Source organism: Vipera berus (genome assembly GCF_964194415.1).
Source record: "Vipera berus genome assembly, chromosome: 7".
In the NCBI taxonomy this organism is placed as follows: Eukaryota; Metazoa; Chordata; class Lepidosauria; order Squamata; family Viperidae; genus Vipera; species Vipera berus.
Window position 1 is genome coordinate 20,979,281 of NC_138209.1, and position 244,899 is coordinate 21,224,179.

At 40.2% G+C, this 244,899-nt stretch overlaps 7 protein-coding genes and 1 long non-coding RNA gene across 15 annotated transcripts; 5 read left to right on the top strand and 3 right to left on the bottom strand.

Moving 5' to 3' along the window:
• The first annotated feature begins 96 nt into the window (after window positions 1-96).
• On the top strand, window positions 97-23,260 carry LOC308670575 (sodium/hydrogen exchanger 9B2-like). 3 transcript variants are annotated; one of them, XM_081332137.1, is made up of 13 exons: window positions 97-257; window positions 4,091-4,250; window positions 4,692-4,798; window positions 6,578-6,746; window positions 8,137-8,307; window positions 10,026-10,168; window positions 13,016-13,143; window positions 14,638-14,813; window positions 16,328-16,434; window positions 17,447-17,596; window positions 18,458-18,566; window positions 18,697-18,833; window positions 22,183-23,260. In XM_081332137.1, the coding sequence occupies exons 3-13, from the start codon at window positions 4,706-4,708 to the stop codon at window positions 22,417-22,419; spliced, it is 1,620 nt and encodes a 539-aa protein (XP_081188263.1). In that variant the 5' UTR covers window positions 97-257; window positions 4,091-4,250; window positions 4,692-4,705; the 3' UTR covers window positions 22,420-23,260. The 3 variants fall into 3 exon arrangements, with proteins under 3 accessions (XP_081188263.1, XP_081188265.1, XP_081188264.1); XM_081332139.1 differs by having other exon boundaries at window positions 4,696-4,798; XM_081332138.1 differs by having other exon boundaries at window positions 129-257; window positions 4,199-4,250.
• Window positions 23,261-28,734: 5,474 nt separating this feature from the next.
• Window positions 28,735-48,999, top strand: LOC308671242 (sodium/hydrogen exchanger 9B2-like; the record flags this gene model as incomplete). Its single annotated transcript, XM_081333342.1, has 11 exons — window positions 28,735-28,809; window positions 30,709-30,829; window positions 32,811-32,981; window positions 33,724-33,866; window positions 35,374-35,501; window positions 36,015-36,190; window positions 37,499-37,605; window positions 43,042-43,191; window positions 45,460-45,568; window positions 46,430-46,566; window positions 48,772-48,999. 11 exons carry the CDS (start codon window positions 28,735-28,737, stop codon window positions 48,997-48,999), a joined length of 1,545 nt encoding a protein of 514 aa, XP_081189468.1.
• A 105-nt stretch (window positions 49,000-49,104) lies between these two features.
• On the bottom strand, window positions 49,105-69,698 carry LOC308670685 (CDGSH iron-sulfur domain-containing protein 2-like). Of its 2 annotated transcripts, XR_014027055.1 has the most exons (5): window positions 69,532-69,698; window positions 57,723-57,937; window positions 54,844-56,470; window positions 53,848-53,939; window positions 49,105-49,401 (listed from the first exon to the last, which is right to left on the bottom strand). XR_014027055.1 is itself a non-coding variant. In XM_081332304.1 (3 exons), the coding sequence occupies exons 1-3, from the start codon at window positions 69,632-69,634 to the stop codon at window positions 56,381-56,383; spliced, it is 408 nt and encodes a 135-aa protein (XP_081188430.1). In that variant the 5' UTR covers window positions 69,635-69,698; the 3' UTR covers window positions 53,795-56,380. The 2 variants fall into 2 exon arrangements, 1 of the variants encoding a protein (XP_081188430.1); XM_081332304.1 differs by lacking the exon at window positions 49,105-49,401 and having other exon boundaries at window positions 53,795-56,470.
• Window positions 69,699-70,142: 444 nt separating this feature from the next.
• On the top strand, window positions 70,143-72,154 carry LOC308670686. The gene is made up of 2 exons (XR_014027056.1): window positions 70,143-70,261; window positions 70,918-72,154. It is a non-coding gene; the product is annotated as an uncharacterized lncRNA (long non-coding RNA).
• Window positions 72,155-73,274: 1,120 nt separating this feature from the next.
• Window positions 73,275-84,729, bottom strand: LOC308670684 (CDGSH iron-sulfur domain-containing protein 2). The gene is made up of 3 exons (XM_081332303.1): window positions 84,563-84,729; window positions 77,917-78,131; window positions 73,275-76,650 (listed from the first exon to the last, which is right to left on the bottom strand). Exons 1-3 carry the CDS (start codon window positions 84,663-84,665, stop codon window positions 76,561-76,563), a joined length of 408 nt encoding a protein of 135 aa, XP_081188429.1. The 5' UTR covers window positions 84,666-84,729; the 3' UTR covers window positions 73,275-76,560.
• A 14,119-nt stretch (window positions 84,730-98,848) lies between these two features.
• UBE2D3 (ubiquitin conjugating enzyme E2 D3) lies at window positions 98,849-135,006 on the top strand. Of its 4 annotated transcripts, none has more exons than XM_081332586.1 (9): window positions 98,849-98,969; window positions 99,574-99,927; window positions 126,903-126,966; window positions 127,105-127,136; window positions 128,106-128,183; window positions 129,066-129,171; window positions 130,178-130,271; window positions 130,658-130,707; window positions 134,143-135,006. In XM_081332586.1, the coding sequence occupies exons 2-8, from the start codon at window positions 99,904-99,906 to the stop codon at window positions 130,704-130,706; spliced, it is 447 nt and encodes a 148-aa protein (XP_081188712.1). In that variant the 5' UTR covers window positions 98,849-98,969; window positions 99,574-99,903; the 3' UTR covers window position 130,707; window positions 134,143-135,006. The 4 variants fall into 4 exon arrangements, with proteins under 4 accessions (XP_081188712.1, XP_081188713.1, XP_081188711.1 ...); XM_081332587.1 differs by lacking the exon at window positions 98,849-98,969 and adding an exon at window positions 99,286-99,426; XM_081332585.1 differs by lacking the exon at window positions 98,849-98,969 and having other exon boundaries at window positions 99,477-99,927.
• Window positions 135,007-145,461: 10,455 nt separating this feature from the next.
• On the top strand, window positions 145,462-211,580 carry MANBA (mannosidase beta). 2 transcript variants are annotated; one of them, XM_081332059.1, is made up of 17 exons: window positions 145,462-145,803; window positions 154,284-154,378; window positions 154,939-155,044; window positions 158,268-158,438; window positions 171,220-171,343; window positions 176,441-176,616; window positions 180,801-180,911; window positions 182,535-182,686; window positions 183,532-183,649; window positions 186,028-186,114; window positions 190,319-190,486; window positions 196,741-196,959; window positions 198,523-198,687; window positions 201,704-201,848; window positions 206,220-206,362; window positions 207,942-207,979; window positions 208,101-208,220. In XM_081332059.1, exons 1-16 carry the CDS (start codon window positions 145,588-145,590, stop codon window positions 207,960-207,962), a joined length of 2,217 nt encoding a protein of 738 aa, XP_081188185.1. In that variant the 5' UTR covers window positions 145,462-145,587; the 3' UTR covers window positions 207,963-207,979; window positions 208,101-208,220. The 2 variants fall into 2 exon arrangements, with proteins under 2 accessions (XP_081188185.1, XP_081188184.1); XM_081332058.1 differs by lacking the exon at window positions 207,942-207,979 and adding an exon at window positions 211,096-211,580 and having other exon boundaries at window positions 145,463-145,803; window positions 208,101-208,358.
• A 5,479-nt stretch (window positions 211,581-217,059) lies between these two features.
• On the bottom strand, window positions 217,060-242,735 carry LOC308670521 (nuclear factor NF-kappa-B p105 subunit-like). The gene is made up of 13 exons (XM_081332063.1): window positions 242,623-242,735; window positions 240,079-240,168; window positions 238,624-238,785; window positions 236,619-236,760; window positions 232,310-232,424; window positions 231,539-231,740; window positions 229,548-229,717; window positions 228,558-228,660; window positions 225,900-226,018; window positions 221,758-221,824; window positions 221,248-221,420; window positions 219,098-219,272; window positions 217,060-217,728 (listed from the first exon to the last, which is right to left on the bottom strand). Exons 1-13 carry the CDS (start codon window positions 242,723-242,725, stop codon window positions 217,541-217,543), a joined length of 1,809 nt encoding a protein of 602 aa, XP_081188189.1. The 5' UTR covers window positions 242,726-242,735; the 3' UTR covers window positions 217,060-217,540.
• Between the last annotated feature and the right edge of the window lie 2,164 nt (window positions 242,736-244,899).

A 244,899-nucleotide genomic window follows, 5' to 3' on the forward strand; every position in this document is an offset into this window, starting at 1 on the left:
CACACAGAAGGGAGGGGAGCGTTATTAATATCGGCGGCGCGACCTCGGAACCGCGGAACCAGGCGAAGGGTTAGAAGGCAGCGGCGTCAAGGAGTTACGCTGCAACCTGCGGCTGCGTTTTTCGCCCGCCTGCCTTGAATGGGTTGTCTTTCGGGACGGTTCATCTACTCTTGACAAAGGCGGGCAGCCAGGGGATCCGCCTCCGCTGCAATCTCTGGAAGGAGATCGGTCGCTCTCCGGCAACTGTTGGGACCGAGGTACGTTTTAATCTCAGAACTTTTCTTCTTCTATCCCAGCGTTTTCCAACCTTAGGAACTTGAAGATGCGTGGACTTCAACTCCCAGAATTCCCCAGCCAGCTATGCTGGCTGGGGAATTCTGGGAGTTGAAGTCCACGCATCTTCAAGTTCCTAAGGTTGGAAAACGCTGTTCTATCCGGACCGGGCAGATCCATTCACAGTGGTGCATCACTGAACGACCTATTGAGGTCCCGCCGTTTCCATCCTTGCTCGTGAATCGATCTAGTACCGAGAATGGAGAGCAAGGTGTTGAGGACGTGACTCGTCCGTGCCCCCTCCTCGCGAGTGGCAAGACATATTTGTCAGTTCCCGCCGTCCAAGACTTCAGATGTACCTTCTTAAGAGTGCCTAGGTTACCGGTAGCACTCGATTTACGACCACAATCGAGACCAAAATTTCTGGTTGTAAGCCAGACAATTGTTAAGGGAGTGATGCCCCATTTTACAACCTTTCTTGCCACAGCTGTTAAGTGAATCACTGCAGTTAACTTAGGACAGGGGTAGGCAACCTTGGCTTTTATGACTCGTGGACTTCAACTCCCAGAATTCCTGAGCCAGCCATACTGGCTCAGGAATTCTGGGAGCTGAAGTCTACGAGTCATAAAAGAGCCAAGGTTGCCTACCCCTGACTTAGAACGGTCGCTAAGTGAATCTGGCTTCCACACTGACTTTGCTGGTCAGAAGGTCACAAAAGATGATCACATGACCTGGGGCCCTGCAACCTTCATAGGTATGAACCAGTTGCCAAGTGTTTGAATTTTGATCACATGACCATGGAGATGTTGCAATGGTTGTACTGGTAAGTGTGAAAAATGATCATAAGCCACTTTTTTTCAGTGCCATTGTAACTTCAAACTGTCACTATAAATGGCTGTAAGTCGAGGCTTACCTGTATAGTACTTTGCTATCTCTTATATATTTATTGTCTTAACTGCCCCACTTGTCCAAAAAAAAAATCACCCTCTCTTTGTCTGCTTTGTTGGGCATCATTTATTCATTGAAAGCTTGTCAGTTACAGTCTGGTTAATATTTTTAATTATAAACGTTTTCTTCTGTGTGTGTTTCTTGAGGCTAATGAAGTATTCTCACTTTAGAAAAGGAGCTTTGAGGTAGGTTAGGAATAGCACTGATACAAATCCTTGTAGTCTGAGTGGCAATGATAATCTTCTAATAAGTACTTTCTAGCCCATTCCTCAAGGCCTTCATTAGATGCACATAATGACAAATGAAATGAATGTGGGTGACCCTTAGATCCCTAGAAGTGTCTTGTGTTCAAGAGCATTTAATGTTATGCCAATGCAGATAGTGACCGTGTTAAGGTTCCTTTCTAAATGTGATTTAATGAAGCTCTTAAGCACTAAAGTCCATTTCTTGTATAGATGTCTACAGAGGGAGGAGAGGAGAGAAGGTGGTCACAAGGACAGGCAAATAGCAAAAAAAATTGCAGGGACTGGTCAACACAAATCACATCCACACCTGTGGTTGTAGCTTGCACTGGGGCATAATACACATTTTGGCATCATTATGGCTAGGAATGAATGGTTGGTTTTTCACATTGTGCTGGTCTATGATGTAATTGGGTTTGGTTTAGAATGTATTACATGAAGCATCCATTGTAGTTTATAAACCATGTTTTTGGCTTATCCTTAAGTATGTGATTTATTCAAGAACAGTTGAGGCAGATCATGACTTTTTTGTAAAACCAATAACTGAGTTCAACACCGTTTATTCTTAAGTGTAGTACAGATAGATTGAAGTTCTAGCACCCAGCTACAGTTACAAGACTGACATTCCCAAAGATAACTGATTGACTGCTGACCAGCAGGTTAATGATTAGGTTTTTCTTAAAGAGAAGTACAGTGGTGGCCAAATATTTACGGACCAATATATTTCTATGCAAACTTGTCAATACCTTTAGTAACAGAGGCAGATTCCAAAATGTTAACACACATACAGTTACAGTTAAACATAGTTACCCATACAATTACTATAACTCACAATATTGGCAAGATACTGTATATCTGCTCCTGATTTTCCTATAGCTAGAATACGTCTGTCTACCAAGGTGACTGATTTCATTATTATTTTGGCATCAACAGAGTATCCCCAGGTGGAAAAAGTTAGGAAGGCAGTTGCACCTGTAAAATTAAAAGATGTATATACATATATACATGTGTGTGTATGTCTATACTGTGTGCGTGCACATCATTAATATATAATTTGTTATTAGCTAAAAGCAATGTCCAACCATAATGATAAAGGATACTGACTTCTCCCAAGTAATATTTGTAAAATGGAGATAAAAATGCTCAGATAGATTTTTACTGATTTGCTACTGTTGCAATTTTATGTTGACATATTTTCTTTTATTAAAAGCATAGTTTAAAGCAACATATTTGAAATCTTAAAAATATCTGTACTGCATTTTGTCCAATCTACCTTTTTTGTAATTTGATATTTGCTTTTTAGCTGCTTTATAACATACTGTATAAATGACTTTTTCCATTATGGAATCTTCTACCATACAGTATCTGTAACTCCACAATATATATAATATCAAATTTATCATTAGTGGGGGAGATGTGAAAAAAATTCTGTGTCCAAAATTTCCCAAGGCCTGCTGGCTTCAGCTGGTTAGATTAGCATGCAGATACTCAATTTCTTCATTCTTGGAGTTTCTTTTTTTTAATCCCTATGATATAAAATTTTAAACAACTGCACCATGTTGAGGCACAGGATTCAAGTTCTTAATTTGTGGAAATATGTTCCTGTTCTGTGAGTTGAAGATACTTTGTTCTAAACCTTATGTGATAACAGAAATATTACCAGAAGTAGATTTTAGCTGGCAGATCTTTCTGTGATTGTTATTTAATACCACAAGCCAACTCTCCAATCCACTACATTGTTACAACTCCATTCTGCTATTGGATATCACCTCTGCATCATCCTCTGCATGGCAGTCAGCTCTGGAGTTTAGGTTTGAACTACAAGTTGCTTGTCATGCCTGTTACATTAAAAGCAAAAACTGAACTGTCTGTTTCTGTAGAAGTCTTCACTGAAGCTTCCTTGGTGTAAATGAACAAGCTGGTGTATATTTGCAAAAGTTTTATTTGCCTTTCATTGCCTGTCTTTTCACATATTTTTAGAAACCCGTGTACTATATTTTACATTAGCTGTAATTAGCATAAGTGTGTATCAAGCAGGCATGCTCTTCAGGAAATTAGCTTCAGCCATTTCTCCCTGACATGCACACCAAATAGGAAACGTTCTCTTGATTTTGCATGCTACACAAAGCAGAATAGCCACTAATGCTCACTCCATTGTGTACTTCTACACCCATTTCAGCACTTGACCTGGTAAAGCAAATTTCATTATCAGTCCAACTAACAAAACCACCTTGTTCTTTGTGATGAGATGAAAAGATTTTTTTCCCCAGTGTACAAATAAAAGAAACAATTCTAGGCTTAGATAGATCACTGCTTCTACCAAACATTAGTAAATGTGGCAATAATTTTAGTAACTAAACTCGCATTTGGAGAAATTCTTTTGTACTTTTTTGTAAAAAATCAGAACTAATAAAGAAACTGCTAATGAAGGTAATTCAGTTTCAAGTTGTAAATGTACGTAATTGTGTTTTGGGAGTCACACTTTCATATATGGAAAGGATTGAACGTTATTTTAATCAAATCTATTCTGAACATTTTCCAGAGTTCGTTGTTAGTCAGCTTGAACATATGGAGATACTCACTACACAGTCATTGTGCTTGTGACCATGTCACATTTTTGCATCCAGTTCCAGCATCTTCATCAAGAATGTGTTCATGTGACTAGTGATTCAGGATAAGCTGACCCTAACAAAAATAACAAATCAGCTGAAATAATCATCATCTACTATCAACAGGTTAATCTTTAGAATTGGCCTTAGGAAGAGTTTTGACAGACGTCTACCCAAGGTAAGAGCAAATACTCACATTCTTTGCATCCTCAGCCATGTAATTCTCCAACCAGTGGTTCACTCCTCAAAATAATTTATTATATCTGTACATGGCAGGAAGACTTGTAGAAAACTGGGAAAAGAAATTAATTTACAAATATATTCTGAGGACCAATGTGCATGTGCATATTTACGTATATATGAAGAATGTGAGAAAGGGAGAGAAAGAGAAAGTGCTTAGATGAATTTCATATTGGAATCCATTTAAAAGTATTATTTGGGGGGATTATATCAATCAATTTAAAATAGTCTTTGGGTTAATATTGATCACCTAACATATGTAGGCCCTTATTGGATGTTGTAATGATGATCATGTGTCTATGAATGCTACTTCATTGCCGGAGGTGCTATCTTTTTTAAAGTAGATGGTATCTTGTTTTTTCCCTTTTTTGCTTTTCAGTTAGGTTGATCAAAATGGCAGAAGACCCAGTGACAGTGAGTTGGAAACCAACACCACTATCTGCAAATGCTAGCAATAATGTAATTCCCATGCATGGAGCAACTCAGGTATTTGTTGTTGCTGTTGTTATTTTACAACTATGTGATTTGGTTATTTTCATATATCCATAACAATCTCCCCCAGTCTAGTGAATCTTCCATAAATATTGGACTTGAAATCCAGTGGAACATTCTAAAATATGGAACTATTATGGGAGTTTCTGAACTACAACTCCCACAATCCCTCACTACTAACCACTAAATTCCCCTCCAATGTACTCGACAGCGACCATTCCAATGTACTGCTGTTATTAATTTTGCGCAGAAAAGGGGAGGGTTGAGCTTGACCTCTATAACTTCATGAACACTTCTGCGTAGTTTCTTTGGAAGTGTAAAGAAATATGCAGTGCTTTTAAAGAAGGCATATTTTATGCTTTGGATCATTAGAAAAGATTGACCATAAGCTGGTTCTGATAATAATGGCCTCATATAAATCTATGGCATTGTTACATCTAGAATATTATGAACAGTACAATATTCTAGTAATCATATCTCAAGAGAAATATTACGTTGCTGGGAAGGTGGAGAAAAGGTAATCTAGAAGATGAGGGATTTGAACGCCTTCCCTATGAGGATAGGATGCAGTGGTTGGGACTGTTTAGCTTGGAAAATTGACAAAAGAAGATATGATTGAGGTGCATAAAAATGGTTGATAGGGAGAAGTTCTCCATATCCCATAATACTAGACTAGAGACTATTCTATGAAAGTGCCTAGCAGAAAATGCAAAACTGATGCTTTTTCATATGATGTATATTCAACCTGTAGTATGTGCTGCTTCAGGACTTGTTATTGGCTAATAGTTTGCAAGTCTTCAAAAACAGTTTTAATTATTGACTGCTACCTGTTTACATATTAGATTCTTGGAATTGACAGTGGGAAAAAAGATTGATAGTCTTATTTCTGGGTTTGCTAGATGCTTCTTGTGGGCCCTTCTTGAGATGGAATGTTGGCTAGATGATCTCATGATCGAACACTGCCATTTTCCTGAATGCTTTTTCAACTTCCCTATGGAACCCTGGAATTCCCCTCTGTCTCACTACCAGGCCAGACTATATACAGTAGTGATTGGGTTACTTTTGAGTAATGAATTACTCAGGGGTAATATATGCATTATTGTAACAGTTTAATACGCATAGTCCTCAACTTACAACAATAGGTACTGGAATTTCAGTTGTTGTGGTCATTAAATGATGTTATGACCATTTTCATCAATCATTAAACAAATCACACGTTTAAGTGAATCACGTGTTAGTTAAATGAATCAAATGATTGTCACTAAATGAACTGCTGTAAGTCAAGGACTACCTGTATTTCCTGAAGCTAGCTATGAAACTGATCAGTGATAAACCCAATGTTTATCATGGAACTCCTGCTCCATGTTTTTAAGCAGGAGTAAATTGTATCAAGACAAATTCTTAAATTGCAATTATAAACCACAAAGCTTCATTCTATCTATCACTCTCAAAAGAAATTGGATTACAACTTATCTGTTGTATGGACATAGACTAGAAGTGAGCAGAAAAGTCAGATAAACAATTTGAATAGATCTAAAGTCATAAAGGACCTACAGACTTCATAAACCAGCATATTTATCAACAACTGTTCTTGTCTGGACATAATTCAATTCAGTTCAATTTGGTGCCATTATTAGAATTCAGCTATGGAACAAATTTCTCCAGACAAAATTTTACTTAGAATTAAGTTCATTACTTTTGAAAATTGAAAAAAATAGGACTTAGAATGTGACAAATGGTTGTTCCTAATATTATTTCTTGATTTGTACTCAGGATGTTTTGGATTCTGGAGGCACCAGTGGCATTGTACAAACAAAAGAAACAGCTCCATTAAACAGATGTGAGGAACACGCTCAGGGACCTCTGGCTGAATTAAAAAGTTCAGGAAGACGAATATGTGCTTGTCCTCCTCAAGGCATCGTTGCCAGAATAGCAACAAATGGTGAGGGGAAAAAGAATTTTTAAAAAGCCCCTTTTTTATGGAGCATATTTAATTGATGTCTAGTATTTTAATCTGTTCTAGAATAGGTCAACATGGGAAAATAGCTCTGAAGAAAATGTGAGTTGCCCTTTGGACGTCTTATAATTCACGCTGGGTGGTGCATGCAGAAAAGTATAGGAGTAATAGAATATATCATCCCAGTCTCTTTCCTCCACACCCACTTCTTTTCAGTCTTATCTTCCTATTAGCTCTCTGACTTGCTCATGGGTTAATGAGTGACTAGTGAAATTGTAAATTGTACCCAATAGAAAAGTATTGATTGTTCACAATGCTGGTTCCCTTGATGGTGACAATGGTCCCTAACAAGTCAGACTCTCTTCAGTCTCATTCTGTTCCACAGAGTAGAAGGGGTTATTTAGGCTACTGAGTCCAAATAGTCCTGGAATTCCATTTCTACAGCCCCCTGCCTCTATCCAACTATTGTGCAAAGATTGCTAATCTGACTGATGAAAATCAACAGAATATATTCTTGTAATTTGAGGATGGAGTATTACAATATATTGGTTCTATGAACTCTAAATTAAGCACAATACTATGAAAGCAAGAGGGTGAAAGGTGGGACTAATTGTCAACCTTTCCCAAAGCAAAGCTTGTAAAATAATACCTATTTCACATTATTGTTCCACATCCTTTGTATCATTGTTAGATGCACTTCAGCCTTTAGACCCTCCGAATATATTCAATAAGTATATCAGTCACACCACTTTGCCCCAATTTTCTATGTTAATAATTTGATTCATTTCCTTGGGTAGATGTGCACAGTGTATTCTAGGCCCAAGGCAAGGATATCGGAGTAGCATTTAAGGTGACATCTGCACCCATAAGAATGAAGTCCTGCCCTCTCTTTTTGTCTGTCACATGGTCACATCTTGATCTTTTTACTCCCTTCCTACGGATGCCTCTAGCCAAGGGCCATATTTGATCTTTTAATTTTATAATGAAAATAATATTCCAAGAAATAGGAAATGATTAACACAATTACCCCTCAGTCATACATGTAATCACTTCTGCCACTTTCAACATTACAATTTGATAAAATTTACATTAGTCTATGATCCAATTTCCATCATTTGGTTGCGTGTCTGATTGATAAGAAATTTACTGGATTGTGCAGATTTATACCCACAAAAGAGAAAATTTAGCAAAATTGGATATATTGGCCTTAGAAGCACAGGTTTGCTTCTTCCAATTTTATAAGTCATAATTCAGATGCAATTAGTAAATAATTAAAGAATAAGTAATAATTCCTTTAAACATTAATATAAATGTGTGAAGAAATTCTGTGAAATATTTTCAATATGCTTACATATTTTCCATTTTTTTCTTCCAGTGGTAGCAATAGCATTGATCTGGGCTGTATTCTGGTCAATTACAACCCATGAAAGTCTTCCTGGTGGGAGCCTCTTTGGATTTTTATTCCTCTATCTTTTTGCTGTAATTGGTGGTAAAATTATGGGCTTAATTAAATTTCCTGGCCTGCCTCCACTCCCTCCTCTTTTGGGTAAGTATGTTTTTAGATAGGCTGTATCTTTCCACATTTAGATTGGTTATTGAAACAAATAGTCCATTGTCAAACTGCCATATAATACAAATTTAGATCATTAAGCTATAATTAATTGGAAAATACAATATTACTTAGTGAAGATATTTTAATTACTGGGAAAATCACTCAAAAGTTGACTAATTTTAATTATTTTTTATTTATTCATTAAATTTACATGCTCCCCATCTCATTATCTAAAGGAATGGGTATGACTCTGGGTGGTTTGGGATTGCTGTTTGATTTTTTTTGTTTACAGATGAAATAACTCCTATAATAAGGAATCTTAAAACAAATAGTAATAAATGCTAAGTCTTAAGGGTACAAATTAAAAAGTAACAATTACAAAAATGTTTCCATTTCTCAAATAAATATTCATCTTGATCTTTAAATAATGAGAAAAATGAATTGATTATCTCCTTTTAAAGATAAATTATCAATTATTTTTTTCAGTTTACCGCCTCAACCTGTCCCTGTTTCACTAAGAAGTTTTTGTAAGGGATCCTTCATGTGCATGCAACCTGCAGATTACTTATATTAATTAATATTTTTTTAAGATTTTAATTATTCCTTTGTTCTAAACTCACTACTTTTTGGGTCCAGGGATGGTTCAATTTACAATGCAGCAATTACTTCATTTTTCAAGTGTTTGACTCCCACGTAGTGTTTTAACCATAATCCAGTTACTATGGGTTCACACAAAATATTGATCCATAAACTAAACAAAGATGTTGAGTTTGCCTATGAAGCTAAAAAACAAATCAAACCAAAATAAAACAAAACAAAAACCCCTAGTCAGTTTGGTGGGTGGTATTGTGGTATTCTAGTTGAGCCAGTTGTTTAAATGTGTAAAAATCATTATCATTCAGCTCATCTTGTGATAGCAGCATTAAGTTAATTTTTGATGATTAGGTCTAGTAAAAAGAAACATATGTTCACACAATGTGCAAATCCATGCTGCCAAGCCATAGTTTCCTGAACAATATTACCATATTTTGGCTTATCATCATTAGACTTAGCTCAATTACTTTCTCTCAGAATGTGACTGAAGTCCCACATCATGCTAAATCATAGCTTACCTAACCATGGTGTACTGCATAAACCTCCATTTAATAAACCCTCGTGGCTAGTTCTACATAATACATAGTACAAACCAATTATTATGTAGCACACTGCCTAGATCAAGCAAACATGATTTAACACGCTCAGTATCTTTGCATCTAATAAGCTCTAGTCTATGGGATTGTTAAATTTATAAAACAAAATTTGGTGGAATACAAATTTGTACATATTCAGGAAGAAAATATTATCTGTGGTGTTCGGAGATCAAGAAATGGGACTCTATACGGTGCAAGAGTATGACCCTTTGACTGCGTGATCACAGAGCAACTGTTGTCTTCTTAAATGTTTGGTTCAAGCAGTGCTTTTTTTGTAAAAGAAAAAGGTGCCGGAACTCACACGTCATATAACCCGCCTTGCCTATCCTACAAGGTTCCATCCAAAAAAGGTGCCGGAACTCCGTTCTGAGCGTTCTATGACAAAAAAAGCCCTGGGTTCAAGTGGTGTTTTGTGAATACAAAAGGAAAACTTCTTTGAAGGCACTGGACTTCATAGCAAACTTTTCAGACTTTGTAGCTGCTAATTATGTCAGTAATATGCATCTTTTGCCTCCTTTTTAGGAATGTTGCTTGTTGGATTTCTTCTAAGAAACATCCCACTGATCACTGACATAGTCCTGATCAATGTGAAATGGGGAGCCACCCTGAGAAGTATTGCTCTCTCAATCATCTTGGCCCGGGCTGGCCTTGGCCTTGATCCAAAGGTGGAGTATCAAATGGTCCTTGCTTAGCAAATGCATAGCTAGATGATAAAGCTGTGACTAAACTCTGATTCATATACTGAACTGGGTCACAATTTGTTTAACCCTGGCTTATTGAGAAACAAAAATGGCTGGAGCTGCATTACAGATTAAGGCATAGAGTGTTCCTAAATTGTACTTTTCAAAATTTCAGTAATCCTCTCTTAACATAATCATCAACTGGCTGGGTTCCCAATGAAAATAATGGTGCCAGCTCTAAAATTGGCTTAAAATTGTTTCAAGAAACAAAACACACCCTCTCTCTTTAGAAAGCCGCACCCAATACCGAAAGTCCTAGGTTCTCTTGCATATATTTAACAAGGATCCACCCTCTTTACTTTGTTTCTCGCCCAATGCAACTCCCAATCTCCCCAAAATTCACATATATTTTGGCTACCAAATCCACACATTCAGATAGCCATAAGTCATAATTTACAACTCCACCAATTAGGTTTATATGGCACACATTGTGATTTAACTAATGATATATTTGTATAATGTGTGACCCCAGTCCTCATCTCAGATTAATTTGGAACCACTTTTCCTCTGATGCAATGACCAAATGTTCCTTCCAACCAAACTTTCTTTGTGACATTTGGCTTTAAAAAAACATGGAAGGAATATTTTGTAGAGATGTACATTTAATTGCAAGATGAACCTAAATGCCTCAACATTCCCCATCTAGTGTTTTCCTGCGATGTCAGGTATAATTTCCAGGATCCCAGCCCCCATATGTATTACCAGGACATGTGTAAGAACAGTTTCAACCCTGACCCTGTTTATCTCTGTGGTAAGAGCTATAATGCCCCCAGTAGAGCAGGGATATTATCCTTAAGTGCAAGAAGTGTAACTGTTTATCTTATAAAAGATATTTGGGAATTTTGATCTAGAATGTGAGGTCTTGGAAAAACTGCAAAGAAAACAAAATTAGCTTTCTTGACACCTGATGGCTTTGTGGACACATCCATGTGGTTTTCTTGTCAACAGATTGTTATTATCCTATTCTGGATGCAGTAGCCTATGCTTCTGGTATTTGTTTGGGTTTTTTTGAACTTCATTTTGTTTTGTTCTGGGATTTGTCCAACATTACTTGCTTTCTGAGAGCAGCCAGGGATATCAATGCGTGAATTAGTTTGGTCATCTGTACTGATCCTCAGGATTATGATCAGTCTTGCCTTTAACTGAAGTTAGACCGTTTCTGAGCCCTGTTCACATAGAACAGTTTAAATTCATTCAGAGGTAACATAAACTATGATTTACAGTAATGAGACATAACTAGCTTTGAGGATTAGATATTCCTAGCCTTTTTTCCCCCTGGATGATTGAAAAATCAAAAACTTCTGCTTTTCACTGAGATTAGCTAAATTGTCTGAACCCTGAACTATGGCAACCTCCACTATATTTAGCTCATAATACTATATATAACTCCACTATATTTAGCTCATAGCTGTTTCATAAATTTATAATTAAAATTGACTTCCTTCAGTCAATGATAAGACTAATCTACTTTAGAGTTTTAGCAATGTAGTGGTTCTAAAACTCAAGCATATTCTTCTAAATTCCATCTTTTAATCATGCAAACTGATAGGAGCATACCTAAGCCTTACTAAGATACAGTATTGCCATGACACTAATGCTGTGTTTGTGCAATATATTGTGTCAGTTGATTGATAAAACTCATGTAGTATATTATCTGAATCTGGACCATGGATCCAGTTGTAGAGGACTTAACAATAACCTGTAACCAAGTTTACAATTAATGCATCTTAATCTAGATTCCTCATGTCATCCAGGCCAATTAATCTTTCCTAAATGTTTCTGGCTTCTGGCCAAAATGATTGGAACTAAAATAGATGTAAAATGTCCTTTTCCCTGATTTTTTTAAAAATTTATTATGTAAAATTAAGACCATATGCCAGATTAGACTTAATGCATTAAGCAAATACATTAAACCTCTGGCATGCTAAATGTTGCCATATTATAGTTCTTAGCAGTCTCAGCCAGCATCTCCAACGGTGAAGGAAGCTGGAAACTGTAGTTCAGCTATGTCTAGAGTGCTACAGTTTACCTGTTCCTGTTTTTTGCAGAAGCAAAACCATTGTAAACTCAGCAGATAAGGAAAAAATCCTCAGTTCTACCACCTTTTCTAAAGCAGCATGCTCACTAGGTAGAGCTTTCATATACAGGTGGTAAAAAGCCAGTTGGGATCTCTCTTATTTGCTGCCATCTGGTAGATACCCAGATTTTTTTTATGGCATCCCCATCATTGTGCACAGCCAACTTGGTGCAATGGTTAAGGCCTCAGGATAGAAATTGTTTTAGTTTTGCCTTGGGCACAAAGCAAGCTGGGTGACCTCGGGAGAGTCACTTCATCTTAGCCCCCAAAAGGAGGGAATGACAAACCACGTCTGAAATCTTGCCAAGAAAACTTCAGGGACTTAACCACAGAATCTACAGGAGTCAATAGTGACTCCAAGGCATAAAATAATGATTAAATAAATAAAATAAAATAAACAATAAAATAAAATGTAATATTTTCATCACAATGCCTTAACACAGCTTGGCCAAGAGGGAACATAGATGCTGATCCCAACCAGCCAACAAGAATACACAGCAGAAAATAAATTATTAAAACATAGTGGTTAGGAGGCTATTCAGATAAGCAGAACAATCAAAAACTGTGTCATAAAACCTCCTGAGGCAGGTCCTGGGTCATTGCCAAATAGAGCAAATCTCACAGGGTTTTATTCCATGGTCTTCAAAACATTTAAAAAGCAATTCCATTGACTTGCACATGCATTTATCTTGCAGGCTCTGAAAAAACTAAAGGCTGTCTGCTTTAGATTAAGCTTGGGACCCTGCCTAATAGAAGCGTGTACTGCGGCAGTCATATCTCATTTTCTTATGCACCTGCCATGGCAGTGGGGATTTATGCTTGGGTAAGCCCCTCTTCCAACTCAAAAATAGCATTTGTTTTCTTTTCTGGGCCAGAATTGTTTTTCCTCTTCCATGAAGTCATGGATAAAGTGTGGGTGTCACATCTGATTTAGTTTGATTATGCTGTAAAACCTATGTTCTTATCATATCACAGAGAATTAGGGTACAATTTGAAATCCTGATCCATGAATAATCTGGAATTTACAAAGTTGCATATTCAGTGAGAAAAACTACTGTAGGTTAAATCACCATTAATTCAAAGGTAAATTTTCTTTTAATTTTATTGATTTATTTAATCCTGTTCAAAAGTCTTTTAAAAAATATCTTGCCGAGACCTATCTTTAACAACAATTTGTTAATAAACCATGACTGGATAGTTCATGTAACATGCTGAACCACAAACTAGTGTAATGTAACAGTGAAGCGTTTAGATTAGAAGCAGAGAGATTCATCCTCAACCCCAAAAGCACTCTGGGTAATCTTGGGATAGTCATTTGCCTTTCAAATCAATTTATCTCACAGAGTTATTTTTCTGGGAGAAAATAGAAGAAAGGAATGTTATGTATAGCACCTTAAGCTCCCGAATCAAAGGTAGATTACAAATAATCAACAACTACTTTGGTTTACAAACTCAATAGCTGGGCTCATACATTAAGCCACAATAAATAATTATGATCTACAATTATGATCTATATTACATCAATCCAGCGTGCTTCAAGGACTCAACCTATATTCTTAACATAAAGTGATTCTTAGAACACCTTCCATCTTGACTACTGCAATGCTCTCTACATGGGGCTGACCTTGAAAAGTATCTGGCAGCTTCATTTGGTTCAAAATGCAGCAGCCCACATGGTTTTTTTGAGGCCTAGACTTGCACATTTCTCCTGCAGCAGCTGCATTGGCTACCGATTTGGTTCCAGATCCAAGTCGACATTGTCACCTTCAAAGCCCTACATGGCTTGGGAACAGCTTATTTTGCCAATCAGATCTACCCAACCCATCAGAGCAGGGAGGCAAGGAATACTTCCTAAGGAGGTCCATCTGATGGGAGCAAGAAGGGCTTTCTCTGTGGTGGCTCCTTCCTTATATAGCACATCATCCTTGCAGATAAGATTGTCCCCCACTTTGGCAGTCTTTCACAAGGCCCTGAACATATGGTTCTACCAACAGGCCTAGGGACCCAGAATTGCATGGAGTCCATTAAATGGTTCATTTGATTGTTGTTGCCAGGAGGGTAAGGGTTATTGCTGTTTGTATTGTTTATGTATTGGGATTTTATCCTTGTAAGCCACCTGGACTCGTTGAGGGTGAGTTGGGCAGCCATATACATTTTCATAAATAAAATTAGTACTTTTGTACTGTATTTTCCAACTCGCAACACAGTTCTTCAGTTTTCCCTTTCTCTTGTAAATTGCAGGTCCTACTCTGACAGTGGAAAGTGGAATAACTATAAATTAATGTACCTAAAAGTTAATTTGTGTGTGTCTGTTCAGATTTGTCTTAGGTGCTGTGTCTCCTGCAGTTGTAGTCCCTTCAATGTTGGTTTTACAAGCAGGAGGATATGGTGTTGATAAAGGTGTCCCAACTTTGCTAATGGCTGCAGGAAGTTTTGATGATATTCTGGCTATCACAGGTTTCAACACCTGCTTAGGGATAGCATTCTCTTCAGGTACCTGTCTATTCTATTGATAAGCCACATCCAAGCCACTATCCTCTCTGTCATAATGCTATGTTTCTTCTATACAAGTAATATGCTTTGTATAAAAAAACCTTTTATACTGATTTTATGTCTAAATCTTTGTGACACAATAAAATTCATAAAATTGAAAAATTGTCCCTTTGATCAGGATAAACCTGAGACCTTAGTGCGCATATTTCTTTACTGTCTCTTCTATATATACCTTTGTGACATATACTTTACACCATATAATATAGATCAAGTTTCAATGAAGGAGAAGTGGTTTGTATTACAAATTGAGTTACCAAGTTCTTATTGGCAGCTATTGCCATTAAAAGGCATAAGGCAGTGATTGTGAACCTATTATATGCATGTCACAGGTGACATGAGGCCTCCGGACTGTCTAGAACAGAGTTCCCCAACCTTTCCAGCTTTGTAGACCGGTGCAGGGTGGGAGGGGATGGTTTAACAGGTAAGCGGACACATGCACGCAGCTCCATTCGTGCAAGATGGGAATGTGCATGTGCTCGCCCGCTGCTTCAGACAGCCCGGTTTTGAACAGGTCACAGCCCGGTAGTGGGCCATGGGCCAGGTGCTACAGACTCTTGATCTAGAAGTTGCTCTGAGCTATAATCCAGCAATATTAGCCAGCATAGCCAGTCGTAATGGATATATAAGAACCAAGTCTAAGGTTTAGCTTTAAGTATGCACAAAATGTCCCATAAATGAGTTAGAAATATTCGGGAAAATTCTGAGATACTTTGTCTTTCTTCCCCATGATGGTTTCTCAGGAATATTCTTGTTTCCAAAATGCTTTCTATAACTCTAATATTAACCTATTACTTATACGGTTTGGTGTACCTGAGAGTATCCTTCCTCTCATACAGATATTTCTAATTACTATTATCCTTATGAGAGGCCCTATTGATTGTATCACATATTCTAGATAAGGGGTCTTCAAACTTTCATGACTTGTGGACTTCAAGTCCCAGAATTCCTCAACCAGGCATGCTGGCTGAGGAATTCTGGGAGTTGAAGTCCACAAGTCATAAAAGGGCCAACTTTGAAGACCCCTGTTCTAGATATAGTATGTATTTTCTGGAACACTTTTTCCTTCAAAATAAAGCTTGTGAAAGCACCTGTAAAACACATAATTAATCCTTGAGAATCATAAAAGCATGCAATATTCATTTCCAATATTGTATTGTAAATATCCAGACCATTGATACCTAGCCACTATAATTCAGTGGGACAAAATCAAGATATGATTTAGTACTTCATACAGTTCAGCAACTCCTGGAGACCACCTGTTTCTCTCCCTTCCTGGGATACAAAATTCAGCTAGAAGTATCTTCAATGCTTCCTTTTCTTTTACTGTCTTCTTTTTGTGTAACAATAATCAAAATTGGATGTTTTCTCTGCTAAGCCAGCCATGCTTATAAGTGTTAGCTAAGGGACTATCCAAAAATCCATTTGAAACCTCTGTTTCTGCTTTGCCAAAACAGGTTCTACCCTTGAAAATATCCTGCGAGGTGTATTAGAAGTTGCAGTGGGTATAGCAGCTGGTGGGCTGTTAGGAATTTTTATTCGTTACTTTCCAAGCAAGGATCAGGTAAGAAGAGAAAACCTTTTGAAATGTAGCAATCTTCTATCTCTTGAAGCATGAGAAACAACACAAGGTGGAATAATATGTATAAAAAGAAGTATCTGGCAGTTGCAAATGCTTTGATCAGAAGAGTGCTTTGGACCTCGTACAAATATCAGGACAACATCACTATGCTATTCATTGAAGTTGTTGTTCTTTGTTCAAACTTTTGAACAAAGAGTTAATTCTTTAAAACAGTGGTACCTTTTTTCAGATGAAAAAAATGGGCTGCTTTAATGAATAGAAGAGAGGTGTTATATAGGTAATCTTTGACTTAAACAACCATTTGTTTAGTGATTGTCCAAAGTTACAAAGGCTCTGGAAAAAGTGACTTACGATCAGTTTTCACACTTATGACTGTTGCAGCATCCCCACAATCACATGATCAAACTTTGGATGCTTGGCAACTGGCATGTATTTATGATGGTTGCAGCATCCGGGATCCTGGGATTGTCATTTGCCCTTCTTAGGGAGCTGCTGAGAAGCAAAGTCAATGGGGGAAACCAGATTCGCTTAACAAATGCATGACTCACTTAACAAATGTAGTGAGTCACTTAATAACCATAGCAAAAAGGTTGTAAAATGGGGCATGGCTCATTAATTGCTTATGGGGCAATTTGTAGTCATACGTTGAGTTTCAAATTATTTTTTTCCAAATTCTTTTTGAAGCAAATACAACTTAGATTTCTAGTATATTTATTTTAAAGAAAAAGTAAAGATTGCTTGAGTTGAATTGGGGATGTATAGTTTATTTGCAGCATTTTGAAAGTAATAATACAAGTGGGTTTTTTTTCAACTTCCTAATCTAACTAACTAACCTGGAATTTCCCGGTACTTCCCTATCCAGAGGTAACCCTACTTAGCATTTATTGTACATAGTCACACAGATCCAAAATATTGTATTCTTTTCAGTTTCCTGTCAAGTTTGGATTGACATTTATGAATCATGTCTCTTGCTTTCTCGAATTTCTCTCCCTAGACATATCTTGTATGGAAGAGAGCATTCTTTATTATAGGCTTATCAATGCTTGCAATTTTTGGCAGTATGTATTTTGGTTTCCCTGGAACTGGAGGACTGTGCACAATTGTCTTGGCATTCCTGGCTGGATTATCATGGTCTGATGAGAAAGTGAGTATTTAATTATCTTGTAACCTGAAAGTTTCCCTGATTCCAGAATATGAGAGTTTATTAACTATTTGGGGCAAGGTGAAAGTGTTAAAAAATGTTTCAACATGAATTACTTTGGTTCTAGTTTTTAGCCTTTCCTTGTAGGCTATTTTGAGATTCCCCATCCCATGATTAATGGGTATTTTAAAAAATATTTCTACAGATTTGAAGGTTTCTTTGAGCCTTCCATCTTCTTCCTCTAAATGTATCCTCCCAAGTTCATAAACAGTGACGTTCAGTTTCTGGAAGAAAAAAAAGAGGAAATGGTGCTAATATTGCATCACAGCATACAGCGATTCTTAGCTTAGTGGCTCAATCATGTTATTTTTTTCTCCATTCAACTGAAGCAAATGTTCTGAAAAAAATTATGAAGCTAGTATACTTCTCTATTGAGTATTATGAATAAAAGTGAATGGGATTAGAAGAGAACAGAGTGTTTTAATGAAAAAAGGAGAACCCTGGAAAAGAACTACCATCTTTTTAATTACTTCTGTAATATATTATAGAAATAACTAAAAAGATGGTATCGCCTTAAATTATGTTTGTGGTGAGGGTATTCCTCCTAAAAGAATATTTATAATTTCAGAGCTCCTATTAAATTAAGTGTCCTTAATACCTTAATATTTGAAAGTTGTGATCTCATCTTTATAATGATAGAATCACTCTTCCTAAGATGAGAGCAAGAACATGAATGAATCATTTAATTGAATCACTTAATTTTTTGAAAATCTTATTTAATGTGAAAATAACTGAGTTTGCATTATACATCTTCTGCATGAATGTACAGTACTGTGCAACAAAAATGCATTGCTTTTTTTGCAGAAAGAGGTAGAAAAAATTATTAAGGTTGCATGGGAGATTTTCCAACCTTTTCTTTTCGGTTTAATTGGCGCTGAAATATCTGTTGCATCTCTTGATCCTCAAACAGTTGGTAAGTTTTCTACTAACAACTGGGCATTTATACCTATTGTCCTTTTCAGAAGGAAAATTATACGATTCAGTTGTTGACATGATTCTTTTTTTTAATAACAGAAATAATTAAATCTATTTCTTTGTTGCAGGACTTTGTATTGCCATACTGGTTGTGGGACTAATAGCCCGAGTTACAGCCACATTTGTATTGGTCTGTTTTGCTGGTTTTGAGCTGAAAGAGAGAATATTTATTGCATTGGCTTGGATCCCCAAAGCTACTGTGCAGGTATATTGGATTTTTATGGAAGAATTCTGTCTTCTGGAAATAAAATTGATTGAACACATCCTTCCAAGAATTGAATGGAATTGAGTTTGGTTAAGTTGAATACTTTATTTGGCCAAATGCAATTAGACACACAAGGAATTTATCTCCGGTATAGAAGCACTCAATGAATATGCAAAACAATAGAATCATTATCATCATCCCAATAAAATGGGGGAGTAAAGAAGATAATAAGAATGATAAATAATACTACAGCCACACTACATGAATCAGTATACATAGACATTAGACTGTGAGAATTAGGTGTTCAGCCGAATGATGACATGAGGAAAAAATTGTCCCTATGTCTAGTTGTTTTGGCATACATGTTTTGGCATACTATGTCCTAAGGCACCATCCCAAGGGAAGGAGTTTAAACAGTTTATGTGCAGACCTGTTCCCTCTCCTTTTTATTACATTCATTATTCACATTTTTTACTGAACAGCATAAACTTTGTTCTCCAGTAAAAATTCTTCTATCCATAGCTAGGAAATGGGGATGTTTCAGCAAGCATTTTATTTTTATTTCAATGCAAGTCAAATCATTCATAGTCAGAATTTGCAATCCTATTTTCAAATTTCCCTTTAGGAACACAATTTTTCATAGCACTAATGCAACAATTATACTACAACATCATAAACATTTCCTTAAATCTAGTGAGTTGATCCACCTATACTTGGAAAATATAAACCATAGCACTGTTGAGATGAATCACAAGGCTAGATCTTCCTAATTAGATATAAGATTTTCCAGAAGCAATAAGAGACTATTTATCTGATTTTGTAACTATAGCCAAGTTCAAGACTGACTTTCGACTGTGAACATCAATATTGACCTAAGATATAGGCTATTTTGTAACGCTAAGATGTTTTCAGGGTTGTCAGTATGAATGTTAAGTCATTGCCAACAAATGTTGCTTGTGTGAATAAATGAGAGAGAGTAGGGTGACAAGAGGGAAATTGGCCTTCATCTTATCCTCTACTATTTCTTGGCATCCCAAAATTATCAATTTTCTATCTTAACCTCAGGCAGGAAAGTCCAATTTAGATCAACTTCAAAAATATAAACAGCATTTAATAAGGCTGTTAGTAAGGCTCTTAAAAGAAACTACAGATTCTAAACCATTACTCTACTATAAATACAATCCTAGTTTGTTGCAAGATTTGCTGTTATACTTCTCACCAGGTATAACCCTCAAACACTTACTGATTACAATAAATCAAATTTTGAAAATATATGAAGGAAGAGCTAATCCCCTTTAAAACAGTAACTATTGTATTTACTCTTGCAGTCCTCTTCCAAAGCAACAGTAAAGAATAACAGAATAACAAAGTTGGACGGGACCTTGATGGTCTCCCAGTCCAACCACCTGCATAAACAGGAGACCCTGTACCAGGGGTGTCAAACTCTCAACGTCACATAACGTGTCACAACTTATCGTGACTTTTTTTCCATTGCCAGCAATGGGGTGGGCGCAGTTTTGCTATGATACTTCCAGCCCACGGGCTGGCAGTTGGACACCCCTGCCCTATACCATTCCAGACAAGTGGCTGTCCAGTCTCTTCTTAAAAGCCTTCAGTGATGGAGCACCCACAACTTCTGAAGGCAAGCCGTTCCACTGGTTAATTGTTTTCACTGTTACGAAATTTCTCCTTGGTTCTCGGTTGCTTCTCTCCTTGATTAGTCTCCATCCATTGCTTCTTGTTTTGTTTTCTGGTGCTTTGGAAAATAGTTGACCCACTCTTCTTGGTGGCAGCCCCTCAAATATTGGAACACTGCTATCATGTCACCCCTAGACCTTCTTTTCACTAGACAAGACAAACCCAATTCCTGCAACCGTTCTTCATATATTTTAGACTGTTCCTCTAATCAACTTTGTTGCTCTTTTCTGCATTCTTTCCAGAGTCTATATCTTTTTTATGTCGTGATGACCAAAACTGGATGCAGTATTATAAGTGTGGTCTTACTAAGGCTTTATAAAGCAGTACTAATACTTCACATGATCTTGGTTCTATCCCTCTGTTAACACAACCTAGGACTGTGTTGGCTTTTTTGGCTGCTGTCGCAAACTGGCTCATATTTAAGTGATTGTCCACTGGGACTCCAAGATCCCTCTCACAGTTACTGCTATTGAATCAGGTTTCACCTAATCTGTACCTGTACATTTGATTTTTCTTGCCTAAGTGTAAAACCTTACTTTTCTCTACACTTAATTTCAATGTAGAAAATCACTTAAAATAAGTCATGAAATTTGTTTGAGTAGATGGATACCAGTTTAGATGCTTTCGAAAAAGGCAATACAAATTCAATGAGAATTGGTCTCTTAATGGCTGCTCGTCTAAATATCTAGGTGCTATCACCTGAAAACTAGATGTTGTTGTTGTTGTTAGCTGCGAAGTCGTGTCCGACCCATCGCGACCCTATGGACAACATTCCTCCAGGCCTTCCTGTCTTCTACCATCTTCTGGAGTCCATTTAAGCTCACGCCTACTGCTTCAGTGACTCCATCCAGCCACCTCATTCTCTGTCGTCCCCTTCTTCTCTTGCCCTCAATCTTTCCCAGCATTAGGCTCTTCTCCAGTGAGTCCTTCCTTCTCATTAGGTGGCCAAAGTATTTGAGTTTTAGCTTCAGGATCTGGCCTTCTAAAGAGCAGTCAGGATTGATCTCCTCTAGGACTGACCGGTTTGATCGCCTTGCAGTCCAAGGGACTCGCAGGAGTCTTCTCCAGCACCATAGTTCAAAGGCCTCAATTCTTTGGCGCTCAGCCTTTCTTATGGTCCAACTTTCACTGCCATACATTGCAACTGGGAAGACCATAGCCTTGACTATACGCACTTTTGTTGACAGGGTGATGTCTCTGCTTTTTAGTGTGCTGTCTAGATTTGCCATGGCTTTCCTCCCCAGGAGCAAGCGTCTTTTAATTTCTTGGCTACAGTCCCCATCTGCAGTGATCTTGGAGCCCAGGAAAACAAAATCTGTCACTACCTCCATTTCTTCCCCATCTATTTGCCAGGAATTGAGAGGGCCAGTTGCCATGATCTTGGTTTTCTTAATGTTAAGTTTCAACCCAAGTTTTGCACTCTCCTTCTTCACCCGCAACAAGAGGCTCTTTAGTTCTTCTTCACTTTCTGCCATTAGAAAACTAGATAGCATACCTTAAATACCAGCTGCTGGGGAACAACAGTGGGAAAAGTTTCTTATTCACTAATTGGCTGCTGTATAGTATGCAGTATTTGATGAAACAAGCTTTTGTGCTGTATTTTTAAAATGCTCTTTTGCTGTGTTATCTATTATTTCTTTTCTCTTGACAGGCTGCAATTGGCTCAGTTGCCTTAGATACAGCACGGGAGCAGGCAGATAAACAATTAGAGAAATATGGCATGGATGTTTTGACAGTTGCTTTCTTGGCAATCTTAATCACAGCTCCAATTGGAGCTCTAATAATTGGGCTGGCAGGGCCCCAACTTCTCCACAAGACTTCTGATACCAACAGAGAAAGTCATATATATGAAGAAAGAGAAGAAATAGAAATACAAGGGCCAGCATAGGGAGATATGAGGTGCAGTCCACAGATCACCTGAACTGATACTACTTATGAATCATGGTATTCACAAGTAAGCTGCAGAAGTTTAAAGGCCTGTGAAATACACTGCAGATCTTCCAAATATATGTACATATTTTTAAGATGACATCAGTTGAAGCTGTTTAGAGCCAATATTAGCTATTAGTGGCTTGTAGCTTTTCTTTTTGTGGTTAACAGTTTATTAGGTGAAAAGATTAGCGGCTGCTGAATTAGAGCATATTTAAAGTACTGAAGAATAAATGAAGCTGTTTAGCTTAAACATCCCTGGGTTAACAGAAATCTTTTAGATGCACTGCCTGGGTGAGAACTAGGGATTAATGATAAAGACTTCCAGCCTTTTCTTGTGGTGGAAAAATAGTTAGGACTGAGATATAGCCTGAAGTTTCTCTGAAAGACTGGTAGCCTGAAGTCTTCTCTGAGGACTTGGGACTTGGTTGGGAAGAGTGAATTAGTGTAGTTAAAAAATAGATTTTATATAAATAGTGTTGTAGAGAATTGGAATGTTAGATGTGTTGATGGTATGCATGTTGAGTGAGGGAATGGCAAGATAAATAGAGGAAAGGAAGGTTGAGGGGCCCCCACTGTGGATTATGACAGGCAGAGATAGATATGGCAGGAAGCACCAGTTTGACTATTACAGGAAAAGGGAGACTCATATATTTTATGAGTCTCTTCCTCTAAACCAGATATTCCAGACCAGAGCCCAGGTGGCTGAACTGTTGGGCATATTGGCCTCCAGTTACTGCTCAAAAATGGCGAGTTGGTGCAGAGTAAGACCGCATTCATTTTACAACGTATTGGTAGATGAATATGCTGACTTGATGTAAATTATTGAAACATGGATGGGAAATAATGGGAATGTAGCCCTCTTGCAAATTTGCTCTGCCAGTTTTCAGATTATGCAACAGCTATAGCAATTGGGCAAAGGAGAAGGGGTTGCTGCAATGTGCAATGTATACACCTTTGCAGTGATGAGGAGCAGTGTTCCAGGTGTGACTGGATAAGAATGTCTTAAAGGGTATTAAGTTATAGAGTCCTCCATGAATTTCTGAATGTCATCTTAAAGATAATGTTGGGCCATCCCAAGACTGAGTGTTTGTGTTTGAGGAGACTTTGATCTTTCTGCCCTGGAAGAGAGTTCATGTGTTCCATGAGTTTATAACCTTGGGCCTGCCCCAAATAATCCATGCCAATAGACAAAAGCAAACACCCATTATACCTGGTTTATACTTGGAGCAAATATGACAAAACTGGAAATGGAGGACATTGATACCTATCATCTTCTATGAAGAGTTTACTTCCTCTTCAGATTCATAGACAACCAAGGCTTCCATATGAATATTGAATCCTTTCAATTGGTATTCTCCAGGACCTGGATGAATTCCAGTGGACTTCAAAGGACAATCTGATGAATTATTCTGTTTTGTGTCTGGCTTACGTATGGATCCAGCTGCTTCTGACAAGTGGCAGGGGAGGACTAATATTTTATATGTTCCTGTGTATGTCCTGCTCTGTTTTACATTGCCCAGTATATACATATTGAAGTGGGGCTACAAAAAAATTAAAATAGGGGAAAAATAAAATAAGAATTTTATTGAATAAACATCCAAATATGCCTTTAACCTTCTAGAAAAGACAAGAACAAACACACTGAATGGTTCCATACATTTTTGGAATGATTCTATGCTATCCTAGAACTGATAATTTTTCCTAACATATAAAACAAAGTAGCTTAATGAACAAATATTTAAGTATGGCTTTCAGCCAGTTAAATGAGCCTTACCATGCCACTCTTATGTTCACACAATGCCACTGAGTTGCTTTACTATTAGGCAAATATATACAGTACAGCAGGGGTCTCCAACCTCTGGGTCACGGCCCACTATCGGACCTTGAGCTTTTCAGAACTGGGCCAGAGAAGTGGCAAGCATGTGCACCCTCACTTGCGCAAGCAGCAGGTGAGCACATGTGTGTGCATTTGCCCGCCGCTCTTGCAGAGCCATCCCCTCTCCCCTTCCCGCCTGTCCACAAAGCCAGAAAGGTTGCGGAACTCTACAGCAATGAAGATTTAGTGAATTGATTCTTTCAAAATCTTTGTAAATTTTCCTACTTGCATACATACAGTCTTAGAAGGACTCTCTTCTTTCTCTCATATTATTCTCTTTTGTTTTTAATATTCCCTTGTATTGAAAAATAAACTTTGAAAAATGCTGCCTCACGGATCCAAGGTGCTTTGGTAGTTAAATATTATGAAATGTGAAGAATCTGAAATGATCCACTGCCAGAACAAGCAAAAATACAATAAGCCTGACCAAGGTATAACAAAAAAGCAACTGTTCCAAAAATAAAAAATAACTGAGTTATGAGACCTAACTTTGAAGAAAATTATTAAAATATCTCAAAAGACTAAGGTCAAATATAGTCATATAATCAGATTCTAAAATACTATTTATAATTCTATTATATAAAATACTATTTAGATTATTTTTCTTCATAGCAAACTTAATGGTATTTTCCAGATCATCCATTGCTGAGCTTGAAAAATACTTCACTGAGCTATGGTTTGCTTAAATAATCTATGGTTTATTTAATGACCACAAAAGCTATAAACCACCTACAAATTACAATGGATGGGTTGACACAACATGCTAAAGAGATGCTAACAACTAGACTGCAAAGAAATACAATCCTTCCATTCCCCTCCCCACCATCTGGTCAGAATCTATCATCCATCCATCCCCCCACCATCCAGTCTCAACTGATGAAGTTTCTTGGATGAGACAAGAAACATTTTGTTTTTCCTCAAAGAAAAAAACAGTCCAGCTGCCTTTTGAAAAAACACCTTTGAGACAACAATGACCTGGATGATTACAAATCTCCAAAGGGGTTTATCCTTTCATATATTTCGATTATATAGCTCAGGGGTCTTTAAACTTGGCCCTTTTATGACTTGTGGACTTCAACTCCCAGAAGTCATAAAAGGGCCAAGTTTGAAGACCCCTGATATAGCTCATCTTTTCTCAAGTTTAAGCTTCTTCATGGAATGCATTCTCTATTCCACTTCTCTGAACCGGTTCTGATTTCTCAAAATTAGTGCACTGCACAGAACTGCACAAAATACTACAATACTAGAGATGAGAACTGACCAGAGCAGTGAAATAAAACAATATTTATTTATTTATTTATTTATTTTAATTCCATTTATATCCCGCCCTTCTCCGAAGACTCAGGGCGGCTTACAAGCTTAGCAGTAGCCTTCATTCTATGTATATGCCTGCTTATTAGGGCTTTCACACACACACCCCCAAGCGGCATTATTACAAAGTCAGCTTAATTGCCCCCAACAATCTGGGTCCTCATTTTACCTACCTCGGAAGGATGGAAGGCTGAGTCAACCTTGAGCCTGGTGGGATGCGAACCTGCACTAATTGCAGGCAGCTGGTGTTACTTAAGGAGGCATTAGCCCACTGCTCCACCAAGGCTCTTTTAAAACAATACTTCCTATGATTTGAGCAATATACTAGTACTGTTAGATAGATAGATAACCTTTATTGTCATTTTTTACTATGAGCAGACTGGCCCATATTAAAAGCGTGCAGCTCTTTTGCACCAAGACCTTTTTCACGAGTAATTACTAAGCACCAATCTATGTACTGTCTTTCCAAAGTAAGTATCTTGTATTTCTCTCTCTTAAATTTTATGTTATAACTTCCAGCCCATTTCACCCGCCTGTCAAGATAATTTTGGGTTTTGTTTTCTAGAGAGGTTTCTGAACTTCTTTTTACTGAGACTTTAAGATGGGTGGACTTCAGAAGGGTGGCAGCTGAAGTCCACGCATCTTAAAAGTCCTTGAGGTTGAGAAACACTGTCAAGTATGTGCCGGGCCACCACTCCATTTTATATCATCTAGAAATCTAAAGCGCTTCCCTCTCATTCTCCAAATCATTCTTGGAAGAAAGGAGGAAGGGGAGAGGACCCAGGGCTAACCGCACCCGTTTGATACTTTTCTGCGAATCACGAATGAACCCCCCCCCCAGTACAAATTTCAGGGCTGCAATATCCACTTATTTTTATTTATTTTAATTCCATTTATATCCCGCCCTTCTCCGAAGACTCAGGGCGGCTTACAAGCTTAGCAGTAGCCTTCATTCTATGTATATGCCTGCTTATTAGGGCTTTCACACACACCCCAAGCGGCATTATTACAAAGTCAGCTTAATTGCCCCCAACAATCTGGGTCCTCATTTTACCTACCTCGGAAGGATGGAAGGCTGAGTCAACCTTGAGCCTGGTGGGATGCGAACCTGCACTAATTGCAGGCAGCTGGTGTTACTTAAGGAGGCATTAGCCCACTGCTCCACCAAGACTCTTATACTGTACTTACCTTTCCCTCCCCCTTGTCCTTGTATTCTTTTTGCAAAAATAGAAACAAAAACACGAAAGAAGGCGGTGGCTGCTACTATTTCAGCCGCCTGGGTCCCCAAAGGCTGGGCGGAAATACAGAGGAAAGCAAGCCGGGGCAATTCTTGCTGCAGGGCAATGACAGACACCCACACACCCCACCCTTGCTGAGCGCCGTTGAACCAGATGCCCTTTGGCGGCGGGCTGCCACGACCGTTATTTCAGGACCGTTATTTCTCTCAGGGCGGCTCCGAGGCAGCTTTTACAGTTTGGAGAGCGGCGAACCGGGAGGTGGAGCTAGTAGTCTTCAGCCATCCTTGCACCTCCCACCTTTCCCCGGCTCCAGACCAGCCTTAGTGAGAGGCTTCAAGATTTTAAACACGGTTTTCTGCCCTACAGTGGCTGGGGACGTTGAACGGGTCAGTGGCGCTATCCTCGCCTTATATCGCCGACCCTCCGAGAGGCAGACCGGGGCCGCGTGATGCTCTCAAGGGGGATTTAGGAGCCAATTTCGAGGGTTCGCCTACAGCCCCTTAGGTCATGTGCCATGGTTTAGGAAACTGTAATGGGCAATTAACGTGTAACGCCCATGCCAAACAAGCCATGATGCTGTTGAGCGTGATGCGTAAGTCCCGTCCGCCACATGCTATTTCTGAAGATGAAATTAGGAAACAAGCCTATATTCTTTTGAACGCCCGGTGAGAGTACAATCCGCTTCCTTTTCCGAGAAGTATAAATCCTCTCCCACCTCAGATTCGCTTCCCCCCAAATCCACAGATACGTTGCCATGGAGATTCTTAATCATCCAGGTCATGGCTGTCCCAAGAGTGCTTTTCCAAAAGACAACTGAACTTTCTTGGTGTGTTTTTTTTAAATGAAGTTTCTTGGATGAGAAGCGGACCATTTTCAAAGAAAAAAAAACAAACCAAAAAGTCCAGTTCCGTTTTGGAAAAGCACCTTTGCAAACACAAGCTATGCTTGATTTCACCGTAATCCCCCAGCCAGAGCTCAGATTTATAGGAGTCTCAAATCAGGAATTTAGGGCCGATGTAATTTTAGGAGTGGAAGTTTATCCCAAAAATGTGCATACCAAACTGAGTGTGAAGTCAGGAGGAGTTAATTCCAATACGTATAAGTATCATCCTCTGCTTCCAATGATAAACATGTTAATTGTACTGGGAGTAAGATGAAACATTGTAAATATTATTTTCTGATTTCCTTCGTCTTCTGCTCCAAGATAGTGAGCATAGGGGTTCAGCTAACCAATGCAGTCCTATAGTAGTTCATAGTTAAGAATAAATTTGCCTTCAGGTTTTTGAGGTTATTCTCAAGAAAATATATTTAGGAATTTAGTTGTGGCAGGGGTGTTGATCTATAACCTTTTTTATTTTAAAAAAAATGGCAAAGAATTTGAACTAAAGCGTTGTGCAGATGAATACCTGTACCCATATTGTTCAGAATGTCTTGCCTTGTCTGCTCTAATATCTTGAATTTGCATAAAAAATAGAAGTTCCCCATTTATTAAAAGAATGAATTAGTTTTGGTGGTTCACACTAAGATTTGGTGCTGAAAAGTTAAGAAAAACCAACAGTTTTTTTTTTAGTATTGTGCAACTCATTCATTGCATTTTATGAACTCTGGCACATACTCTTGACTAATGATTACAGAATATCATTGATGGTGATATTTTTCCAGTTCATGTTTTTTCCTAAACTCAATCCAATTCCATTTGCGAAGTACAATCTAAGAAGATGGTTTAAAATTCAAAAATAAAGTTCCTTTTTAAAAAAAATGATTTGGATAACACTCAAAAGTCATTAAAATAAAAATATATTTTAAAGTAAAATACATTTTATTTTACAAAATTAGATAGTGAACTATGTCAGAGAGAATATTTGTGGCAGACAAGAAAAACATACCTTCAAAGTCAAGAAATGAAGTTTATCCAATTCAGGTAATAGTAATGACAGTTTTATAGTTATATTGATAGTTTAGGAATTAATAAAGAAATAAGTTATGCCTTATATAGGATCGAATGAACTTTATGAACTTTATATATGAACTTTAATGTAAGTATTGTCATGTTTCCTTTCTTCATGATATAGTTATGGCAAGTAAAGTTAGAGAAATGAAATGATCTTCCATCTAGATGTATAATTTCTGTTAAGCCAAATAAGCAAAACTTCTAGTGAAGGATTCAAATAGAAGACAGTGGCATACAACTTCATTGCTTAAAGAGCATCTATTCTTTAGGGACAATAAATGGATTTTTTTTAATGTCAATAATAGTGCTTGTTTCAATATTAAAAGAGCTCAATGTTTGTTTTTCTTTGACCAAAAGGCTTATGATTTTTATTTACAAATAATCACACTGAGATGAGGAACAGTTTAAAAGTTCCAAGAAACAGCCAAGTCCTTTCTTTGTTTAGTTATGAGATTTATCTCAATCTATGGGGACTCTAGAAAAGTTATTTTTTTAAAAGATAGAACAATAATAAATATTAAATTACAATGAAAACCAGAATAAATTACAGCTTCTTTAGGAATAGGAATATAAGAATATTTTTATTGGCCAAGTGTGATTGGAAACGCAAGGTGTTTCTCCAGTGCATAAGCTGTCAATGTACATACAAACAATAAAGTGCTAAGTCACAGATCATAAATCATAAGAGGTAATTAAAAATTATAAGAGGCAAATAACAAGTGATAAATATACAATACCAGTAGGAAATGGTAGCAGGAAAGATGAGATGATGAGAAAGAGAAGAACGAAGAGAAGATGAGAAGGATAATAGCAATACAGCTGTACTACGTGGGTAAATCTTTAGGCATAAGACAGTGCTGTGGGAATTAGGTGTTTAGCAGAGTGATAACATGGGAGGTGGGGGGAAGGAGAACTATCTTTAGTTATTTCAGCATGCAATGCCCTGTAGTGACGTTTTGAGGGGAAAAGTTGAAACAGTTTATGCCCAGGATGTGAGGGGTCTGTAGATATTTTCTCAGCCCTCTTTATGGTTCATGCAACATACAGGTTCTCAATGGAAGTCAGGCTGGCTGCAACTGTTTTTTCTGCAGCCCTAACTATTTGTTAAGTTTGTACCTGTCTTGTTTGGTTGCTGTACCAAACTAGACAGTTGTAGAAGTGTAAATGACTAACTCAATAATTTCTCTGTAGAACTATATTAGTAGCTTAACAGTTGTATTAACAGATCTTTCAGTATCTGTTCTTTAAATTGACTAGTGCAAGCACCAATGGCTCTATAACTAATCTACAAAAGCCAGATTTTGGCAAAATTTCAGAAGACCATAAAGTGGGATTCATCCTTGTCTTAAAGTTAACTATTTCACAGAAGGGAAACTCCCATAGAAAACACCTGTATGGGGCTTCCTCCGACTGAACTTCCTAGTAAGTTCTACTGAGGAATCAGTAGACTTATAAATTGACAACCATTACATCTTGCTTGCTAATCCTCTTCTTCCCCATCCAGACTTAATCTGCAGGCTCCAAATCAGAATTCCTATTGCATTCCCCATTGGTCATAAAAGTACAGTTAACTATTGTCATCATGTGGGTGATAGTATAAACTAATAAATTAATTCTCCCAACAAAATCATGTAAATGTTAAATAGATGTCATTATTTGCTTTTTGGCTGTAAGCCATCTAGAATCACATTGTTTGAACTGGTGGCTTGTAATTCCACTGAATAAACATATAAAAACCAAAAGAAAAACCTGCCAGCAATGACTGTGCATAAGATGTTTCTGACATTTTGCAACCAACAACTGAGAATGTTAAAGCAGTTTTTCTATGGAATTTAATTCTGTTGAGAATGTTTCCTCATTTCATTTCAGGAAGCTGGTGTTTTGGATTCCAGTGGAGAGCAAGTACAGGCTAAGGCCAAGTTTCAAGAAAAACTGCAGAAATTATGTACTTGTCCTCCTCAAGGTATAATTGCCAAAGCAATAACAAACGGTATGTAAAACACAAGTCAAAGGCAAAAACAGTTCAAAGAGGCCCCCACATTAGGTTCCATTAATTTTAGAGGTTTGTTTTTACGTGCACTAAAAGTTCATCAAAATAGACTTTATAGTTTTAAAAATTTCATCTTATTTTCCAGTAGGGAACATGATTTCCATGTTTGTTTTTATGAAAGAAATTGAATCAAATAATTAAAAAATAATTTGAATTATTTTGCTCTGACACCGATTAATCCTACAATTACTTGAGATTTTATATAGGCTAATGAAGAGATAATTACTTGTTTAAAGTTTCCTTTTGTCTGATGGAAACTTCTGAAAAATTACTCTGGAAAAACAAGAGAACCGTGGAGAAACCCAAAATTCATTCCAGGAGAAATAGAAGATAGAGACCAACGGGGTTTGTCAGGACTGAAGCCAGTGTGTGTGTGTGTGTACAAGTGCATGCATGTGTGCTCTATTTGTGTGAGCAGAGGGCACACATGAACGTGACTGGCACAAATGGAGCTGTCCACACACGGATGGGTGTGCTTGCTGGCTGGTCACATGGAACGATCCCCTCTCCCCCCCCCCCGTGCCAGTCCGCAAAGCCAGAAAAGTTGGGGAAACTCTGCCCTAAAGGATATTTTGCAACTAGTGCCTTCCTGATGCATTGTGATTATGACTCATAGAAAATATAATGCAATATGAAAGGATTAAATTTGTGCTGTGTGAGGTTGTGACTTACATTTTGTCATTTTTTCATTATCACAATTTCTACTGACACCTAGTCATGACTGAATTATCTGAGTCTGGGAAAGGTTAACTGTTAAAAGTCAAATTTTGTGAAAATTTTGCCTCCCAAGAGTAGATAGATTCCTGCTACAAAATACAAATGTTTCCTTTCTTTTTGTAATAATTTTAAAAGTAAGTCAGGGACATGCAACATTTTAAGCTTCAGAATAATGTTATGAACAAATAATGTTTATGATATTATAATTAGCGTTTTAATACGTTGATGATAAATCAATTTGATATATACATTTTAGAGACTGAATGGAATAAGAAATAGGAGATTCCTGCTTGGTTAAACAAAGGATATTGTCTTTTAACATCTATCAAAATATTCAATAGATGTTTGTTAAATAAGGTGATTACACTTTATTCAACAAAAATGCTTTAGCCACACTGGACTTCATTATACTCTTACAGAAAAGGAATCAGGATATCATTTTGCTCAAGATGTAATAATTCATACAAGTTTTTTCAATCTTCTAAAATTGTAATATTTTGGGGAAAAATCACTATGCACTTTAATTTGACTTTGAGACACAGTTTAATATTTTGGGTTGTTCCTATTCATATTCTGAATTACCAAATTACTATACAGAAATTGGCAACCGGACAACAGAAATGAATTCTCTGGATACTTCATATTGCTAAGAGATTATTATTCTTGTAAACCGTTCAGAGTCATTTAGATAATGAGGGAGTGCATAAATTTGATCAATAAATTAATACATTCAAGATTGAAAAAATAAAAGATAAATTTATAAATTGCATATTCTGTAAAACAAAGTTCTGATGTTACTTGTGACTCCTTCATACGTTGCTTGAAATATTGTAAGAAAATACGGTAAACCTTTACTGAAACTGTACTATGAAGCACTATCTTTAGATGGAGATATGCGTGAGTTGCCCTTACATCTTTTTAAATTTTTAAATTTATTTTTTACTTTGTTTCCCCCCTGCCCCCATTTGTTCTGTTCAAATAAATACTCCCTCCCCGGACAGAAGAAATAAATAACATTTGAAAAAAATTAAGTGAAGGTAAGGCAGAACATAACAACATTAAAAAATAGTATCACAAATAGGGAAAAGTACAAGAACAAATTTTGCTTCCATATCCTACAGGTGATTTTTCTCCTTTCTGAATACCTATAAGATTCATACTTAACATTTCTTTCCTTCCTCCACACCCTACTTTCTTTTCCTAGTGGCAATAGGAGCAGTGGTCTGGGGCCTAATTTGGAATTTTACAAACAAAGAGAGTCTGCCTGGTGGGAAGATCTTCGGAATAGTATGCCTCTATTTTTGTTCAGTAATTGGTGGCAAAATTATGCAGCTAATTAAAATACCAGGACTGCCTCCTCTCCCTCCTTTTCTTGGTAAGTATCATGTTAATAAATATTGTGCCAATTTCATTCTCATTAGCTAGGCCTGGTTTCTTCTAGCCTAGCATTCCAAATTATTAAACATCACTTTCAAATAATAAAGAAGCATTAACCTTTGTTATGAAAGCTTCTTTTGTGGCTCTCTCATGGACTTAATCTTTCAGAAGGCTGTCTGTGAGGGGAAATAGATGTTGAAAATTATGGATTGATTCTGCAGTTGGTTCTGGGTTGTAATGACAAACAAACTGGCCTACGGAATTGCTGTCTTAGGCCCCCAAGGCCAACTCTTGTGACCAGCTGCAGAAAGGGGGACCTTAACAAGAGACGGGTTTTCTAACACAGTTGCGTGATGGGAAAAACTTTGTCACTTAGGTGTTGCTTATCAGGCTAAGTGCCATTAAGATGAATTTTGCTTGACTACTTTATTGTATCAAATTGACATATGAGAGGGTGCAACTCCAGGTTTAAAATGGAATCCCCAAAGGCCAGGAAACAGGTCTGTGGTTTTATTCTTGAAGTTGTGAAACTGAACATTGATTCTTTTTATTGGTCTGTTGCATTTATTTTTTCTGCAATATTCTCCATCTGTTCCTCCTTCCCTCTGTCCCCCCTCCACCCGTTAAATTTTTGTAAAAGATGTTTATTTTTGTAAGCAAAGAAAATGAAGAATCATTGTCAGATATTATGCTGGGTCTCTGAAAGAGTTAATCAGGTGGTTTTTCTCTGTTCCATTTAGGCATGCTGCTTGCTGGATTTCTCATCAGAAATATTAAATACGTCAGTGAGGTGATTGTGATTGAAGTAAAGTGGGGAGTTATATTCAGAAACATTGCCCTCTCGATTATTTTGTCTCTAGCTGGTCTTGGCCTTGACGCAAAGGTGGAGTATTTTTACTTTGAGACATATAGTAGAGGGCACAGGTGTTGGGAGAAATGGAACAGAATATGAAGAAAGAGGAAGCTTAACATTTCCTAATGTGACTAGCATAAATTATCCTTCGAATAGTTCTCAGTGTTACCCAGGAGGAATTTCTCTCCTACCTACTGTGTCTGTGGGAAAGAGAGAAATTGTAGCTCAGATCATACTATGCGGGGGGGGGATAAGTTCCCCTCAAGCTTATAAAAACTGAAAATAAAAATTGAAACATAACTAGACCAGGGATGTGTGTATTGTGTGTTTGCTTGTTATTTACATACCTAAACACACACATTTAGAAACAATCTTTAGGGCTTATTTAAGTGTTGCCATCAACTGATTAATTTCCTTTCCCAAACAACTCAATTTGTTTTAAAAAAGGAAAAGTGCTTTCACTAATAGTGGCACACCATTTTCTTACTTTTAATTGGCTTGCCTGGAAGCCTTTGAAAGGGCCTTGAAAAACATGGAGAATAAAGACAGATTGCTTCCCTCTTGAAATAATCCTGAAAATTGTCCTTATTCACTGTGGGGGAAGATTTTTATTGTTACCAATGAACAAAGACGAAGGCTCCCTCAGAGTCAACCCCAACTTTGGGTGACTTCGACAAACATGGAGGGTTTGGCCATGTTATAGAAAACAGACCTAAGCCTGGGGGGACTCGGGGAGAGTGGGAAAAGGGATGAAGGGGCAGGAAGCAGGTATCTTAGGGGGTGGGGAAGGTGTTGGGAAGGCCAGGAGAGGTAAGCCTAAACTTCTGCCTAGCCTCCAAGGACCTCCCCTAACTCCAAGTCACCCCTTGCTTCGCTTAATGACCCACATATTCCTTTAATGATCCATTGGGAAGAGGAGGGATGTAGGGGTCATTATATGAGACGCTTTACCTAACAGCTATTACATGGGACCATAATGGGCAGGCTCCATTAAGGTCACATCTTGAGAAATAGTTTGCTCTTGCTTCTTCCATTAGATACTTAGGGCACAAGAAAATGTTTTGGATTGGGCTTGAAATATCCTTAAACTTCATGCTATGTTTTTTTACCCTGCAATATTCTTTTTAATATTTTTGTTAGTCCAAATTAAGAATAAAAATGGGCACCCATTCTTTATTAGAACAATAATACACTTACCACATTTGGTCCATTATATGTTTGGAGGGGAAATACTTCTGACTAATTTGAAATAATTTGTGACTAAAAAGTACTTTTTAAAACTTGTTCTAATTTGGAAAACTCATACATTATATCTCCAGTATGGAGTTACATACATTACTTACTCCATTCTAAAGCATGATTTATAGCCTAGTCCCTAGTGCAAGAAGGCTATTTTAGAAATTGTGGACTTAATCCAGAAAACATGGTTTATTGCAAAAGTAAATCCAGCCAGTGTATTTATTAGCAAATCTTGGAATATTTTTTTCATGGCACTAAAGATGGGTAATATTAATTGTACAATATTTTTGTATTTCAGGCTCTGAACAAGTTAAAAGCTGTCTGTTTCAGACTGTGCATGGGACCCTGCATCATTGAAGCATGCTCTGCAGCAGTCATATCTCACTTTCTAATGAAATTCCCATGGGTATGGGGGTTTATGTTAGGGTAAGAGGTGACCCTGCTTCTTTTTGTGCCAAGTATTTCTTTTCTTTTTTGCTATAGTACATCTTATCTTCCATTCATAAATACAGTTGGTGAAAGTACTTGCAGTTTCCTTGTTAACACACCCAAAGCCACTTTAATGTTGGGAAGAAACAGGCAAAGGGTGTTCTCTTGCTTGTACTGATGCATCTGGAAACTTTAGTTCTACAGTCTTAAGATCCCATTTCCTTTCCAGTCATATTGGGCTACAACTCCTTTAATTTTCAGACAGTACAAGTTGGGGAAGCCCCATCATGAATAGTGCAGTTGTGATAAGAAACCATACCCACCTCATTTTTGTTTATTCCGTGTTTGTTTTCTAACATTCTAAACTGTTGTGGGAAAGAGAGTCATCTTTCTACCAATACATTATTTAACCGTCTGTATTCTGCTGCCTCCAACAAACCTTGACAGATTTAACAATGGCTGAACATTATTTCTTGACTTGATGAGATCCAATAATGTGTAGATTTTCAGATTTGTTCTAGGTGCTGTATCTCCGGCTGTTGTGGTCCTTTCCATGCTGATGTTACAGAGACAAGGTCTTGGTGTAGATCAAGGAATTCCAACTTTACTAATAGCTGCTGCCAGTATGGATGACATTGTAGCCATCACAGGCTTTAACATTTTCTTAGGCATGGCTTTTTCCTCAGGTAATATTGCTACACTCTAGAACTGATGAAACAGAACATGTACCCATTGAAAGGGAGGGTGGGTGAATTATTAAGAGCCAACACTGGCAATAAGATTTATTTGTATCATCTTTATTTCTTAGGATGAGGCAAAACCATGAAGACCTAGATAATTGAATTAAAATAAATCAGTAGAATATTAAAAACCTAAGACAGATATCACTTTTTAATATATTCTGGTGATATTTAGATACAGCTTTAGCCAAATCATAAATGCAAATAATCATACAAACATAATTCAGTGGTGTAGCTTGTGAACATCATGAGTCCTCAAAACTCTCTGGAGTCCCCAAATTTTCATGACATAACTTTTCAGTATTGGTTTATGTAAATTAGAAAATAAAATACTCTCTTGTATACAGTACTTAACTGACATTACCTTTTCTTTACACACAAATAAAATGGCTGAACTCTACTATGATAGATTCAAGAATATATAGTCTGTGACAAAATGTAGATGCAAATGTGTACTTTTGGAGCTTGATTTCACTTTTTGCTTTCTGTTTATCACTCCATTTGTTTTTGTTGAATTATTGTAAATAGATGGGTCATAATTCTGAAAGCTCAATAAGCCCACATTCACAAGAAAACCATAGAACGTGATCAACAGCTGGAAACTATGTAGTAAAGCAGAAGAACTTGCATTTCCCATGCCTCCCAGTTAAATGTCCTGCAGAATTGAAGGGATTTCCCCAGTTCTGCCCAGTTCTTCCTCCCTGGAGGGCATAAAAAAGCCAATAGCAACAGAAAAAAGTATGCAAGATCCAAGAAAATGGTCATGGCTGTACAGGAGGCCAGGCTACCCTTCCCAGTTGAGTAAGCGACAATCTAATGGAAATGTGACACAATCCAAAAGGTTGCCAGAGCATATTCATATATGATTAGAAATCAGTAGGGAAATATTTTTAATACAGAAATATCTTTTAAGCCACGTTATTATGGGACTTGTAAAAAGAGAAAACAAAATGTCTTCAAATCTGATTTTTTGAGCTCTCTGATGCCAATTGTTTTACTTGTCATACATCTGGTTTTCAGATGCCGATTAGAGGCAATTCTGCCTTATTTTACGGGGTTGTACTTTGATTACTTCTCCAACATTATTTAATTATTTTTACCATTTAAATGGCCACCCATCTCAGTTGCATGACACAACCTTTGGTGATTAATGTTTTCTTAAATTTTGCAGAAATTGTTTACTTGTATTTTTAAAATCACTAAAAAATTACATTAAAATATCTTCTTGACTTTTTTCCTATTTGTTTTTCATAGGATCCACTTTTCGTAGCATCTTTCGTGGTCTGGTGGAAGTTGTTATTGGTGCAGGTGGTGGTTGCCTTTTAGGATTTTTTGTTACATATTTTCCAAGCAAGGATCAGGTGAAAACAATACTGTTAGGAAAATATTCTGTGACAAAGCCCACATTTTTTAGGCTGCATTTACAGTAAAAAGCATGTGATAAACTGAGCACATTCTAAGAAACTGGAATAGAAGAAATTTAGTCATTCCTTCCAAACTGTCACATTCCTATTTTTACAAATGCAGAATTGGTGAAAAGTAGACTAAAAAAGCATCCAGTTGAAGTCTATTTTGCCAGTTAGACCCTAGTCCTAGGATATCACAGATTGGACATTTTTGATGAAGCAGTTAATAGTAACTCCCTGTAAAGAGGTTAACTTCCACTATAAAACTGGGGATAAGTATTAGAGGGAGAGAAAAACAAAAGAGAAGAATAAAGGTGGAACAATCAGACCCGTTTCCCTAAAAGAGGTCCAGATTATCACTCTCCAGACACCCGCTCTGCAATTTAATTTAATTTAATTTATTAATATTTCTATACCGCCCTTCTCCTGAAGGACTCAGGGCGGTGTACAGGGCAAGAATAAAACACAGAAATTTACAAAAGATAAAAGGTAATTAAATACATGCCCAATTAAAAAATACAGTTAATACATACTAAGAACCCCAATAAAAATAGTAAAACCCCCACCAATCCCCCCTCAGGCCAGGCCGGCTTGCTCGAACAAGTATGTTTTCAGATCGCGGCGAAAGGAGCGAAGATCGGGCGCCGTCCGGAGCTCAACTGGTAACTGGTTCCATAGCTCCGGGGCGCCCACAGAGAAGGATCTCCCCCTGGGGGCCACCAGTCGACATTCTCTGACCGGTGGCACCCTGAGGAGGCCCTCTCTGTGGGAACGCACAGGGCGGAGGGAAGTAGACGCCGGCAGCAGGTGTTCCCTAAGGTACTCCGGACCCCTGCCATGTAGGGCTTTAAACACCATTACTAGCACCTTGAATCTCACCCGGAAGACAACTGGTAACCAATGCAGCTCACAGAGCAGAGGTGTGACATGGGAGTATCGGGAGACTCCCAACACAACTCTCGCGGCTGCATTCTGTACCAGTTGGAGCCTCCGGGTGGTCCTCAAGGGAAGCCCCATGTAGAGAGCGTTGCAGTAGTCTAGACGAGAGGTCACGAGCGCGTGAGTGACCGTGCATAAATCATCCCGGCTTAGATAGGGCCGCAACTGATGCACCAGGCGAACCTGGGCAAAAGCCCCCCTAGTCACAGCCACCATGTGATCTTCCAAGGTGAGCCGTGAATCTAGGAGGACTCCCAAGTTGCGAGCCCTATCTACGGGGGGGTAATAATTCACCCCCCATAGAGAGAGATGGAATATCCGAATAGACCCGGGATGAAGGTATGCAAAGCCACTCGGTCTTGTCGGAGTTGAGTTGAAGTCTGTTCCTCCCCATCCAGACCCGAACCGCCTCCAGGCAACGGGGTGGTTTGGGGTCAAAAGGAAAAGCTGGGTATCATCAGCATACTGATGATACCCAACTCCAAAACCACGAATGATCTCACCCAGCGGTTTCATGTAGATGTTGAACAGGAGAGGCGAGAGGACCGACCCCTGAGGAACTCCACAAACGAGAGACCTCGCGGTCGACCTCTGCCCTCCTGTCAACACCGACTGCGAGCGTCCCTGGAGATAGGAGGAGAACCACTGTAAGACAGTGCCTCCCACTCCCAATCCCCTGACACGCCGCAGCAGGATACCATGGTTGATGGTATCGAAAGCCGCTGAGAGGTCTAATAGGACTAGAACAGAGGAATGACCCCTGTCCCAAGCCCTCCAGAGATCGTTCACCAGCGCGACCAATGCCGTCTCCGTGCTGTGCCCGGGCCTGAAACCCGATTGGTACGGGTCTAGATAATCCGCTTCATCCAGGACCAAAGGGAGCTGATGCACCACCACACTCTCAACAACCTTCGCAAGAAAGCGAAGGTTGGAGACCGGACGAAAGTTGTTCAATACAGCTGGGTCCAAGGCAGGCTTCTTGAGGAGAGGCCTCACCACCGCCTCTTTCAAGATGGCAGGGAAGCTACCCTCACTCAAAGAAGCTGATATAACTGCTTGGAACCAGCTGCGTGTCCTCTCCCGGGCTGCATAAACCAGCCAGGAAGGGCACGGGTCCAATAAACATGTGGTGGAGCTCAGCCTCCCTATAATCCTGTCCACTTCCTCCTGAAACCTAAGACCTTATTTTAGTAAGTAGTAATTAGTCTTTCAGTTGAGTGATATGGTGGCCTAGTGCTGAAGACACTCACCTCTCACGTGGAAGGTGAGAGTTCAATCTAGGTACCGGCAGATATTTCTCTCCTAGGATGCCAAGAAAAAATATCTACTGTGAACTCCATATGAAGGAGGTGGTGGTGAGACCCCTCCTCAAGAAACCTGCCCTGGACCCGGCTGTTTTAAATAACTATCATCTGGTCTCCAACCTTCGCTTCTTGGCGAAGGTTGTTGAGAGTGTGGTGGCGCATCAGCTTCCTCTGTTCCTGGAGGAAACTGATTATCTTGAGCCGTACCAATCGGGTTTCAGGCCCGGGTACAGCACGGAGACGGCATTGGTCGCACTGGTGAATGATCTCTGCCGGGCTCGGGACAGGGGATGTTCCTCTGTCCTAGTCCTTTTAGACCTCTCAGCGGTTTTCGATACCATCGACCATGGTATCCTACTGCGGCGTCTCAGGGGGTTGGGAGTGGGAGGCACTGTTTTACGGTGGTTCTTCTCCTACCTCCTGGGCCGCTCGCAGTCAGTGTTGACGGGAGGGCAGAGGTCCGCCCCGAGGTCTCGTTTGTGGAGTCCCTCAGGGGTCGGTCCTCTCTCCCCTCCTGTTCAACATCTACATGAAACCGCTGGGCGAGCTCATTCGTGGTTTTGGGGTGGGCTATCACCAGTACGCTGATGATACCCAACTTTTTCCTTCCACCCCGAACCAACCCAGTGATGCACTCGACGTGATGTCCCATTGCCTGGAGGCGGTTCGGGTTTGGATGGGGAGAAACAGGCTTCGTCTCAATCCTGCCAAGACTGAGTGGCTGTACATACCGACATCTCGGGTTAGCCAGGTCGTTCCATCACTAATGATGGGGGGTGAGGTGTTACCCCCCATCAATAGGGCTCGCAACTTGGGCGTCCTCTTGGATTCACGGCTCAATTTTTAAGACCATATAGGAGCCGTGACAAGGGGGGCTTTTGCCCAGCTTCGCCTGGTGCGCCAATTGCGGCCCTATCTGGATGAAGATGCCCTACGCACAGTCACCCATGCGCTCGTGACCTCCCGGTTAGACTACTGCAACGCTCTCTACATGGGGCTGCCCTTGAGGACCACTCGGAGGCTTCAGCTGGTGCAGAATGCAGCCGCGCGAGTTTTTATTTTTTATTTTAATCCCATTTATATCCCGCCCTTCTCCAAAGACTCAGGGCAGCTTACAATTTAAGCACAAACCAATTTAAGCACAAACCAATGTTATGGGAGTTTCCTGATACTCCCGTGTAACACCTCTTCTCCATGAGCTGCATTGGCTTCCGGTTGCCCTCCAGGTGAGATTCAAGGTGCTGGTAATGACCTATAAAGCCCTAAATGGCTTGGGTCCGGATTATCTAAGAGAACACCTGCTGCCGGCATCAACTTCCCATCGTCCTGTGCGCTCCCACAGGGAGGGCCTCCTCAGGGTACCGCCAGTTAAGGAATGCCGGCAGGTTATTCCCAGGGGAAGGGCGTTCTCTGTGGGCGCGCCAGCCCTCTGGAACCAACTTCCCACGGAACTCAGGACTGCCCCCGACCTTTGCTCATTTCGCCGGGACTTGAAAACCTGGTTCTTCGAGCTGTTTGGCCCAGACTGAGGGGTTTTAATTTAATTTAACTTAATTGGGTTTTAGTTTAACTTCAGGGACTGTGATTTAATTAATAGTTTTAATTGATTTTAATTTTGTATACTATGTATTTTAATTTTCCCTGTAAACCGCCCTGAGTCCTACGGGAATAGGGCGGTATATAAATTTAAATAATAAATAAATAAATAAATAAATAAATAAATAAATAAATAAATAAATAAATAAATAAATAAATATCAGGAAGGGCATCTGGCCAGTAAATCCGTAACTCCATCCAGTCACCCCAACTTTACAGGGTCTTTAAAGGGAGGGTTTTTTTAAAAAATAGTCCTTCAATGGGCTACTTGTATTGGGTTTATATACAGTAAATGAGGTTTATTTGGACTATATGTGTGTTGCCATCACTTATTTTCCATATGTTACATTTTTAATAGCCTCACTTTATAGATTTGGCATGAATAATTTTTAAGGGAATTTTTCATTAAAACATTCCGCACATGCAAGACTGCAGAGTTACATAGATTCAGGATTGGCACAAAACTGGGTTAAATTTGGTATTTCTGGACATTGGCTAGAAAAAAAATCCTTTTTTCCCCCTAAGACCTGGGATCAAGAGTAAGAGGGTTAAGAACTTCCCAGCTGGCAGACTGAGAAACTCAGAAGGTTTAGCTTGGCTAATGGCATGCTATCATTGTCATCATTTATTGGAGAACTTTGGGAGAAAGGTTTAAAATTATCCAACTTCCTGATTTGTAGATTTCAGATTTATGTCTCATGAAGTAGGAATGATTGAAATTTGATACAATGGAAATTACCTGTGCCCTAGAGCATTGTGTCTCAAGCTTAGCAATTTTAAAGATAGGTGGGTTTAAACTCCCACAATTCCACAGCCAAGATGCTGGAAGTTCAAGTCTACCCATCTTAAAGTTGCCAAAGTTGAGAAACACTGTCCTAGAGTACTTCCAGATGGACTGATCAAAAGCATTATGTAGTTGTTCTATTTTACTGAATGTATTTTCTTTTCTGGGAATTAAAAACAAACCACTGATTAAAAAAGAAGACAAATATAATTGAAGAAAAATGATGACAAAATAAAAATGTCCAGAAGTGTTGATCACTTCAGGAACCAATAATGTATATACTGCTCAGAAGATACAGAGCCAGTGTAATTTTTAGATCTTTTTTTTTAATCATTGGTGGTAGGACCCTATGAAAACATCACATCCCCAAGATTATTTTAAATGCAACACTGTATTGTGTCATTATTTAAAATATTAAAGAGAGAATTCTGCTTGCAGCCTAGCAGCTGCAAAAATGGTATATTTGAACTTTCTGGTTTTTCAGCTTCTCTGCACAGAGCAATAAATTATTACTGAAAAATTTGGATTTCCTGTCAGCAAGCAAGTGAATATTATGTTATGAGTTTATAGGGATAATATACACTACCTTATCAACATCCAAACTCTAGAAAGAAAGTTGGAATTACATCATGATCCCACTGCCCAGGGCAGCGTATTTCATTATATGTTCCTTAGATATATGCTTTACTTACCACTTGGAGGCAGGGTACAACATGTTTTGTTCTGCTGCACTCTAGCAATTATATTCCTTTTCCATATCTCTTTCAGAAATCCATTGTATGGAAAAGAGCCTTCTTTGTGATTGGCTTCTCGGCATTTTCTCTTTTAAGCTGCAAGCGTTTTGGCATTCCAGGATCTGGAGGACTCTGTGTCATTGTTTTGTCGTTTATGGCTGGGATGGCATGGTCTAAAGAAAAGGTGAGAATTCTCTTACCACACATCAAAATCCCGGTTCTGATTCCAAAAAATAGATAACACTATTTTTTTAACATACTGTAACTGATTAGTCTTAGTTTGGGACAAAGGTAGGTACTGTGTATCAGTGTGGAGTATATTTCTTCAGATTCTTAGAGTTAAAAAACTGGAAGTTGACAGTTTCCTAGCAGTTTGCCAAACCCATATTTGTAGGAATCCCTTTGGGGCTCATGTAGGAGTCATAGTTATACTGAGAAAATAACTGTGAGGGGTGGCCTAGCCCAGTGCTTTGTTGTGATGGATGCAGGGAAAAAAAGATAAAAGAGAGCAAATTTATAGTTTGCCTTCTTAGTAAACACAGACACTTGTGATTGATCATGCCTTCTGTGGAAGCTGTTTTGTGTGAGCAAAACTTCCAAATGTGCATATACTCCAAAAATTAGAATTAAAGCAAAGTTGCCTTCTACTTACTTTGATATTAACTCTTGTAGGATCTTGGGCAGGTAAACGTCTCACATTAAATGACAAATAATTTTGTTAATCCAACTTTATTGGTTACACTATAGCGAGGCTTTGCTAACACATACACACACACACCATTCTCACTCATTCTCCAAGTCGTACCAGAGTAGCTGCTCAATAAAGGGACTGGAAGAGATGAATTGAAGACAAGGCTAAATGGAAGTTAGGTAGCTTTAATGACAACAGCGAAAGACCTAAAAGTCAAGTTAAGAGAAAATCATTTGGAGAAAATCTATCCATATAATCACTAGGAAGTGACACATGATTTGATAGCAATCGAACAATCTCTCTTTTTATTGATTTAGACCAAATACATACTGTCAGTTTATGTCATAAGATGTTGTTGTTGTTGTTAGTTGCGAAGTCGTGTCCGACCCATCGCGACCCTATGGACAAGGTTCCTCCAGGCCTTCCTGTCCTCTACCATCTTCTGTAGTCCATCTAAGCTCACGCCTACTGCTTCAATGACTCCATCCAGCCACCTCATTCTCTGTCGTCCCCTTCTTCTATTGCCCTCAATCTTTCCCAGCATTAGGCTCTTCTCCAGTGAGTCCTTCCTTCTCATTAGGTGGCCAAAGTATTTGTCATAAGATACACACATTTTATTCACTATCTTATTTAATCTTCAAACAATTTCAGCATTTTTATTTGATAAAGAATGGCAAGTCAGGTAACAGTCATACAGATTTTTTTCCTAATTACATAGCAAAGTTGAATATTGGTTTTGCTGCCAGAACAACCTATCTTGATTCAACTTTCAATCACAGGCATACAATTACTGTGGAGGTTAGCAATTTTATTTCAAGCCTGAAGTGATAAAACAGTGACCAAAAATGTAACCAAACCAGAAACTTGCCTGAAATTTGTTTTAGCAGGAGAACTCAGAAAAATAATCCAAATCCATTCCAGGGTTCTGAGAACCACATCAGGCAGTTTAGAAGTCAGAGGCTCAAGATTTCATATACAAATAGGATTCACAGGAACATCACACAAGACTCCCCCTTGTCTCCATATAAAAACAGTTGAAACCATTTTCTATAATAAGGCAAGGCAGGGTTTTTTTCTCTTAGACGTGAGGTTTTATTTTTTCACTTTCTGTAGCTGTCCAACTCAACTAAGTAACTGAATGGTTTACAATTCTAAAATTATAAAACAAAACAAATTAAAAACATTAAAAATATCCACAAAATAAGTAAGTACAAATAGCAGTTGTGATGATCAATAAACTAATTATAAAGCCAAGTATCAGGGCCCTTAATACAGTCTGAGCCCCAGGCCCTGGTACACAGCCAAGTTTTTAAAGCTTTCCAAAAAGCCAACAGAGTTGGGAACCATTCTAATTTCTGACAACAGAATATTGCATAAGGCAGGGCTACAGCAGGAAAAAGAAATCTGCAGCACTGGCTGGCTGGATGCTTGATAGATGGAGTCATTATTTGTTAAAATTGGAGAATTCCAAATTGAAATATATTTAATTAAAAATAAAGGTAATCTATTTTAATCATTAACTTTGGCCTTTGAAATATTGAAATATTTTTCTAGTGCTACATTACATTCTTGTCAATTACATACTAGCTGCTTTCAGTCCTTGAAGGGTGATGGTACTTCTTCATAATTAATGGCAGAATCCAATTTCTAGTGTTAGAAAAAGGAAACTAGTGTTTTGCTTGGACAAATTAATTTTAAGATATGCAACTCTACTGCACAAGTACCATCAACACTTGTTGGTGTAAAACTTATGTCTTGTAGAAAGCGGTGCAAGATGTTGTTACTTTTGCATGGCAAGTGTTCCAACCATTTCTATTTGGACTAATTGGAGCTGAAATCTCCATTACCAATATTGGATTTGAAACTGTTGGTAAGTTTGCAAAGAAGAGCTATACTGTAGCATTCTGAAATATTGTGCCTGGCTTCCTTATGAGAACGAGAATCTTAGTCAGAATTGATTGCATTTATAGAACACAGTGGGCCATGAACCATGATTTAAAATTATATTATGGTTTGTAGCAATATGTAAACTAGCAGTTGAATGCCTCTTCCAAATCAAAACATGCTTATATTTCTCCATGCAGCAAACATAGAGTTTTTTTAAAAAATGTTACTGGTCATGCAACTAAAATTCTGTTTATACACAGTCTTGCATTCAGATGAATAATCATTTATGATTATATATAATGTAATTATATATATTACATTATGAATATTTTAACTGTCAACTAAGAATCCCAAGATGAGTGTTTATATAAATATTATTGGTCAAGTAGTTTTCAGAATATGAAATAGTTTTCCAAGACAGTTATAAAATGCCCGAAAAGTTACAACTTAGCATAATTATGCCAGAATCTTATTTTTGCAGTACTGTGAAAGCAAGAGACCTTGTTTGCAGAAGAGATCTGTACATCTCAACAAAATTCTTCTCCTATTCCTCTATAAAGATGATGTTCAGTGGTTATTGCCTTTGGAGGAGATCTAGACATTTGCTCCTGATCAATTGGGAGTAATGGCTACAAATAAAGTATCTTATTTTAAAAAACACTAATTTTTGATAACGAATTAATAAACAAAGACAGTCATGGCTAATTGGTTTCATAAAATGCACTGGCTCCATCTGAAAAATACTTAGCTATATTTTATCGATCAAGATTGTCATTGCCTGGCATTTGTGCTTACAAATATTATCCCAGTCCAAGTGGAACAATTAAGTATCGATCTGTTACAGGGTTTTGTTTGGCCACTATGTTTTTGGCTTTATTGGTTCGAATTCTGGCTACGTTTTTGTTGGTGACTTGCTCTGGCTTTCATTGGAAGGAAAGGTTATTTATTGCACTGGCATGGATCCCCAAAGCAACTGTCCAGGTAGAGTATTTTTGTATATTTAACCCGAACCTTATGTAAATAAGGGAGTTACACCAATGAAGACATGTAAATATATTTAACACCAAATGGGTAGAGTGAGGTAGTGGGTAGAGACAAAACATGAGAATGGCTCTCTTCTATTCAGAAGCACCGAGTCCTGACTGATGATGAAATTTTAAAAGCCTATAGGCCTTCAGTTGATTTTGACACTAAAGTCATAATAGATCATCTACCATATGTTTGTCCAAATGTTGCTGAACTAAACTACTACCATACCTCTGGCTATGCTGGTTACAAAACTGTGGGGAGGTTTATAGTTCAACAAGATCTGGAGGGCCACCTGCTGCCCACCCCAGATCTCTAAAGTAGTGAAAAGTTCTTATCTTGGATTGAAAATGACATATTTTCCGTGCCTGGGATTCTCTGGCAGCACTGCAATGTGTATATATGTTGTGAATGCTGTTTGTAAAGAAAATGGTTTACAGAGAACTCATTGGTATGTGTCAACCGGCTGTCTTTTGGTATGTTTTCTGCCCAGCCACAATATATTCCCCAGCCCTGCTTTGGGTTCAAATATTTCTTTGCATCTAGGGGTCTTCCTTTTGAATTCCTGTGCATGAGTTAGGTAAGGCAGATTGGTATCGAGGAGATTATGGCAAGGACATTCTTGGGAAACTTCACATGTTTGCTACATGTTTTAAGACCACCTATGACAACAGTTATTTCTTCTAATGCTTACTATTTGCAACAGTTAATCCTTTACTCTTTTAGGGTGTTTTACAGCATTTAATGGGTTTTTTAAATATAAATATGAGAATCACATTATTTGTCTATCATTTTTATCTGTTTATCAATGCTACTAAGAAAGTATATTTAAATACAAACGCATTAATACATTTTATCCACAGTACTGCTTACAAAAGGAAATTCACAAATAACATAAACATTCAATTTCAAGGAAATTAATTTATCATGCCGTATTGATGGGAGGAAAGTGACATAGCCTTTGAACTGGAAAGCAATAACAGAGAAGCAGTTACAACCTTCAGTCCTAGGTATAGACAAGAAGAATTAAAAATAGTCATGGTTATGAGATAGATGGTTAAAGCTCTTTTCACTATGATCAATAAACAGTATTATGACTCTTTCTACTCAGAACTGAGGTTGTATACACATTTGATCTCAAGTAGTTTAAGATTTCTGAGTAGACCTAAAAACCCAAGAAGTTCCAAAGCCTCCCTTAGCCAATCACAGTTTTTTAGAGAGTCTCAAGTAAATTTAAACACCCTCAAAAGGTATTCACATAAGGCATTTCAGAGTTTGATATAATCATTATGAACTTTAGATAATTGGCTTTTTTGCAAAATAATAATAATACAGTATGCCTTTAAGAATATATAATTGTTCCCATAGGGTAAGAGCACTAAATGATCATCCTTATTTTTTTTCCAAATAAAGACATATCCATTATGGCTTTTTTGATTTTATAACTGAGGTGACCAGAAATATAATACTTCTCAGGAGTAACTACACTGGTCTGAAACCTAATATGTATAAGATATTTCTTTGTGTTGAAGCATCAGAATACTCAGTTTATTTGGGGTGTGCTAGACATCTAAAATGACGCCATGCTGCATGTTTCCAAATACTCTTTGATTAGTAGAGAACACCCTCTGAAACAATATTTTCCAATTTGGATGCCCTCCAAATGAGTGGAGTTTAATTCCTAAAATTCTCAGAAATGGCCATGCTGCTTGGCAAATTATGGAAGTCAAAGCACACACAAAGGGATACTCCAATTGAGAAATGCTGTGCTAGAACAATACTGTATAGAAGGCAAATAACAAGCAATGAGACATTGTCTGAGAAAAATCTTAACCAAGCAAACGTGATTTGAGGCATGTGTCTCCAAATAGGAGAACTTTGAGGGATGTGGCTGACTGCAAGTAGAAAGGAAAAAAGGAAAGTTATCCCATAAACTTAAGGTGCAATGGAGGAACCTGCTTTACTAATTTTGATTATCTATTTTGTCTAGGTTTTTAGCACAATAGGTGAATTGAAAAATTGTGATTTCTCTTTATGGCGTAATGTGATGTTTGAATCCTAACAACTGTGCTTTATTCAATCAATCATGGCTATAGAAACCATGATTTAGCGCAATATATGAACCCAGATCAGTGACTTTTTAAAAAAATCTGTCTGCAGGCTGCAATTGGTTCTGCCGCCTTAGATACAGCACGAGAATATAAGGATAAAAAGCTAGAAAAATATGGCATGTACATCGTGACAATAGCTTTCCTTGCAATCTTGATCACAGCTCCTGCTGGAGCTGTGATAATTGGACTGACTGGACCTAGACTTCTCCGCAAGACTACCAAAGGCAATGAAGATAATCTAGCAATAGACAGTTTTTCACCAGCAGAGACAACTTAGACATCGTTTTAAATTCAGATTTAACTCTCTGATGTTTGAGATTAAACCGAAAAGAAATGGAAGTATAATTATGGATCAAATTAAACGTTTATTCCTAGTGTGAGCAACAATGAAATCATAGTACTACATGATGCTTTGTTTTCAGACCTGTGATCCACCCTGTATTTTATATAATAAAAATATACTGTATTCTCTCAGCATTTCTGGCTGCTGTCTAAATCAATTTCGAAACAGAAGACTTGGATCTTAAATGTGATTTCCCAAACAAAATAAGTAGTACTCTTGGCACTGGATTTTCTTGTGTATTTCATTTATCAGTCTCCCAGAACTCTTGAAGCTGTTTTGGTAGTTTGAGAAAGTTTAGTTAGTCCTGAAGGTGGCATTTGTTGCAACTGTTCTCTCCTTCAAAGGAAAGGAAAAGTACCTTCGGACCTTTTTTTATGAGATGACTCACAACTCAGTTCTGCATTATGTATCAGCTGAAAAGTACCTGATTTCCTATTATGTTGGAGGAGAACATTTTCAATGATAGTATGTAACTAGCTCATCTTTTCCTCACATAGAGGTATCACATCAGTGTTTTTCAACCTTGGCAATTTAAAAATGTGTGGACTGGCTGAGGATTTCTGGGAGTTGGTCCATATTTGTTTACCTTATTTGTCATTTTGTAACTTGCTAAAATTTCATCCAGTTCATAGTTCATACTGTTTTCCAGTATCATACATTTCAAGAAAGATACTTTGTCTCCATGACCAGAAATAAAAAAATGCAAACTTTGCTTCTTCAAAAGCAAAGTGATCATAAAAAAGAATACACAGTTGTATTATTTTCCTTAAGTAGAAATGCATTTTTTTCCTCTAGATTAATAATAAGCATACTATATCTCTACATTTCTAGCAACAGTTCATCCATGGTGAAGTATACAGATAAGGGACTTACAGAATTAATGGAAATATTTGGGAGGCCAGATGTAGAATTTAAGTTTTACAAACAGCCCTTCACCATAGATAGGAAACTAACAAAGTAAAGTGCTTTGTTAGAAAACTGGATTTTGTTCATGGAGAAATCCCTGAGATTTAGAGGGATGGAGAAAAGGAATCTATTCTTAATTTGACTGAAGATTGGAAAATATGGGGAAAAATATTAGAATGTAACATAAGAGGACTATGTGAGGTCAGAATGCTATACTGTTTACGTGTCATGAACTAATTGGTTTGAGGGGAACAGCAGGTTTAGTAGCAAATAGGCTAATTACTGTAGTTCATATAATGTAGCCAGTAATTACTCAACATCATGTATTGTGCAGATAAAATAGGCAGTTCTTAGACTGAACTCTTCTATATTTTGAAATATCAGTATATAATGCTGTCATTTCTAAATCACAAACAAGCCAATTATATACAATCTGTATCAAAAGCAAAAAAGCAAAAAACACTGCTCCATCCTTAAGAGGCGCAGAGCAGGATTGCTCTCAAGAAGCAGTGACTCACTGCTTTTTCAATCGCCCCATTTTCTCACAAAAGGAGCTCCCCATCTCCCCAAGGTTTCCATTCAGATAAAAAGTGTTTGAGCAGCAGCATCTTGAGTTTGTCTTTTCCATCCGAAAGCAAGAAACTGGAGGCGCAGAGCAGGATTGATCTCAATAAGGCCAGCGCATGCGAGCGGCGCACCTGCGTCTTCTTGAGGACAATCCTGCTCTGCGCCTTCCTTAAGGATGGAGCAGAGGAACTCAAGTCACTGCCACTCAAACACTTTTTGTCTGAACAGAGACCTTGGGGAGATGGGGAGCTCCTTCTATGTGCAAATGCAACGCTTGAAAACGCAGCAAATTTGCTTCATTTTGAACCGCCCCATTTGCTCACAGAGGGAGAATCCAATTTCTCCAAGGCTTCCCTTCTGATAAAAAGTTAATGAGCGGCAGTGGCTTGGGTTTCTCAGCTCCATTTGAGTGGAGGAAAGCAGAGGCGCAGCAGTGGGATTGCTCTCAATAAGGCTGGTGCATGCAAGCAAGCAGCACACCCGGGTCTTATTGTTTAAGAGCAATCCTGTTGCTGAGCCTCTGCTTTCTTACACTTGGACAGAACTGAAAAACCCAAGCAGCTACTGCTGCTTGAGTAAAGAAAACAAGGAGGAGGAGAAGAGTGGTGAAGATTTGTGCCAGCCGGCTGGCCAGACAAAGAAAAGGTTGGGCAAGGTGGATGGCTGGCTGGGGAGGAGGATCGTGGCCACTCAGGTGGTTGCCACTGCTGCTGGCTTGGATGCGGGTGCCAGGGACCTGGACCTACAATGAGCATTTCTGTTGAGGATTGGCAGCATGGGGTGGGTTGGGGGGTTATTTGGTTTTTATTCCCCCTGTCTGCTGGGTGGTTGCAGCAGGTTTTAGTCACTTCACATGACACTGTGACCAGCATAAATATGAATCAGTTGCCAAGCATCTGAATGTAAATCACAAGACCCTGGAAATGCTGCAACATTCCAGCTGATCGGCGCTTCTTCTGGGCTCAGCAGAAGTGCCAGGATCAGAGCCGAGCTCCAGCTGGAGCCTGGCACAGATCCTGGCGCTTCCACTGAGTCCTGACAGCCCTGCAGCTCCAGCCATCTCACGCTCAGGCTTGTGCAGTGCTGCCACCAGTTCAGCTCATTCCCCTCCCCGGTTACTTTTCTAGGATGGTCGCGTATCACCTGCCAAATGCCAATGTACCAGAGGTGGTACCCGTACCATTGGTTGAAAAGCCCTGTCATAGGCATCCAAACGAAGCAAACACTCCCCCCCCCCCCGAGAATGGAAGTTTCCGGGAGCCATGACTTCTTTTGCAGAGAATGGCTGTTTGAATTCATGCGATATTACGGCAGCCAGGAGCTTCTATTGTCGGCAGGAAAAGCATTTCCAAGCCAACTCTCCTCTCCCTCAAAGGGAAACAGCGGCAGAGAGCAGACAGATTTTTGCAAGGTGAGTCCTGCACGACAGGAAGGGAGGGGTAAGCAGTTGTGAGGAGTGGGGGGGGAATAGGGTGAATGTTGCAGAGCAGACATGTCAAACACAAGGCTGCAGGCTGGGGCTGGCCCGATATGTGGTTCCATCCGGTCTGGGGACCAACTCTGGAAACAGCAAAGGACCGGCCCACTGCACCTTGGCCCAGCCCAGACCAACCGGGCACTGATCTACAACCAGGTTGCGTCCATCAAAGCCAGACGTTGCTCAGCTTTAAATCCACGGGGCAGCCCTGCTCTATCCCCTGGGCGTGTGCGCAAGCGGGGTCCCTGCAGGCTGACTTCACCCATGACGCCGACGCCGGTCATCTCCTTTGCGAACACCCAGGGGGCGGGGCACAGGCGGCAGGGCAGCTCCTTGCGGATTCCAGGGCTGCCCAGTGGAGTGCATTCTGGCTTTGATGGACTCAACCAGGTTGTATGTAGATCAGTGCTGCCACCCCTCCCACCAGCACCTCCAGCCTCGCAGCCAGGAGGCTTTTCTTTCACCAGGACAACTCTCCCCCTCCCATCACCCCTTCCTGAGTGCAGAGGAAGGAAAGAGATGAGAAGGCAAAGGAATGAATAGAAGGAAGGAATGGAAGGAGGAAGGGAGGGAGAGAAGGAAAAAAGGGAGGAACGGCAGAAGGGAGGGTGGGAGGAAGGAAGGGAGGAACAGAGGGAGGGGAAAAAGGAAGGAGAGGCAACTTGGTTGGAGATGCCCCAGTTCACACAGTTCTGCTTCAATCCTAGATCCATTGAGACTTGGGCTCAAAGGAGAAAGCAATTTTGTGTTCTCTTTTGTCACAGACAGGACTTTATTTGAAATCCAAATTAACCCTGGTATTCTTGAATTGTGAACTCTTAGGAAAGTATCCCTTCCTTGTGTGTTGCAAACAGGCATTTCCAGTGGAGAAAACAGGACAAAGCAGAGTAGGGGAAAATATTTTCCTTTGCTATATTTCCAGTCTGAATTAAACCAGGCAGGGTCCCTGCAGGAGAGCTCTTTTAAGGAATATGTATTAATATAAAAGCAACTAACTTACCTCTGTTCCTAAATACTAAAACTCTTGCATACAAAAAACAGAGCTCTGATCAAATATCACAGCCACCATTTTGACTGTTCTGCTGTACTGTTGTCTGTGGATGCCCCCACTAAATGCAAGCATGGGATAAAATGAGCCTGGTTTGTTCTCGGTCTTTTAAGTGGCCGCAGACTACTAGCAAAAGTGGCATTTGATCACAAGGCAAAGAGGCATCGAGAAATGTTTCCCCTTTTGCATTTGAGCATTCAAGAAGGGACAGGAAAGGAGAAAGGGAAAGACAAACAAAAAGAAGGAAAGAGAAGGAAAAAGAAGGAAAGGAGAATGAAGAGGGAAGGAAAAACAAGAAAGGGGGGAAACGAAAAAAATATATATGTAGGTATCTTGGTATGCATCACATTCCAGAGGTTGAAAAGGTAATAGAGAGCAAATTTACTCTTTGCCTTCTAGTAAACACAAACGCTTGTGATTGATCATGCCTTCTGTAGAAGCTGTTTTGTGTGAGCAAAACTGCCAAATGTGTGTATATTCCAAAAGTTGGGATTAAAGCAAAACTGCCTTCTACTTATTTTAATATTAACTCTTGTAGGATCTTGGGGCAGGTAAATGTCTCACACTAAATGTAATGCAGTGCACAAATAATTTTGTTAAGCCAGCTTTATTGGTTACACTATAGCACGGGTTTCAAACTTGTCACGTGACGTGTTGTGACTTTTTTTGCATCGCCAGAGCTGGGGTGGGCGCGTCCTGTGTATGATACAACCAGCCTGCGGGTTGGCAGTTTAACATCCCTGCACTATAGCAATGCAATTCTCACTCATTCTCCAAGTCTTACCAGAGTAGCTGCTCAATAAAGGGACTGGAAAAGATGAATTGAAGACAAGGCTAAATGGAAGTTAAGTAGGTTTAATGACAACAGCGAAAGACCTAAAAGCCAAGTTGAAGAAAAAATCATTTGGAGGAAATCTATCCATATAATCACTAGGAAGTAACACATGATTTGATAGCAACCAAACATTTTCTATTTTTATTTATTTAGACCAAATATGTAGTCAGTTTATTTCATGTACCCCCACACACATTTTATTCACTGTCTTATTTAATCTTCAAACAATTTCAGCATTTTTTGTTTGAATTGATAAAGAATGGTAAATCAGGTAAATCCTAATTACATATTGTGTCCTTATGGTCCAGAGCAAAGTTAGGTATTTATTTTACTGCCAGGATAACCTGTCCTGCTTCAAGTTTCAAACAAAGGCACATAATTGCTGTGGAGATTAGCAATTTTACTTCAAGCCTGAAGAGATAAAACAGTGACCAAAAATGTAACCATACCAGAAACTTGCCTGAAGTGTTTGCTCTAACAGGAGAACTCAGAGGTTCAGGATTTCTTACACAAATAGGATTCACAGGGATATCACAAAAGATTCCCCCTTGTCCCCTTATAAAACAGTTGAAAATATTTTCTTTTAGAAGGCAAGGTAGTATTGAAAGTGGTATTTCCTGGAATTATTTTCTTCTTCAAAGGAAAGGAAAGTTACCATGGGACCTTTTTAATGAGACAACTCAACAACTCAGCTCTTCATCATTATGTATCAGCTTAAAATTACTTGATTTCCTGTTATATTGGAGAAAAATATTTTCAGTGAATATTTTCAGTAAAAATCATAGCTAGTAACTAGCTCATTGGCTTAGCTATCCACATTTTTTCCTCACAGATGTATCAGATCAGTGTTTTTCAACCGTGGCAATTTAAAAATGTGTGGACCGGTTGAGGAATTCTGGGAGTTAATCCATATTTGTTTACCTTATTTGTCATTTTGTAACTTACTGAAATTTCATCCAGTTCATAGTTCATTTCGTTGTCCATTTCATTTCGTTGTCCATTTCAAGAAAGATCCTTGGTCTCCATGACCAGAAAAATAAAAAATGCAAACATTGCTTTTTAAGAAACAAAATGATCATAAAAAGGAATACAGTTGTGTGTTTTTCTTTAAGTAGAAATGCATGATTTATCTAGAAAGAAACTGATAGTAAGCATATTATATTTGTACATTTCTAGCAACTGTTCTTCTGTGGTTAAGTATGCAGACAAGAGATTTTCAGAATTAATGGAAATATTTGGGACACCAGATGTAGAATTTAAGTTTTACAAACAACCCCTACATCATAGTTAACTAACAAGGTAAACTGTTTTTGTAGAAATCTGGATTTTGTTCATGAGATTCAGGAGGATAGAGAAAAGGAATTTACTTTTTCTATGACTATATAATGTCTAAGAATTTTTTGATTTCAGCCCATTTCTTCAAAAAAAAAATAGTACACACCTTAATCTAGCATCATTTACTGTTCTTTTATTAGCTTGCCTGAGTCCTTTGGAGCAACTGATATTTTCCAGAGTATACAGCTTAATACTATGTAAAATGTGGGCCATGACCAACTAATGTTACTCTTGCACATGGGAATACGAACTTAACTATGTACAAGAGGTACAGGTAGATTGGATATACAGACCAAGAAGGTTTCGAAAATATGCAAAAAAGTATTAGATTATTTGAAGTTCAGAGTGCTATACTGTTCATATACCATGAACTAATTTGTTTAAGGTGAGAGCATGTTTAGTAGCAAGTAGGTTAATTACTATAGTTCATTTAATGCTACTCAGCACCATGAATTGTGCAAATAAAATAGGCAGTTCTTGGACTTAACTGTTCTATATTTCAAAACATCACTACAGACAAGCCAATTATATATAATCTGTATCACTTCTAAAAAGCAAAAAAAAACAACACTCTGCTACTAGTTTGTATGTCTCTTTAATCATTCTCAAAAAAAAGCCTATCTGCGGTTCTGTATAAAAGTGATTCCTGAACACGCTCAATGTTCAAACTGAAGTACCGGCTTGTATGCAAATTTCTATGCCCACTTAAGAACAAAATTATGACCATGTTTGACAACCTTGAAAAATCAATTCCCCGTTTTGTGGCTATCTGGCAATATAGCTGGTTTAAAATCTGTTAACTCTGTAGTGTTGATACATCTGTAATTAGAATAGAGGTATCTCTTTCTTTCTTTCTTTCTTTCTTTCTTTCTTTCTTTCTTTCTTTCTTTCTTTCTTTCTTTCTTTCTTTCTTTCTTTCTTACAATTCCTATAGTTCTGGGAAAAATAATTCTGCGATGGTTACAAAGCATAGATATAGTACATTTTTGTTATATAAAACACATTACTAAACATCTAGCACAAAGTATAAATCTAAGATAATTTAAAATATTCCAAAATCTAACCCTGTGACTAGCATAAGACAGAAACCTTTACAAATATATATACAAGTCGACTTCCCATCAGTCATAGCATACTTAGGAGTGTGCTAGACTTCTTTTTTCCTGAGTATTAAAGGTCCTATATTATCTCCTGTTGACTCGTTGTGTTTGTTGTGAGAGCCATCACAGACAGGGAACTGAAACAAAAACAGAGGAAAAAGTAGGCAACCTGGAATGTTAGTGATTTTATGACTATAATTGAGATTAAGGGTCAAGTTAGACTCAAATACATTAATAAACACAATACATACTCAGATGAGGTTGGTAGGCTAGTATGGGTAATAAATCACCAAGGATGAGAAGTATCAAAATAGGTAATCTAAAACCTAAATGACATACTTGGTGGTTTAAATTATGGACTATGCTTATCATCATCAAAACTGAACAATTTGAGCATGTAGAGTGGCTGGCTAACAGAAGCGAGCAGTGGTCAGAAATGAACAGCTACAAAAATATTATTTCCAAAATCTTTTCCTTTTTAGTTTAACCTCAACAATTGGTTAGCTTGCACGTGTTAAGGTATAAAGTGTGGTTTAGAAATCATAATAGGCTTGGTATAAAATATCTATATTAATAAACCCCATTACTCTATTTTGAGAATTCAATTGGTATTGGCTATACTTATATCTTCACTTATATCCACTTTCTTCCTCTAAGTTACAACTGTTGTGGTGGCAATAAACTTGTATTAAATGTTACATACAATATGTAGAGGATTCTGCTTAGTGTAATGCTAAAAACTGAGCCATAGTTGCCAATTTGGACATGTGAAACTATAAGTAACAAGACCATAATATTATTTGGCTCTATATCCAAATTCAGTTATGGTTTATGATCAATTTGCATAACAAGACATGATTTATAGCACTTGTTCTAAACCTGAAATGCCATGCTAGTTAAATAAAGCTGAGAAATCATATCTATATCATAGCTGTTGTTCTTCTCCAGCAAATTCAACCTTGCAGTTCAGCAACATGTCAGAAACTAAATGGAAGCAAAGAACTTTTAAATCATGATGAACACATATGAATTTGACAAACTACATGGGCCATGCTAGATGTCCATGCAAATGATGTGTTCACAAAAATACATATAAAATTCTCAGGCATCACCTTTCCCAATGATCCTGAAGGAGTATGGACAATATTGTTTTTCCAGCTACAGGATAGATCTTAAAATGGAGGTATTTACTAGTATGCAATCAAAACTAGTTCTGGCAAAAGTGGGGGGAAAAGTATTAATTCTTCACTAGTGATAAACAGTCTGCAGGAACATTCTACCCCGAAGTGTACAATCATGTCTTTTAAAAGAAGCAAGGAATTCTGTACCATAAGTGACAAGAACGACCTTAAGTAAAACGTGTATAGCAAATTCAAAAAAATAACTTACTGTTTTAGAGCGCCAGCATCTGCAGTACGCTGCCTTTGTGTGACATAGATCCTCAATGTGGATTTCATTTACTACTTTGGGATTCTCCTTCTGGATCTTGAGATTGATCAAGCGGTCCTTCTGCTGTTTCTTCTTGGAAAGGAATGGGCGAATAGCAACATATCCAAGCAGAGCAAGGACACCCAGGAAAGGCAATAACCGGAGCCATTCTGAAACTAAGCACATGCCACAAGCATACTCTAAAACAATATTCTGCAGCAACTTATTTCATATACAAACATTAATTCCCTTCTTGTTAATTATCCCAGTGCCAGGACTAGCTTGCCAAAGGGTGGGGAATGGTTAGGAGGAAAAAAAACGTGTGAAACAGATTAATCTTGTCAGTTTTGAGCCAGAAAGCACACTTTCAGTCCCATATTTTGTACGGTGCAAACCGCTTCGCTTAATTAGAAAGGGGGTGGTCCCAACTGTGGTCACTAAACAAGGATTACCTGTTGTTCTAAAACAGCATTATTGAATGGGGACAGATATTTCCCTCTGCCAGGCAGTCACATATTCTCTGCAGAGAATAGATACAGATTGCAGAAGGATACCACCTATTTTAGTATACCAGTATAAAAAGCAGAGTCATTTGGAGATGATATGGTACACTGCAGTAGAATTCTTTGGAACAGAAACAGGAAATGAGAGCAGGAAGATATAACTAGAGCACAATACAATGCCAAATCTAACAAGTCTTTCCTGCTTCTTCATCTTGCATCCAAATGAAATGGAAATCAATTTTTGTTAAAGCCCAACATTAATTAACAAGGAAGAAAGATAAGCAAACTTGATTTGTCATACAAAGAGACTTTATATATGTCGAAAGAAGATGCAGCAAATCCTTCTAAGTTATATTTTGCTGCTGCTTTCCTTTGGTCTGCAAAACTCATTGGATTAGGCTAAAAAGAGACCAAATGGTTCACGATTCAGCATATTTTTTGTTTCATTACTTTAATATGTAAATAAGATGGAAAAAAGAGCAAAGTGGGAGTACTCACAAAGACATAACAGAAAGAAGAAAAGATTTTGGCATGATTTAAAAGTAGGTTTACTCTTTTAAACCATAACACTTTTCCTTTCATGTCCTAATGTTTTCCAGTATGTATCTTAACTGCAGTCTTTATTACAGAAAATACAATAGAACTATAGTTAAAAATGGAACCAAGGTATTGCCATGGTGTCAGTCAGTGAAATAATAGCTTTGTAAATGAGCTCAATGTTTATTTATTTATTTATTTATTTATTTTATTTAATTTTTATACCGCCCTTCTCCCGAAGGACTCAGGGCGGTGTACAGGGCAATACAATAAAATATAATATATAAAAATTAAAAAGATATTAAATACAATAGACCAATTTAATAAATTACAAAACGTTAAAAAAACCCCAAACCCATCAGACCAGGCCGGCTTGTTCAAATAAATATGTTTTTAGGTCGCGTCGGAAGGAGCGAAGGTCGGGAGCCGTCCGGAGCTCCACCGGTAAACAGTTCCACAGGTCTCGTGCGCCCACAGAGGGGGCCGCCAGTCGACACTCTTTCACTGACGGCACCGTAAGGAGGCCCTCTCTGTGGGAGCGCACTGGACGAAGGGAAGTTGATGCCGGCAGCAGATGTTCCCGTAAGTAACCCGGACCCATGCCATTTAGGGCTTTATAGGTCATAACCAGCACCTTGAATCTTACCCAGAGGGCAACTGGAAGCCAATGCAGCTCACGGAGTAGAGGTGTTACATGGGAGTATCGGGAAACTCCCACCACCACTCGCGCGGCTGCATTCTGCACCAGCTGGAGCCTCCGAGTAGTCCTCAAGGGCAGCCCCATGTAGAGAGCATTGCAGTAGTCCAAACGGGAGGTCACGAGTGCATGAGTGACTGTGTGCAAGGCATCCCGCTCTAGATAGGGCCGCAACTGACGCACCAGGCAAACCTGGGCGAAGGCCCCCCTAGTCACAGCTCCTATATGATCATCCAAGGAGAGCTGTGAATCTAGGAGGGCACCCAAGTTACGAGCCCTATCTACGGGGGGTAATATCTCGCCCCCCATAATTAACGGTGGAATATTCTGAATTTCCCGAGACGCCGGCACACACAGCCACTCAGTCTTGTCAGGGTTGAGCAGAAGCCTGTTCCTCCCCATCCAGACCCGAACCGCCTCCAGGCAGCAGGACATCACGGAGAGAGCATCACTGGGGTGGTTTGGGGTGGAGATAAAAAGCTAAATGTTGTAGTTTGACTTAATGATTTTCATTCTCTGCAGAAATTAATGTAAAACTACAAGCCCAAAGATAAAGCTAAAATCAAGACTTCCGGTTTTTGCACCATAGCACATGGCCGCAGGATTGCGGAACTCTGCATCCCACGGCTGATTTCGCCCAGCCAGTGGACCCTAAAAGGGTCTGAAGTCGCCCCGGAGAGGCAACGAAGAAAGAGGAGTGCCCCAATGATCATGGAACGACAGCGGTCATTCCGTTTGATCCAGGGGAAGCCCTCTAACCCAACAGGTGAAAGGCTAGCTGCACATCAGCATCTAGCCCAAGCTACTTGCAGCCGAAGTCCAAGAGCACGAACCAGAACAACGGTGAACAGCGTGCTTGGAACTGGTGAGAGTATTGATCTCCTCTCCTCTACTCTGTAACTAAGTCCTTGGGAAAGATCCCCCAAAGTAAGAAAACCTCCGAAAGTGAAGGGGACTACACCTCTATTCCCCCATAGACAGAAGTGGCGAATTAACCTTTAAGGGGTAAAGAAATATATTGAAATCAAAGTTAAAATACTACAGTCTGGATAAATCTAATTTTTTTTAAAAAACTGCTAAGATTATACTTTAAAGGGTTTTGATGAAACTATAAAAATAGTAATAATATTTTTTGTCTGAAAAAGCTGGAAAACAAACAACTACTGGCACCTAGTGGAGAACTAGAACATAGAACATTAACAACATTGACTCAGAAATTGGCAAAACACCCAGAAGCAAAGAATAATCTGTTTCTTTGAACTTTAATAACTCTCAGAAGACAGCTGGGTGGGAACAAAGAAAGAATACATACTGGGCCAGCCATAAGATTAAAAAGTGTCTGAAGGAAAAGAAATACTCTGACTGTTGTCTAAACTCAAGAATTGTTTACAGAAAAAGAAAAACTTTGACTCTGGGCTAATCTTTTAGGGAGGAATTTACAGGAAGGTGGCTAAATATATTGAATTGCAATTTTGACTGGTTGACAACTGACCCCTGAATAAAAGAACTATTATAAAATACTGATTTTACTGATGCCGTGACAATTGAAAATACAGTGGATTATAAAAACTATATATAAAAATAAGAACTATACAAAATTTGGGCTGTTTGGATTCTGAGTTTGGTTGGATCGATAAGGCTAATTATAGACAGTATGGCACTGATGGACTATTTGAAAGGGGGAGACAATGCATACTTATCAAAAAATGACAGAAAACCACATTTAATACTTACTGCCGAAGGACCTAGCCTGGAATATCAAGGACCTCCAGAAGCAACATTTCAAGACAAGACAAAATACTTTCCAGGAGGAAATGTATGTAATGCTATGACAGATATAAATGACAATAGCTTCAAACCACAAGGAGATAAAAAATAACTTTGATGGCATAAATGAGCACATCTCTAATCTAAACCCACAATCAAAAAACACTCAGAAAATTATGGTAAAGAATGAACAAATCAGATAACAGAACATAAACTAGAAGAAAATTACTTGATCAGCGAAGCTACAAATGAAGAGAATTATAATTTAACACAAACAGGAAAAAACCTAGAAAACTCTGACATAACAATAACAATGGAAAAAATACTTTATTCATAAGAATGTCAGAATAAACCTGAGGATAAGAAAGAAGATTTAACAAAATGGACCATAGAACTGCCAGGAAAACCATTAGAGTTCGGGAGACAAAAAGCATATATTCTATGCATCCTGTCTTCTCCATGCCCAACAATACTTAACAAAAATATAAGAACTCCCTGGCAAGCAGAATATATCAACTTAGGAAGCTACTTGGCAAAAGAAGGCCAGAGACAGATTCGAGATTTGACTCGCCCTACCAGATGGAGCATTATATGAGCAAACACTTGTTTGAATATGGTTAAAAGAGCAGATGACTTTGGATATAAAGGGGCCCTACAAGAAGAGGGATAAGATATATAAGTAATATAGTATTTTTCATAATATATAAAATGTAAAAATATTGGGATGATGTATGTGAATGAAAAGTTTGACATTTAATGGTAAATTAAGCTGAAGAGAATTAGGAGTGAGGAATGACTGAAATACTGAGAGGAAATTAAGCTTAAAAAAGAACTTTAAAAATAAGATATATAGTGATTTAACAAATTAACTTTTACAAACATAACTGAAATATAAACTAATCAGAAAAGATGTTATAGGTAGATGGCTTAAGATAGATAAGCAGCATAGTATTTTTATAACACATGAAATATGAAAACATTGGGATGGTATATCTAAATGGAAAATCTGGATATTTAGATGATTAATATTGAGAAAATTATGACTGGTAAGAATTGTTTGAATATTAAGGGGAAATAAAGCTTAAATAAGAACTATGAAAGGATATATGGTGAACTATTAAGATGATTTTTATAAAAACAACACAAGTTGATTAGAAAAAATGTCATACATGGACATTATTTGTACAAACATGAAAAAATGTTTATATTTAACCATTTATGCACTGAAAATATTAAGAACGATACTTGTTTAAGGTTGAAGAAGGAGAATACTATTGGGAGAAGGGAAGATAAAAGAAATATATTATTATTTTTTTGATGATGATGATAACTTTATTGTCACTTTGAATGTACACCAATCGGCATACATCAAAATGAAATTTCGTTGCATACAGCTCTCAAAGGGTCACCACCTCCGATATATACTCCTTGTTCAAGGCCCGCTCAAATTTCAAATTGTCCATTTTAGTCTCTAGGGAGTGAACAATGGCAAACAGGACAGATGGAAATGAGGCTCCATGTGGATTAGCCCTCAAGTTAGCTTGTATTCTGACAACCTCGCCTTCTTTCCTTTTTCTGATCCTGACTCTTCCACCCTTTCCTTAAAGAGGCCTTGCTTCTTTTCGCCCCTGGAGCACGCTGCTGCCGCCGCCACCAACTCCTCCAAAAGCCTCTCTCTCTTCCTCTGGGTCTGCCGACAGCCTCATCCAGTTCCTTCGCACCATAAGCTCCAGGTCCTCTCCTCCTCTGCCTCCTCTGGAAACAGCCCTGATTTGCAATAGAATCCATCACTGGGCCAGCAGTCAGATCTTGCTGCTGGCAGAACAAATTCAAACAGCGCCAACGACTTAATTAATTAATAAATTAATATATTAATTATGGAATTACAAAAATTAATTATTGTTAATTAACTATTGATTTTTTTCCAAAATATATGAACTAAGACAACAGGCTGTACACTATGCTCTAAGGATTGTTATTCTAAAAAATCAATAAAACATTTCTAAAAAAAAAAGCTGAAATCAAGAAAGTTAAAACACCCCATCATGATATGATAGGGGGTTGATCATATATAGATGTAAATATATAGGGAGATAGAAATATCAAATCATCCTACAATAACAAGGTAGTACAGGAATACCTCTATGTAAGAACATCAGCTTTGAACTAATACTAATTTTTACATAATTATCTTCAATGGCATTTTAACAATTCGTTAAATTTTATGTTGAGAAAAAAATTACGCAAAAACTAAAATCTTAGTTATTATCATTTGGACAGAAACATTAGAGCACTGTCATGGTTCCAAATAGATAAAACTCTTCAAAAGAACTCCGAGGCATTGTTTACTTTAAAGAATCTTTTATTCAAGAAACAAAGTATCAGCACTACCTAGTTGAAACCAGAAACTAAATTCCCCTCCCCTGGATACAAAGTAACAAAGTGTAATTCCCTCCACCAATAAACAGTCATAAATCACATTCCCCAATTAGCTTGAAGCGGGCTTTCTCCCCAGCTCGCTGAAACACTATCAGCTCTGGGCCTAATGTCCTTGGGTTCCCACGATTAAGTTATTATTGTTATGACTAGCTGGACTCTCATCCCTATTCCCCCTCCCAGCAGCAACTAATTCTAAAAGCAATAGAGAAAATGGCTGCATTTCCATCTGTTGTCAAAGCAAAAACATCCGATGTTCGCAGCGTTGACAAGCACATTAAAAGTATTTTAAGACTCAATCACTTGATAAATTACAAAATTTCTTCAAAATATCAATTAATATTTTTATAGAAAATAATTATAGTTTGCATATAACAACTTGTGTTCATCTCTTACCACTGTTATACTTGAAATCTCTATTTGCCTAATAAAAGATGTAATGGTTCCATTATTAAATGAAAAATAAAAGAAATAAAAAGACATGATTGTACCCTACAAATTGATCCAATTAATATAAAGGAATGAAATCCCTATTTAAGTCACAATTCAAAGGTGTTGTCCAGTTCCAACAAAGCCACAAATTCTGATTTCAATTTTTTCCAAATGAATAATCGGAATATTTTTATTTAAAAAATTAATCCATTTTATTATTTTTATAAATAACTGAAGGTGGCAAACATATCTAATTCTCCTTCCTCATCCGCTTTTTTTTACAACAGCAACCCTGTCAGGTGGTTTGGGCTGAGAGACAGTGACAGGTTCAAAGTCACCCAGTTTTCATGCCTAACGTGGGATTAGAACTCCTGGTTTTTAGTCTACTAACTTAACCAATAGACCAAACTGGCTCTCAGTGGAGATCAATCATTATCAAGTACTTGGTGAACTTTTATAAAACCAGATTGGGTAGGATGGATTACTAATATGTCTGTAATATATGTGTCATGTTCACTAAATATTTTTTTGTAAATGTTCAACAAAAATATAAAACCATTTGTGTTCCGTTTTACTCAATTACTTGATACAATAGATTAAGTTCTGGACTAGTTGCAGGTCGAGCATATTGTGGGAAGTCAATCACTGCTTACTGTTAGCATATTGTGTTAGCCAGGCCATTGTGTTCATTCATCAAATTGTTCGTTAGTTTTATACAGCATGCTGTATAAATCCAAGACACAATTACTGTTTGTGTCTTGAAACTTTCTATTAGCCAAAAATTTGTTATGCAAAGCAACTGCATAATGTTTTTTGGGAAACATCATTCCATGGAGGCATGATTTTACCTCGTGACCAATTTGCTAGGCTAACATAAGAAAATACCATATTCTGGGAGCAGCATGTCAGGCACAGATGGACTTCTCTATCTACTGTAACTGTGCTAACAACAGATATTTAGCCTGATGCAAGAGTACAAATGAATTAACAGGAAGAGGCAATTAAGGCAATAAAATTATGGGCCTGAAGGTGACCTTCCCTGTGAAATTGCTAAAGTCCTCTGTTCTTCACAAATTGATAAATAAAATTTCCAAAGTTGCTTTGGATTCAGTCAAGAAAGGCAGGTTGAACAAGATTCCTTTTCTCTCAAAGCATTTTAGCCTCTACCCCATGTTGGCCTTTCAGCTGTGCTTTTCACTTTTCACTGTTTTTTAACCTTGTAGCTATGTAGAGTCTACAGAGCCAATACACTCATTTGAGCTGAAGCTTAGTTATCTCTCCAAGCCTCTGAATTTGTTAGGCAGCTCAGCCTAGAAACAGTTAATAGTTGGAATCAAATTTTTAAAAAATGAAATAAAAGCAGAGATAAGAGATATGCCATGTTGATTAAGAAAACTAACTCTGGATAGAATGTCAAAATCAAACTTAATCTGCTGACAATTAACTCATTTTTTGAGCTTCCACAATCAAGTCAACTGATTTCACACAATAAGCAAAATTACCAAGGTTAAACTAACCAAAGTTATGTTGTGTGTATGGAGCTATTAGATCTTTGGTAGATCTACTTTGGCATGTTGTATACATCTAACTAGTAGTTTTAAGAGAAAGGGAAAACAAGTGTTGAAGGAAGTGTCTTCATGGTTCAGTCCAAGCTGGGAATAAACAACATGGCGACTGCTTTAGAAAGAAGGTTGCAGTTTATTGAAGAGGACAGCCAGACAGAAAGATTCCTCTGGAAGAAAAGAGAGAGCACATGTAGGAAGTGGGTTTTTATACCCTCTGGGGCTCTTGGAAGTTGTTTCTTCTTCCTGTTTAAGGCTTTGTATTTCTTGTGTCATGTATTTTGACCTGAGTCTGAGTGTGCCCCTTTGGCATCTGTGGGTTAATCCCATTATGTCCTGTCTTAGAGTTTGGGTGGGGTATGTAGATTTTAGGTGTCTTTGTCTTCCTAAGCTTCTAGCTGGAGGCCTCCAACTTTCCTAAATGGATTACTAATCTGCATTTCTACAGAGCTGGTTTCTGCTTGGGAAGGGAGACTTGGGGCTAGTAAGAAAAACTGGGCATGTTTTTCTGCCTCTTTAAGATCCTTTGAAAAAAATATAATATTCTGACCTTTTAATATTTCCTTCTGGGGGGGGGTTGTGGGAACGGCCAGAATTTGGCCTCCCAAGAATTTGGCCTCTCAGCCTTCAGCTTTCCCAAACCCCCTTATTGGCCTCCACGTGAGTTACAGTGATGAGCATACTCTCCTGGCTCACAGGCTGGCATGTGGGAGGTTTGGGAAACACTATGATAGAGCTTTCACATATATCTTTTAGTATCTTGTTTTTGTAATGATCTCATAGGCACCTGAGAAGTTCTCACTATGTATCCAATTATTTCTATGTATCCTATTTTATATGAGATTGATGGGAGTTTTTGTAATGTTGGTATTCAGAAGAGGGAGGTGAATAAAAGTTCAGCGGGCAGTTGCTCAGGAGGTTTTTTGGTGAGACGAGGCTGCCTGGCTGGTTCAGAGCATCTCTATCGACCCGGGTCTGAATTCTTTTCTCTACTGGGTTTAACATGCCATTATCCGTGTCTCATGCAGAATCAGGAAAATTAATCATTCTTAGGCATGAAAGAAAAGTGATCTTTCCTCTTTCCTCTATTAACACAAGAAAGAGAACAAATGTTTGGTTTATTTTTCCAAGAATAAGTTCACATATCTATCCTCCCCAGTTACTGTCACAAGGTTTATATTGATCTTGTCTCCAACATGGATATTCCACCACATGCTATGACTGAGGTACATTGAAGTACACTGATGCCTAGTTTGTTAGTGAAACATCTGCAAGAAAAACTCCAAGCTCAGAGAGCCCCCCCCCTCCCCGGTAGTTCAACCCTGAGCTACAAATATTCTTTTTCATTGGTATCATATCTACTCTTTTTAGGGATGGATGATTTAGAAATGTGAGAAATAAAAACATCACTCACAACAGAAACATGCACGGAAAAAGATCATAAAAGCAGTTACCAAAAACCATACCACTGTAGGAATAAGAGGATTTAATATAGAAAAAAGTAACTTATCTCCACTGAAGAATGTTGCTATACTTCATGGTGTGGGACTGGGTTGCCTGAAGGACCACTCATCTGCAATTGGAACTGCCTGTCCCCCATTAGAGCTGGCAGAAAGAGCATGCATTATCTGCTTGACTTGGCTGGCCTTCTCTGCCCTGATGCCCTGCTTGTGGAACAATCTCCTCCTTCCATCACTCCTAATGTTCCATAAGTTTGTCAAGACCTGACTTGGGGAGGGGATGTCTTAAGGGACCCAGGATATCTGAAGAGGGTTCTGGCATAATACAACAACTGGACTGTTGTATTAATTTTCCTATATTTTTATTTAATGGTTGCATGCTACCCAGAGTCACTTCATGGAAGATGGTTGGCCAGATAAATGAACTAAACACTCTCTTGCTAAATCTCTTGTATAATGATATCAATTATCATTACTTATGTACCTTTTTAGTCCACTATATACAGTTCCAAGTGGCTTGAATAAACCATCAAAACTATGTAGATACAGGAAACTAAAAAATCAACATAAGGTATATGATTCAATAATCTTAGTTCCTAAAAATATGCTTGTACTATTTACCTTATATTGTTTATAAATACAGACTGAAATGATAGACGACAAAATCTAAAGAAATTTATTTTATTTTAAAATCCTACCTATTAGCATTAGGAATACACAGGAAAACATGAATGGGTAAAAATCCTACAGAGTTTTTCTTTTACATATTATATAAAGGTTTTTTCAAGCGGAAACTCCTGGTGATTTTACAGGTTTGGGGAACAACTTGGAAGTGATTTGCATTTGCCTTCTTCCAGGACACTTTTCTATTTTCTATTCTATCAACCCTAGAATTATCTACTATCTACTTAATTAGCTTATTTTTAATTTATTGGGTTGTGGGGCCACCCAACTCCCAAAAGAGACTGAGTAGCCTACAATATGTAAAATGCATTATTTAGGTTACATACAGCCCAGATCAAACTGCATCAATAATTTTTAAAAAATTGATAAAGATGCTGTCACCTGGGAAACTGCATTATCTACAAAAGCATTTAAATGTGCCTCAAAGTGTATGTAAAACAGATGTTTTGGAATGTAAAATCAAAAAATAAAATAGCTCTTTGGAAATAGAATTGTTTTAAGTTGTGACTTTTACAATCCACAGATACCAACACAATGATGAAACAAACATGACAACATAAAGACAACACTTGGAATATTGCATCCAGGTTTGGTCACCAGAATATAAAAAAGATATTGAGACTCTAGAAAGAGTGCAGAGAAAAGCAACTAAGATGATTAAGGGACTGCAGGCTAAAACATATAAAGAACTGCTGCTGGAATTCGATATGTCTAGTTTAATGAAAACTAGGGGTGACATGATAGCAGTGCTTCAATATCTAAGGGGCTGCTGCAGAGAAGGGGGGGCAATCTAGTCTCCAAAGCACCTGAAGGTAGGACAAGAAACAATGAATGGAAACTAATTATGGAGAGAACCAACCTACAACTAACGAGAAATTTTCCTGACAATCAGAACAATTAATCAGCGGAATGAGCTGCCTCCAGAAGTTGTGAGTATTCTAACACTGGAGGTTTTTAAGAAAAGAATGGATAACCATTTGAAATGTTATAGGATTTCCTACCTGAACGGGGCTGGACTAGAAGACCTCCAACTCTGTTAATCCATTATCATTCAAACTTAACCGATGCAAGTCATGTGTTTTTGTCAAAACAAAGCACGTTTTGACATTCTCCCCCCCCCCAACATGGAAGCCTAAATGTCAACCTGGCATCTCTCAGATATAGATTTTTCCATCATGGTTAACCACTGTATTGTAGTTTGTGGTTTTATGTGTTGTTTCAAGCCAGGCATGAGATTTTCTTAAAATAAGACAGGCATAAACAATGTGCAAACCCAAGTTACATTTTCTCTGTTGGAATACCAATTAGTTTTCCATTTCTCCAACCCCTGGAAGCAAGCCAGTAAAGTTAGTAGCTGCAGAAAGTAGGAACCAACATGCTGTGTGGCCCTTTGGGAGGGAGCATCACGTGGCGGAAAACTGGGCACTGTGGTCAAGCCACAGAATGCACCGGAGGAGGCTGCCCGACTTCCTCCCGTTGAATCCATCGGAGTTTATCTCCGAGCTGACTTTATGCAAGTGTCCGTTCTTAAGCGAAGCGGAGAGCCAAGGCTGGATGATACGTCAGGCTAGTCCAAAGCGGCGTTTCTCGCCTCTCGGCCGCCAGAAAGCCACAGCTTTCCCACGGACACGCAAGTGTACACGCCGTGCCCCCCTTTTCCCTTTCCCGAACAGCCCTGCGCTGCCCTCTAACCTGTGAGTCTCAGGAAGCCGCCGACGCTCTCCGGCAGCGGCAGGCGCTTGAGGTAAGCAGGCAGCTGCACTTTGACGATGCGGGCCAAGCTATCCAGCACCATGGCGCCGGGCGAGGTTTGGGCCAGGCGGGGCGAGACCGGACGCCGCCGGGTTACCTTCGGCTCTCCCGGCCACGGAGCATGCGCGCCACCGGGGGCGGGGCCTACCGAGGAAGGAGGGCGGGGCGGAACCAGAAAGCTGGCGCTAGGTGGGTCGCCGCGGCTTTTCCCGGCGGCCGGCCGGGCGTTTGACGAGCCGGTGGGCCGAGAGGGAGGAAAGCCGGAGCTGCCTCGGAAGGCGTGACGAGCTAAGCAGCGTCGCCCTACTTGGAATCTGCGAAGGAAAGTAGGCCAGGCGAGGAAGCTGGGAAAAGGCCGAGATAAAGCAACGGCTTCTGGTGCGTTGCTGGACTGAAGAGTTGAGCTCTTGTCGCTCGGTTGGAAGAAGCACCTGGCAAATACAGAGATGCTACGCGAGGCTGCCGGTATCCGGAGACCGCTGGAAGTAGGAGCGTTACAGTTCTGCCTAGCTAATTTCTCCCATCTGGCGGTCGTCCAGAGTTTTAGTTATGTGGATATGTAAGCTGAGCTCGACTCCAGCACATTGAAGGAGAGACAGTTTTAGTATCAAAAGTTATCACCGAGTCAGGCTGCAGCCTCAACCTGCTTCCGCTAATCTTCATCTCAACGGTAAAAACAATTATACTTAGAAGGCAGGGACTGTTTTCCACCAAAAAAAGGGGAACGGGAAGAACAATCAGGATCATTTGCTTGTTCTTTCTTGGAGAGTCCCTAATATAAGTACAGCCTCTACCTGACAAGACTTGATTCACGTGCCTGGAGGCCCTTCTTCATTCAGCTAATAAGCTAGCGCCTGTTTGCTGTTAAAGATCTTCCTCTTCCTTTGGAACGAGGACTCTTAACTGTTTTGCCCAATAACGAGCTTAACTCAAATCTGAATTCTCAAAAGGGATAATTCTAAGAATCCTACTGTAAAATAGTATTAGTGGCTACACATATGCATAAACATCCATAACGAGCCATACTGTTCTCAAAACAATGATATGCACATTGTGACATCATCGAGCAAACGACAGGGTTTAGAGAAGACGCAAACCTTAGTAAATATAGCAAATATGACGAAACGCGCGCTCACAAATTTAGCTAGCTCCTTTCACTCCACCGAATGAGCGCGCGGTCTCCTTTCCTACAGCGGCAGTTGAGAGTTGCTGGATTCCACCAATCGGAAGGCACTTAGGGGCGGGATATCACACGTGCGGGCGTTGTAGGCCCGCCTCCTCAGCCTCCTTCACCGCTCTCCCCCCCCTCCCCGTTCCTCTCCGAAGGAGGTAGCCGCGGAGCCGTCGTTGCCCTTTTGCCGGAGAGGCTCGTCGGGAGACATCCGCCGATCGAAAGAGGCGGCGCCGTCGACGTCGCGGCTGGCGTTCGGTGCGGGCGGGCGCCCCCGGCTGTTTCCGGAGGAAGGAGAAAAACGCAGGCGGCGAGCGACTCCATCCCCCACCCGCAGGGAGGGAGTGCGGCAGCGGCGGCGCAGACAGGCCCGACGAGGCGGAGGCGAAGGAGGCGCAGTTCGAGTGACCCCCCGGCCGCGGCGGCCACCCACCACCACCGCCCTCACCGCGACGCTCCCCCCGCGCAGAAGGAAGGATGGCGCTGAAACGCATCAACAAGGTGAGCGGGGCCCGCCAAGCGGCCTCGGCCTGCCGGCTTGGCCGAACCGCCGCCGTGCGGAGGAAGAAGCCGGGAGGGGAGGCTGCCGCCTGCCTTCGCCCAGGGCGTTGGGCAGCGGCGGTTCGGCTGGGCCCGGTAGGAGCGTTACGGGCGGACGGGAGGTTGGATTGCCGGCCGCCCGGCTCGCCGCCGTCGGGCCCGGTTGTGGGGTGGGGGTGGAAGCCGTCGGAACGGGCCTTCGGGACCGTTGGGGCTCAGTGGGGATCGCGGAGGCTGCCGAGCCGATTCGTCCTCCCCGGAGTCCGTTCGGCTGCTGCCGGCCGCCGTATCTGCCTTCGTTGAAATTACAAAGCCGCCTGTTACGGTAGCTTACCATCCTGGCCCCACTCGTTTCATGTGGGGAACAATCAAAAAGTATCCCGGACCGCTCTCCCTCTCGCGCGCCTTTTTTTTTTTTGCTCGCTCGCTTTCAGCAATAATATGACTGACACACGCATGCTTGTCTCGGTTCTCGGCCGCCTCCATTGCAGCTGCTGGTCGGCCTGGCCCCAGAGGCCGTAGCCTTTTAACTACCAAGCCCTGAAATCCTGGACACAAACTCCTTCCCTGGAGATGTCGCTTTAGGACAAACAACTAGACACAGCATCGGTTCATTTTTTTTCTCCTATTGCCCTGAACACCCAATTCTAATACTACTGACTACTGTATGTGTGTAGTATGGCTGTAGTATTTATCCTTATGTTCTGCCCCTTCTTATTGATCTTATTATGATGATTATATTCTGTTGCTTTCCATGTACACAGAGAGCTGCTCCACTGGACGCAAATTCCTTTTTTTATGTAAATATTTTATTAATTTCAAGTTTTACAATAATAGGTTCTTAATAAACAACTCGGTGTGTGGGTTCCTTTATCATTCAGTGGTATATATTAACTTTCACTCAAAAGATCCAATGCTACACCATCCAGTATTTCCCTGATCCTCTCTTCTTCCCCACTATGCAAGTATAATTCTTACTGCTATTAATACCTATACAATTAAATATAAACATCTTCATCACGTTTCTAATGTTATACATGTCAATAATATCATTTTATAATATCTTTTCTAGCCAAAACATATCTCAAATGTATTTGCAATCCATATCCTGTTTTTTCCCAATTTTAATTTCCCATCAATATTCAAAATATCAATTATCATTTTTCTCATAATTAATTACATTTGGATAACTAAAAGCTTCCCTTATACCAACCCTCTTAGTATTTTCATATTTCCCATCTTATAGAAAATTATGTTATCCTAGTTACAAATTACATCCTTCCATTTCATAATGGTCCTTTTATTTCTAACAATTGTCTATAAACACTATGGTTTATAGCAGTATATAAATTGGCAGTTGAGTGCCTTTTCCAAATCAGAACATCCTTAATATTTCTCCATGCAGCAAACTTAAGAATTTTTTTAAAAAAGTTATCAGTCATGCAACTAAAAACCCTGTTGAAAGCACATTCTTGCATTCAGATGAATAATCAGTTTTGATTATATGTAATGTAATAATATATATTACATCAGGGCTTTTCAACCTTTTCACCCATTGTACCACTTACAAATCTGATTTGATAACATTAAATTTGCTATGTAGTACATAACATAGTGCCAAATGGTTCGCCTTTAATAATTTAGATGTTAAAATTTATCTTGTAAATGTTCTAAGACTCCTTACTCCTTAATCTGGCTTTGGCCATGTCTACTGGTTTGTTAGAGCAGGGCTTTCCAACCTTTTCACCCATTGTATTACTTTTAGGATATGGCAACATCAGAATACCACCAGTCGCCTAGCAAGGTGTCAAAAACATGACCAAAAAAAAAGGAAAAAAGTGATGAACTATAGGTAGTCCTCGACTTACTTAGTGACTGTTCGAAGTTACAATGGCACTGAAAAAAGTGCCCCCCAAGCCACAGCTGAGCAAGACACCTGCTTACCTGCCCACCCGTGCTCTTCCTCCTGTCCAAGGTTTTCATTGTTGTGAGCATTTCTGTTGAGGATTGGCAGCATGGGGTGGGTTGGGGGGGGTTGGTTTTTATTCCCCCCCCCATCTCCTGGGTGGTTGTAGCAGGTTTTGGTCACTTCACATGACCTTGGGACACTGTGACCGTCATAAATATGAATCAGTTGCCAAGCATCTGAATGTAAATCCCAAGACCCTGGAGATGCTTGAACATTCCAGCTGACCGGCGCTTCTTCTGGGTTCAGAAGTGCCAGGATCAGCGCCGAGCTCCAGCTGGAGCCTGGTGCTGATCCTTGCGCTTCCACTGAGCCCTGCAGCTCCAGCCATCTCTCGCTCGGGCTTGTGCGGTGCTGCCACCGGTTCAGCTCATTCCCCTCCCCTGCTTTTCTAGGATGGTCGCGTACCACCTGCCAGGTGCCAATGTACCACAGGTGGTACCCGTACCACTGGTTGAAAAGCCTTGTATTACATTATAAATATTTTAAGTGACAACTAAGGATCCCAAGATGGAGAAATATATAAATATTATTGTTGATGTAGTTTTTGGTATATGAAATAGTTTTCCAAGATAGATATGAGAAAATATCCGGAAAGCCAAAAGTTAGTAGTAGTATATGAGTGTTTATGAGGTCATGGTTATAAATAAAATACATCATTTAAAAAAAATTGTTCCAGATGGAACAATTAAGTATTTCTCTATTACAGGACTTCGTTTGGTGACTATGTTTTTGAAATGTGGCTTTTTGTTGCCGGCTTTCATTGGAAGGAAAAATTATTTATTGCACTAGCGTGGAGAGTATGTTTGTACAACCAACCCAAACCTGCAGGCTAAAATCAAGGCGGCCTTTTTTATTGTGGCACGTCATTCTCGAAAAACTAGACTGTTTGCTACATGTTTTACACCACCTGTGACAACAGTTATTTCTTCTAATGTATCAGTCAAAGTATATTTAACCCACAGTACTGCTTAGAAAAAGAAATGGACAACGTGTTTAAAAATTTAATTTCAAGGAAATTAATTTATCATGAAATACTGATGGGACGAAAGTGGCCTATCTTTTGAACTGTAAAGCAATAACAGAAACTACACTCCTCAGTCCTAGGTATAGGTAGAGACAAGAACAAATAAAAATACATATGGTTATGAAATAAATGATTAAAGCTTTTTTCACTATGATCAATAAACAGCTTTATGACATTTTTTAGTGAAAACTGAGGTTGTATACACATTAAATTGGAATAAGTAGTTTAACATTTCTGAGAACTAAAAACCAAGAAGTCCCAAAGCTCCTGTAGCCAATCAGGGGTTTTTTTGAGACACCCCCCCACTCCCCAAGTAGGATTAAACGTGTGCGTGTGTGTGCGTGCACATGTTTCCAAGTACTGTTGATGAGTAGAGAATACTCCGAAACAATATTTTCCAATGTGGATGACATCATGATGTGTGGAGTTTTAATTCCTAAAATTCTCAAAAATGGCCATGCTGCTATGAGGATTATGGAAGTCAAAGCAGACACAAAGGGATACTGCAATTGTGAAAGGCTGTGTTAGAACAATATAGAGCAGGGGTGTCAAACTGCCGGCCCACGGGTCAGACGCATCATCCGGAAGCTGCGCACACCCCATTGCCGGCAATGGCAAAATTGTCCCGATGATGTCGCAAGTTTGACATGTCTGACATAGAGGAAAAATTACGAGCAATAAGACTGAGAATAATCTAAGCTGAGAAAACATGAATTCAGGTGTGTCCCCATATAGGAGAACTTTGAGGGATGTGGCTGGCTGCAGATAGAAGGGGGAAAAAAGGAAGGTTCTCCCATAAACTTAAGGTGCATCGGAGAAATCTGCTTTACTAATTGCTGATCTATTTTGTCTAGGTTTTTGTTAGCACAATAGGTGGATTCAAATATTGTGATTCCTCTTTATGGCATAATGTGATATCTGAATCCTGGCAATTGTGCTTTATTCAGTCAATCATGGCTAGAGAAACCATGATTTAGTGTGATATATGAAATTGGTTTTTTTTAAAAAAAACTGTGCAGGCTGCAATTGGTTCTGTTGTCTTAGATACAGCACCAGTTTAAAAAGATAAAAAGCTAGAAAAATGTGGCCTGTACAACTTGACAATAGCTTTCTCTTCTTTCCTCTATCCTTACTACTTTCTGTAGAGGGATGATTGAAAGCATCCTGCCATATTGTATTACTCTGGTTTGGAAGTACAGGTAGTCCTCAACTTACAACAGTGCATTTAGTGACCATTCAAAGTTACAACAGCACCGAAAAAAGCGATTTATGGTTTTTCACATTTGCAACCGTTGCAGCATCTCCATGATCATGTGTCAAAATGGAACTTGGCAATTGATTCAGATTTATTAACAATTGCTGTGTCCCGGGGTCATGTGATCAATGTTTGAGACCTTCTGACATGTAAAGTCAATGGGGAAGTCAGATTCACTTAACAACCTGGTTAGTAACATAAGCAATGATTCACTTAACTGTAGCAAAAAAAAGTCGTAAAATGGGGCAATACTCTTAACAAATGTCTTACTTAGCAACAGAAATTTTGGGCTCAATTGTGGTCATAAGTCAAAGACTAGCTGTATTATTACTGTTTCGGTAGGAAGGCTGTGCAGAGTGTAGTGAGTACAGCAGAAAGGATTACTGGAAGTTCACTTCCTTCTATCCATGACATGACATATAAGCGCTGCTTGACCAGAGTCTGTAGTATTGTCAGGGACGCTACACCTCCTCTCCATGACCAGTTGTCTTTGTTAACTTCTGGGAGGAGGCTTCGTGGTATCCGGAGCAGAACAACTAGACTGTGTAAAAGGTGTGTACCATACGGTATCAATCTTGTTAACACTCATGACTCTTTTTTCTGCTATGTATTCAAAATGGACCAAGATTTTTTTATATATATATAAAAATACAGTTTAGTAGCAATCTGGCAGTACAGCTGGCTTTACATCTGTAGTGCAGATACCTGTATTTAGACTAGAAGTATCTCTCTCTCATTTTTGTTACAAACACAGCAGCTCTGGGAAAATAATTCTGCTATGATTACAAAGAATACATATATTATATTTTTGTTATATAAAAATATACAACAAATTACCTAACATCTAACACACAGTATAAATGTAAGATAATCTAAACATATGCTAAAATATAACCCTGTGATTATTATAAGACTGAAAGCCCTACACACACACACACACACACACACACACACACATACACACACACACACACGGACTTCCCTTCAGTCACAGCATATTCACAAGTTTGCTACACTTCTTTTTTCCTGAGTATTAAAGGGCCCACATTATCTCCTGTTGATTCGTTGTGTTTGTTGTGAGAGCCATCACAGACAGGGAACTGAAACAAAAACAAGAAACAAAAAGTAGGAGACTGGAATGTTAGTGGTTTTAGGACTAATTAAGATTAAGGGATGTGTTACCCTTAAATACATTATTAAGCACAATACATAACCAGATGTGATTGGTAGGATAGCTTGGGTAATGTCAGAAGGACACAATGGCTATCCAAAATGTAAACTGAAATCTAAATGTCACTCTTGGTGCTTTAAATTATGGACTATGTTTATTCATCACCAATACTAAGAGCTGTTGAGCATCTGATATGTATTCTTTAAAACAATGGCTTAAAACTGGAGTGAGCAGTGTTTAGAAATGGAACAGCTACAAAAATATTCTCTCCAAAATTTCATTTAACCTCAACAATTGGCTTGGCTTGCACGTGTTAAGGTATAAAGTGTAGTTTAGAAATCATAATAGGTTTGATTTAAAATATCTACATTAATAAACTACTTTAGATTATTTTGAGAATTCAATTGGTATTGGCTGTTCATTGCTTTTATCTTCATCTTCTTGATTACAACTCCTGTTCTGGCAATAAATTACATTAAATGTTATATCCATATGTAGAGAATTCTGCTTAATGTAATCTACCTGCTAAAATAATTGAGTTATAATTGCCAATTTGGACACATCAAATCATAAGTAACAAGATCATAATATTATTTGGCTCTTTATCCAAATTCAGCTATGGTTTATGATCAGATGGCATCATATGTCATGATTTATAACACTTGTCCTAATCATGGAATGGCATGCCATTCTTAGCTAGTTAAATAAAATGGACAAATCACATCTATATCACAGCTGTTATTCTTCTCCAGCAAATTCACCCTTGCAGTTCAACAACATGTTGGACGCTAAATGAAAGCAAAAAGTTTAAATTATTTGAGTTATAAATCATAGTGAACATATATGGCCTGGTAGCTTGGCAATGTACCAGGACCATGCTGGCGCACAAAAGCACGTATAAAGCTCTCAGGCATCACCTTTCCCAATGATCCTAAAGGACTATGGACAAAAATGTTTTTCCAGCTTCAGAATAGATTTTAAAATGGAGGTATTTACTAGTATGCAATCAAAACTAGTTCTGGCAAAAGTGGGGGAAAAAAGTATTAATTCTTCACTAGTGATAAACAGTCTGCAGGAACATTCTACCCCGAAGTGTACAATCATGCCTTTCAAAAGAAGCGAGCAACTCTGTATCATAAGTGACAAGAACGACCTTAAGTAAAAAGTGTATAGCAAATTCAATAAAATAACTCACTGTTTTAGAGCGCCAGCATCTGCAGTACGCTGCCTTTGTGTGACATAGATCCTCAATGTGGATTTCATTTACTACTTTGGGATTCTCCTTCTGGATCTTGAGATTGATCAAGCGGTCCTTCTGCTGTTTCTTCTTGGAAAGGAATGGGCGAATAGCAACATATCCGAGCAGAGCAAGGACACCCAGGAAAGGCAATAACCGGAGCCATTCTGAAACTAAGCACATGCCACAAGCATACTCTAAAACAATATTCTGCAGCAACGCATTTCATATACAAACATTAATTCCCTTCTTGTTAATTATCCCAGTGCCAGGACTAGCTTGCCAAAGGGTGGGGAATGGTTAGGAGGAAAAAAAATGTGTGAAACAGATTAATCTTGTTCAATTTTGAGCCAGAAAGCACACTTTCAGTCCCATAATTTTGTAATGTGCAAACTGTTTTGCTAATACAGCATCTTGAATGGAGACAGATATTTCCCTCTGCCAAGCAGTCACATATCCTCTGCAGAGAACCGATACAAATTGCAGAACGATACCACCAATTTAAGTAACACTTTATTATAAAGAAGGGACGCGGTGGCTCAGTGGGTTAGGACGCTGAGCTTGTCGATCAGAAGGTCGGCAGTTTGGCGGGTCGAATCCCGAGTGCCGCGTAACAGAGTGAGCGCCTGTTACTCGTCCCAGCTTCTGCCAACCTAGCAGTTCGAAAGCACGTAAAAATGCAAGTAGAAAAATAGGGACCACTACGGTGGGAAGGTAACAGTGTTCCGTGCGCCTTTGGCGTTTAGTCATGCCGGCCACATGACCACGGAAGACGTCCTCGGACAAGCGCTGGCTCTTCGGCTTTGAAATGGAGATGAGCACCGGCCCCTAGAGTCGGAAACGACTAGCACGCATGTGCGGGGGAACCTTTACCTTTACCTTTTATTATAAAGAATAAGTATAAGAATTAGTACAAGACACTTGTTTGACGTTACTTCATTGTGTGCAGCAGCACTGTGTCTGCAAGCAGCAGGAATGAGATGAGGCGCTGTTCTGGGAAGCTTCCAAAGCATCCGGCTCCATTCTTCCTTAAGGGACCTTTCTTTTCTGTTTGACTGCAGGAGGCTCAAAGAAGGTGTCTCTTTGGGTCACCTGGGTGCTTTTATCCAGCCCGAATGTGTAATTTTGGAGAAATGCCATGCAATAATCACTTGAGAAATCTGACTTGGTGAGTTTTCTCAGCCTGAAGGTACTGTCTTGAAGATGTAGCATCCATTCTGGGCTCTTCCTCCTGGGTGCTTTTATCAACTTGAACAGGCTGATTTGGAGAAACGCAAATGTCTTTCAAAATGTCTTCCTCCTGTGACTGATGGTCAGTCTGAGCCAGTTTCTGAGTGGGGACCTTCTTTAGAGCGAGTGCTTGGTCGAGTTCTCTACGCTCCTTTGACAGCTGAGCTAGCTGGAGGGCATACTGAGCAGCATAGCTTTCTGAAAATAGCAGAGCCTCCAGGTTTACTGCAAACATCCAACTGATTTTCTTCAGTATCTCAGCAGTCTGATCTGCTTTACTCTTCTGGAGGAGCGAGTGGTCTTTCTCCATCAGAGAGTGATTTTCCAGACTCATCCCAAAGCCTCCAGGCACGGCTTGTAGAGAAATTAATGTAAAACTACAAGCCCAATGACAAAGCTGAAGTCAAGAAAATTGAAACCCTCATAATGATATGATAGGGAAATTTAAATGAAGAAATTCTAGGGGTTGCTGAGAGGGAGGGAGAGAGATAAAAATGCAAAAACTAAAATCCTAGTTTGCACAGAAATATTAGACCACATTAAAGGTATATAAGACTAATTACTTGATAAATTACAAAACTGCTACAAAATATCAATGTTGGTACAGAACTAATTACAATCCATATATAACAGTTTGTGTTCAGCTCGTACTTGAAATCTGTATTTGCTTAATAAAAGAGGTGATGGTTCCATTATTAAATGAAAAATAAGAAAAGAAATGACATTATTGCTGATCTCTACAAGATTTCTGACAAGACAAAAGAAAAGATAATTCCATTTGCCCAGCAAAGGACACAGAACATCCCATATTGATCCAATTAATAAAAAGGAATGAAATGAAATTGTTATTTAGGTGACAATTCAAAAGTCTTTTCCAAATCCAACAAAGCCACAAATTCTGATTTTAATTTTTTTTCCAATCAGAATTTTTTTTAAAAAAATAATAATCCCACTTTTATTATTTTTATAAACAATTCAAGGTGGTAAAACATATCTAATTCTCTTTCCTCATCCTGTTTTTTCCACACAACCACCCTACTAGGTGGTATGGACTGAGAAACAGTGACAGGTTCAAAGTCAGTCAGTTTTCATGCATAAAGTGGGATTAGAACTCCTGGTTTCCAGCCTACTAACTTAACCAATAGACCAAACTGGCTCTCAATGGAGATAATCATTATCAAATACTTGGTGAACTTTTATAAAACCAGATTGGGTAGGATGGGTTACTAATTATGTACTATAAGTGCCAGGGTCACTAAATATTTTTTGTAAATGTTCAATAAGAAAATCATTTCTGTTGTGTATTTTACTCAATTCATACAGCACCTCGGATTAGGTTTTTGACTAGTTTCAGGTACAGCATATTGTGGGAAGTCTTATTACGATATTGGGTTAGCCAGGCCATTGTGTTAATTCATCAAATTGTTCATTAGTTTTATGCAGGATGTTGTATGAATCCAATTTCATGACCTTAAGCATACTTAAAAATAACTGAATTCACATTATGTTAATTGTTGAATACATCACACTTAGTTTGCATGTGCAAATGACATGAAATATGGCTTACAAATCTTAGGGACCAGGTTCACACAACAAGCTATGCCATAATTTGATTTAATTCTGAATTAGCAGTGGTTGTGAACCCAACAGCCGCTTATTTGTAAAAATAATAAATGTGATAAATAAATATTCCACAAACCAATGGCTAAATAAACCACATTTTTTGATTCTGTATGTTTATTTACTGTGTGTTTATTCATATTTATTATGTCTTCATCAGAACAATAAATCCAAACTCAGGTAGAATACACAGCTTGAAGGAAAATGTAGATGAATGTCCTTGAAAACAGAAGCAAAAACCAATTTTATGAAACCACATCTAATATGAATATACAAAGTGAAGTGAGAGCAGAAACACTGATCCATCTGCCTCTAGAATGTGTGGATCTTCCTCTGGCACTCCTGGAGCTGAGTATATTAGAGTTTACAGGAAAATCTTTTATATGTAGTACCCTTCTAACTGTGTCTTGAATTTTTTCTATTGTTACCAAAAAATCTGTTATGCAAAATAACTGCACAGTACTTTTTGAGAAACATCGTTCCATGGAATCATCATTTTACCTCATGACCAATTTGCTAAGCTAATGTAAGAAAACACCATATTCTGGAAGCAGCATGTCAGGCACAGATGGGCTTCTCTATCTACTGTAACTGTGCTAACAACAGATATCTAGCCTGATGCAAGAGCACACATGAATGGAACAGGAAGAGGCAAGGCAATAAAATTATGGACTTGAAGGTGACCTTCCATGTGAAATTGCTACAGGAAAGTCTTTTCTTCTTCACAAACTGATAGATAAAATTCCCAAAGCTGCTCTGCATTCAATCAAAAAAGGCAGACTGAACAAGATTCCTTTCCTCTTAAAGCATTTTATTTTCTACCCTAGAGGCCCCCAACCTTTTGGGCACCAGGGACCAGTTACATGGAGAGAGATTTTTCTTCGGACCGGAGGGGGTGTGTTTTTGTGTGCTGCCTTCATCCTGTGGATGGGGCTTTCCTTGTTTGTGTGGATCAGTTATTGGCGTGCTGTGGACAAGTACTGGTCCATGGACTGGGGTTGGGGACCCCTGCTCTACCCTATAGTGGCCTTTCAGCTGTGCCTTTCACTTCTAACTGGTTTTTAATCTTGTAGCTATGTAGGTCTAGAGAGCCAATGCATTCATTTGAGATGAAGCTTACTTATCTCTCCAAACCTCTGAATTAATTAGGCAGCTCAGCCTAGGAACAGTTCATAGCTCGAAACAAGATATATCATATTTATTTAGAAAAGTAACTCTGGGTAGACTTTCAAAATCAAACTTAATCTGCTGACAATTAACTCATTTTTTGAGTTTGCACAATCAAGTCAACTGAATTCACACAATAAACCAAATTATCTTCTCACAAATTAACAAGGTTAGAAGTATTCAACCTTATGTTTTGTATATGCAGCTATTAGATCTTTGGTAGGCTTACTTTGGTATGTTATGTACATCTAACCAATAGTTTTAAGAGAGGGAAAGCACGATTAACATGCCATTTGGCAGATACATTTACTCAAAAGTATCCATGTCTCATGCAGAATCAGGAAAAATGATCATGCTCAGGCATGAAAGAAAAGTGATCCTTCCTCAATTAACATTAGAAAAAGAACAAGAGTTTGGCTTACTTTATGAAGAATAAGTTCACATACCTTTCCTCCCCAATTACTGTCCCAAGATTGATATTGATCTTGTCTCCAACATGAATATTCCATCCATGCTATGATTGAGGTAGACTGAAGTGCAGTGATGATGTTACCTAGTTTGGTAGTCAAATGCCTGCAAGAAAACTACCAACCTCAGAGAGCACCAAGGATCCCACAGTTCAACTCTGAGCTAGCTACAAATACTCTTTTATCATCATTCATCACTCTTCAGTGATGAATGATTAGAAATATGAGAAATTTAAAAATAGGACAGAAATATGCACGGAAAAAGTTCATAAAGGCATAGTAACCGATTCATTTAACCATACCACTGTAGGAATAAAAGGATTTAATATAGAAAAAATAACTTGTCTCCATTGAAGAATGTTGCTATACTTCATGGCATGGCACTGGGTTGCCTGAAGGACCACCCGTCCACAGTTGCAACTGCCTGTCCCCCATTACAGCTGACAGAAAGAGCATGCATTGTCTGCTTGACTTGGCTGGCCTTCTCTGCCCTGATGCCCTGCTTGTGAAACAATCTCCTTCCAGAGGGAGGCTAGTTCCATCAGTCCTAATGTTCCATAAGTTTGTCACGATCTGACTTGTGGGTGGGTGTCTTAAGGGACCCAGAATATCTTAAAATGGTTCTGGCATTGTGTTTAATCTATTCTCTACTGGATGCCTGTGTTAATTTTTATATATTTTTATTTAATGGCTGCATGCTACCCAGAATCACTACATGGAAGATGGGTGGCCATATAAATTTACTAAAATACATCCTTGCAAAATATATTATGTAATGTTATCAATCATCACTACTTACATACATTTCTGTCCCACTACATACAATTCCCTGAGTGGCTTGAATAAAACATCAAAACAATTTAGATACACTCTTAAAACTGTAAAATCGCAATCAATCAAACTATTTAGATGAGGGAATAGAAGGAGAACTCATCAAAGTTGTAGATGATGCTAAGTTGGTAGGAATAGCCAATACCCCAGAAAACAAGCTCAGGATCTAAAAAGATCTTGACAGACTTGAACAATGGGCCCTATCTAGCAAAATTAAATTTAATGTGGAGAAAAGCAAGGTTTGACACTTAGGCAGGAGAAACCAAATGTCCAAGTACTGATTAGGTGAAACATGGCTCAAAAAACAGTAACTGAGAGGACGATCACTTAAATATGAGCCAGGAGTGTGTAGCAGCAGCCAAAAAAACTAATACAATCTTTGGCTGTAGAAACATAGGCATAGAATCAACATCATGTGAAGTATTAGTACCATTTATAAAGCCCTAGTAAGACCACACCTGGAATATGGCATCCAATTTTGGTCACCACATTACAAAAAAGATGTTGAGACTTTGCAAAGAAGAGCAACTAAGATGATTAAAGGTCTACAGACCAAACATGAAGAATGGTTGCAGAAATTGGGTTTAGCTAGTCTAGAGAAAAGAAGAACTAGGGGGGATATGATAGCAGTATTCCAGTATTTGAGAGGTTGCCAAAGTGGAGAGGGTCAACTTACTTTCCAAAGCACCAGAGGGCAGGACAAGAAATAAGTGATGAAAACTAATGAAGAGGAGAAGCACCCTGGAAAAATAAGGAGAAACATCCTAGCAGTGAGTACAATTAACCAGTGGAACAGCTTGCCTTCAAAAGTTGTGGGCCTTTCGTCACTGAGACTTTTAAGAAGAGACTGGATGGTCACTTTGTCTGGAATGGTACAGGGTCTCCTGCTTTGCAAGGGGTTGGATTAGATAGAAGACCATTAAAGTCTTCCAAGTCTATTCTGATTGATTGCTGTGTGGCCCTTTGGGAGGGAGCATCACGTGGCGGAAAACTGGGCACTGAGGTCAATCCACAGAATGCACCGGAGGAGGCTGCCCGACTTCCTCCCGTTGAATCCATCGGAGTTTATCTCCGAGCTGACTTTATGCAGGTGTCCGTTCTTAAGCGAAGCGGAGAGCCAAGGCTGGGTGTGCAAGAAATGGGGACGTTCCATGATACGTCAGGCTAGTCCAAAGCGGCGTTTCTCGCCTCTCGGCGGCCAGAAAGCCACAGCTTTCCCACGGACACGCAAGTGTACACGCCGTGCCCCCCTTTTCCCTTTCCCGAACAGCCCTGCGCTGCCCTCTAACCTGTGAGTCTCAGGAAGCCGCCGACGCTCTCCGGCAGCGGCAGGCGCTTGAGGTAAGCAGGCAGCTGCACTTTGACGATGCGGGCCAAGCTATCCAGCACCATGGCGCCGGGCGAGGTTTGGGCCAGGCGGGGCGAGACCGGACGCCGCCGGGTTACCTTCGGCTCTCCCGGCCACGGAGCATGCGCGCCACCGGGGGCGGGGCCTACCGAGGAAGGAGGGCGGGGCGGAGCCAGAAAGCTGGCGCTAGGTGGGTCGCCGCGGCTTTTCCCGGCGGCAGGCCGGGCGTTTGACGAGCCGGTGGGCCGAGAGGGAGGAAAGCCGGAGCCGCCTCGGAAGGCGTGACGAGCTAAGCAGCGTCGCCCTACTTGGAATCTGAGAAGGAAAGTAGGCCAGGCGAGGAAGGTGGGAAAAGGCCGGGATAAAGCAACGGCTTCTGGTGCGTTGCTGGACTGAAGAGTTGAGCTCTTGTCGCTCGGTTGGAAGAAGCACCTGGCAAATACAGAGATGCTACGCGAGGCCGCCGGTATCCGGAGACCGCTGGAAGTAGGAGCGTTACAGTTTTGCCTAGCTAATTTCTCCCATCTGGCGGCCGTCCAGAGTTTTAGTTATGTGGATATGTAAGCTGAGCTCGACTCCAGCACATTGAAGGAGAGACAGTTTTAGTATCAAAAGTTATCACCGAGTCAGGCTGCAGCCTCAACCTGCTTCCGCTAATCTTCATCTCAACGGTAAAAACAATTATACTTAGAAGGCAGGGGCTGTTTTCCACCAAAAAAAGGGGAACGGGAAGAACAATCAGGATCATTTGCTTGTTCTTTCTGGAGAATCCCTAATATAAGTACAGCCTCTACCTGACAAGACTTGATTCACGTGCCTGGAGGCCCTTCTTCATTCAGCTAATAAGCTAGTGCCTGCTTGCTGTTAAAGATCTTCCTCTTCCTTTGGAAGGAGGACTCTTAGCTGTTCTGCCCAATAACGAGCTTAACTCAAATCTGAATTCTCAAAAGGGATAATTCTAAGAATTCTACTGTAAAATAGTATTAGTGACTACACATATCCATAAACATCCATAACGAGCCATACTGTTCTCAAAACAATGATATGCACATTGTGACATCATCGAGCAAATAATATTGTAATTACAAACACTGATTGCAATTGCAATCACAATTCATGTTGTAGAAAGAAGAAACTCACGCCAGCTTTTCAGGAAAGGAAAGGTTTATTGCACAGGTTCAGAAGGCTTAAATGAAGCAAAAGGTCTGAACCCCGAAGGGCTCATGAACAGACATATTTATACACCTCTAATTCCTAGTTATACATTGTTATACATTGTTCCTTATATGGTTACATCCTGCACATTCTTATCAGACAACAGTTTACAGAAGAAAATTACATGAAGTATGTGTAGTTTCACAGACAATGTCATCCCAATTATCATCTGCCTTAAGGACAAGACTACGTTTGCTTAAACAAGGACTTTAATACATTCCTCTTTAAGACAGTCGCCGGGGGAATATACGCAGTTACGCTATCAGGATTATGGCTACCTTGATCAGCGTCTGCCCTAAGGACATGAATACGTTTGTTTACACAATTACTTTAGTACACTTCCTCTTTATTGTCATTTGCCTCTTTGAACTCCTGTGAAAACCCATGATGACAATTTTCACTCAATATCTCAAAATGAATTTTCTATATAACTTTATAATTTCACTAAATTTGGGAAGACGAATTGTTATGTTTTTATATAATATGCTACTTGAACCTTATTACTTCATAGTAAATATGGTTTAGTATGTTGTGCAAATTCTGCAAACTCTAATTTATTCAACTTACCATAAGTAAAGGATGAGGCAGATCAAATTGCACCCAATAGGAAATTTCTTCTTAATAAAGTCTTTGCTGGAATTCACACATTTTCTTAAACTTTAGAGTACCTTAGAGCTAAAATGAAAGAATCACATTATTTATTTATTTAGCGTATGGCTGGTCACACACAGAATTAAAAGCACTTCATATTTACAAGTTAGAACAGTTAAAACAATTTTTTTTAAAAAAGAAGCAATTATAAAACCTAAGAGGAAAACAGAAATAACATTTCAGAGTTTAATGTCGAGTTTGGAGATCCAGTCAGTAGCTGCCGTTGTTACGCAGAGGAAGTCCTTAAAATCTCCTGGGTATCTTCTATTAGTGCATTCCCTCACTATATGTTGGATAGTCTGTCGGGGAGCCCCACAATCACGTTGTGCTGAAGGTGTCTTTCCCCATTTATACAGAGAATCGGCACACACCCCATGAGTCATTCTAATTCTATTGTATGTCACCCATATGTGTCAGGGTAGATTAAATCCTGGAGGTATACTATTAGGATTAATATGCTCAGAAATATCTTGGGAGGTATAGCTACTCCATGCTTCCATCCACTTTTGTATAGTGCTCTGATGTTCGGCCAGCAGCTTAAGCGCTGTGAGGAGTGGTGGATTTCTTGACTTTAATCGACATCTTAAGAGATCAGAGGTATAGGCATGAATGGATAGAGAGGAGTTTAGCAGGATCTTACTATACTCCCGAATGAGAGCTTCTTGTCGTTGTAAGCGCGGGGGAAGTATGTGGCTAAGAACTGGTAGCCAGTGAATAGGTGTAGATTTTATGCACCCAGTAATTAATCTCATCGTATGGTTGAGTTGAACATCAACAAGTTTTGTATGTGAGCTGTTTATCCATATAGGTGCGCAGCATTCCGCTACAGAGTAGCAAAGCCCAAGGGCTGCGCATCGAAGAATTGGAGCTGAAGCTCCCCAAGTTGTTCCGCATAGTTTTTGCAGAATGTTGTTTCTGCTGTTAACCTTGGCAGCCATATTCTGAATATGTTTTTTAAAAGACAGGGTCCTGTCTAAGGTGACCCCCAGATATTTTGGAGTTGCCTCATATGGGAGCAATTTGTTATTTAGGTATACATTGAGTTCTCTTTTTGCCAGTTTATTATTAAGGTGGAAACATGATGTGACTGTCTTACACTTGGGATTAACCTCCATTGGTGGAAGTATGTGCTCAGAGTTGTAAGGTCGGCTGTAAGTACACCTCCTGTAACTTCGATGTCCTTGTGGCTATATGCTAATGCCAAGTCATCAGCGTAAGAGAACTTTGTTGATAGCGTGGGTGGTATATCGGAAATAGATAAGTTGAATAAGGATGGGGCCAATACAGAGCCCTGAGGGAGTCCATTATTCAGATGTCTTTGCTTACTAATTTTATCGCCCATGATGACTTGAAAGGTCCTTGCTGAGAGCATGTTATTTATTCAGCGGCCCATGGTCTTACAAGGGACAACGTGGAGGAATTTGCTTAATAGACCATCCCTCCACACTGTATCGTATGCTGCTGTGAGATTCACAAATACAACAGATGTTTTCAGTTTATTCTGATAGCTGCTTTCAATGTGGCTAGTAAGACTAAGGACTTGATCGGCACAGCTCCAAAAAGATCTAAACCCAGCCTGTTCAATCGGTATTTGTTCGTTAATTTTCTGTCCAATTCTGTTAAGTATCAACCTTTCAAGTAGTTTATAACAGACACTTAACAGAGCAATGGGGCGATAGTTTTCTGGCTTGTTGCTTTCTTTTCCAGGTTTTAATATGCCAATTACCTTGGTTCTCTTAAATTCTGGAGGGAGCTTACTGGAAGTTAGGATATCTGTGTAGAATTTTGCCAGCCATTCTCTTGTACAAGGCCCAGAATGGATGATAAATTCAGGCATTACTCCATCAAAACCAGGAGATTTTCCAGCTTTGACATTCTTCAGGGCAGTATCTATTTCAGCCACTTGGAAGGGTCGAGCATATTCCTGGCTAGGTGAGCACAAAATTTTTAAGTGCTTTAGTTCTCTTTTCACTAATTTAGTATGTTTCTTATCATGGGGTACTCAAGTTGACAATTCGAGTTGCTACTTGATCTGGAGTAACCTCTTGTTGTTTGCGTTGAACTGGTTGGTCTCCTCTCAATTTTTTCAGTAGGCTCCATGCCTTCCTGCTTGAGTGTTTAAAGTCTAGTCCAGACGTAGTTTGCTCCCATTTCTGCCTGCGTGCCAGGTCAAGGTTATGAAGAAGTTCATCGGCTATCTCAACATCACCATTCTCTAGATGTTTTTGGTATAGGTTTTCGCAGGTTTCATTCCATCCTGGGATAAATTCCTTGTGGAAGCCACGTGGGATGGATTTTTTAGCCGATGACATGATTGCTCCGACAAAGTGATAGTAGCTTTTACTAACTGCCGGGATATGTCCTATTGTGTTCTCAAGGTCCATCGTAAACTTTTCCCAGTTGGCCATCTTCAGGTTCCACCTTGGTCGGGGTATAGATCTGATAATAGGTATCTTTATTCCTGTCTTAATGATAATAGGTCTATGTTGGCTATGGGGGAAGGTTGGTAGCACTTGCCGAGAGGCAGGTACAGGTTTTGTTTTATCTTGTGTAACAAAACATAAGTCAGGGTTATACTCTTTCTTCCATGCAGCTGATTTAAAAGTACCTCGATCTTTAGCATCAAAAACTAGGTATAGGTTGTTCTGCTCTGCCCATTCGCAGAGGGTCTCGCCTTTAGTATCATTAAGCATATATCTCCATTGGGTATGGTGGCTATTGAAATCTCCTATATAGATGCCCGGGTGTGGAATCCTTGGAAGAACTGTGTTAGGCCAAGAGATAGTAGGGGGCTTATAGATGTTCATAACTTGGGTGTCTCCAATCTTAATTGTGATAGTGTGGATGTTATCCTCACTGCTTGTTTCCAATAAATATGCGTTTTCAATGTTATTACGCAGGTATGTTATCAGACCATAAGTTTGATGAAAAATAGCACCTAAGACATCATATCCAGGTATTCTTCCTCTGCTTTTAAGCTGCTGTTCATTCTCAATGCGTGTTTCCTGGATGACAGCCAAATCAAAACAGCTGTGTTTTATTGCAACCCATGGCTTGTTCTAGAATTTGTTGTAAAAGGCTAGCAGTCTGGACATCGCAATTTGGAACATAGCAAAGTCTTCATCCCAGTCAATGGTCCCATATTTTTATTTTCTCTTTCCTCTTACTTCTTCTCTCTTCTTGATTCTGCAGCCCAATGAAAATGCTTGAAATAAATTCCTGTCAACTTCTCTCAGCACAGGGACACATTGAACATCCTGAGCAGAAAGTTTCCCCTGCCACACCACTTTTCCGTTCACTAAGTTTTAGCTTACCGTATATAAAATGAAAAAACTTGGAAGAGATAGAAGTTTTGAAATCAGGAAAAACAATAGGATTTAGCTAAGGAGCATTATTACATTCCTAATTAATTTTCCTAGTTAATTTTCTTAGAGGATTAGGTTTTCAAAGTATTCAAAATCAATGCAAAAAAACCCCCTATTATATTGTAGAATGTAGTGTACCCAGTGCAACATCCGAAATTCCTGTTCTATTCAATATGGCCATAGAATGTACCACCTTATTCTTCCTTCTTACAGCTCTTTAATCAAAGGTTATGTGAGGTCATGTGCATTCTGGAACTTGAACCAGTTGCCATTGATGATTTAGACCAGATTTGAAGGCTAAATGGAGTTAAGTAATGGGAGTTTCCCGATACTCTCATGTAACACCTCTTCTCCGAGAGCTGCATTGGCTTCCAGTTCCCCACCGGGTGAGATTCAAGGTGCTGATGATGACCTATAAAGCCCTAAATGGCATGGGTCCAGATTATCTCAGGGAGCACCTGCTGCCAGCATCAGCCTCCCATCGTCCTGTGTGCCCCCACAGGGAGGGCCTCCTTAGGGTTCCGCCGGTTAGGAAATGCCGGCGGGTGATTCCAAGAGCGAGGGCATTCTCTGTGGGCGCGTCTGCCCTATGGAATGAACTGCCGGTGGAACTTCAGACTGCCCCGGACCTTCGCTCGTTTCGCCGGGACCTGAAAACTTGGTTATTTGATCTTTCTGGCCTGGACTGAGGGGGTTTTAATTTAACTTTAAATTTTAAATTTTAATTTGTTTTAATTGTGGGCTAGTCTTAATTTAATTCTATTTTAATTGTATTTATTTGTATTGTTTAATTCGCCCTGTAAACCGCCGTGAGTCCTTCGGGAATAGGGCGGTATATAAAAATCAATCAATCAATCAATCAATCAATCAAATAAATAAATAAATAAATAAATGTATGTATGTATGTATGTATGTATGTACGTACAAAAACAGCCAGCCAGGCAAGTGTCCATTTCTTTGTACAGTGAAGCAAATACAGTATTGTATTACTACCAGCAGGTGGTGTGATTATATATCTTAGTAACTTTCATATGCAGTGAAGATCTATCTAATCTAATCTAATCTAATCTAATCTAATCTAATCTAATCTAATCTATCTAATTATATATTTCAAATGTGTTTTAAATGTAATTATGTACTGCAACATTATAGCTCATTATAATCCTGAACTAGGAACATATTTTGAAAATAAGTAGAGAAAATGAATGCATAAACTTACCTCCATTATTTCCCCTAAAATCTGTATCCAATTTATATGTTTTGCACCTGTGCCCTGAATTTATTTATCTAATTTTATATGGCCATAAAATTGTTACCTGGCATATGAATATCTCAGTCAACTGCAATATTTTTCTGTAAAGTTTCAGGGATTGAATTCGTTATTTCAATCACAAAAAATGTAATTTAACAAATATAGCAGTAGAAATACAGGCCATACTGAATACTGAATTTCAGTGAAATAACTTGGCAAAAATGTTTCAAACTGTATTCTTGAAGTAATAGCATCTACAAAGTTGTCCCTTTGATGTTTAGTCTATTGGTAAAAACCTATTAAAGGGCTGTAGCCTTTTATGATTTTAGGCAATATTGGAGGAGAATTAACAAGGAGACATTTTTTTAGTGATATTTGAGGAGACCCCATAATTGCAGGCCAGTTCTGTGGTCCAAATACCATATGACAACTGCTTTTGTGTCAGGTGAAATAAAATTAAATAGGAGTATGTAGGAATGATAGACAGGTAGGCATAGATATAGGCATATAGATATAGAAAGGTATAGATAATGACAATGATAGAGAAACAGCAACATTTATTTGCTGTAGAAAACTTAGGTTCTATCCACAACTTGATCAACCTCATAGGATGACCATTCCTTGGAAATGACTCTGAAGGAATTTTTGCATTCCACCTTGAGTTCTTTGAAGAAAGGTGGGGTGAAAGTTTAACAAATGATAGATAACACAGGTTCCACTGAAAACCTCCATTTTTAGCCACCAATTAAATTGGCACTTTCCAGTTATTCTCAGAATTTAATTATAAAAGAGAAACACCACCTACTAGATTAAATAAAAGCAGTGGCCTGATATACAGTATACCATAATTAGCCTGATGTTCATGTTGAATCATAAATCATAATGGTTTATAAACCATTTTGTAAACATTCTATTTTCTGTATTTAGAGTATGGCTCAGTAAGTTAGGACACTGAGCTTGTCAATCAGAAGGTCGGCAGTTTGGTGGGTCAAATCCCGAGTGCCGCGTAACAGAGTGAGCGCCTGTTACTCTCCCAGTTTCTGCCAACCTAGCAGTTCAAAAGCACGTAAAAATGCAAGTAGAAAAATAGGGACCAGTACGGTGGGAAGGTAACAGCGTTCCGTGCACCTTTGGCATCTAGCCATGCCGGCCACATGACCACGGAGACGTCCTCAGACAAGCGCTGGCTCTTCGGCTTTGAAACGGAGATGAGCACCGGCCCCTAGAGTTGGAAACGACTAGCACACATGTGCAGGGGAACCTTTACCTTTACCTATGTAAGATAACTACATATCTGAGACACAATGTTAAGAATTTTTGAGCCTCATAATTGCAGTTGAGAGAAATTATATACAATTCTCCCTGTGGACTCACTGTCATGTAAAATATTTTAATGCTAATTGAATGTTGATCTAATTTTAACCACTTGACATATATTTGTTATATAATTAAGACAACCTCTGTAGACAATATAAGATTAATTTTACTTTAACTGCAACTGTAGAACAGAAAGTGATTCTAATTAAATATGAAACATTTCAAGCCATAGATTGAAAAACAAGACATATTTTATTTTAGCAAGCTATCAGTTGTTCATTTTGGAATTCTATCTTAAATTATATTATCTTCTGTGCCTACTACAATGTTCTTAGGTAGCAGGTGTATTCTATTCTTTACACATTTCATTTTATGTACTCTATTCTTTATTCTTTATCTTTTGAACATGAGGCTAAACAAACACTGGATGAATCAGACAACGGTGATAAAGAATAGCATTTTTATCCATAAAACCATCCAAAGTTAGAGAGATCTTTCATTTATTAAAAAAAATAGCAAGAGGGATAGTCAGAAAAGCCAAGAACAGATTTCCTCTGCCAAAGCATTTTTTCCTGGTCTGCTTCAATAAACTCAAACTTTAGTAAATAGAAGTGCTGAAAATATTAATTGTTCAAAACAAATTCTGAATTTTTCAAAGTCATGCTACAACAGCTGTGAATTAAAGGTTATTCTATTAAGAAAAAAGAAATCAAGAATATAGTATTAAAAAGTTTTTGTTACCAAGCCATAATTTGTTATTTTACTCTACCAAATATTTTATTACCTTTCCAGGATGTCTCTTGGAGCATTGCCATGCAGATATGCTTTGTTACATAAGTCCTTATTTTAGGTAAGTCATAGTCAAGTAGCTATGCCCAAGGACCACATTCCTGCAAAATGACATCTGAGTCACAAAAAAAGGCTACTTCACATTCTCTCTCTCCTAATGTAAATGATTCAATGGTGGCATTGCCCACGTTTGGAGGATGACTTACTATCCACATGTGCATCCTGCAGTGATTACTAATACGTATTAGTCAAGCCAAATATAATGGGAGATATGTTCTTAGTCGTTAGAATTGCCATTCTTGACATGTATTCACCTGCTTTACTGCTAAATGATTATGAACATTCATTTGAATATTACTCTTCCACAATTCTGTTATAATGTAGAATTAAATAAACACATGACATCATTTGTAGGGGAAGGGTTGAAACAAGGACTGAAGGATGTGCTATATACACTATTCATTGTAAAGAGATACAGAGTACTATACACCAAAAAGCTCATAGAAAAAGCACATACCGTATATAACGTATGCCCAATTTGGGCCCCACAGCTCTAAAATGATTCTTAGAAAATTGACCAAGAAATGGATAATAGTATTAGACTGAATACATAGGGTAAAATTGCTGGTGTTTTGTGGGAAGGAGATTGGGGTTTGAGTGGGGTTTAAAGCAACAAAATGGGTGCTTTAAGTTTCTATATTAGATATCTATTGTGCCCCTAACTTTTTAAAGAAAACAGGAAAATCTTATTCATTCATTCATTCATACAGTATTTATATAGCTGCCCATCTCATAAAATGTGACTCATTATGAAAATGTATGGTTTTGTTGTCAGATGCACTGGGGCTGCAAAATGAGTGCTGGACTAATCTTTTCATTGTTAACCAATTATTCATGTCTGTGGTTTGCCTGAAACCTCTAAGGTAGGGATACATTGGGTTGGTGAACATAGTAGGAGTGCTCTGATAAACTAGTTGCCATAGATTACATGACCAGTCAGAGTACACTTGCCAGGAAGCAAAGTCGTGAGGTTCCTTTCTCCCATCCCTGGAATGTTCTCTATCCACCTTTATTTCTCCTGCATATACATATAATTTCAATTTTTTTAAAAAAATCCCATTTATCTCCCGCCCTTCTCCGAAGACTCAGGGCGGCTTACAATCTAAGAAGCACAAATCCAGGGCTTTTTTTGTCATAGAACGCTCAGAACGGAGTTCCGGCACCTTTTTTGGATGGAACCTTGTAGGGTAGGCAAGGCGGGTTGTATGACATGTGTGAGTTCCGGCACCTTTTTCTTTTACAAAAAAAGCACTGCACAAATCAATGTGCTTAGCAATAGCCTTCATTCTATGTATATGCCTGCTTATTAGGGCTTTTGCCGCCCCCCCAGCGGCATTTTTACAAAGTCAGCTTATTGCCCCCAACAATCTGGGTCCTCATTTTACCTACCTCGGAAGGATGGAAGGCTGATTCAACCTTGAGCCTGGTGGGACTTGAACCTGCACTAATTGCAGGCAGCTGGTATTACGTAAGGAGGCATTAGCCCACTGCTCCACCAAGGCTCATTACAGAATGAACTGCTGCCACCCAATGGTTTTAACTTCTAAGAATGCTGTGTGATCCATGAAGACCCTAGAGGCAATCTTCTAAATAAAGATGAAGCTAGAGGATTTTTAAAAATTAAAACAATTTCAAAATTATTCAAAGTAGCTGACGCAGCTAACTAGGTGGAAACTCAAGAAACTAAACTCTGTACTTCTGTTGGATGTATCACCTTGAGGGAGGAGGGGTTGCATCAGCTGAAAGATGAGTAATGGCTGCCTAAACTTCTACATCTATATGTATTTCAGGAATTAGTGGTATTTACCTTGCCTGCCTCAGGATAAACTATTTTTCAGAAGACATTTATTGCAAATCATGCATAACTTGAACCTTGAATCTTCACAATGGAATTGTTTATGTACTACTGATTTCATTGTAGAAAAACTTAAAGATGTAAATGTTTTATTTATTCCATGTGCTAACTAACTTTTTCTTTATAGCACCTAAAAATGGCTAAAAATCATGAAACCAGATTTTAAAATAATTAGAATTGGTATAAAAGTATTTTGAATATAATTTAATCTGTTGTATCCTTAGATCCCTAAAGAATAGGAATTATGACTGTTGTAGAGTGATGAGAAGGACTGTATAAGGTATATATTCTCCTTCCACAAGTTCAGTCCCAGGAATGAGGGTATTGCATATGAGCATTGTATTTAAAGGGCAGAAGATAGAACTATAATTAAAATGAATGGAGCATGCCTATTTTCATCTATCCATCCATCCACAGGCTGCCATGGGAAAGAGACTGCTGCTGCTAGAAGTCTAGGTTTAAACTAAGGCTTGCATTTTTGCCAACCCATTTTAGAGAACAACAAAACAAAATATGGGTCTGCCTCCATATTTGGAACTCACATGTATAGTCATAACAAAAATTTACTTCAAATGTTACACTAAATATATCTGAAACGGGAAGTAATATTAAAGGTTGCCAATTAAAAAGAACCTGGAAGGTTGTTATGACTTAACAATCTAACCTGCTACTGCAGTCAAGAAATCCACAATAGCATTTAAGATAATATCTACTTTTTGTTAAAATAACCCCAGTAAGGGCCTTAACCTTATTTGTTTGCATTGGTTATCAAATTACCATATTGTTAAAAATTGTCTCTTAAATTTTTACCTGAAACGTATTTTGCTATTTTTTTAGAAAGTCTATAACTGTATGATCTGTCCAAATAACCTCAATTACTGAACAAATTAATTATTATTGGCAAAATAACATCCTATAGGAAATTTATTTGATCTAATAGAAAGATGATAAGGATACTAATAACAGAGGGGTTTGAAATAAGGAAACTTTCTCCATGATAAGTTAAAAGAGGACATGATGCCACGGCCTTGAAAGAAACCATCTCTTGATTCAACTTAGGCAGCTATTGCCCTGGTAGAGTTTTCCCTTTTGGGGGAAAATTGTACAAAAGATAAGGAGGTTCAGTTTCAGAAGACATTAGTAAATGAAATAGATTACTGTATCTAGGATTCTTTTAATCTGGATTCATAATTGAAAATGAAATGGAAACACTGAAGTTTGCAGATGACACCAAATGACAGGAGTAGCCAACCCCCCAGAAGACAAACTCAGGATCCAAAAAGATCTTGACAAACTTAAACAATGGGCCCTAGCCAACAAAATGAGTTTCAATGTGGAGAAAAGCAGTCTTACATTTAGGCAGGAAAAACCAAAAATACAAGTAAAGATTGAGCGAGACCTGGCTTAAAAACAGTAAATGTGAGTTTGGAGTCCTAGTGAACGATCACTTGACTATGAGCCAGCAGTGTGTAGCAGCAACCAAAAAAGCTAATAGAATCCTGAGTCACATAAACAGAGGCATAGAATCAAGATCACACAAAGTATTATTATTGCTTTATAAAACCCATTAAGACCACACCTGGAATACTGCAGCCAATTTTGGTCACCATATCACAAAAAAGATGTTGAGTTTGGAAAAAATTCAGAGAAGAGCAACTAAGATGATCAAAGGCTGGAGACTAAAACATACAAAGAATGGCTACGGTACTTGGGTTTGGCTAGTCTAAAGAAAAGAAGAAATAGGGGAGACATGATAGCAGTGTTCCAGTATTTGAGGGGCTGCCACAAGGCAGAGGGGGCCAGGTTGTTCACCAGAGCAAAGGAGAAACAATGCTTGGAAACTGATCAAAGAGTGAAGCAACCTGGAACTAAGGAGAAACTTTCTGACAGTCAGGGACAATCAACTGTGGAACAGCTTACCCTCAAAAATCGTGGGCGCTCCATCTCTGGGGATTTTTAAGAAGACATTCACCTGTTTGAGACAGTATAGGTTCTCCTGCTTGAGCAGGGGGCTGGACTAGAAGTCATCCAAGGTCCCTTCCAGATTCTATTCCTATTCCCCTCCCCTCCCCTCCCCTTCTATTCTATTCTGGTTTTCCCTATTAGACCTCAGTAGCTTTTTATATTGTTGATCATGGATCTTACTGAACTGCCTACATGGTTGGGAGTTGGAGGCACCATTTTGTAGTAGCCCTGGTTTCAGAGTGTGTATGTTTGTGTGTACATGCGTTGTAGATTACTAGATACACTGCAGCTCAACAGGGTAGAGGTCATCCATCAATCCGGTGAGCTATCACCATTACTGATATCAGGCCAAATCAGAAATGCTGTTGGTATCTGGAGGCTGTGTTATGATGGGTAGAAACAAGTGCAAACTAAAGTCCAGCAAATGTATTTGTCTAGAAATAACTTGGTTCTTGGTGGGGTTGTAAATGAGGGTTGCTCTCCTGCTGAAGGAGCGGATGTGCAATTTGGGAGTCTTCCTTCTGCAGATGAAAACTGAATCAAGAAGGGCTTTCATCCAGCTGAGGTTAATATACCACTTCCAGTTCTACCTAGATCAGGATACCCGGGGAACAGTAACTCATTACCATATTACTACATGATTAGATTACTGTAACAGAGTCTCTGGGGGCAGCCTTGGAAATTATTCAGAAACTACAGTTGCTACAAAATGTAGTAACCAAGATTACAGCAAGTAAGAGTTGATCCTCAAACATAGAGCTTATTCTTTGCTTGATGCATGAATTGCCAACTGGCTCCATTTCTAACTGCTGGTTTTGACTTATACCTTGGCTCTAGGATACCTTTGAGATGACCTTTTCCAGAATCTTTCTAGCCTGTGTGTTAATGAAGGGATGTTGGGAATTCAAAAGATATGGGACTAAAGGCACTCTTTCCCTGTTTTGTGCCCATTCTTTGGAACATGTTCACAGAAGCTCTGCTGGCAATTTTTTTTTTGAGTTCTCCATAGGGCCAAATTTTATTTGAACAAGTATGTTGGCATTATACTGGTATCATTTGGCTGATTGAGTAACAATCTGTATTCTACATATATGTATTTAAATATAATTTTTGTATTTATTGTAAATTTTCAGGGATAGGTTGATCTAGGGCTAGGGAATATAAAATTATAGTAAAAAATAAAGCAATTTCACAAAGTGATTAAGGAGTGGGGAGATCCATCTTCTAGTCCTGCCTTGAGCACAGAAGAGTGATTTTGGGCCAGTCGCTGTCACTCAGTCCTAGGAAGAAGTGGGATATATAGAAAATTGAAATAAATTTAGCCAAACAGCTTGGGCTACTGCTTTAAATTTAAAGGTGCAGTCTCAGTACAACTCAAGTCTCCCGATTTCTAGGCCAGCAGCTTATTCTTTCTGAGTGTAATCTATTATAGGGTTCAAATGCAGTCCCATCTTGTATATAATTTTCCAGAAGTTCAATATGCTCGAATCAGGGTTGGAAAAAAAAACAATTTCCAGATTTTTAAAAGGGGCACCTTAATTTTGGTCACTTCCAGCCTCTGAACTTTATTAAGATTTACTCAAGTCAACCAGCTCGCGAAGAGTCTGGATATACCGAGAAGCGTAACCGTCAGCAGGTAGCATCCCATTTAGAGTGGGGGGGGGGAGGCTGATCCAACGAAACGACAGACGCCCCGCAGACCCAGCCGAGCTGTGCGGAGGGATACAGGGCCAGACCTGCCTCGTTAAATAGATCCGGCTGTGACGGCCATTCACCTAGTGCGCAATCCCGAAAGGGAGAAGAGGGCCGAGCGGCGTATTTGCTGGAGGCGGCCGAAAGCGCGCACGCGCTTCATCCCGAATCTAACGGCAGCAGGATTGTAAGTGTTCGAGGAGGCCGTCGCTAATTGTCGCGCAGGAGGCAAGGGGAAAAAGCGGAGACGCTCCGGCAGAGGGAAGAAGCCGGGGGTGGGGTGGGAGGGCTGTGCGCGTCCATGTGCTCACGTTTCGACGCGCGCATTCCGCGTTCCTTGGCGATGAGCGAAGCCGGGGATTTTTCCCCCCCCCCACCAGAAGATAAGCGCTGTTTATCTCGCGAGAGCTTTAGCGAAGACATTTGTGCGCCTTCCCTTTTTTTGCTTAATGCCGAAGAAAAAAAGTAAATATGACGAAGGGCGCGTGCGCGAATGTTCTAACCCCCCCTTTTTCTCTCTTCGTTTCCCACTTTCGCTCCACCGAACGAGCGCGCGGTCTCCTTTCCTATAGCGGCAGTTGAGCGTTGCTGGACTCAACCAATCGGAAGGCACTGAGGGGCGGGAGATCACGCGGGCGCGCGTTGTAAGCCCGCCTCCGCCCCAGGGGGGAGGGCGGTGGCGGAGGAGGCGGGACCTATATCTAGCTCCGCCCTTTCCTTGGCCTCGCCGGCGACGGCGGTGGCTGTTGAGCCTGAGTTTAACCGCGCTCTTCCCCTGTTCCTCTCCGAAGGAGGTAGCCGCGGAGCCGTCGTTGCCCTTTTGCCGGAGAGGCTCGTCGGGAGACATCCGCCGATCGAAAGAGGCGGCGCCGTCGACGTCGCGGCTGGCGTTCGGTGCGGGCGGGCGCCCCCGGCTGTTTCCGGAGGAAGGAGAAAAACGCAGGCGGCGAGCGAGCGAGCGACTCCATCCCCCACCCGCAGGGAGGGAGTGCGGCAGCGGCGGCGCAGACAGGCCCGACGAGGCGGAGGCGAAGGAGGCGCAGTTCGAGTGACCCCCCGGCCGCGGCGGCCACCCACCACCACCGCCCTCACCGCGACGCTCCCCCCGCGCAGAAGGAAGGATGGCGCTGAAACGCATCAACAAGGTGAGCGGGGCCCGCCAAGCGGCCTCGGCCTGCCGGCTTGGCCAAACCGCCGCCGTGCGGGAGGAAGAAGCCGGGAGGGGAGGCTGCCGCCTGCCTTCGCCCAGGGCGTTGGGCAGCGGCGGTTCGGCTGGGCCCGGTAGGAGCGTTACGGGCGGACGGGAGGTTGGATTGCCGGCTCGCCGCCGTCGGGCCCGGTTGTGGGGTGGGGGTGGAAGCCGTCGGAACGGGCCTTCGGGACCGTTGGGGCCCAGTGGGGATCGCGGAGGCTGCCGAGCCGATTCGTCCTCCCCGGAGTCCGTTCGGCTGCTGCCGGCCGCCGTATCTGCCTTCGTTGAAATTACAAAGCCGCCTGTTACGGTAGCTTACCATCCTGGCCCCAGTCGTTTCATGTGGGGAACAATCAAAAAGTATCCCGGACCGCCCTGTGTGCGTGTTTGTGTGTATATGTTGTGGACGTGTCTGTGTGCGGCGTCTGCCTCCCATCTGCCGTCCGTTTCTGTGCCCCGGCCAGGAACTTCTTTCCCGCAATGTAAGATGGCGGCGGGCTTGCCAGTTCAGGCGCTCTCCGGGATCTCTTTCTCTCTCTCTCTCTCTCTCTCTCCCTCTCCCTCTTTTCCTCGCTCGCTGTCAGCAAATAATATGTCTGACACACGCACGCTCGTCTCCGTTCTCCGCCACCTCCATTGCAGCTGCTGGTCGGCCTGGCCCCAGAGGCCGTAGCCTTTTTTGTTAAATGCGGAATCCTTGTCTTTTGCCTCTGCTCCTGACAAGGAGCGGAAGTATGTGGTGGCGGCTCTGTGATGCATCGAGAATGTCGTTCTTGCACAATCTAGAAGGAGGGTGGAGTAAGGAGCTTAATGTGAACTGAGTGTCGTTGTGAGGAAGTTGGTTCCTATTTTGAGTTAGAGGCTCACTTGTTCTGGCAGAGGGGTGCGGTTTAGGTAACTTTGTCACCTACCTAGTTTCACTGGTGACGTTCCTGTAAACTAAGGGTCAGCGTGTTTTTACAAATGGCTAGGGTCTTGGAAGTGCTAGTGACTTGCTTAAAGCTTTTAACTGTCCTTACCTTTGGAGATTTTTTTTTTCTTCCTAGCATTTTTCTGGCAAGTTCAGGGTGGGCTTGAAGGTATTCTGTCCTATAAAAGCTGTTTATGGTTAGTGCATGTGAAGCATTAGATCAGCTGTAATAGTTGGACCACCTTTTAGATTATATTTTAGACCTATAATCTTTGACTCGCCACTTTTTCTGTTTGTGTTCAATATTAAATAAGAATAGATGTAAGCTTTACATATAAAACTTGTTCCCCTGCAGTAGAGGATAACAACTCAAGGGAGTTACCCAGCTTTAATTAGTTTTCAAAACAACACAGAGGCAGAATATTTAGCAGCTTCAGTCTTGAACGTTTTGTTTTTTCCTAATATATGTAAATGCTAAAGAATTGAAAGATAATCAGAGTCCTGACAAAAGAGGTGCTCATATTATTGGCATTCCATTTCATCTTATTCAGAAAGTCAGATTTGATTTAAAGTCTACTTGTAGGTAGTAGCTTAATTTATTGAAGCTGGGATTCTATAAATAAGGATGTAGTTGTAATAACCAAGTTTTAGAATTTAGAGTTTGTGGCTGTAATAGCATTCATTATCTTTGGTAATGTAACTGGTGTTAACTGAAATCAGTGCATGTGATATGTTCTAGAACTCTCAGAGCTGATGTCTCACTTTTATCTGGTTTACCTAGGTCAGGGGTAGGCAACCTTGGCTCTTTTATGACTGGTGGACTTCAACTCCCAGAATTCCTGAGCCAGCCTGGCTCAGCATGGAAACCTCTCCCTTTCCCCTCAGCGTGGCTGGCTCAGGAATTCTGGGAGTTGAAGTCCATGAGTCATTAAAGAGCCAAGGTTGCGTACCCCTGACCTAGGTTGTAATGAATGCATCTTTATCAGTAACACCCTTATAATGTAATATATAGACTGCCTGAGAAATGTTTCCTGGTTTGTTTGTTTTTTGTCAAATACTGGTAGCTCAAGGTTGAACTTATGGCCAGAGCAGGAAACTAGTGGTGTACAAAATATTTTCAATTTAAATTTGTTATTACAGATATCCTGGAAGTGTTCCAATCCTTTTTTCAACCATTCTAGGAGTATTCTAATTTGGAATGGTCAGAACTGGTCTAACAACAGCAGAACAAATTATTCCAAACTTGAAATAACTCAGACTTGAAACATTTTGAATTAGAAAACGTTTTGTATACCTTTACAAATTATTTAAATGTGAATCAGTTCAAGAAATATTTAAATATTCATTATTTAAATATTATCTAAGGATCTTCTATGTTCCTATTTGCTACTTTTCTCTATACTTTTGTTGCAGTTTTTTTATAAACTTTGAAACCACTACAAATGCTGCCTCTTGAAAACCCTAAAAGTAACCTTTGCATGCTTAGTCAAAGTAAATGAAAACAACTGGGTCACATTTATGATAGAACTATACCATTAATTTAGTAAACAAGTAATTATGGATAGGAGTTGTTGCTTTAGATAATCAGGTGCGATCAAACGTTTCTTACTCCCCGACATATTCAATAATTGAGACACAATAATTCAAAATAGTCCCAGGCCTCATATTGCCAACGATTAGTGAAGAAATAATTCTCAATTTTGTTTCTCTTAATATATTGGCCAAATTTTAGAGATTGCATACCACCTACAAACTGAACATTTATAAAATTCATAGTATAAATACGTATCGATCTTCAGCTATAAAAAATAGAATTTACTAATTGTCTTGGTATGTTTAATTCAATGAATACTTTTTATAAAGTGTGTACTATATCCTAATTTATTACTTTTGCTTGTTCCTTCATCCCAGTAGGTGTGGTTAAAACAAGCAATCTGTTAGTTTTTGTATTACTTCTGAATACTGATTGTTTAGAATTGATAAAATGCCAAATAAATATGATGGAAGTTACTGTGTTTAGTTATTGTCTCAACAAAAGTATCCAAACAGGATTGAGAAAAGTACATTAATATGCACAATTCTGTAAAATAAAGAATAGATGTTTAGCCATACTGATTTATTGTAAAATGAATAGTGGTATTTTTAGTTAAGGTAGCATCAATGCCACCAGTCTTGTTTATGAATGTGACAGAAAATTCAGTTACCTGCTAATTGATCATAGTAGTTTCCTTAGTTTATTTATTTATTTTTGGGACTTATATGCCGCCCTATCTCCCGAAGGACTCAGGGCAGCTAACAACAATAAAAGACAATAATACAAATGTTAAAAAAATTAAAGCCCCAATGATAAAATATTAAAAACATCTTTAAAAATCCCTATTGTCAGTCCAGGTCAGCCTGATGGAAAAGAAATGTTTTAAGGCCGCGACGAAAGGACCGGAGGTCCGGGGCCATGAAAGGACCGGAGGTCCGGGGCCATCCGGAGCTCAAGGGGAAGTTGATTCCACAGGGCAGACGCTCCCACAGAGAAGGCCCTCCCCCTGGGGGTCGCCAGCCGGCATTGTCTAGCCGGCACCCTGAGGGGGCCCTCCCTGTGTGAGCGCACTGGGTGATGGGAACTCAGTTTAAAAGATTTAGCTATCAGATGCTAACATTTTACCTCAAGCAAGTTAGCTGACCAATCAAAACTTTTAGAAAAAAATTACCAGTTACATAGTGTAATGAATATATTCAGGAGTGTTTAATGAAATAATGTTTTATTGTAGATAGTGACCAGTCAATAAAACAAACAGTAATACAAAGATATTAGACAGTATTGTGTTGTATATTTTATTTATGACAAATCAGAAGATGGATTGTGAGAAGTATGTCTCCTGAACCATAATATTGTCATAAAATATTGCTGATGAGATAGGTGAAATTAGAATCTGGTGTAGCCATGATGTAAAAGGGCACATAGTAAATTGATAACTTAAAACAATTTAGTCCATTGCATTACTAATTTTTTTCATGGTTCATTTTTTTCCCTTGGTTCAAGAACTCATGGCAACATGATTCTGTCTATTTTATCAGTGTGTAGTCTGCATGGTCTCTTAGAGAATGGCTTAAACTTGTCCAGTAAAGATTTGGATAAGTTGCATCTGTAGCTTTCTTGGTTCAGTAGATCACTGTTACTTGATATGCATGATACTTAACTAGCTGTTCATACTTGGTAAAATGTCATTTATTATATTTTTGCATTTATATTAAAATTCTGTTTGTTGATCTTTTTCATTGTATACTTTAAGGTTTCTTTATTATACTTTATTATACTGAATGATCCTATACCGAAATATCTTCTAATAATTGTAGTGGTTTTGTGTTCCAAGATATTTGAAATGTTTGTCATTTGAGGCCTCTAATTTCAATTAATATTTGTTTGGAGGAAATAAAAGTTACAAAAAATCAGGAGAATTCCTGATGTAGCTTCCATTCAGCTGTATATTTAACTGGATACTTTTGAATCTGTTACTATCCTTAGCTAACTTTACAGGATTGTGACTGATGTAGTAGTAGTAAACCTATTGCCTCCTAAAGAAGATATTTAAAAATGTGAGTATGTCTATCCTCCCTATTTTTTTAGATCAGGCTTAAAATAATTATGAATCTGATTTGATAACACTAAATTTGCTATGTTGTACATAACATAGTGCCAAATGGTTCACCTTTAATAATTTAGATGTTAAAATTTATCTTGTATTGTAAATGTTCTAAGACTCCTTACATTAATCTGGCTTTGGCCATGTCTACTGATTTGTTAGAGCAGGGCTTTCCAACCTTTTCACCCATTGTATCACTTTTAGGATATGGCAACATCCGAGTACCACCAGTCGCCTAGCAAGGTGTCAAAAACTCGATGAACAAAAGAAAAGGAAAGGAAAAAAGTGATCAAGTACAAGTAGTCCTCAATTTACAACAGTTCACTTAGTGACTGTTCAAAGTTACAATGGCACTGAAAAAAGTGTCCTCCCAAGCCACAGCCGAGCAAGACACTTCCTTCCCCGCTTGCGGTGCTCTTCCTCCTGTCTGAGGTTTTCATAGTTGTGAGCATTTCTGTTGAGGATTGGCAGGGGGAGTGGGGGGTGGTGTTTGGTTTTTATTTCCCCCCCCTCTCCTGGGTAGTTGCAGCAGGTTTTGGTCACTTCACATGACCCTGGGACACTGACCGTCATAAATATGAATCAGTTGCCAAGCATCTGAATGTAAATCACAAGACCGTGCAATGTTGCAACATTCCAGCTGATTGGCGCTTCTTCTGGGCTCAGCAGAAGCACCGGGATCAGCGCCGAGCTCCAGCTGGAGCCTGGCACTGATCCGGTGCTTTCGCTGAACCCTGACAGTCCCGAAGAAGTGCTGATCCTGGCGCTTCCGGTGAGCCCTAACAGCGCTGCAGCTCCAGCCATCTCTCACTCAGGCTTGTGCTGTGCTGCCACCGGTTCAGCTCATTCCCCTCCCCCACTACCACTTTTCTAGGATGGTCACACACCACCTGCCAGGTGCCAATGTACCACAAGTGGCACCCATACCACTGGTTGAAAAGCCCTACAGTCGGACAAAAAAGTATTTAGTCAGCCACCAGTTGTGCAATTTCTCCCACTTAAAAAGATGAGAGAGGCCTGTAATTTTCATCATAGGTATACCTCAACTATGAGAGACAAAATGGGGGGAAAGAATCCAGGAAATCACATTGTAGGATTTCTAACAAATTTATTTGCAAATTATGGTGGAAAATAAATATTTGGTCAATAACAAAAGTTCATCTCAATACTTTATTATATACCCTTTGTTGGTAATGACAGAAGTCAAACGTTTTCTGTGAGTCTTCACAAGGTTTGCACACACTGTTGCTGGTATTTTGGCCCATTCCTCCATGCAGATCTCCTCTAGAGCAGTGATGTTTTGGGGCTGTCGCTGGGCAACACGGACTTTCAACTCCCTCCAAAGGTTTTCTATGGGGTTGAGATCTGGAGACTGGCTAGGCCACTCCAGGACCTTGAAATGCTTCTTACGAAGCCACTCCTTCGTTGCCCGGGCAGTGTGTTTGGGATCATTGTCATGCTGAAAGGCCCAGCCACGTTTCATCTTCAATGCCCTTGCTGATGGAAGGAGGTTTTCACTCAAAATCTCATGATACATGGGCCCATTCATTCTTTCCTTTACACGGATCAGTCGTCCTGGTCCCTTTGCAGAAAAACAGCCCCAAAGTATGATGTTTCCACCCCCATGCTTCATAGTAGGTATGGTGTTCTTTGGATGCAACTCAGCATTCTTTCTCCTCCAAACACGACGAGTTGAGTTTTTACCAAAAAGTTCTACTTTGGTTTCATCTGACCATATGACATTCTCCCAATCCTGTTCTGGGTCATCCAAATGCTCTCTAGCAAACTTCAGACGGGCCCGGACATGTACTGGCTTAAGCAGGGGGACACGTCTGGCACTGCAGGATTTGAGCCCCTGGCGGCGTAGTGTGTTACTGATGGTAGCCTTTGTTACTTTGGTCCCAGCTCTCTGCAGGTCATTCACTAGGTCCCCCCCGTGTGGTTCTGGGATTTTTTGCTCACCGTTCTTGTGACCATTTTGACCCCATGGGGTGAGATCTTGCGTGGAGCCCCAGAACGAGGGAGATTATCAGTGGTCTTGCATGTCTTCCATTTTCTAATAATTGCTCCCACAGTTGATTTCTTTACACCAAGCTGCTTGCCTATTGCAAATTCAGTCTTCCCAGCATGGTGCAGGTCTACAATTTTGTTTCTGGTGTCCTTCGACAGCTCTTTGGTCTTGGCCGTAGTGGAGTTTGGAGTGTGACTGTTTGAGGTTGTGGACTGGTGTCTTTTATACTGATTACAAGTTCAACCAGGTGCCATTCATACAGGTAACGAGTGGAGGACAGAGGATCCTCTTGAAGAAGAAGTTACAGGTCTGTGGGAGCCAGAAATCTTGCTTGTCTGTAGGTGTCCAAATACTTATTTTACCAAGGAATGTACGAATTAATTCATTAGAAATCCTACAATGTGATTTCCTGGATTCTTTCCCCCCATTTTGTCTCTCATAGTTGAGGTATACCTATGATGAAAATTACAGGCTTCTCTCATCTTTTTAAGTGGGAGAACTTGCACAATTGGTGGCTGACTAAATACTTTTTTGTCCCACTGTATGTTAGGATAAAGAAGACTATATTTTTATTGGATAAAAAATCTGTTATTTTTGCTGATGCACCCAATGTTATTTTATGAAATTTGGTAATAGATTTAATTGTTTTAGTAGTAGTTGCAAAAAAACTTGCTAGCAAAATTAGTATACTGGATTAACTAATTTTCTTGTCATAGTAGTTATATCAGAAAGGAAAATAATTTTTTATACTAATAGGATGCTTTCTCTCGACCCCTCAACCTTGGTCTTAACCATATTGATAGGAAACTCACAGCATTTTCATCAGTAGGTCTTTTGCATTTATATTATTCACTATGTTGATTTGATGGGAGGAAAATTGAAATATTTTAAGTTACTTAAATGTCATTACAACCATTAAACTCTAGCGTTGCTGACATTATGGAACAGTCGTCTGTAGAGACCAGACTGATTTCCTTTTTGTTGCTGTTTCAGAAACTCTTGATTGTTTGGCAGATCTTTCCCCTGCTGTAAATGTTACTATCTTTATTTTTAATTATTTTTATCAGTAATTCTTTTTGTATTCTGTATTTTTTATAGTTTTTTTTATTCCTTCCATGGACGTTCCAGTCTGTACTTGTTCTAAGTAAGCTGCTGAAAATTTCTTTTGCAGTACCATATTAGTATGTGAAATATCACCAGTAATCTTGCTTTATATTTCATCTCTCTGGGCTGCTCTACATGCCATTCTATTGCATGTTTTCCTGCCAGTTTTGCTTTATATGCTAGATTTGCTTTCCTAATCTTTGCTTATAGTAATATCTAGGTATCTTCCATTGCAAGACAACTTGCAATGTTTGCAATTCTAGTTCAGAATGTCTTTGAAATTTTCTTAGTAACACATGTTAATAATTTGGTATTATCTTAAGGATTCATCTTTACACGTAACAGCAAATCAGATCAGTTTGAGTTGTTCTTTACGTTTGGAATACTTAGTTTTCCTTAAGCACTGAGATACTTATCACACTAGAATTTTAGCCTGCATTTCTTTCCAAATAATTTTTAATGTACACAGAGTTACAAATTAACAAATTAAATAGCACTCCTTCTCTGCATTATAGTATGGCATAGCTGGTGTTTTGTTTCTTAAAGTAGCTGGAGAGTTGCAAATACAACTTTTTCTTGGAAATTGAAGCTAGGCTATTTTACATTGTTTTTTAACTCTTGTAGACCAAATGTTTACAATTTCTTTACATCTTGGTTTATTAGAGTTGGAAGAAATCCCAAAGATGCTTTAAAAACAATGATAGTACTGGTAATTATAAATTGTTCAAATCTTAAAGTTATGCTTAGCTTTTATCTTGCAGTTATTAGCCATGAATGTTTGGTCCCTGCTTGCTCACAATTGTGTTGGAGAAGAAATGTAATCCAAAGTACCTTGACGCTAAGATTATATCAATAAACTAGTTCTTCGGAAATAGTGGAATACTATATAAGGTTCAATTATCTTTACTAGCAAGAAATTTTAGTAGGCTTTCAAAAAGGACTCTCTTACATGCCCTCATGTTTCTTCCTTCATCATCCTGCAGTACTGGAGAAATTTGGAGTGGTCTTAAGTACAGTATGACATGCATTAATTCAATCCTAAAACTAGCTGCAGTGATGCTTTTGGTTTGTTAAAAGAATTCTGGAGTTAGCTATATTTCTGGAGCTTGGCAGAAGTCATGGAACATGTCCATGATCATTATTAAAATGTCCTTAATGAACTTAAGAGGCATTATGTTTCCTTAAATTATTTAAATTTCAGGTAGTAGTCCTCGACTTATGACCATAATTGAGGCCAAAATTTCTGTTGTTAAGTGAAACATTTGTTAAGTGAGTTTTGCCCCATTTTACAACCTGTCTTGCCACAGTTTTTAAGTGAATCACTGCAGTTGATAAGTTAGTAACCCAGTTGTTAAGTGAATCTATCTTCCCGATTGACTTTCCTTGTCAGAAGGTTGCAAAAGGAGATCACATGACCTTGAACCAGTTGCCAAGCATTTGATTTTCCATCACATGATCATGGTGATTCTGCAAAGGCTGTAACTTTGAAAAACCATCGTAAGGCACATTTTTCAGTGCCGTAACTTTGAATGGTCACTAAATGAACTATTGTAAGTTGAGGACTACCTCTACTCACCATTCAGAGTTGTGATGGTGCTTAAAAATTAATTTTACTTTCCATTTAGAGCCTTTGCAATGTTGCTCAGTCATATGATTGCCATTATAGTTAGTATTGTCCTGTGCCTGACATGAGGCACCTCTCCCCTGCAGAAGAGAAAGGGATTGCAAGAGAATAAGCTGTTTACTCTTCTACATATCAAAAGCAGTGTGACCAGGGCTGTAAGCACACTACACAAACAGCATATATTACTCTTTTGAAATTGTTTCCTCTGATTTCTTTGCAAGGAATGGAGGAAGCCATCAATTTCTCTCTCTCTCTCTCTCTCTCTCTCTCTCTCTCTCTCACACACACACACACACACACACACACACACACACACACACACGAGGTGAAACAATGCAGGTAGTCCTCAAGTTACGACTGGTTGCTTATTGACCAAAGTTACAACAGACTCAAAAGTTACTTATGACCTGCCCTCAAGTTATGACTGTTGCACCACTTCTGTGATCACATGATTGCATTTCAGGCATTTGGAAACTGGCTTGCATTTATGACTGGTTGCAGGGTCCCATGATCACATGATAGCGTTTTGCAACATTTTTTGCCACTTTCTGGTAAGTATTGGATTTGGGCTTAAAACTTTGTCATTCACTTAACAACTGTGGTACCTCAAGGATTGTCACAAAAACAGTTGTAAAATTGAGCCTGGCTATGTGGTGGCCTAATTTATAATAGTGATGTAAAACCAACATTCTGGCTCACTTGTCATAATTTGAGGACTACCTGTAGTCTTATCTCTTTTCAGCCAGAAAGTACAGTTGCATTCACATGATTTCCAATTTAGTGACTGACTGGAGTCCCAATTATGGTAACTGCCTATAGTACAATACATTCATACATAGGTTACAAATAATGATATATTGGTTGGATAGTGACGTTTTCTTTAGAAGTCAAAATAATAGGTTGGGAAAGAGACATTTGTAAAATAAAATACTTTATTCCTCATTTTCATTGCTGAATTGGCACTATTTTAAATAATTGACTTGCATAGCTTTCCATGTTTTGCTTTGTTTAACTTTGCAAGACCACTAAGGTACTTTGGATTTGAAGATAAAAATGCACTTTGGACTATGTAATTATAACTTATTTCTGCAAGTATTTTAAGCAGCCTGTGCAATTCTAGGAAAAGGTGTGTTGGCACCTGAAACCAATTCTGGACACATGCTAGGTTGTATTATCCAAGGCACTTTTCTCTCTTTAAATACAGAATGCTGTACAGTTTTAATCGGTATATGATTTTTCTATATTTTATATGGACATGTCAAGGTTCTTTTTAAAAAGAACACTGATTATTGCAAATTCCTTTTAGCTAAAATGTCTGATTTTTGCATTAATTTTGGTACAACTTTCATAGTGAGTCTTCATTACATAAGAAAGGGCCAGGAACAGCAGAGCAGAATTTCCTAAACTCTTAATTTGATTTCCAAAATTCTGTTTTGTGTTCCATCCTTACAATTCCAGAATTACATTTTAAATTCTACAGTAGTCATTTACATAATCCAATGTGGATTGATTAATGTTATCGCCTATGAAGCATTCAAGACTTAGGGATGTAATGGAAATGTCTCATGCTGAAAACTACTGGATTATGTTCCATGATTTTTGCTCCACCTCAGTCTGTGGGGATTTTGCCCTGTAATTTGTGAACCATTTTGTTTCAAAGTAGAATCTTGAATCAAGTAGTCTTTGGGGCTGTTAATAATAATGGATAAGTCTATTGACACAGCAAACTTATAGCCTCTAGTGAAATTTGTTTTAATGGTGTTATTTCTATAGTTGTCAGTCCTTAAATTAGCTGAGGACTTGATTTTAACAACAGTAACTAGCTTATTATTCTTAAACAACATATGACTGTATTTTAAAGTATATTGCCGTAATAACAGTATTGGCGTTTTAAAAGTAATATTTCCAGACAAAACCACTGATGGAATTTAAAATCTCATCCTGAGCTATTTATACAAAAATATTTCTATATATAATTGTAACAAATAAGTCATGACGATGATGATAAACCAATCTAAAAAAGAGCATTGTCTTTATTAAGTACATTTTCTCCATTTGCATTTTTGCTGTCACCTATCTTTAAAGAGTGGTTTTGTGTTTTATGTAAAATGTGTGGCACTAAGGAAGAGAGATCATAGTTCAATAGCAGTTGATTCACTTTACAAAAGTTTCAGACTTAGTATTCCAGAATGTTCAGTTAAGAAGTTCTCCAAAGGCAAGGCTATTAATATTAGAATACATTACATGCATATGCACATACACTCCACACTTCTCAATTTTAATTGCTACCTGGATTCTTAGATAATGCTGATTCATCCAAATCTAGTTATTCCTGATTTGTCTTGCAGGACAGTTGGTACTACCTCGGGTTTTTCCCCCCTGTCTAGTCATAACATATTTGCCCTTCCACTGCCTATTGCCTATCTCAAGATTATGTTGCTGAAAATGCAGATTCATAGACTAAGTGCTAAAATATGCTGTGATGTATTATACCACCAGTTTTTCTTAGTATTGTGCTAGTAGAAGTAGTCATTCTTGGTATATTCCCTGTAATGACTATTGAGAAAGAACTGCCAAAATAGCTTGAGATTTGTTGTCTCTCTTACTGAAGTAGTTTATAACCATTTGTAATTGCCATAAAGAAAATACATCATGTAATTCCATCAAGATGCAGTATCTGGAAGCAATTGTCAAATATTATTCTCTGATAGTTAAAACCTGGAGTGAGTAAATATCCTCAGCACATTTTCACAATCTTCATTTAATTATGTAAAATGCCTTTTTATTACTCTAGGCTTCTGGTAAGACTTACTATGGTGTAGTTTTGTTTTTGCTGTGCATAATCAGAATGGCAGGAGATCCTTCCAGTCTATTTAATCTAGTCAATTTAATTTTATTATTTTATCCAGTCTACTTAATTTTATCAGTACTAATACTCAGACATCCTAGAAATGGCGGTATTTGTTCCCAAAATGTTTACTAAAGGTTAGTAGTAGAATTAAATAACAAGCTCATGTTTCTTAAGCAAAGTCTAAGATGGCTAACTAGTAATATTGTTCTCAAATATTAATCTTTCTGATAATGCTATAGCCTCAATTTTTTGCAAAAATATAACTTAGACTTTTTGATAGGTCTGTACAAGTGTTGAGATATGCTCTGAATCTTGCATGACTGTAAATGCAACACATTTTGCTACTCACTAAAGCAGTCTCACTTTTTCCAGCTTCCTCATTACATATACAAATATAAGAAATGAAATGAAATGAAAGTTAAGGTGGCTTTTAAAGCAATATTTTTTACAGGCTTGTAAGGGAGTCTGAAAAACTTGGGCTCTTTTAAATGAACAATAAAAGATGTTGTGCTTGCATGAGATCCAAAGCATTTTGAAAATGTATCTGAGTGCTGATATCTGTGACACAGTTCTTTAAACTCCACTAGTGAACAGTGTTTTCGTTTCTGCTCTGATTCTTTTTCTTGCCTTTCAGAAACCACTGTTGGAATTAGCATCTTTTAAATATATATGTATCATGCACTAGTCTGTCTTTGCTAGTTTTTATGATTCAAGAACTGTTTATTGCAAATATGTCCGAAATAACTTGAGGCAGTAATATCTAATAGATTCTTAAGATACTGAATTTAGTAGCTGGAACAATAGGCCAGAACACACAATTGTAGTTGATTAGTTAGAGAGTACTGACTTGCATGAGGCAATCTACACTATGATTGGTTGCTGTAAGTATAAGGGGGAGTTTCCCTTTTTTTCTCACCTTTTTCTTCTGTGTGTTCCATATACTGTTTAATTTACCTCATGATAGTCCTGTGTTCCTGACTACCTTATGTTCTTTCTGTATAATGACAAAGGGCTTTGTAAGTTTGAATATTAAATATATTTACGTATATATAAAAGACTACAATTTTGTATTAGTGTCTCTGACTAATACATCTGGACAGCTGCTGCACAAGTCCTCAATATAGTTTGCTTGTGGGTGTGATGAATTGGTTTTTTTTTTGCAATTACTGGTTGATTGACCTTCACAGATACAATACTGTCTATATTCAGGATGCACCTATTGCAAGCCCATTTTTCATTTCTGTGTGAATGATAGAGACAACATTTTCTTCCCGTTATTTTAACTTAGTGTTTTATTTGAAATTTTCCTAAACTGCTTCAACGTAGTTTACTAGAAATAGCATATACTTATTATAAGAAAAATTTGTGGGAGTTGAATTTCGCAGTTTCCTTTCCCTGTAGTCAGAATTGTCCATTTCTCCAGCATGATAGATGGAGAATCCATGAATGGGTTAACTCTGTCTTCCTGCCCAATTAGACTAAGTCAGTCAAACTTGCCATGCCTCTCCTGGGCCAGGACACTTCCCAGTCACGACTTAGTCTGTGCCCAGAATAGACATGGTAATTTTGGCTCCTAGAATATTGCTGAGTCATCTCTTCTGAGTAATTGAGCAGGTCATATATATTTCCCCTTCGTGGATTCTTCAATTAGATAGCATTCTTTTCAGGATTGGAGTTTGCTTTTCTCCTTCCAGCTGTAGCTCTGATTGAGCTTCAGCCTTCTGGAGGTTTCAACTGTTTTCACTGTTGCAAGTCCGTGGGGAAGGTTTCTCAATTAGATAGCTTTCGGTGTAGTTCTTTTCAGGATCTTATCTTTCTCTCAGAAGCCCCAGGCTGTTCTTTTGCAGCACGCTAGTTGTGGCCACCATTTTGAATTCCAGCTTACCAGCAGCTGGCTGAGAGGAGGTTCTTTGTCAGAAAGCCTCCGTTGCCTTTTTAAGTGTGCTGATAGCATCAGAGGCACGTGAAGACTCTCAGAACTGCCTGCCTTCTCTCCTGAATGAAGGGGGAAGGACAGGTTGCTTCTCTTTTTTCACTACCAGCAGTAGCAGCCGCCATTTTGGGCGCCACCATCACATTGCTTTTACTCTGAAAAGGCTTGTGCAGCCCTCTTTGCTAGCTTCTGAGAAGGGGGGGTAGATTTCAGGGGCCCCCACCAAAAAAAAACAAAAAACCCCCAACAGACTTCAAAGGTGCTTACCTTGCCTTCCAGCTCAGGGAAGTTGGTCCCTGAGCTTCTGGTCAGTTCTCAGGGGTCCTTTTTCAGGCTCCTTCTCTCACAATCATTGCAGAGGGTTATGAGTTCAGATCCCTTCTGACTGTAGCACAATCATTGTTTGCCTTGCCCAAAACCTTTCAAAGTGGATGGTCACATACAGGAGGCTTCAACTGTAGCTCTAGGCCACGGGTCGGCAACCCGTGGCTCCGGAGCCGCATGCGGCTCTTTGAGCTGTCTCCTGCGGCTCCCAGCCGCCCGGTGTGCGCGCACCTCTTCGAACGGGCAGTGGTGCGCGTGTACCTCTCCAAATGGAGAGTGGCACCGCACGTTTGGAGAGGTGTGCGCGCACCTCCGCGCGAACGGGCAGCGGCGCCGCTCTTTGAGAAAGCTGCCGCAGCATGTTTGCAGGCTGCCGAAAGCGGCAGCTCTGCAGACGGGCCGCGGCAGCTTTCCCAAGAAGCTGCGCCGCTGCCCATTCCGAGAGGTGCGCGCGCACCTCTCCGAACGACCGTAGGTGCACGCGCACCTCCCCAAACCTTTGGAGAGATGCGCGCGTACCTCTCCAAAGGTTTAGGGAGGTGCGCGCGCACCTACGGTCGTTCGGAGAGGTGCGCGCGCACCTCTCGGAATGGGCAGCGGCGCAGCTTCTTGGGAAAGCTGCCGCGGCCCGTCTGCAAAGCCCTCGAAAGCGGCAGCTTTGCAGACGGGGCGTCGCCGTCACGCAACCGGGAACCGGTTCCATCACACATAAAAAACGGCAACTGTGTGTGTCCGTGCACGCGCAAGAAAAAACCGTTTTGCGCATGCGCAAAATGTTTTTTGCGCATGTGCATGCATGGACGCACGCACGCGGCCCCCACTTTTTTAATGTGTGATGGAACGGGTTCCCAGTGGCTCTTTTCCTTTTTCAGGTTGCCGACCCCTGCTCTAGGCCTCAACCTAGCTCATTGTCCATTCCAACAGAAGAAGTGTGCTGGCCGTGCCATTCTTGGCTTCGCCGCCACCAACTAAGACTAGTGAGCTGGCTGTTATCACTGAGGTGATCTGCCACCACAGTAGACTTGGCCTGTGCTCCAAAGGTGCTTCAACTAGTCTTAAGTCCATCAGGAGTTTTGCAGGTATGCCAGTTGTCTATTAAGTTGGTCCTGCAGCCACCATTGCCATAGAGTACTTGTTGATGCCTGAGAGTGGCACACAGCCTCAGATCAGTACTCTGCTCCTCTGTTTGAGATCCCTCTCTGCATTCCACTGAAATATCTCCCAATTGTGATGGCGGATAACACTGCACCTCAGGCTTCACACGGTGCCCCCAACACTCCTGCACAATCAAAGCATAAGTCCTCCAAAATGGAGGCTGTTGGAAAGCTCAAGGCCATCTCTGGCAAAAGGTCCTCCAAGGCGGCAGAGAAAGAGGGCAGCAGGAGGCACCAGGCCTTAGAAAGTTTGCCAAGGTCCAGAAACAGGGCACGATGGGTGCTGAACAGGTCTCTTCTCCTCTGGCAGAGGACTCTGTATTTGGGCCACAGCTTGCTCCTCCCTCATCTTCCCAGAGGGTCTGGTCTCTGGAGGGAGATGATGATGACCAACCTTATCTTCCCAGGGCTGAGCAAGAGGAGATGGTTTCCTTTACCCAGGGACCAGGTATCCGACTGACACTTCCAGTCCCCAGAACAACACAGTCCAGGCCCAAGGCCACCTTTACACCCACAGCAGCTGGTCTTTGGCCCTCAGAGGCGCAGGGACTGTGATCGCCGGAGCAGTTTCAGGCTCTGATCTCCCAGGCGGTTGCCCAGGGATTGGCCTTACAACGTCAACAAAGGTATGCACCCGAATCTGTGGCCTCAATGACACCGCCTTATCTCCCCCAGTTGGGAGCACCAGAAAGAATATTCTGACCCTATTTCTCCCGCCTGGTTTCCTCGTAGCGAAGTATCTTTTTCTGAGGAGTATGACCCGATGGAAATGCCACTCTCGGAGGATGAGGATCTTACTCCAGACCCTCCTCCCTTTGTTGGTCTATTCAATCTGGCGCTCTTTAAATCTCTGCTTCATAAGGCCAGCGCTACTGCTAAGATTGGTCCTGACCAGGTTCCCCATCCTGGTCCGTCCACCAGCCAAGACGCAAGGCCGGTATTTTCAGAGCATGTGGTCACTGACCGTCACATCCCCTGTCCCTCTCTCTTCCTCAACACGGTACAGAAGCAATGGGGAACACCTGGCACTTTTCCCTCTCTAGGGGGGGGACGGACAAGAAGCTCTTTAATGTTGACCCGGCCTTGTTGGAAGTGCTAGAGGTTCCTTCTGTGAATTCTCCTCCACGGTGTCCGGTGATATGGCTGAGACCTTGAAGGCTGAGGACAGAAAATCTGAACTTTCCTTCCGCAGGACCCACCAGGCCTCAGCATGGGCGGTGAGGGCAGCCACATCCACCTCTTTCTTTGCCAGAACCTCCCTTCTCTGGTTCCGCCAACTTCAGGCCAGAGTACCCCCGGAGGAAGTCTGAATGCACCAGGACTTAGCCAAGTTAGTGGCTGCTACATGGCGGACACATCTCTACACATCTCTTCTAGGGCCAGAGCCTCCAATGTTACCACTCACAGACTCCTGTGGCTCAAACATTGGCGAGCGGATGTTAAATCCAAGTGGCGCTTGGCGGCTGCCCCTTACCATGGTGGTCAGCTTTTTGGGGAGACCTTGACACCTTATTTGGTGGAAAACAAGGACAAGTGTAAGGTGATGTCTCATCTTCTTAGACGGGCAGATAGACAGCCTACCCCGTACGTCCGCAGACAATTTTTCCGGTCAGGATCGGAGTTTGCTCAGCTCTCCTGTTCCTTCCCTCCCAGGTCTGACCATCAATTCAACCGACCGGGGACCAGAGACAGACCCAGGTTGCAATTCCAAGCAAAGCAACCCTTTCGAGGCACGGGGGGGCCATCTCTTCAGAAAGTCCAAATGACTTCAGGGCAGTCTCCCCAATTGTTGGCAGACTGACATTGTTTGTTCGAAAATGGGAGACCACCACCACAGATGCTTGGGTCCTCAACACTATCAGGAGCGGTCTGTCCCTAGAATTCATGTCTGTCCCCCCAGAGCACTTCATTCCTTGTCCGTTATCAAAAAATGAAGTCAGGCAGGCTCTCATGTCAGAAGCTATTCAGCACCTCTTAGAAATAAGGGCCATAGAACCAGTCCCAGATGGGCAGCTAGGAATGGGGTTCTGTTCCATCCTCTTCGTTGTTCCAAAGACGTCTGGAGGAAGGAGGGCAATACTCGATCTAAAGGGACTGAACGCTCATCTCACATACAAGAAGTTCAAGATGCAAACACTACAGTCCATCTTGGCCAGCAGCAGGAGGGGAGACTTCCTGAAGTCCATCGACCTCACGGAAGCATACCTTCACATTGCCATCCTTCCCGCCCACCGGAGGTTCCTTAGGTTTTGCTACAAGAATCACAATTTCCAGTACAGAGCCTTACTGTTCAGCCTTTCGTCGGCTCCAAGAGTGTTTACCAAGATCTCGATGATGCTGACCGCGCATTTGAGGTCCATCCTCGTACGCATCCAGTGCTATCCGGACGACATTCTCATCCAGTCCCTATCGGTCCAGGTGGCTCAATCGGACCTGGCTTTGTCTATCAAGACTCTCCAGGACCATGGGTTCTTGGTGAACTTTCAAAAGAGCCAGACAGTTCCCTCAACCCGCCTTCTTCATTTGGGCGCGATCGTAGACACCGAACTATGCAGGGTCTATTTATCTCAGGAACGTCAGGACAGCATCAGAGCCCTGGTCCTTCAGGTACAGAGGGAGCATGTAGTTACCTGGGCCGTTCTTTCCCAACTGTTAGGGAAGTTGGTTTCCTGCATGGGAATAGTCCCATGGGCCAGACTACATTCCAGGGACTTGCAATGGTTCTTGTTCCCGTTTCAAAGACTGGGCACCAGCTCCTCCAACCAAAGGGTAAGGGTTCCATCTCGGTGTTCTGTTCCAGCCTACAACCGGCCCTGCAAAAATGTCAGGGACAACCCCTTTGTTATATTCAATAGGCTGGAATTAAGCCAACCAAATTTATTTGCAAAAACTAAACAAAACGGTTCAAAACAGAATAAAACAAATACAGACCGAGACTATATCAGAAGGTCTTCAAACGGTTGCCTTCAGCAACCAGCACCTCCCACATATTCCCCTTTTAAACAACAGTCTCAGGGCGTGGCTTCCCTTTGCCTCCTCCCGAGGTGCCTCATTGCTTTTCTTTGTTCACTTCTGCTTGTCTGCCTCCTGCTTTGAGCGTCCTTGAACAAAGCCAGCTGTGGATCGTCGTCTAATCTTTCAGGCTCACACAGCTGGGTCTGAGGAGGAACAAGACGGGAGGGGCCTGGCTGAGAGCTCTGTGATGCATCTGCAACCAAAGGCTCTCCAAACCCCTCCTCCTCCTCAGAATTGTCCGATTCAGCTGCCGAAACCACAGGCTGATGCTGAATCACAACACTCGGACCCTAAACTCCCTCTAGTGGTGGACCTCGCCAGCGGTAGTCAGGGACTCTTTGTTCCAGGAGCCTGTTCGGATCTCCCTGACTACGGATGCCAGCCTGTTTGGCTGGGGGTTGCATCAAGGGCCAACCCAGAAAGGTCGTGGAGCTCTGCTGTAAAGCACTATGAAGCAGTATATTAGTGCTATTACTAACAGTGTCCTGGTTTGTTGGCAAGCACCTTAACCACATTGATTAATAAATTGGTAAATGCTGTTTCACAAACCTAGAGCTTTTTTGAGGCTGTCAAGGAGAGCTTGGATTTTTGAAAAGTTTTTCAACAACATTCTCATAAAAAAATGTAGCAGTTGTAGGTTTAGAGCGTTGTAAGTTATGTATATAACCATCCACCCAATCTAAGGAGATTCTGGGGCATTGCAGAACAATAGATAAAAACTGAAGATCTCAAAAACAGTAGTACAAATATAAAAAAAATCCTTATTAGTGCACTGATGATGTTGCCTAGTTTGGTAATGAAATGTCTGCAAGAGAATCGCCAAACTCAGCCTCAAGATACTCTTCAAGGATACATCCACATAGATTACAGAAATCCCATCTGGAGATGACTAGGACGTGAACAACTATAGGTAGTCTGATCCAGGAACGGGCACAATTGATGCATAAGATGAAGTCGTGCAAAGGTCCTCTTAGCCGTGACGGCCATCTGCTCCTTAATTAGGAGTTGTATATCTAGAAGTACCTCCAGATTTTTCACTGGGTCCGTCTGGAGTAGTGCAACCCCTTCCATTACTAATGATGGCATAATCTGTGAGTCAGTGGGCCCCCAAAAAACAGCCGTTCAGTTTTTCCAGAGTTCAGCTGAAGCTTGTTGTCCTCCATCTAAATCTACACGGTCTCCAGGCATTGGCATAAGACATTTATGGTATTGCATAATTCGCTGAGAGAGAGACATATACGTGGGTATATTGATGATACCTCATCCAATCACAACAGAAGACTTCACCATGCTCATTAAAAAGGAGAGGAGAAAGGACTAATCCCTATAGCAGGGGTAGGCAACCTTGGCTCTTTTATGACTCGTGGACTTCAACTCCCAGAATTCCTGCACTAATTCCTGGCTCAGGAATTCTGGGAGTTGAGGTCCGCGAGTCATAAAAGAGCCAAGGTTGCCCACCCCTGCCTGCCCTATAGCATCCCATATAGTGGAGGCCAAGACTTCTCTTCTCCCATCATCACTATTTGAATTGACCCTGAAAAAGGGAGGTAAACCAGTGCAACACCATAATGCCCACCCCAACCCAAACTAAAGGATACCATGAATGATGGTATCAAAAGTCATTGAGAGATCAAGTAGGGTAAGGATGGATATATTATCCCTAAGTAAAACTGATGAAAAGGAAACTTCTGCATACAATATTTAATTTAATTTTTTTAAATTTTAATTCCATTTATATCCTGCCCTTCTCCGAAGACTCAGGGCGGCTTACAAGCTTAGCAGTAGCCTTCATTCTATGTATATGCCTGCTTATTAGGGCTTTCACACACACCCCAAGCGGCATTATTACAAAGTCAGCTTAATTGCCCCCAACAATCTGGGTCCTCATTTTACCTACCTCGGAAGGATGGAAGGCTAAGTCAGCCTTGAGCCTGGTGGGATGCGAACCTGCACTAATTGCAGGCAGCTGGTGTTACTTAAGGAGGCATTAGTGCAAGGAGAGATAACAGCTACTAATTTGGCTATCTTTAAAAGTTTAGATAATTTCATGAGGAGCTGTTGGAAGAGTCTTGGAATGCTACCTCTGTGTTGGTGAGATCATTTCTAGAAATACCAGTTGCAAGAGAACCATGCATAGAAAGGTGATGTATCCCGTCTTCTATTTGAAGGCATTGCAGATACAGGTAGTTTTCGACATCCTACTGTAATGGACCCTGTTCATTATTGTCCTATAATATGGTCATAAAGCAAATGGCACTGTCACTAAGTGAATCCATGGTTCACTTATGGGCACAGTTTTGTTGAAAACTGGACATAAATGTTGATTTTCTACAAAAGTAATGTCAAATGCCATGTGACCATGGAATGCTGCAAATGAGCATAAATGATTCTGTGTTGTCAAGCATTTAAAACTTGATCATGTGACTGCAGGGAGGGTCTGAATCAAAGTTACAGAAGATCAGGGTTGGAAAGACCTTGGAGGTCTTCTAGTCCAACCCCCTACTCAAGCAGGATACCTTATACCATTCCAGACAAGTAGTCTCTTCTTAAAAGTCACCTACAACTTCTGGAAGCAAGCCGTTCCATTGATTAATTGTTCTCACTGTTAGGAAATTTCTCCTTAGTTCTAGGTTGCTTCTCTCATTGATTAGTTTCCATCCATTATTTCTTGTCTTGACTTCTGGTGCATTGGAAAATAGATTGACTCACTCTTCTTTGTAAGTCCCCTTTTTCAGGTTGGTCATAGCTTGGAACAATCACTAAGCAACTGGTCATAACTCGATGACTACCTGTAACTGATTAATTACTGAGAGACTCAATATTGAATTAAGATGGGCTGTTATTACATATTTGTATATACCTAATAAGGGACGCGGTGGCTCAGTGGGTTAAGACGCTGAGCTTGTCGATCAGAAGGTCGGCAGTTTGGCGGGTCAAATCCTGAGTGCCGCGTAGCAGAGTGAGCGCCTGTTATTCGTCCCAGCTTCTGCCAACCTAGCAGTTCGAAAGCACGTAAAAAATGCAAGTAGAAAAATAGGGACCACTACGGTGGGAAGGTAACAGCATTCCGTGCGCCTTTGGCGTCTAGTCATGCCGGCCACGTGACCACAGAGACGTCCTCGGACAAGCGCTGGCTCTTCGGCTTTGAAACGGAGATGAGCACCGGCCCCTAGAGTCGGAAACGACTAGCACGCATGTGCGGGGGAACCTTTACCTTTTATGTGAGTGGAAGGTGGTGCGTGCACAGCTCCACTCATGAGAGCGGTAGATGCTGGCACTCAGAGCCCCACTCACAAGTGGCGGACGTCAGTGCTCGCAGCCCCTTCACACAAATGAAGCTGTCACTCACTCATGCATGCCTGCCCCACACCCTCAAAGCCTTCTTCTCTTTCTTCCCTCCTCCAACAGGCTGCCAATCTGGAAAGGTTGGGGAATGCTGCTCTAGGGAAAATATGCATCTGCAGTGTAGGAGCTAAACATATGTTTAAGCATAACTGCTTGTTTCTAAGATAATGGCAGTTTTGGAAAGTCATGCAGTAACTACAAACGACATACTGCAATGTGATACTCATTCCCCTTTCTTTCTCACTTTATAGCCAATTGCCTGAGGGTGCATCCTGGGTTGTATTAATAAATGGAGACCTTGTGTTACCTTAAAGAATATATTTTCTAGACTGAAATGAAATAGCCTGCAACTAAGGAAAGTATATATGTAGATTTCTAGTAAATAAACAGGTTTTTTCTTGTTTTTTCTTTTTCAAAGTTTATGTAACTACTGTAAGAAGTCAGGAAAACATCTTGTTAACAATTACTCTTCCCTGTATTTTTTACATTGTAATTTTAGCAGCCTTTTTTATCAATTACTCAAGGCAGACTTTAAGTTAATGCATTTGTATAGTTCTTGTGCTTCTCTTCTGAGCTGATGAGATTGCTTCCAGAGTATTTTTTAGGAATGCTAATTGGACACAAGGGCCTCCTTTTAAATAAGGATTGTGATGAAGCTTTGCAATATGCCAGCTTTCTACTTCAAAAAAATTCTTTTAATTTAAAATAAATGGGTCAAAGCATGGTATGTGTAAACAAACCATGTTGACAAATCCCATGTTGTGAATTCAGCTATTATCTTAATTGTGTATAGGCATGTAAATGAATAAATGTCTATTCAGATCTTTAAAAAATAGCATTTCCTCTTAGAACCATATGATCAATATAAATTCTCAACTCCATGGTCAAGCATTAGGAATACCAGAAATGAACAGTATTTTGGGTAGAGTTTTAAACCTCTTAATCAAGATGTTACTAAAAGCAAGTGATCGGAGAAGATTATCTGATTTTAGGCTGAAGATGTTAAATCTGCTTAATTAGAGGCTTAAGATTCAATGAAAGGAAACTGCATATCTCTCTTTTTTGCTAGGTATAATGTTCAGGTCATCTACTAAGCTCTGGGCTATGAAATGTGTCTTCAGTTCTTAAAGGAATAAGAGAAACCATTTTTGTACAGTTTTTAGGCAATTTTTAAAATTACAAAGTACCGTATATACTTGAGTATAAGCCGACTCGAGTATAAGCCGAGACCCCCAATTTCACCCCCAAAAACTGGGAAAAGTTGTTGACTCGAGTATAAGCCGATCCGCCGTTCTGCAAGCCTCCGCCGCCGCCGGAGGCTGGATCCGCGCTCTGCAAGCCTCTGCCGCCAGCAGAGGCTCGATCCGCCATTTTGCAAGCCTGAATACACAGGAATACCCTGTGTGGCCGCGGCTCTCGGGAAAGCCCTGGCTGTCCGCTTCCTCGCTCCACGCTGCCATTCGGGGCCCGCGCGTTCCCCGGGCAAATCGCGGCGCCCAGCAGGCGAGGAAACACGCCCGCTCCAGTCGCCCCCCCTTCCCTCAGGAGACGCGAAGCAAGTGACCGCCCGGAGCTTACCGAGGACTTGCGCGCGGCCGAGGCTTCGGTGCTTCCAGGATCGCGCGCACCTTTCCCAAGCCGCCGCCGTCCGGAGACCTGCCGAAGTTTGGGGAGGTTTGGGGAGGTGCGCGCGCACCTCCCCAAACCTCCCCAAACGTCGGCAGGTCTCCGTTCCTCCGCGCAGACCTGCCAACGTTTGGGGAGGTTTGGCCGCCTCCCCAAACCTCCCCAAACGTCGGCAGGTCTCCGTTCCTCCTGCCGACGTTTGGGGAGGTTTGGGCGCCTCCCCAAACCTCCCCAAACGTCGGCAGGTCTCTGTTCCTCCGCGCAGACCTGCCGACGTTTGGGGAGGTTTGGGCGCCTCCCCAAATGTCGGCAGGTCTCCGTTCCTCCTGCCGACGTTTGGGGAGGTTTGGGCGCCTCCCCAAACCTCCCCAGGTCTCCGTTCCTCCGCGCAGACCTGCCGACGTTTGGGGAGGTTTGGGCGCCTCCCCAAACCTCCCCAAACGTCGGCAGGTCTCCGTTCCTCCTGCCGACGTTTGGGGAGGTTTGGGCGCCTCCCCAAACCTCCCCAGGTCTCCGTTCCTCCGCGCAGACGTGCCGACGTTTGGGGAGGTTTGGGCGCCTCCCCAAACCTCCCCAAACGTCGGCAGGTCTCCGTTCCTCCTGCCGACGTTTGGGGAGGTTTGGGCGCCTCCCCAAACCTCCCCAGGTCTCCGTTCCTCCGCGCAGACCTGCCGACGTTTGGGGAGGTTTGGGCGCCTCCCCAAACCTCCCCAAACGTCGGCAGGTCTCCGTTCCTCCTGCCGACGTTTGGGGAGGTTTGGGCGCCTCCCCAAACCTCCCCAGGTCTCCGTTCCTCCGCGCAGACCTGCCGACGTTTGGGGAGGTTTGGGCGCCTCCCCAAACGTCGGCAGGTCTGCGCGACGTTTGGGGAGGTTTGGGGAGGCGCCCAAACCTCCCCAAACGTCGGCAGGTCTCCGTTCCTCCGCGCCCTGCCTGCCTGCTTCTTTCCGCTGCGGAAAGAAGCAGGCAGGCAGGGCGCGGAGGAACGGAGACCTGCCGACGTTTGGGGAGGTTTGGGGAGGTGCACGCGCACCTCCCCAAACCTCCCCAAACTTCGGCAGGTCTCGGACGGCGGTGGCTTGGGAGAGGTGCGCACGATCCCGGAAGCACCAAAGCCTCGGCCGCGCACAAGTCCTCGGTAAGTTTTTTTGTTGACTGGAGTATAAGCCGAAGTGGAATTTTTCAGCCCAAAAAGTGGGCTGAAAAATTCGGCTTATACTCAAGTATATACGGTAATTGTTTAATCCTGGGTTATACAGTAGATCTGCAAGAGGAATATTTTTTTTCAATTTTATTAAAATTATCATAATATAATACAGAGGGAAATATTGAATATGCAGACATTGAAATACACTATAGCTGACATGTTCAGCTCTGTGCCTAGTTTTGGTTATCATGACCAAGTGTTTTTTCGAACTTGATTAGTTGGTTCATGGAGATGCTAATGTTCAATCTGTCAGTGTTAGTGTGTTTAAAGTAAAACAAAATTTTTAAATGCTAGTCTCACAAAATAGTTTCTGTGGATTATCACTCTTACTAGGACCTCCCAACTAGACTACTCTTTTAGGGCAGATAGACAACTTCCAAACAAACAAAAACAAAATAAAACACTCCACTGGTTAATAGCTGCTTTTAAAAGCCTATAGATCCATTTGGAACCCAGTGCATCATTTGAAACAAAATTAAATCTGGAGGCTGATACTTTGTTTTACAGTATGTCTTTTGAAGTCCAGATGGGGGAAGTTAGATGAATAATTTAACTACCTGGGGCCCTGCTTCTTTCAGTGTTTCCTATTGTTGATGACTACCTCTAATGGCTGTATTTTTATATGCAGGTTGTACCAAAGATCAAGCCTAATGGACCAATTACAAAGTTTTATTAATATTTTTAGGGAAAATATTATTGTACTTAGAAATATTCAGAGATCATGTGTCAAATATATGTGTTTGGGAGAAAATTGCAGCCAGTTTGAATATTTAATACAATTTATATAATTTTCAATGAAGCCTGATTTTTGATGCATTCTGTGTATTCAGACCAGTTGCCAGATTGCTAACTTGAGTTAGCTTTAGGAATGTTATTTTGATTTGTGCTACTATATTTACTTCTCGCCCATGGGTAGACACCATCCAGAGTTGCCTTTTACTTTCCTTTTTAAAGGAGGTTCCACAATTAGACTTTGACTTACAACCATTGGAAATATGATGGTGCTGAACAAATAGTTACTATGGTCTTCAAAGTTCTTGCTGTCACAATCATGTGATCATGTGATCACAGTCTGGGTCAGGGGTAGGCAACCTTGGCTCTTTTATGACTCATGGACTTCAACTCCCAGAATTGAAGTTGAATTTGGGAGTTGAGGTCCACAAGTCATAAAAGAGCCAAGGTTGCCTACCTCTGGTCTGGGTGCTTGGCAACCAGTTTGCATTTAAAATCAGTTGCAACATCCCGAGACCATTTACAGTCTTCCCTGCTGGCTTGCCCACTGACTTTGATTAGGAGAAGCTGGTGAGAACCCACCTCACCTAATAACTGGGATTCATGCTCTACGACCACATTGCTTAGCAGCAGAAATTCTTGTTCCAGTTGCCATTGTAAATTAAGGGCTACATGTATATGGCTTGCAGCTTTTAGATGTTGTGTATTCTTTGTATCTGCTAGTGCACAGAAACTACTAAACATTATTTCTGTCTTAAGAATTCAGATAATTAGTAATTAAGAATATAGTCTTCCAGTTTTGGACTACTTTTACTTATCTCTCTACCTCTTAGAAAAATTATTTTCCTTAACCATCGTAAGTTTTAATATAATTTTAATATTCTACTGTACCCTGCCTCTGCTATTATGAAAAGTTCTATTTCATTCAAGAATTCTAAGATAGGGCCACAGAATTTAAAATATATTTCAGGTCAAGGTTGACATTCTTGAAAGAGAAGGAAAGGTTTTCTTTAAGAATATATGAATTTTCCTTGGTTTCATTAAGATTGCTTGAAAACTAAATTAAATGTAGTTCCCTAGCCTGTAGTTAGAGCCTAGTTCCCCAATAAGTGCCTAAGGTAAAATTAGTTGGCAAACAAGTGCTTCTGTTTCTCTTTGTACTATATCTAGAACGGTAGAAGTTACCATGGCTTGGGTGTACAAAAGTGTTTTCAGCAAGGAAAAGTATTTCAGACTTCCCTTGATTCATGAGCGTGAAATGTTTGCAGTGTTTGGACAATTCCAAGTGCTTTCAATAATTATAGTTGCATTGTTATACATATACAGTAATTAGTTTATTGATGTGAGAACAAGTTTGATTTTAATAGCTGGTGCACAAAAGCATTTGGATTGATGCTTTGGAGGGGCAAGGGGCAGAAATATGTAATTCTCTGACAGTATTGTTTTTATTTCAGGAACTTAGTGACTTGGCTCGTGACCCACCAGCTCAGTGTTCTGCAGGCCCTGTTGGAGATGACAGTAAGTTGTTATTAATAAATACTGGTTCTTTTAAACAGGTCCTTGTAAACCAACATGATTTGTTGTTTGTGGGGGAGGATAAAAACATTTAAATAACAGTTTTTCCTTTTTCTCTTCCCTTCTCAATCTGTCATTCAGTGTTTCATTGGCAAGCTACAATTATGGGTCCTGTAAGTACTTCAGTTTTATTAACATTCATTCTAAAGTCAGCTATTCAAAAGTTATTCCAAAAAACACATTGTTATGTTCTTTTTTTTTGTGGTATAAAGTTTACAGGTTTTGGCATGCTTTCATTGGACTACTTAATTAAAATTATCCTGTTTTTCTCATTGTGCATACTTTAGAATAGCGGTTCCCAACCTTTTCTATACCCCACACCCTTAGAATGCTTCTGATATATTCTTGCACCCCTTACAAAAGTTCAAAACGAATTATGCATATACACTATAATTTTGAAGCTTCTAAATCCAAGTTTTCACACCCCCTGGAATACCATCTCAAACCCCCAGGGGGGGGTGAGTACCCCGGGTTGGGAAACCCTGCTTTAGAATATGCTAATATTATGGTCTTTGATTTACAATTTTCATGGAAACACTTTTGTTTAAGATTTCAGACAAATTTACTTCTTAAAAACACTTTCAGTAAGATAGTTCCTCTATGTAACACTGTACCTGTGAAAAACCATATCATGGCTTCTTTTGGAGGCTTCATGTATCATACTTTTTATTTAAGAGATTTTATCCCTTATGGCAAGTTGGCACATCATGATAAAATAAACTATTATGGTCTACAAATCAATATAATAGTACAGCTGAAACTGATCTGTTGGCCAGATTTAATATTCATGAAAGAGTATTGATACCAGCAAAGGCAGTCCATAAATGTCATTGCTGTCATCTCTACTGTGTCAGAACATGTAGCAATATTTTTGAATATTTCCAAGACTGTTTATGCAGAAGGAAATGTTGAAGTCAGCCTATCATCATGTGTATCCCATTGTTAATATTGTCAAAGTATGCGTATATGAGTCATTTTGCTGCAGGTAGCTTTACTTTTAGTTAGCTACTATAATTTTTCAGTGTCTCTTAAACTATAGTTCCTACAGAAATGTTTAACTTCTGAATTTTCTTCTTTGTCAGAATGACAGTCCGTATCAAGGCGGTGTTTTCTTTCTGACAATTCATTTCCCTACAGACTACCCTTTCAAGCCACCTAAGGTAAGTAAAGATGGAAACATAATTTAAAACATTGAATTTCTGCATGAATCAGCAAGTAATAGACTGTGGCCATTGCTAAAGCATTTTGACTTGGCCAAAGAGGCATAAAGAAATTGCTTCTTCATCTCTATACACTGACTTACCCTTTGGATTACTACAATCAAATAATTACAAAATTCCTTAAAATATATTTGCTTTATGATTGTAGCTGCAGTTACTGAACATGCTTTCAGGCCATTATAACATAGATTGGTGACATATGCAGATATTTGGGCTGTGATATACAATGTATTGTGGGGTGTTTTTTTTAACACAGCCAATTTTCACTGTTTCAGACTACTGACATTTCTATATTCTTTGAGTTTGTCATGTGTAACGTTATTGTGAATTTTTCCTACCAGCCTGAGAATAATAAAGCATTGTAAAAATAGTTCTGGAAGTTGAAAACATATATATTTCCAAATGATAAAAATGTTAAGAGTTTTATTTTGATGCTTGCCCCAGAACTAAATAGCTCTCCCCTGCCCATGCAGTTTCAAGTACCAAACCTAGAGAAAGGTGATGTGATATAGCATACATTAGATTTTACACTAAACCTGAACATATTTCTGAATAAATATGAAAAATAAAAGAGTGGTTTTGTTAATTAGAAAAATAGCAGTTGTATAGAATTGAATTTACATACCTTGTAACTACTCCACTTGTAGAATTATATTTCAAGCTGTGTATATCAAAAATTAAGTTTATATGAAGTGTCCCAAGCAGACATTATTCTCTTTGATACTATTAAGCAGAATTGTGTATATTCTAAATATTGAGAACCAGCATTTTTAATCTGAAAAAGTTCTGTATATTGATTACAGATTGATCTCAATTTTTTAGGTTGCATTTACAACACGAATTTATCATCCAAATATTAACAGTAATGGCAGCATTTGTCTTGACATTCTAAGGTCACAGTGGTCTCCTGCTTTAACTATTTCTAAAGGTAAGCATATTTGGATGAATATTGACATTAGTTGATATTCTTGGGTTTTTTTTGTATTTTATTGACGAAAAGCAGCTTGAATGTATGTTTTGGTTTTGGACCACCCATGGAAGGAATTTACCTGTTTCTAGATTGAAGAATTTATTTTGGTAATTCTGAATTGTCCCTGGAATTTGGTTTGAAAGGATTTGTTTTAGAGTATTCCAGAATGATCCTTTCCTACATTGACAAATTTGGCACATTCTTAGTACTGTATGTACTAGGATTTGTCTTACTTCCTTTCTATTTTAGCATGATATTTGACCGTTATTTTGAGGCAATTATCCACCATTACTTTTCCTAGCCATGCAATTGTCCCACAGATTTATCTCCATTTTGTCAGAAAAATATCCCAAAAATACTAATAGGAAGAGAGTAGTATGAATAAAGTGTAATTCAATTCGAGGTATTTAGCTTCAATTGATGTTTGGAGTGTGCACTCACAGGGTGAGACTGTTGTGCTTTTTGTAGTTTCACTTCCCCATCATCATCGTTGTTATTAATTTTAAATAAGTGTTCCATATTATCATTGATGTTAAAAATACCAGTCCCTGTTGAAACAGAATAGATATCTCTAAGGATTAAGGTTCAGTCATTAAAGAGAAGCTGAGTGGCTTCTTGCTAATTTTATTTTTTAGACCTAAATGACTTTAGATTACCAAGAAGCCAAGACAAAGAAAAAGAAGAATCTTGTTTTGGCACACAGACAGTGAGTCATATGAGTTCAAACTCAAACTATTTATCAGAATATTCAGAATAGTGTGGTGCAGGGATACATAGGGGCATGGCCAAACAAACTAAGTATAAAGTTTCTGACAAGTTAAGCTGTTTTTTTAAACTAGAGACAATCTTTTTGAAATAAAATAAATGGGACCGGTATGTTCTACCTACCTGCACATGCAGAAGTAAATAACTTGTTCTTTGGACTATTTACAATTTTCTGTATGCTCTTTTCTATTTGTTTCAGTTCTCTTATCCATTTGTTCACTGTTATGTGATCCAAATCCAGATGATCCCCTAGTGCCAGAGATTGCGCGCATCTATAAAACAGACAGAGACAAGTAAGTATAAAATGATGTGGTGAAATGTGGCTAAAGAACAGTTGAGTCATTGCTGCTGTTTAAAACGGAATTGGGTAAAATATTCATGTTTTTTTAATTTGGAAACTTCAGTAGCATGCTAAAATAGACTTTTTACACTCTACAAAATATTGACATTACTTTCAAGTTTAAAATTGCTATGAACAATTTTTAAATGAGAACACTAGGGTAATGGGGGAACAAAAGTTGTGCGCTATTTTGATAATTTAAATATTGCTTTCTGTTTCGAAGTAAACTAAAATTATCTATTAGTAGTTCTGCTTTGTATTGGCAATTAAATCTGCCCAGATAAATTTAATAGGGCTCTATTGGCTTGTCTATGTTACTAAATATACTTATCTAATTAGGTACAATAGGTTAGCAAGAGAGTGGACAGAGAAATACGCTATGCTGTAGGGTAAGACTGCACTTCATGGTGCATTAATGATGTGGGGACTTCAGCACTTGAGTGCAGCATGCTTAAGGCACTGGATTAACTAACAAAAGATTGTTCAAGTCACTGAAATACAAAGGTTTAACTGCTTGATTGTATTCAGCGTGGGAGGCCTATCTGCATGGCTAGATGAGAATAGTCAAATATTTTAAAGTTTTGTAGATATTTCTCGGTTCTGCAAAAATCACTTAGCTGGTAAGTATGTTGAGACCTATTCAGCACAAATGTGGTTCTACTTATAATTTAAATTATTTAGCAGATTAAATTCAGAAGTATAAAAGCCTATAGGCATGTATAGGTAGACACTAACATAATAACTGAGCATGTAAATTAGCACTGACTTGATTTCAGTGGAGTTCTGCACAGTTCACTCACAACCCCTGCTTATGCGAGAGGCTGGCTATATTTAGTATCTTAAGGGTTTGTGATGTTTGTGTGGAGTTTTGCTAGAAAGAATATCCACTTATACTTGCATATTACCATGTGATTTCTAATATGCAGTACTGTGTTTTTATATGCTATATCAAAATTGGCAAGTGAACTTTGTCTAGAATCCACTCCAAAACTTGTAAAATTGTAGACAAAATATTTTATTAATGATTCTCATTCTTATCAACACTATCCAAATGACCAAGTGAATACTGAAGTTGATAGTAGAATTGAATCATAGGAAATTATAGGGATATTGCACACCAAGAATTCTTATTTCCTAGTTTTTATATTCTCTTTAAAACTTCTAATCAAATAAATTGAGTAATCTCATTCCAAAAAGCAAGACATAAAACTCTTGCTTTTTGGAAAGACATTACTCAATTTATCCTAAAATTTTGAATAAGAACGTTATGTACTAAGAAATATACATAGATTTTTAGTTAATTTTTAAAAAATATTGAATTTATTGAAAGTTAAAGAGAATATTAAAACAATACAAATTATTATAGAATAAAACAAAGGAAAAGACAAAAATTCAGAAAGAAAAAATTAAAAAAGAAGCTTCTAATCTATGATTATAAAAAAGCTAACTTCTATCCTTTTTTCCTAATCTTCAAAACATAAGTCATAAGTGCATTTTTTCCTTCTGTTTCATGCAAAAATCTGCAAGGGATTTCCAGTCTACCATAAATATAGATACTGTCTTTTCTGTAATCAACAAAGTTAGTTTAATAATTTCTACAAGCTCCATCAATGTCATAATCATTCCTCTCTTGTTCATGGTGTTGAATCTTTGAGCATATGATAATTTCGCTGCAGTTGTCATATAGGAAAATGAAGTTTCACAACATTTTTCTACTTGTCCTCAGTTCCAAAAGGAAAAAAAATCTGATTAAGTTGTGCATTAATCTTTAAAAACTTCTGAATCAGTGTATTTATCTATATCAAGAAATTTTGGGTTTTTTTTTTACCTGACTGCTTGATAAAATGCCTCTTCATGTTGTTCACATTTCCAGAAAGCCAAGTAGATTTTCTTCATTGGTAACCATTTTCAAAATGATTTGAGGTGTTCCTGTTTATTGACTTATATACAGGTGAAACTCGAAAAATTAGAATATCGTGCAAAAGTTCATTTATTTCAGTAATGCAACTTAAAAGGGGAAACTAATATATGAGATAGATTCATTACATGCAAAGCAAGATAGTTCAAGCCGTGATTTGTCATAATTGTGATGATTATGGCTTACAGCTCATGAAAACCCCAAATCCACAATCTCAGAAAATTAGAATATTGTGAGAAGGTGCAATATTCTAGGCTCAAAGTGTCCCACTCTAATCAGCTAATTAAGCCATAACACCTGCAAAGGGTTCCTGAGCCTTTAAATGGTCTCTCAGTCTGGTTCAGTAGGAATCACAATCATGGGGAAGACTGCTGACCTGACAGTTGTGCAGAAAACCATCATTGACACCCTCCATAAGGAGGGAAAGCCTCAAAAGGTAATTGCAAAAGAGGTTGGATGTTCCCAAAGTGCTGTATCAAAGCACATTAATAGAAAGTTATGTGGAAGGGAAAAGTGTGGAAGAAAAAGGTGCACAAGCAGCAGAGATGACCGCAGCCTGGAGAGGATTGTCAGGAAAAGGCCATTCAAAAGTGTTGGGGACTTTCACAAGGAGTGGACTGAGGCTAGAGTCAGTGCATCAAGAGCCACCACACACAGACGGATCTTGGACATGGGCTTCAAATGTCGTATTCCTCTTGTCAAGCTGCTCCTGAACAACAACGTCAGAAGCGTCTTACCTGGGCTGAAGAAAAACAGACCTGGTCTGTTGCTCAGTGGTCCAAAGTTGTCTTTTCTGATGAGAGCAACTTTTGCATCTCATTTGGAAACCAAGGACCCAGAGTCTGGAGGAAGAATGGAGAGACACACACTGCAAGATGCTTGAAGTCCAGTGTGAAGTTTCCACAGTCTGTGTTGATTTGGGGAGCCATGTCATCTGCTGGTGTTGGTCCACTGTGCTTAAGTCCAGGGTCAACACAGCCGTCTACCGAGAGATTTTGGAGCACTTCATGCTTCCTTCCGCAGACGAGCTTTATGGGGATGCTGACTTCATTTTCCAGCAGGACTTGGCACCTGCCCACACTGCCAAAAGCACCAAAACCTGGTTCAGTGACCATGGGATTACTGTGCTTGATTGGCCAGCAAACTCGCCTGACCTGAACCCCATAGAGAATCTATGGGGCATTGCCAAGAGAAAGATGAGAGACATGAGACCAAACAATGCAGAAGAGCTGAAGGCTGCTATTGAAGCATCCTGGTCTTCCATAACACCTCAGCAGTGCCACAGGCTGATAGCTTCCATGCCACGCCACATTGAGGCAGTAATTGCTGCAAAAGGGGCCCAAATCAAGTACTGAGTACATATGCATGCTTATACTTTTCAGAGGTCCGATATTGTTCTATGTACACTCCTTGTTTTATTGATTGCATGTAATATTCTAATTTTCTGAGATTGTGGATTTGGGGTTTTCATGAGCTGTACGCCATAATCATCACAATTATGACAAATCATGGCTTGAACTATCTTGCTTTGCATGTAATGAGTATCTCATATTAGTTTACCCTTTTAAGTTGCATTACTGAAATAAATGAACTTTTGCACGATATTCTAATTTTTTGAGTTTCACCTGTATTATTTCCATTTTAGAAACTAATTTTTTTCAGATTTCATGGAATACATTAAATATTTTGTAAAGTTAGTATAAATGATTGTGTCCATGAGTCACTGCAAAGAACTATATCTCAGATCAAACCTTTGTTATAGACAAAGGCCAGCACAGAACTTTGTAATGTGTTAACATTTTTATTGCTGGCTTTTGGTTTTGCTGATATGTCTATCTATATATGTATAAAATATATAATCTTTTAAAAAGATTTAAACTTTTAAAAGTATTTTTTCTTTTTCCAGGTACAACAGAATATCTCGGGAATGGACTCAGAAGTATGCCATGTGATGCTACCTTAAGTCAGAATAACCTGCATTATAGCTGGAATAAACTTTAAATTACTGTTCTTTTTTGATTTTCTTATCCGGCTGCTCCCCTATCAGACCTCATCTATTTTTTTTTTTAAATTTACCTCTATCCATTCATGCACATGCTCATCTGAGAAGACTTTAGCTCTTCCAGCTTTGGACAATAACTGCTTTTTAGAATTTGTAAAGTAGTTATACAAGAACAATTGCCCAAGATTCAGAATTCTTTAAATGGAGCATGTGTGTTGTGGCCAATGTCTTCACTCTAACTTGGTTATGAGATTGAAATCATTCCTCACTGCTCTAACAGTTCTTCTGAAGAAATCACCCAAAGGGAGGGGAGATGGATGTTCAGTTTGCTCACATCACAGGAAATAGCATTGCTGTAGCATCATCCATCTTGTTTTAAAACCTTCCAGTGTTAGAGACTGAGGTTTCATGACATACTTGTGCTCATAACTGGTATGGTTGGAGAATTGGTACAGAACTTGTAGCATCATCAGAACAGAACACGTGATGTATCTTATGCATGTCAATAAAGGAATGACCAGTTCTTGTTCTACAGAGAATGGAGATTGGAAGTCCAACATCCCTTGTATTCCAAAATAGGGTCTCGGAACATTTTTGTAATTCTCATTTAAATTTTGTTAGGATGCTTGGAGCTATTAGTTAATCTATCTTCCACAGCAGTTTAATATAGCACTGAATAAATGATGCAAGTTGTCAATGGATGAATGATCAACTAATAGCTCTCCTAGTAATTGATTTTATTTTCTTCAATAAAGTTACATAAACCAATGAGTTAGCTGCCTGAATTAATCAGTATGGGAAACAAAAGTCTTTTGTAAAAGCAAAGGTGGTTTTTGTATATACTTGTTGGGATTTGCCTCATTGTTTGACATCAAATAATGAAGTGAAGTAAGTAGAGTGAACCTTTTGCCATGTTCAGTTATAATACTTGGTCTGTGTTCAGGTTGACACATTGATCAGCCCTGGAATATGCAGAATTAATAAGCTAACCTAGTAGTGTAGACTTTAGTGAGCTACACAAGGTCCTGGGAACCAGGTTTTCAACTGCAGGCTTGGAACCCAGATGATATATGTACAGGTGTATTGTGGAGACTTCACCAAATGCACCCAGCTTGCTAACTGAGAAGCATTTCTTCGCCTTGTATACTTGACAGCTGAAAGATCTTTTTGTGGGAGTAAAGAGGCAAAATTGCAAAATAAAGTACTGTTTTGATGTGGGAATTGTCATGAGGTTGTGTTGAAGTGAGTTTTCAATGTGGGATGTTTGCTGTCCAAAAGATTATCATGCTACCGCCTATATTAACAAACATTTTTTGCTGCAAGGAACACTATTTCAGGGTGACTAAAAATTAATAAAGTCATTGCTACAGTATTTTTCTGTTTTGAGAAGCACTGACTTGTGCCACTAATTCTTGTTTGATAATGATGAATTTTATCCTTTCTGCATCATAATTTTGTCTCCATCCAAGTCTATAGTTCAGTATTTTCTAGTCTTGTGCTATGAGTTTGTGCTTCTGCCACTTTTTCCATCTTTAGCACTGCTGTGTGGATCCTAATGCTTTTTCCTCAACATAATTTTGGAAATATTGTAAAATAAAAGTAGACTGTACATTTTATGAAAGGGGAACAGGTTTGGCCATGATTTGTGTCAACTTTTTTTTAATTACATTTTGGTGAATTCAGTTTTGTCAGTGTGGTACACCAAATTCCGCTCAAGTGCTTTGGATGTATTACGGTGTTAGTAAAAGCAACTTTACAGAGTGAAGAAAGATTACTTGAAGAATCAGGGCCAACAATTAAAATGAGGCTCCTTTGTTCAGTTTGCAATAAAATCCTTAATTATAGGGAACATGGCATTTTTACTAAAATGTTACTAAGGTAGCCTTCTTCAACTTGGTGCCCTTTAGATATGCTGAGATTATAGTGTATAATGGAAAGCAGTGTATCTGGAAAGTATATTTATAATGCCTTCAGATGATGTAACTTACATTTTAATCTCATATACAGGCTGACTTCTAACATAACACTGATTGTTTGCAAGCTTAAACACATAAGATTTGATTGTCATGTAGTTGTAATTACAGAAGAATTCATCTTTCCTGAAGCATCTTAAATTCTATGGCATGCAATATAAGCCTCTTTTCCCCTCACACAGGTTACAATTGATTATTCTGCTGTATAAACCATGGGTTCAGACTTCATAAAGATTAGGAATGTGCGTGGATTAGATTTTCTGTATAAATGCCTATTTCAGAATTCACTGCTTCCCTACGCCCGGTTTATAATTCCAAGACCTTTGTACTTCTTAACATTTATGTTTGCCTTGGAAAAGTTTACTTACTTAGCCTTGGAAAAAGACTGATTTGATTCTATCCTATCGGACTGTTTAATAAATATAAGGAGTGTCATGACATCTACTTTTCATCATTGATCTATGCTTGGAGGATGGCAAAATAAGACTGCTATCCTCAGATCATTTTCTCTACCAGTGCAGTAGCGATCTCAGGTATGTTGAGGTCATGTAGATGTAGTTCTTCTGCAATACATCAAATGAGGTGTCTGGCTTTTGGGCATGGTCCTAATCGGTCTAGGCATCATGTTATAGTCCTAGTGTTATATGTCAACTGGGCAAGCAAAATAGAATTCCACTTTGCAGTGCAAATACAGATAATACTCATTCAGCAACCACAATTGGCATTGGCAGCTTGGCCGCTGAGCAAAGCAGTTATCAAATGAAAACATGAGTGCTTATGATCTTTCTTCCGAATCCCCAAATACTAAAGTTTCCTTCGCTTTACAGAGGTTGTCACAGGGATTGGTCATAAAGTTCCTTTTTCATTACAGTCATAATTGAACAGTTGCTAAACAAGGACTAATATTTTATTTTTTCCCAGATGCTACTTTCTGTTTCTTCCTAGAAATAAGAAATAGATGAGCTGAAAATAGATTGAATCTTGGTCTTGAACTCTTTTTCTCACAACCTGTTGTGTGATCTTAACAATCATACATATGCGCACACACACCAGGGATTGTTATTAGCAGTAACAATGCATTGGATTTTTAACTTTGTCCTCTCATTTAAGATATTAGTGTAGGTCTTAATTCAGTTCATATATTCCTTGCTCTTCTATTTCCTAGAATTAACTTGGCAGAGTCAACTTTCTTTTTATAGATGAGGCTAATTTACCTTCAGGGCCATGTTACACACTTAAGTATTTTTCAGTAACTAAAAGAGCGCAGCTTTTTTGTGTTTACTGATTTGACTAGCTTTAAATTTAACTGAAGTATTGTGGTTTTATTGACTAACCTGTTAAGTGGCTTCAGAACATTTTGTAGTGATTGACCACACCATTTTGGCGTTAGTCCTGAGCTGTGTATGTAGCCCTCCTGCAACTGTTCAGATTTTTGTACTGATCAGAGAAGTTGCCTCACTGTGAAGAAACTGGTGCCAAGTTTTTGTTACATCCTTATGCTATTCAGTTAATGCTGGAGTAGTGAGAACTGCAGATTTATGGTAAAGCAACCACTGACCATGCCATTAGAAGGTTTATAAACCATCTTAGGGAGGTCTGAGCCTTTGGGAGTAGACGGCATACAAACACATCTTGAAGTTATCCTTGATTTTCCCAAGATGAAGCATGACTTTGTTGGAATATTAACAACGTGGAATGTTCTGAAAGCAACTCCTCAACACATACCTTCCACATAGCTTTTTTGGAAGAATCTTAAGCCTGGATAAATGCAGCTGAGAATTACTCACTCCAATTTGGGCGTTGCTAAATCAAAGCTCCCAGTGGCCTTGGCTATTGTGGTCTATAGGAAGGGTTGTTGGTAGTTATATAGGTGACTTAAAAGTATTGCACTGCTCTTCTGTGTAAGTGTACCAGTCAAGGAACTTACTAAATGTAATCAAGATAGAACCCAATTTAAGAACACTTGGATCAGTCATTTCATCCATGGAATTAAACTTTAGGCTTGTTTTAGAGCCTCAAGTGGAAAGGACAATGGTACTTCAACCTAATTAGAAAAGTTTCTTTGAAGTGTAAAATTAAACTTGGATTTTTTTTCAAATTTTATGCTTCCACTCTAATAGTGCAAAATGATGTGGTTGAAGATCTTTCTAAAACCCAACATGGCATAGGTCAGGATGACTTGATAGACCGCTTTTCCCAAGAATACCCATCCCACTCATTCTAATAGGGTAGGCAGGTTTGAACTTCTTCCCTTGATGTGCCACCAGGTGGGACCCAGAAGGGGTCCCGTTTACATAACAGTGCCTGCCCTTTGGAATAATTCCACATACGTGCTTATTTGGTCCTGACCCTGCCAGCTGTTAGAAAAACTGCAGTTCTCCCCCAGGTCTCGGGTAATCAATGTCCCCACTGGGAGAGTGTGTGAAAGTGACCTAGTTTGGCTATTATTATTTACTATTTTTATTTTGGTTTCTCTTTCAACAGATTTGGGAGATTTGCTCAGTACATTAAAAAGCCATACTATGAACAACATTTTCACACAGGGCTCTTCAAATTTCTGGAAAGCAGCAGCATTTGGACCATGTACTTTTCAATCAAATTGTGAAAGGAGAAGATATGTGATCTGAATCATGGGTTACTTTCCCCAATATATATAGCGCATACCAAAAGATAGACACCCCCCCCATAGGCAACTTATATTAATTGCATTAAATGTTCCAATTGGCCATTTTCTTTTCAACACTTGTTTTCTTGACACGTCCTTTGACTATTCTAAATACATTTCATATGGGAAAAACTATTGTGATTGGCCTATGGGGGCTGAATTTTGTATACGGTACTATATATGGTGTATGAAATCAATTGACAGTACTCTGAAAGAAACACATACTTAATAGGATTTTTGTTAGTTTTGGTTTGGTCCATTCTAAACAAGGACAATATTAGTTGGCCATCTGTTTTTAAACGGTCTCTGACAGTGGTTACAGCATGGCATGGCAGTCACATCCAATCACGTATATTTAGGATGTGTTGAAAAATTTTATCCTGAGTACCTCACAAATTGGAACAAAAATATTAGATAATTCAAATTCTAATAATTAGGATCGGAACACAAACAGAAATTGGAATTTTATGCCAAGAAAAATATGAAAAACTGCCAAGATAATCCTGCTATAAATCTAAAGCAGACTTTTTTTGTCCTGCAGATTTTAATCTTTCACTTCTTCATAAACTCTTTCCAGAAGCAGCCCAAGTCACTTCCTGTTTAATAGCAATAAACTATAACTGGTTGTGTTAGCTTTGTATTTCCATTAAAAGCACAACAGTGTTGGTATGTGCTCCTTTGATGCATTTTCCTAGATTATTACCATTGAAATTAAATGGAAAATAAAACCTTGATAATTATTGGCTTTAAAGATTATGGAAGGATTATACAGATTTTCATGGGAACTCTGAAATGTGAAAACAATTCTGATTTAACAGTATACAAACAGGGAAATCTAAACAGCTTCTTAAAATTTCAGGAATGCTGTAGTTGCACAAGTAAATTTCAGACTATTTAAGCTGGTGTTATTTCATACATGTATGAAGAATGACAGATAAAACAGTATTGGTTTACTAAATATGACATTCCTTAGTGGTATTTCAGATCAATTTACAATATAAATGAAACTGCTTAAAAATACATAAAATAATATTAAATAAAATCCAATCATTTCTTAGAATTATAAAATTAAAGTTTGTAAAACACGGTCCTGAGCTATAAGTCATTTACTTGCAGGACCATCTGCTGCCGGGAACGACTTCCCATCCCCCAGTGCGCTCACACAGAGAGGGCCTCCTCAGGGTACCATCTGCTAGACAATGTCGGCTGGCGACCCCCAGGGGGAGGGCCTTCTCTGTGGGAGCGCCAGCCCTATGGAACCAGCTCCCCCCTGAGCTTCGGATGGCCCCAGATCTCCGGTCCTTTCGCCGCGGCCTCAAAACACTCCTTTTCCATCAGGCTGACCTGGACTGACAGGGATTTTAATTATGTTTTTAATTTTTAACTTTAATTTTTAACTTATTTTAATTTTAATTTATTCTACAGGGGCCATTAATTTAATTTTCTTTTTAACTTCTGTATTATTGTATGTTATTGTTGTTAGCCGCCCTGAGTCCTTCGGGAGATAGGGCGGCATATAAGTCCCAATAAATAAATAAATGGTCTCTATGAATACAAATGTCCTTATGGGCATCAAAGAGATCATGGGGTGCATGCAAGTAAATGTCTCCAGAGCTGCTGCATAACAAGCACCACTACCAAATGCCTCTTAGCTACTTCCTATCCAATTGGCTAGGAACACTCAAAGTAAGCCTTCTGAAGATCTTGAAAGTTTGATGATATAGATTAGACTGGGGGGGGGGAAGGGGATATGTTTGTAGTCATGTTCCACCCTTGGTAAGTTTGCTGTCTGTGTCAGAATGTTTAAGGAATGAGTTATTAAAGTTTCTTTGTCCTCATAGTGTCTGGGAAGAAGACATAACGTCTTAGAGATTTTTTTTTCTGTTTTTCAGATAATTTCTTGCAAGAAACATTTGAGTAGATAAGCTTAAGAAAGCAAAGTAAAGTGCTTCTCAACGATTTGCTAAACTGAATCAACAATCACTACAGATATAGCAGCTGGATTAATATACCATGCATAATGGTGTATTAGCATAATGTCAATATGCAGTTTAAGATGTCTACATTTAGTGATCCTCCAACATTTATGGAGAGATAATTGACTGTGGCGATACTGGGCTCCAAACAAGCTACTGTGCCACCAGTTCCGCCAAATCCAGATTATTTGCAGTTGCATTTCCCTGGAGTCCTTGTTTTAGGAAACTACTGCTATACAAAGACAAGTTGGGTGAAGCAGAACATGCTCTGTAAGAACAGAATGAATATTTATTATTAGCAATCTAATAATAGGACTTGCTAAAACTCATGCCTAGAACTCATGGTTCTATGATTTCTTTCAAACTCTCAACCTTTGAATTACTGCTGTGTTGAATAGGTACATTTTCAGCAGCTTGCTTTATCACATATTTTGAATTGAGCAAGTTTGGCTCTGTTTCCCTATTGCAAGGGAGTTGGATGCTTAACATGGATAAATAAGTCCACATAAACAGGTTGCCTTATTTTTCATTTTATATGTTTACTAATAAAAAATAAGAAGCAAGCAGAAGCTTAAAGTGTCTTAAAGGAAAATGCAGACAGTACCTTTGCTGCTGTTCACAGCAATAATTTTGGGTGACAGTCTATTTGCAAAAAACGTGTGTTCTAATGTCCAATGGACATGATTTGGGTTGAAACCTTTTGAGCACAAGCTACCTAATATTAGATATTTTGAAAACTTGTTGCATGTTTTCGTGGCCTCTGATTTGTTTATATAAATATAAATAATAGCAAATGACTTCAATGTTTGTTTTTCCCTATAAATTAATGCAACAAAGTTGTAAAATACAATAGCAAAACAAACAGAAGTACAAAAAGAAAAGCTAGTAGGATAGTCTTTTGATTGTGGCAAGCAAAACACTAAATAAATGTAATAGAGTATGATATAAAGCCTACTCAATGCTTTCAGTTCAAAAAGAGTAATTGTTAGAAATAAAAATGAACAGAGCAAAGTACCATATAGTCTATGCTGTTTGCCCCAATCAGCCAAGTGCTTCCTGGGATGGTAACAGCACTGATGTTTTCAGAACTGATATTTGGTGACACTTCATCTCTGAACACTGAGATTTCATGTATAGTAATCGATCCATTTACTTCCTATTCTCTGTATATTTGCTGAATCCCAAATTGTCTAACCATCAAGCCCTTTTGTGGTCAATTAACAACATCATGTCTTTTGGAAAGTATTTTCCTGAAAGTATTTTCTTATCCTAGAAAATTCCTTTTTTTTTCTTGGAACTGAGTAACATATCACTATTACCCTTCTGGAAATAATTTATAATTGTGATATTGCTTATGTTCTCTGTTTAACTAAATAAATGTATTTTAGAAGTTCAGATTTTAATCTGTTTATCTAATACATGCTGGAAAACCAGCAGATGTGGTCTGTGCAATCATAGTTCCAACCCTCTCAGAGCGTGTAAATGTGGAAATAAGTAAATGTGAGGTTACAAAAGGGTTTTGGAAAAATATTTTTCAATCACAACAACCAAATTAATCTTAATCAGAATCAGGAAAACCAACTAAGGAACAGATTAAATCCTTGAGCCAATGGTTTTGACTTGTTTAACAGATAGCAGTCTAAAAATATCTGAAAAGATATCATTAGAAAGTTAGAGACTTGAAGTATTCTATGCAGGACATGGAATAATGGATCTGAGTTTCAGGAATGTAGAGCAGGCATGTCAAACTGCCGGCCCACGGGCCGGATGCGTCACACCAAAACCATGCCTATCCCATTGCTTGCAATGGGGAAAAAGTCACGTGACGTCGTGAGTTTGACATGCCTGATGTAGAGTCTGATTAAATGTTATTAAAACAAAGTAACAGTAAAGCAAATTACTTTAACAGTAAAGTCATTTACTGATGACTCAACTGGAAAAAGGTTCCTTTTCACAGTGTATTTTCAGGCAAAGGCTAGATAACTATCTCTCTGGGAATCCTTGACTTTGAATCATTTAGGCTGGAGCCAGTGGTCTAAATGGCATCTTTGAACTTCATAATTCTATAGATTAGAGGCATGGTAAAAGAATAGAGCTTGCAAGGCAGATAAATGCATTAGGGGTGTCTGCTTTTGACATAAGAAGATTCTCTTCCTGACAATATCTGTTCAGACACCGGTATCCAACAAATTGTAGCAAACATTAAATAGAAGAAGAGGGAACTACACTTCCCCAATTGCTAATATAGCTGACTGCATCTTAACCCTTGGGCTATGCTAGCTGGCACTGCTGAGAGTTGTAGTTTAGTAACATTTGAAGAAATACATTCCCCCCTATTTTTGCTCTATTCATTACTAACTGAAAATAGACATATCTCCAAATCCAGATGGAAGTTATCCAAGAATTTATAAACATAAAATTGCAGATCTTCTGACAAAAATATGCAACATGCCTCTAGGAATGAACTCCATGTTAGAGGAAAAGAGCCAATGGAATATTATGCTCTCAAAACAGAAGTTCAGGAGGTTTATTTGATTATTTATTTCCCCTTTATTACTTTTACAAATAACTCAAGGCGGCAAACATGTCCAACATATCCTCCTCCTCCTCCTCCTATTTTGCCCAGAACAACAATCTTGTAAAGTGGGTTGGGTTGAGAGAGAATGACTGGCCCCAAATCACCCAGCTGGCTTTCATGGCTAAGGGTCCACCAAAGATGATAAGCAAATCAAAGCTGTCTCAATACCCTGGCCTGAAATGCAACTGGAATGGGTTCAGGTAATCTGTTTCCTCCAAGATACAGTGTAACCGCTGTCTGATTACCTTTCTAACAATCTTCCCCACCAACAGAAAGTTGGAGACTAGACAGTAACTGTCCATGATGGGAAAGTACCTGCCTCCTTCAAGGCACCTCCCCTCTGAAAGAGGCTGACACCATTGCACAGCCCCACTCATTGGTTTTCTCTCAGTCCATCTTGACCACCAAGGAGGGTCCTGAAATTAAACAAAAAGATGACTGAACTCACAGATAATAATAATAATAATAATAATAATAATAATAATAATAATAATAATAATAATAATAATAATAATGATAATAATAATATGGAAGGGACCTTGGAGGTCATCTAGTCCAACCCCCTGCTAAGGCAGGAAACCCTATACCATTTCAGACAAATGGCTGTCCAGTCTCTTCTTAAAAACTTCGTGTTGGAGCATTCACCACTTCTGGAGGCAGGTTGTTCCACTGGTTAATTGTTCTAACTGTCAGGAAATTTCTCCTTAGTTCTAGGTTGCTTCTCTCCTTAACTAGTTTCCATCCGTTGCTTCTTGTCCTGCTCTCAGGTGCTCTGGAGAACAGCCTGGCTCCCTCTTCTTTGTGGCAACCCCTGAGATTGAAGGACCTTGTCACTGGGAGTTATAGAATCAAATTGGTAATTAAAAAGTGAAAAAGTAATCTATATGCCGTGAAATTCCAGTAATGAGCTACATTCCAATTGTCTGGAAAGTGAGAAGTGCACAACTCCTTTTATTCAGTAGAACTACCAGCAATATATATTACAGTGGAAGGATTACAAACTCAGGATAGGAAAAAGCCTAAGGATGGCAAAAAATCTTGAATGAAAATTCCTGAAGCACCACTCCCATCAAATAAAGAAATGGAGTAGGCGAGGGAAGTGGCGCCAAAGCAGTAGCTTAAGTTTACAGGGTGTTCACAAAAGACATTGCAGTGGATAGGAGACTGAAATCCCCAAGTCTTCCTCTTCTCCTCCCACTCCCCGCTCCAAGACATTCTCTGAACCAGAAACGCCTCAATCCAGTTCTTAGGGCCAGGGGTCTTGAAACTCGGCCCTTTTATGACTCATGGACTTCAACTCCCAGAATTCCTCAGCCAGGCATGCTGGCTGAGGAATTCTGGGAGTTGAAGTCCATGAATCATAAAAGGGCCGAGTTTCAAGACCCCTGTCTTAAGCAGTATCCCAAGTGTAACAAATCAGCGTTCTGTTTACCCGAGGATAAATAACGTGAGAACGCAGCCTGGAGGCGATTTCCCGACCTGACTAATGCAACCTTAACGCCGGCGGGAGCGCGGGGGTGAGAGGAGGTGATTTTTTTAAAAAAAACACACAAACACGAGTCTCTTTGCCGACCCGCAAGAGGGAACTTGGAAGGGGAATGCCCGAGAATAAAGTTTCCAAGTTGCGGGGCCGCGGGAACAGCACCGCCGCCGCCGCCTTTTGCCATTCTCAGAAAGGCGCTGCCACCGTCTCGAAGCATCGCCAACATCTAGAGCAGGGGTCTTCAAACTTGGCCCTCCTTTTATGACTTGTGGACTTCAACTCCCAGAATTCCTCAGCCAGGCACGCTGGCTGAGGAATTCTGGGAGTTGAAGTCCACAAGTCATAAAAGGGCCAAGTTTGAAGACCCCTGATCTAGAGGGGATCACGCGCCTAGCCGCCTCGCTCTGCTTCTTTCCCCCCAAGTTCCGACGGCGTTTCGCGGACGCGAGAAGCGAGAAAGCGCCCAGCCTTCTGTTTACAGCGTCCGGAGGCGTGGAAGACGCGCGCAGGCGTATTTCTTTCCTCCTCTGCGCGGAGGCCAAAGGCGCCCGAGAGTTTTCGCTTTTCCGGGCGAGTTCGCTCTGCCGCCGTCGATCCTTTTCCCCCCGCCCTCCTCTTCATCTGCCAGCCGGTCTCTTGCCCGGGTTCAACTTCTTCTGTTGGCAGAGCCGAGGATGCAGAGCGGGGCTCGTCTGCTTGGGGTGGCGGTTCTGCTCGCCGTGTGCGGGAGCGGCTTCCCGCTCGGTTCCAGTTCGCCCAGACCCGGAGGAGCAGCTGTGCACAGCCTGAAGGGCAGCTGGCGGGTGAACAACGCGAACGGCTCGCTGGCTCTGAAAGGCGAGGTCCCGGGCTGCGTGCACACCGCCTTGTTCCGAGCGGGTCTCATCCAGGTATTGTGACGGCAGGCCGGCTTGCGCGCATTGGAGAGCAGGTGGTGGGCGGCAGGCGTCTCGCGAGCCCAGATGGGGGAGGAGCGGTGTGTGTGTGTGTGTTAACTGTGGTTATCCCGCGACAATTGAGTCTACTATTAGAGTGGTAAATTCGGGCTGAATTGTCCCTGAGGGAAGCTCTTGGATTTGAGTGGGATGGTATAAGGCAGGGGTAGGCAACCTCGGCTCTTTTATGACTCATGGACTTCAACTCCCAGAATTCCTGAGTCAGCTATGCTGACTCAGGAATTCTGGGAGTTGAAGTCCATGAGTCATAAAAGAGCCGAGGTTGCCTACCCCTGGTATAAGGCTCCCGCCTTTAGCGGGGGTGTGGGGGGGGGGGTTAGACTAGATCCCTAGAAGATCTCCCAAGTCCCTGCCAGCTCTATGATTCTATGACTCAGAAGTTGCCAAATGAAAGCTGTTTCAACATCTGTACCAAAAACAATGAAATAAAAAAAAAAGATTGCGTTTTTTTCTCAGGGTTAAGCCGGTTTCTCTGAGCCCAATCCGATGTTCTGGCAGTAAGATGGATAAAGAACACCTACTAAAGTATTCTGGAGCTTTGTGTTTGCTTGTTTCGTTGGTGACTTAAGTTGCTCCCCTGATGTGCTCATCTTTCTGCAGGCGCTGTGTATTTTTGGATTTGATGGGATTTGCAGCACCAGCCACTGCATTCAGTTCTTCCAGTTCTTCCAGCTCAGGATTAATTGATTTTTGTGTGCAGGTCCATTATTTGTGGCTGTTATGATATCTGTTTTAGTTTCAAATGGGGCTGTGGCTTTCTAATATTGAGCTGTTTAAGAAAGGGACATATTCACACATAACACTAAGTCAGCAATAAGCAATCTATTCCTTGGTTCATAATGTGTTATCATGAAAGGCTTTTGAGGACTATCATGCATAAGCCATGGAAAAATGACACCATGACATATATAGTCTCCATTGAGGTCTGTTGGATCTCAACATTGAATAATAGTTAATTTAAAAAATAGCCAAATTCTCAAGAGATGTCAAGCCACAACTGAAAAATCCTGTATGATTTGGCAGTCTCCTGATAAGTTAATCATTTAAAAACTTTTATTTTTATTTTGATACCAGAACAGAAAATACTTGCTACTATATATACCGATTACTAGTGGTCCTGAAATCAGAGATAAAGATCAGAGGTAAAGATCCATTGTGCTAAAGAAATTAGTTTGTTTAATTTTAGCATGATATGAACCTACCAGCTATAATTTATCCATTCAAGTCAATATGGCTTATTCAACAAACTTCTCTAAAACAAAATCTGACATTTATTTTTACTTTGATTTTTCATTCCCTTCATTCTTGATGTTCGATGGTTTTTGTAGCCAAGATCACATAGTTTATAGAAAGAAAATTTAATCAAACCAGGCTGAGGGGCCTTTAGATTCCCAAAATCCTAGTGAGGACTGAACATTGGTGGCTGGGAATTGAAAGAAATTGAAATCCATAAACATGGAAAATGCCAACAGTGTATTGCAGAAAAATTGTGGAGAAAGGCATGGATCTGAAAGGGGTACGCCATGTGGCAACCTAGTTCCCCCCTTTTCTTAAAATGGAAATGAATGCCCAGATGGATGTATCATTTAACTAACGAGCATCAGGCAGTAGTTGCACATGATTTGTGAATGTGTATATCATACAGCCTCAAATATAATTAAGTGGAATCCATTACAGTGATGCCTTAAAAAACAAGAAAGATTCTTATACTCTATTTCAGGGGTGTCAAACTCGCCGTGTCACGTGACGTGTTGCAATGTATTGGGACTTTTTTCCCCTTGCCGGAGCTGGGGTGGGCGTGGCTTCCATGTGACGCATCCGGCCCATGGGCCGGCAGATTGACACCCCTGCTCTATTTTATGGAACTGTTCCTTATAAACGACACATCAAAGTTAAGGGCAAAATTACCAAATAAAAAAAATGAAGTTGTTTCAGTCCTGTTGAAAAAAGTAAGAACTACACAACAAAGGGAGCTATATAATGATCACTTTAATCAAATTAACAATCATGCATCCTCATTTGTTTCAATGAAGTTGTGTAGGGAAGGAAGTGCTGTAATCAGAAGCAAACTGGAAGCAAGTTAAAGATCAGGAATTCAGGTTTAAGCTTCATTGAGTAAGTTGCCAGAAAGGAAAGCATCTGCAGAAAAATAGTGGCCAGCTGGCTGGACTTGTAGGAAATGTGTTCTATAACATGGACACCATGTAAATGTGTACATGAAACAACATGGGTTTATTGAGTCATCTGCTTTGTTTTCCCCTTTTCAGTGGAGATGTTTTCTTAATACTTTAATGGTTACCTTTCTCATTATGTGGAAATCCTATTTGGAAAAGATGTGTTTTGTAGCCAAACACATCTGGAATATGCAAGTACAGGGAAGCCTGCGTTTATGGTGGTTTTTTAATTTTTAGCCATTTGGTTACATAGTATTATGTGATAATATTGTATTTTTTATCTGATCATTTTTAAAATAATTGCTGTCTTTACTTGCATGGTATATGTAAAACAGCTCTGTTTCGATACAACTACATGTATTACAACTCTAGTTCTTAGTAGATTATGAGCTTCTTTAAAATGGAAGAATTAAAGAAAAAGTTACCAATAGTCCCCAACATTTGACTGTAATGGAACCTGCCCATTATGTAATGGAGCTGACTTAATTTTATGACTTTTATGCAGTGGTCATAAGCAAGAGTGGCAATTGTTAAGCAAACCAATGATTTGCTCTGGGTACAATTTTGCTGAAAACCAGAAGTGTCCATTTCTGGCAAAATGGTTAGGTGACCACAGGATGCTGCAAATGGCTGTAAAGGCAGCTGTTGCTGAGCACTCAAAGTTTGGTCTTGTGATTGTGGAAGAGGCCCAACCAGATTTTGAGTTTGGGTCATAAGCCCCCTTTTTGAGTCAGTTGTAAGTGCAAACAGTCAATAAGTGATTGGCATAAGTCGATGACTACCTGTATTCAATATTTGTCTAGGAAAATCTGGTTGCTATTGTGGAAAGACACCCCCTTCAGAGAAGGAAATATTAAAAGGGCAGAAAAATATATTTCCTCAAAGGATCTTAAAGAGGCAGAAAAGCATGTCCAGATTTTTTTTCCTTAATAGCCCCAAGTCTTCCTTCCCCAAGCAGAAACCAGCTCTGTAGAAATGCAGATGATAATATTCTCAGAAAGACTGAGCCAGGAAACTGGGATTAGGAAGAAAGATCCCTATAATCAACACCAAAAATCTAAGAGCCATCAGCCACAGCTCCAGGGAAGCAGGATATGACCTTTGAAATATAATAGGATTAACCCACCACCATCAGAATACCAGAAAGGCACACTCAGACTCAGGTCAAAGTGCATGCCACAGGAACAACTCCAAACAAAAGGCTCAAGAAGGTATAAAAACCCACTCCCTACATGTGCTTACTCTCTTTTCTTCCAGAGCCATCTTCCTGTCTGGCTCTCCTCTTCAATAAACTTGAAGACTTTTCCTTCAACACTATCCTTGTTTCTAAGTGCAGGTTTTTATTTGTTTTAATGATCTAATACCTGTAATATATAAGCTCACAACAGAAATCTAAAATCAAGTCCAGCTTCATTGTCTACTTTTGTTGTGAAGCCTGCAGCGCTGATTTTGAATTTACTTTGGAGGAGACAGGTATAGAGTTGCCTTCTAAATAAGTATGGCTTCATTTGAGCATAGCGGTAGGGATTAGGATCCAAATACAAGCCCGGGATTTTAATAGGAAATAAACAGACGGATCTTTTAAAAATAATGATTTTCCACAAATTCATCCAATGATTTCTTCTTGATGCATTGTGGCAGTTGGTATCCTATTGTACAAATGATTAAAAGTATGCTGAGATACTTTATTAGGTGCTGCTAAGCATTTCATCAAGGCTATGAAGCTGTTCAAGGATAGTGGAATGAATGACTCATATTTCAAGGCTAGTTGTTGTGTAGGGAACGTAGTTCAGGATTTGAAGTCTGTTTCTGAGAAAGGGTTAGGCAGCAATTCAGTTGAGAGCTGGACACTTGTATTAAGTGCTCTCAGCAGTTTCCATGTGAATATACTGCAGTGAGCATTTCTGCCTTTTCTTTTGATTCCCGAGACCCAGCTGTGAGCGCTGAATTCTCTCTATTTGCATTGAAAACATGTTCTGAAATAGCTACCAACTTTTTTTGCCAAGAAAAACCTCACAGTGACTGTCTAAGTGTGTTAAATTAAGTATGTGCATAAGTGTGTATAAATTCATGCCTGTGTGTATCTATTTGAATTAATTCTACCACTGTCTGCATGTGACTGAATTATGCAGATTATAGAAGTTATTTTACACTCAATTTTCATTTGATGGTATAATATGCAGTTGAACTTTAAGTGACTTTTTTTCTTGCTATATCTAGCAAAGAATAAAAATTACAAATCAACTGCGGATAAAGGCAAAACAGAAACTGATGCTGAAGTATGTATCAGATTTACATAATTTGCTACATTTCCATGAATTAGTCCATCAAGAAAAGTAGTTGTTTAAGACTCATCTGTATTATATGTTCTAATAGTTCTTGGCTACAGGGACCAATACTGTTTGTCAGGGCTCAGCAAATTGGGCAAACTTTAGAGAAACTGGCCTTCTGGCAGTTTATACTCAGTTGCAAATCCATCTCATGTAAAACTGCAGCTTGGATGTAATTATTAGTAAAGATTAATTAATTAAATAACTAAATCAAAAAGTATATTTTTCTGCTTATCCATTAATGGATTTTTCCTTTTAAACTCTTTTTCTATAGAAGTTCTTAAAAAACCAACATGCGTTATTTCAAAATACTTCCTTCTCTTTTCAGGTGAAACCTAAAGGGATACATTGTGCACTGTTGATAAACAGAACTAACATCTTTATCCTTCAACACATTTAATTGCTCTCCTTTTTTAGCCTGATGTTTGTAAAATCTAATCCAACACTTCCTTTCCTGTTTACATTTTTTTCCAAAGCCAAATGGCCCAAGGAATTTGGGAAATACATATGTGCTATATATTTTTTTAAAAAGGATGTTTCTATCTTGAAAATTATGTTATACAAGATAAGACATAAGTGGTGGTTTAGAGGTTATAAAGACCTGCTATTGTCAGCACATCCTTGGTTTGAAAGCCATCATGCCCAAGGCAAAGTTCAAAAAGTCAGTCAGGAAGAAAACAATGGATTTAAGCAAGGAACTGCACCATCCTTCTGCTCAGAGTGGCTTCATTCTAGTTTTCAATAACCATTTTTATGTAGCTACTTCATGTTGTATGAGAAACTTCAACCCAGTTAAACTGTATGATATTGGAGGGCTGAGGTTTACTTCTGAGTCCTTAGGTCTAGATAGAGCAACAATTTCCATTTTATATTTTCATATAACAGCCTTGCAACCAAATGTAGGTTAGTTTGCTCTATTTTGATCCCCATAGCTACCTATGGTTATGAAGTTTGGACCTTAAAAAAAGCAAGACAGGAAGAAAATCAACTCATTTGAGCTGTGGTGCTGAAGAAGGCTCCAGCGTATTTCTTGGACAGCAAAGGTGACTAACAAGCAAGTACTGGAGTGCCTAAAACCAGACATGTCACTGGAAGGCATAATCACGAAATTGCATCTCACTTACTTTGGCCATTTCATGTGGGGGAATTCACTGCAGAACGCAATTATTTTTGGAAGAGTTAGTTGTAAAAGGAAACCAGGCCGTCAAAGAACACAGTGGCTGGACACCATCAAAACTGACACCAGCCAGAGCATATAAAAACTCAAAGAAATAGTGCAAGATTGGAAGATGTGGAGACAGCTGGCCTATAGTATCACCAAGAGTCAGACTTAACTGAATGGATAACATCATTATAGTTTCATGCACATAATGTTGCTTGATGACTTCATACAGGTGACCAGAATTACTGTGGAATAAGCCAGTTGATCAGTGTTATCCCACAAGAACAGACCTTAATTAGATCTATCTAGTCCAGCACTGCTTCCATGGTGACCATAAAACTGTCTATGGGATATCTATGAGATGGACAAGGGAACAATGGATTTCTATTATTTTGTAGAAACTAGTATCAGTACACATTCTGCCTTTGATGTTGGAGATATTATTAAAAGTCTTGGGGGTTGCTTTTCATCTGAATTTATCTGATCCTCTCTTAAAATCATAGTTGCATCTTACAGCAGCAAATTCCATATGTCATATAAGAGATTGGTTTTGTCTGCCCAGAATCTCTTACTGTTCAACTTTGTTGAATATCCTCACATTCTAAAGTTAAGGGAAAATGAGATAAAAACCCCTCCCTACTCACTTTTCTCCCACAGCATCAATTTTATGCACCTCAACCATGTTTTTTCCTGCTTGCAATTTTTTTCTTAGCAAAATATGGCTCAAATATTATTCCCTTTTCTACTGTAGGCACTTGATCATTCTGATTGGCCTTGTTTTGGTACCATTACAAGCAATTCTGCATTTTTGAAACTTCACCAAAGCTGAATATTAAATAGAACAGATATTTTCCCTACATAGTAGGTGGCATATGTTTAATGATCTAGTCTATGCCTGTGGCTACAAACTACATAGCACAGATACATTCATTTCTGTTTGTTGTCTGAGTTGACATTGTAGTGTATTAGCAAGCTAAGTTATCTGCTTATAAAAAGGTTGGAAATTACTTCTATAAATTATCCTTTTCTTCATAGTAGGTGGCTTATCTTTCTGATTATTCAACCAATGTTGGGTTGACTCTTCTGGTTATGCTGAGACCTGCCAGCACAAGTTACAGCTGCTTCCTTCCCAGTGATGTTACACAGACTGATACCTTCTGTGAATGTATAGTATCTGATCCTGCAGAGAAGTCATGTGAACATTCTTTAAAAACAGTAATGCTGGGCAGCTTTCAAAGTTTGAAGGGGAAAAAGACATAGGTGCATTCACACACTGTACAGTATCAGGAGTTGGCTCCTCTTAAACCAAATGTGTAGAAGACACAGGATTTTTAAGGAGTTGCTGATGAAGGTTACATGAGCTCCCGTGTGTGCTTTAAATCAGTTTCCTCTGCAGATGTGAATCATTACGTAAGTGGAACCTATAACAAATTATCGGCCTTCCAAATCTTCTTTCTCTCTTTGTAGTTAGGACATAGAACTGCCCCTTCTCCCCAATTTTTCTCCTCATTTATCAGATTAACATACTATGTCTATTAAGCAGGTGTGCTATCTCTACTATCGCCAATTCCCTGATGCTAATGTTTGATTACCTTGATTACCTACGTTCTTATGCCTACATTAGAGCACATGTTTGGAGACTTATTTGTTATATCATTATTATTGGAGTTGGATGCAGTCTGCTTATTCTCTGTTTTCATCACATTTATCAATATTTTGCTGGTTGATTTGGGTGGATGGAAAGTTTCCCCCATGAAAATTGCTGATTCTGTGATTCAAAACAACCTTGACCACATTTGATAGCTACAGCATGTTGCTTTTTCTGAGTTAAAACTGAAGGAAGTACTTCGTTTGTAACACTCCTGCAACTTATAAATGTACAAGGTGATTTAGAACTGGGCTTGCATATTAAATTGAGATGAATTAAAAATGTTCATGGAAGGAAGCGTCATTCCAATTCTTGGCTCTATCCTGTGCAATTCAAGTAAACAGCTGTGGAAGCGCAGTGGTTAGAATGCAGTAATGCAGTAAAATGCAGTAACCTTAATCTTAATTATGGTTTGTTGACATTATCAACTTAAAAAGGTTTGGAGTTGGCATGTTTCAGCAAATCTATGTCCTTCGGATTAAAGTTGTCTTAATTACCAATCTTTGGTTTTGCCTGGGAACAAGGAGAGTTTTAATGCAACAAATTACCGCATCTCTTAGCAAAGTCAATTTCAGTCCCAAATGCCATTGTAACTTAAGGACTGCCTGTAACCATAAATTATTGTTTGTCATTGATTTGTAGTCACTGTATCTAATATAACCCATGGATAGATTTTCTTGGAAAAGTCAAATTAAAAACAGTGTTCATTTCTATTCTGGTTTTCGTGTTTGCATTTTCATTCTGTTTTACCATGTCTGTTCTCTGATTGTGGGATTTTACTGGTTTACATACTGTTTATTTTGCCTTGTTATTTAGCATTAGTATTTTATTTTTACTTTATTTTTATAGTATTGTCCACTACTTTGGGGAGAAATAAATAAATTATAATGTTGTGAAATGTCTTAATCCAATGAATCAACTGGATGTGAAGCCTCTCTTTTATTTACCAACAGGTATGAGCGAAAGAAATCAGGCATTAAAGTTAATAGCTGTTTGTAATTTCTGATGCCAATATCATTTAAAATGTCTTTATATAATTTATTTCATCACTCAATTTTAAGCTTTTGTTTGTTTCTTTGTTTCATGTGGCTGGTTTGTAGGATCCTTACTATAGATTTAATGATCTGGCCTACAGATGGATCTCCTTGGATAACTGGACATATAGCAGAACATTCAAAGCTCCTTTTAATATCAGGTATGTGATAAAATTGAATTTAAGATTACTAAGGTTTGTATGCATTTATTTAAGAATAAACCCCCCTGAATACAGCAGTACACACCTTTGAACAAGAGAATTGTTGATCCAGGAGCATCATCATAACAACAACAATAACGATGATGATGATGTTGGAAGGGATCTTGGAGGTCATCTAGTCCAACCCCCTGCTCAGGCAGGAAACCCTATACTATTTCAGACAAATGGCTGTCCAGTCTATTCTTAAAAACCTCCATTGTTGGAGCATTCACAGCTTCTGGAGGCAGGTTGTTCCACTGATTAATTGTTTTAACTGTCAGAAAATTTCTCCTTAGTTCTAGGTTGCTTCTCTCCTTGGTTAGTTTCCATCCATTGCTTCTTGTCCTGCCTTCAGGTGCTTTGGAGAATAGCTTGACTCCCTCTTCTTTGTGGCAACCTAACCTATTTCACAGACTTGTTGTAATGATAGAATTTGGGAGTGGAGTTAGAATTGTAAAGAAGGAATGTAAATATAATGAATAAAATAATTCAAAATTCTGTTTTTGTTATCTTTCCTGCAGCACGTGGCAAAAAGTGACTTTGGCTTTTGATGGGGTAGATACAGTAGCAGAGATAGTGGTCAATAACATAACCGTTGGAAAGACGGATAATATGTTCCAGAAATATGTGAGTGTCTTTTTTTTGTGTTTCGTTAAAGTTAAAGAAGAGAACAAAAATAAACACATCTCAAATTCAGGACATTTCAAATGTTACCAATTTATTGAACTATATAGTTTAACTCAAATAAGATAACTCTCAATGCAGTGTGTAATATATTACAGTTGTCCGAAAGAGGTTTCTATGACTGAGAAAAGAATATATACATTTTATGTGTTTTGCCTCTTCAGATCTCAGTTTGAACTCTTGCTGGTGCTTTGCAGTGAGAGATCCTGCACATTGACATATACAAGTAGTTCTTAGCCTTGAACATCACTTACGACCATTCGAACTTATGATGGACTTAAAGCAAACTTATATACTTTACAATCCAGATTCAAAGTTCCAATGCCCCCCCCACCCCATAGGCATGTGTTCACATTTTGACCTGCATTTATAGCTCGTTTCAGCATCCCACAGTCACGTGACAGTGATTTATGATTTTTTTTTGCTGGAAACTGGCATTTACTTCCAGTTTTTTGGAGAAAAAAAAACACATTGCAGACAATGAGTTCACTCAACAGCTGCAGTATTCACATTCTGACTATTGTGTTTGCTTAACAAACATTGCAAAAAAGGTTGTAAAATTGGATGTGGTCACCCACTTAATGATTGGTTAATGTATTAAAATAAACAAGTAAAAATACATTTTCCCCCCAACCAACTTTGTGAACCCCTGAAATTCAGCCACAGATCCTGAGGTATTCATGGACTCCAGATTAAGAGCCCCTGGATTGAAGGAACTGTAAGGTTAAGCCAAAGATGATAATGCTAAAAGGAGATATGATATCGGTTTTCTAATATCTGAAGGACTGTCCTAGGAAAGAGGGTGTGAATTTATTCTCTGTAACTTCTGAGGGTATGACAAAACCTAGGAGGCTGAAGCTTTCAGACTAAATCTTGAAATATGGAAGAATTTCCTGACCATGAGAGCTATTAAGTCAAAGAACAGCCTGCCTCCTGGATCTGTAGGTGATCCGTCACTGATGGTTATCAAACAAATGGTTGTCCAACCATTTGTCTGGTAGAGTCTGAGGATTCCTGCCTAGCCAAGGTATTGGGCCAGAAGATTTCCACAGGCCCTTCTATTATTTTATGCATTGAAAAATCCATCAAAGAAGTCAAAAGTGCTTTATTCTCATAAATCTTTGGGGATAGACCATTGTAATTTGTTCCCCACTCCTATAGACAGGAGTGATAGTCAAACTAAATTGTATTTAGAATAGATACAATTCCATAGAAAAGGAAAAACATGCACAGCTCCATCCACTGTTTTTTTTTATTGAAAAGTTTTACAGTACATTTTATTTTTACCACAACAAAACAAAACCCCTCCCAGCCCCCTCCCCTCTTCCCAACCCTCCCCAACACCTCCCTCCCTCCCCCTCCCCCCTCCCCGACTTCCCAGAGCTAAATACAAGGTATAAAAATACAAACAATCCTAGTCTACCATATGCAAACAACAATAAACTATTAAATCTATCGCACTTTAACTCTTATAAAATAACTACAAGCCATATAAATATCACATCAGTACTTATTCAAATGCTAAGTGAAACTTTTTAGTCCCATATTTATTCTGAATATAGTCAATCCATTTTTTCCACTCCACAATATATCTCTGTTGCGAATGGTCTTTCAAATACGCTGAGATCTTTGCCATTTCCGCCAGGTTGGAAACTTTTAAAGTCCATTCTTCTATAGTCGGCAGTTCTTCCTTCTTCCAATATTGCCCTACTAAAAGTCTTGCTGCCGTAATTAAGTTCAACATCAACTTAATGTCCACAACAGTAGTGTCAGTAGTAATGCCCAGTAAAAACAATTGCGGACAAAACTTTATCCTTTTCTTAAATATCTTCTGCATATTCCACCAAATTTTAATCCAAAATGCTTTAACCTTTTTACAGGTCCACCATATATGAAAATACGTTGCATCTTCACCACCACACCTCCAACATTTAGGCTGGCAGTTCGGATACATACTTGCTAATTTTTTAGGATCTAAATGCCACCTATAACATCCACTGGTTTTCTGTCTAACTGCTCAGAAGCAAAAAATAACATGACCATTTTGCCTGCAAGGTACCTGATATACTGAGAAAGCCTTCTAGTTGTTGTACAGGTCACGAAGTCTTGAACTGGTCAATTTGAGTCCCCAGAATGCACATTGAAACCCAAATGAAGAGGGATGACATTTCAACACCACACTAGAGATCATCTCTACCAGTTCAAACAGAAAGGCTACTGGACAACAAAGTGGTTAGTATGCCAGTAGCACCCTGTTCTATCCCTTCAACCCAGGATTAAATACAAGCCCTTATACTGTATCTAGATTGCAAAATGAGTAGTTTCCTGGTGATGGGAATAGAATTTCTGTATATGGATGCAAGTCTACAAACACACCCAACCTATTTACGTTGTATTTGGACATATTTAATTGATTAAATCTGGGCCACTTACATTTCTCATCCAAATCTCCATCAGACAAATTAGGTTAGTGGCCTGTTCATCCACACTTGTCATCATAGGTCATAAATAGTAGATTAGAAAGGATCTAAGAGGCAATCTTGTCCAACCCTGTCCACAATGTAGGATTCACTATAAGCATCTCCCTCTCCAGATTAACGACTGTCCAGATGTTTTATTGCAGATTAATTTGATGTTCCACAACAACATCATGAAATGAGTAAGTCAGTCAATGACTATCTGGGTCATCAATAAGATGGGGTAACCCAGCGCTAGGAACAGCTCTTAAGTGCCCTATCTCTTGTGTTTGAACAGTATAATAAGAGCATAGAAATGGGAGCACAAGGCATCTGTGAGTCAAAAAACCTCTCATTACCTTCTTTAAACCAGCTCTGCAGATAGCTTAGCATTGCTTGAAAAGCACTTCTTCTGGTAATATCACCGTAAAATCAGCAGCTAATGAAGCTGTTGTTGCTATTATCCAGAAGGTTTGCTATGCTCGGTGCAGAAAAATCTTTCCTTGAAGTTCCTTTCCCTTGGAGAAATGTGAAGATAATCATACAGCAAATCATGTATATTTCTTAAAAGTGCCCACATACCTGGTATACATTTATGAACAGAAGAATCCTAGTACACATAATGGAACCAATATACAGATGATTCTGTGCACCAGAGTAATGAATTAATCTGTCTATAATCAACCTTCTGTCTTTGTTGGTCTACATAGAAATTTGATGTTACTCATGTGATCAAGGAGATCAACACAGTTCAAGTCCAGTTTTTGTCTGCTATTTTGTATGCTGCACAACAAAATAAAAATCACCAAGCATACAAAGTGCCTCCAGAATGTCCTCCACCTGTGCAAAAAGGAGAATGTCATGTGAATTTCATCCGAAAGGTAATACTGCTGTGTGCATGTTGGTTATAATAATGATCAGAGAAAATGAACGCTACAATTGTCCTTGTTTGGTAACTGAACATCACTTACCATATATACTTGAGTATAAGCCGAATTTTTCAGCCCACTTTTTGGGCTGAAAAACTCCACTTCGGCTTATACTCCAGTCAACAAAAAATATTTTTACCGAGGACTTGTGTGCGGCCGAGGCTTCGGTGCTTCCCTCCAGAGGAAGAAGGCGCTGGATGCGGCCGGCTCTGCGGGGAAGGGGGAGCGGCGGCGGGGGCGACGGAAAAGCCGCAAAAACGGTAGGAGAGATGCTGACTGGCGGCGGCCTCGGAGGAGGCGGAGGGGGAGGAGGGAGGGAAGGATGACCGGGCGGGGGAGGGGGGGGTGAGCCAGAAGGAAAAGGGAAAGTCATCCCGCAGAGCGGTTGCGAAAAGAGGGAGGAGATAAGCCAGCCCGGTACCTGGATCCGCTTCCTGTGTCTCCTCCGCTCTGCCATGATGTCCCCGTTTTGGTCTCCTGGTGACGGGGCTGAGCCGGAAAAGGGGGAGGGGGAGACCGAGGGAGGGAGGAAAGAAGAGAGAGAGAGAGAGACGAGCCAGCGTCAGCCAGCGGGCTCACGCGGGGCAGCAAGCCATTACAAGCCCTTGGGGAGGCAGCGCAGTCTGGCCGCTGGGCTTCCTTTCCCTCTTGTCCGCATCGCTGCAAGGAATTGCATTGTTTGGGGACGGCGACGCTCGCCCATTCACACGCTGTCCAAACGCTGGTCATTTGCTGCGGGGCTCCCGCTTGGAAGGGAAGGGAAGGGAAGATTTGTGAGGGGAAGATGCCCTATTGGGGTGGACATAAGGATCCTCCTCCTGAAAAATGTTACCCCAAGTATTCAAGCCAGTCTGTCCCAATAACCTGGGAAGCCTTTCCAAATCCCAGGCTGGTTGTAGTCAGGGTGACCTTCGCGCATCTGGAAGGCACCGAGAGAGCGTTTTTTGTTGAATTGGAGCCATGGGCTAGTCGTGGTTAAGGCACTTGTAGGCGAAGCAAATCACAAAAGCCCCCAAATCCTTCTAAATGCAGCCCACGGGCGAGCTTCCCAAGTTGTTTTAATTTAGTTTGCACGTGGCAATAGAAATAAGCTTTTTTCCTCCTCAGCGGATCGGTGCGGTGAAGAGGCTGGGCTTCCTTCGGGGGGCCTTTCATTCCTGTACAACGGGGAAGGGGAACTCTCTGCTTTTGTGTGTGCGTGTGTGTGTGTGTGGCCCATCTGCAAAGCTGCCGAGGAAGGAGAAGCGGGATACTGGTTGGGTGGGGGAGCGGCAAAAGCGGGGGGGGGGAGAGAGAGAAACGGCTCCGCCTTTGGTTCCCCCTCCTAAAGCACAGGGGCGCTAGAGAAAGTTTGGAGTTGGGTAAGGAAGCGCAAAATTCAGGAAGAAAAGCGGGGCGGCGGGCAAACGGGAGACCTGTACAAGGGGGAAGGGGAACTCTCTGCTTTGTGTGTGTGTGTGTGTGTGTGTCCCATCTGCAAAGCTGCCGAGGAAGGAGAAGCAGGATACTGGTTGGGTGGAGGAGGCAGTGGCGGCGGCGGAGGCGGCCGCAGCACCGGCAGCCTTCCGCTTTTGCCGCTTTTGTGTGTGTGTGTGTGTGTGTGTGTGTGTGTGTGTCCCATCTGCAAAGCTGCCGAGGAAGGAGAAGTGGAGGAGGCAGTGGTGGCGGCGGAGGCGGCCGCAGCACCGGCAGCCTTCCGCTTTTGCCGCTTTTGTGTGTGCGTGTGTGTGTGTGTGTGTGTGTCCCATCTGCAAAGCTGCCGAGGAAGGAGACACACAAAGACACACAAAAGCGGCAAAAGCGGAAGGCTGCCGGTGCTGCGGCCGCCTCCGCCGCCGCCACTGCCTCCTCCACTTCTCCTTCCTCGGCAGCTTTGCAGATGGGCCACACACACACACACACAAAAGCGGCAAAAGCGGAAGGCTGCCGGTGCTGCGGCCGCCTCCGCCGCCGCCACTGCCTCCTCCACCCAACCAGTATCCCGCTTCTCCTTCCTCGGCAGCTTTGCAGATGGGACACACACACACACACACAAAAGCGGCAAAAGCGGAAGGCTGCCGGTGCTGCGGCCGCCTCCGCCGCCGCCACTGCCTCCTCCACCCAACCAGTATCCCGCTTCTCCTTCCTCGGCAGCTTTGCAGATGGGACACACACACACACACACGCACGCACGCACAAAAGCAGAGAGTTCCCCTTCCCCCTTGTACAGGTCTCCCGTTCGCCCGCCGCCCCGCTTTTCTTCCTGAATTTTACCCTTCCTTACCCAACTCCAAACTTTCTCTAGCGCCCCTGTGCTTTAGGAGGGGGAACCAAAGGCGGAGCCGTTTCTCTCTCCCCCCCCCGCTTTTGCCGCTCCCCCCCCCAACCAGTATCCTGCTTCTCCTTCCTCGGCAGCTTTGCAGATGGGCCACACACACACACACACACACACGCACACACAAAAGCGGCAAAAGCGGGGGGGGGGGAGAAAGAAACGCCTTGTTCTCTCGTCTCAGCGGAGACTTGTTTCGGGGGATCCAGCCTCTGTCACCCCCTTCTCTCAGCTGGGCAGCTGAGAGAAAGGGGCGGCAGAAGCTGCATCCCCCGAAAGAAGTCTTCGTCGCTGAGACAATGGGCGGCAAGCTTCCCCACCCCACACTTCACGGAGCGCTCCAACGCCTCGTTCTCTCCTCTCACGGAGACTTGTTTCGGAGGATCCAGCCTCTGTCACCCCTTCTCTTAGCTGGGCAGCTGACAGAAAGGGGCGGCAGAAGCTGCATCCCCCGAAAGAAGTCTTCGCCGAGAAAATGGGCGCTGAGATTTTCTCGGCGAAGACTCACCTTCTCCCGTTCATCACATTCTTCGGTAAAGAGATTCACTCGATCCATGGTTTCAAGGTTGGGGTAGAGAAATCCCGGTTTGTTTCAAGAAACCGGGGTGGTTTATGAGCCTATAGATTTTAGACTTTGCATCTTGTTTTGCTTCCTCGGTTCCCACGAAGCCCGAAACTCTTTTTTTTCCCCCTCTGGTTTCTGCCCAACTGTCAACTCGTGGTAAAACAAACAAACAAACAGAAAGCCCTTGCCTCTGGTTCCTGAGGAAAGAAAAAGTTGAGGCGAGAAGTGGAGAACATTCCCTTCTTCATTGAACGCTGAAAGCAAACGCGCTGCAAAATTCGTTCATCCTCATCCTCTTCCTCATCCTCATCCTCTCTTTCCTTCTCTCTCTCTCTCTCTCTCTCTCTCTCTCTCTCTCTCTCTCTCTCTCTCAAACGAATTGAACAGGCACCCAAGCTATCAGGTGATGGCGTTCACGCTTGGGTGTTTGCGCGGATCAGAAACGGAAGGAGAAATTCATTTCTGCTTGCAATTCACTATCTCGGGCATCCCTGAGAGAAGAGAGCTTTTAAAGAAGCAGCCACTTCCCATCTTTTTCATTCTTAGTTCAACTGCAGGGACCGCTGCCTTTCGTTCGGATCCCCAGGCTCTTTTGCTGGCCGGGCTTCCTTTTTTAGGGTTCCTGGGATTGCGCGGTAAATGCGCCTTTCCGAAGGGGAGTAAGTTTGGCTTACGCGCTTCTTTTCACCATGTGGGATCGCCTGTCGTTTCAAGGGTTCTAACACAGACTTTCTTTGCCGTTACCTTTATTTGTAACCCAGTTCTTTGTGTGTAACTGCTCTCCTCCTGTCTGGCTTTACTCAGCAGGGAAACGGAGGCAAATGCAAAAGCTGCTTTGGTTAAACACTGGAAGGTTTAGTGATTAACCCACCCCACCCCACCCGGTCTTCTTGCTGTTTCTCCCCATCCTCACTCCTACCCACAGGGGCTCTCTGCCTTTTCTACTACTTCTTTTTCTTTCTTTCTTTTTTGCTGAGGTGTGCGTCTCTCTCTCTCTCTCTCTCTCTCTCTCTCTCTCTCTCTCTCTCTCTCTCTCTCTCTGTGTGTGTGTGTGTGTGTGTGTGTGTGGTGTGTTATCTCGAACCAGATGGGATGGCAAAGTCAAATGCAAATGGGGATCTTGCAGATCTTGCCCTGCCTTTCCCCCCACGGTTACCTTCTGTTCTTGATGAGCTCACGAGTGCTCAAGGACAAAATAGGGCAGGGCAGAGCCGGCAGTTAAAATAGGATGCAGATAAAAGGAAAGGTAAGGAGGGGTTCAGGTTGAGAGGAGAGGCTGCGTAGCCTTAGTGTAACTCCTGATTGGGCTGACTGGGTTGCCTCCGATGGGCTCTGACAGTGGAACAGAATGGAATAGAAAATATGGAATGGAATGGAACAGAACGTAGAACAGAACAGAACAGAACAGAATAGAATAGAATAGAATAGAATAGAATAGAAATATAGAAAGTGAATGGAATAGAATAGAATAGAATAGAAATATAGAAAGTGAATAGAATAGAATAGAATAGAATAGAATAGAATAGAATAGAATAGAATAGAATAGAAATATAGAAAGTGAATGGAATAGAATAGAATAGAATAGAATAGAATAGAATAGAATAGAATAGAATAGAATAGAAATATAGAAAGTGAATGGAATAGAATAGAATAGAATAGAATAGAAATATAGAAAGTGAATGGAATAGAATAGAATAGAATAGAAATATAGAAAGTGAATAGAATAGAATAGAATAGAATAGAATAGAATAGAAATATAGAAAGTGAATAGAATAGAATAGAATAGAATAGAATAGAATAGAATAGAATAGAATAGAATAGAAATATAGAAAGTGAATGGAATAGAATAGAATAGAATAGAAATATAGAAAGTGAATAGAATAGAATAGAATAGAATAGAATAGAATAGAATAGAATAGAATAGAATAGAGCTGGAAGGGACCTTGGAGGTCTTCTAGTCCAGCCCCTTGCTCAAGCAGGAGGACCTATACCAGTGGTGGTGAACCTATGGCACGCCTGCCAGAGGTGGCACTCAGAGCCCTCTCTGTTGGCACGTGCGCCACCACCGCTGCCAGCAGCAGGTCCTTGTCGGTTGGTGGACTGGAAGAAAAGGGAGGGGGAAGCATTTTACATGCATGCATGCGCGCACGGGGCCACGAGCAGGCACATGCTGCAAAGGGGGCGGGGCTAGTGCCTGCGTGATACTCACTAGCCCAGCCCCGTTCTCACGTGGTGCGGTGCCTTGTATCTGCACCCTGCGGCGCGGCGGTTGGCGTTTTTGTGCCTTGCGGTACGGTGGCCCATTTTTTGCTCCCCCTTTTTTTTCGTGCCAGAGGCGGCACTCAGAGGCGCCTCCCTGTCCCCTCCCCCGAGGGCACCAGAATGCCGATGCTGCCTTGGCACTTTGTGATAAACAAGTGGGTTTTGGCTTGCGGTTTGGGCACTCGGTCTCTAAAAGTTTCGCCACCACTGACCGATACCATCTCAGACAGGTGAATGTCCAGTCTCTTCTTAAAAACCTCCAGTGATGGAGCACTCTTGATTTCTGGTGGCAAGCTGTTCCACTGGGCAGCTGAGAGAAAGGGGCGGCAGAAGCTGCATCCCCCGAAAGAAGTCTTCGCCGAGAAAATGGGCGCTGAGACGCCTCATTCTCTCGCTCAGCGGAGACTTCTTTCGCGAGATCCAGCCTCTGCCGTGCTGCACCGAGAGAACAGCAAGCCGCCCCATTCTCTCGGCAGAGCACTCCACCGCCCCATTCTCTCGGCGGCTTGCCACCCCGTTCTCTCATCTCAGCAGAGACGTCTTTCGGGGGATCCAGCCTCCAGCTGCTGCATTTCCCAGCCTCGGCTTATACTCGAGTCAATAACTTTTACCAGTTTTTGGGGGTAAAATTGGGGGTCTCGGCTTATACTTGAGTCGGCTTATACTCAAGTATATACGGTAAATATATCTATTAATAATCTATAATCAAGTGATACTTTTATAGGTCCAGCCAAGGTTAAGCAATGAGATGTACGTTGACTTCTTTGTTATAGTAGCCATTGCTAAATGACTGCTCTGTTTAATGAGCAGTATAATTTATGCTGGTATTGAAAAAGTAACTTTTATGACTACTCCTTGTGCTAATGATTGTCACAGCATCCACATAGTCACATGTTCAATATTTGAGTGCTTCATAACCAGCTTCCAACAAGAGCTGGATGTGTCACACCAAAACTGTGCTCACCCCATTGCTGGCAATGGGGAAAAAGTCCTGATACGTCATGCGACGTCATTTGATGTTGCACGTTTGACATGCCTGCTCTACATAGTAGAGCATAGCCTGCTCTACATAGCAGCTTTGTATGCATTTGCTGTTCCCCCTGTTCCAAACTACTGATATTATTCAACCTGCCCTGACAATTTCTGGGAAATGTTACAGAATAAGATGATGGGATCTATTTGAGGATTATTAGAGGATAATTCCCAACAGCTTTTATTCAGTTCAGTCATAATGGTTAGAAATGTATTAAAAAGACCAGTGAATCTTGTTTCTGTAAATATCAGACAGAACAATCCTCTGCATGTTTATCTGGATATAAGTCCTTCTGTGTTCAAGGTGACCTACTCCCTCATATGTATATATTATTTATGTGCTTTAACTGCTATAATTGAGATAAGAGCCAGTTCGGTCTAGTGCAGAGTTCCCCATCCTTTTGGGCACCAGGGACCGGTTCCGTGGAGAGAGGTTTTTCCGTGCACTGGAGGGGGTGTGGTTTTGTGTGTTGCCTGCATCCCTTGGATGGGGCTTTGCTTTTTTGTGTAGCCCGGTTGCTGGTATGCTGAGGCCCAGTACTGGTCAACTGACCGTGGGTTGGGGACCCCTGGTCTAGTGGTTAAGACACCAGGCTAGAAACCAGGAAATTGTGAATTCTCTAGTCCTCTTAGATATGAAAGGCATCTGAATGACCTTACGCCAAGAGTGATTTGCTCTTAGCCCAGCCTGCCTCACAGTCTTGTTGTGGACAAAATAGGAGCAGAGAATAGTATTTGACATGTTTGCTGTGTTGAGTTTTTTTTATAAAAATAGTAAAGGTGAGAAATAAATAAAAATTAAGTTCATAGGTGTGCATGGGCCAGTTGTGTGAATCCTTGAAAACTCCCTGCTCTTTGCATTTAACTGAGAAGCGGGCATAATATTTCAGTGTGCAGTGCCCATGGTTGGTGTCTGTGACTTTTAGAACCACAAGCTTCAGTTCATCTGGGACCGGACCATGGTTCTCCTAGGTAGAAGAGAATGAGAGAGAATTACAAGTGACCCAAGTACTGTGTGATCCCATCTGAGAAACCAGATCTTTCAAGGTTTCTCTCTCTCCTGAAATTTCAGCCATTTTAATTTAATAAGGTGACATATACATATAAATGTGTATGAATTTAATGTTTGTATTTGGACACCCTTGCTGTTGCACAAAAGTGAACGGTGCTTTTGACAGTTGAAAAGATTGATGACCCTGGATAAATTGTATTACAGCCTCTTTCGTGTATGGAATAGTATTTGGTTACTCAGAATGGCATGGTTCAGAAGAGTGAACTGAGTTCAAAGAGGCTGAAAAAAATCCTTGTTGAAGCAGCTCAGGGCATATTGGTAACACTGAAGAACACTGAAGAAAAATGGCATGGTTGCATTCTACCCTTGGCAGGCCAGTTCAGTGATAAGTATCAGTAGTTTGAATGACAACATTTTGATTACATGGAAGTAGTTGTTAACCACCAATGTGCAGGCACTCTGCAAACCAGACCTGTCCTGTTGATTGTTTGTCTTCTCTGCCCTATTATTATACACTGACTTTGTAGTAGTATACATAAATAAGCGAGGAAATTAATCCTTCATTAAAAATAAATAAACTTAACCTTTAAGTTGATATAGCATGGATGTGGAAGTAAAATGAAGGGAAAGTGAGGAAATCCTTTATTAAAAATAAGTAAACTTAACCTTTAAGTTGATAGGGCAGGGAAATGGAAATTAAATGAGGGAAGTTCCAGGAAAATGAGGGAGATGGACAGTAAAGAAATACAAAGTATAAATAAGTAAGTAAGTAAGTAAGTAAGTAAGCTTGCACTAAATGTCTACGTCATTCCTCTGATGATCAAATTTTATTTTTTAAAATAAAATTTAGAATTTTAAAATGATTTTATAACATATGAAGACTGGATTCATGGCTTCATTTTTGATATTTTATATCTTCCTATGGCGATTCTGTTGCCTACATTTTATGGGGAACGTTCAGAGTCGTTGCCACATACAGACTTAGGATTTAAAAGGGTGTGTGACTCTGGTCTGAAACCATTTCCCTTGCTGTATTAATACCAGTTGCTTGTATAGATTTGAAACTCAAAATTTGCATCATTGCAGCAATCAAGCTGGAAGGTAATTGGGATGGGGATGGAGAACCTCTGTTCTAAGAAGTGGTTATTCCCAGGGTTATAAACTAGAAATAGGCACAATGCCTGCTTCACATTACTTGTAATTTGATCTACTGGCAGGCAAGCCAATTCCTGGGATATAGGGAACAAATGAGGCAAGTGCCCAGTGTGTTGCCAAAATTAGTGTGCTTCAGCTACTGATTATTAGGGTTATAAATTTAGATGGAAGGTCACAGTGTAAAACTTTAGGTCACTTGCATGCCCAGAGGTGGGAAATGAGGCCATGTTTTGAGTACCTGACCAGGGAGTGGTCAATAACTTTTTTGCCCTGAATGTTTTCATGTGATCAGAATCTCACATCTGAGTGGAATGTGTTTTTTGTATTAGTTAATAGATCAGTTCAAGGGACTCATGTAAAGTTAATGGAAAGCAGCACAGCTGTTAAATTTTGGGGCTGCATAGATAATCTGATTCTTGATGTCTCATTTTTGGATTACTGAATTATATTATACCTAAATTGCTCAGTTTTGAAAGCTAAACTCCTGAGGGTGGTTTTCTTCAAAAGTGGAAACTAAATGAAACCCAGCCTTTTCTGCTCGATTGGCTGCCCAGCATTTTTGTTTGTTTGCTTGTTCGTATGGGGACTGATGATATGGGCCTCCAAATATTATTCCAGAAGCATGGTGAAGTTGCAGAAAAAAGCAATTTTAAATGTTGTTTTCTCAAATAGAAATCTGCAAATTTCTTAAAATTCCGGCCCTATAGTGTGAACCCATCCCAATTAGCTGAAATTGTGTGAAATTTTGACAGTCGTAAAGGAGCTTTTCAGGGGCCTGTCATAAGCTACGCTGCCAATCTTGCAGTACAGTGTTTTTCTCTGCGGGAGCTGAAATTTAGGAACCATGGATTCAGGAATAAGCCTCCGTTGCTGCTGTTCTAGCTACTCTTTTTTCTTTTGCAGGTAACATAGAAATTTGCCATAATCCTGAAATGGAATGTAGCACTTAACGTGCTTTCGAAGTAGCCTCATGTGGCAAGTCATATGACAGCTTTCTGTACATTGAGATGGAGCCTGACTGCTAGCATGTGACGAAGTGTGTGGATGCTGCCACATGCAAGGATCTATAATTTCATTTTGTAGCGTTCTTCGCATGGAAGTGCTACTCCATGCGATAAAAGTTAATGTGTCAAGTGGCCCTTAGTATTTCTAAATCTCAGAGAGAAGGTCAAATCATTTCTGAAGCATGTGAACTGTCCTTACCTATTTTTGAAGTATATCTTAGTATTTTTGAACTGGGATAGTAGTTGTAACCAAATGCATACAACCAGGGTATGCTACAAATAATGATAGACAATATGTAGAGATATATATTTTCAGATGCTCATTGTCTGATTTCTATGGGATGACTGAGAGTGCAGCTTTCAGAACCTCGAAATTATATAATGGGAGGCAAACTAGAGAAGTTGGTAGGCATTCTGAATTGCAGAGGCCGTAACTGAAATGCACTTTATCTCTCTGACTTTATTTTGGCCCCATGGACTATGATTCACTTATTTTCAACTCTAAGATTGGGAATATCAGCTGAAATAAATGTCTGAAAAAGAATGTAATTAAAGAGAAAAGCAACCTGAAATGTAAAATACTGTCACTGAAAAAGTACGAGAAGAAGGAGGACACCCATTGTAATTCTATATTGCAGGGGAAGGATTTGGCTAGCCTATTAATTTATATAGTAGCATAGCTAAGAAACAATAGTGAATCATCTGTAGAGAGCATAGGATAGTAATCATGTTGAGCTTTCATGTTTTCCATAGAAATAAATATTGTTTTAGTTGTATCAAATAACAATATTACAGTCATATCTCCTCTCTCAAGGAGCAGAGGATTAAAATACATGATATGGTGTTACTCCAATTTATTCTTACAAGTTAGGCCGAGAGACAACCTTGTCCATGAAAACTGAGTTAACTTCACAATCAAGAGGATTTGAATTCTCACACAGCCTATCATTATAGTTTAGTTTGGTTTAGCTTAGTGAGAGCTCGACTGAGATGCATGTTAAGCTTGCTGCCTTCCTTTGCCTGCCCAGATGTTGAAAATGAATTTTGTTTCTTAGCCAAGTTAGGGCAGTGAATTGTGTTAGGAGGCTTGGAAACTTATCAATGGTTTGTGGGTAAGAAAATCCATACTGTACACTATCCTTCCTAAAACATTTTTTGTCTCAGTCTGTAAATGTGACTATAGTGAGACATTGGGATCTTAATTCTCTCTAGCTTGTATTTTCTGGCGTATAAGACTACTTTTTAACCCATGAAAATCATCTCAAAAGTTGGGGGGTCGTCTTATACGCCGGGTCGTCTTATACGCCGGAAAAAAACCATAAATCAGTCGAGCGTCCCCGTTCTTGCAAAGCCGGGCCGCCCCGCGCAACCGAGCTATCTCCGGCGTGGCTCCGGGACACGGCTGGGCGGGAGCGTCGGGCGGCTCTCCCCACGTGAAGGTGGCGCTGCCCGTCGGCTCTTGGCCCGAGGGGAGGGCCTCGCGCCCGCCGCACTCACCTGTCACCAGCACCGCTCTCCCCCCGTGGGGATGCGCTTCCGCCGGGCGGTGCTGGCCGAGATGAGCCGGCACTGAGGGGCAGCGGCAGGACGGCCTGGCCCAGTGCCTGCAGGACGGCCAGCAGCCCTACGCGCAGCAACAGCCGCCGGCTCAGCAACAGGTCCGAGCGCAGAAGCCGCACCGCCAGGCTGCCCAGGAAAAGCAGCCACACCGAGAGGCTGCACGCCCAGTCCAGCTCCATGAGGGGCAGGGCGGGAAGCCGGCCGGGAAGAGGGACCGGGAGCCCGGGCCGAGCGCGCCTCGGCCGACAGTGAGAGGCGGCGGGCGGAGCTGCCCCGCCCTGCGCCCAATGGGAGAAGTTCAAGGCCTGGGGGGGAAGCAGGAGGGGCGCCGGCCGTGGCGGGGTGGCGGCTGCCCTCCGGCGCTGCCTGCCACCCGGGAAACGCTGCGCCTCGGGGGCCAGCAGAAGCGCGGGAGCAGCGGGAGGGCCGGCGGGGCCAGTCGGGCCTTCGCCTCCTCTGCGACGGATAGGGAGGGCAGGGCGGCTCTCCGCTCTCGCCTTTGCGGGTCTTGTATGCGCAGGTGCAATTGGCAAAAGTTGCTCCCTTGCCGCCCCCACAAGGCCTAGGAGCCCTCAGGTGAAACGGCCCCTTTTGTGCGTCCCCTGCACCCTCCCCTGAGAAGAGCCTCCTGGGCTGAGAGGCGTCCTCCCGGCCAGAGCTCGAAGGCAAGAGCCCCCCCAGCAGCCCCTCTTCCCCGCAGGGGCCCGAGAGCCACCTTCTGTGGGGTGGAGCTGGACCCCAGGCGCTGGTGCGGTGGTTGCACCGCCCCCCCCCGCAGGACGCCTCCCCTGCATCCCCCCTGGGGAGGGAGCGCCCACCCGCCGCCAGGCCGTTCCAAGTTCCAGAAACTTCCGGGGACTTCTGGTGGGCCTGGCGCCCCTCTCGCCCGCAGTCCACACAGCGGCCCTCACCAGCCGGCCTCGGCATGGCCGCCCCAAGCCCGCCCCTCCAGCGCATGTAAGTATTTTACGGCGTATAAGACGAAAAACCTTAAAAAATCTTCCTAAAAGTCGGGGGTCGTCTTATACGCCGGGTCGTCTTATACGCCGGAAAATACGGTATATCGCAAACAGAGAAAAGAAATACCATTAAAATGAAAGAATCCTGAAATTAGGAGGTTGTTTCAAACATCAAAAGTAAGCTTCATTTCTGAAATGGAAAGTCGTTTTAAAAACAAGGGACTCAGCCATCATTGGCAATCTTTTTAAAATGACAATAAATGTTGATTTACTTAGCATCATTCTGATCTCAAAAATCACTCTCAATATGGAGACCACATTTTTATTAATTTATTTTACTATTTTTATGTATTTTATTTTATATAATAAATATTCACAAATTCTATGAAAAAATCTGTTGCCCTTCAGAACCGATTTGTTTAAGATAGGAAACATTTAAAAGGAAGCTGCGTTAGAGTAATATTCAGTGCTGGCAAGTGGCTTCTTATTTACACACACACACACACACACACACACACACACACACACACACACACAAATTCCCTTTGGAGATAGAATGAGTTAGAAGTTTGTTTTGTTTACAAAACAAAAAGCATGAGCAACCCACAATTCACTTTCAACCTTCAGTCCTGTTTTGTGATCCTTTTCTTTGTAAATAAACCTTTTGCTTCACCACAATACCTCAAAATTCCAAAAATTGCCTGCGCATTCAGTTTTGCTGCATGAGGTGGCCATTGCACCATATCTCAGTACTGAAATGTCTTTCAAAAAAAATGCAGATCCCCTTATGGGTGAATGTTGCAGAATCTGGTGTTTTCCTTTTGCAGGTGCTCATTGTGTAGTTCACTTTGCATTTTGTCTCATTTATTTCAGGAGCAGTGTTCATTTAGCTGGGATTGGGGTCCCTCTTTCCCTACTCAGGGAATTTGGAAGGATGTTAGAATTGAAGTATATAATCTTTGTCACCTTGTCTACTTCTCTGTGACTCCTTTCTATGGTAAGTCTTGCTTGCTTAAGTCTTGACTGAATGCGGGAAGAAGCAGTGGTCTTTTGAAACTTAAAACTAAAGGCAACTAATGGCTTTTCTTGTTAATGTAACTTTGGCTGAAAATAGCCATCTGTGGTAATAGAACACTGATTTTTTTTCCCTCTAGTCAGCCTGGAATTTCTTTTGTCTAGTTCAGGGGTAGGCAACCTTGGCTCTTTTATGACTCGTGGACTTCAACTCCCAGAATTCCTGAGCCAGCCATGCTGAGGGGATAGAGAGGTTTCCAAGCTGAGCCATGCTGGCTCAGGAATTCTGGGAGTTGAAGTCCACGAGTCATAAAAGAGCCAAGGTCTTTTAGCCTGGTCTAGTTCATTCCTATCATTGAGTTCCTGTCATTTTTCTTCTTGTTTCCTCACGTTTCTAGTTATGAAGAAAGCCAATGTTTTTAGCGATCTGTCTTCAGTTATGTCCTTACCTCTTTAAAAAAAAATACAGAACTGATTTTCTAAAGGTTTCCAGTAGTTACTGATGGGTAAATTCTTCAAATTCCCATTGGTTTAGATTCATTATATTGTATCACAAACTTTGAACGTTGCCTATTTGCATTGTTTTCACTAAACAACCTTCTTGCACTCCCCATATTAACTGCTATCACTATATTTGTCGGTAAATTTAAATTTAACACACAAAAATAGTCTGTCCTAGAAGCGACTGCCTGTGAAGGCTCCTAGATTGGGGCTGAAAGGCAAAAGTGGAAGCAGTATGCTCCGTCCCATATTTGGGATAGACCAGGTTGTCCTGATAGACTGGTCTCACCGGAAAACACTTGTTATCAGTATACTTTGTTTGCAGCTTATTCACTAGGGACCTGTCATATTACTTCCTGTGCTTTGAACAGATGTTGTCTGTCTTTCTCTGCTTGTCAGCTCATTGCCCAGTCTCCTGGAAGTTCCTTTTCTTGGCTCTGCATGTTCTATGAAGGCTTTCCTGACTAAAGGCTTATGATAAAAGTGTGTTGTTAAGCTGGATACAAAGGTTACCCAAAGGGCAAGGCCAGCACATGAATCAGCTTTTAATGTATCTAGAATCAGCTGTGCAAAAATGAGATATTAATAGACGTAATCAGGGAGGAGTACTCTTACAATTCAAATATAGAAAATAGAAAATAAATGATTTTTATAGGGGCTCTCAGTATCTAAATGAGGTTTTAGGAGTGAAGATCAGGTGTCTACATTAAGCGTGGAAAGAGTTTGTACTTCTGGTAGACTTACCTTCCATCTGACTTTTAAAAATTATTCTTACTATTACTGAGCCGTGGTGGCACAGTGGTTAGAATGCAGTATTGCAGGCTAGTTCAGCTCACTGCCAGGTTTGATCCTGACCAGCTTAATGTTAACTCAGTTTTCCATCCTTCAGAGGTTGATAAAATGAGGAGCCAGATTGTTGGGGGCAATATGCTGACTGTAAACCACTTAGTGTTTAAAGCACTATGAAGCGATATATAAGTCTAAGTGCTTTTGCTATTATTTTACAATAGATAAATCAGAGATTATCATATTGCAAAGCAAACTGCCAGTGTCAAGGCTCTACGTCACTCTTTGAAAACACATAAGGTGGTGATTACATTGTGTGCTTTGTCTGAAAGTTGTTCTGCCTAGAAAACCAAAATAAGGTGGTAGTTGATCAGGAGAGGAACAGCCGAGAATAATCTCACCAGTTGTTCTGGCTTTGCTCTTAAAAGTAATCATTTTGTGAGCAGGCAAGTTCCCTTTTCTCTGTGGTAGCATCTGCTCTCAAAATCTTAAAATGTTTCTGGTCATACTGCAGTAAGTAGTGTTGTCAAAGGTTTCTCTTTGAAATTCTGGGCAGATGCTATTGGATGTAATTGAGGTTAGTGACCTGATAGACATAAATTCAGTTTAAGGAAGTTTATAGCAAAATTAGAGCTGATTCTAGAATAATATCCCTGGAGAAAAATTCAGGGTTCCATCTTCCTTGTTCATCTTGCATTACTTTTTCTATTGACATGTGTTATGTTCACTCTGTGCATTTCTCAAACAGGAGCTGCTGAGACTATAGACCATCATTATGAATATCTTGAGTTTTTCCCCCCGATTTGATTTCCAATAATTTATAGCATAAGCAAAGGTGTAAGGATAGTTTATCTTTAATATGATCAGGCTTCCTACTATGTTCTTGTCCAGAGCTGCCAAGTTGCTTCCTGTCACTGATGGCCACTTGTTTGTAGTTTAGCTTACAATGAGTTGACTAAAGCAAAGAACATGCAGATTTTCTATAATGTGAAATATCTTAAAAATATCTCATAACCCCCATTCGATCCAGAGCTGATAAAAACCACTTCCCATTCCTAAGCTACCTGATAAAGCACTGTTTGAACATACCGTATTTGGAATTTCCCATCCTTATTTGGAAATAACATCTGCATGCTGAATTCCAACTCTGCAATTGCATTAGGCCACATGTTTAATGAGTAGATTTAATAATATGTTTCAAGGTTGCAAAACATAAATACCTGAGGTGTTTTGATCCTTCAGGCAAGAGTCATTGCGTACCTGTGAAGGGCATTCTGTGGCACAAATGGAGCATTTCTGTTCTGCTGGGTGAAAATTCAGCATGTGTATGAATATTGTCTGCTGGTGAAACACTTAACTCCTTTATATGGATGATACAGGAGAAAAATAAGCTGTCAAAGCTTCTGGAAATTTACACAGAGTTGTCAGATTGTCACAGCAAAATTATGAGTTTCCCAGCATCACCTTAATAAGTAGCCAGTTTCAATTTCCATTAGTCCATTTGGGCACTTCTGGAGAAGAGCTCACAGATGGCTGTCCACAGAAGAAGAGAAGAAACAATTGAATGTCTAAAATAGTCATGCAAATATTTGGAGTGGCATGAAAATTATACTCAGGTAGCCCCAGACAATGACTGGAATAATTGGCCTCTTTTGACCGTGTTCATGTAATTAGGTTCCTTTAAAAGAGTCATTTCCGAATTTTCAAAGATACATAATATTGCCAGAATTCTCAAGGGTAAGAGAAAGATACGTATAACTGAACTTTAATATGAATGGAACCAAGTAGGTGCTTATGACAGAAAAAATATAATTCATTCACTCCATGGACAATTATGGCCCATCTCTTTCTCTCTACACCAAAGACTGCATCTCCAAGGATCCCTCTGTTAAAGTACTGAAGTTTGCAGATGATACAACAGACATTGGTCTCAATTGAGATGGTAATGAGTCTGCCTATATGGTAGATTGGAGGTTGAACAACTGGCCCTGTGGTGCAGCCAGAACAATCTGGAGCTGAACATGCTTAAATGTGGAGATGTGAATGGATTTTAGGAAGACCCCTCCTACTTTACTGGCATATTCTATTCTGTTCTGTTCTGTTCTGTTCCGTTCCGTTTCACTCCACTCTACTCCACTCCACTCCATTCCACTCCACTCCATTCCACTCCACTCCATTGAATCCTCTCTTGTCATTTTGAGAATACTCTGATTGAATGAATTGAACTGAAAGATTGTTTAAGATGCTGCAGAGACCTTTTTTCATCAGTTTTCAGCATACTGATGAGTCCAGCACACCTGAGTGACCAAGAGAAAAAAGCCATACGCTCCTTAAGATTCAGACGCAACAGATTCAATTCATTCTCCTCCAGCATTTTACCCACTTCACAACCTTGCAGCACAGGAGATGTTTTCACACATTTTTTTATTGAATGCAGCATTTGTTTGTTCTGTTAAAGTGATTGTGTTGTCCAAAACTTAAGATCTTTCCCCAAAATAGTGCAAATGTAAGGGGGAGGGGGGAGTGCCCCAATGGTTGATGTCATTAAGTGCAGCTGGTGCCAGGCAGGGAAAAAAACCTTTGATTTTTTATTATCTTCACCTACCTGGTTTTGGGATATCTTTTAAAAGAGGAGAAATATTGATGAAATGCAATACTTTTACACTTATTTAATGGTGAGATTGCTGAGAGGAACATGCAAATATCCTCTGTTTCATTGCAGATAATCTCACTAGCAGGCTACTGGTTCCCTTGTTCTCACTGCTCCTCCATTAGTAATGCTGTTCTCACTCCAAAGTGGCAGTCTTGCCCTTGAAGAATTGTTGGAGATTTTGTTCTCCATTCTCCATCCTGAATCTTTCAGTTGCAAATTAGGAAAAGAATTTTAAAAGGCTGCTTCTGTGTTGCTATACCTATAATAGTCTTGATGCAGCATTTTATCTTCTTTGTCTCAATTTATTATTACTCAATCAATGGATGAGCAACTTCAGTAGTATGAATCTAATTTTCCAATACTTGTTTGAAGAGAGAATTCAGTGGCAGTGGCCAGTGTTTTTGTTCTGACTTTGCCTGTTATTATTGGAGTGTGGCCATTGCCAGGCCATCAAAAGGCAAAGTCTGTTCATTAACCCAAAAAAAGTAGTGCACCTCCCCTTTGTTACTGTTCACCTGCCATGTCCATCCCCAATAAAATTGGGCATGGTAGTCTATCACTCTTAGAGAATACCAGCTCGGGGAGACCATTCTGACTTACCAGACTTATGACCACAAATGAGTCCAAAATTTCTGTTGTTAAGTGAGACATTTGTTAAGTGAGTTTTGCCCCATTTTACGACCTTTCTTGCCCCAGTTGTTAAGTGAATCACTTCAGTTAAGTTAGTCACCTGGTTGTTTAATGCAGGGGTCTGCGACCTTGACAACTATGCTGGCTGAGGAATTCTGGGAGTTGAAGTCCACAAGTCTTAAAGTTGTCAAGGTTGCAGATTCCTGGTTTAGTGACTCTGGCTTCCCCATTGACTTTGCTTGCCAAGAAGTTGCAAAAGGGATCACATGATCCTGGGACACGGCAACATCATAAATATGAACTAGTTGCCAAGCATCTGAATTTCGATCACATGATCATGGGGATGCTCCAATGCTTGTAACTGTGAAAAGGGGTCATAAAGTCAGTGCTGTTGTAACTTTGAGCGGTCACTAAATGAACTGTTGTAAGATGAGGACTACCTGTATGTAAAATAAGCATCACATTTCATGTCTACCAGCATCCAAACTTCTTGTTTTTATTTTTGTCTAGAGCAAAATATTCATCAGTGGCATCTTCAGATAGAGTCAAAGTTTGATGTTGTCAGCAAAAAGCCAATTGCTGGATTTGTGGCTGTGAACGTTCCTGAGCTGAGGATCCAGCAGGGCTTCACTGTGCAACTTCTTCCTGGAGAAGGCAGTATTGTGTTGCTCGTAAATGTCAGTAAGGTGAGAGCCACATCTGTTGCACATGGAGAGTTTTCTTCTTCATGATAATCAGCGCACCAGATTGGTACATAGTGGGAAAGCATGCTGGATTACTAAGCCTAACACTTTTGTATGTCAGCAAGCATAATCTAGACCAGGGGTGTCAAACTCAATTTTATTGAGGGCCGCATCAGCATTGCAGTTGCCCTCAGGGGGCCAGGTGGGTATTGCCAGGGTGGGCGTGGCCTGCTGGGTGGGCGTGGCTAGAGTGCATATAGCCTACTGGGTAGGCATGGGCAGCTCTACATCGTTCGCATCAAGGGTGCCTATGGGGGCCTGGGCAGGAGTGGGACAGATCTGAGGGTCTCTGGCAGAAGGAAGGTCTCTGGGCCAGGGCCAAGGCAGTGGGGGCCGTTCCCTCACTGTTTCCAGGATGGCTTCGCGGGCCACATGAAACCACTTCGCGGGCCGGATCCGGCCCCCGGGCCTTGTGTTTGACATGTCTGATCTAGACAAATGTTAACTGATTTTACATCCCATTTTCAGTGTGATTCTAATCCTTCCATTGATTTTAAAGCATTCGTTGGGGGAAAAAAACAGGACTTTTCCAGTTTGCAAGCGCTTGCTTCTGTGGTTGCCTGGGAAAATATAGTTTGACCTAGATCAGTGGTTCCCAACCTTTTCTATATCCTGCACCCCTAGAACGCTTCTAATATATTCTCGCACCCCTTACAAAAGTTCGAAATAACGGCAATGAATTATGCATATACGCTATAATTTTGAAAACCCAAGTTTTCGTACCTTCTGGAATATCACCTCTGGTTGGGAACCCCTGACCTAGATGATTAAAGAATGACTATTGCCAAGTGGTTATAGTTGGCTTAATGTTCTAATACCTCATTTTGTACCTATGGCATTGCATTCTTCGCTGTGTTTGATGCAAAAATCCCTGCTTACATTCCACACGACAGCCAGATACTAGAAGATACAGTAAACTGTGATTGGGCTCAGTGCACTGATTATCTTTTGGTTTGGTTTGCATCTCAGCCATCTTTGTGTAGTAGATTGTTGTTTCATTGTATTAGTATAATAGAAGCAAACCTTAACACTACAGCATTCTGATCATTACTGGACCAAGACAGGACCCCTCCCTCTACTTTGTATCCTGATTTCAGCTTTCTACCCTCCCAAGAGGAGGTCATGAGAAAAAGATGAAGCAACAGAATATACTGCAGCTGGAATGGACTCACTTCGCAGTTGTTCCAGTCTCCTCTTACGTCCACAGGCCAGCCAGGAAAACAAACCCCTTCAGTTTGGACCATACATGGCTTTGTATTACTTAATATGATTTCTTTTGTCACAATTGAATCTACAGTTTGACTGTCAGGTGAGACCTAATTGCAAGTAATGATTTCTCATTCCTGGCAACCCTTCATGAAGAGTTGCAGAATGGGACAAACCCATTTGCTTCAGAAGTCCCATTTAAAATAGATTTAAAACCATTCAGAAGCATTAGCAGATAAGCCCTATGATTATAATAACACATTTTTTATTGCAGTTTATCAGTCCCATCTTCCCTGATCTGTTGTTTGCATGGTCTTGTGATGAAGCACTCAGAAATGAAATTTATATAGCGTAGAAAATCTGTACCTGCAGTTGATGTTGCTTGATGGATTCGTGTATTAAATTACAGGATACACATTTTTTTAAAAAAAGCCACAGCAATTTATTCCTGGGAAGAGTGCCAAAGATGAGGCTGCTCAAACCATTTGAGGCCCTCCGAAACAGTATAAATTTTTCTTTCTCCCCCTCACTTCTTACCCAAGTTGAATGTACATGGTGTTTTCCAGCAAAGGAGTAGCAAATGGATGAGCGGGGATGTGACATCACTGACAACCAATGGCTGTGCTCCTATGCCATTCTCTATTTTATGCTGCTGAATGAAAGAGGCACATTAGTAATGCTTTGTGCTCTCTGCTAAGAATTCATGTACCCTTCCATGTAATCCCAGATAATGAAAGGTAAAGCATTAGTGGCTTTACAAAGTAATGCCTTGGTAATAGACACAACAAACTGGATTGTTTGAATGTTTCTTCTCTAGTTGCTGTATGTGAAATATCCAGACCATTGACCATTCACATGTTCAACATTTATTCATTTAAAATATTCAGGCATATCTCATAAATTTGTCATGGTTAAAATTTTGCATTAGGATTTACATTACATAAAAGAGGCTAATACTTCTGCATAAAACAGATAATTGTATTAAAAATAGTGTTCATTGTTAAATATTATACTAATAAAAAGGGTGACATTGACTCATTGATAGACAAAAGTCATGCTACCTAAGGATTTTGATGCCACCTGACCTGTTGGGAGGGGCACTAGGTTAAGGGAATGCTACAGTAATTGTGAATAGAGTCAGTGTGAGTCATCTGGGAACTTCTGTGCAGGTCTTATCAAAATATTTCATATAGCATGTCAGGATGGAAACCTATAATGAACTGGGCATATGAAAAGTTGCCAGATGATTTCCTATGACAGCAGGTTGGGACTTCATGATTCCCCAGAGTCCAACAACAGTAGTGTTGTGTAGTGCTGTGAGAGGACTTCAGACAGTGTAGTCCAGGAGTTAACAGTATAGTGGTTATAGGACTCTTATACTTTCTAAGGACACATATTTTTTATTTAGTACTTTAGTTATTTTTAATGGTTAAAATCTTGTAAAATAAATGTTAGATTTGGGGGATATTTTGTTTTTAATGAGGCACTCATGCCTTTGCTTATGGTGTTTAGCTTTTATTATTATTATTATTACTATAGCAAATATGGGTTGGGCTGAGAGAGAATAATTGGTCCAAAGTCACCCGGCCGGCTTTCATGCCTAAGGGAGGCCTAGAATTTGTAGTCTCTTGCTTTCTAGGCCAGCACCTTACCTAACCCCAACCTATCCCTATCATATTCCTCCTCCAAATTCTCGGAACCCTAGGTCACTGTTCTAAAATTACCTCAGATGGCAACTGGTTAGGCAGGCTAGAGTAGCGGAGGAAGAAAAACACGTATGATGTTTTGGTACATTCTTTGATGCTAAGATACATTTCCAGATCCACATCATGGAGCGTATTTTTCATAGTGCCAAGTGATCAAAAGAGGGATAATTAAACTGGGTTTAAATGCTATCACAGTACTTGAAAAGGAACTTACTCCCTCAGACTAAAGTCTAGCTCAAGTTTAAGAGTTGCTGGAAGAAAGATAAAAGCAATAAGCTTTTTTTTTGTCATCTCCCAGTGGACCCTATTTCAGTTTGTTGGTTTCCTGTTGCCTTTAGCAGCAGGAAATCAACAATTGGTTCTCAGTCAATCACTTGCTAACAAACAATAGTTTATGACTGGTCCTAACGGCACCTACATAGAGTTTTCACTACAGGCCAGCTGGCTGCATTGATCACCTAGTTGAAGGCAAGGGTTCTTGGGCAATGTTTTTGTTGCTGGGGACCAGGGATTTTTCACTCTGCTTTATAAGGAGAAGTCATACCGTTAGTGGCACCAAGTATACCCATATTTTATTATTTATTTTAAGGAATTCAGGAACCAGTTATTAAATGTTGTGTTAGGATGACCCTGTACTCTACCTATATGCTGACACTGAATTTCTTCCTTTGTCTCACAATTAGTAATGTTTTTGACTGGTTTAATGGCACTAATAACTTTGTAAATATTAGAATGTTTGAAATAGGTTCTGAATGCTACAATGAATATTCTCTGCCTTGTAAAAATAGTATCTGCTCTGTATATTGACCTAGATTTCATTTTCCTAAACTGAAGTAAATAATGGTCACTGATCACATAAGATTTTGATGGAAGAAATTTTGAATTGACCATGAGCATAACTGGATGCATTTTAGATGATGGCCTTGTACCTTTGGTTCTTTTTTTATACATAAAATTTAAATTGACCTAAGGCAATAGCCCTTTAGTAGATAGAATCTGACTAAAATGGAATTCTTATATCACTAATATCTAGTGCAGATAACTGGGTTATCTGGAAGGGTTGTTTTGTCACACTGTTAGCGCTTAGTCCATCTTTCAAGGAATATTTAAGGATGTTGTTTGTTCAAGGAACAGTTCTCTATGAGTAGAATGAAATTCTGCCCAGATTTTCATTGTAACATACTTCTTTCTTTTCCTGTTGTGGGGTTTATAAAGAGTGTGCCAGTGGAACTTTGGTGGCCATCTGGGCATGGAAATCAGTCTGGATACAACATGACAACAGTGTTCATTATGCAGGAAGGATACAAGATCATAAAACATTGGAAGGTAAGTCAGATCTTCTGCTTAGCGTTACATATGACATACAATTGTCCCTTCTCTTTCATAGCCTTTGTGACTGGATTCATAGATTGCACTATATTAATAGTCAAAAAACACCACATCTTGCAAGATTTTGGCACATATAATATTGAAGTGGATGAGTGGAGCCTGAACTGTATCCCCCTCTCAATTATACACATATTAACATATTGTCCAGTGTTGCTGAAATACTCCACTGAATATTTTAATATTTTCATTTTGCAATCTACCTGTGTTAAGGATAAGGTTGTGGATTGATGGCTACATTGGATGTTAGATTGGACATTCATTCATTCCCCGTCTGTCTAGCAATATCAGCAGAGTCCCTGAAAGGAAGAAGAAAACAAATAGATTTTCTCTTCCTTATGAAAGATCTGACATTTGGGGTTTTTTGAAAATTCATCATTTTGTTTCTTGCAGAACATTTAATTAGGCCAATAACTTGGTCAGTGAGAAAAATCAGGCAGGTCTCTTGAATGCCTCTGTAGGTTATAAAGATATGATCGAAGACTGCAAATGATGACTAGGTTATCCACTAAGAATATGGTTTCTGAAAGCATTGCATGCAACCACTGAAATATCTCTAGAAATGGCCCCAGGATAGTGATTTTTATCTTTAATGTTCTTTGGTGTTATTTATTACCACTTTGTGCAATAATATTAAGGGAAAGCCCAAAACAGATTAATGATTAAAATATTATAAAATGGTTGTTTCACTTTTGCTGTTGTGATTGGCAGTATCTTGTCATCATGGAGTGATCTATTTCTACAATGCCTGTTAAAGAAGTAATACCTTTGTTACTATATAGTATGTTTGGGTCTTTGTATTCTTTGGGGATGGAGTGTAAGGTATAGGGAACAGCCTCCCCCAGATTAACTTGCTTTTTCAAGCCATTGCTCACTAGATATGTTGGGCTGCCATTATCATCACACACAATCAATACTGACTGGGAATTATGGGAATGGTAGACCAACCCATCTGGAAGGAAAAACCTTGCAGAAGGCTGTAATTCCAGAACTCACTGTATAATGAATTGGGATAATCTCCAATTTACCCAGCTGCTCCTTTAAAGTTGCCAGCAAAACCTTTAGGTTCCTTTTTCCATAGCTGAACTGATTTTTTTGTTCCTTGAACTTTAATTTGAATCAGAAATAGTGGCTGGAGAAAAAAAATGTGATCCTTTTAAATCTGTCCTAGTATTTCTATAGTTTCCCTGCGAATGCAGTCTGAGTAATAAACACTTCGCTTAGTTGATTCATTACATTATCCTGAATTTATATTACAATATATTACCTGAATTTCCCTGTAAACAAACTACATAGATGTTCATAGCAAAAATAAGTTTTCTTTGTTGAAAAAGAATCAGAAATCAAGCAGAAACCTTAGCATTTTCTAGCAGTGTCTAGTTTTAGGTTCCTTTTCCAACTGATTCCAATTTAGTCCAGCCCCGTGCCTTTCTTATTTTAAGAATTATTGCAATAAGGTTTCATTATATGTCACATGATGCTTTTGGGGAGGAGAATATCCAAAACACATAACTTAAAGCTAAAGGTTTTTCTCAAATATGTCCAAACTTTCTTTTTCCCTAGGTTTATTTTCGGACAGTAGGTCTGGTAGAGGAACCCATTCCTGACTCTCCTGGTTTGAGTTTTTATTTCAGAATAAATGGACTGCCCATTTTTATGAAAGGTTCCAATTGGATTCCAGCTGATTCTTTTCCTGACAAAGTGAGCTCTAAAATGTGAGTTTGAACAAATGTTTTTTAGATGTTCAGTATAGAAATTAGTCTATAGAGGCAAGTACTAGATTGAGGGTTGGAGAGTTTTGAAACAGTTGTGTAGAAATGTTAACGTTTCTTTCTAATGGAATATAAATAATTCTGGCATTCTAGAAATAAGGTATATTACAGAGTTCATAAAGGCAGAGGAACACATTGACTAAAACAAAAGATCTTTTGAAAGGACTGGGAACTTAAAAGGGGCTGATTTTTCCCCCCCATTTGCATTGTGGTGCTTCTGCTTTTGTGAAAGAAGAATGAAAATAATTTGCAAAGATTAATTTCACTATGAGCCTATGGCAGGGGTAGGCGACCTTGGGTCTTTTATGACTCGTGTACTTCAACTCCCAGAATTCCTGCTGGCTCAGGAAGTCTGGGAGTTGAAATCCACGAGTCATAAAAGAGCCAAGGTTGCCTACCCCTGGCCTATGGCAACACCCAGGAAATAAGCCTGTGGAGATTCTCAGTCATCCAGGTCCTGGTTGTCCCAAAGGTGCTTTTTCAAAAAAGAACTGAAGAAGCTTCTCGGATTAGAAGTGAAACGTCTTCAAGGAAAAACAAAATCCAATTGTCTTTTGAAAATGTTAGATAGACAGCATCTTTGGAATAACACAGAAAATATGATAGTTAAGTATCTTTCCTTCAGTTCAGTGTTGCTCATGGAATAATTCAATGCCAAAATATAAAAAGCAAGATCACCACTGAGTTATGTGCATGCTGTCAAATGAAATATTTGCTACTTCCTTATGTTTTTCTATAGGGTAGCATTTGCTGCTCAGTGAGATTGAACTCTCAGTTCTTCTTGATAGGTTACGCTTCTTATTGCAGTCAACAATTGATGCCAATATGAATACACTTCGAGTTTGGGGAGGAGGCATATATGAGCAAGATGAGTTCTATGAGATCTGTGATGAACTAGGAATCATGGTAAGTCCCCCAAACCAGTATATGTTAGCAGCAACTCACCTAAAATGTAGTAGCCTAAGCATTATTTTCTGTTTAAATTAAGTGTGGCCTTTGGCCGCACAGCAGTTGCCTGTCCCTGTAGTAAAACCACAGCTAACAGCTTAAGCCATGGGTTGTAAGGTAAATCCTACTGGAGCAGATCTAAAGTCTAGCACTAACATACCAGTGTGGAGATGCTTAGCCAGATTAATGAGTATATTTTTCACATGTACAGCAATTTGTGAATATGTTGAAGAAACAGAAAAATGCTTTTAGTTTACTGAATCTGTACTCATGTGGTAAAGATTGCACATTTAACGGTTCATATGTCCCTCTTCTCTGGAAAATGCAAAAGGAATGCAACCAAAAGTAACTGAGTAAAAAAAATGCAGAAGCAGGAAAATGAGAAACACGAGGAACTGTTCATGTTTCCTGTTACACTTTGGTCTTCTTGGTATCTAAAATGTGTGTGGTTTCTAACCTGTATTATTACAGTACTAAATGCTCACTGTGGTGGTTGTTTCTGTCTTTTGAGATATGTTAGGACTAATAGAAGAGAATATGTGTAACTCAGGGTTCACCTGTAGAATCCTTGGCGCTTTCTGAGGTTGTTTGCAAATATTTTGTTACCAGACTAGGTAACATCTTCAACAAATCTGATAGCAAAACATCTGCAATCAAACAACCGAGCTCAGAGAGCACCAAGAATTCTACAGATATGTTAAGGCCCAAATACTGTAATATATAGTTTAGGAAACAGAAGATAATTGAAAATTTTGGACTGTTTTGAATTTTCTTAGTTTAGGAAGTAAATAATAATTTTTCTTAACCTACACACAGAGTTCTGGCTTGAGACCAAACACAGAAAGTTTCAAAACCCATTTTTTTTTAAAAAAATGAAGGGTGTGTGTGTGTGTGTGTGTGTGTGTGTGTACATACAGTACATGCATACATACATACATACATGCACACATGCACACACATAGAAGTATGATTAGGAGAAAGACACCTGCTTGAAACTGCAGATAAACTATCTGCACAACCTTGAGTTATAGCCTATAAGTTCATTTTCTTAGATTTTCATTAATGATACAGTCAGGTGAAATTTCAGCTCCCACCCTGTGCTCTTTGGATCACATCCAGATACCATTATTCTTCTTGCTCTCCCCTTTCTCTAACTCAGGGATCTTCAAACTTGGCCCTTTTATGACTCATGGACTTCAACTCCCAGAATTCCGGAGCCAGGTGTGCTGGCTGAGGAATTCTGGGAGTTGAAGTCCATGAGTCATAAAAGGGCCGAGTTTGAAGACCCCTGCTCTAACTGTTCCCTCTAGCAAAACTGAACCTGGTGCACAGTTTAGCTTAAAGAATTTAGAGCCTGTTTTGCATTTCACATCTCATTCTCTTTTCTTGCAAAGTCCATACTTGATTACCCGAAGTCTCTGTTGTTTCAGAGTAGTATCTATGTGTGTATGTCTGTGTGGGGATATGTACTTTTAGTTTTTCTATAAAAAATAATTCTGCTGATAATTTGCATTTGTTTTGTAAGGAACAATTATTCCTAGGAGGGAATACTGGGACAAGTATGCACAAGCTCTTGCCTGTTTTCTGAATGTGTGGCTTCCATTGAAAGTAAACCTCAATCCAGTGCTTTATAACTTTGTTTCCTCCAGATGTGTTGAGTGCCAACTCCCACAAATATGGAGAAATCTGGGGGTTTCCAGACATCTAGAGGACACCAAATTGGGAATTGCTGCCTTAGGCGTTTTTATTTATGTTGGTATACTATCCAATTGCTTCTTAAGGAAACAAACCATGTTTACCTTTTTGTATTCAGGCTAAAGACTATGATGACTGCAGGATGGCTGAAAATAATTAGGCCATCATTTTTTTCATCATTATTTTATATTGCTATATGTAACGTTTTCTTCTTTATAATGCTAGTATCTCCTAAATCACCCCAATTTTGTTCAGCTACGACAAACCTTTATTATACATTTATTACATCTTCTGTACTGCAAACCTGTAGTACCAATTAGAAACAAGCTCTATATTCAAATGCATATTTTCAAGAAAACGTGACAGGAACTTCATTTTAAGTACGATTTGAAGGAAGACAGTATTTTTATGACTGTGTATCCTTTTAAGGCAATCTTTCTTGATCCAGTGTCCTCCAGATCTGTGACATAGCATTGTTATAATCTCTAGTCATTATACCTTTGTTGGATGTTATACTCCAATACTTTTTGTAAATAACAGGTTGGAATCACTGATATAATGTAATATATCTTCTGCCTTTATAAAAAGACGCCGGTTGTTTTTTGAGCTTCAATTTCCTCCCCCCCCCCTTAATTTTCTAGGTTTGGCAAGACTTTATGTTTGCGTGTGCCCTTTATCCTACCAACCAGCACTACTTAGACTCAGTAAGAGCAGAAATTACTCATCAGGTATGATATTCTTTACATGGGGAGGAAGGTTATGATAAACTATCACAAAGAAGTAAACATTCATGTCAGTTGAAGGTTTATCGACAAGTTTATCTTGCTCAAAATAGGCTAATCCTACTGTTTCTCCACTGTTCTCTTCCTTCCCACAATGCGTGGAAGACCTTAATGGTTCGTATGCAAACTTTCTATCTAACATGGTTAACTGTCCACATGGCAAGCTATAGTATGAAATTGAGTAACTGAAAAAGTAGAGTAACATTCTTTAAAACTCGTTTGGAGAACACTTATTTTACAGGTATACAACTCTTGTTCTGTAGTTGGATGCAGCCTGGGGTCACTCCATTCTCTGTGTCACATCCTTAAAATCTCTGTGAAGCTTCCATGGGAAACGGGGAGTCCTTCCTAGCCTTATTCCCACATGGAGCAAAAAGTGTGTTATGGCCTGTTAACCATTTTTTCCTCATATGTTGAATATTCTCCACATTCACAGTATTTTAAAAGCTTCCGCTGACGCCAAGGGAAACCTCTTAGTTATTTTATATGGATATGGGTCGAGGAGGAGGAAAAAGAGAAAATGTGTGGCGGGAGGAAGGGAGAAAGACATGGGGTGAGGGAGGACTTAATGGATTGTATTGTGGAGAACTATGGTGCTGGAGAAGACTCCTGCGAGTCCCTTGGACTGCAAGGCGATCAAACCGGTCAGTCCTAGAGGAGATCAACCCTGACTGCTCTTTAGAAGGCCAGATCCTGAAGCTAAAACTCAAATACTTTGGCCACCTAATGAGAAGGAAGGACTCACTGGAGAAGAGCCTGATGCTGGGAAAGATTGAGGGCAATAGAAGAAGGGGACGAGAGAGAATGAGGTGGCTGGATGGAGTCACTGAAGCAGTAGGTGTGAGCTTAAATGGACTCCAGAAGATGGTAGAGGACAGGAAAGCCTGGAGGAACATTGTCCATAGGGTCGCGATGGGTCGGACACGACTTCGCAACTAAAAACAACAACAACAACAACATTGTGGAGAAAAAAAATGGGTGCTTTCTTTCCTCAGAGGAAATACACTGTACATGTTAATGTGATTGTGGTTTACCTTTCATATAGAAAAGGGTTCATTGATTAGCTTGTATGCTTGCTCATTTAATAACCTGATTGTAAAAACTGAAAGTGGGCCAGTATAATTTTGAGCTGGTAGAACTGGCACTTTCATCACTAACATCTCTGGCCTATAGCCAATTTCATCACTGAATAGTTGCTTGGATTCTTAAGAGTTTTGGATGCATTAAGAAGAAGAAACCATTTCTGGATGCATCGTTGCTGCCAAGAGCAACACTGGCGCAAATTCCAACAAAGGGGCAGGAGCAAAAGCTTACAAATGCATCCTATAAACTTTTCACTGAATTGGACTATAAAATATATTCCCGTTTCAGTTTTGTTCTGATGTCTTCAGAAACAGGTACTTGTAGCTAGTAAAATTTATTTGAAATCCTTGGATTATTTTCAGGCAGGTCTCAGTTGCCTTTTGCCTCTCTGGCTTGAATAAACAGAGACTTTTTTGTGTTCGGCTGAGAGAGATTCTCCTCTGCTGTCTGTTCCCAGGACTGGAATTTGGAAGCACCACAGTTACTGTATTTATAAAGGGAGAATATGGATTTAGCTAAAAGAGAGGAGCGCATCTATCATAAAGAAGAGAGGGCCAACTTATTCTCCAAAGCACCCGAAGGCAGGACAAGAAGCAACGGATGGAAACTAATCAAGGAGAGAAGCAATCTAGAACTAAGGAGAAATTTCGTGACAGTTAGAACAGTTAATGGAATGACTTGCCTCCAGAAGGTGTGGGTACTCCAATACAGGAGGTTTTCAAGAAGAGATTGGACAACCATTTGTCTGAAATGGTATAGGGTTTTCTGCCTGAGCAGGGAGTTGGATTAGAAGACCTCCAAGGTCCCTTTCAACTCTGTTATTCTGACCATTTTCAAAATAAGTGTTACCTGATGATCACTCAGGAGTCAAAATTATCTCAGCCACTCTTGGGATTGGCAGAGATTGGATCCATATGACAATTATTTTGTCCATGGGAGAACATTTGTGAGATTACCCTTTCAGTACTCTCACGCAAAGCTTCCATTGTCCCTATTGCCAATCATACATTATCCCACTGCTGAAAACCTTTCCACTTATCACCTATTCTTTTTCTTCCACTCACCTGTGCCCTGCATCACTATGTAGTGTACTCTTAACTTTCTCCTCACAACAAAGTACTTGGCTGCAGTCATCCACATTATATGGGGGACTGGAGGCTAAAACATATCGGGAACGGTTGCTGGAATTGGGTATGTGTAGTTTAATGAAAAGAAGGGTGAGGGGTGACATGATAGCAGTGTTCCAATATCTTAGGGGCTGCCACAAAGAAGAGGGAGTCAAGCTATTCTCCAAAGCACCTGAAAGCAGGACAAGAAGCAATGGATGGAAACTAGTCAAGCAGAGAAGCAACCTAGAACTAAGGAGAAACTTCCTGACAGAACAATTAACCAGTGGAACAACCTGCCTCCAGAGGTGGTGAATGCTCCAACACTGGAGGTTTTTAAGAAGAGACTGGACAGCCATTTGCCTGAAATGGTGTAAGGTTTCCTGCCTGAGCAGGGGGTTGGACTAGATGACCTCCAAGGTTCCTTCCATCTTCTTCTTCTTCTTCTTCTTCTTCTTCTTCTTCTTCTTCTTCTTCTTCTTCTTCTTCTTCTTCTTCTTCTTCTTCTTCTTCTTCTTCTTCTTCTTCTTCTTCTTCTTCTTCTTCTTCTTCTTCTTCTTCTTATTATTATTATTATTATTATTATTATTATTATTATTATTATTATTATTATTATTTCTTCTAAGAATCTCTCTGAAATCAAAGGAAAGCCCAGAGATATTTGCAAACATAGAGGTCATGCTTGAGAATTACTTTATTCTGCAGCACAGTAGCTTGCCATTTCTTGTTTAATTAAAAAAAAACTAACTTTCTCCCCCTTCCCCAAAGTGGAGCAGAGAGCTTAACAATCTTTGCCTGCAAAGGGGCCAGGTTTTATGCATTGCACATAGTCCTCGACCTATGGTGACAAATGGGACCAGTATTTCCATTGCTAAGCAGAGCAGTTAACTAAGTCATGCCCAATTTAACAACCATTTTTTTTTGCCACAATTGTTAAGCAAATCACTGCAATTGTTAAGTAAATCAAGCAGTCATTAAGCAAATCTGTTCCCTTGTTGGCTTTGCAAATGGCAATCCACATGACCCTAGGAGGCTGCAACTGTCTAAATACATGTCAGTTGCAAAGCACACAAATTTTGATCATGTGTCCATGGGGATGCTATGACAGTTGTAGGGGTAGGGAGTCATACATCAGTTGTTTCAGTGTCATTGTAACTTTGTTGCTAAAGAAATAGTTGTATGTTGAACATTACCTGTGTAAGTATAACTATAACCCATATGTTTATAGATGTTGCAGCCACATGAAATATCCTAGTCTAAACTATTCTGATCTTTCTAAAAAAGCCAAAGAGAGCAGTGTTTTGTTGCTGGCTGCATGTTAAATAATTGATATTCATGGTCCCAATGCCTCTACGCATATCTGGCTTAGATAATTTTGCCTTGATGGAAGAAGATATGACTGGTTTAATCCTTGAACAGGAAGTGATTTTGGAAATTTCCATTCTGTGATAAAAGCTGCAGAACATTGAATGCCCTGTTTATTTCTTTTATCAGAGATAAACCTGGCTAGCAGATTCAAGAGAAATAACTTGGCACAATTGGGCAAGTCTAATCTTATTATTTTTAAGTAATTATTTTAATAATAATAAAACCTTAAATAGAAGCTGGTGTAATGGGACTAGATTCTTCTTCTTTGGACTCTTTAGAACAAAAGTCACTTCCGGAATATGAAGCATAGCTTCCTTTACACTATGTCATATTTCCAGATACATTAAGACTCTTGGTAAAATTATACAGGATTTTTTTTTCCATTTGTGTCCTTTCTTTTAAGGTAGTCTTGGTCATGCTTGCTGTGATCACTGGAAGTTGCAATCTTAGTGCACCTGAAAGAAATCAGTTTTAGAAGTATTACTTTTGTTTTGTTTGACTTTAGTTTTTTTCCCATACAAATACATCTGATATAAATAATTTGTAATTTTATGCAAATACTTTTAAGCTGAAAGAAGAACTGTTCTTTCCAGGTAAAGCGACTGAAATATCACCCGTCCATCATTTTATGGAGTGGGAACAATGAAAATGAAGTTGCACTTTCCACCAACTGGTTCTCCATTCCAAGTGCACAGATGAACCTTTATTTCAAAGATTATGTGACACTTTATGTTGATAATATCCGAGAAATTGTTTTTGCTGTAAGTACCGGTTTCTTTTCCCCTATCTAAAAGAGGACTAACATTTTAGTTGGTTTTATATTTTGATAAATTGTGACTTTCCTTCAGAGTTTGGAAATGAATAGATGGATTTGAATAATTTTGCAGACAAACCCCTAACATTAAAGATGCACTAGATAAAATCTGGAAACATCTGTTTCCTTTGAGTCCTGATGTGCTCAGAATGCGCTGACAACCATTTTATGTTCTGCTTTCCCCTTACATTTGTGCTGGCTTTGTAAGATACATATTAAAATGCTTTCTTCTGTTGATTGCCTATTGTAGTAGGTTAGAATTTTGCTTGGGGGGGGGGGGGGAAAGACCAATGTCCCAATTTGAATATCAGTGTTTGCCTTGGTAAATACAGGGAGTGCAGAATTATTAGGCAAGTTGTATTTTTGAGGATTAATTTTATTATTGAACAACAACCATGTTCTCAATGAACCCAAAAAACTCATTAATATCAAAGCTGAATATTTTTGGAAGTAGTTTTTAGTTTGTTTTTAGTTATAGCTATTTTAGGGGGATATCTGTGTGTGTAGGTGACTATTACTGTGCATAATTATTAGGCAACTTAACAAAAAACAAATATATACCCATTTCAATTATTTATTTTTACCAGTGAAACCAATATAACATCTCAACATTCACAAATATACATTTCTGACATTCAAAAACATAACAAAAACAAATCAGTGACCAATATAGCCACCTTTCTTTGCAAGGACACTCAAAAGCCTGCCATCCATGGATTCTGTCAGTGTTTTGATCTGTTCACCATCAACATTGCGTGCAGCAGCAACCACAGCCTCCCAGACACTGTTCAGAGAGGTGTACTGTTTTCCCTCCTTGTAAATCTCACATTTGATGATGGACCACAGGTTCTCAATGGGGTTCAGATCAGGTGAACAAGGAGGCCATGTCATTAGATTTCCTTCTTTTATACCCTTTCTTGCCAGCCACGCTGTGGAGTACTTGGACGCGTGTGATGGAGCATTGTCCTGCATGAAAATCATGTTTTTCTTGAAAGATGCAGACTTCTTCCTGTACCACTGCTTGAAGAAGGTGTCTTCCAGAAACTGGCAGTAGGACTGGGAGTTGAGCTTGACTCCATCCTCAACCCGAAAAGGCCCCACAAGCTCATCTTTGATGATACCAGCCCAAACCAGTACTCCACCTCCACCTTGCTGGCGTCTGAGTCGGACTGGAGCTCTCTGCCCTTTACCAATCCAGCCACGGGCCCATCCATCTGGCCCATCAAGACTCACTCTCATTTCATCAGTCCATAAAACCTTAGAAAAATCAGTCTTGAGATATTTCTTGGCCCAGTCTTGACGTTTCAGCTTGTGTGTCTTGTTCAGTGGTGGTCGTCTTTCAGCCTTTCTTACCTTGGCCATGTCTCTGAGTATTGCACACCTTGTGCTTTTGGGCACTCCAGTGATGTTGCAGCTCTGAAATATGGCCAAACTGGTGGCAAGTGGCATCTTGGCAGCTGCACGCTTGACTTTTCTCAGTTCATGGGCAGTTATTTTGTGCCTTGGTTTCTCCACACGCTTCTTGCGACCCTGTTGACTATTTTGAATGAAACGCTTGATTGTTCGATGATCACGCTTCAGAAGCTTTGCAATTTTAAGAGTGCTGCATCCCTCTGCAAGATATCTCACTATTTTTGACTTTTCTGAGCCTGTCAAGTCCTTCTTTTGACCCATTTTGCCAAAGGAAAGGAAGTTGCCTAATAATTATGCACACCTGATACAGGGTGTTGATGTCATTAGACCACACCCCTTCTCATTACAGAGATGCACATCACCTAATATGCTTAATTGGTAGTAGGCTTTCGAGCCTATACAACTTGGAGTAAGACAACATGCATAAAGAGGATGATGTGGTCAAAATACTCATTTGCCTAATAATTCTGCACTCCCTGTATGTTTAAAAAGAGATCATACAGTTTTTCACAAAATTAGGAAGGACAACAAATACCTCTTACCAGTGCTTTTTTTTTGTAAAAGAAGAAGATGCCGGAACTCACACATGCCATACAACCTGCCTTGCCTACCCTACAAGGTTCCATCCAAAAAAGGTGCCGGAACTCCGTTCTGAGCGTTCTATGAGAAAAAAAGCCCTGCCTCTTACCAGCTGCAGTTGGCTGATACACCTTTGGTGCTAGTCTTTGTCAGGGACTCTATGACTCCCGGGGAGGTGTATATTTCCTTTTTTTATTTTGCAACTAAAGGTGGTCTGTTTGAATTGGGACATGGTTAATTTACTAATTATGGCACTATATTAGTAGTAATAATATTTCTTCAAGCATTTTGTAAAAAACAGATAGGAGATGAAGTCATTGTGTAAAGAGGAAGTTTATGATCTGTCTTAAAAATGGTGATGATTATCTGGCCTAGTTCAGTGTCCTGGATTCTGTTGGAATGCCTCTGTGTTTTTAGGAATCTTGTCTGACTTCTCTAATAAATCTAATGATTTGCTGCTGGTTTGGAAAGGGGAGGCTGTTTTTATCATGCCCTTGTTACCCATCAGCTTGATGACTTTATTGTATTGCTCACAAGAATGAATACATGGCCCTGAGTTCTTAGCATTGAACATACTTAATTTTTTTTCCTTCTAAATCAGGCTAGTCCAGGCTTGTGATGATGATGATAACTTTATTGTCACTTTGAATGTACACCAATCGGCATACATCAAAATGAAATTTCGTTGCATGCAGCTCTCAAAGGGTCACCACCTCCGATATATACTCCTTGTTCGGGGCCCGCTCAAATTTCACATTGTCCATTTTAGTCTCTAGGGAGTGAATGATGGTAAACAGGACAGATGGAAATGGGGCTCCATGTGGATTAGCCCTCAAGTTAGCTTGTATTCTGACAACCTCGCCGCCTTTCCTTTTTCTGATCCTGACTATTCCACCCTTTCCTTAAAGAGGCCTTGCTTCTTTTCGCCCCTGGAGCACGCTGCTGCCGCCGCCACCAACTCCTCCAAAAGCCTCTCTCTCTTCCTCTGGGCCTGCCGACAGCCTCATCCAGTTCCTTTGCTCCATAAGCTCCAGGTCGTCTCCTCCTCTGCCTCCTCTGGAAACAGCCCTGATTTGCAATAGAATCCATCACTGGGCCAGCAGTCAGATCTTGCTGCTGGTAGAACAAATTCAAACAGCGCCAATGACTTTTAACGGTCTCACCAACAGTTCCAAAACAACTAGAAACTCGCCAGGCTAGCAAAGATTGTCGGTCGTATGCCGTATGTTACCTTAGTTCCACCATGTTGCTCAAACACATTAAAATCTTCCTGATCATGTGGCCTATAGCCCTTACTATCCCTCCCAAAACTATTCGCCTTCAAGAGCCAATGCAGCCGCAGCCATTCCAGGCGTCGCCATCTCCTAAATCAATCACTGCCCAGCTGCCATGCTGTTTGGATTACCGGATGTCTTATCTTTTACCTCTTCTTCCCCTCTTCCTTCTACTTTCTTCTTCCTTCTGTTTCTCTTTTCTGAAATCCTAAGCAGACAACAAATCCTGGAAATTTATTACCCCTGCTAATAGCCATTTTATATTAGAATGTCAAGGATCTGTTTGGCTTGCCTGGTTACAAGTTGTGCAGGCCACTTTTAAATGTGTGCAGGGATTGTTTTGAATTTTTCTGAATTCTGACTAAAAATCCAGTAAGCTGTTTACGATAGAAGTACATTATGGGATGCAAACTTTGTACCTGGGGCTTGTCCCACCCACCCCGCCAGAGCATTTGTGCTTCTGGAAGTATTCTGTTGTTGAATAGCTGCAAAAATAGTCTGAAAGGGCTCGTATTATTTTTTTTCTTATATATACAAAGGCATTTTGGGACTGGGAAGAAAGGTCTTCCTTGTATTGCCCACATTGAAGTGCTCTGTCTAGTGGAGGAAATAATTAACTATTGGAAAAGAAGTATAAACATCAGAGCTGGCTTCCCCTCTTGAAAGACTGTACAACAGACGATACAACTTAATGTCATTCTCTGACGCTTATAACAGCTGCCTATGCAGACAATTGTCACGGCTTCATTCACACACAGCCCACTGAGAATAAAGCACAGCAGCAGCTGCCCAGAAGAGAAACCTGTTGCTAAAGCCCTGTGCTTATAAGGGGATGAAAGGGCTTCAGCAAGAATTGGATTAGGAGGTGAATTCTTCTGTCCAGTTTTCTGTTTCATTCCCTGTAATGATAGAATGAACTCTGGATATTCCACATACTATCCATATTGAAGATAAGAAGGCTTCAGCTCCCTACTGGATTACCTTGGTTACGGGAGAAAAATATCTTCTACTTCTGTGGTGATCCTCAAAGCTGTCTTGCCTTTCAATGAAGGAGCCAAGTTTGATAGCTAAAATGGTGAATGTTACACAGGAAAGTATGCAGAATAGTTAAGAGGTAAACTGACAAGGGTAAAAGCTTCATTTGTTCTACAGGAAGTAAATATAATAAGTTGTTTCCTTGGAAGACGTAAAAAACTTAAATAAAACTGGGAGGGGAAAATTATGTAGCCAGTGCCTAACTGATGTGAAAGGAATAGTATCTTTGTTCCCTGGAAGTACCTTTTTGGCCCTTTCTCAGTTTTTCCAAAGGCATTTCCAAAGAACTATTGCTTCCATTCCCCGGAGCTCACTTTTTTTCCTGAAAGCGAATAACTAATAAGTATTCTGTTCTGCTGGCCAAAGGAGAAGTATAAAAATCAACTTCCAGCCAGCATCTCCTTTCCTCTCCTTTTGCTTTTGCACTTTCTTTCTCTCTCATATTCCTCCCCCGCTTCCCACATACACACGTAGCGTATCTTTCCTGTGGGCAAAAGAAACTTTGGAAAAACCACGCAACCTTGTTGTGGTGCCTTGAGTTCATCAGGCAGAAGGAAGAATTGATAAGACAGCGTGACATGGTGTCCCCACTTTGCATTAATACTATGGTGATACCTTGGCAATGTCATGGCTGAGCTAAGTGGTAAGTTAATCAGCTCCACTGTAAAAGAACGTGAAGAGTGGTGTTTTTAAAGAGGTGCAGAGGGCATCCTGGATTAGTGACTAAGGCTATGGAAATTCCCAGTCATCCAGATCATAGTTATCCCAAGGGTGCTTTTTCAGAAGGCAACTGGACTTTATTGTTTTTCTTTGAAGACATTTTGCTTCTCATCCAAGAAGCTTCTTCAGCTCTGACTGGATAGCGGGGAATGGAAGGATCTATACTCCTTGCAAATAGCTGGTCATTTGCATTCTTTTAGAGAGTCACTGAGGCCACCTGGAAGTTTATCTGTGTCATCAGGGTCACCTGAGTACTACAAATGGTGTGGAGCTTTTGGAACTGCTGAAAGGACTGTGCTGTAGTTTGGAGATAGATGATGTTTTATCCCTCCCCCTCTGTTGAGAGAGGGCTGTTCAGTTTTGACATACATGGCCTCTTTGACCCCTCTTTCAAACCAATGGTCCTCTCTCTCCAAAATGTGAACTTTGGTGTCTTCGAAAGAGTGGCCTTTGTCTTTTAAATGCAGATGGACTACTGAATCTTGTCCTGATGGGTTTGTTCTCCTATGTTATGCCATGCATTTATAAAGTGGGTTGTTTTGTTTCTCCAATGCACAGATCTGCACATGACTCACCAACTGAGCAACATGGTATATGCAGTAAAATGCAGTGAGCCATGTGTAAGGTAAAGGTAAAGGTTCCCCCGCACATGCGTGCTAGTCGTTTCCGACTCTAGGGACCGGTGCCGAAGAGCCAATGTTTGTCCGAGGACGTCTTCCGTGGTCATGTGGCCGGCATGACTAGACGCCAAAGGCGCATGGAATGCTGTTACCTTCCCACCGCAGTGGTCCCTATTTTTCTACTTGCATTTTTACGTGCTTTTGAACTGCTAGGTTGGCAGAAGCTGGGATGAGTAACAGGCGCTCACTCTGTTACGCGGCACTCAGGATTCGACCCGCCAAACTGCCAACCTTCTGATCGACAAGCTCAGCGTCCTAACCCACTGAGCCACCACGTCCCCTGAGCCATGTGTAGATCTGTACAATAAAGAGACATTCAATTAACCAGAAATGATAGAAATGACCTAGTATTCTTGGGAAAAGAGACCATGATTCACCATGAAAAATCTGCTGTTGGCTTTTACTTTCCAAATTGCAGTTTGCCTAGGTAGTTTTTATAGCAAATCTCTTTTATTTCTTGATGCTAATTATCCTATTATGTCAAATCTTGTTCAATATAGGAAGATCAGAGCCGTCCTTTTATTGCCTCAAGCCCTACCAATGGATTGGAGTCAGTCAAAGAAGGCTGGTTGGCTCGTAACCCTTATGATACCCATTATGGAGATACCCATTACTACAATTATCTGAATGACTGCTGGGATTGGACCCTTTATCCAAGGTCTCGGTTTGCCTCTGAATATGGCTTTCAGTCATGGCCTTCCTTTAGCACCTTGGTACAGGTAAATAAAAGCCAGTTGTCTTTTCTCACTCTCTATAGCCCAGGGGTAGGCAACCTCGGCTCTTGTATGACTCATGGACTTCAACTCCCAGAATTCCTGAGTCAGCATAGCTGACTTAGGAATTCTGGGAGTTGAAGTCCATGAGTCATAAAAGAGCCGAGGTTCCCTACCCCTGCTATAGCCCATTTGTGAATGTAACACAAAACGTAGGGAATCAGTTCAAGGATCCATCTGGTCCAGTCTTGGGTCAAAACACCAAATAATAAGATTAAATGATGTGGAACCAAGTACCTATTTTATCCAGTGCTTTGAATAAAACCATATAAAATAAGATGCTACATTTTCAACTCAGAACTCTCAGCATCCTTTGCTACATCAAAGTGGCTGGCTGGGGAATTCTTTGGAATTTCAATACACACATCTGAAAGCTGCTGAGATGGAGAAACAATGACCTTGACCTTTGGGAACCTAATAGACAGATTCAGAAGTTGAATATTGTATAGATAGATTCAATAGACTCAGAACTAAGATTGTCCTTGGATTCTCAGCTGGAGCTGGAAATGATAGTGGTGGTAAGTTTAGTTCTCTTCCCCTGCTGATGCAGTTTGCATATTTAAACATTGGCACATTAAAGGCACAGATGCACACATGAAAATGGTGTTCAGTTATGCTCCACCACACCCAGTTGACACAATTCACTTTAAGGAAGAAAAAAAAAAATCCTTACCTCTTGTGTCTCCTCCATTTCTTCAGTAGAAGGATGTGTGGGCACACGCTTGGCTTTAGAGGGAAGCCAAAGCTGCAGACTTAAAATAGCATTTATTTCTTTGTTTGTCGGGCATGCCTGTGTTACTTTGTAAACTCAAAAGCAAAAAGAAACATAAATTCTCTAAAACTTCTCTAACTGGTTGTTTGGAGGCAGTTCTAATCCAGCACAGGATAGCTGACAAGTCTGCACACGGTTTTCTTTTTCCCCAGTTTAAACCAGTAGCCTGTTGAATGAATATAGGACAAGGTTTGCTGCCTGAAACTGATTTCTGAGGTTGTTGTATGGTTCATAGTTCATCTGAGAGTCAACAAGGTGTCTTGGAGAATTCAGAAAGTAATGCTACTTTGAAAAATCTTCTTTCATAGAAACAAGGTAGAACAACTTGGATTGGAAGAACGAAATTATGATTCCTGGGTCTAAATACAACATTGGAAACAATAGGTCTATTTCAGTTGTACAAAAATAAATGAGCTATCACAATTTAAGGCAATTACATTATTATTATTATTATTATTATTATTATTATTATTATTATTATTATTATTATTATTATTATTATTATTATTATTATTATTATTATTATTAGAGTCATCCTGGGGGTTATGCCCTTCATATTCCCAAATATTTAATAGCTTATTTTAGAGTCCTTGTTTTAGGTGAGGATATTATATTATTTGAATGAATAAATAGGATACTGATTTTGAAGTACCATATATGATTTTTTAAAATGCATGTATTTCTGAACGCTATTCGTGTTCTTATAATCATCCGAATTTTACTCTTTTTAAGTTCAGGTTTCTGTAGAGGAAGATTGGTCTTATAAAAGTAATTTCTCCTTGCACCGACAGCATCATGCTGGAGGTAACGATGAAATGCTTCAGCAGGCAGGGCTTCACTTTAAATTGCCTCAGGTAGTAAATCCAATTGAGAACTTCAAACAGACAATCTATCTCACCCAGGTAAGGATTTGTCAGAATGTTAACAGTGACCTTAAAAAATAAAGAGTTAATGTAAAGATTTTAGAAAATGTGCAGCAAATAATCTGTTCACATTTTACAGAAGCTAATTCTTGGATCTAACAACAAAATGAAGTTCTCTCTCTCTCTCTTTGTGTGTGTGTGTTTGTGTGTGTAAATACACATACTGTATTTATGTAAAATCTCTTCCCACTCTTTGGGTGATATCTTGGATTTGGGGTTCTGCACAGGATCTCAGCTAAGTGACTAGCTAAGCAGTTATGTTAGCAGCTAAGCAGTAGCTATAGCATTTAGATCACCCCATAGTGCTTTACAGCAGTCTCTGGATAGTTTATGTCAGCATTATTTACATATTGCTCCCAACAATCTGGGTCCTCATTTTACTGACCTTAGAGAGATGGGAGACTGAATCAACCTTGAACCAGTTAGGATCCAACTTCAGGCTGTGGGCAGAGTTAGCTTGCAATACTGCATTGTAACTACTGCACCACTATGCCACCAGTTAGCTAAGCAGCTGGCCTGCACTCTTCCAGACAGAGAGCTATTGTTTTTCCTGGGATCTGTTGGCGCCAACTCTCCCAGCTTAGGAGCCACAGTCTTCAGTGATCCTACCACCACTTGGACCACTTTGGCCTTTATTTTCCACATGCTGTCTAGTACCTCCTTCGGACTCTGATGCTTTCCCAACTTCTCACATTCCTTCTGTATTTCTTTTTATATACATCTCTTCCAAATGTATAATTTCTCTGAAGGAAAAAGTGTGCATGCTTACATGTACGTTGCATGTAAAGGTAGCACAAATGCTTCTTCTTGGAGTCTTCGTACTCTCTATGTAAGGACTTATGACCTAATTCAGTGAAATTGGCTTAAATTTTAATCCAAAAGTCAGTTTTTGCTCAGCACAGCTCCTGAGGGATTGCTTTTCAAAACCTGGGGACAGCATTAGAGAAGACACTCTCAACATGAGCTTTAAAAAGGTAGTAGGAAAGTGAGGGAAATTTTAAGAAAACCTCTTTTGTTGACCATAGTGTCTACCAAGTTTTATATTGAGATTGGTGATCTCTCCAATAGTCTAATTTCAAACCATGATTTAAAGGTCAAAATCTAGAACATTGGGGTCTGAAAAACTATAGTAGCATGGCTGAACCCATAATTGGAACCTCATTTCCAAGAAACTTTCTGAATCTTTCCATTTTGGCTGTGCCTTCTGTCTTGGATTAGTCTTGGTGACTCCCTCTGTTACTTCCCAGCTTCCAAAGAGACATCTGGGGTCCTCCCCTAATCGAGCATATAAGAAAGATACAACTTTCATCTCCTGTACTCTCTTTTAAAAGGTGGAAAAGGAAGAAAAATAATTTATATAATTTAGAGTCTACCTTGTCTGAATGACAAATTCACATGTGATAAACAAAATCAAGCTTTTTTGAAATCTTACTCTAAAATTTACAAATGTACCTACCTGCAGGGTTCCAAACAGATCACAAGATGGCGCTGGCTTGAGTTTTCTGGCTAGTGAGTTCAAGCGAATCATATTGAAAAAATTGCTGTTATTCATGTTTTACTTTGTGAGAGTATAGGAATGGAGAGATTGGGGTTACACTGAATTCCTTACTTTTTCAGAAATAATAAGCACAAGATATAATAAGGCTTAAATAGCACATTTGCACATTTACACTAAAATGTGTAAAAAAAAATTATCAAACTACCAATGCAACTTCCTGGCTAATTACTTAGAGATTTCCAGAGTCCTTAGAAATAAACAGATTCTTTAAACAAAAGCCCGTCTCTCCCCCAACCTCCAAGCTTCTTGTAAATTCTATACTTTAATCCAGTGTTTTTCAACCTTGGCAACTGTATGATGTATAGACTTCAGTTCTCAGAATTCCCCAGTCAGCATAATTCCCCAATCAGTGTAAGTCCATGCATCTAAAATTTGCCAAGGTTGAAGAACACTTTTAATCATAGGCTCAGGAGAATGTGGCTAATTTCTCCTTTTCGTAGCCCTGTTATTGAGGTTTGTCCTTTGTTTTCAAAGGATCCAAACTTTTAAGAGGGGGCTGGGAAAAATACGATCTGTGTATGTGTTTCAAAATGTACATCTCCCTTTTGTGAAAATGTAGGGTCTCTATGTGAAATTAACGAATGTCTATCCTGTGTCTGACATGAGGGCCTCAAGAGCCAGGAGTATTTTCCCAACAGCAAATGATAAGGTGCTAGCTAAAATAATGTTCTGTACATCGCGCAGCCATTTGTTGCTGGTGTTTGCAATATATCTAGGTTACTAGATATATGCTGTAAAGCATTGTAGTTGTCAAGTGGAAGTGACCAAGGGCTGGGAATGTGTTCTGAAGTGTGATTATCTCAGGAACAGCTCACTGGACATGACATGGTAAGTATGCTTTCCATTCCCACCTGAGAATCATAAGGCATCCGAAATCAAGGAGCAGTCCAAGACGATGGATCTGTTCTTTCTGAGGGATTGTAGCCTTATCCAGAACAGAATGTTCCTAAAGCCTGGAGTCCAATTTCCTATGATTACTAGGATCTCTCCATCTTGTCTGGACTTAAGTTCTATAAGACGGGGTCCCCAACCTTGCCAACTTTAAGACCTGTGGACTTCATCATGCAACTTCATTCATCTATACACTAAACAGCATGGAGAATAAGGTAGAACTCAGTGGAACACTGAGGTTCTGAATTATAACATCCTAGCCCTCCATAAGATATCTTGGTGAATTATATCAAAAACCTCCAAAGATATCCAGGAAATCACATTGAGCCAGATTGTTCTTCCCAGTTCCAAGAGTAGGCCATCTAGTTAGGTAATTTTACTTGCATATTTGAATTGAAAGAACAATTGAAATAGGTCCAGATAATTGATATCCTCCAGATCTGCTGATCTTTGAATGAAAAATGTTCTCTAATTATAAAAACTTGTATGTTTCTAGGGTGGTTGAAACCTGTGTTTTTTTTAATATATATATATGTCCCAAATTAGATCATGCAGGCCCAGTGTGTAAAAACTGAAACCGAGTTCTATCGTCGCAGCCAAAGTGAGATAGTCAACGGGGAGGGACGAACTATGGGTGCCCTTTTTTGGCAACTAAATGATATCTGGCAGGGCCCATCCTGGGCTTCTCTAGGTAAGACTAAAAATAAAAACAGTGGTTGTGCCGAGTTAAAATATGGGCTTTAAAATTCCCTGTCTTTCAATATGGTCCCATTTTCTTTTAAAACGCTGAAGGCAGTGTATGAGTTTCTCAACCAAATCTTACCTTGTGAGTTAGCGTGGACTGAAAGATAAATTACTTAGTCAACTTCATGACTAACAGCGTGACTAGTTTTCTCTCACTTTTTTGGGGGGGGGTGTTTCCCTTTGAATCAGTGTTGACTCCTGGCAATTGCCTAAACATGTATTTATTACTTGTAATGTTCTTGGCAAGATTTCAGGGTTGAGAGAGAGTGGCTGGCCCAAGGTCACCCAGATGGGGTTGTGCCTAAGGTGGGACTAGAATTGATGGTCTCCTGATTCCTAGCCTGGTGCACCAAACTGGCACTCCTTCATTCACGAAGTCTATCACACTAATGATTAATTTGCTGTATTTTTTGTTTAAAAAAAGAATTTAAAATACAAAGCATTTTTAATTGGAAGTTAAACTTAGTCTCCCTAACTGCTGAGGAGGGGAAAGGTGTGAAATCGCTTATGCTTCTTGTCTTTATTTCTTAGGATGAGTCCCTAATATAGCAAGTACAAATTTGCATCACATCCAGGCAATAGAAAGCCTTTTTTTTCTTTTGTTGAGCAAAGATGTAGGAGGTGCAGAAAACAGGAATTTTAATGAAGTCTTTTGTGTTAACCTTTACTATTTATACAGGATGTTGTCCTTGATTTGGTTTAGACAGATTCTTCCTCTCAGGGGATGTTTAATAAGAGCTGTAAAATGAGAGAGACAAGCAACACATAACTCTCTGAAACAGATTTGGGATCCTGAAACTTTCCAGATGTTTCAGAACCGTAACACTCAGCATTCCCCAGGGCAGTGCTGGCAGGACGACTGGAAGGTGTTTGACAACATCTAGAGAAACAGGAATTACAGGTTGTCCTCGACTTACAACAGTTTGTTTAGTGATCATTCGAAGTTACAACACACTGGAAAAAGTGACTTTTGACCATTTTTCACACTAATGACCACTATAGCATGTGATTTACATTCGGATGCTTGACAACTGAGTTACGTTTATGACAGTTGCAGTGTCTGGGAGTCACAAGATCCCTCTTGCGACCTTCTGATAAAGTCTATGGGGAAACCGGATTCATTTAACAACCGCAGTGATTTACTTAACAAATGCAGCAAGGAAAGTCATAAAAATGGGGCAAAACTCACTTAACAAATGTCTCACTTCACCACATAAATTTGGGATCAGTTGTGGATGTAAGTTGAGGACTACTTATACTTTGCTCCTAAGAAATTTTTGGAGGCCTTCCTTAGCCAGTGATGATCAGATAAATTGGATTGAATTCCTATAAACTCCAGCCAGCATGGGCAGAGGTAATTGCTCTGCTAATACTTACATAAGATTACAGCAGAAATGTAGCTTGTGTCCTCAAGCCACCTCTTATCGCTGTTGCTAAAAATTACTAGCAGGAAGACAGAATTAGCAATTGTAGTGTGAGCTGTAAATTAGCATAAAAAGTTTCAAAAATAATTTTTTAAAGCACATGGAAACGAAACCCCCAAACTAGTCTTGGGTAACCTGATTTTTGCCAGTTTTTTTATCATTGGCCCACTGATAGTGGGAATTGAAATAATCCTCCCTTCCTTCCTTCCACCTGAAGTCTTATAGTTATAATAAAAACATAAAACTAAACTGGAACGAAAGTGTTAAAGGACATATTAAATTAAAATGGTGAGCACTTAAAAGGCTGTTTTTAAAAAAGCATGGGTGTGTGTTAAATGGCAACAGAGAGGTTGGTCCTCTAGTTCAGAGACCAGAGAAAATGATAGACAAATCTCGACCTTCAGCCATTGCCAGGTGAGTGTCTGCTTCTGTAGATAAATTTCCCCAGATGACCTCAGGAAGTCATCTCCCCTGGTTCTTTGTGGCCTATTAAGGAAATACTATGTCTGAAGCTTTGAATTAAAGGCTTCTGAGTCAGCCATCTGTATGGTTTGCATAAACCACTGGGTTACATTTGAGGCAAATTGCAAGCTTTGTTTCCTCAGTTTCCATCCTACATTTTCAGGTCACTTTAGCGTGATCAATTCAGATCGCACATTTTGGTTGAAGAAATGAGTCAGTTTTTGCTGCCATTACACTAGCATTTTCATCTTCTGCTGAGCTGAAACACAGCAGCTATTAGAGACAATCACGCCTTTCTGAGGCATGATGATTATTTCTACAGAGAGAAGGAAATAAATCATAGCATAAATCATGGTATGGCGTATTTGTTTGTATGTTTGTTTATTGTATGCATAAACTAGCTTTTCTTTAGGAACTCCAGGCAGTATGCTTGGAGGACTCTTATCATTTTAACCTTACAACAGGGGTCCTCAACCTTGGCAACTTTAAAACTTGTGGACTTCAACTTCCAGAATTCCTCAGCCAGCTTTGCTTAAAGTTGCCAAGGTTGAGAACTCCTGCCTTACAACGTCTCTGGGAGATAGGGTGGGGTTGAAAAAGGACCTGGGTCCCAAAGTCTCCTATTATTTTTCATAATCATGTGGGCCACCCTGAAAGAGAGGAAAGAGTACTCTTCTGAGACAGGTAGTGAAAAGGGCTTCAAGGTGTTCATTAGTGAGCATATTCCCTATCTGTTCCTTTATTGTGCTCTCAGACCAATATCTGAGTATAGCGATTTCTTTAAATTTATTAATGGCTTCAACTCTTGCAGTTTTTAGAGGAATTGTCACATGGGTTGAGTCAGTAGGAATAAACACATATATCACTGCATACATGCTAGAGTACATGCTGTGAAGGTTGATTTGGGATGGGAGTGGGAAGAGCAATCTCCACTTGACCATATTGGTTTTTTGGGTGGCATTGGGCTAGGCATGCCTTCTAAGACTGACTACCTTGTTGGATGATTGCTGCAAGGATCAGATGAACATGAAATCTCATCGTGTGAGGCTTGAGTTCTCATGAGCCATGGTAGCCTAATATAATAAGCCAGGAGTTCCCAAACTTGGTTCATGGCACCCTTAATGTCTCAATATTTTTTTTTTACAGTGTAAGAAAAATTTTTTAGGAAATGGATTGTGATTCCCAAAAGCTCCTGTGGTCATACATTTGTTATTCTTTAAGGTGCCACTATATTTGGTATTAGAATAGAATAGAATAGAGCTGGAAGGGACCTTGGAGGTCTTCTAGTCCAGCTCCCTGCTCAGGCAGGAGAACTTATACCTTCTCAGACAAGTGATTGCCCAGTCTCTTCTTAAAAACCTCCAGTGATGGAGAGCCCACGATTTCCAGAGGCAAGCTGTTCCACTGGTTAATTGTCCTCACTGTCAGGAAGTTTCTCCTTAATTGCAGGTTGCTTCTCTCTTTGCTCAGTTTCCAACCATTGTTTCTTGTCCTGCCTTCTGGTGCTTTGGTGAATAACGTGACCCCTTTTTCTTGGTGGCAGCCCATCAAATACTGGAATACTGCTATCACTGTTATTTCTATTATGTACAGGCAGTCCTCTACTTATAACAGTTCATTCAATGACTATTTGAAGTTACAACGGCATTGAAACATGTGACGTGACCATTTTTCACATGACCGTTGCAGCATCCTTATGGTCATTGTGATCAAAATTCAGGTGTTTGGCAACCAACTCATATTTATTATAGTTAAGTATCCCTGGCTCATGCGATCACCTTTTGTGATATTCTGATAAGCAGAGTCAAAAGGGGAAGCCAGATTCACTTAATATCCATGTTATTAACTTAAGGACTGCAGTGATTTGCAACAACTCTGGCAAGAAAGGTCTTAAAATGGGGCAAAATTCATTTAACAACTGTCTTACTTAGCAACAGAAATTTTGGGCTTATTTGTGGTTGTAAGTCGAGGAGCACCTGTACATTACTGCAAAAAAAACACCACACACACAAAAAACCCCAAACAATATTTGTAAGGCAGGAGTCTCCAACCTTGGCAACTTTAAGACTTGTGGGCTTCAACTCCCAGAATTCCTCAGCTGGCTGAGGAATTCTGGGAGTTGAAGTCCACAAGTCTTAAAATTGCCAAGGTTGGTGACCTCTGTTGTAAAGTGTCCATTCCCAATCTGGTATATAACTCTCCTACCCCTTCCATGAAGTTTTGGAATGACAATTCCTAAAAATCTCAGCAAGTAACTCATCTGGAGATTCCAGATTTTGGCAACCTTTTCTAAGTCAATATATATAGGGACAGTCTTTAGTCTCCTCCTGAATGAAGAAAAGAGAGCAGGCTTTTGAAGCCGAATAGCTCCATTTGGGTTCTTCTGCAAAGAGTGTGATGGTTTTTTTTTCCTGTTTTGAAACCTTTCTTAGAATACGGTGGCAAATGGAAGATGCTTCATTACTTTGCCAAGCATTTCTTTGCTCCTTTGTTGCCTGTGGCACATGAGAAGGAAAATGTTTTCTACATATATGGAGTCTCGGATTTTCATTCTGACTACAACCTGGCCCTCAAAGTAAGTCGCCTTTTACTTCACTTTGAAATGAGAGCTAGAGAAGATTCTGGAATAGGGGAAAAGTAAAACTGCCAGTTGATTGTAAAATATAGTTGTTCATTGTTTATGTTGTTTTTACTGGATTGCTTAATTTTTTTTATCTGACTGAAATGTTCTGAAGCAGGAAATGTTTTCTTTGGTATTTTGATGACTATATTATCTTCTTAAAAGAAGCATGCGAGAACTAGGGAAGAATTAAACATGGTAATTTTCTCTTCTGGTTTTGGCTTTATTACATAGTGTGCAGTGTGAGCCCTGAAAAAAAAATGTCCAAATCAATTTTATAAAGATTATCTTTCATAACTTTGCTTTTTTGCTCCCCTTCCCCTTCTTTCCCTCCCTCTTTGAGAGGACAAGGATGCCATTATTTTTTTTCTTATACTCTTAGAAAAAAAAATAGTGGCAACAGAATTTTGCTTTGAGGCAAAACCACCAGCAAAATTCTCAGCCTTAAAAAAAAACATTTTTAAAGAGGCAAACAAGGGAGAAAACACAAGAAAACCCCTTCTATTTTGATTAGTTTTTTGTGGTTTTGCCTGTTGTCATACTGTGTGGCAATTCATAGCTGACCTTAACTGCTCTCAGAAAACCGTTATACAGATTTGGGCCTGGTAAATATGTGCTAGGCTACAAGGCTATCTCAAGGCTGGAGGCTAGACTGGGAAATAAAAAATATAGTTGCCAACAAAAGAAAAGAACTTGGAATGTGTTTATAGAGTCACCAGGAATCAAATTTGAAGGGGTTTTTTTGTTTTTGCTTTTTGGCCTAGTAGCTCAGCTTCCCTTAGTTTGCTCAAAAGCCAGAAATGAAATAAGATGGCATTCTGTATGGTTATATTTAATTAAATATTATATTTAGTATTTTAAAGTAAAGCTGTGAACATTGCAAGGGAAGATATGAGAGAGGAATACGTAAAATGTTCTGTGCTCAACCCATTCTGTGCAAGTTGCATCTGTTTTGCAGTGGTCTGTAGCAACACTGAAAAAGGTGTATTTTATTTTTATTTTTTTCTTATTTTAATTCCATTTATATCCCACCCTTCTCCGAAGACTCAGGGCGGCTTACAAGCTTAGCAGTAGCCTTCATTCTATGTATATGCCTGCTTATTAGGGCTTTAAAATATTTTGGATATTTTGTTCCATAATTTTAGTCCAGATGTGCTATGAAATGCAGTTGCTCTGATTTTATTTTTTGGGAAGGGAGTGAAGAAAGATTGGGATACTAAGTGGTGGGAGGGAGGGAGGAACGGAGGGGGGAGAGAGAGAAAGAGCGAAGGGAATGCTCTGGGAAGATAAGACGTTGGATAACCAAAGAGGATGCTAAGCTGGATAGAAGAGGCAACATGCACTAGCCTTGGTCTATTATTGTTTCTGAATTTACTCTGGGATCTCTCTGGGTTTTATTTTGGCCCAAATCTGGAAGTACCTAAATAGTCTGGCTTTTGTTTCTTACTAAGTCACAATTGGTCCAACTTCCAGAACACGGTAGATTGTTTCAGGTGTGAAACAAAATACGTTTTCTATTTTATGTACTCTACAGCTATCATGCAAGACAAGATAGAACATGATAGCCTTAAGGTATGATTCTACTTTTTAAAGAAATTTACAGAGATATTTGAGTGCCCAAATTCATTTGATGGAAAATAGTCACTCATAATCACTTTTTTTCTTGTCTTGATCTGTCTTATGGGCACCATAGATAATTGTATATGATTGGAGCAGAATGGAGCCGGTGTGCACTTTGACGAAAGATGATGTGATTGTTAAGCAAGGAAGTGCCGTTCTCATTTATAAGGAGCCCATCAATGATCTTTTGAAAAGATGTGGAAATTGTACCAGGCAAAGCTGTGTCATTACCTTTCATTTTGAGACAGAAGGTGAACCCTCCAGTCCAATTAATTACCACTTCCTGTCCTCACTGAAAAATGCAAAAGGATTAGAGAATCCACACATTCATGTAAGTACCATATCCAGCAATTCTTTTGACCTCAGCAAAATAGAGCATTAAACGTATGTATTGTTTTGAGAATCATAAAAGCTAGAGGAAGTGACCTACTTGGTTTTGTTCCTGAAAATATGACTAAACTTTGATGGTGGGCCTATAAAGCACCCTCCTAAAGTTCCTTTTTCCTTTTTTGGCATCTTTTTGACCTTTTTGAAGATACACTTTCACAAGATAGAGGTGGGGATGATGGGTGTGACTTTACTGACTTGCATAGCTTCTTTTTCTTCTCTTGGTTTGGAGAAGCAGAAATAATTACAAGATGCCAAGTCACCTAATTTGCATAATTTATAGAAACTCTTGCCAGTTTAGAATTTGTTTCTGAAAATAGATTACACAATAAAATGCATACACACATATTTTACCTAGTTTTGGATTTTTCCCCTCCCTGGAAGAGATTTTATATCTTTCAAGCAAAATGTTGTTTTTTAAATGATGTTTATTTATTTTATATTGTTTATTTACTCAATTTCTATAATTGCCTATCTCAGTCAATGACTGGGTAGCTTAGAATTCAGTTGTAAGATATGTTCAATTTTGAACTGTATTACTGTGTTAAACATAAATATAAGTGCAAAACCGCTTGTTAGGAAATTATCTGGGTTTGGATGAGAGAAGTAACACAATCATTAATCATGTATATAGTGCGTCTGCCACCAATAGTTTTCCATTAATTTTGTGGTCCCGTAATTAATGCTGTATACTTGATGGGGAGAAGTAGATTAAATCAAACCTTTTGAATGAACCTTTATTGTCAAAGTGCAACCATGTATACATTGAGATTGGCTGAGCCTCCCTTCGTGCCCCCCACAACTCACAGTGACAACAAACCCTCCATCTTATTACACCATGTGAGCTAATTGCACAACACACTGGCCTCGCAAGTCAATCATACATAAAGTTATAAAATTATTTCCCGTTCAAGAGCCTAACAGCCCATGGATAAAAGCTGTTCTTCAGCCTGTTGGTACGGTTGGCTATATTCCTATATCTCCTACCTGATGGTAGGAGAGTAAAGAGATACCAACTAGGGTGTGAGTCATCCCTGAGAATTTTCCTCTTCCAAGGCAGCGAGCCCTGGCAATGTCATCCAGTGGTGTCAGGGGACAGCCCACGATGTCTTGTGCTGTGCTCACCACCCTCTGTAATACTTTCCTATCCACGGCTGTCAGTCCAGCATACCAAACCACAATACAGTACGAGAGGACGTTCTCTATAGTAGACCGGTAAAAGAGGGTCATTAGCCGTTGTTCTACCCTGTTCTTTCGCAAGACCATGAGGAAGTGGAGTCTCTGTTGGGCCTTTCTGGCCACCTGGGTTGTATTGACTTTCCAGGTAAGATCTTCACAGAGGTAGACTCCCAGAAATTTAAAGGAGGAAACTCACTCCACACAGCCCCCCCCAATGTAAACTGGGGCAGGTTCCTCTTTTTTCCTCTGGAAGTCTAGCACCCTCTTTTTCGTCTTGCCGATGTTCAGGTGCAGGTTGTTCTTGGAACACCATATGGATAGTTTTTGTACCTCCCCCCTGTATGCTGTCTCATCTCCACCTCTAATAAGACCCACTACGGTGGTATCATCTGCGAACTTAATTATCGCAGTAGATGGGTCAGATGATACACAATCATATGGGTACAATGAGTACAGGTAGGGGTAAGCACGCAGCCCTGTGGCGAGCTGGTGCAAAGCTTCAGGGGGGGTGGATAAAACAGACCCGGCCCTCACTGTTTGTAACCGGTCCCTGAGAAAGTCTTTAATCGCAGATGGAGGGGGAAAATTTCAAGTCAGTCAGCTTTTCAATTAGTGCTCGGAAAAATGGTGTTGAAAGCCAAGCTGTAATCAACAAAAAGCATCCTGACATAGCTTCCAGGTTTCTCTAGATGGCTTGCTACAGAGTGTAGAGCAGTAGCTGTGGCATCATCTGTCGACCTGTTGCCCCTGTAGGCAAATTGATGTTTGTCGAAGTCCAGTGGGAGGCATGTCCTAAGATGTTGTAGAACCAGTATCTTAGGACATGCCTCCCACTGGACTTCGACAAACATCAATTTGCCTACAGGAGGAACAGGTCAATAGATGATGCCATAGCTACTGCTCTACACTCTGTAGCAAGCCATGACCACTGGAACCTGGTCATTAAATCATATTTAACTGGGAGACCAGTGCTTTGCATGTATAAGTTTCATAAGTTAGAGCTGTGTTTACCAACTTAAACAGGTTGTACAGGACTGGATAAAATGTTTATCTTGAACATCTAATAACATTGCCATTAGTAGAGTAAATTAAGAATATATCTAGGTTCATCTTTTTAACTAGAAAATCTGGAGAATTATGTATTTTGGTATTGGTAGGATAGTTTCCTGTATGTTCACCAATTAAAAGCTACAATTCCAGGAATTTTTGTGATGATGGTGGGGAATTTAGATTGATAAATTCTAAAGCACCCTTTATTGTAAATGGAATTTTATAATTAGGATGTTCTTTATACCTTTTATGTGGGTATAAATGGAATTTTATAATTAGGATGTTTTTTATACTGTTCGTGTGACATTTATTTTTTCTGCAAAGTACAGTAATCTGTTTTGAAGATAGCACAGTATTAAAGACACAGCGCATAGTACAAATTTTCTAGAATTCCAAATATGTAAAGAAACAATGAAACAATACAGTAACCTAAATTTGTCTGCCCCTTTCAGGCTTCTATTTCTCAAGAAGGAGATCGTTTTAAATTTGCCCTGGAAGCTGCAGCCATCGCTCCTTTTGTTTGGTTAGATGTTGGGAACATCCCAGGAAGATTCAGTGACAATGGATTTCTCCTCACAGAGGAGCAAAAAGTCTTATTCTTTTACCCTTGGGAAACTACTAGCGTCAAGGAGCTGGAGAAGTCATTCAGCTTAATATCGCTGACAGACATTTCCTGACAAAAACTCAGCAAGAATGGTGACAAAAGCTGCTGGAAATGGGGAACTTTTGTAGGAATGTAACTCTAAAATAAAGTGGATAAAATGGAATGGTTGGACATTATTCTCATGCCAGCTTCCTACACATGTGGCATTACTCAGTTAAGTGGAGGGAAGCCAAGTGCAGTTCTGAATCTCTTTAGAATGAGAATACTTGAAATGTTAGACGGGCACACATCCTGAGAAATGTCTGTGAACAGTAAAATATGTAATACTCTGCATCCCACTGGCACCATTTTTCTGAATTCCAGAACCAGAGTCTGCATCTCCAATGAAAACATACACTGCAAAAGACCAGAGATCTGTATGGATCTTTAGGCACTGGTCCTATTACAGGATTGACCAGAGGGAGCTTCCCTCCTGCTTCTTGTGTTGGGGCATCATAGATGGGCAACCTTCTCATGTAATTATAACATTGCTCTTGTTGCAGATAAATATTATGGTGGATAACAGGGGTCTCCAACTCCAGGAATCGGGCCACTGAAGCGGCAGGCAAGCGCATGAGCTCGCAAAGCTACATTTGTGCGAGCTGCAGGCACACACGTGAAACCATCCTCTCTCACACACACCCCATCGCGGCTGCTGCCGGTCCGCGGAGCTAGAAAGTTTGAGGACTGCTGGTGTATAAGGATAATATTGATGGTAAATACAGGAAATTTGAACAGTGTGTTGGTAAATAGACTGGACCTTCTGTGTCTACTATTAAAGAGGGCAGATAAGGGATAACAGCGTGAGCGCTTCTAGCAATAGTGTTCCTTTTTGCTAAGTGAGACATTTGTTAAGTGAATATTGCCCCATTTTATTACCATTCTTGCCACAATTGTTAAGTGAATCAAAGTTGTTACATTAGTAACGCGGTTGTTAAGTGAATCTGGCTTCCCCATTGACTTTGCTTGTCGGAAGATTGCAAAAAGTGATCACATGAGTTTGGTGTCAACTCCTCGTCTTCGCCGGATTGACAAGCCCACAGGAAAAACCACGACGAAGTACGGATGACTGGAAAGAGTACCTTTAATAGCAGGATCTCTATACCTTAACAAAGTCAGCGTTGAGAGCCACACGCTCTCAACGCACCTTTTATTCTGAATCTGTAACTAGGTAGCAGCCCCACCCCTAGACTCCACCCCTCCCTCGTGCAGACCAGCATCCGCCTGGCCTGCGTAAATACTCCACCCCCCTACTCCTTCAACCCACGCCCAGCTCCCTCCACCGGCACCGTGCTTCCCAGCGTGAAGGTAAGTACAAGCCCACCCCCCTCCTAACAACCTGAGTGTGCTCCCCTCCACCAATGCATCTCCCCGCGCCATCCCCATGACCCCCTGGCAGCCCCCAAGGTCCGGGTGCAGCTGTTCAGCACCCTGCGTCGCTGCCGGCCGTCTCCCTGCTGGCTGCCCCGGCGTAGCCATCCTGCAGCCACTCACGACCGCCCTCAGCCTCCTTTCAGATAGCGGCACGCCCGTGGGTCCGGCGCTCGCCCGCCGGACAGCTGGAGGGTGTGGGCGCGGCTGGACTCTCGGCGTCGCACGGCTGCTCGCCCGCCGGTCAGCTGAGGAGCTTGGGAGCGGCTGGGCCTTCGGCGGCGCGCGGCTGCCTCCCCCCCGGCCAGCTGGTGATGGGAGCGGCTGGGCCTTCGGCGGCGCGCGGCTGCTTCCCCCCCGGCCAGCTGGCGAGTGTAGGAGCGGCTGGGCATTCGAACGGCTGCTCGCCCGCCGGTCAGCTGGGGGCTTTGGGGCCGGCTGGGCTTTCGGCGGCAAACGGCAGCTCGCCCGCCGGACAGCTGGAGGGTGTGGGCGTGGCCGCTGCTGTTGCCGAGGGCTGCGAGCCGAATCCCCCTCCCGGCGAGTTTGTCGAACCCGAAGGGCTCGACAGTCGGCCCCTCCTACCAAGGCTCCTCCTGAAAGGCAAGGTAGAGAAGTCAGACAAGCACTAAGGAGAGCAGCAGATCCCCCCCGACCCCCTCCCGAGGGTTTACCAGGGTGCTTCTGGTGGAACGCCTTAACCAATCTAGGGGCCTGAACGTTTGACTCCGCCACCCAGGATGCCTCAGTTATTGGGTATCCTTTCCACAGCACCAGGTATTGCAGTCGCCCTCTCCGCATCCTGGAGTCTAAGACTTCTTGTACCTCATATTGCCCATCACCCACAGGCCCCGGCCCGACTGGCTCCCCCCGAATAGGAACAGGGGCTGGTTTCAGTAAGCTGCCGTGGAACACGGGATGCACTTTGCCTAGAAATTTAGGCAGCCGAAGGCGCACCGTGACCGGATTGATGATGTGGGTTACCTGGAAGGGGCCTATGTACTTAGGGCCCAGCTTTTTACTAGGTATTTGTAATCTCAGGTATTTTGTGGATAAGTACACCCAGTCCCCAACCCCCTAGGCGGAGGTGTCGACAACCCCCCTCCCACCAGATAGTCGGGCCCCACCTATCCAGCCACGTTAGCCCCAGAATCACCTCCTCCGTCATGGAGGGCACCACGATGAACCGTAACCGTTCCCAGTGCTCCCCCATATCCAGCCGCACAAGTTCTGTGACATGGGTGATAGGTACCCCCCCCAGAAGGGACCCATCCACCTGCTGGAACCGTATTGGATTCCTTAGCCGTACCACCCTAACACCCAGTTTAGCCACCACCTTCCGGCTGATTAGACACCTCGTGCTGCCCGAATCAATCAAAGCCTTAACCACCACCACCTCCCCCGTGGCGGGGTTTGTTAACGTAACCGGGACTGCAAATGGGCTAACCGAGGCACTTACCATGGGGTCCTCCTCTGGTCTCTCCCCATGCCCGTACATCTCCACGTCTACATCGATGCCACTGTCCCCTTCCGTTTGGCCGTCTCCTCCTGGTGTTAACTCCACGGCCTGCCGAGAGGCCCGGGAACGCTCTGCAAAGCGCCCGGGGGTTGTGCCCCTTGCCGGGGTTGCTGCCGCGACCACCCGGGACGCAGGTATTGGGCAGGCGGCCACGCGGTGCCCTGGTTGATCGCACCTGAAGCACCGCAAAACGGATCGCGGGGGCTGGGCAGTAGGACCCAGCAACGAAGGCGACGGCTTCTGCACCGGGCCCTGTGCCCTTGGCGGGACCTGACAGGAGTCTCCTACAGACCGTACACGACGTTGACAACTCCGTAAGGCCACATCCAGCTCAACCGCGACCCGCAGCCAGTCTTGAAGCCTGGAAGGAATTCCACGGACGATACAAGCCCGGAGGAGGTGATCATCCAGACCGGCCCGGAATTGGTGAACCAGCATCCTTTCTGGCCAGGAACTGAGCCTGCCGGCCACTTCACGGAAGGCTTGCACATAAACTGTTGCTGGACGGCCGTTCTGCCGCAGGCCAACGATCTCAGCCTCCGCTCGATGCGTGCGTGTCACATCCTCGAAGCGTATCCGCAGAGCTTCGAGGAAAAGGCCGACGTCCCCCAATTCACGGGCACGGTCGCCGTAGAGGTTCGCCACCCAAGCCGCCGCCTCCCCTTGCAATGCCGTAGTGACGGCCATCACCATCCCCCACTGGGATGTATACAAGGGACCATACTGGTCCAGATGGTGGATGGCTTGTCCAAGAAACAGGGCCAAACGATCGGGGTTGCCATCAAAGGTTACAGGCAACGGTGGTGGGCCCCAGCCCGCAGGCCCTCCCCAAGGACCTGCCGGGCCTCCCAGCCCCTGTGCAACCCCTGGTTGTTGCCAACCCACTGCGGCCACAGCACCCCCCGGTCTTGTTCTACCAGGTCCTGGGGGCCCCAAGTCAGGAGCAGCCGCCGGTCCCGGCGGCGGAAGGCCCGGGACCTGCGGGGTACCAGGAGCCTGCGGGGCCCGGAAGCGGGGACTCGCCAAGCGGAACCGGGTTTGGCTTCTGCGCTCCTGGTCGGCCCTGGTTTGTGCCCATCTACCGGTCTCCAGGTCGCTGTCACTGGGGGTCCACGGCCGAGGTTCTCCAAAATGGTCCCTCAGGATGTCCATCGTGTAGCTGCCAGGAGCCGTGGTGTAGCTCCACTCCTCTCCTCCTTCGTCGGTGGCACGACGCTCTCTCCACTCCCAGAGGGACCCCTTCCCTCTGGACGGTTGGTCCTGTCCAGCCGCTGGCCGACTCAAAACAGGGCTGAGCCACCAATCCCCATGCTTCTCCTGAGCAGCTGGTTCCGAGGCCTCAGCTTCCTTTGGCGCTGGTCCAAGGTCCCGGACCTTAGGCCGAACCACAGGTGGGACCTCTGCCAAGTCCCCCCCCTCAGGAGGCACAGCAACCCCAGCGGGCCCCTCCTCTCCTGCCACAGGCACCCCACCCTGGGTCCCTTCAGCCATGGAGACAGGCAGAAATCAAAGCCCAACAGGAGGAGCGCTGTGCTACTTCAACGCTGACTTACTGTCAACTCCTCGTCTTCGCCGGATTGACAAGCCCACAGGAAAAACCACGACGAAGTACGGATGACTGGAAAGAGTACCTTTAATAGCAGGATCTCTATACCTTAACAAAGTCAGCGTTGAGAGCCACACGCTCTCAACGCACCTTTTATTCTGAATCTGTAACTAGGTAGCAGCCCCACCCCTAGACTCCACCCCTCCCTCGTGCAGACCAGCATCCGCCTGGCCTGCGTAAATACTCCACCCCCCTACTCCTTCAACCCACGCCCAGCTCCCTCCACCGGCACCGTGCTTCCCAGCGTGAAGGTAAGTACAAGCCCACCCCCCTCCTAACAACCTGAGTGTGCTCCCCTCCACCAATGCATCTCCCCGCGCCATCCCCATGACCCCCTGGCAGCCCCCAAGGTCCGGGTGCAGCTGTTCAGCACCCTGCGTCGCTGCCGGCCGTCTCCCTGCTGGCTGCCCCGGCGTAGCCATCCTGCAGCCACTCACGACCGCCCTCAGCCTCCTTTCAGATAGCGGCACGCCCGTGGGTCCGGCGCTCGCCCGCCGGACAGCTGGAGGGTGTGGGCGCGGCTGGACTCTCGGCGTCGCACGGCTGCTCGCCCGCCGGTCAGCTGAGGAGCTTGGGAGCGGCTGGGCCTTCGGCGGCGCGCGGCTGCCTCCCCCCCGGCCAGCTGGTGATGGGAGCGGCTGGGCCTTCGGCGGCGCGCGGCTGCTTCCCCCCCGGCCAGCTGGCGAGTGTAGGAGCGGCTGGGCATTCGAACGGCTGCTCGCCCGCCGGTCAGCTGGGGGCTTTGGGGCCGGCTGGGCTTTCGGCGGCAAACGGCAGCTCGCCCGCCGGACAGCTGGAGGGTGTGGGCGTGGCCGCTGCTGTTGCCGAGGGCTGCGAGCCGAATCCCCCTCCCGGCGAGTTTGTCGAACCCGAAGGGCTCGACATTTGGGACACTGCAACCGTCATAAATATGAGTTGCCAAGCATCTGAATTTTGATCATGTGACCACAGGGATGCTGCAACAGTCATGTGAAATACGGTCATAAGTCACTTTTTCAGTGCTGTTGTAACTCTGAACAGTCATTAAATGAAACGTTGTAAGTTGAGGACTACCTGTAGTTTTTCCACTCTGATATATTTGAATTTGTAAAAATGTTTTTTAATTTCTTTCTCTGGCTTTCCTGTCACTCAGAAATGATGCATTTGTCTACCTCAGAAATAGTAATAGGAATCAATTTATATATTTCTATTTTTAGACTTGCTGCACATGCTTGATTATGAGACATTTTCTAGCCATAGGTAGAATATAAACAATGCCACAATTCATCACATTTTTGCTTTTTATTATAAAAGTAAAATTAAAAAAACAAGCCTTTTAAAAAAATTCTTAGTGGCAATTTATCTAAACTGAAATATTTACAATATAAAAAGGTAAAACAATGGCAAACCCTTGGAAGCTTGCATTATTTTATAGACACCAGATGAAGTTTTAAATACATTTACATTATATTTTGCAATTAAGAATCCTGATTATTATTTGTGATTTTGTGCTTCACAGCTTTGGACCACAATTAGAGTCTGTTCCATAACTTTCACTGAGAATGAAGAGAATGGTTCATTTTCTTTACCAGTGATCCTTCTGGGAAAAAATAAGTGCTGGTCAATCCTTTTCCTGAGTCTTCCAGTTTACTGGGATCTGGTCTGAGTTTCTTGAAAAGTCCAGTGGATAAACATTTCAAAGAGCTTTTTCTTCTGGTGAACTTTGGATCAATAACAGTTCTCTTTTCTCTGGAAAGCATTTTCATAGCAATACCATATTTAAGTTACTTCAATTTTACCTTGTAATGAGTTGTCCTGTCCATAGCCTGAAGCGTTTTTCTTAAGGTTTATTGATGTCTTGTCGGTAAAAGAATCAGAATATGTAAAGCTAAGTTTGTGAAGAGAGATCTCTACACCACTGTCACAAATGCTTTCAGCATCCTGGAACTTGAAATTACATATTTCATCTGGTGAAAGAAAGAAAATGTTTGAAAAATGCAATGACACACAACACTTTACAGACTTACACAGTACACCCAATTGTTTTCATAGAAGAGAATAGAGCCACCTCTGCTTTTCCTAATCCAGAGTCAAGTTTCAGTCTGGACAAGAATTTTCAATATATTGCCTTCTAATTATTTGCAATAATTCCATAGTTTAGTAACATAGTTTAATCCCTCTGGAAGGTAGATTGATGGTTCAAAAACATGATAAATAAATACAAAATAATGCCCTAAAGTTAATATAAACAATGCAGGACATGATAGAGACGTTGAACCAGCTTTATGGTATAAGAGGTGAGATATTCTCTGAAGATTCTCCTAGAACTTCTTTCATGCCAACGGTTGCCCTCTTGCAAACTGGGTTTCAAGTATTGAAGGCTGCCCCAGTTTCAATGGAACTGAAGCTGTCAATGTTTGCTAAAGTTTTACCACCCTCTGGCTCAATCTTAATTCACTACCTCCATCTTCAGGAATTTTAATTACTTGTAATGCGTTTTAAATGCCACTGGTGTTTCTTAATGGATGCAACAGAAAAGCTGGCAACAGCCCAATAAATGATACATACAAACATAACCTCTAGTCTACATTAACTGGGCAGCCATAATGAAGATTATTCAAAAGCAAATACTCCTCAGTTTTAAAGAGGGCTTACTTCCCAGTAATTAAGAATATAGCAAAATAAAATAAAAAAAGAAAAAAGCAGTTAAGGGTTATTTAGCAAAACTAAATAATTTTATATCCTACGTTTTCCATAAAAACTCACAGCATTAGTTTCCATCCAGGAACTAGTCAAAACCAAACATGCTTAGCTAGACTGACAGCATTACTAGATTTATTGAAAATGAATGGATGATCTATGGAGCCTTGGTGGAGCAGTGTGCTAATGCCTCCTTAAGTAACACCAGCTGCCTGCAATTAGTGCAGGTTCGCATCCCACCAGGCTCAAGGTTGACTCAGCCTTCCATCCTTCCAAGGTAGGTAAAATGAGGACCCAGATTGTTGGGGGCAATAAGCTGACTTTGTAATAATGCCGCTTGGGGGGGGGGGCGAAAGCCCTAATAAGCAAGCATATACATAGAATGAAGGCTATTGCTAAGCACATTGGTTTGTGCTTAAATTGTAAGCCGCCCTGAGTCTTCGGAGAAGGGCGGGATATAAATGGAATTAAAAAAAACAAAAAAACAAGCAAGGGTTGTAAATTGAATTTTCTTTTGGGGGTGTAACCCCGATAACCAGGGAATTCTGGGAGTTGAAGTCCACAGATCTTTGGACTTTGAACAATGAAGTTTCCAAGGTCTACTGGTCAAGAGGTCTGAAATGACATTTATTTTACCTGCTTGTTCTGTCCTAGGAGAAGGTAAATCACATAACGGAAGAACATCCTCTTTGGTTTTCTCCTGGCTAGACTGGCTGGATGAAGTAGTTCTTTTCTCAATTATTTCAACAGCCTCTGGATAATCCATTTCTCTGAGGGCATCAATCAACTCTCTTACTGTTCCACCAGAAACCTTTCAAAAGGGAAACAAAGTTAAGGTACTTTGGAAGGATTCCACCCCCCCCACAGAGACTCTACAGAGATACTATAATATCTAGTGGGAGATAAATTTGTATATTTTAAAACTACACTCTGCCACTCCAAAAAATGATATTAAGACAGTTGAGTGAATATGCAGCATAGTTTTTTAAATCCTGCAATCTTATTACCATTTAAGAAAACCATGCAATTCTCCCCTTTTCTCCATTGCAAATATGCATTTACATAGTAAAATAAAATATTTTAAATGCTACATTCAGAATGGATGGAAAACATTTCATTTTATATTTTAATTATAGTCTGTGGATAAAATCACCAAATAGTGAAGATAAATCATAAAAAGAGCTGACTGTCTCCTAAACATCATACAGGTGCAAAACTTCAACAAAATAATTACAATACAATAATGGGAAAAGCAATAGAAAAATCAATCAATACATTTGAAATGGCAAAATAAAATTGATACAAAATAATTTACAGATTATATATATATTTATCTCAATAATTACCAAGATAGATAAATAGCAGTAAATGCTGGAAGTACCGTAACAAAGAAGGAACACGTTATATGAGATGGTTATGTAAAAAAAAAACCCTTCAAAAGTACTAGAAAGAAATATAGCAAAATACTCAGAAAATCCTAAAAATAAGACTTGAACTAAAATCAAAGAATTTTATTAAGTGTAATTCCAGAAAAAAATGAAAAATTTGAAATGTTCTAAGCTATATTGTGTGTTGAGAGCTGCAAGAACAAATTTCAACATTGGGGGGAAAAAGCTTGCTGACATCAGACTGGGAGACCAAAACTGGAGAATATGCAGTGATGACAAAATTGACTAAATATATTCATAATAGAAATCTAACCAAATTTAAGTAGGAATGGAATATACTACTTACTATACTATAGTATACTCACTATACAACAGGGCAAATGGAAACCCTTGGAATATAGCTTTACAACAAAGGTACAGTATGAGACTAATAAATAATAGGCTGAAGGATTCAAATAGATTCTAGTAACTTTAATAGTAAATATAAAGCATACAGTATGTATTTAGGTTGTGGCAGCAATTGGGGAAATAAACAGAAGGGGCGGGGAAAATATCACTAGAAAGTTTTCTCTTAATGCTTTTATTTATGTTTTGTTATTACTGGGTTATTCTTTTTATATTACTACCAGTGTGGATCTTTCTTTCCTTTGTATTTTATTATACTAATAAAAATACTTTAAAAATTCAATAATTGGTATGGAATCTATGATTACATTATCTTAATGGAAGGTCAGGTACAGATTTAGCTACACACATCTGGATGCAGGAAGCAGAATTCTCATCTCTCTCCCTCTAGAGAGAGATTTGTTCAACCTTTCAAAAAATATTGCACAAAGAATGTAAGCTAATGGAGAATGCAGTAAGTTATACAGGCAGTTCTCGGGTTATGACCACTCATTCAGTGGTCATTCAATCTTGCAATCATGCTGAATGGGGATTTACACTGTCTCCGTGATTAGATGATCACAATTTCTTACATACCCTGTTGCCTTCCCATCAGCAAAATCAATGGAGAAGCCATCAGCAAAATCAAAGTTGCAGTCATATAAAGCCCTCGCTTAATGACTCATGCGGTCTTCAACCTGCACGGTCTTTATTTAATGGCAACCAGACTACTGCAATTGCTATCCCTAAGTGATGTGGTCATGTGATATTGCATTTTACAACCACGTTACTTAGCAACGACAATTCTGGGCCCAATTACCATTGTAAACCGAGGATTGCCTGTATTGTGAAAGACAGGAATTCCTAAAAATTAGGCATGCCAGCATACAAGGAATTCCTCAGTATGTGGCAAGAAGTTCTACATGTAACAACATGAAAGTTAAAATTATAAGTGTTTAGACACCATCTTGTCAAAGAAGGTTTTCATCATAGTAAGGCAGTTAAGAGAATTACCTCATAATTATCCAGTAGAGTTTTTGATGGAGAAGGACTCAACCGAAAGGCATTGTTTAATATCCCTAGACCTAGCTTCTGTGCCAACATGGACCAGCTTTTATTCAGATCAGGAACTTCAAGCAATTTGTACAGCTGTAATTTAACATCCTCATTCAGGTCTTTCATATTGCCTAGAAAAGATTTTAAAAAATCCACTAGAGTGTCATAATTATAGATTCCATAAACTTACATTAAACTATGTTAACTTCCTTCAAATTTCCAAGGAACAGCATACAGTATTTTAAAGTAGCATTAAATCCACTATTGACTACAATTGGAAGATTGAAACCATACATACCCCAATACGTATCAAAACAGGTCACATTGGTATTTTTAGTTAGAATTAAAAAAATTAAATCCCTACCGATTTCCTATATACGTTGGCTCCCTGCAAAATAATACCTACTACAGAAAGAAAGACCATATAAGTATCAAAGGATTTATTTTCTTGCTTAAATATACTCTCACCTCGAATCAGTAGATCCTCAGAAGCTGCCTTTGACTTACATATTTTGTTACTCAAAATATCATACACCTGTCAAGAGGGGAAAAAACAAGTTATAGGTGAGAAAAGTATTGATTTTATCCTGTGCATTTTTCCTGAACATTATACTGCTCAGTTGCCAAGTTTAGACACAGTGCCAAATGACAGCTTGCTGTGGAAAATGTGAGATCAAGTTGCTAGGTTCTCTCCTTCACCAGTAGAACTGCCGAGAGAATGTAAAGAAACTTTCTCCATTTTTGAATCATAAGTGATTTTAATTAATAGTGAAAAACAACCCTAATAAACTACTACTTTTTAAGAACAAGACTCACAGAAGCATTTTGCTTATTAATTATAGTTTAATTCAGGGGTAGACAATCTTGGCTCTTTTATGACTCGTGGACTTCAACTCCGAGCTGGCTCAGGAATTCTGGGAGTAGAAGTCCACGAGTCATAAAAGAGCCAAGGTTGCCTACCCCTGGTTTAATTAAAACTTGTCTTTTCAAAGCTAAGAAAAATGTGATTGATTTAAAGCATAAGCTTTTACTTCTGAATTCTTTATTATGGTTACAAGACAAAAGAAAAACGGGAGGCCACATCCCCTCCTGTAATGCTAAACTGTGGTTTAACATTAAAATATTGTTGTTACAAAATACATAATTCACCTTGCATTTGATACAGTTAATCCACTTTGAATTATCCAAATCACAACCACAGTATTTGGATTTAAATTCTACAAAAAATTTATTTGCCCCATCAAGTCACTGGTAAATACAACCATTTGACTTAACAACCATTCATTTAGTAATTGTGACTTATGACCTATTTTCACACTTACAACCACTGCAGCATCCCGTGGCCATATAATCAAAATTTGGACAACTGGCAATTGGCATGTATTTACAATTTCTGCCACATCCTGGGGTCATGTGATTTGCAACTTTCCAAGCTGGCTTCCGGCAAAGTCAATGAGGGAAGCCAGATTTGTTTAACAATTGCATGATTCACTTAATAACTGCAATTTAACAACTATAGCAAAAAAGTGTGTAAAATGAGGCGCAACTCACTTAACAATTGCCTTGCTTAGTAATGGAAAGTTGTAGTCATAAGTCCAGGACTACCTTTTAACTGCCCAGAATAATCCCTACATTTTTATTGGCAAGATTTCAGAAGTGGTTTGCCGTCGCCAGCTTGTTAGGGCTGAGAGAGTGGCCCAAAATCACCTAGTTGTGTCTAATGTGAGGCTAGATCTGACCCCCTCAAACCTCCTACTCTTAGTTATACAAACATTGCTAATATCTGTTACAATTAAACCACAATTTTAAATATTTTTAATTTAAAAAAACACTTAAGTTTGTATATGTCAATTTTCAAAACTAAATAACATCTTAAGGTGTTAGCACTGACTGTTATCATTGTAAAAATAGAATCAGAGTCACCTATAAGAGGTTCTTTTTCACCCTTCACTGTATTGCACATTGAGAAATGCAATTCAGATATTGCTGAACTATAACTCTTCACATCCTTGAGCACTGACCGTATTAGACAACCTGTCAACGCTGCTAACATCGAATGTTATTGCTTGACAAGAGATGAAGAAGTAGCTATTTCATATGTTAAACTTGTGTATTGCTTTAAGACTTGTGTATTGCTTTAGTTTAAAATGGGAGGAGGGAAGAGTAGGAATGCACTTTCAAAGCCATTTGTCTCTCTGAAGAAGATAAGGCTTTGGCGGTTCTTCTAACGCAGGGGTGTCAAACTCAATTTCATTGAGGGCCGCATCAGTATTATGGTTGCCCTCAAAGGGCCGGGTGGGCGTGACCGAGTGGGCGTGACCGAGTAGGTGTGGCTGAGTGGGCGTGGCTGAGTGGGCGTGGTCAGCTCAATGCTGCTCACTCAGCGCAGCTGACTCGAGATACCTGGTCAGGAAAGAACAAGTTGCACCGGCTAATTTGATGTGGGGACAACTCGTTGCCCCACAAGCTCTTCACCTCCCCAAACTTCTGCAGCCAAGCATGTGCACATGCACACGCACACGCACACAGACTGCATTCCAAGTTTAGGGACTTTTATCCACAGAGGATGGAAAGGGCCTTCTTCCCAAGCCCAGGCATGATTGGTAGTTTGTTAGCTCAGATGTAGATAGCCTCCTAGTCTCCAAGCTTGGAGTGTGTGTGTGTGTGTGTGTGTGTGTGTGTGTAGTTTCCTTCTTCTGCCTTGACAGATCTCTGGAGAGCAAGAGGAAGCAGGGAGCAGCACTTCCCAGTCATGCATGAGGGAGGCTGGCCCTTCTTGAAAGGGAATCCCCATTTCCAATCATGCGTGGTCACGATGCTGGCTTGTTGGAGCAGCCTTCCCTCATGCAGCTTCCCTGCCACCTTCTGCTCCTCTCCAGAGATCTTTCAAGGCAGAAGAAGTTGGAGGAAACTGCTTCCTGGAAACTTTCGCCACATCAGCATCATGGTTGCCTTCAAAGGGCCAGTTGCATGTAAGACTATTGTATTGTATTAGTTCAGAAGTGTATTATGTCTAAGAGTGGGGTAAAAAGGAGTAAAATTTCAAATATAACAGATAAGTTATTTATTTCAAATAAATCTGGAGATCTCTTGCTTGTGGGCCAGGGTTCAAGTGAATGGCAGTTTAAGCTTTGCCTGCCAGATGCCAAATGGGCGTCCCTTCGGGCCAGGCTGCTGAAAGAAGGGGGCGGCAGAGCCTTGCAGAGCTGGTAGAGGCGGTGGCAGTCCAGCGTTGTTTCCCCCCCTCATGCATGTGTGTGTGTATGTGTGTGTCAGACCCGCGGGAATGGCTGGTAGGGAAGCGGCATTCCGGCGTCCCCCCCCTCCTGTGTGTCGGGCCCACGGGGCTCGACACACAGAGAAACGCAAATGCCGGACTGCCACCACCTTTACCAGCCATTCCTGCAGGTCTGACACACACACACACACACATGCATGAGGGGGGAAACAACGCCGGACTGCCACCTCCCTAGCAGACCTCCCTTGTGGGATGTGCTGCCAGGCAGCTGAGAAAAGGGGGCGGCAGAGTGGATCCCCATACGGGGGGGATGCCTCTGGGTCCCTGCACAAACAGTGACAGGGGAGGTGCACCAATGGCTTGGACTTGTTGCCAAGGTCAGCAGGCGTGGCAGGCACCACAGGGGAATCTCTTGTAAGATCTGCCACCCGCGGCACGCCAAAAGGCAGGGGCTGACGGGGAAGCTTCTAAGACCCTGGTGGACCCCCGCCCCAGGCTAGCAGAGGTGGCGGTGGAGCAGGGCAAGGGGAGACCTGCCGGGCAGGGAAGAGGCAGGCCCGGGGCACCCCAAGACTGGCCGCCCCCGCCCGCGCAGCAGGTAGAAAAAGGGCCCACTCACCTTTCCAGTCCTCCAGTCTCTTCCTCCGCTACCACCACGTGCAGTCTGAAGAAGCAAGTTCAACCAATCAATTCAAACTTTGCAAGGGTTTTCTTTTATGTGAGCACTTTGAATTGATTGATTGAACTTTTTTAGTCCCACTATTTTTTTCGGAACTGCACGTGGTGGAGGAGGACTGGGAGCCGCAGGAGACGGCTCTGGCCAATAAGCTGTCGAGGGGCTAATGAGCTGCAAATGTTGCTGGGCTCCACCAGCCTACGTGCGCTTGCCTCCTACTGAGCAAGTGCTCAGCCGGGCCGGCGCCAAGGTGGTGGGGGGCAGACCTTCGTAATTTCCAGGAGAGTTGTGCGGCTCGGATTCAATTGTATGGCGGGCCGTTTGTGGCCCGCGGGCCTTGTGTTTGACATGTCTGTTCTAACGGAAGGGAAACTGATTCTTTAAATTAATTGGGGAATATGATTAATGACAAAATTAGAGAGGTGGAGAATTGTGTTTTAATATATTGTGCAAGAGGCGGAGATTTCAGATTCCAGCTTCCTTCAAGCAAGCATTTGCTGGTGTATTAGGCTAATAAAGGACTTTTAAGGTAAACAATGCCTCAGAGTCACTTGAAAAACCCATACGTCGGAAACTTGACACAACCACAGTGTCAATTTTTTTTGAAAAGAGAAAATATGTGATTAAGAAGAAGAAACAAAGAAGAAACAAACAAAAAATGTTGTCTTTTGAAACAAGGTATCAGTGATCACTTGCCTGCCAGCTGGTTGCCATATCCAGAGGTGTTGTCCCAGGTATATTTTTTTCACCTTCATTATCTTTCGTATCTTCCTCTTCAAATAATGGTTCAAAGTTTTCAATGTGAGGATCTGCACCTATATTAATAAATAAAGAATATGGAGGAGACAGCATAAATTATTTTAGCATTTTTATTATAATAGTTCAGTTTAATATGTAGGTAATTAAATATTCAAGGCACCTAGGTATCATTGGCATTGCTTAATTTCATCCCAATTTCCCAATTTTTAAACAAATGTTGTAAATTGGCAGAGTTTCTATGTGTTATCTAGTGTATATTAGCAAGTTTCCAAAAATAATTGGAGTGATTCCATATGAAGGAAAAAAAATAACTCATTATTTTTTCACAATCTTAGGTGCATCCTCATGTCCAAATCTGAGACAGAATTGATTTGTTTTTAAATGGCGCTCTTTGTTAATTATGTCTTTTAAGTGTTAGTCCTAGTGCCAAACAACAGTACTTGGAATGATCACGCTGAAGGCATGAGAGATTCTACTGGAGAACAAGTATGAATTCATCATGGTCTACAACATTAAAGTATGAATTCATCATGGTCTACAACAGGGGTAGGCAACCTTGGCTCTTTTATGACTCGTGGACTTCAACTCCCAGAATTCCTGAGCTGGCTTCCTTCAGAAACAGCGGGGCAGGAATTCTGGGAGTTGAAATCCACGAGTCATAAAAGAGCCAAGGTTGCCTACCCCTGGTCTACAACATTAAAATAATTTATTATTTATTTATTTAGTTACATTTATATACCGCCCTATTCCCTGAGGACTCAGGGCGGTTTACAGGAAATTAAAAATCCACCATACAAAAGTTTTAAAAAAAAAAAAAAGAATATTCTTTGTTCTGACTTCCTCTGTTTTTCTCCAATTTACGCCAGGTTTTATTTAGGAATCTCTCCGGCCCTGCTTTCCACTTGCAGTTTAACACAGCATAAAAAGCCTTATCCATACCAGGTTCTTCTGGCACAAATTTGCCTTTGACTCATCCTGAGCTCATGAATGAAACAGCGCTATGTGAGGTACACGAGTTTTAAAGAAATATTTTCTCTCTTGCAGCTTCAAGGTATAATTATAATATTGCAGGCAAGCTCTGTTGAGATGTATTTTGAGACTGTTGGGGGGAGCGTACAAACTCCTCTCCTCTTATCCCTAACCCTGGTTTGTTGCAGTCACTTCAGAGTGGGTGCATACTTCATTAGCACTTTCATCCCCACCCCCTTCCTAATTTTCATTCACTTCTCTCAAACCTAGAAGAAGACCTAGAGGAGAAGAACACAACTCCATTATTTTATATGGGGAAGATTGTATTAATGCTAGTCCTCTTTAATGGTACTCTAAAAATGTCCAGACCTCCAATATTTTATTTGGAGAACGAAAGGATGTATTCTTGATCTATGCTCCCTTAATAGTATTTTGAAATGTATCTACATTTCTTCGCTGGGATGTCCAGAGTATGAGGGGTGTTGAATTGAGCTTTTCTGCCAGTTTTCCATACTTGTCAGTTTCAAACACTTCCCAACAGCTATCAGTTTAGTATCTATTAGTTGCACAGTGAATGCAGGTGATGCCTTCTTTCTCTTTGGGGCTATTTCTCCTCTCCTCTCCTTATTCATTTCACATTGTTTTAACTTGGGAGATGCCCAAATGAGGTATGCTAAAGGTGGGGGGGGGCGGAGACTAAACAGCCTGGAGAACAATATACAGGCTCCCAAAGTGAGACACAACCCAATTCATGCTGCATTGCCTTGATTGATGAACATTTTCTCATTGGGTTATCATGTGTAAAAGAGGACAACAGCACAGGCAAAAGAAAAGCCACAATTTCCCCATAAGAATATATGACATACTGTTAAATAAGGACAGGACCATTTGGTAGTGAGTGGAAATAAATGAAACAGAGACAGGATAAATATTGGCAATGGAAACAACAAATTTTATGCTGGCGTTTTGTGCCTGCTTACGGATGGTGGATAGCGCTTTGACTTAGTACTGGGAAAAAGATTTCTGTCTTTAAACACTTAACGCTATATATTACAACAACAACGCATATAATTTTTTAAGAAGGAAATTTGGCAACATTTGACAACAATGAGTCAGTAGGGGAAGCTGAGCCATTAAATTATTTGAGGGTGGTGGGCTACTGAACAAGGAATTGGGCAGGATCACACAAGTCTTTCCCTCCAATACCTTGTTAACCTCTGATGGTCAAGGAAATTACCCCACTGTGCCTAATGACATAGTTAACTCTGGATTGAGATTTTCAATTAGAGAATGACTAAAACCACAGAAGAAAATGAGTAAGAAGAGGTGATAATGCAGCTGAAGAAAGGATGGGGAAGAGATAATGGAGTGAGAGGAAGAGGAGAATGAAAAAGTGATTAAGAGGAAAAAGGGAGAAACATTTTAAAATGGGAAGTGTTTAATATTACAAGACAAAAATTCTTCCATTGTTGCATTACAATAATGTAAAGCATAAAATTGCATGTGTATTAGAAAAGCAGTGCATTTTGGCAGGAGGGGGCCTATAATTTTGAATTGTATAATTTTTTTTCAGCTAGAACTTTAGGAGTGAATAATGATACAGTCATTATAGACTTACTTCCTTACCTGCTGCTTTGAGAAGAGCTGCCAATTTTGTAGATCCCCTTCCAGCTGCTATATGAAGTGGAGTGGTTCCATCATAAGTAATGCTGTCCACAAATGCATCTCCCTGTTTTTTTAAGCAAAAAAAAAACATGTTGTTTTGGCTCGTGACCAGCTTGAAAGCAAAAGCTAGAGAAAATGTAGTAAATTGGCCTAAGATCACAACTATAGCATAGCCTTTCTAGAATACATGCACTTTAAAGTAAGATTAAAATACCGTAATCAAAATGTCCCAGTCAACAAATCTCACAAGACTTTTTGTTTCTGATTAAAATCTTGTGAGATTTCAGGTATGAACAGCATGTCTCAGATTTAGCAATAACACTAGCACTTAGACTTATACAGCACTTCAGCAATCTCTAAGGGGTTTACAGAGTCAGCATATTGCCCCAACAATCTGGGTCCTCATTTTACTGAACTCAGAAGGATGGAAGGCTGAGTCAACCTTGAGCCCGTCACACTCAAACCGCTGACAGTCAGCAGAATTAGCCTGCAATACTACATTCTAACCACTGCACCACCCGTGTACTGAAACTTGCAAGATGTGATGTTCTTCCAAAATGGCTCTCTCTCTCTCTCTCCCTCCCTCTCGTGTTGCACACACATGCATAAACATATAAATATGTAAGCATCAATATAACTACTTTCTACAATACTCTCACAGATAACCAGAATGCCTGGATCCAGATAGGGGAAACACAATAATGATATCAGATGCAATATGAATTCCAAAATAATCATAAAGGGGATGCTCCTTGTTTTCCGATTAGTTAAGAACAAAAGCAAGGATTGCCTGTGTTTGAAGGAAATATTTATGTACCATTATTGTAGGATGTGATGTATCACTACACTCTTCCCAATTTTATAAAGGTGGGAGGATTATATAGAGAAGAATGGCTGCTTCTTTCAAAAGAGAAAGGAGAGATAGAGAGATTTTGCCCCCATAATGCTCACCTCAAGCAGAAGGCATCCTGCCATGGAAATACTTCCTTGTTCAACAGCCAGGTGCAAGGCTGTCCTTCCAGATTTCTGTTCCTGGATATTGACATCAACACCAACAGCAAGGAGTTGTCTGAGACACAGCATACTGTTTGCAATAACAGCTAAGTGAAGGACTGTCAGGCCTGAATAATAATAATAATAATAATAATAACATCAATAAGAAAGAAAGATAGAAAGAAGAAAGAAAGAAAGAAAGAAAGAAAGAAAGAAAGAAAGAAAGAAAAAGAAAGAAAGAAAGAAAAAGAAAAAGAAAGAAAGAAAGAAAGAAAGAAAGAAAGAAAGAAAGAAAGAAAGAAAGAAAGAAAGAAAGAAAGAAAGAAAAAATGTGGCTAATTGACATGGCAATACCAGGGGAAGTAGAACAGAAGACCAAGAATTGGAGATCAGAAAATATAAAGATCTGAAAATATAAAGATCTGAAAATCTTGTGGCATAAACTAGCTATGGTAGGTCCAATGGTTATTGCCACACTGGGTGCCATATAAAGAAATCTTGGACAGCACTTAGAAAATCTGTGCATTGACAGAATTTCTATGTACCAACACTGCTGGAATCTGCAGATATACAACACCATAATATTGCAATATCCTAGATTCTTGGGAAGAATTCAATCTGCATGAATGCCAACACTACCTAAAGTACTGGCAGTTGTAATTTCACACAGTTGTGTAAATAATAATAACAACAACAACAACAACAGTTTAGAACAACTCACATCCTGTGACAATACTTTTAACAACATCTCTCTATCCCAGGTCCCTGGGAAGGATTCACTATGTGGATAAAAATGCCAAATCCTATCTAAACATCTCCCTGGCCATGCAATCAACCATAATAAGACATAATCAGGCAAATATTGTATCCGGAAAAAAACCCCTATGGACAGGGAAAGTTGCCCTTTTTCTCAAGACAATTTTTCCTGAAATTAATTTTTTCAAAAGTGACCACGTTTCCATTTTCCAAAATGTTGAAGTTACTTAAGAAGAAACGTATAGTCAAGGCTATGGTTTTCCCAGTTTCAATGTATGGCTGTGAAAGTTGGACCATAAGAAAGGCTGAGCGTCAAAGAATTGAGGCTTTTGAATTATGGTGCTGGAGAAGACTCCTGCGAGTTCCTTGGACTGCAGGGTGATCAAATCAATCAGTCCTAGAGGAGATTAACCCTGACTGCTCTTTAGAAGGCCAGATCCTGAAGCTAAAACTCAAATACTTTGGCCACCTAATGAGAAGGAAGGACTCACTGGAGAAGAGCCTAATGCTGGGAAAGATTGAGGGCAATAGAAGAAGGGGACGAGAGAGAATGAGGTGGCTGGATGGAGTTACTGAAGCAGTAGGCGTGAGCTTAAATGGACTCCAGAAGATAGTAGAGGACAGGAAGGCTTGGAGGAACGTTGTCCATGGGGTCGCGATGGGTCAGACACGACTGCGCAACTAACAACAACAAAAAAAAAGAAGAAGAAAACACAGGGGCTATAAAAAAAGAGGTCCTGACATATTTCAGGACATATTCCTGAACATCTATGGCAGAATTGGTCAAAATGAACCCCGAAATACCAAATTTCAGATGGGCAGCACTGTAGGATAGAAGCAGTGGAAAGTTTCTTTTGGAAAGTTTCCATCAAGAAAATAACAAAAAATAGCAGGGACAGAAAAGAGAAGAGATGGTACACTGACATGACATCCTCCTTATCATTGTCTTCTTATAGGTTAGGCTCAGTTTTGTTCAGTCTTCTCTAAAGCATCTTTGGTTGTACAGTTAAAGAACACTGCATAGCTATTGATGAAGGAGGTGGTAGAATAATGTGTTTTGTTTCAAAATGTAAGCATTAAAATACAGAACTTCCTTGGAAATCTAAATTGTAATGAAATAATGAATAGCTCTTGAGAAAATAATAGGACAGCACTATTGATCCATTAGAACGATATTCCTGATACTTGCTTACCGTCCCCGTTAGGAAGGTCTCTCATCCCAGATGCCTCTTTGTGCTGAAGCAACATACTTAAAACTGCCTCATCTCCTTGCTGAGCTGCCAAATGGAAGACAGAATTCCCATGGCGATCCAAGAGGTTCACGTCGGCCCCAGCTCCAAGCAAGGCTTTCACAATCCCCGCTTGCCTTGTTATAACAGCCAAGTGTAAAGGAGTCTGTTTAAAAAAGAAGGAATGGGAGAAATAAAAAGGCCATCAGAATTCCCCCCCCCCGCAAATCTGTTTTTTGCATATGTGTTTACGTCTGTGCATTTGAAATCATTCTGACTCCTCCCAACTGCCTGGAATTGTCCCTGCATTTTTTTTACAACAGTTTTGGAAGTGATGTCTCATTTTCATAGGGTTGAGAGACTGACTGGCGTAAACCTCACCCAGCTAGCTTTGTGCCTAATGCAGAGTGGATTTTAGATTCCCAGTTTTCAACCTGGGGCCTTAACTACTGCCTCAAACTGGCTCACTTTGCACACATGTACCCATTTAAAACTCTACGAAATATAAAGTACAAACATGGAAATTAACTGATTATTAACTGATTATTAACTGATGGATGTGTAGGAAAACCTGTAGCTTAAGAACAGTAGAAAAGTAATACTGAATGGGTCACATGAGTTTCAGTTGCAGACAATATGTCCTCTTGCAAATTTCACTGTATCCTCTAATATAGTTCCACTTAGGTCCAGAAATGAACTGGTTTGTGTATTACCTTCTTCCCAGTGTTTCCATACCTGGTAAAGATCATTTCTCACATTGAGAACATCAGCAGCATTCATATTTGCTATTACTTCTAAAAGGTTCTCCACCAGTTCCGTGTGAAGGTGAATAATTGCCAAGTGAAGAACACTGGTATTGATTAAAGAAAAGAAAGGGAAAGACAAGAGTTTTCAGAAATATTATCAGAAGAATAAATATATTGCAAATAATTTTCTTTACTTAAGCATTTTTGCAGAGTATAGAGCTCTCTATGAAAATGGGAGTGCCTTTTCTAAGTCAGGAGTTTTAATGACAAATAAAGCTTCATATTGGTAGAATGAAATTATAATCCTTACTTTCCAGAAAGGTAGTCACAGTTTTGCTGCAGGCAACAAAGGGCAATCTTGAATACCTTTAAAACCTAACATCATGTACAACAGAATCAAAATACTTAGTAAATTCTGTTGAAGTGGACTATCCTTAATCAATTTAAGCCATCACAAGCCTCCCCAGGATTTTTAACATCAATGCTTTTTAATTTGACAGTAACACAGTTAGAAATATTGTAGATGGGCACAAGGTAAACCACTACAATTTGCCATAAAAGAGAAGTATGATTTGTATATAATCTGTGAACTTCAGAGATAAAGTAGTTTTTTTAAACTATCTCTCATGAAATGATTTAGGTTTTTTGATAAACTATTGGGTAGGACTTAAGATCTGAAAGGCTGAGAACTGCACCAACTTGAAAGGGAAATTACACTTTCTTTTAGACAGTTGCCTACTATTGAGCAGATCTTTAATGTTTTTGTCTTTAAGGTATATTCAGAAATGTAGCTAGAAAAAGAGAAGTAATGAGGGGAAAAACCCCCAAAACCACATTTAATATGTAAGATGGAATATATTACGGAAATCCAACCTCCTTGTTTTACTATATTGAGACCACAATTTCTTATTTCTTTAAGTACATTTGGTTCTCAGTCATTCATAATTAAAAAAGGAAGGTTAGGAGAAACAATCTGAAGTTCCCACAATTGCCTATATAAAAGATCCCCTGATGTGCTTCTAGCTGATTTAAAAATTGAGTTTAAAACTGCCCATCTCCCTCTACTTATCCACTATTGCTTAATCACTTTTCAAACTTACTTTTTTAGACAAGTAATAAAAAAATGCATCAAGGATGATGAATAAATCTCCCAAACTATTTTTTGAATTAAAAAAAAAATTAAGATTTTTTTTTGAGGGAGAAAGAGGGAATGGAAAGGCAAAGACACAATCAACATAAATGGTTTGGTGGAAAATGCAAGAACAAGGAGCAACATTTTCAAAAAAGCTACACCCAATCTGCTCTCCTTTAACTCCCATCCTGTTTGGCTGTCCTGAGCAAAGGTGATTTTTGGACAGTGTGTCAAGAATTGTTTGTTTGTTTTTCATTTCCAGCATGAAATGCTGGACTACAAGTTGGCTCAGGGGATCAAAACATTTTCTCCTGCATTTCTTTTTCAATAGCAGCCAGTCAGAGGTCTCTGCAAACTCAAATATAGCCCTTGATGGTGGAAAACCCAAAAGTACTTTTCCAAAAGGCAACTGGACTTTCTTGATTTTTTTTCCCCTTAAAAACATTTTGCTTCTCATCCAAGAAGCTTCTTCAGTTCTGACCTGGATAACTGAGACTCTCCATAGACATCGATGATGGAAAGTTTAAACTAGTCTATGGCCAGATGAAATTGGTTGCAAGGAACATACAACTCAATTCTTAGAAGCACTACTCAAGACCTCAGTCTATTTCCAGTCATAACCGAAAGTGCTGGTTATGAACTTATTCATTCTTCTTCGTTATGTCTAAAGCATATATCTAGTTCCAAAAGACAGAATTGGTAGCCTGATCAATGATTCCCACTTAGTGACCATAGGTTGCTGGATTTCAACCTCATCACGGCCACAAAGATAAAAGTTTCCAATGACAATGGAAGTCAAATCTGTTACACCTATCCCTAAACAATATTTTAATTTAATTGTATTGTTTTATATTCCACCCTTGAATTCAAAATAAAATCTACTTGTAAAAGAGAAATCCTGTAATGAAGAGCAAACTGTGTAGTTCTTGTTATGTCTAGTTTGGCTCCCCTTGCTGTACAGATCCATAATTATTTTTCAAGATATGCCTTGAAGCAATGGCACATTGATTAACAGTATGGATAGTCTTCTTTCAGAGGCTGGGAATTCCCCAGTAGAGTATATTTTCCTACGAGGAAAATACATCTAACTGTTGCCCTATCTCATTCAGCTCAGAGAAGCATAGACTGCAGGTGGTGAGATTCATTGTAAGCCAACCTATAGATTTTTAAGAATAAATTAAGCATGTTTGTATGGCAGCTTTATGCTGGTCATTTGAGAGAGGGAAAAAGAGTCTTGTCTGAGGTTAAACTAAGTTGCTCCAGGCAATTGTCTCCCTTCACTTCCTGGAAATAACATATTCAACCTGAAATGACATCCCAGAGAGACCCCATGATAACAAAGCCTCCTACAAACTCCCATCACTTTTCTTATGGCCACACTTAAGGCTGTATGTGAAAAGGGGGAAGAAAGCAACGTGAAGGACTCCAGTTTTTCCATAGAGGCATTAACCCCAATTGTGTCATTGCTATTAATAATGTAATGTGATGTGACATGATGTGATGTGATGTAATGTATCTCAGGTATTAATATAGTTTGAAGAAGTGAGAAAGGAAGAGACAAGCCTCCAATCCTTCATTGCTGGGGTTCAGAGGATTAAAAAATAAAAATCATGTGGCATTTCTAACTATCTTATATTAAGTATTGCCAACATTCAAGGGATAATCAACCACTGGGGAGAGGATGGCTGCATTATTTGTGCCTTGTGAACACTGCCTAAGAAAATGTAGCAAGATGTAGCATGAATAGAATTCCAGTATGGTAATCAAAATAGGATTTCAAAAGATCTAAGGAAGAGGAAGCATATATTAAAAAGAGGTCATAAATCAAGATCACAACATTTTCACAAAGCAAGGAATTGGTTTAATGGAATATGCAAATCTCTTGTACTAGAGATGTAGAAATCACATTGATCTGAGCTAACTCTTTGCAACAACATTATTACCACTGGCCACAACGAAAGATCTTTCACAATGCTTCATTTCTTTTAAACAACTTTTAAATCATTCTTTTAATTCATAAACCTTATAGGCTTCCTCCCACATTTAAGTGTTGGGGAAGTGCTGGTAACATATGATCCTTGTCAATTTCTACAGCTTCAGAGTTGAGAAGCTTCCTGTTCTGCATTATTTGAAGGAAATGGTAAGATTAAATATCAAAGCCTGATGTTTGGAAGAGGAGGAAAGGTAGACTCCTCCAATCAAATAACCTTCCAGATATATTAGACTCCAACTCCTGTCATGTCCAGATAGAGTGATTCCAATATTATCTTTTTTCCCCAAATGTAAATTCTTCAGTACTTTCTGGAAGAATAATTGATTTGTATCAGCTGCAAGAGATGCAACTGCAAAAACCTCAAGCCTTAAGGCATTCTGGAAAAAGATTGGAATGAGGAATGAGTTCTCTCTGGTCTAAAAAGCAAAAGGAATTAAAGCTGAAGGAGGAAAAAGCCCTCTCATCCTGTTTTGAAACGTTACATATAGAGATGAGTCAAATCATTTTGCCTCTTTCTCTCTAAATGAGAAGTACCTACAATGAATCATTGGAATGTTGCCTCATTTTGGAACCATTATTTTCCTTTCTGTGTCATCTCAAGAGAAGAATATGACATCTATTACTTGGGGAAAAATAAAATAGTGAGAATGATACCTCAAAAGTTAAAGTGGTTTACCTAGAAACAATAGAAAAATCAGTGAATTTAATAAAATTTACTTTCAGGCTAGTACAGATGGAACGGCATCTTAAACAGAGAGAGAGAACCACAGACTGCTGCAGAGGATAACTTAGCAAGCATCAGTACTGTATATGTTATGATGCATATTTTATCACTCAACCTTCCTCTTCTGCAGAGGACCATGTACTCTCTGCCTTTAACATGAAGTTCTGTGTACATTGGCCCTAAAGTAAATGTCATTGAATAGATTGAGACTTGCATGATAGGCTGCAACACAACTATGAAAGGGCGGAATCGACGTTGTGATATTAGAACACTTTTTTTCATTTGGATATCATTGTGGCTAGCTGTAAACATCTTTGAGAAAGTTGTTTTTCTAATAAAAAAATAAAATGGAAAACACAGAATTTGGGAAATTAGGGTTTCCCCATCATATACAAAAATGCCACCCCATCATGTTATACAAATTTGGCTTTATGATATTACATACTTACTTATCGCCATTTTCGTCCTGAACAGCTGTAAGGTGGCGTTGTACTGCCAGAAGCATCTTTACATCTCCTGTGACTGCATAGTCAAAAAGGGCATTAGCGTGTCGTTTAGCGAGTTCCATGGCTTTTTCCAAAAAGAAGGCATCTGTAGGGAGCAGAATTATAATTTACAGTTATAATGGAAACATATAGCCAAAATTTCTGAGTATCAGTCAGATGAAAGAGAATGACTCTATACATGAAAATCTCTATACTTCAAAAGCATCCTACAAGAGACCACAGAAGTTGTAATCCAAAACAAAACTACTCCATGATACCGGTAGCTAAGCCAAAATGATTGCATGCAGGTTCTACAAAGATGGAATCTAGTAAAAAAAAATTACCATAGCCAATCACAAATCATCCATGTCACAAACAAAAAAATGGTAAGTTCCAATATAAATGTATTTATTGCATTCTGTAATTTATTCAATACACTAAATTATTCAAGAATCTGGAGAAAAGTAGAAATAGGCTTGGTCCCAAAACTCTAAGGCTCCAGTAGGCGTTGAAGGAGATGAAGAATAATTGAGAAATATTTTCTTCCTTTTCTCAATGTGTTTCTGATGGCCCACTAAACTGAACCATCCTAGGTTCAAGCAGCACCATGACTAGGTGCAATCGTAACAATGGTTCTACTATTTGTGTAGATGTGAAATTTCTATCTCAAGGCATTGTTTTCTTTGAAACTGACAAGCCACGGACAATGATACAGTAGGACAATTCCAGCTGTCTATTGCTGTTTCCCTCTGGCTAATTTCACCTTTGCTTGCTTCAACAAAACTGCTATTCCTTTGGGAAGAGTTACGGTGCAGAGAGCTGCAAAGAAACACAACAGCCTGGTCTCTGGTGTATTTGATGCTGGAATCAAAAGGGCTAGAAGATTGAAAGGCTGTTTACCTGACAAGGGCTCAAAGAAGGTACAGGGGCTTTAGATTCTCACGTTAAATAACAACTGACATTCCTCTCTTTTTTTTATACAGGAAAACCTTAGAAAACCATTAAAGCTGTTTCACTGCTTGGTCACAAAAGTACCCACAAAGTTTAAGATTTAATCAATTGTGCTTGTTAATTAATGTGAAGTGACGTGCATTGTACGCAATTGCACAAAACATTCTTTGATGCATAATCTTTGTTTTCTAGGACATGTTTCACATAATACATTTACTTCTGTGAAAGGGAGGATTGGCAAGTTCCTCTCTTCCAACAAGACTTCGCATAACCTTTGAAGACTCTGCTTCAAGTATTCTTAACACTGAAGTTTAGATGGACAGCAAGAAATGTAATTTCTTTGGGGCACTCAGATTATGGATTCCCCCCCCCCCAATATTACTCAGCTTTTGTTAGTCTTCAAACACTAAGTAACCATTTTGTTCTCTCATACCTCCATGGTTTTAAACTCTATTTATACAGGTTTAAATTCATATCCTCCCTTTTTTATATATTTAGCTACAATCTATTGATCACTGCAGCGTTGGTTTATTTAGTTATTTAGCTGATGTTGCATTAAAGTGTTATAAAGTCAGCTAAAGTTAGGCTCAGAAAAGGATAAATTAAATCATATTAATAAATGCACACATGCACTCAAACAATTAAGTGCACATACATTTTTACACATGTGTACATTAGGATTCTTATGTCCAAAGACTCAAGCATGTTATTTCTTGAACCAAAATGGAATTTTAAAGCCAGATTTATAAAACTTAAAGCAGCACACCAGTCATTTCTGGATGACAGGTTATAATAATAAAACAGCACATTTTAAGATACAGATGCCTCTAGTAGTTCTGAATAAATAATTAGAAGATGCCTGAATTAGAAAACTGATTTCTCAGTTTCAAAAAATGATCAGATCTGACTATCTGCCGTTGCACATTTCAACTAAGAATTGCATTTAAGAGTCAAGGCTTCATCTGTACTTCACCTTCCTAAATAATTGCAAGAATGCTAAGTAAACTTTTCCAATTACCTTGTAAATGAATGTCAGTACCAGCCTCTTCTTCCATCCCAGAAACCAAGTCGGGGCTGGTTTCGCTTTTATCTTCAATCTCTACTTTCTCCTTGACTTTCTTGTTGTGTTTTTTGTTACAGCACATTTGGTTCTCCCCTTTGGGCGTGCCATTTGAAACTCCTTGAAAAGGGAGAAAGATGGAGGTTTTTAATTAAAACCCAACAAAACCAGTGGGCATATTGCATCAGAGTATAGATGGCAAAGGTTCTGGCTTGTCCTCTGTTACATTCAAAGTGAGAGCCAAGAGAAGCAGACATCATTTTCCACCAATCAAAGACATTGTTTCATAAAGTTTTTGGAACAACCAATCTAAATGCCCAAAGGGCTAGCCATAAGTGATCTGCACCATTTTCAGATGTAATTGGCTATGCTACACCTCACTGCCCTCCAAGTTGCAGCTGACTGCAACAAGACCTCGCTTCAAGTGGATGCTGGTTGTGTTTGTGTTTGAGATTATGAGGATGATTATCTGGAAAGATAAGGATAACTTTTCTCACTGTAGATTCTAACTTTCCTGAAGTATGCTCTCCCCTGCAACACATGAGCTTCATGAGGACCCAGTTTGTTGGGGGCAATAAGCTGACTTTGTAATAATGCCGCTGGGGGGGGGGGCGCGAAAGCCCTAATAAGCAGGCATATACATAGAATGAAGGCTACTGCTAAGCACATTTGATTTGTGCTTAGATTGTAAGCCGTCCTGAGTCTTCGGAGAAGGGCGGGATATAAATGGGATTAAAATAAAATAAAAATAAAAACTATTCTGTTGGCTTTCATGCTATTTTTGGTCTAATTTTTGTGTAGATTTTCAGAAGAAAAGATTGCCTCCTTTCCTCCGCAGGCTATATTACCATTCGCTACTACCACGAATAAAAACATTTGGATTCTGGATTTTTATAAAAATATAATTTTTAAAAAATGGATTTGTCTTTTACACACACCAGAGATGTTTCAAGAAAGGAACTGAGGCAAAAAAGAAAAATGAACAGAAGGTGGTGATAAAGAGAAAACTGATGGCTCATTTAATACTCTACTTGGTGCTATCTTTTTCTGTTTCTAACCCTGGCTTTGTCTGCTCCTAGTATTCAATCTAGGTCCTATTTAAGGGAATCCAATCCAATTCAATCCATGCCCCATGGTAACTATGAACTGGGCAAACCCATTCTTCCCTTTTTCATATTCCCTTCCTAGGTTGTTTGTTGTGCAGGTATTTCAGATTGTGTGGCCTTGCAACAAGAAGCCGTCAAACTTTCTTTACAAAGCCTACACATGTAGGTGGAATTAAATACTATGAAAATTACATGAATTTGAGTAATCGCATTTTTTAGATTACTTGACTACTCACAGTAATAACACAAAGAGTAATATCCCAATGCATAACAGAAATGAGGGGGGGGAATGTCCTTTGATTTTTACCGTGTTTCATTCCTGCACCACTTTTGTTTGTGCTGGAATGGAAATGCATTGCGCCATAACTGGAAAACCCATATGGTGGGTACCCATATCCTAAAAGAAAAAAAACAGATTAAAAGACACATCATTAATTGTAGTTTTTTGGGGATGAACATGATTCACAAATAAACTATGACTTACGACCACAATTGAGAACCAAAATTTCTGTTCCTGAGACATTTGCTAAGTGAACATTGCCCCATTTTATGACCATTCTTGCCACAGTTGTTAAGCAAAGTTAGTTGCTAAGTTAGTAACACAGTTGTTAAGTGAGTCTGGCTTCCCCATTGACTTTGCTTGTCAGAAAATCACAAAAGGTGATCCCTTGACCCCGGGACACTGCAACCGATATAAATATGAGTCAGTTGCCAAGTGTCCGAATTTTGATCATATGACCCTGGGGATGCTGCAACAGTTGTGTGAAAAATGGTCATAAGTCACTTTTTTCGGTAACATTGTAACTTTGAACGGTCACTAAATGAACTGTTGTAAGTCGAGGACCACCTGTACTGATTCAAGTGTAATATGCAATAGTTCCAACTGACAAAATTACCTGCAGAATTCTTAGTCTGATGAATCTCTATGGAAGTATGTACATTTTTTGTGCGTGACAAGGAAAAAAAAATCCAGATTATAAGTAATAAAAAGAAACATAAAGAAGGCATTTTCTCATCTTTTAAAGCAGGGGTGTCAAACTCAATTTCATTGAGGGCCGCATCAGCATTGCGGTTGCCCTCAGGGGGCCGAGTGGGTATGGCCTGGGTGGGCGTGGCCTACTGTGTGGGCGTGGCTAAAGTGCGTATGGCCTACTGGATGGGCATGGCCAGCTCTACATCATTCGCATCAAGGGTGCCTATGGGGGCCTGGGCAGGAGTGGGACAGATCTGAGGGTCTCTGGCAGAAGGAGGGTCTCTGGGCCAGGGCCAAGGCAGTGGGGGCCGTTCCCTCACTGTTTCCAGGGTGGCTTTGCGGGCCGCATGAAACCACTTCGCGGGCCGGATCTGGCCCCCGGGCCTTGTGTTTGACATGTCTGTTTTAAAGTCAAAAAGTGTCATCTATAGATGTTTATAGCATGTTCGTGTCACGTCATCTCTTTCTAATTTTATCATAAACAAGAGAAACATACATTATTTAGACTAATTCACTATCTATAGCAGACAAAATAGAAATCTAAGTAGTACAATCCACATAACAAAGATAATTCACAGGATTCAGGGTCTCAGAGGTATAAGAAGAAGCAGGCTATGCAATACCTATGCTTAATATGTTGCTTTCCATGGATATTTCATTATAAATATAGAAAGATTAAAATACATGATTTAAACACATATGAAAGCATGCTTTTAAAGCTTTACTATATACTGTATATAATAGGTTACACAGTATAAATAGGTCTGACGTTAACTATGCATAGGTCAGTAAAGTAATTTTCTTGCAATTATAGCAAATACTATTATAGCAAATATTGGTTTTTTTCCCCTTGGGAGGCCTTTTGGTGTAGTTTATCAACAATCTAACTTTTATTCAAGGATATATGTTATTATTGCACATTCTATTAGCATTCACCCAGAAATGCACTATCAGGTATGGTGTTTATCACTGCAAATATAAGCCAAAGGCTAAACATTAATTTACTTTTAAGTAATACTAATTCAAATAAATAAGTACATTTATTTATTCTTATTTAAGAGTTCAATATGGATGGTAATGTTTGCCCAACAACAAAACAATAATTGCTATATCCACAGAAAGAAAATGTTTATACATATACATATACATATACATGTACAGGTCATAAAAGAATTAATAACATACTGGACCTTCACTAATAATTCTTTTAACTAAAATGAGAATGATTTTTATAAAGTTTGAATACAGTAAGAAAATTTGTCAGTTTGTCTTGTCTTGTTTTATATTATGTTTTTATTGCTTTTGTGTGCCACCTAGAGTCAGTTTGTAGTTGGGGAGTGCCTAAATTTAAATAAATAAATAAGTGTGCACTGCTTTTCCAAACTGTACTCCAATAATTCATACATTTTATGTAAATTTTATGTAAATTTTGTTTAAATATATTACCTACATTTAAATTAAAGGACAATTGTTCTTAATAGACATCTCTTCTCCAACTGTGCATAAAAACGTACGGTATTAAGATAAATATACGTGAAAATATTTGGTTTTTAGGGATGAAAAATGTTATTGTGTCAATTTGTCTTCATAAAGACATTAAATTGAATAAAGTAATACATTACTCAATTTACAATTCAATTAATATACAGAGCCTAACTCCACAGAGAATTAAATGCATAAATATGGACTGTACTGATAGTGGTAGTTTAGAATCAGCACTGTATGGGGCCACACACAAAAACATAACTTCTTAGGTTCCTTAAATCTCCTGCAAAACAAAACCCAGCTATCATAGTGACAGTTCAAAATAAAAAGAAAAGCCATTTCCTAATGCACCTTCCATTATTTATTCATTATCCCATTAACATTTTTCTTTACCTGATCCAGCACTGCCACCGCCTCCTCCTCCTGCTCCTCCATACATTCCACCTCCTGCAGCACCTGCGCCACTTCCACCAAAACTATCGGAGAAATTCGGCATGAGCTTCTGTCGTTTTCTTAGTACTTCTTCTTTATCTACATTTTTGACAAAAGAAATATGAGAGAGATGCAACCAAATCTTTAAATGTAAAGGTAAAGGTTCCCCCGCACATGCGTGCTAGTTGTTTCCGACTCTAGGGGCCGGTGCTCATCTCCGTTTCAAAGCCGAAGAGCCAGCGCTTGTCCGAGGACATCTCCATGGTCATGTGGCCGGCATGACTAAACACCAAAGGCGCATGGAACACTGTTACCTTCCCACCGTAGTGGTCCCTATTTTTTCTACTTGCATTTTTACGTGCTTTCGAACTGCTAGGTTGGCAGAAGCTGGGACGAGTAACAGGTGCTCACTCTGTTACGCGGCACTCGGGATTTGACCCACCAAACTGCCGACTTTCTGATCGACAAGCTCAGCATCCTAACCCACTGAGCCACCGCGTCCCTTACCAAATCTTTAAGGCACCTCTAACTGTTTCAGAAGGTAACAGGCTATCAAATGGGGAATAACATTTGTTGCTACTGCTGTAAATTACATAAATATGAATTGAAATCTCATATTTTGTAAGAGTATGACTGTATAAATAATGAATAAAACAGATACTTGTGTTTTATAATGGAGGTTCTAAAGCCCTATTTCAAGGAGTCTGCCCTTCCTCTTTCATTGCTGGATATATTGTTTGGGCAATATTGGGAAAACTGAGGCACAGCCTGTAATACAATTTGTCATAATAGACTAATATAAGGGAGACATTCTAATTTAAGTGTATGTTTATTTGGCTACCTGACCAGGATGTGACAATAAATTACAGACCTCCTGACCAAACCAGCTTTACTAGGCTCCTAAGATTCTTTGGTGACCTTAGGTATGAGCAGTTGGCTCTCAGCTGCTTTCTCATAGTAATAAAGACTTCAAGTTTAATAAAACTTTTTTTTCTCCTGTACTTAAATGTTTTCTTCCTTTTCAGATATATTCCTTCCCATTTTCTCTTTCCTTTAATAATAGGTTGCTTCATGTCTACACATGAAGAATTGCCAAATGCATTTCAGGAACTATGTTGATCCCACAGTAGAGCATGGAATGTTTATTGTTACTCAATTATTAACATTTAATTAACAACTATGACAGTGAACTGGCTGTAACATCTGTCACTCCACTGACTGATGATTGTTCAGCTGATCTGGTTGTCTAGGTGGGCGTTCCCTTCCCCCTGATCACTCCATGTGTTTCTGTCCTGAAGCTGTATGCTTGTGAAAGAGGACAACCATCTAGATCAGGGGTGTCAAACTGGTGGCCCACAGGCCAGATGCGTCACATGCAGGCCACACCCACCCCGGTTCTGCAAAGGCAAAAAATGTTGCGATACATCACGATATGTCATGTGACACGATTGAGTTTGACACCCATGATCTAGATAGGAGTTATGTTTTCTTATAGAGAAAAAAGACTTCTGTACCATGAAAAGATAGAACAGTCAAAATAGGCCACGGAAATTAGGGAAACAGCACAAATGACAAAAATGGAACGAGAGAGGAATTGATATAAGCATTCTCTGTGTCCAAGCCACTCCTAAGAGCATTTTTACTTATATTAAGATCTTCCAATTAATTATAGGCAAATAAGAAGCCTAATTGCATTTGGATTTACACCAGGATATGAACAATGCATAAAATAGGTCAAGAGATATCTTATACTAGCAGCTAAGGCAGTTCTCAAACTAATTTATGGACTGATCCTACTTCCCCTTTGATGATACTAATTAACTTATTTGAATAAAAGCATATAAATTGAATCCTATTCATGGAACTGAAACTAGTCAGTCCGTCAAGGCCAATAGCAATTTAAATTAAAGCATCTAAAACAGATGGTTAGACATGACTAGTTTATAACATAACTAGTGAAGCCTACTATCTTCCTTAGTAGAGTCACAGAATCATATAACTGAATGGAACCTTGAAGGACTTCTAGTCCAACCCCTTGCCCAAGGCAGGAGCTCTTATATCACCCCAGACAAATGATTACCTTTTTTTTTCTTGAAAGCCTCCAGTGATGGAGCACCCACAACAAAAGGTGGCAAGTTGTTCCATTGATTAATCATTCTCACTGTCAGAAAACCTCCTTATTTCCAGGTTGTTCTCCCTCTCATGAGTTTCCACCTATTGCTTCTTGTCCTTTCCTCA

What these genes read in the sequence shown, in the direction of transcription:
- LOC308670575 (XM_081332137.1), top strand. Translation starts at nt 4,706, where the DNA reads ATGGCAGAAGACCCAGTGACAGTGAGTTGGAAACCAACACCACTATCT. An exon ending in AGGGATAGCATTCTCTTCAG is followed by an intron (nt 14,814 to 16,327) that starts GTACCTGTCTAT and finishes TTGCCAAAACAG; the next exon opens with GTTCTACCCTTGAAAATATC. An exon ending in TATCATGGTCTGATGAGAAA is followed by an intron (nt 17,597 to 18,457) that starts GTGAGTATTTAA and finishes CTTTTTTTGCAG; the next exon opens with AAAGAGGTAGAAAAAATTAT.
- LOC308670685 (XM_081332304.1), bottom strand. Translation starts at nt 69,634, where the DNA reads ATGGTGCTGGATAGCTTGGCCCGCATCGTCAAAGTGCAGCTGCCTGCT. An exon ending in CGGCTTCCTGAGACTCACAG is followed by an intron (nt 57,938 to 69,531) that starts GTTAGAGGGCAG and finishes GCATGTGCTTAG; the next exon opens with TTTCAGAATGGCTCCGGTTA. An exon ending in GATGCTGGCGCTCTAAAACA is followed by an intron (nt 56,471 to 57,722) that starts GTAAGTTATTTT and finishes TTTTTGTTTCAG; the next exon opens with TTCCCTGTCTGTGATGGCTC.
- LOC308670684 (XM_081332303.1), bottom strand. Translation starts at nt 84,665, where the DNA reads ATGGTGCTGGATAGCTTGGCCCGCATCGTCAAAGTGCAGCTGCCTGCT. An exon ending in CGGCTTCCTGAGACTCACAG is followed by an intron (nt 78,132 to 84,562) that starts GTTAGAGGGCAG and finishes GCATGTGCTTAG; the next exon opens with TTTCAGAATGGCTCCGGTTA. An exon ending in GATGCTGGCGCTCTAAAACA is followed by an intron (nt 76,651 to 77,916) that starts GTGAGTTATTTT and finishes TTTTTGTTTCAG; the next exon opens with TTCCCTGTCTGTGATGGCTC.
- UBE2D3 (XM_081332586.1), top strand. Translation starts at nt 99,904, where the DNA reads ATGGCGCTGAAACGCATCAACAAG. An exon ending in AAGCTACAATTATGGGTCCT is followed by an intron (nt 127,137 to 128,105) that starts GTAAGTACTTCA and finishes CTTCTTTGTCAG; the next exon opens with AATGACAGTCCGTATCAAGG. An exon ending in TATAAAACAGACAGAGACAA is followed by an intron (nt 130,272 to 130,657) that starts GTAAGTATAAAA and finishes TTATCTAATTAG; the next exon opens with GTACAATAGGTTAGCAAGAG.
- MANBA (XM_081332058.1), top strand. Translation starts at nt 145,588, where the DNA reads ATGCAGAGCGGGGCTCGTCTGCTTGGGGTGGCGGTTCTGCTCGCCGTG. An exon ending in CCTTTAGCACCTTGGTACAG is followed by an intron (nt 196,960 to 198,522) that starts GTAAATAAAAGC and finishes TTTTAAGTTCAG; the next exon opens with GTTTCTGTAGAGGAAGATTG. An exon ending in TAGAGAATCCACACATTCAT is followed by an intron (nt 208,359 to 211,095) that starts GTAAGTACCATA and finishes TGCCCCTTTCAG; the next exon opens with GCTTCTATTTCTCAAGAAGG.
- LOC308670521 (XM_081332063.1), bottom strand. Translation starts at nt 242,725, where the DNA reads ATGCCGAATTTCTCCGATAGTTTTGGTGGAAGTGGCGCAGGTGCTGCA. An exon ending in CAGGACGAAAATGGCGATAA is followed by an intron (nt 232,425 to 236,618) that starts GTAAGTATGTAA and finishes AATCAATACCAG; the next exon opens with TGTTCTTCACTTGGCAATTA. An exon ending in CTCTACTGGATAATTATGAG is followed by an intron (nt 219,273 to 221,247) that starts GTAATTCTCTTA and finishes CCCTTTTGAAAG; the next exon opens with GTTTCTGGTGGAACAGTAAG.